The 251,687-nt window shown below is 43.7% G+C and overlaps 4 protein-coding genes and 1 long non-coding RNA gene across 14 annotated transcripts; 1 reads left to right on the top strand and 4 right to left on the bottom strand.

Moving 5' to 3' along the window:
* Positions 1 to 32,547: 32,547 nt before the first annotated feature.
* On the bottom strand, positions 32,548 to 39,846 carry LOC130202258 (uncharacterized). The gene is made up of 3 exons (XR_008833323.1): positions 39,698 to 39,846; positions 38,911 to 39,044; positions 32,548 to 32,961 (listed from the first exon to the last, which is right to left on the bottom strand). It is a non-coding gene; the product is annotated as an uncharacterized LOC130202258 (long non-coding RNA).
* Positions 33,675 to 47,609, top strand: unc93a (unc-93 homolog A). Of its 3 annotated transcripts, none has more exons than XM_056427631.1 (8): positions 33,675 to 37,036; positions 38,038 to 38,214; positions 38,838 to 39,067; positions 40,829 to 40,954; positions 41,323 to 41,534; positions 42,496 to 42,631; positions 46,808 to 46,939; positions 47,136 to 47,609. In XM_056427631.1, the coding sequence occupies exons 1-8, from the start codon at positions 36,969 to 36,971 to the stop codon at positions 47,426 to 47,428; spliced, it is 1,374 nt and encodes a 457-aa protein (XP_056283606.1). In that variant the 5' UTR covers positions 33,675 to 36,968; the 3' UTR covers positions 47,429 to 47,609. The 3 variants fall into 3 exon arrangements, with proteins under 3 accessions (XP_056283606.1, XP_056283605.1, XP_056283607.1); XM_056427630.1 differs by having other exon boundaries at positions 38,033 to 38,214; XM_056427632.1 differs by lacking the exon at positions 38,038 to 38,214.
* A 723-nt stretch (positions 47,610 to 48,332) lies between these two features.
* On the bottom strand, positions 48,333 to 97,372 carry ncoa1 (nuclear receptor coactivator 1). 4 transcript variants are annotated; one of them, XM_056427629.1, is made up of 22 exons: positions 94,902 to 97,372; positions 80,561 to 80,806; positions 72,266 to 72,371; positions 70,853 to 71,019; positions 70,554 to 70,657; positions 70,246 to 70,423; positions 68,717 to 68,899; positions 67,762 to 67,854; positions 67,308 to 67,448; positions 66,354 to 66,501; positions 65,288 to 66,257; positions 64,912 to 65,139; positions 64,006 to 64,432; positions 63,273 to 63,455; positions 62,456 to 62,564; positions 61,647 to 61,815; positions 59,399 to 59,722; positions 58,712 to 58,813; positions 57,825 to 58,137; positions 56,671 to 56,839; positions 56,354 to 56,543; positions 48,333 to 55,753 (listed from the first exon to the last, which is right to left on the bottom strand). In XM_056427629.1, the coding sequence occupies exons 3-22, from the start codon at positions 72,352 to 72,354 to the stop codon at positions 55,565 to 55,567; spliced, it is 4,476 nt and encodes a 1,491-aa protein (XP_056283604.1). In that variant the 5' UTR covers positions 72,355 to 72,371; positions 80,561 to 80,806; positions 94,902 to 97,372; the 3' UTR covers positions 48,333 to 55,564. The 4 variants fall into 4 exon arrangements, with proteins under 4 accessions (XP_056283604.1, XP_056283601.1, XP_056283600.1 ...); XM_056427626.1 differs by having other exon boundaries at positions 57,759 to 58,137; positions 59,399 to 59,707; XM_056427625.1 differs by having other exon boundaries at positions 57,759 to 58,137; positions 94,902 to 97,371.
* A 1,437-nt stretch (positions 97,373 to 98,809) lies between these two features.
* ptrhd1 (peptidyl-tRNA hydrolase domain containing 1) lies at positions 98,810 to 100,063 on the bottom strand. Its single transcript, XM_056428338.1, has 2 exons — positions 99,831 to 100,063; positions 98,810 to 99,127 (listed from the first exon to the last, which is right to left on the bottom strand). Exons 1-2 carry the CDS (start codon positions 100,038 to 100,040, stop codon positions 98,957 to 98,959), a joined length of 381 nt encoding a protein of 126 aa, XP_056284313.1. The 5' UTR covers positions 100,041 to 100,063; the 3' UTR covers positions 98,810 to 98,956.
* A 1,285-nt stretch (positions 100,064 to 101,348) lies between these two features.
* fam184ab (family with sequence similarity 184 member Ab) lies at positions 101,349 to 232,785 on the bottom strand. Of its 5 annotated transcripts, none has more exons than XM_056428298.1 (22): positions 232,572 to 232,785; positions 170,213 to 170,347; positions 168,299 to 168,457; positions 165,978 to 166,217; positions 165,748 to 165,831; positions 164,694 to 164,945; positions 160,201 to 160,336; positions 158,646 to 158,827; positions 154,887 to 155,072; positions 146,362 to 146,484; positions 145,152 to 145,313; positions 144,308 to 144,429; positions 137,566 to 137,716; positions 134,128 to 134,340; positions 126,136 to 126,289; positions 124,773 to 124,900; positions 118,301 to 118,485; positions 115,278 to 115,424; positions 107,243 to 107,360; positions 106,995 to 107,099; positions 105,626 to 105,879; positions 101,349 to 102,254 (listed from the first exon to the last, which is right to left on the bottom strand). In XM_056428298.1, exons 1-22 carry the CDS (start codon positions 232,731 to 232,733, stop codon positions 102,173 to 102,175), a joined length of 3,480 nt encoding a protein of 1,159 aa, XP_056284273.1. In that variant the 5' UTR covers positions 232,734 to 232,785; the 3' UTR covers positions 101,349 to 102,172. The 5 variants fall into 5 exon arrangements, with proteins under 5 accessions (XP_056284273.1, XP_056284275.1, XP_056284274.1 ...); XM_056428300.1 differs by having other exon boundaries at positions 160,201 to 160,321; XM_056428299.1 differs by having other exon boundaries at positions 170,228 to 170,347.
* Positions 232,786 to 251,687: the final 18,902 nt, after the last annotated feature.

Raw genomic sequence — 251,687 nt, 5'->3', positions numbered from 1 at the left:
TTGTAAAATGTTAATGCATAGAAATAATATGTAACTGTATTTGAATGGGTTGAAAAGCTTAGCCTGTATATAGAGACGACTGGGGCTCAGAGGTCGAACCATAAGTCGTACCATTGGTGTGTGAGGGTGCGTGAACTGGATATTAGAAGGGTGTGAATGTGAATTAGTTCAGTTGGGCAGGTGGCACTTTGCATGGTAACTTCTGCCATCATTATATGAATGGTGGTCGTTAGCTTCTGGATTATCGTTTTAGAAATAAATTATTTTCATATTTTGTTTGACCATAAAAATAACAGTAAATAATGTTATCAGGGCACCACACATACAGTGTTTAAAGCTCATTTCAATGAATATTACAAAATATACATAAATATGGAACATGGTATTCTATATACAACACTAATGTTCTTATCTGCAAGAAAATGTCATTTCTTTCAGTTATCCATCTATCAGAGATGTTTCTATCTCAAACAGTGGGAGCATTCTTTGTGTTTTCTGTTGTCACATTGTCTCCTAATTCAGTCCTAGCCAGCAAGTGCTGAATACCACACAGCGCTGCCAAGTCCCTCTGTCCAAAAACAACACACACACACACACCTATGCACTGTATCCTGGCATCCATACACAGTTTTAGGAGTCAGTAGAGAACATAGATTAGGAGACAGTTGGTTTATAATATGGCCAAATACATCAAAATGTACCAGGGATCCATTCCGCAGTTTTATAAGGAAAACAAACCAACTCCACACACTGCAATTATGAGTGCGGAATCCCAAATTAGAGACTAATTGTGACATGGCATTATAGGCTGAGTCACACATTTACCATGCAAAATTAACTAAATGAATCAGCCAATGGAAAATAAATAACCTTCTTTCTTTCGTTTTTTTAAACACAAATCAACTTCTACAAGGACATTTCAGAAAATCCATCTGCATTTTTAAGGAAATTAGTCAAACACAGGAAACTGTAATGATCAACAGGAAGTTACTCACCCCAGTGAATCTTTTTTTCCTTGTTTCAAGAAAAATAAGGCAATATACTAAAATACAGTAATTACCTTTTAAGGCAGTAACCAAACACACACACACACACATCCTATTTATATGCATGGGATCGACGAGCCATTGTCTGCAGCTCGACCCGCTGATAACGTTTGTCACTGCAGGATTTCTTCCTTCCTGTAGACACCATAACATAATCAACAAATACTGGTTTCCTGTGTTTCTGTGTGTGTGTGTGTGTGTGTGTGTGTGTGTCTGTGTGTAAATGAGCGACACAGTGCTACGTCTATGCAAACACCAGCTCTTTATTAACACACAACTATCAGTGACTCTGAAAGGTCACAAAATATCAGGCAGATGATACATGTGAAATGTCAGGATTACAGCGGTGATGTCATCTTCAGAAATAGTACAGCGGTGTGATTAGTCATGTAGGCAGACAGGGTGAAGAACAGTAGCCTCAGCTTCTATTACCTGACTGACTTTGTGGGTTTTGGTGTCAATGGATGAATGCTGACATCGTGTATGAGTAATGTATGAAAAATAAAACATGTCAAAAACTAAACAACAACAAATAAATCAAAATATTTCTGAATGCACCTTAAAAAAAATATATTAAACTTGAAAATGAAATTATATTGAGAGAAGCAGTGTTGGAAAGTATTTTACTGCTTTATATGTCGAGTCCACTACATTTCAGACGAAAATATTATACGTTTGACTCCACTTCATTTAACTGCCAGCTGTAGTTATTATACTTTACAGATAACTATTTTTAGATTAATATAAAAACAGGATAATCTTAATAAAAGACATTGTTAAAAAAACATTTCTCCATACCCATTAAAAAGCAGTGTCTGGTTTATAATGTCTATGAGTTGTTAGCAGCTTCATTATAGAGGGATTTTTGTTCTAAACTTCTCAGATGTTTCCATTTAAAGGGTACATCATGAAAAACTCACTTGCAGTTCTTGTGCACATATATTTGGGCATCTGGAGTACCTACCAAAGTCATGTTTATAAATTCATTTTATCTTCCTTTCTGCCTCTTCAATCATCTCATAACCCCTCAGATGACTCTTGTGACTCTGTTGAGGGACCTGACCCGTAGGTTGAGAACCACTGGACTGAAATGTATAGAAAGTAAAAGGAAAATGCTACAAACACATTGATGCATTAGTGGTAATAATCGAATAATATCATATCTCAAAATAGATCAGAACAAACACTTTTTTCCATTGTATACATTTGCATATATCTGCACTTGTGCATTCATACAATTTTCAATGCCGGACAACTTATGAAGTATTTGGACATTGTTGTATTTGTCCTTTCACTCGTTGAGAAGATGAGAGAGTTGTCAGCAGAAGCCGTTTGACATCAGCAGCAGAAGTGAGAAACCACAACAGGAAACCAACTTCACCAGATAGCCCTGCCACTTCCTGTATCTGTAATGTTGTCACTGCTTTGGTCACACACACACACTCACACACTCACACACACACACACACACACACACACACACACACTAAGAAAGCTCACAGACAGCAGTCATTCTGATTTATGACGTAAAAAGCACATACATATTCCTCAATTTAGACATTGTTATGTTCGCGTTCAGGAGACTGCTGATAACCTCTGCTTTCATGATCTGATTCTTCGAATTTCACACGCAACAAGTAGAATCACACGCTGGGTTGATGTCCTCGCCCGCCTGAATAAGCTACTTATCAATTATTTTTGTCTCCTACTCTGACTACAACAACCCTCCCTTATCTGTTAGTTTTAAAAATAAATGATAACATTTCGGGAATGCAATGCAGTCAACTCCTAATCTCACGTACAGTAACAGGGTCAACCAAATATTTGTGGTTTTAAAAAGTACGAAAGTGAGATTGTATTGATGCAAACAAAGTCTCAAGACGAAACAGTGAGAGCCTTAAGCGCTCGCAAACATTTGATAGTGGACTTCTGAGGGAGCGGTTCGGCAGCTAATCACAAAGATAGAGTAGCCTACAATTCGCTCGTGAGCCTCAGTTTAGGGACGATCATACGCGGAACAAAACAATGCGATTAGAAGAAGAGGAAGTTGGCTGCAGAGCGAACGCACAAAAACGAGGAAGCGGCAATGTGAGCTAAAAGCAGTTTGTTAGGCTAAGAATATGTGGAGGGAAATGATTCGTTGAAGAAAAACTCAATAATTTGCATCCCGACCTGTACCAAAGGGAGGACGACTTTACCTCCTCGGGGTTAAGAAGTAATGAAAAGTGGGTGAAGCCTGAATGCACATTAAAGGGTCATTCACCCAAAGGACAACAAGTAGGCTACATGTTATCTAACCATGCTGCTTGTATTTAGCCATGCCAGCATCCAGCAATCAGATTCAGCACTTTGGTCCAGACTGAAGTATCTCAACAACTATTAAATGTCATGTCATTAAATGTCATGTTCCCTTCTTCGCCACCACTAGATTGGCATTCGCGATTTTGATTGAAACGCCCCGACAACTACTGGATAAATGCTCATAACATTTTTGTGAAAACATTCATTGTCCTCAAAGGATGTTCATGAGTTCAATATAAAAATTCCCCCAATACTTTGATTCATGACTAAATTTCAGCTGTGTTTGGGAATGTTAGCATGCTAGCTGTGGTGTATTACGAGCGGACACAGGTCGCGTTCGTTGCTTTATTCGGCCGTGACAAAACCCAAAGTTCGTACTGCGCATGCGCGCCACAGTTACTCAGAAGTACATTCAACCACATAACTAAATGTGATTAATATACCACACCAGCTGACTAAACTAAGACGCTGAACATGTTAAACATTATAGCCTCTCAATATTAGCATGTTGGCGTTGTGAGCCTGTTAGCATGCTAACGTCAACGTTTTGTTCAAAGCACCGCTGCACTAACCCCGGCACGCCCGCTGTGATTTATGTGTGATCTCGTGATGCCGTGACACTCCAGGGATAACAGCCTCACGTAGCCATTCACATTAACTTAACTAGCTTTGCGTCTGTGTCTCATGCTGATTGTCTACTCGTGCGTCACTCTTTCGCGGAGGCCTGCAAAGGGACGCGCCATTGAAATGTTATTTATGCCGACGTGCCGAGTAGGGTGAGGAGCGACCTCCTCGCTTTGTATTTGACCAAGTGTTCATGAGCGGGAGTGAGTGCTGCGCAGTCTCTGGCCAATCGCCATCATTTATCATCGTCTGTCATTTTAAGGGTGTTAAATTTATCGTCGTCATCGTGGACGTTCACCTTTTTAATCATCAAATCTATACTCTGCCGTGGAGCCGGCATTAAATAAATACAGTTTGGTCAAGAGATCCAGATCATGAATATGGATGGATCGAGATGAAGAAGAAGCAAAGTAAGAGGTTTGAAACAGCGGAGGAAAAGATTGAAAACGTATGGAGATGAGGGGGGAGAAGAAGACTGAGTGTGACCTTATGTGAAATGTCTTTTTGTGAATTATTGACTATGTTTGACCTGCGGCTCTGGGTCAGCACCGGCCTTCACCGACTATTAATCACACAAGCGGAAAGTTTGTACTCCAAAATTAGGACCGAAGTTTTCACCTCATCAGACCTCCGTTCCTTTAACAACCAGCATCCCAGACGTAACCTTTATCCCACTGGTTCCTCAGGGAAGTGACGATATCTACAAACCAGGTTATCACGAGCAGACCGGGCTAAAGTCAATCTTGAACATCAGAAGTGCTCAGACAGTTACCGCATTGGGAGAAGGAAGGTTCTGAACTTTTCCTCTCTAAAATACTGAACTTGCAGGGAGTGTTCTCGGTGCTTATCCTTCCACTCCTCAGAACAACCGCCCAAAAAACTCCCATCTACACTCAAACTCTCTTTTCTGAGAAGTCTCCTGTAGGAGTGTGTGATCCTTTTCTATCTTCGGTCACAAGGACGTGATCAGACAGGCAGCTCAGAAAAGGCAGCCTCCTCTCTGCATGGCGGCATGATTCAGTGTGTTATCTCTCGACAAACCTTTCTTTTTTTCCCTCCTCAGCTCTCACCATCTGTTGCTCATATTCTAAGGAAAACATGTATTTCTCCCACTCGGTGCAACAGGAAACATCTGCTGTAGTGTGAAATGCGGCCATACAGGATGCATGCAGAGGCGGGGAGAGGATAATATGAATTCAAAAGGTGTGAACAAACGACTTTACACTATTATAACAGAAATAATACAGAGTACTGTTGCTCTGTCTTGGTGTGTGAACTGTCAACTGCTCATTGGTATAACAGGCAATGGGCTCATGTGACACACACGTGAAGTCTGCTATTGGCTGATCAGGGTTGTCCGTAGTCGTCTCAGGGATCAGTGGAACAGAAGAAAGAGCACCTTTCGATCCTGGAGATTGAGGACTCTCCAGGGAAACGGAATATTTCAGCCGATGTCAAATCCATAAAAGTTGCAGATTTATTGATGAATGGATGTTCTGATGTTATTGGTTGAAATGTGGTTGATACTAGCGTAGGCACACATCTTATTTTGTTTTACAGGAAGAAAAGATGATTGGATTTTTTAAATACAAATATGAAGAAATGTAAATGTTGTCAGCTTCCTTTGCATATTTTGTTAAATAGTTAAATAGCAGAAATGTTAAAGCCAAACCCAAATTAATTTCATCTTAAAGTTAAAGATGTGAATCTCAAATATCTCGGATTTTTTCCCTTCGGCGGCATTAATGACGTCATGTTGGCGTTGTATGTTTCTGGAAACCACAGATACATTAAATGCCAAAAATACATTTTAAAGTATACTTCATATCAGTATCATATCACGCAAATGCCACCGTGTTATCGTTGTGAAGGATGGATTAGGTTCAGAGAGCTCCAAACAGGCCTGTTTCTCTGAGCTCATGAAAAGACTTTTTAAGAGATACGTGGTTATGAATAAACTAGCCAACAGTTTGTCGACCGGAAACATCTCCATACACATTAATGCAGCAGTAATATAAATAAAGAAATATCACATATCATTGTAAAACGCTGAAAGGGAACGCTTACTGCACTGCACCTTTGCTTCTGATACTTTATGTTTACGTGAGTGATAATACTTACATACCTTCACTTAGATGAGGTTTGGAATGCAGTGTTTGGAATACATTACTTTCACTTAAGTTATGTGTCTGAAAACTTCTTCCTCTACTGTTTACATACAATACATAAAGTTGTTCACAAACTTAATACAGTAACATTAAATGAAAGAACTATCAAAACAAACATTATTAAGGTGGAATCATTGATCGACTGTAAGCCGTGGCTGCATCCGTCTTCCGTCTTTCCTCTGACTCAGCAGTCCTCGTGGTGCTCCCTCTGCATGAAAACAACAAATCAATAGACTAACAGTAACACAGTGGTGTTTGTACACATCTAATCTTATTTCAGGTGGAATTGTAAATGCTTTTTTCTTTTTTCTTTCTAATATTCAACAAGCAAATGTATTTTTTCAATGTCGTGCTCTTCTTTTCTGTCTTTTTTTAGTTTTCTCATTCACGCCTCACTACACATCCCCAGTTGAGTCGGGGCATCGTGTCTGGGATTGTCCGAATGAGCCACTTGAATAACTTTCACTGGCTTTGCAGCTTGATAAGGAAGGCCAGTGTCGTTACCACTACTTAACTTTCACAAGTCAATAGCCAAGATTATTCAGTATTTACAAGTTTAGTCTTTAAAAATACAAATTGAATTCATGCTGAAATCTAATAAAGCACATTATTATTATTTCTTATTTCCCATCAGCAGGTTAAGCTTTATTCAAAATGATGTATTTAAAATGTGTTGCCAACACTGCCACAACTAACAATGTTATGTATTTAACCTTAAATTATCTATCACTATAATCGCGTTGCCATTTTGAATCTCATTTAAAAAAAGGGTCCCAGCGAAAATGGAAGAAAAATTCCAAGCAAGCAACACATAAAAACACAAATAACAGAATTAAAGACTTAAAACAGGAAATGTCAGCAACCAAAGAACTCTTAATCTTGTTTAGAAATGCTAAAATAATAAAATAATCTAGTTAGAATAATTCAGTTAAAATATTCTAGTTGGCATCGTCTCTGTAGCTCGACACCAAGATGAGTGAACAGAAACTATAAAAGGGCCTTGACCAAACACGAGGACATCATTTGTCCGCATGTTATTATGGCGCAACTCCTGAAATACAGTAAGGAAATGAGGAATTTGCATATAGTATATATTCACATGGGCTCTGCACGGATAGTCGGCTGTGTACAGTGTGCTGATGTGCTACAGGGGCTTTGCAGCATCTGTTGACTGAACATCTATTAGTCATGAAACACAGTGGAAGCCACAGACGACACAACATTTTGCTTGTGTTTCTCTTCCCAATACTAAAGAATTATACCGGTAATCATGCCGTACATCCGTACAGCCTGTGATTGTTATGTTAGGTTATAATACAATGTTTCTGATTTGATCTTTGCCACCAAAACTGAAGCATCTTAACTACGAAGTCCGACGTAGACGACCGTAAGAAGTTCTTCTCTACTCCATGCCATCTTCACCGCGTTTGTTTTTTCATGACACACGAGTTCGTGCTCACCAGATTATTCCAACCCAGTTATAATGGTAACATGCGTCAACCCGAAACAGCCCTGCAGCTGTTTTAGGAAACCACGTTGAGAAGAGAATTCCCCACCAAAGCCGATGATGTCTTTTTCCAGACGTCTGTCAGCGGCGGCTCTGCCCAACGCGAGCTGCACAAACATCTGTGAAAGTCATCTCGTCCCTGTGGGTTCGTCGCCTCCTCCCCTCCCTGTTCCTCCACTGTTCGTGCCCACAGACCTCCCCGTTTTCTAGCATGTCACCGCGTCTTTGCATCGGTGCATCAGACACGTATGAGTCTCGGTTGGGTGGATGATGCTCAGTGCAGGGAGACGAAGACGCTCCACTTTCACTCTGTTGCGGTTTGATTGCTTCTTCAACAGAGTGAAAGTTAATGGCTCTGTTTGGTACATCGCTCCATCATATTGGCACTCACATCCAGTCCCATGCTGACTAGAATAGAATAGAATAGAATACACAGATACAAGCAGCATGCTGTCTCACTGACCATCTCTTTGGACAGACATGTCCAAGTAAAGTTTAAAGAAAGAGCATTTTGGCCAAACAGAGCTCCAAAGTAACAGTTGCCCCGTTGCCGTCAGTTTAGAGAAACTGTAAGTGTGGAAACAGTAAACGGTAAATAAATACTTCAAAAATATTTGTTGCATTAGTGAGAACAGGAAACAGAACAAGAGCCAGAGAACGTCTTGATGTTTTGACTCGCGTGCGCACAGGCATTTGTTTTAAAGACAACGGCGTTCGACTAAAATCTAATGTGTGAATTGGCTCATGATTATGCTCCACTGTGCAAAGTGTTATCGGATGTATTCTAGTTATACGTGACAAAAATAAATTTTCACATTTTTGTGATGTAAACTGGTTTCGCAGGACTCTGTCAGTTTCTCAGCATATTTCAGAAGATATGCTGATGACTGCACAGAGTCTGTTAGTGTTCTCTTTATGTTCACTGAGATTACACGACAGAGGACCAAAAGGAATATTTAGCTGGACACAAATTATCTTTCATCACGGATTAATCTGCTGATTATTTTTTCTGTAAATTAATATATTTTTGTATGATGAATTACATTTCAAAAAAAGAAGAAGATATTAATACAAAATAATTGAAAGTAAAAATACATCTGTGAAGCTGGAACCATATTTTGTTTTTACGTGACAAATTACTTAAATGTTTATAAAATAGTTGCTAATTATTGATTCGTCAATTTATAGTTTCAGCTATTAGTTGGGTAGTTTAATTTAAAACAAAAAAGTCTTATTTTATAAGCTCTTTGAATGTTTTTTGTGCAAATATAACGTGACTGACCAAAGCTGTCAGTTAAATATTAAGCAGAAAGTACCTCAAATGTGTACTTGAGGCTCAGGGGGGTGGAAGTGGGTCCTGCTGCAAGCCGCAGGGTTGTGGGTTCCGCTCTCCTCCCGCCCTTTGCAGTTCAGTGTCCTTGGTGTAGCACGAAGCCCCCCAATTTTCTTCCTTCCCGGGCACTGCAGCCCCACTGCTCCTTAATAACTAAGGATGGGTTAAATGCAGAGAACTAATTTCCCCTTGGGGATTAATAAAGTGTATATTCTTCAGTAAGTACTCGAGTAAATGTATACTTGGTTACGTTCCACCATTTGGATCAACTCAGCCAGCTGAGACGTTAAAGACTCACTGTGGAGTATTTGTCCTATTTCTTTGTACTCACAAGTATTTAATACACAAACACTGGACAGATGGACGCCTGGCTGACAGATGGAAAGTCGGCCAGGCGTCTCAGCCAGTTCTTTGGGTTTTCTCTGGAACAGCGTTGTTCCCTGACCAGCAGTGAGTTGGAAAGTCCTCATTTGAACCAGATGCAGCCAACTGGACTTTGGTCTCTCGTCTCTCGTCTCTGGACTCTAGTCTCTGGACTCTGGACTCTGGTCCCTGGCCTCTGGCTCTAGGTTGTCCTTCCCTGCTGTATATATTCACAATACAGTTAACAAATGTCATTTCTCAGTTAAATCAATCTGCAGACCACCCAGAGTGTCGAGCTCATTTACATTGAAGAGGAAACGGGGACAACACAAGTTACACCACTCAAAGGTCTTGTCCGGTCGTAAAGGTCAATTTATTGAATGGACCATGGCAACAGTGACCGCGGCAACATCATTGATGTGCTGCTACTCCCACACACGTTCAGACACAGGCGCTGATGCTGATGCTGATGCTTACAGATGTTTTGACATTTGGTGTAGAGTGATTTCCCCGAACTGTAGACACAGTGTGTCTGTGTTTTCTTAAAGTGTGTGTGTGTATATATACAGGACTGTCTCAGAAAATTAGAATATTGTGATAAAGTTCTTTATTTTCTGTAATGCAATTAAAAAACAAAAATGTCATGCATTCTGGATTCATTACAAATCAACTGAAATATTGCAAGCCTTTTATTCTTTTAATATTGCTGATTATGGCTTACAGCTTAAGAAAACTCTAAAATCGTATCTCATAAAATTTGAATATTTCCTCAGACCAAGTTAAAAAAAAGATTTATAACAGCTGAGTGTTTGTCAAGGCTCAGGAAACCCTTGCAGGTGTTTGAGTTTCCTACAAATTAGACAATTCAACCCGTGATTTGTTTAATACCCTACTAGTATACTTTTTCATGATATTCTAATATTTAGAGATAGGATATTTGAGTTTCTTAAGCACAGGGTGTGCAGTAATCAGCAATATTAAAGAATAAAAGGCTTGCAATATTTCAGTTGATTTGTAATAAATCAACACAATATTTACAGTAAGTGTGTGTGTGTGTGTGCCTAAGAGGGCAGTTGTGTATTGGGTCTAAGTGGGGGGGTCCTCGTGGTGAGGTCGAGTTCACAATCCTGATGGCCTGAGAAAGAAACTCCGTCTCAGTCTCTCTGTTCTTGCAGCGTACACTAGGCGCCTGCCTGACCGCAGCAGCTGAACCAGTCTGTTGTTGGGGTGGTGAGGATCCTTCAGGATCCTGGCTCTGGTTCTGCACCTCCTGGTGTACAAGTCCTGCAGGGTGGGAGTGTAGTTCCAATAGTGCGCTCAGCCGAACACTACTCTCTGCAGAGCCTTCCTGTCCTGAGCGGGGCAAGTTTGCCAAACCAGGCTGTGATGCTTCCTGTCAGGACGCTCTCAGCTCACAGCTAGAAGGACTGAAGGATCCTCTGGGAAACTTTAAATTTCCTCAGCTGCCTGAGGTGGTAGAGGCGCTGCCTTGCCTTTCTCACCAGAGTGTCTGTGTTTGTTGACCATGTCAGATCTCGGTGATGTGGACTCCCAGGTATTTATACGCTCACCCTCTCCACAGTAGTCCCGTTAATCCCCAGTGGTGAGTACGTCCTCTGTTGTTGTACCCTCCTAAAGTCCACAATCAGCTCCTTAGTTTTGGTGACATTCATGATGAGGCTGTTGTCCTGGCACCAGGTGACAGATCAGCAACTTCCTCCAGGTAGGCTTCGTGGGTTGTCAGATCAGGCCCACCACCACTGTGTCATCCGCAAACTTGATGATGGTGTTGAGCTGAACCTGGCCACACAGTCATGTGTGTACAGGAGTACAGTAGGGGGCTGAGGACGCAACCCTGGGGGATCCTGTGTTCAGGGTGAGGATTTGGAGGTGTCTGCCCACCCTGACCACCTGTGGCCTGGCGGTCAGGAAGTCCAGGATCCAAGCACACAGGGGGTGTTCAGTCCCAGCTCAATCAGCTTGCCGGCCAGTCTGGAGGGACTATGGTGTTGAAAGCTGAACTATAATCAATGACAGCAGTCAGCAGTCTTAGCCCCCCTCTGGCTGTCAGATGAGAGGTGTGGTGTGCAGTACCTGGGAGACAGCATCATCCGTGGATCTGTTTGGGCGATAAGCAAACTGCAGCGGGTCCATGGAGGAAGGAGGAAGGCGCAGATGTAGTCCTTTATCAGCCTCTCAAGCATTTCATGACCACCGAGGTGAGGGCCACGGTCGGTGATCATTCATACATGCTGGAGAAGCATTCTTGGGCACAGGGACAATAGTGGATCTCTTGAAGCAGGCGGGGACCACGGACTCAGCCAGGGAGAGGTTGAATATTGTGGTGAACACTGGAGCTAGCTGGTTAGCACAGGTCTTCATCGCCAGATATGCCATCTGGACCTGCAGCTTTCCTGGTGTTCACCTCAGCAGAGCCCTCCTCACACTGTGCTCGGTCACAGAGGTGTGTGTTCATCCCCAGTGGGGAACTCACCTCGGCTCGCTAACGGTGTTGTTGTTAGCGAGAGCTAGCGCTGTTGTTGCTAGCCTCAAACCGTGCATAAAATGAGTTCAGGTCGTCCGCTAGGGATGCGTCGGCACTCACCATTGCGCGGGGTCTGCTCTGGTAGTTTGTGATAGTCCGTAGCCTCTGCCATAGGCGCCTGGTGTCGCGCTGCTCCATCTGTGATTCCACTCTGTCTCGGTACCTCCTTTTGGCGTCCTTCACCGCCCTCCTCAGTCCATAGACCGCTGCCTTGTACTCGTCCATGTTGCCGGATACAAGACCGGAGTTATAGGCAGCAGTACGGGCGTTCTTATTCCGTTCTATTTAACAGGGGCTAGTCTAGGATTTGCGTGGCCAGACTGACAAAAAAAATCATACAGCCTCTCTTGTTCAGAGGGCCGGGCCAAATGTGGAGGCGGGCCGTATCCGGCCCGCAGGCCTTAGTTTAAGGACCACTGCTCTTGGCTGTTGATGTCTATTAATATCGCTCATTTTGAAAATGACGTAAGAGAACTCTCACGGATCCGTATCAGACCAGCGAGGAGGGCAATACGTGGCTGGCATGACGACCCATTAGCCAATCAGAACGCTTGTACTGTTGTTGCTATATAATAATTCCTCTTTATTCATAAAGAAAATGTAAGCTAGCTGTCTGATGCTGCCCAGAGGAAACGCAGGTCAAGGACAGCATCATCAGTGTATTGCTGCTTATGCTTCAACTCTGTCAGAATTTTTTTTTTTGGCATTGGGTGCCCTTTTTTTGGGTTTGAGCACCTGCCCCCCAAAATGTCTGTGCACGTGCCTGATGATAGTAAGAACACATATACATTGTCATTATATATAATATGGTTAGTCATTCATGAACCAACTTCCTTTTTTTTGCCTGAACAGTCCTCATGGACTTTTCCCTGAATCTGTTCTGTCTCTACCTGTTTGTCACGGTACTCATATTATAACTTCTATACATATTACATACCTGCCATAAATATCATGATACCCGATACCAGAATTCAATACCATAAAAACAATATGGTACCATAAATACAAGACTGGTATATTTATCTATAATAGTAATAAATAAAACATCTGTATGGTTCACTTTTTACCAACTTTTTCAACACTTAACAAATGACAGTAATATGAGTATTCATACAGCCAGATATGAATGAAACTACATGGTTCCATCATAGCATTGATTATACACTATGAGGCCGTTAGTCTCTGACCAGATGATACACAGTTCATCAGGATGAGCAGCTGTAGAGTTACATAACTTTACAGACTGAAACATTTCACTTCTGGCATCTTTTTATTCTTTAAGCCGAAGTCGGTCTCTAAAGCTGCGCCACTTCTCTCGCTGTGAGCTGCGCAGCGCAGTGTGCGCAGACAGCTCGACACGGAGCAGCGCGTGCGCTCTGATCGCTCTCTTCATGAAGTATCGATACTAAAAATATGCGAAATTACATCGTGTTTAACGTACGGGTACTTTGTTAGCATCGCACGTGCAGCGTGACAGCAGCAGATGTGGCGGGCTGACATTCAAGCTAACCTGAACCCCAAACGCTGTCGACATCTGAACGCTGATTGGCGAGACCGACCGTCCCATCAAAGATGTTTTATTGCGAAGAGCACCACTTCACACTTTTCTCCGCGTCTCACTGCAATCTCAACGGCAGCGGGCCAGGTGACCCCAAAACAAAAACTCTTCGGATCTCCACGATTCACGTGGATGACCTATTTTGAGTTAAAAACGGTGAATTTCACCGAAAGGTGACAAGTTTGCAGGTATGAATATTGTACTTAACTATACATTACATTTTTTTTGTTTGAGCAGCACAAACAAAATAATTTGTACGCAGTATTTTTTGTGTAAGTGGCGAAGCTTCAGAGATGGAAACCTCCAGCTCATACACACACACCGGCGTGCTGGTTACCTTTCGCCCTGATGGATGGGCTGCCCCCATGGATTACAGTTACCCCCTCCCCCTTCCCTACCCTCCTCAAGCAAGTCATGTCTAATATGCTTATGCTATGTGCAGTTGCTAAGGTTCACACTGTACCCCTAAGGGGTACCCTCGGGGGGGGTATTTTTTATCTTCTTCTTCTTCCCTCATGTTATGCTGTAATCTTTCATCGCTTTCTTGTGTAATTTTATTTTTTACCTGTACTCTGGCAAACGACAAATAAATATATCAATCAATCAATCAATCAAAACACACACACACACACACACACACACACACACACACACACACACACACACACACACACACACAACCCAAACCACCGGCAGAGCAATATGTAATGTGGTGATTTGGTAGAAGAGAAGCAGATCAGAAAATGTTTATATATATGGATGGATGTATATACTGTATATATGTATATAGAAACATACAGTATATACAGGTAGTGCATCTGTATGTGTGTGTGTGTGTGTGTATGTGTATGTGTGTATGTGTGTGTGTGTGTATCAGCCTCTACCACTCAGCACGACTCCATTAATTCAGCTTTTGTCACCAGCAGACTGTGACAGAAACACACAAAGGACCCGATAGAACCAGATCTATTAAGCCAGTCATTGAGTCAACACAAACACACACACATACACCCCCCCCACACACACACACACACACACACACACACACACACACACACACACACACACACACACACACACACACACACACACAGTGAGAGAGAGGGAGAGACAGACTGAGACTTTGACACAATGCCCTGCTCTCCTGTCATGATGGAATCTGAATGTAACGCTCATATAGAGACATGAGCGACTTAAGTAAACAAGACCACCGGCTAGAAGGTTGTTTATGTTTATGTAGTTATACTCAACGCATGTCATCGGGGCCACCGGGTGGGGTTCCTCGCAAAATCATACAAAATCATTCAAAATCATACAGGTTCATCAGAATCTCCTCCGGCCTCGACCAGCCCTCCATGGCCGAGCCAGATCCCATTACATCTCAACAGCAAATATCGTACTCTTTGGTTAGTTTTCTTTTTCATCATTTTTCATCTCCTTCCTGTCCGGTAAAAACCACGCATTGCCAGATGTGTTTGTTTTGTCACTTCTTCACAAAGCCAGATAGTTATCCGTGTTGTTCCCGTGTTTAGTGGATTGAAGGAATGCTTTAGAAAACGACGCCACCCTCCAAAAGCTTTACACAGCGAGTATCTGTCCGATGCCGCCTCCGCGTCATATTGTTACATTCCGAACATCACCGGCAACTGAGTCACCGCTCTGAGAGCGGAAGGCAACACCTGCTCCCACTGGTAATAACTGCTGCTTCAGCGGACTGAGTCCAACCTGTGTTTGTGCCTGAGAGGTGAGGTGAGACCGAGGGCTGCGCTGCGAGTTCCACCAGTTTCGGATATCAACACTACAAACGAGTCACAGAGTGAGAATGCTTCTACACCTGTCTGCGTGGACTCTGCTTACCCACGTGACTGTGTGTGTGTGTGTGTGTGTGTGTGTGAGTGAGCAGCAGGAACCGGTTTGTGTAGAATCAGCTGATTGGCGTTCCTGAGATCGATAGGACCGGGCATGCCACCCGGCATCCCGTTTGTCGAGGTAATTATCACACGCTGAATTAAAATACAATGAAAGTAACACCAGCCCAAATCTGTTCCGTGTTTGCTGACACGGCTCGAATTTCACAGACTTCTTGTTTGCGCAACTTGGGAAGAGTGACATAGAAATGATCCTCCTCTGTGTCGCCCTTAGGTTGCTGGCAAGTAGCCGAGTATTTACAGTGAATGTGATATGAGTTTATGTGTCTGTTCATCATCTCTACCAGGGAGGTGAGGCTTTGCATGGATTACCACAGCAGATACGGAGTGAGGGGCCGAGGGCTCCGGGGCCTCCAATGGCAGACGTAACAGTCATCAAAATTTCTTGGAAAAAGACTATGTTTGTTACGCTATTTAAGACGCAGATGTGAAAAGAAATAAGTTAATGTTGACTTCTGGTTCCCCACGGGACTAGAACAGCGGTCCCGTGTGAAATAGGTTTGACTCATCCATCCGCCCGGACCGCCACCATTATGAGATAGATTAGATTAGATTAGATTCAACTTTATTGTCAATACTCAGGGTACAAGGACTGAGGCAACGAAATGCAGTTAGCATCTAACCAGAAGTGCAAAGCAGAAGAGTGTAGAGATGTGCATAATGGTAATATAAATATAGATAAATAGGATATATACAGTATGATATAAGATATAAGTGGTATGAACAGTAAGAACATGAGCAGCAATAATGGTGATTAGTGCAGATTTGATATAGATATATATGTAAAGTGCAGGTGAAGTACAGGTGAAGGTGGCAGTAGAAGTTATAAAGTTATAAATGAGTTAGGAGACATGATAAGATATAAATACAATGAATATGGACAAAAAAAATATTATGTGAATTGAGAGATTCTCCAAAAATTAACACGATCAGCGGGATTGTTTGTTTTTTACTTGTTTTGTATGTATTTTATTATATTTTAATGTGTTGTACTATCTGGACCTTGATTCTGTAATAAAAGTTTGATTGATTGATTGATTACGTCAGATAAAACCCCACACCTTCTATTAATAACCTTTTGTCTTTAGATGGCTATGCAGAGGTGTATGCCCTTTCCTAGCGCTCTCTACTTTACCAGTGGATCACTAAAAGTACAATTGTATCTCTTTTTACTTTCTTTGGTCAAATTGTGTTTTTCTAATCTCCCAGAAATGTTCCTCCTGCGCCCACAAAGCCTCCTGTCTTTGTGTCTGCACCAACACCAAAGAAGAGAGAGAAAAAGCAATTAATCAGCAAGTATTTCCTGCACTTCTCAGCTCCTAAACAACATCGTGATGAACTTCTCATCCACTGATAGTCACACTAACTCTGCCTCCTTTTCTTCTCCCTGCCTTTAGAAATAAAAATGAGGAAAAAAACTCCTGCCTCTCTGGCATTTCTGCAATAAAAGGAAACACTTAAGCTGCCTACGTTTCCCACAGTCCTCAGCTACAGGCAGGCAGAGAGGACTGTAATTTGCCTGTCTAATTACCAGGCTATTTTAAGTGGTGTATGCATGTGTCACAGTGTGTGTGTGTGTGTGTGTGTGTGTGTGTGTGGTTTGAGAGGAGAGACACAATGCACCACTGCACTATTACACAGTATACACACACACCCACACACACACATCGCAAACGCCCTGAGCTTCACACAAACACAAGAATAGAAACACACACACACACACACACTGAGGAGCTCCCAGGAGCTACAATATAGCTGTCAGAGTCTCGAGCAACTCGGGAAGAGAGCAGAAAAAAAGAGAATTGAGAGATAAATGGAGAGCGGACAAAGGGAGAGTTGAATAATTCATAGGCTTTTTTTCTCCTTTTTTTCTGAAGGAGCTTTCCTCTCTCTCTCTCTCTCTCTCTCTCTCTCTCTCTCTCTCTCTCTATCTCTCTCTCTGTGGATATCTCCACCTCTCATGCATACAGCGCTGAGGAAGAAGAGAACCTTCTTGCACTAAACCTTGATAATAACAGTGATTTTACACATTCGTTGAACTGCATGTTCTGTGAGCCTCGCAGCCATTACGTGAGATATTTGGTTTCCCCATGTGTCTTTAATGTTTATACCAAACAAATCACCAACACAACAATGGAGCCAGCATGATTACAGCATTCAGTTCAACCCAGAAATCATAGGTCGGCATAGATAACATCCTTGAACATTTCTTCAACAAGAATAAACAGGTGCCTCATGCAATAAAAACAATACTAATTCATTGATGGACACGTCGGGAAGGACACGGATAAAACTAAACAACATTGGAACAATGGTTTGAAGGACAAAGTCGATCTCCTGACTTTGGTGATCCTTAAATTCACTCAAAACCACCACTTTGATGTGCTGGAGTTTTGATGTTTAACAAGTCTCCACAAGACGACATGAGGCTTCATTTTTTTGATCCTTCCCTGACATCCAAGTATTAGAATTTTTCTCATCACCCTTTTTCTGATCCAGCTGATGGATTTTGGTTTTATGCTCTGTTGTTTTCTTTCCCTGCTGCTTTCAATCAATCCTGTTTTCTTAGGCTGCCGCCGGGTTAACCTAGTCAGCATGAATTGGATTTGTACAGCAGTTCAATGGAGTCTAAAAATGCTTCTCTAAATAAGAAACGAGGAAAAGATGAACAGAACAGAGGAATTTTTATAAGATGAGAAAAAAGAAAGATAAATTGATATTTGGAGAAAGCACACCTTTAAATCTTGTACAATCTGTGGATGGGTAATTCCCACATCTTTTAATTCGTTTATCCAAAATACTTTTAAACTATAAATATAACGCCTATATTACTAACTATTTGTATATTAAATATCAGAGTATGCATCATGTGCTCTCTAAATCTGAAAATTATTTATTCTAAAAAATTTATTATGTTTCTAAATGAAGAAAAAATTTATATTATAAAAAATATTTATATATTGAAGTTCTTTTTAAACCAAACACACATAAATTTATCTCTGTGTCTCTTCCTGTCTGCTGTGTGTGTGTGTGTGTGTGTGTGTGTGTCATGTGTGTGTGTGTGTGCTCAGCATCTCTGTGGGGCTCACATTTGTGCATGGCCTGTCCATTCCCCTGCGATGCTGGCACCCACATGCCACATAACATGTGATTGTTGTCTGGCTCACTCAAAACACATGACTCACAACAACACACACACACACACACACACACACACCACAAATACACACAAACATGAACTCATGTTTGCATTAATTTTATTTTGCATTTGCATGTTCACCATTTATGTTTGACATCAGTGACACAGTGGACATATATAGGAGTATATATTATATATATATTATCTATCATATGTGTACATAGTATATATGTAAGCTGTTTATAGGAATGTATTGAATTCATTAGTATTGTTTTTGTTTTTTATAGATTATTTTTTATTTATTATTTTTATTTTTTTTTATTTAATTATTTATTTTTTTTTAAAATTTAATTTTCTCGGAAGCTCATCCCCATAACTCAGTCAAGGTCCAAAACAAAATTCACAAATCAACTTCATAGCATGGCGATAAATCAAATAATCAGTGATTTTTTTTATTTTATTTTATTTTTATTTCTTTATGCTTTGTTTCTCGCTCGGTCGACCCTGGCTGTCTATCGTAGCTGTATTAAAATTCATATTCGTCAAATCTCAAATTTCAAAGTCAAATTCGTCAGAAAACCGAGAGAAAGTAAAGAACCTTTTGAATTCTGTGTTATCTGTGTTGTTAAAGCTCGGTCAGGGCGCGGCTTCCATCGGATCGGAGGCCGCCATTCCTGACCTCGATGTAGTAGCCTCATGGACTCACTCATGAATGCCTCCTCTGCTAACAGGGTGGAGGAGTTTGAGTAGCTCAGTAATCCTGAGAGCTACGTTGTCCAGGGCATCCGCCCCTGGTAGGGTCTCCCATGGCAACAGGTCTCGGACGAGAGTCCAGACTCGGAGGCGAGGAGGCAAAATACGTCACAGAATGTTTACTTGTTGCCTCTAATTGACCTCATTGTGTATTTTCACCTCATGACATCACACAAATCTGCCTCATTAATTTGCAGCGCTTTTAAAGACTTTTTGAGTGATTCAAGGTTAAGTCCTTAACTTTTAAGGAACTATTAGCAGTAAAACTTGAGGATGTACTCTCCATCTGTCAAAGGTCACGGCTCAACACACTAGAGGCAGTTAAACACTTATTCTGTGGTGAAATTACCCTATAATGTCCACGTCAGCATTTTGACAACAGAGAATGAAATAAAAACAGCATCTTTGAAGAGTCCCCCCCGGCTCCTCTAGTCAGCAGTCAGTCCTGCTCATCATTCATGAAATCATTTATTTAACATTCATTTATCATACAGGGCCCCGACAGGTTCCTGAGAATCATCTTGCTCCCGCCTTTACATCCTCAATGCTTGCTCCCGCCTTTAATTCAATTCAATTCAGTTTATCTTGTAGGCTATAGCCCAAAATCACAAATTACAAATGTGATGTGTCTGTTTTTAAGATACAGCATCATTTGTAATACAGTGCAAGATTAGATGGTCAGACGTCTCTTGATGAGGTTGTCATGAACATACGAGCTCCCAATCTCGCTCTTCGTATAGCTAGCTACTCGACTGATGAGTTAACCAGCGAAACAAAGGCTAGCACTAGCTTAGGCAGCATGCTAGCATCATTAGCATGTTAGCATTGACTGCTAGCTTGATATTATAACCGTCGCCATGTGTCTACACGATGGAGCCAGACCCAGAAACACATTATACATCAAGCTAGTCGACATCTCACGCTCACTCAGATACAATATTTACCTTGACAGACAATCCATTGAACTTGAAGATCTGAAGACTGAACTCGTGAATGTATTTTGAGTATTTTAAATACAAAATGACTCCACTCTAAAGTATTTTGTTACAAATTACATTAGAAAGTAATTGAAATACGTATTTCAAATACAAGTAATATAAATACTGCCTATCTCTGCACACACACACACACACGCACACGCACGCACATACACACACCCACAAACACATACACACACACAAACAACATGACTCCCGGCTGTCACTAAGCCTGTTTCCAACACGTGGCCTGGTACACACAATACGCAGACACAAATAAATGCTGCTCGTGATACACAAATAGAAAGCATCCGTTTGAAACAGAAGTCGGACATTTTTATAAATATATATCCTGAAGTACAACTATATTTTGCGAGGGGAAAGTAAAAGAAAGCACGACAATGGTAGGCTGGATTCATGTTATTTCTGTCCCTATCTCAGATGTAGTTGATCCTTGTGCCTGACGCTCGTATCTGGACCTCAACCATTCAGCTTGTGGTCTTTCGTGACATCGGGTGAGAGGGACAACAACAATCACATTGTACAGCTCTGACATGCTTGTTTTTCCATCAGGACCTCATCCACGATGACGTACTGTTGACTGCATTGACTAAAAGCATTGTGCTCAGCGGTTGTGTTCTCCCCCAACATAAGAAAAAAATCTATTTTATCTAAGTAGCAGTACCAGAGTGTTGTCGAGCTACAGCACTTAAAGGCATTCAGGATTCAAAGAGAGATTTATATGTGCGGAAAAAATGCCAAACATTTGCTGCACGTCAATCAAATATCACTGTAAATTAAATATACACTACAGTTCAAAAGTTTGGGGTCACTTAGAAATGTCTTTATTTTTCAAAGAAAAGCACTGTTTTTTCAATAAAGATAACATTAATAAAAAATACACACTATACATTGTTAATGTGGTAAATGACTATTCTAGGTGGAAACGTCTGGTTTCTAATGAAATATCTCCATAGGTGTATAGAGGCCCATTTCCATCAACGATCACTCCAGTGTTCTAATGGTACATTGTGTTTGCTAATCGCCTTAGAAGACTAATGGATGATTAGAAAACCCTTGTGCAATTATGTTAGCACAGCTGAAAACAGTTATGCTGGTGATATAAACTATACAACTGGCCTTCCTTTGAGCTTGAAGTTTGAAGAACAAAATTAATACTTCAAATATTAATCATTATTTCTAACCTTGTCAATGTCTTGACTATATTTTCTATTCAATTTTCAATTCATTTGATAAATAAAAGTGAGTTTTCATGGAAGACACAAAATTGTCTGGATGACCCCAAACTTTTGAACGGTAGTGTACATGAATATTATTTTCTTATGGTGGAACAGAACAAGCTATTTTGAGCTTTTACAGTCACTGTGGGAAATTACAAGATAACTTTGTTCTTACTTAAAACATAACCCCAGTTGCTGCCTTACGTGTGATGCAACATTTCAGTCAATCGTGAAGTCAAATTAAATACACATAAATGAAAACACTACAGACATCGAGACACACGCTGAGTTTCAGGGAGGAGAGCAGCGGCAACAGAAGATGAGCTCATCTCGGGTTACTCCAACCGCTAATGACTGGCCCGCTGCTGGAATACCCCACACGTGTCACCGCGGCTGGCAGAGGCTGACACCGAAACACAGCGTGAGAGGCTGCAAGCTAAAAGTGAAGCTGGCCACAGACACCAGCTGCTGAAAGCAAGAGGGCTGCGGTGGGTAATCCGGAGGCAGCTGCTGTGCGGCGAGCACACATTCTGACCTGTGCTCTCCAGCTCATGATCATATTTTTTGCAAAAGGTTGTTGTTTACGTCAGTATTCAGCTTCTTTGAATAAGTCTTGCGCTATTAATTTACAATTAGGCAAATTTTTTTTTAACATCTGGCTCAATCGGCTCACTTCTGTTATGTGTGTGATGTGACCTTTGTGCTCATGCTTGTGTGCACGTCTACCTAAGTGGTCGACACGCGACCACCCAGTGGGTTATTGATCAAGCATTTAATTAATCAAACCGGGACATCGGGTCAGAGGGGGGTAGTAATGAGCGGAGCAAATCCATATACTGTTCAGCACATGTGCACAAACAACACTCACAGCTGACTCATTCACACCCATCGCACTTGTTTTTATTGTTTTACAAATACCAACAAAACATCCATCGAACCAGGTTGAAGAAGTGGAGGACGATTTCCCTGGTGTGGGCAGCCTCATCGGGACATCTTCAAAACACACATACAGTCAGCACCAATCCCTCCCTTGACTTAATTAAATAAATCAGGTCTATTAAATGTGGTCTCCTAAATATTTGAATGATTTAATATCAGATAATCACATTGATTTATGTTGCCTAACTGAAACCTGGCTGAGCCATGAAGAATATAGGTCCATATTCAGAGTTTATATCTGAATTCTCAGAATTTATATCAAGTTTGGTTCTTAAAACCGATAAAGTTATTATTGTAGGAGATTTTAATATCCATGTGGATGTTGATAATGATTGCCTAGGTGCTGCATTCATCTCGATCTTGTTCTTACTGAATCCTCTTCTGTCAGACCACAACCTCATAACTTTTGAATTTATACGATGTCTAACTGATAGTGTCTCAATATAACAGAGGACTCCTGGTCTAACTTTAGTCCGTCCCAGATTGATCATCTTGTTGACAGTGCCATAGGCTCTCTGAGAATGACACTGCTGAAGAAGAAGACAGTGAGGAAGAGGAGGTTTGCTCAATCTCGAAGAATCCCACTTAGTTTGGCGAGATAGTCTTAAAACATATAAGAAGGCCCTCCATTACTCATCAATAATGAAAAATAAAAACAACCCCAGGTTTCTCTTCAGCACTGTAGCCAGGCTGACAGAGAGTCACAGCTCTGTGCATTCCTATAAACCTTAGTATGAACTTCTTTAATGAAAGATTTTAACTATTAGGGACAAGATTAATAATCTCTTAATCTGTTCTCAAGTGGAATGTATATTTGGAGGATTTTCTCCTATCAACCGTGACCAATTATTTCTACCTGTCTCTTGGACCCCATCGATATTATCAATGTGTCTCTGCTAACAGGCCACGTACCACACTCCTTCAAGGTGGCTGTTATTAAACCTCTCCTGAAGAAGCCCACTCTGGATCCAGAGACATCATAATAGTTTATTTGAGAAATTTCAATCAGGATTTAGAAAACACCACAGCTACAAATGACCTCTTAATGGCAGCAGATAAAGGACTCCTCTCTGTCCTGGTCTTGTTAGACCTTAGTGCTGCATTCGACACCACTGTAAAGAATCTTGGCGTTATCTTTGATCGGGACTTGTCCTTTAACTCCCACGTAAAGCAAATCTCAAGGACTGCATTCTTTCATCTACGTAATATTTCAAAATCAGGCACATCTTGTCTCAAAAGATGCAGAAAGAGACTGGATTACTGCAACTCCTTATTAGCAGGCTGCTCTAATAAATCTCTTAGGTCCCTCCAGTTGATCCAGAATGCTGCAGCTCGTGTTCTCACTAAAACTAAGAAAAGAGATCACATCACTCCTGCACTAGCTGCTCTGCACTGGCTCCCAGTAAAATCAAGAATCACTTTTAAAATTCTTCTCTTAACGTACAAAGCCTTGATTGGTGATGCACCATCATATCTTAAGGAGCTTGTTAGTCTTAAAAAGTAGAATGGGAGCCAGAGCCTTTAGTTATCAAGCTCCTCTTTTATGGAACCAGCTTCCAATTGAAGACTTTCCTCTTTGACAGAGCTTATAGTTCGGGCTGAATCAGGTTTGCCCTGGTCCAGCCAGGATGCACTGAGTACCTATCTCCTCTTTTTCTCTCCTATGAATTTTCATCTCTCAATCACACGTTACTAACTCTGCTTTCCTGATGGATCGTCTGGCGCCACTGTCCTGTTGAGACTCCTCCTCCCCACCGCCATCTGCCTGATGGATCGTGGAGGTCTCCATCGTGGAATATGCCTACTATGAACTATTCATACACTCTGTCATATTCATTGAATGTATTTTAACTCTAAATCTGTCCTTCTGTACACATTACATCTATTGCATCTGTCCATCCTAGGAGAGGATCCTCCTCTGTTGCTCTCCTGCAGGTTTCTTCCTTTTTTCCCCTGAAGGGTTATTTGGGAGTTTTCCTGGTCCGATGTGAGGTTTTGGGGCAGGGAGACAAATTTGTAATTAATAAACTGAATTGAATTGAATTGAATTGACCATGACATCCTGTTACAGAGACTGGAGCAGTCGATTGGCATTTCAGGCACGGCACTAATTTGGTTTAAATCCTATTTATCAGATCGATCTCAGTTTGTATTTAATCACGGAGTTCCACAAGGTTCTGTGCTTGGACCAATTTTATTTACCTTATACATGCTTCCTTTGGGCAATATTATCAGGAAACACTCCATAAACTTTCATTGTTATGCAGATGACACTCAACTATATTTATCGATAAACAACCAACTCTGTAAAATTCAAGCATGTCTTAAAGACATAAAACATGGATGACCTGCAACTTCTTGATGTTAAACTCAGACAAAGAGATCAATTATCTGGTGATGTGGATTCTTGGCATCCAACACCACTGTAAAGAATCTTGGCGTTATCTTCATTCTTTCATCTACGTAATATTTCAAAAATCAGGCACATCTTGTCTCAAAAGATGCAGAAAATTGAGACTGGATTACTGCACTAATAAATCTCTTAGGTCCCTCAGTTGATCCAGAATGCTGCAGCTCGTGTTCTCACTAAAACTAAGAAAAGAGATCACATCACTCCTGCACTAGCTGCTCTGCACTGGCTCCCAGTAAAATCAAGAATCACTTTTAAAATTCTTCTCTTAACCTACAAAGCCTTGATTGGTGATGCTCCATCATATCTACTACTTGTAGTTCCTAGAGTCTTAAAAAGTAGAATGGGAGCCAGAGCCTTTAGTTATCAAGCTCCTCTTTATGGAACCAGCTTCCAATTTCAGTCAGGCAGACACAGTCACCTCAAGACCTTCCTCTTGGATGAATTTTCATCTCTCAATCACACGTTACTAACTCTGCTTTCTCCCACTGTCCTGTTGAGCCATCTGCCTGATGGATCGTGGAGTCTCCATCGTGGAATATGCCTACTATGAACTATTCATACACTCTGTCATATTCATTGAATGTATTTTAACTCTAAATCTGTCCTTCTGTACACATTACATCTATTGCATCTGTCCATCCGAGACAAATTTGTAATTTGTGAAATTGGGCTATACAAATAAACTGAATTGAATTGAATATGCTTTTTATATGTTCTGCTTGTTTACAATATCCACTTATGACCATTGCACCGCTCCTTCTCTCAAATAAACTACACCAATTTTATCTTTTATCTCTGTAACAGCAACATCAAGTTATTTTCCATCCCATGGAGCAATTTGGCATTAAAGTTTGTTTAATAGATGTATGTTAAACTTGGATTAGATATTTCTTTATTAGTCCCACAGTGGGGACATTTCAGGATCACAGCAGCGGGAGCATTAATAAAAAATACTAAATATACAGAGGAAACAAAATATATACAAAATATATGCACAAGGCAGTGACCAAAGTGAGTTTCCAGCAGGTTGAAGTGTCCAGGAAAATAACTTGGATTTGTCTGTAGAAGTTTAGTTTAAATTAAATTGAACATTTCGATGATGTCAAGCATTAACCCTTCATCATGACATGAGATAACAGAATATGACACATGATTAAGTCATACTTCCACGAAGTTACATTGTTGAAGGTTGTTTTGCACGTTTGTAATGACATGTTGACAGGGTGTGTGAGTGAATGCTGATGTTTTAAAAAGGATTGAGGCCTCTCACAAGGAGCGTCTGTGTGGGCTGAGCGGCATCACAACCCTGAGATCACACAGAAAAACTCAAAGCAAGAACGTCACCCCGGCCGGGTCGGGGGCCACGGGCTGGTCCAGCTCATTGGGAACTTAAATCCAACGGGGGATGATGAGGATTATCTTGTTCCTTTAATCCGGTATAGTTCTCTGCCTCTGTGGCTTGTTCTTTTTAGATTGTTTTATCTGAAGGGCACTTAGAGGCTAGAAAAGGTGAATGTATTCAGTATTATTTTCTATTTTTAGTAACAGAACTTCCTGATGATTCCCCTTTTTTTACAGATACTGAGAGCCACATAGAACTGCTGCGAGGGCGGATAAATAAACTAATAAATAAAAAAAGTTCTTCATGTGCGGGAGCTGCAGGACTTCCATCATGCACCGATTACTGTCAAACAACATATTTACCATGAGATAACGTCTGAACAATCACATTATACTACATTTCATCAACAATAGCTATGTCTTCTACTACAGACTAAACAATCGCATTGTTTCTGCGACTATTATCTCTGCTCACTTTTACATCTTATTTCCATCCCATTGTTGCAGTGGGAAGGAATTAGTGACGCCCGAACTATCTGTTCCTCTGCTGGTTTCCTTTTCCCACGACCTCTTTGATCTCTCGCCTTGCTCTTCACCTCAGGCATCCCTACATTCTCCTCTTTGCAAGGGATGCGCTTTTGAACATGGAGTGATGAAATAGATGGCGAGCTAACTCGCATTAGTCGGAGACACCCGGTCACGTTTCACATGTTTTCCTCTGAGAGAGCGCCTGAAGTGGTACAACTACACACATTCCTTCTGAGTGAAATGTATATTGTGTGTTGTTACAGTTAAAGCCAAGCGCCCTGGTCCAGCCCCTAGATATGCTGCTATAGGCTTTTAGGCTGCTGGGGGACGTTTAGGATACACTGAGCACCTCTCTCCTCTTCTCTCTCTACTTATGGATTAATTTTCATCTCTCTATCGCACGTTATGAACTCTGCTTCCTCTCTGGAGTCCTTGTGACTTCACGTCTCATCGGGTCCATCGGACCTGGCTGGGTCTGATGCCATGGCCCTGCTGAAGCCCCGCCCACTCCTCCTCTCTACCTCCATCTGCCTGATGGATCATGGAGGTCTGGATCGTGGTCCATGCCGACTACCAACTATTCATACACTCTGTCATACTCATTGCATGTGTTGTAACTATGTAATGATTCCTTCTGGTCACATGACATCTATTGTTCTGTCCATCCTGTAGAGGGATCCTCCTCTGTTGCTCTCCTGAAGGTTTCTTCCCTTTTTTCCCCGTGAAAGGTTTTTTTCTATTTCTTGGGAGTGTTTCCTGATCCGATGTGAGGTCCTGAGAGAGGGATGTCTTATGTGTATGGATTGTAAAGCCATCTGAGGAAAATGTGTAATTTGTGATAATGGGCTAAACAAACCCACTAATCCAAATAAACTGAATTGAAACTGAATTAAAAGTGTGCACTTACTGTTTTTTCACATAATTTCTCTTTCTTTCGCCCCTTAAGGTTTATCCAGTATTATTTCCCTGCTTTACTGTTGTTTAAGCTATAATGCTAACTAGCTAACAGCTATATGAGGTGGTTAGAACGCGTTTGTTCTTGAGGTTATTGTTTTATAACAGTAACAATTAATCCTGCTGTAGATCCTACAGCAGGATTAGTAAAAAAAAAAGTGAATAATCATGTATAATATACCCCCCCCCCATGTGATATTTCAGTTTTTCTTTTTTAATAAATTTGCAAATATTTCTACATTTCTGTTATTTTCTGTCAAGATGGGGTGCTGAGTGTACATTAAGGAGAAATAAAATGAACTTTTTTGATTTTAGCAAATGGCTGCAATGAAACAAAGAGTGAACATTTAAAAGGGGTCTGAATACTTTCCGTACCCACTGTATGTGTATTTCTTTACACTATGATCGATATCAGTTCACTTATCGGTTATTTATGGAGGTTTACAGTCCTTGTTCCTTATTTTCCGCACTGATGAGAAGTTAATTCAGGGAGGAAAGCTGATTACTTTCAATTTATTTATCATAAAAGTAGTCCAGTCGGCATCTAGAACCCACAGGGATCAGGATCGGCTTTAGTTTAAAAAAAAAAAATCATATTAGTCAGATTGCAGTCTGGTTCACACACAGGTCTGAGATTCCAGGAGGGATTTAGAGTGAGAGAGCTGGAGGGCTGGGTGAGAAAAGAGAGGAAGAAAGGGAGTGACTGAGCGTTTTCATTTCTTCCCATGACTCTGGAGGAGTGGGGCAGGTAGCGGTCTGGGATTAGAGAGTGACCCAGCTCAATATGGAGCAATGAATTCTTCACTCACAGCATTTACGGAGGCACTCATCACATCAGCATCAAAAGAAACAGGAAATCCTCCAAATCTTCTCCTCATTTTTGCAATTTTGAAGTCATGTTTTGTCTTTTTATTATTTATTTTTTGATAGATAAATATATAATTAACTTATTAATCCTTTTTATCTGCGAGCTGTAACGCAGAGTGAGCTCGCATCGATCCAGTCACTGTGCATCTCGACCACATTTCATTCAGACTAAACTGTCATGAGTGGTGAGCGCCACATACATATCTATATATATATATATTAGTGCTGTGAAAAATAACGCGTTAACTCAGTTAATTCAATTACAGGTTTAACTAGTTATTTATTTTTAACGCATTTAACGCATGCGCAGAATGAGCTTCCAATCTGTCTGTTGTTGGTCGTCGGGACGAAAAAAAAGTCACTTGCAAAATGAGCTTCCAATACACCACTTCAATCTGAACTCTGTCCGCTCTCATGCAGACGGTCTGTTCATCGGTAATGATCCTTCCGCAGGTTCACCTCCGGAAACCTTGTTACGACTTTTACTTCCTGTAGATCAGGGTCTCAACACGTCGATCGCGACCTGCCAGTCGATCGCGGCGTAGTGTCGGTAGATCGCATGGCATTAAAGAGATTGGCCCGCCCCCTGACATGTTCTCTATAGCACGTCTTTGTTCTTTTATTAAACTAAACGTCTGTTGTTGATCGTATCTCCACAGCAGCATGTCATTTCTGTCTCTTCGCGTTGCGTTAACACTTATCGATCTCCGTCGCGCGCCACAGAGCTCCGTGCGCGCGCATCGGGACCGAGCAAAAAAGTCACTTGTCAATCTGTCCACCTTTAGATTGTATCATGGTGGAGTTAATGGTTGACAAACAAGAGGAAAATGCTCTGTTTAACCCTCCTGTTACCTTTACATTTACGAACATATTTTACCCTCGGGGTCAATTTGACCCCAGCAATTAAAACCTCCAGAAAATTATTAGAATTAATATTGCTTCCCAAGTTTAAGTGTGAGGTACTTTATGTTTGTTTGTTGACTACCTAAATAGCCCTTTAAATAAATAAAAAAGTTGATATTTCTTATATGTTTGACACAGTGAAAAACAGCCTGGGGTCAAATTGACCCCAAAGAACACTGACATTAAACATTGAATGGGGTCAAATTGACCCGAAAGGTAACAGGAGGGTTAAACATTCTGTTTAGGATGAAGATGTATTAATGTTCCATATGGAAGAAAACTGCTAAATAACTGCTGAGTTGCAGCACCATTGTATAGAAGAATGTATAAATGTATATATCCGTCTTTTGTCATAAATCTCTATGTTCTCACAAAATATACCGAGAATATCGGTAATATGTGATTAATCATGATTAATCCACAAAAACCTGTGATTAATCCGATTAAAAATTTTAATCGTTTCACAGCCCTAATATATATATATATATATATATATATAAACATGCTGAAACATTAGAACATGTTAAAGTTAATGACACAACTTGCTTTCATTGGTGTAGAGTCCTCTAGTGGTTTAATCTCTCTCTCTCTCTCAGTCTCTCTCTCTCTCTCACACACACACGCACACAAACCTTCATGTATTATTAAAGTGCCCTAAGCCGGTTGGCTCACAGAGCTTTCAGCTCATATCAGAAGCAGAACAGACATACCTGTCTGTCTGCCACTCTAATACCTGTAATTCTCTCCCCCATGGTCTTGAAGTGTGTGTGTATGTGTGTGTGTGTGTGTGTAGGTTATCTCCAATCAGACGGCGGCTTCGCTGCATGACCGTTCAGCTGTCGTCTGTTCAAAGGAATGTTACTCGCTCACACATTTTGACTTTGAAGCCGTCTGCTCTGTTCTGTCTGTCAGGGAATAAATGTGTTCACAGGGACGTCGTGTGGAGGCGGATGTGTGAAGGTGTGCGCCGACACATCGCTGCATCCTCAGAACGACTTCGGCTGAAGACTTTCACCCAGAAGGCTGCTGTCCATGTCCGATGGGGACCCAGAGGTCAACGTGGACTTATTGCTTACGTAACTTCCATCCTTAGGTATTACCACTTCAGGATTTATCTCAACTCAAGTGTTCTTGTTGTTTTTCTCTCTCTGATAGTTGGACATTCATAGGAAAACGTTGCTGATATGGAGTATCGATAAAGTACTTTGTCAGATACCAAGTCAGTGCATTCATGTCTCTGTATTTATTTGTTACAATTTGTTTTGCAAAGTTAGTGAAGTAATGTTTAAGTCCAGCCTGGCGGTGCCTCACACATCAAAGAATGCCCCCCAGGAACTGAACAGAGGTTATTAATTAAAGACTGGTCTAGGATCAGCACTTGAGCCGGTCGGCAGGTTGTTCTAACCGAGCCAGCCCAGCTGTCTCAACACATGGAGATGGAAGTGGCATCAATCGTCTCATCTGATGGAGAGGGATTAAGTGCTTACCCTAAAATATCAAAAAATATCAAACAAACCATTTGAGTTCATTCATGACTTGAGTTAAACCTAGTTTATTTCAAGAGGAATAAGAGACATTTTAACCCTTATTTATCTTAAAGTAAAGAGCAAAAGCAAAAGCACTTCTATCAGCACACTGATGTTGTTCCCACAAACTCATTGAAAAGTCGAGGCACACTGAGTCTTCACACTGAGTCTTCACACTGAGTCTTCACACTGAGTCTTCATACTGAGTCTTCACACTGAGTCTTCATACTGAGTCTTCACACTGAGTCTTCACACTGAGTCTTCATACTGAGTCTTTACACTGAGTCTTCAAACTGAGTCTTCACACTGAGTCTTCACACTGAGTCTTCATACTGCGTCTCCACACTCGAGTTTGTGTTATGTTGTGTGTGTGAAAAGTACAGAACCGGAAAGACCGCTTCATATGTGCCGGATTTAGAAGCCAGCAGCAGAAAGGAGTTCAGCAGCATGACACAACATGAGAAAGAGAGAGTGAAGAGACAGGAAACAGTGTGGGAGAGAGAGAGAGCGAGAGAGAGACCATCGAAGAGGGAGCTGGGGAGGAAAGCAGAGATGGTAAGAAATAGAAATGAAGGGAATCTTTCTCGGGCAGGTTTATAAAAGGAGGGGACACACCCTTCACCTCAAGCAGAATATTAATGCGGATTATTGCAGGATGACGTTGGGGAAGCTGCAGAGCCTCAACACTTTCAGACTTCTCCAACTTCCTAAAACATAATTATGTCAACTGTTCTGTTATCTTAAAGTTGTGGGCTTCAATTAGTTTCTCATCATTCATCCAATATGTATGTGTAAAATATTCACCTGCAACATAGCTACTCGTTAGATAAATAGAGGCAATTCAGTAAAAAGTACAATATTTCCATCTATAAAGTAGTGGAGAATGAGTATCACAACTTGCAATATTAATATACGTGCATAGACATGTGTATTTGTGTCATATTTAAATTTGCCATTCCTTTCCCCTCGATGTGTTTTCGGAGATCTACAGCATCAATGGATCTGTCCATGTTTAGGGGCTTTTATTTGTGGACTCTGGCTCTCTCTGGTGGTCAGATAAATGCTAGCAGCCTGGGCAAAAGGTCTATTTGGATCAGGGGAGCAAACCTTCAGATCATTTACGATAAGGAGGTGGATTCCACATCTGCAACTTCCTAATAATCCTGGTTTGATATGTCAATTGAATGCCAACAAAAGAGCCATCGTGATGCCCTGTAAATAACTCCTATATTATATTTTATGTATCTTATATTGAGTATTCCCATAGACCGTCTAATATCTCTTCAACGGAGGAACTTGCCAACACAACTTGAGTCATAAATGTTTATACACATTTATACTAAAGATCATTAGAGACAGTCCTTTCAGTCGTACGGTCTCAAGGTCGTACTTTCTTGACGTTGTTGTACTTGGAATCGTCCCGGCCTCTGTTATTGAGCTATATTGACTACTGCAGAGATTGCTGTTATTACTATTACTATTACTGTTGTTAGCATTGTAGTTTAAACAACAGTAAAGCAGGGAAATAATACTGAATAAACCTTGAGGGGCGAAAGGAAAGAGAAATTATGTGAAAAAACAGTCAGAGCACACTTTCAATTCAATTCAGTTTATTTTGTATAGCCCATTATCACAAATGACAAATTTGCCCCAGTGGGCTTTACAATCTGTACACATAGACATCCCTGACCTTTGACCTCACATCGGATCAGGAACAACTCCCAACAAAAATAAAAACCCTTTCACGGGGAACAAAGGGAAGAAACCTTCAGGAGAGCAACAGAGGAGGATCCCTCTCCAGGATGGACAGAACAAGATGTGTCATGTGACCAGAAGGAAACATTACAGAGTTACAACACATGCAATGAGTATGACAGAGGCTCAGCGGGAGAATCATGCCGCTCGTATCAGAGCAGCAAAAGAAAAAAAGTGATGACATCAGCAGAATAAATCAGCAGACACATCAAGCTGTATCTTAACAACAGGGTGGAGTCGTCCGGGAGAAGTCTATAAAAAAGAAAGAAATAAACATATCAATATTTGATACACACGCATATCAAGATTCCCAAATGCAACCGGCTCCGAGGTCAAGACGTTGTCACAGCGACTGTCACGAATTCCCCACCTTCCTAGCTAAATTCATCCTCCTGTCATTCCAGATCCTGTCATATTCACCTGATTGTTCCTCATTCCCTTCACCTGGTCCTCACGCCCGTCTCACCTGCAGCCCATCCCCTCATTAGTCCCTCACTATTTAGCTCCCTCACTTCCACTTGTCCTCTGCCAGATTGTCTTGTGTGTCACCGCCAAACTTTCCAGCGAATTCCTAGTACTAGTTCTGATCTGCTTGTTACGACCCTGCTTGCCTGTTAACCCGACTTGAGATTTTTGCCTGCCCCTTTTTGTATTTGTTGCCCTGTTTGACGGACCACCCGGTTTTGACCCTGCCTGAAACATTGAGTAAACTGCCTCCTCCTGCATTCCTGTGTTTGTCGTGCTTTTGGGTTCCAGTACCTGTAACCTTTACAGTACAATCTGGCCCAGGACAAGTGGAAGTGAGGGATCTAAATAGTGAGGGACTAATGAGGGGATGGACTGCAGGTGAGAAGGGCGTGCGGACCAGGTGAAGGGAATGAGGAACAATCAGGTGAATATGACAGGATCTGGAATGACAGGAGGATGAATTTAGCGAGGAAGGTGGGGAATTCGTGACAGCGACGTCCGTCATCGTCATAGCAACTATCATTTTATAATGATTGCGGATGACGGCACTCAAAGTTATTGGGCTGGTATCTTGGGTTACTCGCATTCGGACTCAACGTAAGCGCCATTTTAGTAGTTCCCTGGTGTATAGGACTCATTCATCAGCGTCCTGAGCTGCAGAGCAGCGGACGCACAGTCCAACTTCCACTTCCCCCATGCCATGTGTCAGCCAGCTCTCAGTTGAGATACCGATACATAAATAAATACTTCATCGGTATCTCAGGAGGCCGACCATACCGAGTGTCCTCAAATTACTTCCTGATCCAGACTTTGGTAATGAGGCTGTGACGGGTTTGATGCCGTCACCCGTAGGTTTCCCCCACAGAGCACCGGAAGGATTCGCCAACAACGAGGTTCTGTTGGTAACATCTTTGTTTCACCACAGACCACTGCTCTGCTCCCTCTCCCCAGTCCCTACTGCTCTTTTAAGGGGACAGATACATACACGCGATTGGTAATCAGCCAGCCGCCGAGGCCAATTAGACACCCCACCTCCACAGCTGCCACAGAGGCCATTTTAACTGTGTTGCTCCTTCGGTTGACCTGCAGCAGCGTCGTGTTGGGCTCAGACTGAACAATCATTTGCATAAAGTTTTGTTCAAAGTGTTTAAATGTGATCCGGACAGCCTGCTGCCACAGAGAGGAGACGTGATATCTTTAGATACTGTCTCTCCTTGGAGACGCTCAGAGACAAACATTGTTTCATACAATTGATTTATATATTTTCTCTAATGTGGACGTTAAAATGATGAATAATCATGAAGTCCTCTAGACGGAGACAGGAGGGAGAGAGTTTAAAGCCCTGAAAGTGGGTTTGAATGTGACAAGCAGAATATTATTATAGTTTACGTATGTGTACAGATTGTAAAGCCCTCTGAGGCAAATTTGAAATTCGTGACATTGAGCTATTCAAAATAAACTGAATTGAATTTACTGGCACAATGTCTTTATTATTAAAGGTGAGGTTATGGATCCTTCAGGGCTCAGTGTGCCTGAAATGAACCGTTATGGCAAAGATAAAAGCTTGCACAAAACTGGTCTTAAAAATAACCATAACATATATTTGTCTGTCTATTTTTTGGGAGTTTTTCCGGATACCATGTGAGGTCCTGGGATAGGGATGTCTATGTGTACAGATTGTAAAGCCCTCTGAGGCAAATTAGTAATTTGTGATAATGGGCTATACAAAATAAACTGAATTGAACTGAATTGAATTGATCGTTGGACGTTATCATTCATATTCAGCCCAAGACAAGCACATGCTTTTACACCTGAGATGCTCAACAGTGAGATTTTACGACAGAGTTTTGTCTCTAGTCCTGAACTTTTGGTTTTGTATTCTTTGATATTAATCACTGTTCATCACCGTCATTGTTTGTACTAGTAGTAGTAGTAGTAATTGTAGTAATAGTAGTATTTAATGGAGTAGTAGTGAGAGTGCATTTATCTGTAGATTTGACTTCCCTCTCCTCTGAGATGAAAGGCTTTGCTTCACGTTGAGAGCAGCTGGGACAACAGAGGGAGGACTGCAGTGTTTTCCTCGTGTTTCTCCAACAACAAGCCATCATGTTGTAAAAAATGATGAGGTGGTGTCGTTGTAAAAAGAAAATGGAACAGAAGTAACACGCAATAAACCTTTGCTCCGTGTGTCACCGATGCATGTAAGAACAATAACTGTGATGTAATACTCAAGCTAAGGAAGTACATGTATACAAGTAGAAACCTGAGCAACGAGAACCTTTCTTGAATATTTTTTATTTTGAATGTCACGTCGTACTCCTGATTCAGAGACAAAATATTGAATTTATGACTCCACTACTCTAAATTTAACCAAGATGTTTCATATAAAAACACATCTAGGGAAAGTATTCAGACCCTTTAAAATGTTCACTCTGTTTCTTTGCAGCCATTTGCTGAAATAAAAAAAGTTCATTTTATTTCTCACTCAGCACCACATCTTGCCAGAAAAAACATAAATGTAGAAATGTTAGGGTCTGAATACTTATTGAGTGACTGACTCTCCAGGTAACACCTGCAACACACTATTGGAATTAATTTATTAACTGCACCAATTCAACCGTGAGGCAATTTCCCTTCTATCTCGTACATAATGACGTTCTCCTTTCCGATTATTTTTCAGTTCCAACAAATTCAAATGCAATTTAAGATAAGATAAAAATAAGATAAGATAAAATAAGATAATCCTTTATTAGTCCCACAGTGGGGAAATCTAGAGGATTACAGCAGCAAAGGGATAAAGTCTACACGAGTGGCGTGTAAATGATACAGTAAAACAGTACAAAACCAGTAAAAATCTACAGTAACATTATATGTACAGACTGAATAAGAAGAAGAAGATTGACACATTTATCGTAACATTTATGAATTGAATACTGAGTAAAATGGCACAAATTCACAATTTCAAAGCAATTTACATTTAAACTTTTTATGGAATCCGGCTAAACAAGTAACATACAGAAAGTATTCAGACACCTTTAAAATGTTCACTCTTTGTTTCATTGCAGCCATTTGCTGAAATCCAAAAAGTCCAGTCCATTTCTCATTAATGTACTGGACAGAAAAAACAGAAATATAGAAATGTTTGCAAATTCATTAAAAAATAAAAACTGAAATATCACATGGTCATAAGTATTCAGACCCTAAAATGTGTTTTTTTTCTGTCTAGATGGGGTGCTGAGTGTAAATTAATGAGAAATAAAATGAACTTTGGGATTTCAGCAAATAGGTGCAATGAAACAAAAAGTGAACATGTGAAAGGGTCTGAATACTCTCCGTACCCACTGTAAGTTCTTCCTCCAGCACCGCTGAACACACGGCCGAGAAGCTGAAGCAGAAACAAGTGGATCAGGAGGAAGGAATCAGACTGAAGAAGAAACAAGTGTGTTTATGGTCCAAACAACTTTAATGATTCAGAGAATGGAGGGAGTATCACACAATTACGGAAAATGTGGGAGGCAATTCAGAAACTCAATGATAAGGCGATCCTCTGAGTGTGTGTGTGTTTGTGTGTGTGTGCTCTGCACTTTGTTCCCAGCCATTCCCAGTACATGTGTTTATCAGACACGATCACTCTCAGCAGGGAGAGTTGCCTCTGACTTGACTTCATGCTGCTGCTCTATGAAGCCATCGATCCTGACACTAAAGTTAACTTTTAATTTTTTTATTATTATTTATTAGAATCTTGCTGTTGGTTTTTTGAGAGGCAACGATGATCAGCCGCAACTTTAAGAATGTGTTGGTGGTCTCCGTCGGGTTTCTGTCTCTGTTCACGGCTTTCGGAGGGCTGCAGAGTTTACAGGTAGGTGGAAGAGTTTATTATTCATCATATGTAAGACTTAAATATTAATGGTTCACTAAAAACACCAGAATGTAGGAGTTGGACTTTAAGGGATTCGTTCAGGATTTGAGTCGTGAAGAAACACCTTCTGTGCATCATCTACCCTGACAGCGATACTTATGTCAATAATTCTTTTTTTTGGTTATTTTAAAGTATTTTTCTTTTGTAGATCTTGTAAGAACCCGTTTTATTATATTAGTATCATGAGGGCATCATAAACGTCTTTTGTGCACTGTAACAGATTCACTTACGTTCTGTATACACTCGTTCATGTGCAGACAGTAAACTTGATTGATGACGTTACAATCTTACTTAGTTTCATAATTAGAGGTAAGTGCAACTTTATTGTTCTCCTAAAATGAGGAATAATGGCTTTTCTAAAGTTTTATTGTTGGTTTCCTGTCTCCGTATCATTTCACTAGAAGGTTTGAGCCCTTAAAGGCTTTTTCCTGTTAATTTTTAATTCAAAATGCAATACCTTGTGAAGGTATGATGAAGCTCTCAGGGATTGATTGATAGGATATGGAGGAACAAATATTATAATGTCAATACAAAAATAAAAAATGAACTACTCCTTTGTGCATGACTTATAGGGTTATTGTTGTTTATTTTAAAAGACCTACTAAATTCCAAAACATAATCTTTAGTTACATTCCTTCTGAAATATTTAAATAATAATCATTTAAAGTAATTATAATGGCATTTTGTTAAATTCTTATAAAAATAAAATTAAAAAAACATACTGAGAGAGCTCATTACGATGCCACTTTTACAGAACTTCTTATGGTTCAGTGAGAATAAACCAGCCTGACCTTCCCATCACTCCCACTGGGCCTCATGCCTGAACCAGTCGTACCAGCCAGTCGTACCAGCAGGCCTCACAGAGGACAGGAATGAGAAAGTGCTCCTGCATGAGGCCCCGCCCTCCTCTGATGCGTCCCGTCCCTGTGTGTGCAGAGCAGCCTGAATGCGGAGCAGGGGATGGGCGTGGCGTCTCTGAGCGTCATCTATGCCTCCATCATCATCTCCTCCATGTTCCTGCCTCCCATCATGATCAAAAACCTGGGCTGTAAATGGACCATCGTCGCGGGCATGGCCTGCTACGTGTCCTACTCCTTTGGAAACCTCTACCCCGGATGGTAACGCCTGTTATATTAGTCGTATTGCTCATTATTTTATCATGTAGGGTAAACTATCCTTTCAAGGACTGTGGTGTATTAAAATAGGACAACATTAAAACTAATACAGTTTATATCAGCTGAAAAGATGTTAAAGTACTGAACGACTTCAAGGGATCCCTTCATAACGGCAGTGTTTCTAAAAGTAGGGTGAGGGAGTGGCACCTCTACCTCATGCATGTGTATTGTTGTGGCTTATTTAATGTTGTAAAAAACTAAAACCACACTGTGAAAATGATACATTAGAAGTAAAAGTAAGCAGAATACTTAAAGTATTAAAAGTAAAAGTAACAAACTAGTCAGTGTTTTACTATTATATACGTGATGTTTCAGGATTAATATCATTGTGTTTTGCATTGTATAGCGGTAGATGTTTCAGGTCCTTTTTATGCTGTCGGTGCTCTAATTGACAGGAATGCATCAAATTCATGACATTGAACACAATAGTCCATCCCCATTCCCCAAAGGCCTCTGCAACCCCTTCACTTCGCTGGTTTGGTTCAAACCCCAAAGACACTTTTGAAACACGTAGAGAAGAACTCAAGCAGCTGAATGAACCCCCCTTCGCCCTCTCCTGCCCACAGGTACACCCTCATCCCCACCTCCGTGATCCTGGGTCTGGGCGGCTCCCCCCTGTGGTCGGCGAAATGCACGTACCTGACCATCTCCGGGAACGCGCAGGCCGCCAGGGACGGCAAGAGAGGATCCGACGTCATCAACCAGTACTTTGGCATCTTCTTCTTCATCTTCCAGTCGTCCGCCGTGTGGGGAAACCTCATGTCGTCGCTCATCTTCGGACAGGACCTCACCATAGGTGTGTGAGAATACACCCACGCGCCTCATTACCCACACTAAGGTGATGTCCTCATCACAGCAGTACTGACCCAAACGCCCTGATATATAATACATTTATTCAAGCTATGCACTTCACTACATCTTTGACTTTACTTGAGTATTTCCATTTTCTACTCTTCTTCTTTACACTCCTTCCCGTTATTTCAGAGGGAAATGTAACGACAGGAGAGCACAATATCCTGGAATAGAACATTATGACTGAATACTTTAAAAAACATGCATAAGTACATTCTACTGTTTGATAGCTAAAAACAGCCGAAAATCCAAAACAAGCTGAAATACGATAAAATTCTTAAGTACATTTTTATATGTTGTACTTTAACTTAAGTGCACTTTGAAATACACTTTTTGTACTTCTTACTTATTGTCTTTTACACTTCGCTTTTTCTACTTTTGCTTCAGTAAAGCATGCGAGTATATTTTTTCCATTTTTGGATTCAATATTTGAAGTTGAGTTATGTGATAGTCACATTCTCTACATGAAACGTGACCTGTGATGTCACACTGAACTTCTTTTGACCCTTAACCGTTTTTTGGACCCGGTTAGTAAAAACATTTGATCACAAACTGTAAACAAAAGAGTTCTCACCGGCTGCCCACGCACTCCGGCGTGGTCAGAGTGGAGGTGTGAATCTCGTCATAGGACGGATGTGTAAAGTGATCACACCTCCGTTGGCCCAATCTCAATCTCCACCCTCGTGGACGGGTTGAGTTCTGACCCGCTGTCAGCATTGGGACTTTGGGATTGAAGCAGGAGACACACTGAACTTCCTGGAGAGCGACTCCTACTTCCTGGTCCATCTTCATTGGTGCTGCTCGAATGGGTGTAGCCAGAACACCTAACCAATAGAGCCACAGGCACGTCAAAGGTCCCGACTTTCTGCTTGTCCTGTCAAACGAAACTTCCTATTGGTTCACATCTGCAGTGATACCTCTTAATGTATCTCTTTATTATATTTTGTATTATTAATCAGTTTTGTAACTTAAGTGAAAGAATAAAGTCACAGAAAAGTGAAATACTTGAAGTACACTTTCCTCAAGAGTGCAGATTCAATCGTATCCTGTGTGGAACGAACCCTCCAGGGGTCAAACTGCTGGCTTTGACTTTTTTATGGTTTCTATTTGAAAGAGAATAAGCGAAGGTGTGTGTTTTATTGGTGTTAATGCTCTCCAGCTTGTTTATAAGTTTACATCCTTACATTAACTTGTTGAGGTGCATTTCTTGGAAGCCGAACACACAGATTGTGGGGTGAACAATATTTAGTTGCATATTTGAAGGATGTTTGTTTTTATATCTAAAATAACAGAACTATTCAGAGTTAGGTCATGCTTTGAATACACCCCTGACCCTACATCGTCTATGTAATGATGTTTTGATTATCTTTGAAATTGTTGCTAATTTATTAAAAAAGAAAAACTGAAATATCACCTGGTCATAAGTATTCAGACCCTTTGCTCAGTATTGAGAAGAAGCTAGTACGTGTGTAGGGTGTCCATAACAAAGCAGAACTAGTGGTTAGTTCTTCCATGGTGGATAGTGGAAGATATAAAAAACACAGACATAAGCCCCGCCCCTCACGAAGATTCGCAACGCTTTTGGTGTTAATGCGGCATGACAGCACATTTGTCTCCAGCTCCTTTTCGGTCTTTATTTTCTTGCTAAAGTGTCTTCATTGAAGTGAAATGCATCGTTGTTTTATTTCTTTTGTTATTCTGACAGTTTCCATCCCAGAGGAGCAGCTGCAGTCTTGTGGCGCGGCGGACTGCGGCCTCAACATCAGCGTCAACGGCACGACCACCAGACCGGCTCAGACTCTGGTGTGGACACTGGTCGGATGTTACATTGGTAACGCTCACAACGACACACTGAACAGGAAACGCTCCTCAGTCACAGAGATGGACTTCCTATGAAGTCCCCTGAACTCTAAGCAGCAGCATGTGTTTGAATTGGACTTTGGTTGGTTTATCTTTGTTTACTCACACCTGTTCATGTTTACACATTCCTGATAAACTGACTGACAGAGTAATATGTTGTCTCAATATGATCCAACCAACACCAAATATAGCCATAAACATATTGTTTGAGCAATGCCTGCTGGTATAATTCTCATGATCAGTCATCAGAGTAATAAGCAGCACGCTCTCACAGCCGTGTTCGTGCAGGTGCACTATGCCGGCTGTCTGACGGTCAGCGGTGTGGTTGTTGTGGCGCAGGTGTGGGCGTGCTGGCCATGATCATCGTGGCCGTGTTCCTGGACAACATCGACAGCGAGCAGTCCAGCAGGTTCCGTGGGAACCGGGAGCCGTTCTGCCAAACCTTCCTGGCTACGTTCCGGCTGCTGAAGGACTGGAGGCTCGTGACCCTCATCCCTCTCACCATGTACAGCGGCTTCGAGCAGAGCTTCCTCTCCGGGGAGTACACCAAGGTGAAGAGGTCGCCTCGTGGGCAGGAGGCACACGCTGTCGCACAATTACTGGTCAAGTCTTGCCGTGAAGAACGGCTCCCCTGGATTTGCTCCAAAATTGCTCCCAAAACGACCATGTACTCTTTTTTTTTTTACTCTTCCTTGACGAAATAGAAATCCCACAATGCAACCCGGCTACCGACAGTTTGGTTGGATTGTGTGATGCTGGTAATGTTGCCTCGAGGCCTCCAGTAGGACCTCAGACGTACTGGTACTTTCCGTCTCCACATCACAGGATTTCTTTTTAAAGCTTGCAGTCCACCGACGCCGACTCGAGTGACATCACCTGAGGCGTACGCAGTCGGACTCCCACGAGATCTGTAAACGGGTTGTTTTTGGAGACCGGTGACGTTACCCTTTGAATAAGCGACTAAAAGGTTGTGCCGTTATCTGCATTATGACAACTCTTATTGCCCTGTGACATCACAAGAACTGGTGGGAGGCGACATATACGAACAGATGACTGGGGTAACACGGAAAGAGAAGCTCTCACCATGTTGTATGACACCGCTACTCGTATTCACACGTGAACACGTGAAGGTTACGCCTCCTGACGTTACACCGTAGGAAGTGTGGTTGTGTCCTCTGTCGGCCATCCGCTGAAGTTAGCATCGCTCAAGTTCCCTCGACAAAAATGTATTTTGGGTAATTACAATAAATTAGCTCTGTGGCAAACATTTATACCTACACTTTTTTTTGTTCAGCGGGATAATCTTCTCAAAGGAACACTTCTTTAATATGTGTTTTGAGCGTGGATGTAATCGACAGAAGTAAACCGCACTTTCACAAACTGCACTCTCTGCACTTTTTTACAAATGTACCAACTGTCTATGTGTGAGGTATGAGAGGATTTGATTATATGTGACGTATTCTATCGATATGAATAAGTGGCTTTGTAAATCCATGTTGCGTTTCTTTGCAGAACTATGTCACGTGTGCCTTGGGGATCCACTACGTGGGCTACGTGATGATGTGCTTTGGAGCCAGCAACTCTCTTTGCTCCTTCCTGTTTGGGAGACTCGCTCGGTACACCGGCAGAGCCGCGCTCTTCCTCTTCGGTAACTTCTATTTCATACGAGATTACGAGCCGGGGAAAGTATTCACTTTGTCATCCTCACACATTTTGTTGCGGTTTTACTGAATCGAAGAGGAAGACGCTGTTAAACGGCGGCGAGAGAAGAAATCAGATATTCTACAGAAGAGAAAGTACTAATACAACAATGTATTGTAGCAGGAGGTTGGAGGAGGAGGTTGGAGGAGGAGGTTGTAGGATGAGAGTGTAGCAGGAGGTTGTAGGAGGAGACTGTAGCAGGAGGTTGTAGGAGGAGGTTGTAGGAGGAGAGTGTAGCAGGAGGTTGTAGGAGGAGACTGTAGGAGGAGGTTGTAGGAGGAGAGTGTAGCAGGAGGTTGTAGGAGGAGACTGTAGGAGGAAGTTGTAGGAGGAGACTGTAGGAGGAGGTTGTAGGAGGAGACTGTAGCAGGAGGTTGTAGGAGGAGACTGTAGCAGGAGGTTGTAGGAGGAGGTTGTAGGAGGAGACTGTAGTAGGAGGAGACTGTAGGAGGAGACTGTAGCAGGAGGTTGTAGGAGGAGGTTGTAGGAGGAGCCTGTAGCAGGAGGTTGTAGGAGGAGACTGTAGGAGGAGGTTGTAGGAGGAGAGTGTAGCAGGAGGTTGTAGGAGGAGACTGTAGGAGGAAGTTGTAGGAGGAGACTGTAGCAGGAGGTTGTAGGAGGAGGTTATAGGAGGAGACTGTAGTAGGAGGTTGTAGGAGGAGGTTGTAGGAGGAGAGTGTAGGAGGAGGTTGTAGGAGGAGGAGACTGTAGGAGGAGACTGTAGCAGGAGGTTGTAGGAGGAGGTTGTAGGAGGAGAGTGTAGCAGGAGGTTGTAGGAGGAGACTGTAGGAGGAGGTTGTAGGAGGAGAGTGTAGCAGGAGGTTGTAGGAGGAGGTTGTAGGAGGAGACTGTAGGAGGAGGTTGTAGGAGGAGAGTGTAGCAGGAGGAGACTGTAGGAGGAGGTTGTAGGAGGAGGTTGTAGGAGGAGAGTGTAGCAGGAGGTTGTAGGAGGAGGAGACTGTAGCAGGAGGTTGTAGGAGGAGACTGTAGCAGGAGGTTGTAGGAGGAGACTGTAGGAGGAGGTTGTAGGAGGAGACTGTAGGAGGAGGTTGTAGGAGGAGAGTGTAGCAGGAGGTTGTAGGAGGAGGTTGTAGGAGGAGACTGTAGCAGGAGGTTGTAGGAGGAGACTGTAGCAGGAGGTTGTAGGAGGAGAGTGTAGCAGGAGGTTGTAGGAGGAGGAGACTGTAGCAGGAGGTTGTAGGAGGAGACTGTAGCAGGAGGTTGTAGGAGGAGACTGTAGGAGGAGGTTGTAGGAGGAGGTTGTAGGAGGAGACTGTAGCAGGAGGAGACTGTAGGAGGAGACTGTAGGAGGAGGTTGTAGGAGGAGGTTGTAGCAGGAGGTTGTAGGAGGAGGTTGTAGGAGGAGACTGTAGGAGGAGGTTGTAGCAGGAGGTTGTAGGAGGAGACTGTAGCAGGAGGTTGTAGGAGGAGGTTGTAGGAGGAGAGTGTAGCAGGAGGTTGTAGGAGGAGACTGTAGGAGGAGGTTGTAGGAGGAGGTTGTAGGAGGAGGAGACTGTAGGAGGAGACTGTAGGAGGAGACTGTAGCAGGAGGTTGTAGGAGGAGACTGTAGCAGGAGGTTGTAGGAGGAGGTTGTAGGAGGAGACTGTAGCAGGAGGTTGTAGGAGGAGACTGTAGGAGGAGGTTGTAGGAGGAGAGTGTAGCAGGAGGTTGTAGGAGGAGACTGTAGCAGGAGGTTGTAGGAGGAGACTGTAGCAGGAGGTTGTAGGAGGAGAGTGTAGCAGGAGGTTGTAGGAGGAGACTGTAGCAGGAGGTTGTAGGAGGAGAGTGTAGCGGGAGGTTGTAGGAGGAGACTGTAGCAGGAGGTTGTAGGAGGAGACTGTAGGAGGAGGTTGTAGGAGGAGGTTGTAGGAGGAGACTGTAGCAGGAGGTTGTAGGAGGAGGTTGTAGGAGGAGACTGTAGTAGGAGGAGACTGTAGGAGGAGACTGTAGCAGGAGGTTGTAGGAGGAGGTTGTAGGAGGAGACTGTAGCAGGAGGTTGTAGGAGGAGACTGTAGGAGGAGGTTGTAGGAGGAGAGTGTAGCAGGAGGTTGTAGGAGGAGACTGTAGGAGGAGGTTGTAGGAGGAGGTTGTAGGAGGAGGTTGTAGGAGGAGAGTGTAGGAGGAGGTTGTAGGAGGAGGAGACTGTAGGAGGAGACTGTAGCAGGAGGTTGTAGGAGGAGACTGTAGCAGGAGGTTGTAGGAGGAGGTTGTAGGAGGAGTGTAGCAGGAGGTTGTAGGAGGAGACTGTAGGAGGAGGTTGTAGGAGGAGAGTGTAGCAGGAGGTTGTAGGAGGAGGTTGTAGGAGGAGACTGTAGGAGGAGGTTGTAGGAGGAGAGTGTAGCAGGAGGTTGTAGGAGGAGACTGTAGGAGGAGGTTGTAGGAGGAGGTTGTAGGAGGAGAGTGTAGCAGGAGGTTGTAGGAGGAGACTGTAGCAGGAGGTTGTAGGAGGAGAGTGTAGGAGGAGGTTGTAGGAGGAGAGTGTAGCAGGAGGTTGTAGGAGGAGACTGTAGGAGGAGGTTGTAGGAGGAGGTTGTAGCAGGAGGTTGTAGGAGGAGGTTGTAGGAGGAGACTGTAGCAGGAGGTTGTAGGAGGAGGTTGTAGGAGGAGAGTGTAGCAGGAGGTTGTAGGAGGAGACTGTAGGAGGAGGTTGTAGGAGGAGGTTGTAGGAGGAGGAGACTGTAGGAGGAGGTTGTAGGAGGAGGTTGTAGGAGGAGACTGTAGCAGGAGGTTGTAGGAGGAGACTGTAGCAGGAGGTTGTAGGAGGAGGTTGTAGGAGGAGACTGTAGCAGGAGGTTGTAGGAGGAGGTTGTAGGAGGAGACTGTAGCAGGAGGTTGTAGGAGGAGACTGTAGGAGGAGGTTGTAGGAGGAGAGTGTAGCAGGAGGTTGTAGGAGGAGGTTGTAGGAGGAGACTGTAGGAGGAGGTTGTAGGAGGAGAGTGTAGCAGGAGGTTGTAGGAGGAGGTTGTAGGAGGAGACTGTAGGAGGAGGTTGTAGGAGGAGAGTGTAGCAGGAGGTTGTAGGAGGAGGTTGTAGGAGGAGACTGTAGCAGGAGGTTGTAGGAGGAGGTTGTAGGAGGAGACTGTAGCAGGAGGTTGTAGGAGGAGAGTGTAGCAGGAGGTTGTAGGAGGAGGTTGTAGGAGGAGACTGTAGCAGGAGGTTGTAGGAGGAGACTGTAGCAGGAGGTTGTAGGAGGAGACTGTAGGAGGAGGTTGTAGGAGGAGAGTGTAGCAGGAGGTTGTAGGAGGAGACTGTAGGAGGAGGTTGTAGGAGGAGAGTGTAGCAGGAGGTTGTAGGAGGAGGTTGTAGGAGGAGACTGTAGGAGGAGGTTGTAGGAGGAGAGTGTAGCAGGAGGTTGTAGGAGGAGACTGTAGGAGGAGGTTGTAGGAGGAGAGTGTAGCAGGAGGTTGTAGGAGGAGGTTGTAGGAGGAGACTGTAGGAGGAGGTTGTAGGAGGAGACTGTAGCAGGAGGTTGTAGGAGGAGAGTGTAGCAGGAGGTTGTAGGAGGAGGTTGTAGGAGGAGACTGTAGGAGGAGGTTGTAGGAGGAGACTGTAGGAGGAGGTTGTAGGAGGAGACTGTAGCAGGAGGTTGTAGGAGGAGACTGTAGCAGGAGGTAGTAGGAGGAGACTGTAGCAGGAGGTTGTAGGAGGAGAGTGTAGCAGGAGGTTGTAGGAGGAGACTGTAGGAGGAGGTTGTAGGAGGAGACTGTAGCAGGAGGTTGTAGGAGGAGACTGTAGCAGGAGGTAGTAGGAGGAGACTGTAGCAGGAGGTTGTAGGAGGAGAGTGTAGCAGGAGGTTGTAGGAGGAGGTTGTAGGAGGAGAGTGTAGCAGGAGGTTGTAGGAGGAGACTGTAGCAGGAGGTTGTAGGAGGAGAGTGTAGCAGGAGGTTGTAGGAGGAGGTTGTAGGAGGAGACTGTAGGAGGAGGTTGTAGGAGGAGACTGTAGCAGGAGGTAGTAGGAGGAGACTGTAGCAGGAGGTTGTAGGAGGAGACTGTAGGAGGAGGTTGTAGGAGGAGACTGTAGCAGGAGGTAGTGTCGCTGTTCAATGACACTTCAGCACAGTAGTAAATGTATTTAGTACTTTCAGCCAATAGAAACCTGAGGTCAATTTGTCCGTTGTTCAGCTGCGCTGGCCAACGCCTCCTGCATCATAGCGCTGTTGTTCTGGAAGCCCCATCCCGACGACTTTGGTATCTTCTTTGTGTTTCCGGCTCTGTGGGGTATGGCGGACGCCATCTGGCAAACCCAGACCAACGGTAAGAAACTAAGATCACTCTCATTCTCCCCAGGGGATGAACCCTTTTCATTTGAGTCACTTGATGTAAGCTTCCCTTTAGCTTCGCCACTTGTAAAGCAAAATCCTATGTATGCAGTTTTATTCTTCCCTCTTTAACTTTAAATATTCACACATAATACACGTGGCCGTTGATCCTTCTGCTCTCCGTCCCGCAGCTCTTTACGGGATCCTCTTCCCCCGGGAAAAAGAGGCGGCATTCGCCAACTACCGGATGTGGGAGTCCCTGGGTTTCGTCATTGCCTTCGCTTACAGCACCTTCATATGTCTGGAGTATAAACTGTACATCGTGCTAGCAGTGCTGCTGCTGAGCGCCATCACTTACCCCATGGTGGAGTACCACGAACACAAGAACCCCACGCTGCCCATCGAGGAGGGGAGCTACCTCACTCACAAGACGGAAACCATCGAAAGAGACGAGAGCAACATTGTTAGCCTGACGGCCATGTAGAGCGCGAGGTTCGCTTTTTGCTTCGCTTTAAATCTCGTTCTGGTGCCTAACATCATCTGGTTGTATCATCTCTCAGGCGTTTGTATATGGATGTGTGCAAAAATGTCCCAAAGCTTTACATATTAGGGTCAATTTGAAGAGAATGCTAAATAAATGTATCACTATGTACGCTCTGTGTCAACATGAAATGTCATCTTTTAATGCTTTTGCATCAGCCCGTTGCAGCTGCTCTCGACCCTCACGGGGCTGTCGGAGGGCTTTAAATACTTTATATACTGTTGGGTACTTTGATCCATAATAAAACATCACCATTTTTCTGTTGATTTATAATCAAGTTTTAAACCAATAACATCCACAAACAAACTTGAAAGTAACCTTGAGTTGTGGGGCAAAAGTAGAGTTTCACATTTCTTTGATCATATGGAGGTTTTAGGTTTTGTGACGATTTCTTACCAGTTACAGCAGCGTACTTTTCATTTAATTGAAGTTATCAGACATAAAAAGCAATAAACATACTGGTTACGATCAAATACTGGCCTCATCATAAAAACATTTAAAAAACATAGAGCAATAAGTATATACACAATCAGTGTGGAGGGTGTCACGGTTCATGCTCACACATCTGATTGGTAAAGCCAGTTCTTCAGGTCGTGTTCAAAGGAGCGATGTGTTCTGCTTGTGCGTATATGAAGAGGAGTTTTAAAAGACTTATATCGTAACAACGGTTATGTCTCAGGTAATGATTCCTTAAATAAGTATCTGGACTTTCTAGCCATTTACCTGCAATTCATTCAATGCATTATAAACATCACCGTCATCTGCAAACGGGTTGAGGTCAACACAACCTTTAAATAAGGTGATATAATAATGTCAGGGCAGTAAAGAACACACATGGACAACATGGTGCATTTCAAATGGTGCTTTTATTGCAATGTGTTGCATTCCCACATTCATAGATGTTATAGATTTGTTAGTCAAAGCATCATTTCCTCAAGGTCGGCATCCTCACCTTGGAAACAAAATAAAAAGCAGAGGGATCAAATGCACGAGTTGTTTGTTTTGAGTGTCGTAGAGAAGTGTGTGTGTGTGTGTGTGTAAACTTGAGCAGCCGCGAACATAAGAATGAACAAACCTCCAAACTTAGACTTCCAGTCGATGCAAATAAAAAGAGTTTTTAGTTTGTCGATCAGCCTGCAGGGCTCTCACTCCCTGCAGCCACTGGACCCGGCCTGAGACTGATTGTCTACAACATTCCAAAGAAAAGGTAGATTTCTTTATATTTCACGTTACACACCTGAACAGGGGGGGGGGAGGGGGTATTGAAAGCGACAGAGAGACAGAGAGAGAAAAACTATAACATGCATAAAATTCTCCCAGATGAACATTGTCACTCATATCGTCTTGTGATAGCTGCTCCGATGCCTCTTTTAAAAACAAACCTTACATGAGTGTAATATACAAAACTGGACAAAAATGAGTAAAATTTATAATATATATTTATTTATATTAATTTGTACAAGGGAGAAAGTGGAACCTTGGTCATTTTCGCTCAAATTCTCCAGAGAAAAGCATTACCGCCCCCCCCCCCCCCCCAAAGAAAAGAAAACAACAACATAAAGTGGTGAGTTAATAACAAGCCTTCTTGTAAAGTCTCTGCATCGTATTAATGCTCAGTCCCAGAACTTAACGGATGCTGTTCACAGAGGAGAGAGCAGTTTGGGACCCCTGCAATAGGAATGAGTGGGGGACTTCAGCGGGACTCAGTTTGGACCAATGACGAGTGAGGACACTTCAGATTGTTGACGCCTTACAAAAAGAGAAAAGATAAGCAGATCAAACTGAATCCACCTTTCATTTGCAGAAACACATTTAATTTTTCTGATTGCTTTTCTATTAAGCTCTCAATTTTCTCATTTCCCCACGGGGCATTGGCCCGAGCCCGGTACCGTGGAGTCCACATGAGGCCGCACGGAGGAGACGAGCAGCAGTTAGCGTGTTGCCATTTACACGTCAGTGCGCGACTGTTTGCTAGAGAGCAGAGGTTAAGTCTCACACAACTAGACCCTTTTTAAAATTTATTCGAGTAGAAAGCGAAAGGAAGAAAAGAAAAAACATGTTGGAAGCTGCGGGAACGCGAATGTCCAGCGGCTACGGAGCGACGTGTTTGACGGCTGCTGAAACTGGGTTTGCGAGCAGGAATGTTCTGAGAGTTCAAGCGAGAGCCGTTAGGGCCCCAGATGGGGGAGGGGGGGGGCACCTGAAGAAGATTGGCATAGTATTTATACTGAGGATCGGTTGTTGTAGACAGAGAGACGTCACAGAGAAGGTAGACGGTGCGTACATTTGTTGGTCGAGGTTTGGACGTCGGGAGAACCCGAGCTGCTCGACTTCCTACATTCAGGGGACTTAATCTTTATCTGCAAATACAATACGGGTCTGATTAAGACGGTTTCTGATGGCCTTTTCACTCCAAGTAAATCTGATATAAAGTGCAAAAAATTAGATTGTATTTGCAAATTCCTGGAATAAATTTGATTAATCTATGTGTGTAAAAAAGTCATTTTAAAATACAGTCAACTTGTTTTTTGTGTGCTTTTTTATAAAGGTGAAAAAAGGTTTTTAAAAAACCCTGGTTAACAAGGTTATTATTGTTAAACAGCAAAGGAGCAACCTTCACAGCAGAAAATATATACACGAGGCACCGTAAGTTTGGTATAAAGTATTCAGTTAATGGAGAGAAACTAAACAACAACTAAGTTTCCTTTTTTCCAAGAATGAGATTAAAAGCTGAGCGAGGTCATCAGATACTAAAACTCACGAGACAAACTGAAGGGGCTCTTCTCTCGACCCATCGGTCTAAAGGAACTGGAAACTCTGCCCGTCGGGGTTTGGTGTCGCTCCAGAGTGAAGTCTCCACACCGGAGTCAACGCTCCGGTGAGGTGCATAGCGGTCGCTTTGCAATGGGTCGGTTTCTTCCTGTAAACGAGTGATTGCACTTCAGGCACACAAAAGAAAAAGAGCCTCATTGTCAAAGCGGAGACGTCTCCACGGGGACCCGATGGAGGGTCCCTCCAAGAAAAGAAACAGGACAGATCGTGGCGAGGACGTGGTGACGAGCGGAGGAGAGACGGACGGCGGCAGAACGCCGCTTAAAAACTAGACGGGGAAAAAAATGGGGGGCCGCTACATTATGTGTCGTCCGGTGATGATGAGGTTTGCATATGACATCAAACACCTCAAAGCTTTGGTCGTTTACTATTGACGAAGGCGAGAAAAGAAAAGCTACATGGGTCAGGATCAAAGAAGCAGGCAATGCTTCTCCATGAAACCAAGGCTCCACTCCCCCGGATCTGCTTCGACTTTTGAGATAATTAAATAATATGGCCGTTTTTTTGTTTTGTTTTTTGTGTGTATTTTGTTTTTTTATCAACCCGTACAAAAAAAAAAAAAAAAAGCCAGTCCACACTGCTTCTCTCTCAGTGAAATCACATTCAGCAGTCGCTAACCCATTCTCTGGCAGAGTCATCTGAAGCACCCGTGGGTGCAGGGTCCACACGGGGAAAAGAAGAAAAGAATCAAACCAGGACATCTTCCACTTTCCCATCTTGGAGAACACCAGATATACAGTATTAATCACGGACACACACATACATACGCATCACTGATAGTCATATACATACATCATGAGAAAAATAAAATAGTAGAAAATAAAAACATAAAATAAAAACGTGACGGAGGCGAGTAGTTTTTTTTTTTTTTTTTTTTACCACAAACTCGGAGCACTATTTTCTGGTTGATTCCGAACAAATAACATATTCACATTTCTCTGTTATATACATCATGTTAACATCTTGAAGCCAATGTTATAAAAAGAACCGTGTACCTGTGTGAACTGTCGGGAGGAAGGAGGGACTCGTTTTCCACTGAATGGCTGATCCATAAAAATAATAACAATACAAAATATCACATCGGTTGTATTTGGCATGTTTTTGATAAGCTGACAGTTGCTGTTCCTGCAGAGGAAACCGTTTCCATAGGAATGCCTGCTCCACGCAGAGGTGAAGAGGAAGGAGAGGGGGGGGGGGGGTCAATACTGACTGTGAAATCATCAGAGCGGATAAACAAGAGGAGGCAGACACTGGCAGAGAACTTCCACAAAACAATAACAAAAATACATTCTTCCACTTTGTGCAGCTTCTGTATTTTGTACATCGACCAAGGCATTGGCACAGGAGTGTCTGACCCGTGAGTTCACACTGTGAGGAACATGAGGAGACAAAATAAAAGAGGTCCCCCCCCCCAACGGCCAATTTGATTTCTGAGCTTCCTTTAAGTGCTGCTTAGCAACGGACAGACGGCTGGCCCTCGACTCGCCTGCCGTTTGTTGTTTTCGGGGCCGTCCGCCACGACAAGTGTAGAAATGGAACTCAGCTTCGAGGTAGAGGGAGAGTTTTTTTATCTGAGACACATTTCACAGGGACTTGCGTGTGGAGGTCAAAACCTTCAAGCGATGGTGACCTCTGGAGAGCTGGAGTCTATTTCTATTGAGAAATAAGTGCTAACGTCCACTTGATTTGATGCTTCTCGTTTCATACTCTTTACATTGAATATCTTTTGGTTTTGTAATGCTGGTCGGAACAAAAGAAAAAAAGGCCGTGAAGCAAACTGCGACGGACTTTAGAGAAACGACCGGCGGGTTTCACCCGAACCTCTGAATCCGGAAAGTTCCTGAACCACACGAGACGCTTGTGGTCACGAGGCTCACAGTGTGAAAACACGGTCCAGAGGAAAGACGATCAGAACTCCTGCCTGATGAAACAATGAGGTAATAAAAAGGTGCTCTACTGATGGGTTCTAATAAATATACGGAACACGAGAACCACGAGCCTCCTGCGTGGAGGACGCCTCGTCGTAAGAAACATCAAAGATGGCCACTGCTCCCGGGCCTCTGATTGGATACACAGTGCCGGGGATCTGCGTCTCACACACACTCAGTCACTCTCTCTCTCTCACACACACAGTCACTCTCTCTCTCTCACACACACACTCAGTCACTCTCTCACACACACACACTCAGTCACTCTCTCACACACACACTCAGTCACTCTCACACACACACTCAGTCACTCTCTCACACACACTCAGTCACTCTCTCTCTCACACACACTCAGTCACTCTCACACACACACACTCAGTCACTCTCTCTCACACACTCAGTCACTCTCTCACACACACACACACACAGTCACTCTCACTTTTACACACACACAAACACGCTCTCTCACAGTCACACACAGTCATTCTCTCTCACACACAAAAACACACTCAGTCTCTCACACTCACTCTCTCTCTCTCACACACACACACACACACACACACACACAGTCACTTTCTCTTTCACACACAGCTTTCCAGCTGAGCACAAAGTGGTCATACGTGTGGGAGGAGTTGGTGGAATGTTGACCGTGCATGCTGCCCGGCGTCTCCGCTCTCCAACAGAGGCAGAGGGAAGCCCTCGCCCTCTGGAGGAGACGCTGCCCTGAAGCGGCTGATGAGTTAGGTAGTTGCATTTACAGAATGGTTCATGTAAAAGTCCGAAAGTCTGAATGTGAGGTCAAAGCTGTGTGCAACCCCCCCCCCCCCCCCAAAAAAAACCCCACCTCTCCAGATTTCTACTACCGTCTCCAAGTATTCCACAACACGAGGGAGATGAAAACAAAAGAGAGGAACAATGAACCAAGAGCAAGCGTCCACAGCAGGTCCATCAGGTCCATTTGTGATCGATATAAAACACGACATGCCCCCCCCCCCGGCCCCCGCCCGACTGCGGTACTTATCCAAACAGTTGGGTATAGTGCGGAAGATATTTGCTATTTTTTGCATGATATTCAGATTATGTGTGTTTTACATACATTTAGCAAAGTTAATATCCAGAGGCAAAGCCCTGGCAGGTTCCCCCCCCCCCCCTCTCTCTAACGGGGAGCAGCAGCAGAGGTCTGGCTGAGCAGCGGACCCCTCCGAGTGTGTCGAGCCAGCGGAGCGACGTCTTCATCGGTTACGGTGGAGGGAGAGGATGGGTCGAGTCCCCCCCCCCGGAAACATACAGAACACCGACTAAACAGGTTTGCAGTAGAAATAAAAGAAACATGTTAAACGGCGTTTGAGACTCAACCCACCCGACAGCTTCCGAATGAATCACCGTCACGTCTTTGTTAGGAGCGTCTAATTCCTAAAAAGCCTCGACGTAAATGTCAATATATAGGAGCCACATCCGAAAAGCACGCCATTTCTTTTCTTCTCTTTTCGTTGCCGCGACGACGGGCTCGGTACCGTCGGCCTCACCGGAGGTCTCGCCGTCACGGCAACGACCACGGTTTACGTTCTCATTCTGCTTTCCTTTTTTCTTTTTTTTAATACAATGGTTACAAACACACGTCGGACGTGTTCTCTGACATGTACGTACGAAATGAAAAGAGGAGGCGAAAGCAAGAGAAGATGCTAAGATGGCTAACTAGTTCCCTGGAAACCACGAGAGAAAGCAAAGCAATTAAAAACCCAGTTCTGTTGGGTTTTTTCTTCCCGAATGTGGGAAGTGGATCTCCGAGCCGTTTCATCATCGATTGCTTTTGAAATTTCCTTTCACATTTCAGAAGATGGAATAACTTCCTCCACCGCAACACGCAAGCGATATTACAAGATCATGGTGCCACAAATTAACTGACATTATTATCAGGATCTCCGAGTAATTACACTTATTATCTTTTTAAAAAGGAAAAGCAGGGACGAGAGACGAGAGCATCCCCAAGTCTTTGTCCTTCGGTACTGTACAATACTACCCGCCTGCATGGTGCACACGGCAAACAACACTGGTAGGCCGAGAGATAGCATGAAAGACAGACACACACACAGAGAGTGAGAGAGAGAGAGAGAGAGAGAGAGAGAGAGAGAGAGAGAGAGAGAGAGAGAGAGAGAGAGAGAGACAGAGAGAACCCAACTGGGCTCTGTATTCACAGCTGCTGAGGTGAGGGGTAAAATGTGACGGACAGACAGTTAAATAATCATAACAGTCTTTTTTTCTTTCTTATACTCTGAAAAAAAAAAATATACAAAATAAAAACCTCCTCCCGGAGGGAGAAAGACATGTAAGTTCCAAACTGAGCAGCATCCCGTCTGTCTTCCATCCATCAATCCATCAATCCAATCCATTCTGGCTGTTGTCAAAGCTTGTTCTGAAGATCGTGAAGAAAATGTTAATGATGATGACGGTGAGAGCAGAAGATTTTAAACAAAAAACAATTAAACCCCCCCAAAAAATAACCAGAAGACGTTAATAGAATAATATGTAGAAGAAGCGGCTGAGGGAGAGAGGCGGTCACAGAACCAGCTGAGACGGAGCTTCTTTCCCACGATGCCACAGAGGTCTGAAACATTAACATTCCCACATCGCTGAGACAGGTAGAGGAAAAACAACAACAAACAAACAAACATATTCTTTTCTTTAAAAAAGCCAGAGGTGTTGCTGTGTGGGGAAACCCCGACACTTGAAATGATGAGCTCAGCTGTACGCTGCAACTCACGCTCCCAAGATGCACTGCTGCTGCGATGACGGCCCTGACAGAAACCGCTCCATCAGGAAAAAAGGAGAAAAAAAGAAAAGAAGAAAAAGGAGGCCGGCCCTGATTTGACAGTGACGACAACTTGGCAAATCTACAATGATGTCGCAGTTGTTGTTTTCTTGGGTCAGGAAGCAGAAAGTAGGTCACCAAGGAATGAGCAGCAAGACAACACTGCCTTTAAATAGGCTGAGGCAGACAGACAGGTTGTCAGACAGATTAGACAGGCAGGTTTAAATACACTGCTGCTCCTTCTGACTAGAGTCTTTTCTTGAAGTACTGGGCGGTAAGACAACCAGCCCCGAATCCCGCGAGCACGCACGTGGCTCGGCTGTGAAACGCCACCGACGGCCGACCCGCTCGGCGCCCGACGCGTTGCGGTCGTCCAAAACATCCAATCCATCCGTCCGAGAAGGTGAGACAGAGACAGCAATGGGGTCCGGTGCACCGGCCTCCGTGGAGGAGGCGTAGAAGTGAGAAGTTAGAGGGAGTAACGGGAGAGCTGCGGGGGGGCGTGGGCGGTCACTCGGTGAGCAGCTGCTGGAGGAGGCTCTTCTGCTGGGCCTGGTTGTTCTGGGAGCCCTGCGGCACGCCGCCGCCGGGGTCCTTCTGGGGGGACGCCGCTCCGACGGAGCCCTGGTTCAGGTACGAGTCCTCGCCCACCAGGTTCACCGTGCACTGGACGTCCGCGAATACCTGGACCTGCTGCACCTGGAGGAGCAGAGGCAACGCTGAGGCGGGGCCCGACATGGAGCCGATCGGCGCATCAGAGCCTCGTCTCCGCGCCCGACTGGTGCTGGATCAGTAAAGCCTTGGAGTCAAACTTCACACAGGATTCACACACGTGTTGACCAATGGGTGTCCAGGACCCAAATGTCCATGACCAAACATTTTGAGAAATCTCGGTGTGTAAATGAGAAAGTGAAACATGTCGTATTTAAACCAACAAGGAGAATTCCAAAGCTGAAAGTATATATAACCTTAAGTGACACAAATGAATGAGAGACTATAGTTTGATTAATAAAATATAGTTTAACCCTAAACTTAGTATGGGAGCGTATGCCTGCCTATATTTTGAGCGACTTTCTTTTAAAAACATATTAATCATTTTAAATTCAATGAAAAATATGAATATAACAAATTTCCATGACTTTTTTCAAACCATTTTTCTTTCAAGGACTTTTCTAGGCCTGGAAATAACCATTTTAAAATCCCATGACTTTTCCAGGTTTTCCATGACCGTACGGACCCTGGTTGGGAGCGTCCCGAATCATCAAGACAACCAAGTCCCGGAGCTTTGAAGCCACTAACCTGCTGGTCGGTGCACACTGAACTGACGTTGCCGAGGTTACTGTTGCCCATGCCAACCGGCTGCCCCATGGGCGACAACGAGCCGACGGCACCCGAGCCCCCGGCCATGGAGACGGTGATGCTCATGTTGTTGTACACGCCCTGCGAGCCAAAAGGCTGCGCCGCACTCTGTCCTGACTGACTGAACAGGCTGTGAGAGAGAAGAGAGAGAGAGAAGAGAGAAGAGAGAGCATTACAACGAGGACACGGGTCCATTCACATTTACCAACAGGGCGTTTTAACCCAACGGGCGCCTTTGCGACGGTGCACTTCCTAACCTGTTGCTTCCCACGCCCGTCTGTTGCCAGCTCTTCATTTCTGGTGACTGGTAGCCAGGGGGTGGGGCTTGCTGAAGCAAAGGACTCTGGGAGGTGGAGTTTTGAGGAGACAACAATGGGCTGGTGGGGCCCATCTCCGGAGGGAAAGATGCGTCTTGCTGGGAGACGGCTTTGAAAAGGGGAAAAGATGAAGACAGTTACGTCACTTTCAATGATCTCATTTACTTTGAAAAAATAGATGAAAGAGATACCTGGCAATTTTGAACTTTTCTTCTGTAAAAGAAACTTTGCTGGTAATTGGTCATTGCGTTTAATACGCCTTAAAACGTTCTACGTGAAGCTTAGCTGAGCATGTTCATCTTTGGACCAAGCTGTGGGTTCACACTCTTAAGGTGCGTTCACACCAAAAGCAAAACTATTTTTCGCGTCGCTCAAAACGCGCGAGTTTACTCGCTCGACCATTTGCCGTGTTCACGCCATGAGCGTCGAGACGCTCCGCGAGGGGCGGGGCTTATCTCCGTGTCTCGTCTCCGTAAAGACCGTTATCATCTCCTTCATCCACCAGAATAACTCACCACTAGTTCTGCTTTATATTTGTTGTGGACGTCCCACACACTAACGCCCTCGTGTTTGGGTTTATGACATCACCCGTAGGCTCACTCAGCTCGGTCACTTTCACCGATGAAGTTACTGTTACGTCTGAAAGACTTCCGCTTCCAGCGCTACGAGAGCGGAACTCAAGAGCCGATTGGCCCGAGTTGCGAATATTTCAACTCGGGGCGAAAATTGTGCCACTGTAAACGCGTCGCCCACATCGCGTCGCCCCAAACGCCCCAAACGCGCCGCCCGGAAAAATATCGCATCTATCGCAGCCACGATCTGTACGTTGACTTGATTTGGTCGCGCGAAATTTTTTTTCACTTTTGGTGTGAACGCACCTTTAGACACGGCCATCTCTCATTATTGGTACTCATAAAATGAGGTAAAGTACCCCGGTAAAGCAAATCGGGGTTTTGCGATACCTTTCCGGTATCACCGTGCAACACGAATCCGATTCCGAGTCTGGTCCCTTGTTTCCTAGAACTCACCAGACCCTCCAGACTGCTGAAACAGGCCCTGCGGCATTGTGGCGTTCACGGTGCTGCTGAACTGACCCTGCACGCCGCCCATCAGCGTCTGGCTGGTCAGTTTGTTGTCCATGGGGCTGAAGTGGCCGGGTGAGGTAGGGGATGTTCCCGTCAAAGGGTTGTACCCTGCTGGGAAGTTGAACTGTTGCTGTTGTTGAGGCGTTGGCGGCGGACCCTTCGGGGCCCTGGCCATTTCGCCGGCCCCCGCGTCTCCGGTCGGCGCGCCTGCAATGTTGTGTCTCATCAGCATGACCTTCTGCTGGAAGAGCTGGCGCTGGCGGTGCTGGATGCTGTAGAGCTCCCTCTGCCGCTGGGCCAGCATCTGGGCGTTCAGCGGCGGCTGCAGAGACACGTAGAGGATCGGTCACGGAGAACTTCCTCCCAGATACTTAAACACGCATCGCTCCTCGTGAGGTCGCGATGTCGTTAGTCAAATACACGAAGGCCGACGTCAGGAAAGAAATGTGACAAGAAAGCAAAATAAAAATGTAAATTCAGCCCTATTAAAATGTTTAGCTTTGGACACAGAAAGAAAAGTGAATTTAAATCCACACGACAATGCATCTACACAAATCACAATAGTCAAACAAATGTTCTTAATTTAGTTGCCAACTTGCTGCCTTCAAATGAAGCTACTTCTAGCTCTAACCCCAAGCTCTAAACACAATATGTGCAGATTTCTATTGGTACGTTAGCTGAACGTCGCTGAACATCTGGAGTCGCACATGATCAATGTTGAGTCATGAATATTCATTCTTCATCCATTGACTCCTGTCTGCCTCTTTACCTACTTAATGCATCGAGTGGTGGCAAACTTTAAACTTTATATTTTTGACTGAAACCTGCAGGTTAATTATTATTTTAATAATCTGGTCGGGGTGAGCCGAGATTCATCCCCTGCCCCTGGGTCTCACCTGCGAGGGCATTTGAGGTTGTTGACCCCCCTGACGGAGCCCCATGTTCACATGCTGGACTCCTCCTGGAAACGGATTGATGCTCGCCATCCTGTTCTGGAGCTGAAACAGAGATGGAGCGAAATGAGATGGGAAGAACTGGTATGATGTAAAGATTCAGGCGGACACAGAAAGCTACACGTCACCATGTTGTGCCATGACATCACAACCAGGAGGGAATTGAGCAATGGATTACAATGTTTCTTCGTCTCCTTCAAACTGTATTTAGTTACGTTTCTTGCCAAAAACTACAATTTACATGATTACATTTGAACTCATCATAACAGAGTTATAATGAAGCGTCTCCTCGTGCTCAGTTTGACTGATATCTAGCTCATTGCCATCGATGAGCCGCCTGATGGTCGCTGTGAGTAAAGTGGGTCTAGTATCTGAAAGTAGGAAAACAACTGAAGTGCTTTCTCTCGTTTGTTCATAGAAGCTACATTACGGGTTTTTTAGCAGCCTTTGAATGGTGTGAAAAAATTACACCTCTCGAGACATACGTCTCATTGCACAGGTGTGCACATTAAAGAAAAGGTGCTGCCGAAGCAAAACAAGCAGCAACGTCCTCCATCCCAAACGGAATGAAGTCGTAATGACACAATAAAATGGGGTCGGGGTCAACCCCCCCCACCCCCGTGTCCTCACCTGCTGTGGGCCCTGGACCCTCTGCTGCAGCTGCAGGCGCAGTTGGTTGGGTGGCAGTCGGAGCTGCGTGCCGACCCCCTGCGGTCTCGGCATGCCCGGCCTCAGCCCGACGCCCGTCGTCCCGCCGGGGAAAGCCCCCCGCGGGGCTCCAAACCCGAGATCCTGTTGCCCCACCAACGTGGCCAGCTCGGGAGGAAACTGGGCTTGCACGGCGGCGGCTGTAAATTGGGACGGGTACGCGTGGAGTTTAGGGTCCATGGAACCGGGGGCGGCAGTGGATTGCTGGGTTGGGAAGTCTTGGGGCTGTTGCTGAAAACAACCACCCTGTGAAGAAGCACACACACACACACAGGACAGGAATATTAATGAAAATCTAGTATGACGAAGAAGAAGAAGATATCATATAGAAGAAGATCTCCTAGAAAAGAAGAAGAAGAAGAAGAAGCTACATGCTGAATTATTGATTTTAGAAACTTTAGTTTCTATGTAAATGTGATTGCAGACGGCCCTCTTGTTGTTTGAGATCATTCTGGTCAGACTTGCAGCGCTGTAGTCGAGCAGTTTTTACCAAAAGCAGCTCTACACTGATCCACTGATCTTAAAATGTGATATGTCGTGCCCTCTCTCAACTCTCCATATGTAACGGAGTTAGAAATGCATTGTCATTTCTTGTTTTCAATGTGTTGTATTTTATTTTTGTTTGTTGTTCAACGATATTGTTGAGTGTTTGTGAATTTTATTTCAATGAGCTATTTTTATTTTGCGTTATTTTTAAAATTCTGTTTCCTGCGGAAATTGCTTTCCATCTGTTGCACTTCCTGCTCCCGAGTCCCGTCTTTCCCTCACAATGGTTTTGTATTGCTGAGGATTTTGTTGTTTTGCTTGTATAGGAAGTGGAGGTGCAAAGACGGACCAGAAGGCAATAAGTGTGTTCTGTTGTCTTCTGCAGTATAAATAAGTGCTGGGGAAAATCCACCGTCGGGAGTCAACTTCTTCCATGCCCGTTTCACATCCGTTACACATACACCTCAAGCAGGCACGTGCACAGACATTTTGGGGGGCAGGTGCTCAAACCAAAAAAAAGGGCACCCAATGGCAAAACAAAATTCTGACAGAGTTGAAGCATTAGCATCAATACACTGATGATGCTGTCCTCAACCTGCGTTTCCTCTGGCAGCATCAGACAGCTAGCTTACATTTTATTTATGAATAAAGATGAATTATTATATAGCAACAACAGAACAAGCGTTCTGATTGGCTAATGGGTCGTCATGCCAGCCACGTATTGCCCTCCTGGTCTGACACGGATCTGTACTGCCCTCTGACGTCATTTTCAAAATAAGCGATATTGATAGACATCAACAGCCAAGAGCCGTGGTCCTTAAACTAAGGCCCGCGGGCCGGATACGGCCCGCCTCCACATTTGGCCCGGCCCTCTGAACAAGAGAGGCCTTATGATTTGTTTTCAGTCTGGCCACGCAAATCCTAGACTAGCCCGTTAAATAGAACGGAATAAGAACTCTCTCTCTCTCTCTCTCTCTCTCTCTCCCGCTTCCTCTCTCTCTTTTCTCTTGAATTCTCTCTCTCTCTCTCTCTCTCTCTCTCTCTCTCTCTCTCTCTCTCTCTCTCTCTCTCTCTCTCTCTCTCTCTTTTCTCTTGAATTCTCTCTCTCCCTCTCTCTCTCTCTCTCTATTCTCTAAACATAACTAACGTCAGTAAACAGCTGGACGAGGCTTTGAAATCACGGAGTTTTTGTTTGTTTATTTTTTTAGGAACCGTCGGACCAGTTGTGACGTCATGTTTTCAGCAGCGCTAATGTTGTGGTTGATTTATCACAAAACAACGTCAGGGGACAAACACCGTCAGGTGGGTCTGGTGCTGCGGGTCAGAGGAGAAGGAGGTGCAGCCGTTCGGTGGCGCGAGGAGCACTGCGCGGAGGAGGAAGTGGAGGAGGAGGAGGAGGAGGGGGGGGAGGGGGGGGCACGTGAGCGCCACGGAGCAGGTCTAGGCGAAATTCTCACAAGAACTCAAATAAATGCCCCGTCGGATATTAAAACACATTTGGGGGGACTTGATGACAGAAAGAGTAACATTTATTCTTAAATACGGATGAATAAAAAAAATGTGTCTCCAGCAAAAAGGGCACTTTACTCATCCAGGGCAAAGGGGCTGGTGCTTGAGCACCACTAGGGCTCTATCTGTGCACGTGCCTGACCTCAAGTATCAACGTGTGTAATGGCACACTTGCCTGCACCAGCTTGTCGATGCCCAGGGCCTTGTCCAGCTCGGCCAGCTCGCTCTCGTCGGTCCCGCTGAGGAAGGAGACGAGCTGCTCCAGCAGAGCATTCTCATCGTTGCGGCCCTCGGGCATGGTCGGGGGGCCGAGCACTTCATCCAGCGTACAGGGCACACACTGCCTGCTCACACAGAGAGACACCGCACATCGTCAACGGCACCGCGCTGGAGGGCGGAGTCAAACTCTTCAACAGCTTTCTGTTGATGTCGTGACTCGGGCCTCATTCATACAGTTTAATTATTTGCAGAATTAGATTCCAGTGGTGGTAAATATCCAAGGTTCAGGCGGGCGGCTCAGAGTAAGTCATCAATAACGTTTAGAAACAATTGTGCTGATATAAGGCATGAAGTTAGTGTTCTGCTGGTCGGTTGATTAACGACTCATATGGTCCGGTGGGTGCAGGTACTACTAAAACCTGACCCGTGCATCATCACTGCATTGGATCGTTTCTGACTTGTGTGAATAACATGTTTCACATTGCATAAGCTAAAAAATAAATAAATAGTTTCCAAAATTCCCTATTAGCTTTTTATCCGAAGAGATATTTTTCAGTTGGCGTTTAACTTCTTCAAAAACAAGTTTCACTGCGTTTCTTTTCGTGCTCGCCGCACGCAAAGAAAGGAACGTCGTTGTATTGATGCAGCGGTCCGTCAGCAATCCAAGAGAACCATAACGGACCTTTCTATAATTATGATGACCGACATTCAAAGCTTCATGTAAGAGACAAGAGCTCGGGGTGTGGAGAGTGCAGCGATGCTTACTCTTGCGGCGATGCCAGGGGAGCTTGTAAAGGTGTTCCGAGGCCATCGAAGGTGAAGGTGTCGGACAGAGACAGGAACAGAGACTCTCCCACATCCATCTTGGATAGGCCTGAATGAATTGAACACGGTTTTATTGCAACACCATAGAAGAAAAAACGTAGGAAAAAAAAAAACTAGACTTAAATGATAATGATATGCATTACATTACATTACATGTCATTTAGCAGACGCTTTTATCCAAAGCGACTTACAATAAGTGCATTCAACCTAGAGTACAAACCAAGAACAACAAGAACACAGGAAGCAACACTTCCTCAACTCAGTCGAACCACAAAAGCACCACAATAAGTGCCATCCCAGTGCCACTGAAGTGCAAATCTGCGTTTTAATCCAGATATAGTCGGAAAAGATGTGTTTTCAGTCTCAGGCGAAATATGTAGAGACTTTCTGTTGTCCTGATGTCAGTGGGGATTGCATTTACAGTATTTAGCACATTGCTATATTTAAAAAGGACTTTAGCATTGGCTGCTTTTGAAGAAATTGTTTACATTTTCTCCAATAACTTGGCCCCGTGCTTCTCGCTTCTACAGTATACATCAAAGTTATATCATGAGGTCATACATGTAACAGGATGCGGTCTGACCACACCCAATGAGGTTCAGTGTGGTCAGCTCAACAATGCTTCACTGCTACTGAAGATGTAGTGTCACGTTTCTACCTGACAGTCTTTCCCACAGTGGTCATATTTCTGAACATTGTTCACACATTTTCTCTGACTAACTGTTTGTGTGCGAGTGTGTTCTGTCCGCTCGCATACCGACGCTTGAACTGAAAGGGTTGATGACTTCAGCCTCTGGGAAGATGCTGCTGTCCATGGGGGTCTGGAAGGGGTCTTCCTGTCTCTGCTGCTGTGTGTGGCTTGGAGTGGGGGAACTGGAGAAATCAAAGGAGGACGGACTCTGGAGGTTGCAGCCGGAGGGTGGGCCACCATCACCGAGTCCTGGGAAACACACAAACGCACGTAGAAAAATAGGGAAAACTACTTTTTAAAAACAGTCATGCATAAACCTCTATTATTTAATATTGAAACAGTCTCCAACGTGATGCACTGTTGAACTGTGTGGTGATTTTCTGCAATGCATTACATTGCAATGCCTCCAACAGCCACGACGGGGCACACATACCAAGTCTCTGTAGGTAAATACATTCATAAAGTAAGGTTTCTGGGACATACACCTATACTTGATATTACTACTAATTATGAGAAAAATTAGGAGGCTGGTTCTTTTTCTCACATGTTCAGAACAAAATGTTGAAATAAAGTTAAAATATTTTTTTTTAGGAAATATTCAGAATAGTTGGACTCTACTTTTTTTCTTGATGTGCAAAATACTTCAAAACAAAATGTATCTGCCTCTTCTCATTTTTTACCCACGTGCTTGGACCTAATAGTCTTTCGTACCATTCTCACAGGTTGTGTGTAGGTCATTTTCTATTATTCCCTCTTCTGCATGACCACCCTCCCCCTTCCTGCCAGGTTGAAACTTTACCTCTGTTAGGAGTGCCGGAAGCCCCTCTCTTCACATTTACATTGCGGGGAGTGCTGGCCTCACAGGGCTGGAGCTGAGTGGGGGACTGCAGTTGGAGCTGGGGAGAAGGGGAGTGGAGACGGGGTGACGGCGACTGCAAATGGGGAAGGGACTGGGACAGGGGGGACTGGATCTGAGGCAGAGGGGACTGGATCTGAGGCAGGGGGGACTGAAGCTGGGGCAAGGGGGACTGGCGCTGAGGCAGAGGGGACTGGCGTTGAAGCTGGGGGGACTGGAGCTGAGCTGGGGGCTGAGAGGCTGGAGAGTGGAGTTGGGGGCCTCCTCCAAGGGTTGTTGAATCCTCACTGCCCTGTTTAGCCCCACTTGGGCCTCTCGGGCCAGGCAGCAGCTGGGTGAGAGGGTCCAAGTCAACAGCGCCACCAGACATCTGAGGGACAGGAAATGGAGAAACGCATGAAAAGTGATCGCGATGAGGGAAAAGACAGGACGGAAGAATGAATGGCGTGGAAGGGTAAAGGAGGAAAAAAGAGTGGGGTGTCGGACGATCGGCGACAGAGAGACATAAAGGTCGGATGCCAGTGAGCTTCAAAGGCTGCGGCTGGTCGCCGAGCCTGCAGTCCGGACAAAGTCCAAGAACATAAACATTTAACATGATTTACAGTGGCTGCCAACGCAGGAGCAAAGCTCAAGAGAAGAAAACCCCGACGCTTGGAGTCTTCTTTCTCAGAGCGTCGGTGTAAACGGCAACCGTGACGCCTCGTGACGCCCGTTTAAATCATCGGAGTTGTGATTCGGGTGTCATGGCGGTGACGGGCAATTAACACAACGCTGCCGTCACAGGTGTCACACGACGACTCACTCCGACTCACTACTGTCGTCACAGAACGGCGTTGCCGGCAGCCGTACCGTGGAGTCTCGGCTGTCCCTGCGGCCGACGCGGCGCTTCTCTCCGACGGAGCTCGATTTGGGGCTGCCGCTCGCCGAGCTGCTGCACGGTCCCGCCGGTTTGGATGCCCCTCCCGCTGCTACAGTGGACCCGGGACAGGCCACTCTGTCCATGCTGGTTCTCTTCTCCATTTTTACCCTCACAGACTGCAGGCTGAGAGCAGATGGCGGTGGCAGGTCTCCCAAGTCCTTTGAAAACACACAGTGCTTTTCCGTTAGCAGCTTTCATGGCATCATAATGACTCTTGGAGACCAATTATATGGGATTTACAGGGCCGACGCCTATGGGGATGTATACATTATTAAGTTATTGAGCCCGAAATACATACAAATTCACCTTTTCGTCTGTGTCCAGGAGAAAACGGAGTAGTTGATGGTCCTGTGGCTCTTTGGCGGTGGACTTGGGCGGAGCTGCGGTCAGAGCCGGACTACTGGCTGGCGTCTCCCTCTTGATCTCATCGCTTTTGTTTCCTCCCTCCTCAGTGGGGGTGCACGCATCGTTGGTGTCCTGGAGCAGCCGGTGCAGGATCTTATGCCGCTCTGTTAGCGTACTGTGAGAGGCAGGGCACTGAGGGCCAGGGGGAGGTTTAGGAGGATGAGGTGCTGAGGTGCAGTGGATTCTGTTGTTGTTGTTGTTAGTTTCAACTCCTCTACCATTGCTTTCCAGGAGCTGATTGAGTCTGGGGTTACCCAGCTGTGAAACAGAAGGAAGAGGGGCTTTAACAGAGTCCTCTCCCCCTCCTTCTCCTCCCTCTGGCGGCTTTGATGATGGAGACTGAGTAGAGGGCGCGGTGGGCGTACTGGTTTGTCTCTGAAGGACCGGAGGGGACAGAGAGAAGGACCCCATTGACCCGCCGCTACCATCCCCGCCAGACTGCTGCCTGTTGAGGCTGCCTCCACTACTTAGTTCCCCGGCTGGGGGGTGGAGGCCTGCTGTGGAAGGAGAGAAGGGGTTCCCCGGTACCCGAGGGCTTCCACCTAACCCAGGGCTGCCTCGTGGCACCCTGGGTGACATAAAAGAGGTAGGGGTTGCTGTGAGTGGGCTGTTCAAAGGGGGAGGGCTGCCGACCTGCTGGAGACAGGTCCGACTGGGTGTCAGGTAGCCTGTGGGTGTGGCTGGATTATGTCCGTGTGGGGAGGCGTTGGTGTTGTTGGGCTGAAGGCCCGGGGTGGAGAGGCCTGAGCCTTGGGTCCAGTTGCTGCCGGGAGGAAGGGAAGGGGAGCGGGGCGGAGCTTGGACAAGGCTGCCAACGGTCGGTGGAAGGCTGGGGTTAGTGTTTTCCTGAGAGCTAGCAGTGTTGTGTTCCCTGGAACAAAAGAAAGAAGAACTGTGACCCGATGTGACCTGATGGGGTCGAGCATACAGTGAAACACAAATCTGCGACGAAAGAAGGGGATCGTACCTGTCAATAGTGTGAATGCCCATAATGAAGGGCTGAACGTCAGGGTTGGGGGGGCAGCAGAACTTGCAGCGGGTCTGAGCGCTGAGCGGGGTGCCGTCGCTTAACGTGAAATGGTACAGCGGGCTGATGGCGGTGCCGTGGGTCATCACTGATGAGGAAACGCACGCACACACGGCTTAGGCTGCTCATTTGATTTCTTTGTTCCTTTCGTGTGGATTATCAGATCCACACGTGATGTAAACATTTAAAAACTGCAACTTCAGAACAAAGGACGTTGATAGTGTTGCAGTGCAGATGACGGCTCACATTTAAATGACCATATTATAATGCTCGGGAAGTACAATGTGCTTCTGGTGACCGCGGTTCAGGTGATTAACTGCTTACGTGGATCAAAACGCTTGGGACGGAATAATTCCTCGCGGAATGCCGTTTAAATAGTTTGACTAAAACAATCAAGTAGCCCTCTTTCAGGGTTCATTCAGGGTCTTTATGACACAACATTTGAAATCTACAAAAGCTAACTCGAATAATATGTCTGCTTTGTTTTGATCCTGAACTGGGTCCGTGCCACCGCAGCGCAGGCAGCACATGCAGATGGACCACCTCCCTCCGTGCCGCTCACCGGGCGTGCGAGGGCGCCACTCATCTGCATGCAACGCTCGCACTGAAGTGACATTGAGCCGACCAAAAACCAGCTCCGCCTCCCCCAATGCGAGCTCTTCGGGACTGGTAGAGGAATTGACCAGCAGCTAGTGAAGCTGTTTTTGAATTCACGACAACAAAAAACAGAATCGGGTCCAATCGCCATCCGCTTGTTGTTGACCGGGACAGATGTGATCACGATAAGCCGTTCTCACTGGAGCAGCTGGAACTCTGGTAACCATGGCAACGCTGGCAGCGAGCCCGTCAATGATTTCCAGGAGTGAGGCTGAACAATCAATCGCGGCCACTCACCCTCATGCAGCAGCTTCTTGGCGTGGGAGGGCTCTTTGCCCTGCGTCTGAAAGAAAGCGTAGATGCACTTCCTGACCAGGTCCTCCCAGCCAGGCCGGCCCGTCGCTCGCAAAGCACTGGTTTCTATGGAGATGATCTTCCCTGGAGGAGAGCACACGCACAGACACAGACGGTCAGTTTACACCGATGGTCGACACAGATTTCCACATCTGCAGTCGCCCGGGGCAACGGGAGGTGGATCTGTGTTTACAACGCTGATGCTCGGTGCTCTCACAGTCAAACTTGATGAACAGTTATTATCTGAAGCAGAACTTGTAATATGCATGATGATGTCGGCTTTATTATCAGACCAGATAATTAATTTTTCGCTGCTGTTTGCATCCTTCCTGATGCAAGTCAAAAAGGCTGCAAGCCTGTTGTGCATAAAGACAATAAATGCCCCGCGGACCCTTACCTGTGGGGTCCTGCTTGGTGATGAACGACTCAGTGCTGAAAGGCTGGGCGCGTGGTATCCGACAGGCAATACAGATCAGGCAGCTCTGCAGGTCTGAGCAAAGAAAAGGACACAAGTAATGAGAGGTGTGTGTGTATGTGTGTGTTTGTGTGTTCCCAAACAAAAAAGAAAGAAGACTATGGATCAAAAGGAAGACGATGGATAAGTACCTCATACAACCAGCGCTCATCTTTAAGTGAACGCGGCATGATGTCACCTGGGCAGATCTTACCTCAAACACACCAAGTACTAAATGTATACATCTATGTAATATCCCACGCAGATTCACGCAGGCAGAAAAAACGATAAAAAACCAGGACAACCTGTCAAAACTCAATAATCTGATCTTTCCAGCTGTTTGAAGCTGTATCAGCCAATCAGAGCTGGGGATTGTGTCGTGCGAAGAACAGATGCTTGGACTCAAAATCAACACCGAAATAGAATGTCGACGGCTACTGCGAGTGCAATTCCACAATCCACGAGGGCCGGGCCTTATCGAAATGAATAAAAGCAGGCAGAGCTCGACGGCACGGTAAATCGACAACGCCGGAACGACAGCGAACTTTGGTATCAAGGCCATTGCACCGACTCCCGAAATCAATATGAACATGTCCAGCTGGTCAGATGGAGGCAGTTATGACCTGAAAATAAATATATTTATGAACTATTTAACACCTTTACTGTATTACAAAAATATATATTCTGTCTTTTATTCTATAAATATATACAGTGTTTTCATAAACAGGGCATTTTCAGAGGCAAAAGGCGAAACAAAAGCAAACGATGTAAAGATATCATATTACATACATAATGAGCTTCTCCTGCCTTTAAATCCTCCGTATCGATATATAGGATTGAATAACTACTCGAGCTGAAGCCTGTGCACACGGTGTACTCATTGTGTGTTCGCATGTACCCTCTCCCTCCTCCTGCATGATGGGCCGTGGTTGGGACACGGTGAAACACTGCATGATCTCATACTGCTGCCGGGCCTCCGGGTTTTCGGAATCCAACTCGTCCGGTGGCCTCTTCAGCATGCGACAGTTAAAGGTGTGGCTGTTCCTCCGGCTCGGCTCCTGCGGCCACTGCACGCCGTTAACTGGACGGGAAGGACGACAAAACGCCAGAGTTTAGAATCGATGAGAACGATTCACTGCTGTAATGAACGGGAGAAATAAATAAACCCCCTTGGGAATATGTTGACGGTGCCATGTGGCACCACAATTGGAACAACATTTTTGTAAATGTTTTACGAGAGGATGTGGAGGTATTGTACATTTTTAAGAACACAATAAACTATTTAATGTGATATCTTGATATGTATCAAGTTAACAAGACCACGGCCCCAATAAACAGATTTCAAAGAAAAAAAGAAAACATGTTGGAAAGACATTTTCTGCCATTAACAATTTCTTTGCACGAGAATCTTTCTGGGTTCCTTTGAAAAAGAAAGAAAGTGTGACACGATCTAGTTTCTTCTCGCGCTGGTTTTAAGAACAATTCACTCGCAATCCATGCACAAGCTTATAAAAGCCCCGAAGGACTCGCAGATGCACCGTGGGTCGTGTGGCTGACCCCGTCGGCGTCTAACCAACGCTGACAAATGGCTTTGGCGAGACGGGTACCTGTCGCACTGGGAAAGCTCACCGTGCCCACACAGCTCCTCATAAATCCCCTCTTGCTTCTCTGTGTTTTGTTTCTTTCTATTTGTTCCCAAGGTGCCCGTCTAGTGGAGTGAGTAATCACTCCTGGAGCAAACCGAATGCAACAGATTTGCAGAAGTTACACAAAATGTTCTTTTCCTCAGTTTGCCCATTCAAATCTTTGAGTTGTTATAGCCCTGAAGACACACCCAGGTTTACTGAAGGACCCTCCAGAAGGAGTGATATATATGTGTGGTTTAACTTTTATTTGTATATAGTTTGTCTATTAGAGTGAGTCTTAAAGATCTCCCTTTCTGAAAATACAACCGCTCAACCGTGTCGCCGTCTGCTCTCCTTTATCTAATGTCCTCATACGATCCCCACAGGCGCTTCTCAAGGTTGCAGATAAAAATGAACACAACATCATCACGGGGAAGAAGTTGCCAGTGTTTCACTCATCCCTCGCTCCTCAAACTCCCCCACACATGCTCTCATAGTACACGTCTGAGAAGAGCACTTCAATGTGAAAGCATTCAAGCTGTCCATAGTTCATCACACTGTCTCTTCAGGGCACTTCAACTGCCGCTTTAGCGTCAGTAATTATCCGTAGTTAGGACTGTGTTCTGAGGTCGCTGCCAATACATGTCTCCTGAATGGGTTTCATCGGCATTGAAACTGTCCAAATTTGAAAACACTGAAAATGCGATTACCAAATATCTAAAATATATATATATATATATATATTTTTATGTTGTCGTCCTAAACCGACGATATGAAGTGTCCCAAGTCCCAGCTCGCTCACCCAGGCTTTTGGGCAGCAGATTGCGAACAAATTCATTGTGGTCTCCCACATGCAGCATGCTGTACACGCTCGAGGTCATCAGCTCGCCCTGGGCGTATCCGAGGTAACTCGTCACGTTCTCCGAAACAAAGACGATGCGGCCCTCCCGGTTGACGACGAAGAAGAACCCGTCGAGGGCCTGAATGAGGACGAGGAGGAGGAGGACACAAAAACACAAATACAAATCAGACAGTGTGCGTCGAGTCTGAGTTACCTCAGCAGTGGTGGTGGTGAGGAAATGTGTGATTGTGTGTGTGTGTGTTGTTCACCTCAAGCAGCATGGGCCCCAGCGCCTCTTTCTCCACCAGCCCCTGGCTGCTGGAGGAGATGTCGCTCTTCTGCACCTCATCATCTGGAGACAGAAGAGCTTTCTCTGTCACGGGTAAACAAACACAAGTCAGAAAACATTTGGAGAGACCGCAGGCACAACACATCCATCGGCGACACACGTTTCTGGAGCGCAGCGAATCTCAAGCATGCAAACGTCTTCAGGGCAGAACACTTGGTGAAGCCTTTCGCAAATGAATCCATCGTGTGTGTGTGTGTGTGTGTGTGTGTGTGTTCTCACCCTGGTCACGCCGTTTCATCTGCTGGATTTGGTCCACAGTCGTCTTGAGGATGTGGCACTTGTCGGGCTTGGAACTGAGACTGGCAATGTCGCCCATGTTGGATGACAGCAGCTCAGCCAGCTCCTCGATGTATCGACACTCCAGCTCCCGTCTCCGCTTGTCCACGCTGCGAAGAAAGACGGCACGGAGTTCACTCGCCTGGCGACAGACGGAGAGAGACAGACAAACGTCTCCCCCCCCCCGGCGCAAAGCATAACAATCATGTGATCAGGGTGTTTAATAAATCTTTGTGACAGGGAGAATTTTCTCTCACCTAGTCATTTTGAGGACTTGTGATTATCTTTCTGCTCGTAACTGACATTCTTAAAATGAGTGACTATAGGAGTTGAGAAATAATAAGTAGGTGGTGTTTATGATCAGTTTAAGAAATGTAAGTCACGCCACAATGTGCCGTATAAGTGCTCTGGTTTTCCAACCAGAGGCCAGTAAATTGTTTCTGTGATATGTAAACAAGTAAGTTTCCAAGGAAAAAAATAATAGGGCAACTTAAATCTGCCTTTAGCGTGAGCGCGTTCAGAGTCCACGCACAGCCGTAACCTTACTCTGCAGAGTCAATAAAATACTCTCAACCGACGAGCAAGGTATGTGGTAAACGTGGAAAAAAAGGAATGTGTGTGTGTGAGAGTGAGTGCGAGTGTGTGAGAGACAACAGAAAAAGTAGGTCAGTGCATTGGCCTGCCAGAAGACACAGGCGTGGTGACCGAGGGGGAGGGGGAGGGGGGCTGCTGTGTGAATGTGCAGGTCAGGAGCTGCTGTAGGAATGCTATCTGGGCTGTTACACCAGCTATTGGGCCTTATGGTCGGTCACACACACACACACACACACAAGTCAAAGCACTAATACCACGCTGTAGGAAATCCTCTGTTACAAGTAAAAGTCCTGCATTGAAAATAGCACGTTAGTATAATCAGGAACAAATTGTTAAAGGACAAACATTTCTCCTGTGACATTTCTCATAATTCAGGGGACTGATTTATTTACCCTAACCCCTTAAAAATTTTATGACCATGTGATATTATAGTTTTTCTTTTTTAATAAATAACATTTCTACATTTCTGTTTTGTACTGTCAAGATAGGGCTCTGAGGCTGGGGTACATTAATGAGAAATAAAATGAACCTTTTTGATTTTAGCAAATGGCTGTAATGAAACAAAGAGTGAATCATTTAAAGGGGTCTAAATACTTTCCCGTACCCACTGTATGCATGTTTGAGTAGTTTTTAACAACTTTGTATTTGGGCTCGACGGGTGTCTATATCGTACCCGAAGGAACATTTAAATTCACGTTAGAGTTGTATTTCTGCTTCTTGGCCGGTGACCGTAACAGAACACGCGTGTGGCTGGGTCTTTACCTTTGGCCTGAGGTGTCACATGGGGGGCCCTTCCTCTTGCGTGACTCTGGCGTGGCGGGCTCCAGGGGGTTCTCCCCTACGGCACTCATTTTCAGCTTTAACTGACCTGTAGAGGAAGAAAAACAAGGTCACTTTTCCCCCCCCATTTTGTTTGAACAAGCACTTCAGCGGTTTTCCCAAAACCTGACACACGGGTGTTGGGTGTGAAACCGCCACGACTCTTTACATGAAACTGCACAGCAGGCTTTGGTGGGCAGTCATCACCCACATAACAGCGGTTACTGCCAGACAGAAATTACTATGGCATTTTATTATATGGCATAATGTTCGTGGTGAGGTTCACATAATTCACAGCTCATATGAACTTTGGTTTGTGGTCACAGTTCAGCAGAACAGAAACAGAGACGCAGAAGATAACACCTTTTTTTAAAGGGTTGTAAACAGTTGAACGTTGACCACAACTTTAAAATATCTAAATGAAAGACAAACAAACGATCACAGAAATCTCCATAGTTGAAAAGGAAAAAAAAACATTGGAGAAAAATGAACTGGATGAAGCAGCAAATAATAAATAAAAGCCATCGTTCACGAGGAGAAGCAGACCAAATACAAACTCAAGAGTTCCTCTAGCTGTTGGTCAAGACAGGATTCTTTTATTTTCTTTCTTGGGGCTCGACCAAATAGTTTAAAGCTTCTGGAATATTTGTAGCATTAGATTTCAGCTGCATTAATTCTGACTTCTGACTGGGATCCAAACGTTTCCAATGACTCCAGTGCGTTGTAAAGTGTGAAATATTTATATATACATATATATATATATATATATACACATACACACATACATATATTATATGTATATATATATATATATATAAACACACATTTATATCTACATACATTATATATATACATATATATATATATAAATACATACATATATATATATACACTACCGTTCAAAAGTTTGGGGTCACTTAGAAATGTCTTTATTTTTCAAAGAAAAGCACTGTTTTTTCAAAAAAGATAACATTAATCAAAAATACACACTATACATTGTTAATGTGGTAAATGACTATTCTAGGTGGAAACGTCTGGTTTCTAATGAAATATCTCCATAGGTGTATAGAGGCCCATTTCCATCAACTATCACTCCAGTGTTCTAATGGTACATTGTGTTTGCTAATCGCCTTAGAAGACTAATATCTGATTAGAAAACCCTTGTGCAATTATGTTAGCACAGCTGAAAACAGTTATGCTGGTGATATAAGCTATACAACTGACCTTCCTTTGAGCTTGAAGTTTTCTAACCTTGTCCATGTCTTGACTATATTTTCTATTCAATTTTCAATTCATTTGATAAATAAAAGTGAGTTTTCATGGAAGACATGAAATTGTCTGGATGACCCCAAACTTTTATAAGGTAGTGTATATTACAAAAATAAAAGGATATTCACACCATGTTTTTATCCAACAACATATTCTGGTTCAATTCATTGTTGTTGGCATTTAGCCTTTCAAAACAACATTTAAGGCCAAAGCACAAAAAACCAAAACATGTTTAGGGTGGTGACATTGTATAATACGATGACAGATGAGGCTTCAGTTAAAAACCACAATAGATGACATTTGCTACAACCCTGTGCGTAACATTTAAACTGCATTTTAATGTTCTTGGCCTTGTGATGAAAACATAAGGGATGCAAAACATTACATATCATATATCATATGGTAAATTCCATTACAGCTCTGCAACACACCTGATGCTGCCACTGCTTCGCTTCTATAGAGATCTCTTCAACACTTTAATTTGGGGTAATACCGTCTTTGATTTGCATTATATTATTAAAAAAGCCCTTGTAATATTGTGTCTTTTATATCTCCAATATTCCTCTTCCGTCTGCCTCCATGGACTCGGCTGCACCTCTCTCGCTGCATCAGGAGGATAACTATAGCAACAGGCAACATTTGATGAAGCACACCGAGTAAAGAGGGAGAGTTAACCGGGTTCCTGCAGGAGGTTTTAAGTTTAAACCCTTTTCACGGTATCACAAATGTAAATAAAGACTACTCTATTGATCTGTACACGGCGACAAAAGCATTAAAGGATGTGAATTTCTGTCCCAACTGTTGAGACAGGCAGGTTTGTTATTTTATAACTCGCCTTTTGTTGACTAAAAAAAAATCTGGTTTCTAAAAGATTTTCAGTGAGATTAATGCATCTGAAACGTCGTCTTGAGCACTGCACACATTGAGATGGGCTCAAGTCCCTTAATGTGTAAAACCACTTCCTCGCTGCATCTTTATAATAATCTGCTAATCACGGACATGCACGACAACTACAGACGCACACAAAGTGGATTAACCGCAAAGAAAACAAGCAGCCATTGTCACGGTGTCGGGCGCTGCCGCCGCTCACAAGACGCTAATCTTTCCCGACTAGCCCCGTTTACATTTCACCTCAAATCACCCCTCTCTCTCTCTCTCTCTCCTCCTCCTCCTCCTCGAGCTGCTGACACGCAGCACATGAAAAGATCCATCCGCCACAGTGAGAAGCGAGAACTCGGCTGCACATCAATGGAAACACAAATTAGCCCGGGTTCTGAGAAACTGAGTTCAGCACCGACTTAAATACCAGCTGAAACAGTCAAATTACTGCCCGACGGATTCAAACCGACGGATTCATCAAAACACGCTTGGCAGGAAGCACCACACATCTTAAATTGAAAGAAACAAGACCACTCGGTACTTCTTGTGTGTGCGTGCAGATTTCCCGGCCTGCGTTCCCCCGCTGAAGTGTTTTTTAATCAATTGCAGCGGAACATAAAGAGATAATCAGCTCCACGTTTCATTAAACCAACGGTTGTTTGGGTAAGTGGCGAGAACAACACGAGCCACGCAGTTTAGCAACGTCCCAGTCGACCCTCGTCATAATCCGTCGACAAAACTCGGTTTTCTTTCGCCGACTTCAATTCGATATTTATTTCGATGCATTTCTTTGCACGCCGCTGTGACGGCCGCTCCGCTGTTCTCGTGCTTCCTCCGAGTTCCTTTCCGCACGCCGCCGACGAGGCGCCGTTCAAAGAGTTCTGAAGAGAAGCGGAAGTGGCGAGCTAATGAACTGATCTGTCATTCATTTGCTTTGTTAATGGTTCATAAAATGTTTGCAGACGAAGAAATAAAAAGATTACCATTATCTTTCTTGGCGCGCCGGGCGACACCAACCGCTGCACTCTGACCCCGTCAGTGATTTGGCGCCGCCGCAGATACGGCAAACGGTCCACTTTCCCCCGAAGCGACGAGGGGAAACCTGCCGAATGGCGTGCGTGTGGTCGATAACTTCGCCGGCGGTCAGCATCGTTTTTCTGAGTTTTGCCAGTTTCCCAAACCGGTGCGATAATGTCAAGGGAAACGAGTGTGTGTGTGTGTGTGTGTGTAAGCAAATGTTCGACCAATACAAGTCTATTGGGATCCCCCCCCCGTCGCCCGCTAAGTGTCTATGATCGAGTCGTTAGGCGTGATGGTAGCCAGCGTTGCTTTCCGCGTCTCGACCGTGCAAAAAGCAGTTTGGATAACATACACGACGGGTCAACTTGAGGAACTCTTTAACTGCAGAGGACACAGCTGGAGCATCGCGGCTCAATCGCCATAAAGCGCCCCTTTGTTCACCCAACGCTCAATCATCTTAGTGGGTTCCCTCCTGATGTGATACACTACATGCTGAGAACCATAATTTGTTATTAATTTTAAACTTTGGTGTAAGCTAAAATATCATTATTTTATTTGTCTATGTGTGGTGAAAAATGTAAATTCAATGAATGTGTTCCAGTAAAATACAGATTAAGATGGATTATATTTGTGTTACCGTGATGCAGCAGCTCTGTCAATGTGTGTGTCAGATTGGACCGGGCAGCTTTCTCTAAAACCAAGAAGCTTGTTTTTAACTTGGGACGGCACCGATACCTGGCTGAGCCTCTGGCTACTCGTCGTTAGCTTCATTATGTAAACTTCTGCTGTCGTATGTCTCTTCTTACTCACAAGGCGGCACAGGCTCTGGTCATTTCACGCCTATTCCACTGTAACTCCCTCCTGCTCAGGCCATCCTGAGCCTCGGGCCCCGTCTACATCCAGGATATGGTCAAGCCTTCACCCCAGAGCGTTCACTCCGCTTGGGATCAACCAATCGAGTCACAAGTCGATTGATTGATCCAGAGCGGTTGTTGTTCTGGCTCCTCATTGGTGGAACGAGCTCCCCACTGACATCAGGACAGCAGGAAGTGCCAACATCCTCCGCCGGAGACTAGAAACACATCTTTTACGACTTTACAGATTAGCACTTGAATGGCCCTCACTCATGGTTATATTTATGGTATTACTCATGGTATTACTCATGGTATCACTCATGGTATTTTTGTAGTTTGGCTTTCTTGAAGAAATGTTACTTTCTTGATTCTAGTTTGACAGGATGAGCACATTTACTCAAAAAAAAGTATCCACACCTCAAAAACCGGAAAAGATGACTTAATTGACGCAGCTAACGCTGCATTAATAACTGGCGTCGAGACCGCTCACACCCCTGCTGCTTCACATCTCCGCCTCTTGAAGAGTTCTCTGAGACGTGCTTCAGTAGAAGCTGTGCTAAGGTTGAGGAAGGCTCAAATAAAAAGTTTTCAAACAATTTCTTAGTTTTCAAGGTACACAAATGAATCGTTTTGCAATGTAGTGCAAATCTAGCGTATTAAAAACCTCCGACGGTATCGCCGTGGGTTCAAGGGACTGAAGTGTCGGCGTTCCCCATACCTAACTTTGCTCAAGCTGCTGGGAAAAAAACCTAAAACACGACGTAAGCCGTCGGGGGCTTAAAGATAAATGTGTTTACACTTCCAGCTGCATTAATTCGCTCCCTGCAGCCTGTGAATAATGTAGCATCATGTATTGGTTACCCGCTGCCTGCAGTCCCTCACACAACACTGACACTGGGAGATGCCCCGCTGGGTTTGAGTTCTGCGCCGGTCGTTTGCTGCGGTCGGCCATTGTTCACGGCATCCCATGAAACACGTATAAATGCAAAAGCACAAATGCGTCCTTAATGGGAACGCAGCGGTCGGTCTTCCTCGTGAAACCTCGTTGGCTGAAGTGCCGACAGTAAACTACACGCGAGTCGCAGGCGGAGTTGTGAAGTCGCTCACCTCTTCACACGGCACCGGGTCACCTCCTGCCCCATTCTGACCCGCAAACGGTCTCACTTTGAAAATCGCAGTCGGCCGTCTTGAAACTTGGGTCGAATTCTGAATCCTTCAGCGTTGGAAAGAAATGTCAAATTTACACCGATTTATTTTTGCTCCATTTTCGAGATTGTGGAAAAGTCACTTTCTAAATCGTCTGTATGCGTAATCCAAATCTATCTCGAGCAAATAAAACCAATTCCGTTTGAAGAGGGCTTCCTCCGCTACCGCCGAAGTAAACAAGCAGCCTCTGTGGTACTTTATTTAACTGCTTGCACATTGTTTCGTCGATAGATCCCGACAGCGGAGACGGGGCTGCATTTTCCACTTCTGTGCATTTTGACAGCGAAAAAACAAAACACCTCCAACAAGACACAGCTGCAGCTGTGTGTGTTCTGTGGTGTTGGAGTTTTACCCATAATCCACATCAAAAACAAATGTCCATTTATCTTGCAATGGACAACTCTGTTTCTCTCAATCTGAACCAAACAAACCTCGAGCTGCTGAGTCACCGTCGGCCACAATGCGGCTGCAACGTAATCCCACACTGCTGCGTGCAGTATATGTATTCAGGAGAACGGAGATTCAAAATTCTGATCTGGCCGACAACCAACAACCAACAAATCAATTAGGCCAAATTAAACTACCACAAAATCCAGCGTGGATTATTTAGAAAGCATTTGGTATGCATTGAAACTCTCGCACCGCTGACATCATTGGCAGTATTTTAAACCGCTGCCAGTCACTTTAATGGCTCCACCACTGCCTCACCTTGACATGTTATTGTTGTGTATTAATCAAGATGCGGCAGCATGCACGTGAAGAAACTATTGCAAGCCTAAATTAGGGCTGCCACTTTCTTTGTAAATGATTCGGTTACATCAGAAACTAGTGAAAAGTTTCCATCACGATTAGGGCTGCAGCTAATTTACTGCAATAATTTTTTAATTATTATCGATAAAAGCTACGATAAACGCTACACACAATTCCTAAAAGCAAAAGTTGAGGTCTTTAAATTACTATTATAAAACACAGAGATGTTTAATTTCAAAACAATGCAAGCCAAGTTATCATGCTTACGAGGGTGGAACATACACATATGTGATCCATCATATTTAAAAGGGAACCCAAGTTATAATCTTCAAATAAATCTTCATATTTTTGCTTTTAAAAATGATCAATTAGCAATAAATAATAGTTCCCAAGTACTTTTTTGACGACTGACAAATCTCTTTAGCTCTCTCTTTAGCTGTGGTCTTTTCAATGTGACTTCTGTCAAACCATCGTGCCAGGACGCATGAACTGGGACTGAGCCGGCATCGGGATCCGATCTGCCACATGCATCTCATGTGGGCACAGCCCAGACCGTTCATCAAACACCCATCATGGGTAACTTCTCACTCTGGCCTTTAAAAGCAGATTTGCATACCGTGACATTCAAAAGAAGCAGACAGCGGGGTGGAAAATGTTAGAAACACTACGGAACACGGTGGAAATTGGGCAGTGGGAAATGCACGTGTGTTAGGAATGGATCTGTAAAACGCTGCGGTCGTCCTCCAAGAGTCATCCCCACGAAAAGAACCTTTCAATTTCCAGTCCATTGTCTCCCACCATCTGTGTACAGAATAGTGTATAGAATATATAGCCAGAAAAGTGAGCTCTCGCATAATATACAAGGAAAATGATCCTTCATAAATAATGCAATACATACTTTTATATATATATATATATAAATATATATCCAAAAGTCTTTACAATACAAAAAGTACCCTCTAAACCCTCTTTATAGAAATAAATATATACCCATAAATATATATGTATATATTCTTTTCAAATAACTTGCTTGTGTGAAGTCATCCGTTCATCTGCCTCCCTCCGTGTGTCACTGCTCACCTTGTTTTTCACAGTCTTTTCGATCTCAAACACTTTCACTGCCAGACCGATAATTCATCCATGAATATTCATCATTTATTGAACTCCCCTGGTCTCTCTGTGATTTAAAGTGTGAGTGTCCTCACTTCAACTCGAGGAAAGGTCTGACGTGATGGGATGCGCAGAGCCGTGAGGACGATTTGGGCGCTCGAGTCTCAAAGAGAGCACAGCGCCGCGGGATAATGCAAAGAAAAGGCCAGAGAGAGAGCGAGAGAGAGAGAGAGACAGAGACAGAGAAATATATCTCTTGACTATCAATGTTGGCCTCGACCAATTGGCCCTCTTAAAAATGTAATTGATATACCATTAAGTCTTTGATGGGACAGTTTTAAATGCAGCCAATTATACACTCGGTGTTGAGTACTGAATAAAACAATAAGACACTAACTCATAGTTTTTGTTTCATGACTATTGAAAAATAATGTTAAACTGTAGATTTTAACACATCATCAATTACCTCTGCAAATCACATACAGGGACAAAATAATGGCCAACAGTAAAACTAAATGTCAACAAAATTAGTCCCTTCAAATCCAGAACTCGCACTGCATTTTCATGCATGAGCAGTTTTTATGACATTTCAAGAAGCGAGGATACCTTTTATGTACTTCCCAGTCATGATTCCGATGCTTAAACGTGTGCACCTACCAAGCGTTAAAAACTAAAACAGAGAGGGACAACAAGCTCCATTTCGGAAAAGTCAATCTGGAAATATCTCCAAAGACCGAGGCCGAAAGCTTAAGACAAAACAATTCAGAGGGGCTGTTATTTTTTCTTTTGCTTAATCGAAATAGACAGTTACAGGTCAGTGCGGTAGTTAGTTGCAGCCTCACTTAGCAACACTACCAAACAAGCCTGGAACACGGCCAGAGACGGAGTGCACATTAAGTCCCCGGCTTATTTTCAACTTATTGACCTCTGCTCACCGTCAACATCTTCGCCGTCCTGCAAGCGGGGCCTCATTCAGCCTTTGTGTGAAGCTAAAATAATAATACCTGTATTTCCCCGTCGAAGTAAATAACACGATAATAGCTTTTCAGGAATGTTCAGAGGGCTCAAAATACACGCCCGGCCGTGAGAGGCAACATGGTGTTCACCTGCGGCTCAACAGTGACACGTGCGGCAGCCATTCTTCACTCACTTGATCTAGGGCTCCAGTGGGCGAGTCATGTGGTTGGATGTGGTTGGCCTGGTCCAGGGCTCAGAGCAAGGGGAGGAAGGGGAGGCTGGGGTGGTGGTGGTATCGGGAGAGGTGCAGGGTGGGTAAACGGCTTGAAGTGGGGTTGATGGAGCAGCGGTGGTGGAGGTGGTGGTGGGCTTATGGCTGCACGGCCGCTCTGTCACATGGCAACATCTCAGGTGCAGGGAGAAGTCTGTTGGCCTCCGACTGGAAGGAGAGAGAACAACAACGTTGGTATCAATGCACCATTCGTACGAGTTCATTTAGCGTTCACTTTTCTTTTCCTTAAGTCCGTCCTCCCCCCACCTTTTATTATTTTGTTTAATTCTTTAAGACCTATTCCCGCATCTTGAGCCGTGGATCACGAAGAGGCGTGCGAGAAATACAAAGTTGTCCTCGAGCATTTAAGGTTACTCGGGTAATGGGTATATTTTTTAATAAATCCAAAATAGCAGATACAACTCGGCACGCAACGCTGAAATTGGCCAGAGTGACCAAAATCAGCCGGCCACCCTCATCACAAGTATCAGATGAGGATGAGACTCGCTCCAGATGTGGAGTGTGGACCGCCAGCATCTGTCCCCCTCTAGATGGTGGTGCATTGAACGGCCCGTCCAGCCGCGGTCCCGGCTACGGTCGCCCTGTTTTCAGAACAGCGCTTGTAAATAAAAGTACAAGGACTACATGACCAACGGTGCAGATGTGGAAAGGTCACCCGGCGTACACAAGCACACGTCTTTAGCCAGAAGGTCAAAGAGAGAGTTGAAATAAGAGGTTTGCTCTATTTAAACCGCCCAATAGTCAGTGTGTCGTATGCTTAAGCCCTCGTAAACACAGTTCTGCTCTCACACCTTATTATGGAACAGAAACAATGGCAATAAACACACCTTTAAGAAAACCTGATTGATCAGCTGTTTGTTTAAAACATATAACCCGCTGCATTTTATATACTTGCCTTGATCTACCGGCAGCTAGAGTATGAAAGAGAGCTTCAGAAGTAAAGTTTATTTATATTGCACTTATCACAGCCATCGAGTGTCACAAAGTGTAGTACAGTAGTCAATTAAAACAATTTGGCAATAACGGGGGCCAGAACATGTCAACAGTTAAAAGGTTAAAGTACAATACACAGCAAATGGTATGCAATAAAATAAATAAACAGAGAAGATAAAAAGCAGGACATGGAATATTCAAATCAACCAAGTGCCAGTGTAAACAGGGATGTTTTGAGATGGAGTTTAAATGACAGTCTTGAATCTGAAGACTTTCGGGGTGCAGGCAGAGCAGAGGAGCTCAGCAGTGATGTTTAACTCTGCATTCGGTTTGCAGACAGTCAAAGTGCTCTTAATTTAAATCAATCACAAAGCCCACAGATGCCTGTGAAGCCCCGAGGTCGACGTGCATCGGCGTCGTTTCCCCCGCGACATGAATAATCTGCGTGAATCCAACACGTGTGACCGTTTCCTCGTCGTCTCAGGCGGCTGCAAATTACACGTTGATCCCCGGCCGGCTCCGCGAGACGCTCGTTCACTCCAGGCGACTTTCTTGGAACGCGACAGCCTCAATCACGCCGTGTTTGATTACGGCTAATTGCCGGTTGTCTGGCGCAGTAATTGCAGCCCGATGAGTTCCACGATGCAGGAGGTTTGCCTCCTTCAGGGACGCGAGACCGAAGCGGCCTTATCTTTTAACATTTGTTTGTTTAGATACGGCACCTGGCGCACGATGTGCTGCAAAGATTCTTTTAAACACGAGTACACACAAACCAAACGGCACTGTCCGTCTGTCTGTGAGGGGTGCAATTTAAAAAGACACACCTTGGAATGTACCTTTCTAAAAGTGACAACGTCCTGCTTCATTTCTAGACTCTCAGTTAAACTCAGTTTCAATTAGTGCCGTCTTCATTCTTCCAGGTTAGAATCTGTTTTTTTCACTGCGTGGAAATGAAAGGGGATTATTCGTCGACGTGTAACCGTTTAATTAGTTATACATTTTATTAGGAGACTGATATTCATTTTGGACTTGTGTAGATTTTAATGATAATGTTTTTAAAAGGTTAATGAAATTGTGCGCTGTTAAAAGATAAAAAACAACAATTAGTCGATTGATAGAGAATGAATCCGCAACGGTTTTGCTCATCCATTCATAATTCCAGTAATTTTTCGAGCGGAATTCCCAAAATGTTTGCTTCAACAATATTTTGGGATTGCTGGGTCGGACAAACAAGCAATATATCTGAGAAATGTGAGCAATTTCCCCTATTTCTTCTCATATATAAAAACTCAAAGCAATTAGTTATTAATTGCTGAATCATCAACATTGCAATGTCATCTGTAGTATAAAAAAAAAAAGCTCATTAGTATGCAGCCCTAAGGAAGGCATTAATATCTGATTGATGACCTGCTCAGTGTTGGCAAAATAAAATGAATTGGGAATGGCGTGTCACGGTTTTGTTTGAGAACACATATTGAACAAACTTGAGAAAGCTGCATGCTCTTCATCTGAACTCCAGATGTTCTCGACCTCAACTCCTCACCGCTGCATGCCGGACAACAGAGACGTGGCGAGCGGACGCGTGTTGACGTTTCACCTCCATCAGGCGATCTAAACACAGCGCGCCAGGGAGACACAGACGATGGTGTAATCCAATGTGCAGACGACCAAGACGGGATGCTCCCGTTGGGTTAGAATGCTCACATCATAACGCACAGGCACCGTGTCTTTAGCCTCGTACAATCAAGGTCCAAAGGACAAATTCAAGAACACGGTGGGAGGAAACGGAGAAGCAACTCACCGAAGGAGCGTCAAATAACGATCAGGAAAACACCGGATCCCTCCACGTCCTTATTTGAGAGAGTAAGTTACTTTCCTGCGAGCAGCGAGAGACATGATTCCCTTTGTGTAGACACTGCCGTCCTCATTAGAGTCGTCGCTAAACCAGTTTTTCTGTAACGCATATTTACTCGTCAGGTGCAGCCAAAATATGTGTGGGTCTGGCGCCGCCTCAGTGACCTGTCGGGCAGCCGAATGGGCCGCGGGGGAAGGAGCACGGGAGGGTGGGCCAGAGGAATAAGAGAAGCTGGGTAGGTATCACCAGAGGGAAGTGGAGCAGACCGGGGCTACCCACTGAAGCCTGGATACGGAAGACTCCAGCACGACATAAAAACAACACAGTGCATCGACTACATCGATAAAATTGAAATGCACTTCTGTCCATGTGTTCATTTTAGCTTTCGTTAAGTGGGGAAAAAGAGGCGACCAAAGCAAATATGTTGAATCTCAGTCACCAGAAAAAGAGCACCAGTCGACAGGCGAGCGAGCGGCTCTGTGAGGAGGAACTTTTACCATCTTAGTTAAGAGCGGCATAACATTTGCCGAGCTGCAGCGCTGTCATTCTTGTATATTTTCCGGGAGATAATTGAGATAAATTCTATTTGTTGTTATTTCAACACTATCTATCTAAAAATACAAGTATACCCTCAGGAATGTCTAACTGACAAACTTTCTAATTAAATTTACAAAAGACACACAACCAAAATAATCATTTCTTAATTGGACTCTTGGGCTCTGTAAACAAATATGCACCATGTCTGTACAATGCAGAGAACTGATTTTAGTATTGAAACACATGTAAACGCAGGAGGCCATTCGAAAGGTAAGCAATCATAATCAAGGTCATGTTGAATATCGAATAATATGTCTATAATATAATTAACGGGCCAACCAATTGGCACCAAACTCCACAGACAGTTGAGACTGTAGTATCGGACAAGTGACCTCGTATAGTACCAATGTTGAGCCAATTCATCTTGTAATCTTTGTACCAAATCGACTGGCTGACCGGTTAAATAGAAACATCTTTGATGGGCATCCGCCCTAACAAACCTGTATTATTCAGGCACTACAACAACAACAAAAATCTTTATTTTCCCTGAACTGACAACGGGACCTCAGGCGGACATGAAGTATAGCAAAGTGCAAACCAGCCTTTTCACACCACCTCTGGTTTTATTTATTATTTAACGGTTAGGCTGCAAAACCATTCGGGGAAAGCCCTTTCCATTTAGACACCTGCATGTGTCCATACAGGTGTTTGTGAAGGAGTTTTACAAAAACAATAACTGGAGCTAGGATCTCGGTCTGTAACACCGTGAGTGGGTGGACAGATATCATGGACTGGAACGACGTCCACTAAAAAAAAAAAACATAAACAGCCACAACTTCGGTGTGAAAGCCTCCGTGATGTGTCACGAGGCTGCGAGGCCTCAGCCGGTGTTTGAGCATCCAGCCCACAAACAGCAGATATTTGAGCCGCGCTCCAAAACAAGACCACTTCCTCAGTGCCTCGCTTCCCTCCACCGATAGCCACAGTCTAGACCAGTGGTTCTCAACTGGTCTTCAGTGCTGTACCACCTGTGATTTCTTTTCCAAGTCGTAATACAGAGCGCTGTGCCACCAGTGTCTGATTTATTTAACTATAGAAACTGAAGATGGCATTGTTGCATCGAGTGCTTTTGCACTTAAGTGACAAACTTGTGCGGAAGATCTTTGTCAGTCTTGGAGGCGACTCCTGTGATCATCTCTTCTCCAGACACCATCTGGTTCTCTGCTTTGTTTTGATCAGTCGCTGCAGAGAAGGAGGCCGTACGCAAATATGTGGAGGCAAAGGGGAGTCGCTGCTCCGAAGCTTCCCGTCGCGGGTCCGGGTGCTCCCGCTCCACGCAAAGCTGTGACAGTGTGGATGTGGCAAACTTCATCTGGAGGGTCACATGACAGGCGACAGGTAGCTTGCTTGGGACAGAATAAATGGGGTTCTCACCCAATCCTGCTCTGCAGATTTATCCTCCAGGTCAGGAAAGTCGGAATGAAACTCTTTAAATCAAGGTCAAATGTCCCAGGATGAGCGACCGGAGCCCCGTCCACATGCTCACTGGAGCGAGGTGAACTCCCCCCCGTGCGGAGGACCTTCTGCACAGCTCGGCTTTCTTCAGGAATCCTCCCACCTTGTCAAACAGGTTTAAAATGCTGGCGTCCTCGCCCTGCAGAGACACATTCAGTGCGTTCAGTTTGCTGAATACATCTGCTAGATAGCTTTGCAAACCAGTCTGTGTCCTGGAACAAGGTGGCATGAGGAGATCTGTGCTGCGTTGCGTGGCCTTGACTTTATGAAGTTGACGCTGTCGGTCAAAGCGCCACGCAGCACGGGGCTCGTGTTCCGAGCGAGTCCACTTCACGGCAGAGTTTACGCAACGACTCCTCCCATTGGGTCCGTGCAGACGCGGCTGCAGGATTTCCAGCTCGTGCCGTCGTGACTAGGCATCGTGTCTTGGGATGAGCTGAATTCAGAAATGTTCCTTTCAAAAACAATGATTTGCATGTGTGGTCTTGCGAGCTTCATGCTACTGTTGGCTAACCTTCCTCCACATGAAGGCTGGGTTGCAACTGGTGTACGTGAATCATATTAAAACATAGTCGTCTGAAAACTGACGGGATTTTGCCGGCTCTGGTTCCGCCGGCTTTGGCACTCGTCTCTCCGTGTTTTCAGCAGCTTCCTCTACGACTCCATTGATGAAGTTTTCAAGGTGGCAGTGATTGGCAGGGGATGACAGGTGGTGTGTGCCAGGTTGGGTCAAACCATCCCGATATGGGAGGGAAACTGGCTTTTGAGGATAATTACTTAAAATAGCCTGCTTAATATAAAATGAAGTCTATGAAGTGACATCTTTTTGTTATTGATTATTTTTGAAATACCTATTTAAGGATTTTTGAATAGATGCCAGTTAAAAAAAATCTTACGTACCCCCTGGAGTGCCTTCAGGTACCCCCAGGGGTACGCGAACCCCCATTTGAGAACCACGGGTCTAGACAACACCGATGCAATCGGTGCGCTGCTGTGCAATAATTCAGACTCGGGAGAGAGGCCTTAATAAGTCCTGACGCACATTATTTTGAATAAAGCTTTGAATAATGCCATTTGCCATAATTATTGAAGCCGTCACCCTAAAAAGAAATAAAATGGGGAAACTAGGATGGTTATGTTGCTTTATGGTGCCGTTAGATTGCGAGACCACCTCGATAACGCTGCTGCTGCGAGAACGTTTTAACTGCAGTGGAAATCTTGTTTTTGATATGCCAACAAATATGAAGTGAAGCAAAAATATTTAAGCAGATACATACCCATGCATATATACACACACACATCACATTCAGTATATATACACACACATCACATACAGTATATATACACACACACATATATATATATATACAGTATACACACAAATATATATATACACACACATATATATACAGTATATACACACACATACATACACATACACACACACACTCTCTAGACCTCTGAACCATCTGTGGGGAAAGCTCTGTCCATTAAGCTGAATTATGTGTTTGTTCATTACAATATGTAAAGAGATTTGAGAGCCTTCTGGTCACATTTATTTCTCACAGGGAAATTAATTAAAACATTATGCGAATTCTGGAAATGATCATTACATCCAATCTTTTTTTAAATACATTTCGACAAAGACCGAGACAAGGAGGCGCCTCGCTCGCTGTGAGTGAGACAGTTTCAGTAAGTAACCTATAATATATCAAAGTTATGAATTAATTAATTACAATTATTTGGGAGAGGCCTAGTTATGGATGCGATGTTGAAGAAGAGATAATAATGTTCAGAACATGATGTCATATTGAAGCATGGACAGACTATTAAAAGATAGCCTTTGATTTAACAGAAGATACATTCATGATAAATATTATTTTTTTAAATGCTTAGTTGAATGCTTGTAAAGCCCTCTGATGCAAATGTGTAATTTGTAATAATGGGCCATACAAAATGAACTGAAAAGATATTTTTAATCAAATGTCACTGTTTCTTCACTAGGGTTGGGTACCGAAAACCGGTGCCAATATGGCATTGGTTTTCTCATGCAACGCATGCCACCCGTTTGAAAGTGGGGATGAGCCAATTGTGATGCAAAAATTAACCAAGTAAGCAACTTCAAAAGAGACCCCTGAATGCACAAGGGTCCGCCAACACACTTTGAAGCTGCAGTGTGGAAAACTACCCAGAGAACATCTTATCAATGTGTCACGGTGAGCTGTAATTTCCATTATTAACTGCAGATAAGTAACACCTGTATTTGAGTACCTTGCCGGTAAAATGGGGAAGTAAGAATGCAGTCAAATCAATCATGTCTTATCTGATTTATCATGGCAACACCTGCACATTTCTTGGATCAAGCAAACACCAATAAATGAAGGCACAAAATATATATATGTATGTATGTATATATATATATATACAGTGTTTTTCCTGCATAGAGAACATTTGGGCGCCTAAGCCGTTTTCCCGGCAAAAAAAAGTCTGCGATGAAAAAAAAAAAAACCTGTGTTCATCACGTGCACGTCAGCGAATATGTTCTCAATAGTATGTTTCAAGTAGGCTACAGCCGAACCCTCGTTCTGTTTTGATCAATAGTAATCGAGTTGATAAGCGTGTCTTCTTGTCTGATCAATACGCAACTGTGAGGTGTGCGAATGGACAGAGAAACACAGACCGTGCGCAATTTTTTTTTTGGGGAGCACTGAAGACCCATTTTGACCGAGGAAAAACCCTGATATATATATATATATATTAGGGATGCAACGATCTGATCGGCGCCGATCCATATCGGCCGATATTCCCATTATCGGGTTTGATCGGCGTTCTCAAAACGGCTGATCAGATAACGTAACATCTGCGAGAACTATCAGACGTTTCAATCGCCGCGCACCGCAACGGAGACGATGCGCCCGGCGAGGGCCGCAGAGTAAGAGGTCAGAGGGGATCCTCACGCACCGAGCGGCGTCCCCGTCCCCCGAGTTGAATCTCTGGGTCGACTCAGCCGACTCACATGTCTGAGCCCCTATACACTGTCGCTCACGGTAAACACATTCGATCAGGAGCGAGCGAGGGTTTTGATAAAGTTAGCGGAAGGATTTAAGTGACAACATCCGGTTTTGCAAAGTTAGCGGAAAGAACCACGTGAAACAACATCCGTTTATCAAAATAAAATGTCGACAAATCATACACTATTACATATAAAAGTAAACAATGAACTGATTTTGTATCTTTATAGATCGTTTCTGAGATTTAGCTTAAATTATGCTAACATTAAAACATTTTTACTGTACCAAGGAAGAGTTTATAAAAATAAGTCAGACTTTTGTATGTTAAAAAAAGTCCTGTATATAGATTTCCCCAAGAGTTCCAGGAAATGAATGATGCAGATGTGTTCCATACATATCTGAAATCCCCTACAATAACAATCAAACAATTTTAATGTATCAATTAGGACATTTTTCAAAGTAAAAGTCCTAAATGTTTCAAGAAATCTGTAATTTCTTTAATGTTTGAGGTGCTTTATATTTGTATTTCCTCATAGTCCTAGGCAATAATGATACACAATAAATAGAATGCTTCAATCGACACCGTGATCGGTGATCGGTATTATCGGATCGGCAGATACTGATTTCAGTGATCGGCACCAAAAACCTGATCGGTGCATCTCTAATATATATACACATACATACACACACACACATATATATATATATATATATATATACACACACACATACACACATACACAAATCTCACTTTCATCTCCTCAAAATCATACATCTAAATGTTGATTTGAAAGACACCATGACACCAAGTGAATAAGTTTGGGTTTTTTGTTCAAAGCATCGACTGGCATCAAAACATTGCTCAACGAGATGAATATTCTTCTTTAGATGTTTTCTTTGTTCGGCTCCAACAGCTAAAATACCTCCCTGGCTTCATCTCGTCACCTGAATGTCATTCTCCATCGTCCTTTGGAAAAAAACAAAAACATGCTGGCATTTGAACCCATGTGCCGTACACAAAAAGCCTTTGAGGGGAAGCCAAATCTAATTTCAAATTACGGAAACAGGAAGCCTCGTGCCCGTTATCCACTTTAGCGTTTCGGTAATAAATACGACATACCACAAGAACAACGAAAAAGGTGAGCGGGATGCCAAGTTCAAACAATCTCAAGTGCAGAAACAACAAATATGCGAGTCGACCTGAAGTGCGGGCCGAAACTCTGGAAGTATCTCAACGCCCACCCGTTTAAAAAGCCAGGCGCGCAAACACCTTTGAGCCAAAGGTGTTCCCAGCACCACCGTGACCACACGCCGTTCATCTCGCATCGAAGAAGCGCCGATAAACTTCCTCTAATTCACTCGACAGCGTCGAGACGCATCCGGTCACTTTAAGGAAGGATAACGGGGCCTCAAAAAAAAAAAATTTCTCCATCGCTTTTCATCACTTCATGTTATTATACATGGTGAACACCGACCAGATCCACACAGGAGAGAGAAATCTATGGTTCCAGTCTTCTTGTTGTGGCCGACCTGCTGCAGAAGACTCGAGGCTCGACTGTTACGCAATCACAACAACCAGTTTCCTCGCTCGCTCGTTCCTCCTGGATGTGGTTTCCGTTTCTCTCATTCTTCCACCTCTACCTTTCCTCTTCCCTCCATTTCCTCCCCAACGCTCCCAAATTCACACAGTCTGCTGCACAAGCCCCTCCTTCTTCCTCCTCCTCTTCCTCCTCCTCCTGCTGCTACGGGGAGACGAGCCACAGTGAGGATTTAAGAGGTGCTGCAGAGCTCACGGGCAGACACGGGCCTCCTCCACCCCGGGGCCTCCTCCACCCCGGGCCTCCTCCAACCCGGGCCTCCTCCAACCCGGGCCTCCTTCATCCCGGGCCTCCCCACGGCGACCTGCAGTCGATCATTGATTGCCGTTCATGGTTTTGAAACTGCGTCGCACCAACCGAGGCTGTAGATGATTGATGGGAAACACTGGATGATCGAGTCATGGAAACAAGAAGCGTGCCAGTTTCCGCTTCATATCGAGCAAATACAAAGAAGCCGCAGCGCGACCTGTGTGGGTTAATCTGCCGACATCACACATCCTGCAACGCGACTGATGTCGGGTCTTGAGCTCTGCGGAGATCGCATGGCGCCGATATGATCTTTTTGTTTTTGTTTCCCTACACACTGCAAGCGAAACACACCAAATCAAACAGACCCAGTGATCGGATCGGCCCATAGTGCGTCTAGTGGTCCGACCCAGAAATGCTGATCTGAGAGCCCTAAATCAAAGATAATGGGAAAATCTGTATTTTTACCTTCGCATTGAAGATGCGGAAGGTTATGTTTTGATCGCCGTGTATTTGTATGCGTGTTATTCGCATAACAAAAAAAGTTTTAAACCAAATTGCATGAAATTTGGTGGGATGATTGGTTATTATCCGGGGGCCATTTGATTAGATTTTGGGATCAATCGGGTCAAAGGTCAAGGTCATGGAAGGGTCAAAATCTTCTTTTTACCATAGCACGGTCAATTTTTATCCAATTGGCATGCAACTAATACCAAAATGTTCATAATTCAATGCCCAATCTTGTGATATGCGAAGGTATGCGCTCTACCGAGTGCCCGTTCTAGTTTAAATTGTTTTATTTTTATTTATCACTCACCTGCATTTAAGCCACCAAATGTTCAGTCGCACGTTTCTAAAAACATTCAGAAATCAAGGCAGCACCGAGTGATTTTCTTTCAATCGGTCGACACGTGGGACGAGTGTGTCCAGCGGGGTCAAAGGGTCAGAACACCGTTGCAAACAAGTCCCGCACACATCGGGCTGAGTGTCGCTCCTTCCTGGAGAACTTCCCTCTGGGCTTTCTTGGGACCTCGGTGTTAATAGTTTTACTGATAATGGGTTTACATCAAAAGGTTTGGAGTACTCTCACTATGTCACTTTGTTCCTTTGTAATATTCTCATGCAGGACGGGAACCATTTGGATTCCCAATATGTGGTCATTTCATCCAAGGCCTGTTTGGAAATGTGTTGCGATCGTTTTTGGGGCGCCTGGCCGCCGCTGGGCACGCTCCAGTGACCCCACGGTGTGAACGGTCTTCTGTTGGCAACACACGCATACTTCAAAACACACCCGCGGGACTCCGAGGGCGTCATCGCGTTTCACCGTCTGGGAATCATTGTCTACACAAATGTTGGCGACGGTCCAAGAAGTAAAAGGTTAAATAAATTAGCCTCGCGGCTCTTAGATTGAGAACGTCGATTTGAAGTGACGACTGATAACGGGGGGAAAAAAACGTTGAACGCTCGATAACGCCGAGCGCTCGAGTGAGGGCGAGAAGTAAACTTGCGTGCCGAGCCGCCGTCGGCCTGCGACGAGCCGTTTCCAGTTTGCCGAGCCGAGAGAGCCCGACATCGAAATATTAAAAATGTGCGGCGATCATAAGAAGCCGCAAAGCTTCAAAACTGAGCCGCGTTCAACCCGACGTCATCGACATCACACATACAGAACATAAATCCGTCTGTGTGCTGCAATGTACAAACATAACGTTGCCACACAGCTGGCATGCCCATCAGAGGGTCGATCTTCAAACGACACGAAACCCCCCCCCAGCGGCAGGTGAGCCTGAACTGATCCGTCGGCCACCGTCAGTATCCACTGGGTATTCTGACTCTTGGGTATTCTGAAAACATCACTGAGATTTCCACAGGCTGGTTGCAGGTGTCCTTGAGAGAGAGAGAGGGGGGGGGGGGGCGGGAGAGAGGGGCGATGGGGGTGTCGAAACAAACAGCGTGGAAACGTACGACAGCCCCGGCAGCAGAACGCTGTGACAGTGGCAGCCGGGCTGCAGCGTTTCCGAGTGCTAAAATGGCTGCTCCTTCTCCACACACACAGAGCTGGGAGGAAGGAGGGCTCCCGCTCCGACCTCTCCGCCTCATCCCCGACGCGCGGGGCCGATAACGGCGTCGCTATTGTGCAATAAGCACGACGCGCGCCGGATGCTCCGCTAATCGCCCGGCGGCGGCGGCGACATCCGCCCTCATCAGCCTCATCAGTATGCACCAACCCTCCCCGATTCACCAGGGAGACGACGGTAACCATGGCGCTCACCGGCGTGTCACCGCGCAGCGACGAGATCCGGTTCAGGGTCCTCGTCTCTTCTTCGAGTTACGGCTGCGCGAAAGGGAAAGTCCACCCGGCATTAGTCGGTGTGCGTTCGCGTGCATCGTCTGATCTGCGAGAGAGAAAACAAGTCGTCCCGGGTCTCCCGTTTGAAGTCGGACAAAGCGGTAAAGGGAATCCTGATTATTGTAGACTTCTTTGTTTCGATGTTTTCGTCCCGTGTCGTTTCCAGTTGGGACGTCCTCGCACGGCCAGCAGCGCTACATTGAACTCTACATCCTGGCCCCCTCATCTGGCCTACATCTCACCCTAAAGAGGCCCAGCTACAACCTCCGACACCAATACCACACAAACAAGCTGCCTGCCATCCCCGTGCACGCCCCGGCCAAACACAGCAGTCGCTTGCAACATGATTTGACGTGAATATTTCATTTATGACATATCTAAGTATCCGATGAGTCACAGCACGACTCAAAACAGTGTGTGCTAATCTCCACTTATCAAATCGTGGTAGCTGTGGCGTCCGGGCCTTCCCCCATCCTTACATAATTGTAACGAGTAAAAGATTTGCCTCTCTTTGTAAGATATATAAATATAACCGACCTGACTTCACTTCGCAGAAGCTCAAACGGCTCCGAGATGCCGTTGTTGCAGTTGCTTGGCACACGGGGTTCACAAGTCTGAACGCAGTGAAGTGGAAAAGCTTTAAAGAAACTTCACCGCGCCGCAACGGGTTCGACTCGAATACCTTCTCCCCTCCGCAGCAGACGGACGTATTTATGTCGCTTCGGCCTGAATATCGGATTTCTGTTTACATGTTGAAGACAGAAGTCTTCACATGCGGCATTATCAGAATCCAAAGCAGCTCATCGTCAAGTCGGTTACACCTACAAGGAATTTGACTTTGAGACTGGTGTGTGACAAGGATCACAGTGCAACAATAAAAGACATCTAAAAATAGAAAAATGGCCACTAAAATATGATAAACAAGTAAAGAGAACGATATACGTGTCCACCATTTACCCCAAACCGGTCTGCAGTGTCACCGAAGTCGGACACGCTCTGTGGAAACTCACACAACACATCACATCGTCCCTCTAGAAAGGGCCCGTGTGCAGCATTTTTGAGGGATCTATTTGCAGAGAGAGAATGTAATATTCAGAGCTGTGTTTTCATCATATAGACCCGAGACTAACGAGTGTCGTGTTTTCTTTAGCTTAGAAGGATCTTCAGTCCCGTCGGGACACACCGCCATGAAGCCCAAATACCGGCGCTTGCTGTACCTGAATGTCGCTGCAGTTCTCGGACAGGCTTGAGGAACTAAGATAACACGAGCATCAGACTGCAAGGCCCTCTCGATTTCCATTGCTCCGATAGCCACGGGTTGGAACTGGGCACCTTTACTGTGTAAAGTCTTGGAAAGGGGGAGGGGGTCTGCAGCCGCGCTACACTGTCCCTTTAAGATGTTTTTATTACGCAACACTGTTAATTACCAAAACAGACCATTTCTTTACCTTTTTCTACCGTTCAATAACAATGCAATAAACCAAAATATACACAATCCGTTGATCGACCCGCCTCCTCCGTGTAGTTTTAAGGACGCATTCACTTGATCGCGGCTGTTAATACATGTTTAATGCTGCTGTTTTGATGAAAAAACTAATTGTTATTTTTGTCAGATGACTAAGATTTTAGATTACGGTGGAATAACTTTAGAGAATGTCTGCAGGACCGCGAACCACCGGGACCGGGAACATAAACAACAGCGAGGTCAACTCGGGTGAACCGTCCCCCGTTATCCCGAGGGCAGCGCGCCGCGGATCCGCTTCAAAGTCGGGTTTTCAACACCGAGTTATCAACAAACACGAGCACGGCACGACGAGAGGTCAGTTGGCTTCACACGAAGAGGTCACGCTTTGTTTTTTGGGGTCTCGGGTCAATCGAAACGAACTGCGACGACACCTTGAGGCCGCTCGCCCAGTCTTACGTAAGCAGCAGCCCGCTGTGCTTTCTATGCAGGTGGCGAAGCACCGACAACCGTCCCCCCCCCGCACAAGCTCCGGGAGACGCGGTCGGTGCCTTTTGTGAGCGAGGGTCGTGTGCAGAGAGAACTCAAAAACAACACAATGAGTCGGTGCTGTTCGGAGGCCCTGGAGCACATCCTCCGCTGCAGCGGCCAGTTCAATCGTGGCGTGCGTGCGTGTGTGCGGGGATGACATGGAGTCACGCGTAAACCGTTCACGGCTGCGATTCTCCGGTGGCTTACCTGGTGTGCGTCGTCCGCTTGTAAATAAAAAGGTCCTGCCCACGAGGTCCACGCTGCACCCCGTCACGCCGGAGGATCGATCCCCACGCAGTTGGCTAACTTTAGCATAGCCAGCGGAACTAACCGCTCGCTCGCGTCAGACGTCTTCGGTGTGCGCGTGTTTTTTTATTTTTCCTCTTTTCCACACGGTTACTCTGGATTCATAACGTTGCGGTGGTCCGTGGCGACCGAGTCGCGAACTGCGGCGGGGTGTGTGGTCTTGGCAAACTGGGAGGCAGAAAAGTTGCGTGTCCGCTGGCTCGCTGTCAGTCCGTCCGTGTTGACAAACAAGTCCGCGGAGCTGGACTCCGACGGCTCCTCGCGGCTAGCTAACGCCAGGCTGCTAGCACGGTTAGCTTACCCCCGCTAACCAGCTCGCGAAATCCAAACCTCGTACCGAAAAAAAGCTTCCCTTTGTCTCCGCTGCGTCCGACTCTCGTCCCATCGGGAGAGGAGCGGGGAACCCGCGGGGGAAACCGCGAGAAAATCTCTCGTGGGCGCGAAGCTTTCCGCGCGTCTCAGTGAGGGAGCACTCGCGTCCGCAAGCCCGAGTTATCGCTTTGGTCTCTGCTCTCCGCCATTTCCAAATCTCTCAACACAAACAAACAGGGGCTGCTGCTGCTCGTGCGCACGGAAAACGTCGATGCGCGTTCACGACGAACGGCCGCGAGCAGAGAGGCTCCCGCTGTGTCGGACCTGGACGTGTTGTTAACGAGACGTTTCCGTCGATGGGATACGGGAAATGGATCGGTGCGCGCGTGGGGACGAAGCCACGCAGGAGTGCGTTGACTCGTGCGTGTGTCGCGTGACGCACTGTTGAAAGTAGAGGCCTCCTGCGGCTGTGTGTACGTGTGCGCGCGTGCGTTGGTGCACCGTGCAGAATCCATAGTGTCTGGTCCAGAGTGATGCATAGCGTGATGTTAGCTGCACGAGGGCACAGCATGTGTATGGCCGTTTACTGAACAGCAAACATAAAACATACTAACTAATAATAGACAATGAGACATAAATACAGTTTTTAACTAGAGCTCACTCTCAGGTCATGTCCTCTGGTTTCTGTTTTTCTGTGAATTTGGAGTGTAAGCCACATGTCGGGATGTTTCTTCAGTTAACATGATGAATATTTATCAGGAAGATTGTTTTATTTTCAGTGTTTTTGTACATTAGTATTCCCCCCCTGGTAAAGTTGGATTTAGGGGAGTATTTACTTGTAGATCCTGATTTGTGGGACATAAAAGAGCAATAGCCTACTTTGATTTCAGAAATGTATTAATAATTTAATGTGAATGCATTTTCTTGTATATAACTATCATCTGGTATTTGGCAAATAAAATGAGTTAGCTCATCAAATTTTGAAGAGCTGCTGCTTTTTTCTGCTTTTATGGCGTCATATAATAAGTTCATGATGAGAAAAGGAAGAGGAGCCATATAGAGGATGCATTTAATATTCTTATACATTTGGCATGAACAGCTAAGACAAGTATTCGTCGCTGATTATTTTTGTTTGTGTATTGTTGTGTAGTTATTACTTTCCCCTTTAAAGCTCAAATGATGTCGCTGGATACTCTACTAGCATCACATCACTGGACTACATTCACCATCATCTCTGACTGGACAACCTCATAAAAGGTGGAAAGTTTTCCTTTTTTTTGTTGCTTTGTCATATAATGATGTCATTGCAAAAGAAAAGTTTGATGGGAATGATTAAAGCGATATAAAAAAAGGCCTAAAACCCAAATTACGAGCTGAAAAGGAGGACAACACGGGTGATGATTCATCATTACAATATGTAACTTCCACATTATTTGAACTATATCAAATATTGATTGTTGCAGCTTTAATGCCAACCCCCTGGTATAATTTTGGAGACCCCCCACCCACACCCACCCACCAAGAGCTTGGCTGTCAGCACATGGGCCTCCTGCTCATTACATAACATGAAGAATATCTTATTGCTGTATAGAAGTCTGCTTCTCGTGCGCACCTCACCGCCGGCCTTGTGGCGACACTACCTTTGAGAAGGAGAGTGTAGCGTGAGTGTGTGAGGTATTCTGGGAAATACTCTTGAGAAGTAATTACATTGTGTGTAATAAGTAGATCGGGCACTTGCATTCCTTTTAGAGGAGTCTTGATTCAACGTTGAAGGCTCGTGAACGCAGACATTTGGATCCATGGAGATTCAGATTATTGTTTGTTTGGGCTCTCTACTGGTTTATTTCTCTCTTTCTCTCCTTTCTTTCAAATGTAATACGTGTTGGTAACACCTCATTGAAGCTGAAGATGAGTCACCCGTGCATGCAGGATCATTTAAAAGTAACTGCCCATATTTACTATGTGAATGGCGGCAGGCGTATCCACAATATGACAATTACCCCCCCCCCCCCTCCCACCCAATGAATGTGCTGTAATCACAGTTGGCTTCCTTCCCAGATATTATGTCACAGCCAAGACAACAAGGAGACTCCAAAGATTACCCCGTGTAGCGGCCTGGTCCTCGATCCCTTTCTGGATCGTGGACCAGGCCGCTACCAACTATTCATACACTCTGTCATACTCATTGCATGTGTTGTAACTCTGTAATGATTCCTTCTGGTCACATGACATCTATTGTTCTGTCCATCCTGGAGAGGGATCCTCCTCTGTTGCCCTCCTGAAGGTTTCTTCCCTTTTTTCCCCGTGAAAGGGTTTTTCCTATTTCTTGGGAGTTTTTCATGATCCGATGTGAGGTCAAAGGTCAGGGATGTCGTATGTGTACAGACTGTAAAGCCCCCGGAGGCAAATTCGTAATTTGTGATAGTGGGCTACACAAAATAATCTGAATTGAATTTAAAAAAACAGCAAATTGGTCAAACAAATCCTCAAAATTAACAGGAATTACAATTCAAGCGTCAACATTTTTATTGCAGCAAAAAATGAGTCCGAATTTAAACAGGAATCAAAAATCATGTCTCATGTATATGGTAAAATAATATGGTCGAATAGATCGCTCCGATATCGGTATTGGTGCATCCCAAATAAATACATGCTCTGGCAGAGAAGTCGTTGTTTTCTTTTGACAAAGCAAAGTGCAGTCGAACCGAAATAACAATCACTCATCAGCTCTTCCACAGCTTTTCCTTTTCTTACATCAACCTCATCACTGAATTAAATCCAGTTAATGTTGAGATGAAAATAACTACTTTCTAGACAGAGGAATGAAGAGTGCAGTTACCCTGCTGGTCCCACATACAGGAGATGATTGGAAAGGCTGGAACGGACGTCAGTTGACGCCCTTTTTTTGGGAATTACCCCCTTTCAAAACACTCATATATATCGTATATGGTGATAATAGTTTTGACACATAATCATCTTATCAGAAGAAAACTGGAGATTCCAGTTCACAGGTAAACCAGTTCAGTGCTGACTGTATTCCAGGAGATGCATTCAAGGTCACTTCCTGCATTAGACTTGATGATGATAAGCTCGTACGTGTCACACTGTGGAAACATGTAATCCTCCTTAAAACACAGATCCACCCATTTAGCAACGTCATGTTGCAGCTGCAGCCGACTGGTCCTCATTAAACTGCTCGTGTTCGGGACTCAGACCTCATCATTGTGCCGGTCCTTTGTGTAACAGGATTCCTGTGGAGGTCACGCTACATGTTAAACCACTCGGCAAATGTGAAACTATTTGCGTAACTATATATTTGTCAAGTAAAATGCATATTTTTGTTTTACATTGATAGGGTTATCATGTTGTGTTCACACAAATGTGACTAGATTATTAAAAATGAGATGCTTTACTAACATAATTGCAAAAACAAATTGTCCCTTTCTGTTTTTTCTTCTTCTCCCTTTCCACCTGAACAAAGTAATCCAGAAAACTCCTTCATTTTTCCCCGACTTTAATCTTGCACATTACAGGCGTTTGGATTCGACGAGATGAAGAGAACAACTTTTTATTTAGATGTTCTCCTTTTTAAAAGATAGTACGGGTCCCTGACGCGCTCAGCCGGCCGATGCCTCTCACGGGAGTCATTTGAAGAGCTTGAACTTGCGCAGCAGCGGCTGCACCGCCTCCTTCGGACACGGCTTCAGAGCCAGGCAGGTGGGGGTGTTCTCCGGTTGCTCCACCCAAAGCTTGTGGGCCACGCCGGCCTGTGTAAGAACGTCCGACAGGCTGCAGAGGGCGGCCTCATCTGGAGCCTGGAGAGAAAAAACAATTACAAACGCAGTGTCAGACAACTCAACGTCAAAGTCCCCCGGTCGCCATGACGACACATCTCACTGCAGCGCTCCATGTGCCAAATAAGGTTTGATATTTAAACCTCTCCAGGAAATAATCAACTCTTTTTCTTTACTCCAGTAATTATTCAGTAGTTGGAACAGTAAATTGTTCCATGTCCTATTTGGCTGGGATTTATTATGTGGGTATTAGTTGTTCATCTTATACATTATACTTTTTGATATAATTTGAATTATCCATCCATCCATATTATTAGTATTAGTTGGTCATCTCATAATAGATTATACATTTCTATATAATTCGAATTATCCACCCTTCCATCCATATTATTAGTATTAGTTGTTCATCTTATAATACATTATACATTTTGATATAATTCGAATGATATCAACTCTAAATAACTCATATTCAATATATTTATCTAATATTGAGTTGTTCTAACATTACAGTTAGATAAGTGATATAAATTCAATAATTAATGTCCTCATTAGCACACAACTATACCAGCAAGAAGACCAATAAACACCATGATATATTATATTATTATCGATCAGAAATTGACCATTTTATAGAGTTTTAGTTTAGCCGAATGCTCCAGCTTAGCAGAAAGGTTATTGACGCGTTATTACACACGTTGTGAGACACGACATAAGCTTCGCTCACCCCCAGCACCACTTTGTGCATGGAGTCCAGCTCGGCGAGGTACCGCTGTGTGTCCGGGTCCTCGTAGTGCAGGTGGATGGCGGCGGTGGCGGCGTGGCAGGCCTGAGTTATCACGGCCCCCAGGGGCCACGACAGCTTGTGGACCAGGTCCGACCGGACCACGACGTACTGGACCAAGCGGTTCGGAGACCCGGCTCCCGCGGCCGCCATTGTTAAGCAGAAACCGATGCAGAGGGAAGGTTTGTTTATCTTCCGGTTCAGCCGATGTGCCGTTTGTTATTATAATAAAAACGCGACTGCCCTCTACTGGTGGCTTTGAGAACTTCACGTTAAAAACAGACTGCGGTCGTGAGTTAGCGAGTAAACTACAGGTCCCTCGAAATATCCCCCCCAAAAAAAATCAAAATATCATTTAAATAAATGCACGGTGGTTTTATACGTTGTTGAAACATTTGGAAAATATAGTAAATATGTCTGCTCTCAAATGAAAATAGAATATTAGGACATAAACCACTTACTTGAGGCCATGTCTTAAACACCTGGGTGAAGCCCTGAAGACTTATTTCTTCTCACCTCCTCCTCCTCCTCTCCTTCGACTGGTTCTTCTTCTTCATCCATGCTTCTCTTAGTTTTGCTCTGGGAGTCTCAAAATCTTTCTTTTCAATCACCTCTATATATATATATATATATATATATATATATATATATATATATATATATATATATATATATATATAGACGTCTGAGAGAAACCCTATCACTGCAATCAACCCGGAGAGATTTACTCACATGGGTGACATGTAAAATACACACACACACACTTTATATAAAATAAATAAAATAAATAATAGCAAATATATATATATATAAACATAGAGATTATATGCCTACTATGAACTATTCATACACTGTCACATTCATTGAATGTATTTTAACTCTAAATCTGTCCTTCTGTACACATTACATCTATTGCACCTGTCCATCCTGGAGAGGGATCCTCCTCTGTTGCTCTCCTGAAGGTTTCTTCCCTCCCCCCCCCCCCCCCCCCCACCCTGAAGGGTTATTTGGGAGTTTTTCCTGGTCCGATGCGAGGTTTTGGGGCAGGGATGTCTATGTGTAAAGCACTCTGAGACAAATTTGTAATTTGTGAAATTGGGCTATACAAATAAACTGAATTGAATTGAATATACATACATACATACATATATGAGGAAATCTGAGAGAAACCCTATCACTGCAATTAACCTGGAGAGGTCTTCACTCACTATAATATTTTGGAAAAGGGGGCTCAGTGTATTGTATTGTATTACTGTGGATTGACAGTGGCTTTAACTCTTTTAATAAATAACTCAACCGGAAGAGGAGTGGAAGTTTAATGGAGACAAAACTATTGAGCGAGCGCGAGAGAAGCTGCGAGTTATGGGTTTGAGGACATTCAGATTTACAGGTTAAAATCCCTCGAAAATAAATGAAATGTAAACCGCAGATACGTTCAAATAAACGACAAACACACACAAGTAAATGTCACAATAATTATTTATTAAGCATACACATTATAATATAAATATAAAATATGCTATTTTTGTTTTTAAAATTGGTGAGACATCATTATATCTGTGTTGAGACAGACAACCATACAAACAGGTTTTTAATATTCTACCAAAATCTGCTATGCAGCTGTAACAAACTTGCCATGATGGTGACGTCCTAAAATCAGAGCCTGTGTTCATGGAGCATGTCAGAGGAGTCAGACTGATCTAGGATCAGGTCCCATGTAAATGTCGCCACAAATGAGGAGGCAAGCTGGTCTTAGATCAGCGCTCCTAGTCTAAGATACTGAATGCAGTGGGCCCACAGAGAGAGAGAGAGAGAAAGAAAGAGCACAATAGCCTACCGTTTATTTCTTTATATAGATATATTTCTTACTGTAGTCCAACAATGGCAATTAGCAGCATGAAAATGCATCACTGGTTTATTTCCTAGTTCCGAGAAACCGCAAAACAAGTTAGGAAGTCAAGAAATCAAATAAACATCGAACATACTGATGATCATCGTCACAAGAGAGGAACTCGTCCACAGTGAAACAATCAGAGATAATCAAACAATCAATCAGATCCGACCCGAGTGGTGACGTCTGACGGCCGGGTCTCACCCCGCGGACCACAGCTTCAGTTGACGGACCACAAAGTGAATTGACGCCCCCCCCCCCCACAAAAAACCTCTCAACGCAATAAAAAAACAAATAGTTTTAAACACTTTTTTCTCTTTGTCTTTTTTGTTTGTTTAGTTCTTGACGTTTTGGTCGACATGCTGGATCCTCGTGTCTGCAGCTTCGTGGCCGATCAGAAGGAAAAGTATTGAGCGAACCACTCCTGGCGCTGGGCCTCCGGGGAGTCGATGGACGGGTCCTTCGTCTCAGGAGGGCTTCAGAGCACATCACATCACCATGACAACGAAATACAAAAGGACAAATAAAGACAGGAAAAGAAAAGACAAGTCAGGGAAGAAGCCAGAGAAGAAGATAAATACTTACACCACACCGAAGGACGCAGCCGTGTCAGAACACCGTGCAGATTTTTATTAGACCTCATCTCTGTCTGTGTTGTTGTTGTTGTTATTATTGTTGTTGTTTTTGTCGCTCAATGCATGTTATTTACACACAGAACTGAACTGCTGTTTTGATTCAGCTGGGCTCATACAAACAGCAATATCCCTGACCTGAAGGTTTAAAGGTGGTTTGAATGAAGATGCAATGCACCTGTCTGTCCACCAGGGGGCAGCACCGCCTGTGTGAGGATTCATTGAGCTACAGCCAAGGAGAGAAACACCTCTGTCCCAATTCCATACGACATATTACTTATAATAAATATATATATTACTTATAATATATATATATATATATATAAAAAATAGTAAACTATTTTTTTGTAATTAATAGCACATTTACTTGTAATAATGTTGAGGTTTGTTGTGAGGGCATCACGTTGGGCTCCTGGTCGTTGAGGCAACATTCCTCACTATTTTCTGATTATTTCAAAAATAAATAAAGTAATAATCAGCAGATCGATTACAAATGAAACTAATCATTCTTTTATAGTTCCACCTTAACCAATTACAATGGCAGGACCCTGGTTCATCATTAATGCATTGAGTAATAATACTTTTATTACGATAGCATAGTATGATATTAACAGTCACAGGGAACTTTTTTTTATAATTTTCATAATTTAAGTACATTTTCATGCTTATACTCACATACCAAGGTAACATTTTAGACCTTTAATTACAAGAGACCATTTCAACGTGTGGTATTAGTACTTTTACTGCAGAGACTCTGTGATGCAGGACACACACAACCTCTCCCACACATCAGGAACTATATGGAGTGTTTAGTTCTTCACAGGAAAATGTCAACACTTCCTGGAGCTCTCTCTGCTTTCTTAAATGGCTCCTTATTAAACAAACAGTCCCATAACCCCGGGGGCAATATTAAAGATTTGGGAGGGGTGTCATTGCTTTTTGTGTTGTTGTTGTTTTTGTTTAAGCTTGAAAGTCAATTACTTCCCAGAAGGCGTAGTATTTGTGCAGCATGATAAATCATGTTTATACTTTGCGTGGTCAGACTTAACAGATTCAGTTTTAATGCCATGAAATATGAATCGTAAAACACGACCACCATCAACTGTCTGCTGACAACAGGAAGTGGCCGAGAGGTCGGAGCAAGCTCAAATAAGTTGGGTTGCGACAGAACTTTTAAAGTGTTCATTAAAAAAAAGATTAAGGGACAAACAAGTGCATAACATTTTAAAGATGTCTCCAATAAAAACAAAAAAACCTCACAAGACTATGAACACAACCGATGAGGAAGAGCAGAACTGTTTGTTATCTGCTAACCCCATCAGAGCTGCAGTAAAAATGAATATTTATGTTGGTCACATGGGGAAGGAAATGTGATGAGAGGACATGCAGAGAGGATGAGGAAGGTGAGGAAGAAGCACTAAGATGAGAGGGATGATTACTGTCATCACACGTCTCTGGCTCTACAGTCCCATCAGGATCAGGACGGGACAAACAATTATATTTCTGCATCATCCTGACCAATCCAGATGAAACCCGTGGATCAGGTGCAATCACAGACCCGACACCAAGGGGAGACCTTTAGGGTTCTGCAGGAATCGGGCAGAACGCCGCTCCGCTTTCTATCGGCCTGTTTGGATTCAGCTAATCGAAGCAGTGGGGTCAGCGTCCGGTCACCGCTAGAGGTCACAGGCAGAGGTCCCTATTCAGCAGAGGACACGACTCAAGACTCGAACTTTAACGGCAGTAACTGGTGACGTCACCTGGACTTGAGCCGTTTTGTAAATACTTGACATCTCCACTTCTGCTCTTGAGCATTGAGGAACAAGAGTATTCATATTCACGGTTAAAGTCCCTTCAGCGGAGGTTTGTTGTCTCATAAAAGTCTCTTTAAGCTATGAATACGTAAAAGACGACTTAGAGGGGTCGGATTTACAACTTGCCGCCCGGCGCTGAAGTCGAGCGGAGGGCGAGGAGAGACGGAGCGTTTAATGGAGTCTGAAGAATCTCAAAGCAGATCCCTAATATCTGACCTCATACTGTCAGCTCTGGGCTCTGTCGTGTGTGTGTGTGTGTGTGTTTCTGTGTGTGTGTGTTTCTGTGTGTGTGTGTGTGCGCTGCTGCCTTCCCATAACAACAGGTTTGTCCCAAAGCAGCCACCATATCTCATTCTTTACATGAACAGCAGCTACAACATACAGCGAGATCCCCCCCGCCCACACACACACACACACACACACACACACACACACACACACACACACACACACACACACACACACACACACACACACACACACACACACACACACACACACACACACACACACACACACACACACACACAGGGGCCAGTCCATGATGGCGGAAGACAATATCTACTTGGTTACGAACTCGTGTAGCAAATCCTTTTATTCACAAAAAAAGACAAAAAAGTGCATGTTGAAATTGAAATGAAGATGAGATGATGAAAAAACCCTAAAAAACAGATACCGACACCACGTTTGACAACATAAAAACAAAACCTGTTGGCATGCGCACAGCGACCACGGTCAGACTGACGCACAACGTGGAGGGACAGAGACGTAACCACAGAAACGGAACAACACGCCCCTTTTGCATTCCCAGGCCATTCTGTCACGCTTCGGTCGGCTTTCATGTCCTCTCTAAATATCCATGTTATTTATATTTATTGAAGCCGAATGCAGTCAGGTCTTCCCAACAGCAGGTGTGACTCGTTCCACACTGTGATACGAGGACCACGTGCGTACTTAAGATCCCTTCACGGGTTTCGTGTGACAGCAAACGCCATGAAGCCGTTTTCCACCGACTCATCGTGCTAACGTTAGCGCAGTTAGCTCGCTGATTAACTCCGCCGACCGCAGTCATCAGTCAAATTAACGGCGGCTATATTTGGGCACAGCGGCAGAGCTGGCGATTAGCGAGAGGTGACAGACATTCAGAGCGCGTTGAGCTCGTGGTGACGATGACTTCATGCTCCGGGTGGTTTATGAACAGTGGAAATGTGAAGCAGCACTTATTGTCCCGCTGTTTGTCTGAGGCCTTAAAGCCTCAGGCTATGAGTCGACTCATCGAAAATGCTTTCGTCACTTTAACCAGCGGGGTTTATTTTTTTCTCAATTAAACCGCGGCCTGTGATTGGATGATTGATGCGTGGATTGACCAGCCGCTGCCCGTCGGGGCTGAAAAGGTCTCACCTCATGAATTTCTTGGGTTCGGTGGGAGGAGGGGTCGGCGGGGGAAGAGGTTTGTTGGAGTTGAGTTCAAGGTGGTGGAGGGGGGAGTTGGGGAGGGGCTCTAGGCGGCTGGGCTGGGCTGGGGGCGGGGGTGGGGGCAGTGGGGGCTGCCCACTTCCTGAACCTGCCACGCCCATACCGGCTGCCTCCAGAGCCCTGACATTGGGAGAGCTGCTGAATCGGCTGGCGGCTGTTTTCTCATTCTTTTTCCTTTGCTACACAGACAAAAAAAAGAAAAGGAGGGGAGGGGGAGGGGGGAAGGGGGTCAAAAAAGGGAGCAACAGGGAAGTTGGAAAGAAAATAAGAGGAAACGGATAAGAAGAAATGGAGTGCAGGGAGAGCCCCTCCGGAGGTGGAAACGGTCCGTCCAGGGAGAGAGAGAGAGAGAGAGACGGCGCGCTAACCCGATGCGACGCAAAGGTTGATCGAAGAACAGACTGAACGGATCAATCTGAAGGCGCCGCCCGCTCTTCAGGAGCAGCATTCGCTCTGAGCAGAATGGAAGTTGGAGATGAGGAGGGACGTGTCGGAGCAGGAAACATCTCACGCTAACAAATGGCTTGGAAAGCAAAGGAGAGCTGGAGGGGGAAAAGTCAGGGAGAACAATCGAATCGGGCGGAAACCACGACACGACACACACATGTACAGGTATGTGGGGGGGAACCAAAGACATGTGACAGGAACGGAAAACACTGGAAGTCGTAGGAAACCCGAGAGATGGTGTGACGGTGGCGCACTGGTCATGCGGCGGGGACGTTCAACGCAACGAGAGACGCCGTTCTCCAGGAGCAGCGACCGGATCCTGCATGAACACACACTCTGGGACATTTAACTCCCCTCCGACCAACAGAGGGATTTAAATCTGGGGAGTCCAGAGATCCCGTTCTTGAACTGCGACACCTTTACGTTTAATTGCTGTAAAGAAATGAGACCTTGGGAGGCGCGACTGTTGGCCTCCTTTTCATGCTCGCGGTGCTAAAAGAAAGAATAAAAACACACCACGTCTCCTGGTAATCGCTTCGCTTTCAACGCCCTTGATGACTTTGTTTGCGGCGAAAAGAAGAAAAAAACGTGTTCAAATTGATTTCCACCCTTTTTATCGCCTGCCGTTTGTTGTCCACGCCGACTGGAACGCCGTCATCGTGTCAAACGACCCGCTCAGGTGGAGCCCGACAGTCGCCTCAACGCGGTCTCATTTGTTCCAGCGCTTGGTGTAATGTGAATGACGTGACGGAGGAGATGGAGAGGATATCATCTTTGCCATGTGCTGAGATCCAGCAGGGCCCCTGTGTGTGTGTGTGTGTGTGTGTTACAGGACAGCAGGGCCTACCTTAATGAGCGGGTTGATGACTCCTACGTTGGGGCTGGCGTTGAACACTTTGTTGAAGTTGGTCTCCCTGTTGACCAGCTCCAGCTGGTAGAACTTCTTATCGTCCTGCAGGAGGGGAAAAAAAAAACCCCCACGTTAGCCGAGGTGAAGACCCGGGGGGGGGGGGGGGGGGATGGAAAGGAGTCGTTTACATCCAGTCTGTCGGAAAGCGAAAAACAAGTCGCACTCCGTCCTGCAGCGTTACCTACCACCAGCTTCTTGACCAGAGACTCTCTCTCAGACACCATGGCCCTCAGCTCGGCAATGACCTTCAGGTCCTCGTGGCGACTCTCCCTGTTCCTGAACTTGTCCTCGGTTCCCTCCAGCCTGTGAGACACAAACAGAGATGTTCTGCACCAGAGACCCACTGACCTCCACCAGAGACCCACTGACCTCCACCAGAGACCCGCCTCCTCCACCCGGGCCTGGTGGAGGAGGCGGGCCGAGAACATCCACTTTAAGGAGCGTCGTTAAGTACGAGTTTGAGGTTCATACTTCTACAACCGCTGCATCTCAGATGCAAGTTTTCTCGTGCACTATCTGTATCCGGCAGCTTAACTTTTCATATTTTAAGATGTCACACCCCTTACTGCCCGAGGAAAGTACGTACAGAAAAAAGAAAGAAAAATACTTGATATTCTTAGTTGTATTTTATATTTCCATGTGCACGAACAAGGTACGGTACAATTTGCCGACACAGTCCAACTTTGAAAGATGAATATGTTTGTGAATTGTGTAGTGAGAACATTCTCCGACTTCCTAGGTGAAATAAACTCTTCGAAAAGCGACTTCAAAAACGGCCGACTCGTGAGAAGATGACTTTTTGAGAACATGTGATGATGATCATACTCCAGTGAGGAGAGGACCTGTTGACAGCACGATGCAACATAAACATTCACACTTCACTGCACAATGAGGACTTACACTTTTAATACTTTTAGTATAATTTACTAAAATACTTTTACTGCAGTAAGATTTTGAATGCAGGACTTTTGACGTGCGTTGGAGCATTTTCACAGTGTGGTATTTGTACTTCTCCTAAAGTAAAGAATCTGAATACTTCTTCCACCACCAATGTCACACACTCAAAGCTTCCTCCTGTGTGTGTGTGTGTGTGTGTGTGTGTATTAGATGGAACAATTTACGAGTTACGGGAATAAAAGGTGTGAGAGAGAGAGAGATAAAAAAGATGAGGGAACAGGCTTTGCTTTTTCATTAGCTCTTGATCAATAAAGCAGTAATTGTCCCGGTGTCTCGCCTCTCTCGTCTCCTCTCATTACAGAAACCATCAAGTAGTGGAGAAAAAAAAAAGTTTCTCTAGAGGTTGTTTTAGTTCTGAGAGTTCTGAGAACAGAAAAGACTTTAAAAAGAATTTTTTGTTGTTGTTATTTCTCAAAGAAATCATCACAGGTGACACTGTTGTCCATTTTGTCGCATGTAGAATTGAACTTATGCACTTTTAAATGTCACCAATAATCGAGCTGTAATGCAAGTCCTTAGTTGCCACATGATCAACCGTATCATTGGTTACGTTACGTGTTCTCCTGAGTGTGTACTGAGCACTGTGCCTGTTCATGATTATAATAACATATTTTCGAGTAAAAATCTAATGGATAATTTGGAGGATGCTAAAAATGGACCTGTACCTGAAGAGCACTTTCCTCGTCTTTTGACCACTCACAGCGCTTTAACAGTTAATGACATCATTCACCCATTCACACACTGATGGGAGGAGCCACCGGCCCATCAGGACTAACTAACATTCACACACCGTATAACAGCCACGGGAGCGATGCTGGGGTTCGGTGTCTTGCCCAAGGAGACGTCGACATGGGGATCGAACCGCCGATCCTCCGGCTCCCCCGGATGTGCATGACGTGCTCCGTTTGATGGCGTTGTCCTTCACAGTGACTTTGGCCATGAATCTGACAGCACGATCTGAGGCTTTATTTTTCAGCCAACTCCTCTGAGAGCAATAATATCTTTTCTGGTGGAGTTCATGATCCGATCCAATGATTGTATTTTTTATTTACCACTGGCCGGTTGAACCCAATTCCCTCTGGGCAGGAGCACACCGAGGCCAAATGTTTGGTGTACAGCTATTTTACGCCTGACTGCCGCAGCATCAGCAACCCTCCACTGGGCGGGGAGACCCCGTGTGTGTCAGGGAGTCCCGTGTCACCCGTGGCATTTGTCGTATTTTGGGGTGTTTTTGTCGATGAGCACACGAAGGGAATATTTTCAGATGCACCTGCTGTTGCTCGGCTTATACACACGCCATCAGACCGATTCACGTCAATACAACCTGCAGGGCGGGATACATCCACATCCACCCGCTGCATGCTGAACAGACGCTCCGGTCTAAAAACATCGTAAAGCTGAACCAAGACGGGGTTTCTCTGGGAGTCGTATATTCTTTGGTGAAGGTGGTGTCTGTGATAAGATGACGATTTGGAGTCTTCACTGCTCTGGACTTTAATAAAACCCCAAACTGACATGACTGATGGTCAAGAGGAAGCGTTGTAATTAAAGTGTTGCACTTATCTCCCCTACCTTCTGGCCGAGCTGTGCCATCTCCTAGCACGAGCTAACTCACCGAATGTTATATTTAATAATTCTCCAGCACCTAACTGTAAGGACACTTTCCGTGGTGAGGAAGAACCTACAGAAGCATACATTGTGTGTGAAGATTTTCCCTTTAATTAACTGACTGGAGGTGTTCGGATATAAAAAGTGATTGAGCAACTGTCCCTCGCTAAGTCATTTGTTTTCTTGTATTAAAAAGACTCATTATGCATAATCACTTAAGGGGATGATTATCATAGGACATAATGGTGAAAGACAAAGGAAGACGATTAGCAAATGGAGGACAGAAAGTTAATATAATGCTTTAAAAGTGTACGTCGACAACGGCCTGTGTAGAGACTGTGAAGGCGGCACAGTGTTATCTACACATGCCAGAGACAGCTACGTCCTTTAAAAGTGATGTGTGAGGATTTCTGCGGTGGGACATTAAGCTTCAGAAATTTCCAACCCTCCTCCCTCACTTTCTTTGTCGTGATGTATTTCAGCTCTTGGACTTTGCCATGTGCTCCTGAGTGCTGCTTGGTTCCAGATATGGAGGACAGAAAATTAATTAAGTATAAATACATTTGAGAAATGCATGAATTAATATAGGAATAAATAAATAAATGCTTAAATAAATGTATACATAATTAAATAAATACCGGAATAAATAAATGCTTAAATAAATGTAGACATAATTAAATAAATACAGGAATAAATAAATGCTTAAATAAATGTATACATAATTAAATAAATACAGGAATAAATAAGTAAATGCTTAAATAAATGTATAAATAAATATATACAGGAATAAATAATACAATAAATAAATTGTCCATACAAGGACACATAAATGTCACGCATAAATAAATGAAGAAATACGTGTGGAGACATAAATAGAGACATAAATAAATGAAGAAATACGGAAATGTAGGAATATATTTATTTAATGATGTCCTGTTTAGGTATAACTTATTTTGATTTATTCCTGTATTTATTTATTTAAGCATGTATTTATTTATTCCTGTATATATTTATACATGACGACTGACTGCATCTCTACCTGTAACACACAGACGTGCTTTAAAAAAAAACTCCCCATAGAATCAATAAGGCACAGGCGTAGGACAACATATTTAAATATTCATGAGATGAGCCTTCACAGTGGGTGTTTTTTTAGCGAGACGGATTTGTAGTGAGGGACGGTGATTAATTAGGAGGGAAAGGACAAGGCTGGTGGTTAAGACAGATCTGTGTTTTAGATAATTAGACAGAAGGCGGTGGATTATCTCTGAGGAGTGAGGACACAGAAATGCCTCCTCTGTGGCTAAAGTGAGGAAACAGCCAGAAAAACCAAACAACCTGCTGACTGATAAAGTACATTTGTCCCAGATAACTGGTCAAAACCACACAGGAAGTAGATTACGTTTCCTCTGTAAAGTTAATTCACTTTAAAAGACTGTAACTTGATGATGGCGCGACATGAGAAGTTAAGTGGTCAACAGAGTTATTAAGATTGGTGCAAAGGGAGACATGAATGTCTAAAACTAATTTCATGGCCATCCATCTGATATCTGAAAGAGATTTCCCCCTCAACCATTCAATGGTCTCATGGTGGTACGAGATCAAAAGTCAGGGGATCATCAAAGTTGCATCCCCTGGAGACCATGAATGTTTAAAAAAATCATGGAAATATATCCAACAGTTGTGAACTGACCAACCGACCGACTGGCATTGCCATCTCTCACAACGACGAGAGAAAGAAGGAAAATACTCTAACATGGTTGAGAAATTGCCAAAGTCTATTCAAATTAAAAAACGGCAAAAAAGATAAAAATATACTCCAATGTAATTCCATTCTCTGATAAAGACTTTGAAATAAGGTTGAAATGTCCTTAACAAGCTAGTTTGTGGACCTTGAGGTGTCGGCAATTTAAAAAATAATCTTTAGTCAGCAATAGCTCGACTAAAAAGTAAAACTAGGCATCATTTTATATTTTAATCTCTTCCAGGCGATGATGTACTTGGCCCTGTGTGTGTGTGTGTGTGTGTGTGTGTGTGTGTGTATCTCTGTCTGTCCATGGCTAATCTGCTGGCCCTCTTGTGGATGCAGTGATTCACACTTTCTATTATTTCCGCTATTAATTACTCCTCTCTCGATTTGAATGCCTGGTAGGACAATGCATGATTGTGTGTATGTACGTATGTATGTATGTATATATGTATGTGTGTATATATGTATGTGTGTATATATGTATGTATCTCCGTATAACTATCGCTCAGCAAATGACAAACTGAACTGAGAGCTGGCTACAGAGAAGCGCCTCATGTCCACACGACTGCATACACATGAGGACGCTCTGTTCTCAGAAAGCTTTAAAGTTTAACCAGCCGACTCAAAGCTTTACCACGTAAATTGCAGTTTAGCCGCACAGAGCCGGGCCGACAGCCGCGTAGATTAAGCTGTTGTGTGAGTGGAGAACATGCCCGATACACTTTGAGACAGTTGTGGTTTGAACTCGTCGGTTGCGGACGCACCTGGCCGAGCTGCTCGTTTAGGATGAGCTGCACGAGCCGAGGGGTCCGTGAGCTGTCTCCTGTCAGATCTTGTAGATTTGATTTTTTGTTTTTCATTTGCATTTTTAGATCTTCATGAAATCAGGATCGGTCCGACTGTCCTTGCATCTGACGTCCCGCTTACTGTGTGCGCTGACAAAGCGTCTCCATGAGGCCTCTTCACAGCCAATAGATGCACATCCTCTCCCGTCCAGCAGGCGGCGCTTTGCTCTCAGCTGACAAACCAAAAGGAGGTCAGCTCTGAACACACACACAGACACACACACACTCACACACACACATTAGGGTTTTCCATTTGGCTTTTTCTGAATATCTTTCTCTGGTTTCGGTTCATTGCCCTCCCGACGTGACGTCCTCCGCTGCCCACCAGCAAACCGCACCATTCAACTCCCGTCGTTAATTTCTTTCCTCCCTCCATCCTCTGCTGCGAATCGCTGCCTCCCCCCCCCCCCCCCCCCCACAGTCCTGCAGGTCACATCTCACCCACACTCTCCTTCTCTTAACCTCGTCATGCTATCAACACACTGCAGCGTGTGATCCACTTCTTCAGACCTACTCACTGCATGTCATCCATTATATTAATTCCCCACTTCATAGTCAGCAAAAAGGAAAGAGAAGCCATCACTACTCGCTGAGCTAAATACTACTACTACTAATAATATTATTATTATAAATGTCCTCGATCTTTATTTCATGTGTATAGAAGTCGTTTTTGATCCCTGCAAGGTCGACTACACCTGAGGATGTTGTAAGTGTATCCAAGGCAACCATTACCACCCAACAGAGAGCTTATTACACCATCGTTTAGCAATGAAGCTTTATAATAAATCCTCCTCAAACTGATCGTCAGTAAACCTTGCACCGATTTAGAGACACTGTATAAACATTCATTTTTACATATTTAATTTTATTCTTAAATGTAATATCCCCGACAGTTTTATTTTATTGTATATGTAAATTTTTTTTTGCTCCTGGGATGAATAAAGTCAAATGTAATTTAATCTAAATCAGACACGCCAACCAGTCCAATGACCACGCAGCACACTGGAGCTGACCCACAGCCGATCACACCACGGTCTGACAATTTGGGGGGGGAGGGGGGATTAAAGGACGGCACCATTATTTAATTATTTAGTTGCTTCTTGAGGTTTTTTATCTCATTCTGTAGCTTACATGTGGTGTTTCTATACACATTGAAATCTAAACATTCGTATGTTTTGGCCCTCTCCGTCTCTGCTCGATGACGCGTTGTAATACAGCAACTCCCAGTTCGGAGAAGCAGGATTAACGGCACAGAAGCGGTGGGCGCCGCCGCGTTGGTTGGGATACGAAGATCCCACAATAACAATAACACAAACTACGGCGGTCGACCGGCTTTGAAGAGTAAAGGGCTTCCTGACAGAGGCATTGAAATGGGATTTGAGGAGGTATAATTACATCGTTTGACAGCTAAATGTATTTTTCTTGTTCCGGTTAAGTTTTTCATTTCATGCTTCATGATTTAGTTTATGCAACAGACTCATACTGCATTATTTTACTCACAAAATGAAAGCCTTTCCTTTATAATGTGTGTATAAAGTTGGCTTCAGTCTTCTGAAAAACACAAACTTGTCAAACAAGCGTGAAAAGAGTTTTGAAAATCAAACACTGCAGAACCCGCGTGAGAGAGCGAGCATAAAGGGCCATTACGCCTCATGAATATGGATCCAGGAGCACGAGGCGAGAACAACGTATTCATTCGTGTTCCTTCTTTCTTAAAATGTCATGCAGCCTTTGTTCTGCAAATGGAAAACACATTGTTTCCAGAGGAGTGCGGCTCAGGTACATTCTGAGGGGCGATGAATCTCTCTCGCTGCTGCTTTTCATGGCGAGCCAGTTTGGCCGCGCACCGCCGGGCTCGCCGCAGCTGTTCATAACGTACGACACGAGCATTACGAAGAATTCAATTCATCGCAGTCGCCTCCGATTTCGACTTTACTTCATCTGACGCATAAAAAAATACATTTTGGCAACCTTTAATGCCATATCTTTTTAATCTGCTAATGTTGCCGACTGAATGAGACACATCTGGCCCTCTGTCCTCATCTGTCGGACTAACTGTAACTAAACCTAAATACTTAACTTTAGTTTTACAATATTGTACTACGCAAACTGTGAAAGAATATGAAGGCCATGGGTGGGGTGGGTCTGTGGGTGGGTGTTTCATTATTCATTATTACCTTCGCATTGAAAATGCAGAAGGTAATGTTTTGATCGCCGTGTATTTGTATGCGTGCGTGCGTGTTATTCGCATCAGTAAAAAAGTATTAAACCGAAACGCATGAAATTTGGTGGGATGATTGGTTATTATCCGGGGACCATTTGATTAGATTTTGGGTCGGGATCGGGTCAAAGGTCAAGGTCATGAAAAGGTCAAAATCTTCTTTTTACCAGAGCGCGGTCAATTTCTATCAAATTGGCATGCAACTAATGCCAAACTGTTCATAATTCAATGCCCAATCTTGTGATATGCGAAGGTATGCGCTCTACCGAGTGCCCGTTCTAGTTTATTAATGTTTCCTGTTTTCCTCTTTACAATTGTAATCTGATTGAAACATACACACAAACAATGTAAATACTTGTTATTTGATCACTGTATATCATATTGTGCATTATCAATAAAGTATATTTTAAAAAAATCATAAAAAAACCAAACGTTTTTAAAGAACAGATCGTCTGCATTGATGCGTTCTGCTCGTGTTTGTTTACTTATGCCCTGATTTCTACCGTGCAGAGTCTGAATATGTTATTATCATGTGGCGAAAAAAAAAAAAACACAACATGTGATGATTTTGTCCCGCATTCGATCATCTGCTCGACTGGAAGATAAAAAGAGTTAAGAGGCAGCTGTGAATCATGTGCTACTCTCCCCGGAGTAAACCTGTCTGTTGCTTTAAACCTCCACTTGGCACCTGCCAGCACTCAATTACATTATCGAGGGCGAATGGGTTGGCCGGCGCACGCGGCAATCACGAATTAGGAAATGCTGAAGCGGGATTCCTCTGCGCCCACAAGATCGCACAAGCACACACACACACAAGTGTGTTTACGGCGCGTACATACAGTATCTGAAGGGCGGAGATCTTGTCCTTGAGCACTTCCTGGGCTTTGTTGAAGTCCGACAGCATGTTCTGCGTCTCCCGGCTGTGGATGGCGTTCATTTCGGCGAGCTCTCTCTCGTGCCTCTTCGTCAACTCTTGTTCGTGAGCCCTGAAGGAGAGAGAAGCGTGGACACTCAGCTTTTTCATGTTGGCGCTGGTCTGGGTGCACCTCAAGTTACACACTGTCGGTTCAATTAACTGGACAGCATTGCATCATGGTTAATGTGCTTGTGTTACAGGTTTACGAAATGATATCTTTATCTGTCGATGAATATAGCTGTAAGAAGATTCTATTGAGGGAAACATAGAGAGGAAGATAATCAACTGACGGGCCGCAGACAAACCATCCTCCCTTTGAATGAAGCCACACCAGTAAGACCAGTAACAGTCACAATTCAAGCGTGAAGCATGTTAAAACCCCCATGGCGGCTCAGGAATAACAATTTTCTATGCATTTTTTTAAATGGTTGACATTTCCCTTCAAGACATAATCAGGACCCGCAGCCTCTCCACCAGGAGAAACAGACGCAATGGAAGCTGTCGGTGAGATTAAAAAAGGGAGAGAGATGCACAGAAGGAATTAGATGTACTTAACGGCTTGAAAACTCACTACCAATGTCATTATAATAGAAATATGCGACTTTTTGGAGTTTGCGCAAAATAACGGCGGAGCACTATCAGATAATGTGAAAGAGTTCGGTGTGACACGATGTACGACATAATGCAGAGAGCGCGTGTCCTCGACTCTCCGGCTTATCGGAAATGTTCAGGGTTTTGCTCTGAGAGGAAATGAGCTAAAGAAAGAGGAGGACGGGAAATGGGAAGAGAAGACGATAATAATTAAATGAGCGTGAACAAAAAAACGAGGCCCGATGAAAGGGATGCGAGAGATGAAGGACGATGTCTGTCAGCCTCTCACTCCGACTGGGCCGACTCTCCCCGAGGGCCGCACATCTTATCTCTCCCCGCTTCCCCTTTATTTATTCATCTATTGGCCTATTTTTAATCCCTGTGACCAGGATTCAGATGGAGAGTTACGTAACGGAGGGGAGAAATGTGTGGCGCATGGGCCTGCCAGCAGAGAGAGAGAGGGAGAGAGAGAGAGAGAGAGAGAGAGAGAGAGAGAGAGAGGGAGAGAGAGAGAGAGAGAGAGAGAGAGAGAGAGAGAGAGAGAGAGAGAGGGAGAGAGAACGAGGACGCATATATATGAAGTCTAATAACCATTAAGAAGGAAGCACCATGGGAACATCAACCAAACACACATGGAGAAAAGTCTTTAAACACACGCACACGCACAGACACACACACACAACATGTTAGTCTATGATTGGCTAATGAGTAGCTGGGCCACATTAGCCATGGAGCACTTTATTTATAACACGCTGCAGGGAACAACATGATTATAGATTCCACTTTGGTTTCACCCTAAATAACCTTCACAATAATCAATAACTCCTGACACTGCGAGCAGAGAGAGAGAGCGAGCGAGCGAGAGACCGTTTTGCCTGGTCGGGCTTTTCTTCCCTCTTTCATCCCGCTGTGCGTTCACGAGGACCGGAGTGCGGTTGCAGAAACGATCCTCATGCGACTCTCATAAGTCACATTCAGCCACATGATTACGGAGGTTCAGAGTCGAGCGTGGGCGCTTCTGTGTGTTTCTGAAACACGCTTTCCTGAAACGTGATGATGTTGCTACTCTGTTCGGATTCACCGTATAATAATAACAATCATTCAACCTTTTGGGGAATAGTCTAATTAACTTTGCGTTTTCCCGAAAGCGAGAAGAGAAGACGGATAGCGCTCCTGTGCCTAGACGCTCAGGTGTGGATCCAGGAGGTGACGAGCTGAGCTGAGCATACAGACTGAACGGCTCTGCCCACAGTTTGCTCGATGAATCCTGGATGAAGGAGAACACACATCCGAAGCGTTCACCGGCGAGCTCCACGACGTGCTCGGACAGGACGCGCAGCAGGTGGTCCAGAGCCTGTTGATTTGCCTCCAGCAGCCAACAGCAGAGCGACTCACCAGACACGTTGTGTTTACTTTCCTCCAGTCTGATTCAATTCTTCTCTCATCTCTCCAAGGATATGAACCAGATTCACAAAGCCTCTCCACATTCGTTTGTTTCGTGTTCGGCATCCCAGGTCAATTTGAGTTGCTCTTAATCTCATCTTTCCGTTGACACTCATTGCACTCGCGCCACTACGCACTCGATCAGAGGCGTTTTTTAACCTTCAGATACAGCAAAGCCGGCACTTCCGGTCTTTATGCCGAGCTAAGCTAAACGCCTCTGAGCTCCAGCTCTGTACGCGAGGTACAAACACGACGGTGGCGTCAATCTTCTCAGCTAACTTTATGAACCGAGAGTGAATACGAGGATTTCCCAGAACGATTAAGTATTTCTTTAACGGAACTAATTCAATTTAGGTTCGCCAATAGTGGATTTTTAAAGGTTGGTGTCATAAAAAATTGAAAAAGCAGAAAATCGGTTAATTGTCCGATCTTGTATTGTCGACTTGAAACTGATAAATTCTACATTGAAATATGTAAATCTTTAACTCAACCAAACCGATTAATCGGGATTAAAAATGTCATCACAGAACCTAAAAAACCATTTCATACACGCTCAGATCACTCTGATGCTCGGCACCCTGTTGCCAGGTTACAGCGTATTTCTATACACTGCATTGTGAGCTCACTGGTCCAGTAAGACTCCAACGATGAATATTTCAGAAACTCAATCTGAGACACAGAAAAGAAGATGCATCTTGTTTCGGTCTTGTATTCGGAAAAAAAGTCAGTTTGTGCTGTTTTTTAAAAAAGGATACGAAGAGTTGTCAATCTTCTAACATAAACACACATTATTCACACCAATCTGTACTTTCAATTACAATAACTTCAACTTGACATGTATAAAACAAAATGGCTGCCGTCGCATTATAGTTTCAGGCTAATCTCACGGCTGCTCCGGGTGCCGAGTCATACCTGATCTGCTGATTGGCTTCGCTGCGGATCTTGAGCACCTCCTTGCCCTTCAGCTCCAGCTCTTTAGTCAGAGTGCTGATGTTTTCGTTGAGCGTGTGGATCTGGTGGTCCAGCTGAGCGATGTGGTTCTTCCTCCTGGAGACCTCCTCCTGCAGCTCGGCGATCCGGCCCAACAGCTCCCGCTCCTAAGGAAGGGGAAGGAGGAAACCTGGCTTCATGTTCACGGCTTAATGAGGCGATCTCCCCACAGTGTCGTTTGTTCACTCGTGTTTTTTTAAATTTCTTCTTCGCAAACAAAAGGTAAATCCAAAGACACAGTAATTTACCTGTCTCATTTTTTTTCCATCTTTACATAAACTGAGACGCTCCGTCTCTCTGTGGTGAACAGTATGACATATTAATGCTGAAGGTATTGCCAGGAATATTAAACCCTCGAGACCAGGGACACTGAATATGTGTACAATGTCTTTGTGACATGTACAGTATATGTATATGAAAAGCTTAAAAAACATGGGAGTGCAAGGCTGTTCTGGTTGGTTTTACTGGGTGTACAGTGACTTTGACTTTTGTCTCTACTGGTATTATGAACTATATCAACATAGAAGAGTATTAAGAGTGGGCTATTGCTAAATGCCCTATCTCGCCATGTTAACCAAAGTGAACAGTAATCTGTGTATGAACTGACAGTGACAGTAACAACGATTATTACTCACTGTCCAATCATGAATTGGAAGCATAAATACCAACGTGAAGACTCTCGCCACTCTTGCTGTTACCCTGAATGGTTCCTATATGAATTACCACGGCACTTGACTTTATTACTGAAGGGGCTCTTTAGAAACGGCTTTGATAGAACGCAAGTGACAGATAGAGAAGTTATGTGTAGAGGGAGCGTTGTATCCTGTAAAGCAAACTCACGTGTCAAAAAACATTTCATCTCATTCTCAAGATGTTCATTTCAATCAACACCAGCTGACATGGTCTGGGATTCTGTGTCTTGTTTCCGGTTTTATTTTGAAGTCCTTGTCTCTTGTGTCCTCTGTTCCCCTGCACTTCCGGTCCCTGTGATTGTCTGCCCTGTCCCTGATTGTTCATTCCCTTCACCTGCCCTCGGCCGCTCCTCTGCCTCCTGTTTGATTGCAAGCCCCGCCCTCATTGTTTCCACCTGTGTCTCGTTGCCCTGCGTATCTAGTCTGTGTCTACTCCTCGTTCTGGGCCAGATCGTCTTTCGTTCTTCCCGCTTGTTCCTCGTCCTCTCGAGACTTTTTTGCAAGCAAAGGAGATTTTTTTTCTTCCCTCACCTCGACTCCCACGTGTTCCTCTGCTCCTGAGTCTCTGCCACTGCCCTTCGGAAACGTTACAGAACGATCTGACCAAGACCGACTCGGCGGAGGAACAGCACAAACTGTTCAACGTGGACTCAGCGGACTCTGGTTCCCCTCCAGGCTCTGGCCTCCCGATGCGCTCTCGTGGGCCAACACGACAGACTTCTCCTGGACGCGATGGAGTCCTCCCAGACATTTTTGCGGCCATTAAAATTGCGTTTTTTTTAACTGAGCTGATTGTTGCAACATTGGACTGCAAGCAGCCGCTTTAGGAAATGCCTGAGCATTCTTTTGAAAGGTGGAACTAGACATACAGGACTTAAAGATGCAGGGACCAGTGGGGCTTGGGGCCACCATGATGCTTTAAGATGACCGTACTGAGTCCAAGGGCTGAACTGATGGTAATAAAGAGATGTTGATCCGATCCACCAGCAACAAAGTTCATTTTTTATATAATTCAAATGTTATCACAAAGATCTAAACAGCTACATCTTCACATTATGATCGACAGCCAGCAACACGCGAAGCTGCCAAGTTTGGTGTTAAAAGCCCCTTCCTGACGGGGAGCAGCGACAGCCTTGTTTGCCAAATTGATCATTATGATTAGAGACTTGAATGAAGAGGCGAAGCCGCGATCTGAAGACTCCCAAAAGAGGGCCACTCAACTCCACCAAATCAGATTAAATATTGTCACGTTATTGCTCACTAATGATTTGTGGGGCAAAAAAAAAAAGCCATCACAATTTATTCCAAGGGCTGTGTTCCTATATCCAAAAGCCATAATTTGTTATCACCGGCCCATGGTCACAACCTCCTGCCTCACTATCGGTCTCCATCTGAGTCTCCCTCAACATCTTGATTTTAATGTCATTGGCAGATTCTTTGCTGTCCGTAAACCTGGCGGCGCAATTCAACACAATGAGGACGGGGCAGATTAATCTGTTAATGACTCATTTACTCATTTCACTCATCTTGTCAAACTCCCGGCTTCATTGTGAAGCGAGAAAGGCAGGAGCCCCCAGCCCCCAACAAACCAACAGGAAGGGGAAGAAAAACAATGAAAGGAACAAATATCAAAAATACATTTAGGTATTTATTGCGTGAGGATTTAAAACTTTTTTTAAAAGGCTCATCTAATCAAATTACAGCAGATTCACCATGTTTGATGTTCACATTCATTGCAGGCCGCCGAGCTCGACTTCATCTCTCGCTACCATCTCTCCCCCCCTCCCCCCACGCTGAAGAAATTGGTTAAATGAAGGCGTAAATGTGCACCATCTTTTTCTGCCGGCCGCCCTCTCTCTTTTTATCCTCATTTTTAAGTCCTTGAAAAATAAATAGGTTCTTTAATTTTGTTTTATTCATTTTTTGATGTGAATCATATTATCCCCCGCCAGGTCATTTCATTTTGACCCGATTCAATGTTTCACCTTTCTTTTATATTTTATTTTTTTTATTATTTTTTTTTTTGGGTTTAATTTGCAATTAAAATTAAAAAATTAAAATATTTATTATTATTTTTTTTTAAGTTGAGTGTTTTATACTTGTGTTTATTGATGTTTGAAAGAAAGAACCGACAACATAAAATGGGGGAAAAATAAATCAAAGGCGGGGAGGGTAGATATTGATTCGGGTCAAAATGACCCTAAGGCAACACAAGGGTTAAACATTCATCAGGCGAGACGTTAGCCGGACAAATCTCCTGAATCTTACTCAAAATGGAAAAATGTATTAAAGATGACGGGTGGGCATTTCTCGGGCGGTATCATCCATCCAGTCTGACAGACAGAATATTATGCAATGAACTGCTTCTTTATAGAATACCATTATTGTGAACCTGTTATTGCATTCAGATTGTGATTGTTATCCTTTGTTTTAATGGGCAATTATAGCGACGCACTGTCAACGCCGACGTGTCCGCAACTCTGGAGACCCAAATCCGGATAAGCCTCCTCTGTAAATCACGAGAAGGGTGGATTTGTGAGTGGCCATTTTTTATGTCAGTTTCACATCTTATGAATCACCTCGACTAAACGAGCCATTTTTAAGAGTAATAAACAATCACAACTTGAACATTCAGGCATCTCATGCGGGTCAAAGGTTGACTGCAGATATGCATGTTGAATAAAATACTTTGGGGGAATTTCTACAACATGATTTATTCCCCAGAATGAAAGTTCACTGGCCTCAACAGGAGAATGAACAACCCGCTGGCTTGAACTTGGTCCAATGTAAAAATGTATATTTTCAATCTTACTCAGTGTGAATGATGGCGTCAGACATAAAGAGGAGAGGGATTCTCCTCTGAGGCTCTCCTGAAGGTTTATTACCTTTTTTCGCTGTGAAAGGTTTTTATTCTTCTATTTTCTTGGGAGTTGTTCCTGATCCAATGTGAGGTCAAAGGTCAGGGATGTCGTATTTGTACAGTATGTAAAGCCCTCTGAGGCAAATTCGTAATTTTTGATATTGGGCTACATAAAATAAACTGATTTGAGCTGAATTGAATAAACTATCATACATGTTCTGTCAAAGTTAGAGCACTTTTGGTTAGTTCATATTCAACAATTGTGTATTTGAAGTCGGTGAGGATTTAGAGGACCTTTGTGCCTCTGGAGCTACTAAACGGTTATCTCTCCCTTCTCATTGGAGGCTGAGAGCGAGACGCCACTCAGGGCCGACATGAGCACCACCTCCTCTACATTATTTCAGCTAAAATAATGATTCAGATATATTTAAAAGAAATATGATTTTAGCTTAGAGGCTTTAAAGTTACTGGAGATTAATACTTCATTAATATCAGGTCTGACTTTAATTAAACAACTGGATCCAAATCACAACTTTGCATTTGACAGAAAAAAAGAAGAGGAAAGTAAAATAATATGAACTTATTCAAATGGATTGGGATGAAAGAGCCACCAGAGAACATGACAGCACTCCTGAGATACTTTATGTATCCTGATGAAAAAAGAATAACTTAAGTAAGTTCAGACAGAAAGAAGCACTTTGTGAAAAACACTAAAAGCTAAAAAATTGACCGATAACAATGAAATATAACAGAAAAGACATTTAATGTCAAGAGATGCTGATGATGTGATAATTGATCAGACAGCTCGGTTAGATCGAACAAGTCAAGTATCACCATGGAGACTGATGACTATGTGTACACCCTGTACTCCATCAGCCCCCCCCCCCTCCCCCATCTGATGTCTGTTCACTAATTGGAGGAATACAAAAAACAACATTGAGCACAGCGTGACGGCTGTCTGCAGCTGGGCTCAACTCAGGAACTTTCTGTGAGCCATTAGAGCTCCGCAAACAGACATTAATGGAATCACAAACTCTCTGAGTTCCTGTGTCTGAATTTGCACAGGCAGCATAATATCCCGAAACCCGAAGGAATATTTTAAAGCCGAGGGAGGTAACAGCAGATGGTGAAAGCACAGAAAGGATGCAGCCTCCTTTAAATTGGGGTAGCCAAATAGTGATTCTCTCTCTCTCTCCCTCTCTCTCTCTCTCCCTCTCTCTCTCTCTTTCCCCCTCTCTCTCTCACTCCCATCACATTTGATGTCTGATTCTCTGCTGTGCCCAATCGAGATATTAATGCCCAAAAAGTTATCTTTAAAAAAATGAAAAGAGGGGGGAAGTATTTAAAGCACCAGAGCTTGAGCTGGTTTGTGATGTGTATGGTAGGGATTGAGATGTGCTTGCATGAGAAAAATAGCCAGAAGCCATCACTAGAGCTTATTTATTTAACATTTAAACCAATTGCATTCTTTCTTGGCTGATTCCCAGGTGAGACTCTACTCTGGCGTCAGAGAGCAGTTTGTGTGCTGCAGCAGCGACTGAAATACAAACTGTTTCCACTGCAGACTTGTGACTGACAGGCGGCTCAGACTGTAATACTGAACTATTAGCTTTCATTGCCCCCGATTGCCTTGGCCACGAAAGATAAGAGGGACTGATGTTGGAGTGTGTGTGTGTGTGTGTGTGTGTGTGCGCGTGCGTGTGTGGATATTGAAGACAACCAGCTGTGCGTCTCTGCTGGGTCATCTGCATCACAAGGCAATGAGATGGTGTTTGGGGTAATTAGTAAGATTTACAAGGAGATAGTAAGAGGTAGCCTGCCGGCTGGTGTGTGTGTGTGTGTGTGTGTGTGAGTCTGCGGCGGGTGTTATTTTAGGCACACCAGCTAATGTAATTTCTGTGTGAGAGCTGGCAAGAAACCTGAATAATGTAAATATTTAAACTACTTTCCCGGTCAGTTAAATTTCTCGGTGTATTTGTGATCAATATATTAATTGTGTTGTCATCAAAATGCCAGAAAATAGTCAAAACTGTCCATCACAATTTTAGATAAAGATATAAAAAATGATTGTTGATTAGTTTTCTATTGATCAATCACTTAATAATCATGAATATTTGAATTAAATCAAACCCTGCCTTCACACAGGAAACAATGCAGCACGTCATCACGGTTCACCTTTACGCCGTGTCAGCGTTGTATTCGTGGAAACCCAAAGCTTCCTGTTACTCCTTCACATTAAAAGCATTCAACTGGCAAAACATTGGGTTGCATTGATTGTGAATTGATTGTCACTGAAAACACAAATCAACTAAATCAACCAGGACTGAAATTTTATGAATTATAAGCAATAAAATATCAATAAGCTATTCATTCATTGCAAGCATATTGGCATACATTTCTAATCAGTAAAGCCTGAATTACAGGGCATATATTCCACTGAAACTGATATCGATTTTTTTTTTAGGTCCACAGCAAGACATTGCTTTGCAGCTGAGCTCCTTTCTATTTTTAAATCCACTGTAGGTATGACATTGACTATGAATAACTAACTAATACAATCCCACTTGAAAACACCCAAACTATCCCTTTAAGTGTGTATTATTTAGATTTATTTTCCAGGATTAGTGCTAGAATAGCTTCCTTGGAGACTGAGTATGAATGTGTTGGTAGAGGTAGTAATAGTGTGTAAGAGAGACCCTGAACGCCTCACGGGTGGATTTATTGGAATCAATCTCCTATTTGACATGTCATTCATCACAGTAGCTATATGTTTATTTCATATTATTATTTATGAAGGCCCCCCAACAGATCCAGATGCATCCATAGGAGACTGGTCTCCTACCTGTGTCCGGTTGTTCTCCAGGGTTTTCTCCAGCTCCAGCTTGGCAGCAGCTGACTCCTGTTGGTGGGTTTGTCTCAGGTGTTCGATGGCCGACGCGTGGATGTGGTTCAACTCTGATCGCAGAGAGGCTGACGGGGAAAAAAACCGGAAGAAAAGGACATATTTAATTTGTACAGAGAAGATCACACATATGGAGCTGGTTGTCCAGTGATTTTAGAGCTCTTTGGAAAAGCTTACAACTTTTAGTCTGCTGGCAAAAACAGTGCTCAATAATGGCAAAAGCATTTTTTAAAAGAAAATTAATAAATAAATGTTTTTTCACGCGCACGGACAAGATAAAGATATGGAGGACAGAAAATGAAATAGGTACAAATAAAGAAATAAATAAATGCATGAATACATACAGCTCATTTGCATACAAAGACACATAAATGTCACGCATAAGGTTAAGAAATACGTTTGGACACATACATAGAGACATAAATAAATGAATAAATAAGGAAGTGTAGAAATAGATTTATTCAATGACGTCCTGTTGAGGTATAACTTATATTTATTTATTCCTGTATTTATTTATTAATATACTTATTTAAGCATTTATTTATTTCTGTATTTATCTATTTATTTATACATTTATTTAAGCATTGATTTATTTATTCCTGTATTTATTTATACATTTATTTAAGCATTTTTTCCCCCTGTATTTATTCATGCATTCATTTATTTATACTTAATTCATTTTCTGTCCTCCATATAAAGAAACAAGGGCGAGAAATTAAGAGAAAAAAAGGGTTATAAAAGGATGTCAGGATGTGGGAGGTGAGAGACAGATGGGAGCAGCTCTCCGGTGTCAGGACCGTGACATGAAGGTTAATGGCGACCGTTCATCACCACACCGCATGACAGCTGGCTAAAGATAGAGGTCTTCCTGCACTGTCCAACAACGTCGCTCTGTCTCCCATTTTCTGCCGATCTTGTCCATGTTTTACTTGTACATCACATTTTTGTCCATACAATAACATGTCTCCAAAAAAAGAAAGGACGCCATTTCTTGTGACCACGTTGCAGTAATAGGAACGGCCATACTTTCCCACCTCAACGCTATCGCTGTCCCAGCCTGAGGCACCGTTTAGGAATCAAGGGAGCTGTCCTGCAGCCTGGTCTGAGGTGATCAGGACAGGTTTTATTTCTAAGAATCTTTTATTTCTCAGTATCTTTTATCAGTTTGACTCCAGTTTCTACGGTTAAATCTGTGCACAGTGTGACAAAGAAAACAAAACCTCTGTGCATTCAGAAGTCATTTTGTTAAAAAGGAAAATATACCAAAGGGTCATGGGAGTACACACACACACTGAGCCCTTACCCAGCATGGCTTTGCCCTCGTCCTCCAGTTCAAAGCGGAGTGTTTGCAGCTCTTGTTCCGACTGCTGTTTGAGAGTCTCGATGCTCTGGCGGTGAGCCTCTCTGAGAGACTGCAGTTCTGCGTGGTGATGATGGCGGAGGCGCACTTCCAACTCCTGATGGAGAGATGAGAGTGTGGGGGGGGGGGGGGAATCAAGGGAGGATGGGAAAGGATAACAGAAAGGGACAAAGAGGTACAGAAAAGTAGTGAGAAACAGGAACACAGGGAGTTGGAGGACCAGAGAGAGAGAGTGGCGGGGAATAGAGGAGTAGAGTAGGGTGGATGAAAAAAGTGAGACAGGGAGAGAAAGGGAAGTAGTTAAGCATCATGTATAATCCTCCAGAAGGGCTGAAGGAGAAACTGGCCAATCATCACACTGACTTAAGTTGTACGGAAACACCGGCTAAGAAGAGCAAAGTAGAGATGAGATCTCTTGTCAAAATGCATCAAGACAATTCTGGAAGTCTCGTAGAAACTTAAAAGCTTTGCGGATAATTGTGCAGAACGACCTTGACTGTGAAGAACCATTGAAAAGACTCTATGGTAGAGTTTTTGAGAAAAAAAAGGTAACTTGCTTCTATTTCTAGGCTACAGTTATTGTAAAAAAACAAACAATTAAATAACTAACAAATAAAGTTTCTTGAGCTACAGAGTAAAACCAAAAGTGTTGGCACAGAAGACCTAAGGGACTTGAACACTAAGGATTTCATGATAATTAGGTGTATTATGAAAAGGTGTTAATCACCATTTTGTACTAAGTGTCCTAAAAGACAGAAAGGTCGAGACAGACGTGTCCTGTGTGTACAAACGGTCATTAATAATTCTATGTGTGGAGGGAACAGCAGTCTAACTGTTTCTTTCTATGTTAATTGACAATTTATGTAAATGAGGGGATTCATTAAATTGTGTTCCTTCTATCTTCATTCAGCTGTTGATGATTGTGTGTTTGCTTCATTACAAGATGTTTACAAACATATAAGAATATGAGCAAAGAAAACTGACAAGCTCTTATTTACACAGTATTAGCATCAGGCATTAGCAATGCTGAATGGAGGGATACACACACACACACACACACACACACACACACACACACACACACACACACACACACACACACACACACACACACTGCTGGCAGTCGCACACTCACTCTGGCAGAAGGAGCTGTTGATGTGTGAGGAGCCATATTTTGTGCCCGAGTGTTGATAGGAAATATAAAATATTACTTTGAGGGAAACAAATGAATAATTATCGATGGTTCTGTCGACTCGATCAACGATTCGAGAGACGTTTGTTGTGTTTGTCTTTTTCCAGTGAGCTCATCAATGTGACAGAGTTGGCTTTCAGTGAATATGAAACCAATATTACATTTGACCACCAACAGACATTTTTTAATTAATTTTTTACTGTAAACATGCTGACAGTTTTTATAATCGATAAATGAGTTTTTTCAAACTTTCAGCCCAAAGATACAGAAGTCAGAAAGATATTTGACTGCTGGAGCTATAAAGTTCTCGTGCACTTTTCTTTTGGTTAGTTCCGAAGACTGAAAGTTTCCTTTAGTTCCTATTGCTGAATGTAGCACTGTGTGTTGTTTTCCTGTCTACCAACACGAGCTTTAATAACTCGATCTCGAGGCTCAACTTGTATTTCACCGTGACCACAGATTTGGTCCGTCACCATACACCAAAAACATCTCGTTACGTTACATTTAGCTGACGCTTTTTATCCAAAGCAACTTATAATCCTGTTATTATCATACACCGTAGACGCAGCTACAGGAAGCAATTTAGGGTGAAGTGTCTTGCTCAAGGACACATCGACTAGGGTGGGGATTGAACCTCCAATCCGTGATTGAAAGACAGACCTGCTACCCGCTGACCCACAGTCGCCCCCTCGCTGCCCTCTGAGAACTCTGAAGGCCTTCGTTAAACATATAGATCACCGGGGATATTGACATTTAAATAAACAGGTGAATAACGATGATGAAGGATGATGGTGAGAATAATAGTTAAAGTTCACGTGAAATATTGCGATTTGATTCCACATATTTATGTATTTATGTATTAAATATTGTAAACCGCCCTCTCTCACATGCCTCAAAGAAGTGTTTTCCAACTTTGTACTCGAGAATGCATCGAACATAATATCCAGATAAATCATTTAAATATAATCTAACTCTTAACTATTAGCATATTCTATTAGCATTGGTGACCTAGAATAATAAGGGCTAATAGAATATAACAGACCATCGTTTTGTATTATTCCACAAAGCCCTGAAGGCACACCAAGAACACTGCTGTTCACACTCAGTGAACCCATCTTCTTTACTCAGTCAAATATTGAGATGCCATTTTGAAAATTACGAGACCCCACGAACAAGGAACATTTAAAATGGTATTCATGGGAGGTTGACGGCAACATCTGTGGCATTTTAATTCGCCTCAGGGAAATGAATCACGGAACAAAGAGAGCTCTGAATATTCAAATGAACCTCGCTCCGAGGTGGCGGACGACAGTCCCGGCTTCCGAGTGTTTGACGAGGCACTCGCGATGTTTTTGTGGCGACACTTGAAACGAAACGGTTCATTCATGACGTTGTGAGGGAGCGGACAACAATGATGTTAAGGCTGTATTCCGCTGTGTACACGCTCAAACTGGCACCAAGGAGCTAGCCTCCTCTGTCTCACTGTATTGTCACTAATACACCATTCGGTAGTCACAGTGGATTCCTCCCCCTCAGCACCCCCGGACCTCCACAGCCACCTGCTGGTAAACCCGGATGACCGGCTCCCCGGTACCCAGGGTGCACACACATGCTGACCAATGGATGTCCAGGAATTTAAACTACATTTCCATGACCAAACATTTTTTAAAATCTGGGTGCATACATGAATAAGTGAGAAAATGTCGTATTTAAACTAACAATGAGAATACCAAAGCATACAGTATATAACCTTACATGACACAAATGAATGAGATACAATAGTTTGATTACAAGAATAAACATTTATGTCTTTTCAGTTAAGGTTCGAGTATGCTGGCTTATATTTTGATCGTTCTTTTAAAAGCTTATTCATTATGTAAAACTCAGCGTAAATGCACATATGATTATAACAAATTTCCATGACTTCTCCAACATTTTAGGGATTTTTTTTTCAGGACTTTTATCAGCTTGGAAAAAAACATTTAAAGATTCTGTGACTTTTCACGGTTTTCCATGACCGTCGACCCTGAGGACAGTCAATACACAGCTATCCCTCAGCCTCGATGCAGCGGGTAGGGGGTAGGGGGTGGTTCAAGGACCGGTGCCGAGACGAGGTCTCATCGGCATCAGCTGGTGTTGAGGATCAATAAGCCCCAGCTGTAATTAATCTGTCTGTCTGTCTGCGTGTGTGTGTGTGTGTGCGTATCTCTTCTCTATAAAGAGCACCACCAGCAGGTGGAGGAGGAGCTTGGGTGAGAGGTCTCATCCGATCGCCAGTGATATATGTTCAATAAAAGGTTTTGTGAAAAACACAACACTCCGTGTTGCCGCCTCCACACACAGGATGACAGAGAAAGCTGTTACAGGTGTGTTGCGGTTGGGAATGAGTCACTCCCCCAGGCGAGGGAGTTCAAGTATCTCGTGGTTTTGTTAACGAGTCGGGGTAAAGTGGCGGTTCGGTGGAGTATCGGCGGTGATGCAGGTGTGGTGTTGCACCATCGTGGTGAAGACAGAGCCGGGCCGGAAGTCAAAACTCTCGATATACCAGTCTACCTCAGTCCAACCCTCACCTATGATCATGAGCTTTGAACTCGTTTCACAACAGAAGGATGACATGTGTGGACAAAAGGAGGTTCCTTTGTCGAGGGTCCGGGCTCCGCCTCCCAGAGGGGGACGGGGGGCTCACATACAGAGGGAGCTGCTCCCTCTTGTTGAAAGTGTCCAGTTGAGGTTGTTTGATCAGGATCCTCCTGGACGCCTCCCTTTAGAGGCACGTCCAACTAGTAAGTTGTGATCCCGTTGAGTTATCTCTTTTATAAATGCCAAATCAAAACGGGGGGAAAACTTAAATGTATCCAATCAAACGGGATTTCGGGAGACTAGCAACTAAACCGCATTTGACCTCCAGCTTGTGATAAATCGTAGCTATCGGAGTAACGTAATACTGGGAGGTTTGATGCGTTTTGATGTCAGATGGCAAACACTTTGTTTACATTTCAAGAGTGTGGTTGAGGTTTATTCTGTGACATCACGTCCTCCAGTAAAGCTCAGCCTGCTGCTGTATTTGCGAAGCCGCCCCCTCATGATGGCGCGATCAGATCAAATCTTAAAAATCTACTTTAAATCCCTCTTGTAACAACCAGCCATGACTCCGTCTCACGCATCAACACGTCACATTGAAGACACTAAGGACGCCGAGGGGACTTTAATGTCCCTAAGAGGAAGCCACTAATCCCTCTTCATTGGTATTGATCATTAGTCTTTTTGTACTGCGCTCAGGAAAAAAACATACCTTTTTTATTTCTTTAATTAAAAGGGAGCACAATAATTACTCTTAATCACAGCGTGTCCTATAATTACACACTGACTGTAATGTTGTCACATTCCCGTCCTGTTCTCTCCTCTCGGTGCCGTGTGTCCGTGTGGAGGCCCGGTGGTTCAATCCTCATTTCATTACCGGGGCGGTCAATATGTGTTACTTTGCTGGTGGGTGAATCCATTTAACTAAGTAAAAAGGAGGGGGTGATACTGATGAGCAAGAGTGAGACACAGGGTTTAGACACACGGAGACTGGGGCCCTCGGGTCCTCTGGCAGGCGGATCCATTTGCTGTAACACGGGGTCTTAATCCTGACCCTGAGGACAACTGAGAGACCGAGTTGGAGGAGCCGAGGTGTCTGAAAGCGGTGATGCTTAAAGGCGTAGCTGCTTCGTATTCAGGTGATTTAGAGCCCCAGAAGAGCAGAACCGTAATGCCTAAACTAACCTGAAACACATCGCCTTGGAAACAGGTGTTACATGTTCTGTAACAGTTTAGCTCCACACCTTCCTTTTTGTATTAGTTATTTTCATCCTGTCTCACTGACTATCATGTCATTCCAGATCCTGCTTCCATCTTGTCAGTCCAGCTCCCCTCACCTGCCTCTGATCACTCCCTCGTTAGTCCCTCATTCCCTTCACCTGGTCTTCATGCCCATCTCACCTGTTGCCCATTCCCTCATTAGTCCCTGTCTACTTAGGTTCCCTCACTTCAAATGTACTCTGCCAGATTGTCTTGTGTTTTCAGACCGAGCCCTCGAGCGTTCCAGTGTGTGTTGATTATTCTGTCTGTTCCGTTCCTGACTATGCTCTCAGTAAAGGAACTTTATTTGCATTATCTGTCTCCCGAGTTGTGCATTTGGGTCCACCCTAATCCCCCCGTAACATGTTCTATTTGTGACAGTTTTTGTGGGCTTTAAAATTTAGATGGATCATAAGAAAAAAGAATATATAGCTACGTAGTGCTCAAGATTTCAGCAATATTAATGGACGATTTATAGAATACGGGGATAAATATTCTGTTTTATTAGCTCATACAGATGCATTACATCAACAAAACAGCTCCCTGCTCTGCTTCCGTCGGCGAAGTGTTGCTATGCACACAACACCAACGTTCAGCGTGCATCTCTTGATCAAACATATTGTTTCCACCTTAGTTTTTCATGTTAGCATGCTGATATCTGCTAATTAGCACTCAACACAAAGTATAGCTGAGGCTGAAGGGAAATTGATTAGTTTTGCAGGTATTTTAGTGAAAACATGTGACATATTCAAATGTGAACCTGAATGTTTGTCCCAAATGAAGGGCCAATCCATCAAACCGATGTCAAGATGAATCCCAGGGGAGTGAACCGCTGTTCTGCTGGTGTTATTCTGGGGTTTTAGAATGTAATGATGTAGCAATCTAACGCATATTAAAAATGGTAAGCAGTGGGTTGAGCGATGGGGTTTAGACGAGTCATTAAGCAGCCGACAAGCAACCAGCAAGGGCACGGATATCCACCCGTCTTCAGTTGGACCACATGCCGCAGATAGAACATTTATACAAATCCTTTTTTGATATGTGCAGTAGAAAAAGAAAAGAAAATGGAGCCCAAAGAGGTGACTGAACCAGTGGCTGGTACATTTATTCATTTATTCCATATTTTTGCTATTACTTGGGCATTTTGTGTATCACCTCGTAGAGCGGGGGAGACAAATCCCCCTCCGACGGTGAGCGAGAGTCTGAAGCCGAGGACGACAAAAGATGAGATACGCAAATCAATGCGCTGCCAATTGCTCTGTGCACACTCACCGCTTCTATTTGTAGCATTCTGGTAGCAAGAAGTTGGGGAGCTAAATTAAGTTTTGTGAATGTGTTTGTGTTGCAGGAATTTGCAACAACTTTATTACTCTCTGGATGTAACTGTGAGCAGATGACACAACAGACAAGACAATCGGAACGTACCTCACACACACACACACACACACAAATCATCCATCTAATGCCTCCACTCTGGATAATTGAGTTTTCTCTCCCTGCACTGAACTATAAACGCCATAAAAGCCATAAAAGCTCTCCGAGAAGTGTTTCACACTTTATTCTTCTGCTTATTAACCAAGACTCTGACACAAGAAGGAAGAGTGTGTGACAGAAAAGATGCTCAATAGCGTGGCTACATTGAGGGACTGTGCAACAGCCATCGTGTGTGTGTGTGTCTATATAAAATAAACTGAATTGTGTTTGTCGGCAGTCAGTTTGGTTTATATTGTGGAAATAATGAAGACTGCCCATCTCACAAATGCTATGTGACTCAGAGGTGATATCCACACACACACACACACACACACACTCAAGGAGTTGCTAGAAACACAACAGAAGGACGCCGTACCCTGACCTCCATTCTGCCAAAAGCATTAATATAATTACAGCGTCCAAGTCGGGAAAGGGGATTTGGGATCGTGATGCACGGCTCATCCAAATCGACCTTGACTGTGAAATGGAAGGATTGGCGTTGATATTTGAACATATCCGTGGCACCTTGAGGAGTGCGTGTGTTGGTTTGAGCGTGCATATTTTGACAGTATAAAGAGGAAACACAGAGCTGCCCGCGAAGCTGCTGCTCCAGAAGCAGTCGGCCGTCAGTGAAAGCGAGTCATGGTGGCGATGACTGACCTTGACCCTGACGACGCTCTCTGGGATAAAAATGCCACTGAGGGCTTCTCCTGAGGAGCTCCTCCAACGACGTGAATGCCGCGGCTTTACCTTCATGGGTTCTATGAACGTGGGAGCTACGGTTTGACTTTCAGTGTTCTGAAAATGCAGGTTTGGTTTCACGCTCTCCAATTTAAACAACCATGAACATGCATCAACATTTGTTTGAGTATGATATAGTGAGGTAAATGATCTCCACTTAGATAATAAGGGAGGGGTTTCTATGAAACATACAATAAGTTTCAGGATAAATGCTGTTATACATTTGAACTCTCCTTTTTTTCTCTCGATATGCATCCAGCTGCTGTCCATGGTGCCGACCGCCTCGTCCTGAGCTCGTCTACAGCCCTGCTGCTCTTCTGAGTCACAGTGCCCCACCAAGTGTTGCACGTTACTACGACACTAGAAAGCTATCGCAGTACCCTGCCGTTAGAAATGGTGCGAAGCCCTTGTTTAGAGAGACTTGCAATATCTCTCATGAGTTGAGTTGATGTGCACGAGCGGTTTGAGTGCAGCGACCCGCTGCAGGCCAGCTTTGGGATTCTGCGTGCGCTGGAGGGTTTTGACTTTGCAGCAGGTAACAGCGGGCGGTCAAAAGATACAGTGTGTCCTGAGGTGTCGCGTAAATTTCAGAATCCACCGAAGAGCATGTGTTTAAAGTATGATTATAATTCTATCCAGGGAGTGCCCCCCCCTCTTCCTAGCAGACAGACGGGTTGGGCCCCTCCTACCTTCAGGTCCCTCTTCCTGGCGTGCTCCATGTCCTGCACGGAGCAGCGGTGGACCTCCTGCAGACGCTGCTGCCGCCTCTGGTGCTCCGTCTGCAGCTCGTCCAGCTGCATCCTCAGGTGCTCTCTCTCCTGGCTGAACTGGTGCTGCAGCTGCTGCAGCGACGACTGCGACTGGGACAGCTGCATCTCCAGACTCTGCTTCAACAGGGAGATCTGGAGAGGAACGGACGCACACACTGAAGGCCAGACTTGGAGGGAGAGCCTCACTGGGCCAGGTGAACAAGCCGCTGGTTGCACACACCTCTCCGTCAGGCATTCATTCCATTTATTGAAAGGAGAGCGAATGGATTTTGCAGGAAGTGCGAGACGTGTAAGTCGGTTTAAGGCGTCGCTGGGGAGCAGCATGTTTGTGCAGCAGAATATCACAGCAATCGATCAGGCTTGAACAAAGATCGGCATGTTTAAATGTTTAAAGCCTCCAGCAAGAAACATTTCTTACTTTTAGTGAATATGTTGGTTGCAATTCACTCGAGTACATAATGAAGTCTGGCTAATGGTCTGGGGCAATGAATGTAGCACCAGAATTTGTTATAGTGTGTGTGTGTGTGTGGGGGGGGCAGCATGATTCACCAAATGAGTCTGTCCCGACGACTTATGATGACGAGTGTTTGGGCCAGTGTAGCGACACAAAAGAGCAACTGTGTACAACTTGCTTTGGAAAAACTGTATTTGTCAAGTGCCAAAAGAGAAAGCTTATTTGATGACGAAGCTCAAAAGGACGACGTGCATTATGAGAAGGTCCCGCATGCCCTCCGATGTCTAGGAACCGTAACACGTGTCGTCAGGATGCAACGTTCCGCAGGGATGATGCCCATGTCCGCTTCACCGACTGTTGAAACCTCTTGGAGCAAACTGGCAGGAGAGACCATCTGGAGCCGAAATAATGAATTCATAAACACTTTGAAACAAAGCTGCAATAAATGAATTTGTCATCGTTTGATAGTCACACACGGAATACGACGCACGACACAGAAAGATCCTCAGTGTCTGAGCATCAATGGCTGCGTCCTACGCTGTGCCATAGAGCTTTATCATTATGCTGGTCGGTCACATGAGAGTGTGTGGGTGTGTGTGTGTGTGTATCGGGGGGTGGTAACAAGTCCAGAGTAAGAAAATATCGTATATTTTAGTTTGTCTTATTCATTGATTTGTGTGTCTACCTAGGTGTGTGTCTCTACCTGTAGGCACAACACTGACATATCATCGCTGTTCACTTTACGATCAGCACGTCAGCAAGCCGTGCAAATGTTCTCGCATTCTCCAGATATTATGCAGCATTCGCTTATTTATAATAAACGAGTGCGGTTGGCGTTGTGGACGTGACCATTCGCCTCCCGGATGCTCGTTGGCAACGTCGGCAACGAGTCGGCGCATCCCTGAAGCCCCGCCCCCTGGCTGCTGCACAGAGTGTGAGTACATCAGAGGAACGCACACACAGAAAGAGATTGCTTACGTCATCATTAGATACATTAAATACATATTCAATAATGTCTGGAGGGAACCGTTTGCCGAGTGCTTCTTTCGTCTCCAGCTGGTCGGGTGTTAACTCTCTGCGGGGTCGTCGCTGTAGACGACGACACCATTAACGTTCCACAATGTGCCGTGGACCCTCATGATGATGTTGTGACTCTACCTGATAAAACCCAAACCTTTCATAGCTAGAGGTGGACATTCACCCCGTACCTCGTCACATAAATTGCAGATTACAGCGACGCTGATGTTTGCACACTGAAGCATCTTGTGTGTGTGTGTGAGCTAAAGTTTCGTCGTCTTTTGTAAAAGATCTGTCCAGGCATCAGGGCGTCGCAGGCACGGAGACAATGCTCTGTTCAAATACAGGCCGTCATCGCAGCTTCGGTGCCAACCTACTCGGGGGGTGGGTTGACCGCCTCTCTGATTTGACATGGGAGTAAATAAATAGAGCTCTGCTGATTGCCACGGCGTGAAGCAGACACATTAATCACCGGAAAGGATGCTGACGGACAGCGTGGCGACAGGCAGCAGCGCGGCAAAAATAAATGTGTGTGTAATGTGTGTGTGTGTGTCGATGACCACAGGAGAGCTTAGTCACGCTTCATTAGTATTAGCGGGCGGTCATTAGGGGCAGCTGCCCGCTCCGGTGAATTCACAGCGGCGTCAAACGAGGACGATACGAGTCAGCCCGGCCTCACTCGATGGCAACGGGAGTCTTGAAGGGATGCGGTTGCTCTTATTGTCTTTCCTCATCCTCTCCCTCCCTCCATATTGACTTTCCTACTACGGGTATAATTACACATTCGGCTACAAGCTGCAGGCATCTGGTATTCACAGCCCGGGGTGAGCACAAAACCGTATTCAGCCAGTCAATGACAGCACCTCCACTTATCCTCATAGGGTGGAATGTAATCGAGTGGATTACCCCAAGTGCTGTACTTCAACACAAGGTACTTTTCGAGGTATTTGTGCTTCAAATCCATGCTACTTAATACATCACTATTGTGAAAATGTTGTGCTATTTACTCCACTACATTTATTTGGTAACATGAGCTGCTTTGATGACTCCAGGTTGATAATACAACAATATAAATCATAAATTGGGATGTGTTATCATTGATTACAGTCAGCTACTCAGCGGTTTATAAAGCTCAACCTTTACCAGCTGCAACGTTAAAGTGATGGACACCTTAATGCATTACATTTTACGATCTAATATCTCATATTCATCTGAAATGGGCTATTCTGCAAGATTACTTCAAGTTTTGGTACTCATACTTAACTGTGTTTTTGTTATGATCTTGAGTTTTCCTTTCTTATTTTGAAGTCCCTGTCCTCTGTTTCCCTGCATTTCCTGTCCCTGTGATTGCCTGCCCTGTTCCTGATTGTTTCCACCTGTGTGATTGCTAGCCCCGCCCTCATTGTGTCCACCTGTGTCTCGTTCCCCGTTGTCCAATCACCTGCACCTTCCCTGTGTATTTAAACCTGGTGTGTCTCATTCCCCAGCGTTGGTTCGTACCGTTTAGTTTTTGTGTGTTTGGCCTGTTTTGAGCAAAAGATTACATGTTCTGTGTAAAGTTGTTAGCGTGTGGGTCCTCTCTCTATGGCTACAACAGCAAACCTGACAGTTTAATTTTAAATTTTTTAAAGTAAAAGATTCCTCCAGCACTCCTTATTGTTTTACATCGATGACTAGTTATTTCATTTTCGACTTAAAGTTTTTATTTTTAACATTATCTGGTGTGTTCCTTGAAGAACTGTGCAAAGCCTTTAATGTTTGAGGGCCTAAGAAGACTAAAAGAAAGCTCCCTCATGGAGTCATTTCCTTCCAGACCTAGGAGGGAGGCAGGTCAACCGCACACATGCACACATGGCGCTACACGGATCCATTGGCACTAGTCCTACCTGTTCCAGGAGGTCCTCCACTTTCCTCTGCCAGCTCTCCCTGGCGTTGCTCATTTCCTGTTCCTTGCTTTGTGCCAGCTGACTCAGCGCGGCGGCCTTGTCCTCCACGTGGTCCTCTCTCAGCTCCTCGCGGAGCTTCTTACACTCCTGCCTACAACGGGGCAAAGCACACAGATTTAGGATTATTGTTCAGACACTGGGCTCTTGCTGCGATCAAGAGCGCTTCACCGAAAACGGCAACAAGAAAAGCCTCTACAGTTGAATAATCGGCATAACAAAAACCAATGTGATAGAATAGTCATGAGTGAAGTGTCTGTAAAAAACAGGAGTGAAAAAGAGGAAGAGCGGGTCGTCTTCCAATTGGAAGATCAGCTCCCCCGGTCCATATGCCGTGTCCTTGGGCAAGACACGGAACCCAAAAGCCACTGAGTGCAAAACCGGAGGACCGCCATCTGACGTTATTACAGACTTGCCCCAATCAGCTCCCTATGCTGCAGTCTGATGAAGAGAGGAGGAGGAGGAGGGATATTTGGCCTGTTGCACCCTGCAACCACACAGATGCCACTAAGTCCTCCACACCGTCCCTTGAAAAGGTCTGTTTTAGTTTCCACCAGCTTCTAAATGCTCCACTACGATCACCAGCTGGCCGCTAACCGTGTCAGTCCGTTTGGTGTTGAGCTACAGAGTTTATCAGAGCTTACTTCAGAGGTATTCGCTTCTGAGAACCATAAATGGTCCTTTATTACACCTCAACACTGCATCTACTGAGCGACCATCCCTCGATAACGCTGCTGCTAACAGCTTTCTGCTTGGCTCTCTCTCTGTGTGTGTGTGTGTGATGTCATATAATAGCTGAGTGGGAGTTGAAATGGCAGCTGTTAAATGAAGTATCGAGGCAAACACTTTTTTTTGTTTGTCAGAAAGTGTCAAACTGAAGGCAGGCAGGCGGGCTCACACACACACACACACACACACACACCTTGGGCTTTAAAGGAGCTCTGGTCTTTCTAAAAAGCGACGTTCTATAGCATAGCAGGAAGACGGTTCAGGACAGATGGAGAGACGGAGAAGAAGGAAGGAGTGGAAGAACAAACTGTCAATGATGGAAGATATATCCTGATGAGATGTGGGATAATTGGTTGGATTCGACTCGCTGTGCTCTGAGATATAACACACACCAGCTCATTTGAGGCGTGTATTTGTGTGTGGGATTATGCGTATGGACCTGATATTCAATTCTTTCAGTTTATTTTATATAGCCCAATATCACAAATTACAAATTTGCCTCAGAGGGCTTTGCAATCTGTACACATACGACATCCCTGTCTCAGGACCTCGCATCGGATCAGGAGAAGCTCCCAAAAAAGGGAAGAAACCTTCCGGAGCGCAACATCGGGGCGCATCAGCAGGGCCACGACGGGAGGCCGGTGAATGGTCAGTGATGTTGGAGCCCCACAGGGAACTGTCCTGTCTCCCTTCCTGTTCACCCTGAACACCACTGACCTCCAGCACAACTCGGGGGTCATGCCCTCTGCAGACTCTGAATAACACGGCTCAGCGTTGCCAACTCCTTTCCAAGGAAAGTAGCAGCACTGGCTCCAGAAGCTGCTGAATCTCGTGAGGTCAGCCAACCCTTCAGGCTCCTTCCAAAGCCACGCCCCTAAAACTGTCACGATGAACGCAAACAATGACCGTGGGTTTTGTTCCCGCTCACAGCTGTGAAGCGAGAAGCTTGTGGAGGACTCTAGTGAGCCCAATCATTTCGTATTACATCACAGGATGATATATATTACAGTCCTGCAACAGCCAAGGACTGTTTTATTCTTTATTAGGAGCTTATAATTAATCAATTGCTGTTGGGATGTAAGGATCACAACAAAATGAAGATAAAATGTTTCTAAATCCATGATCAACCCCCCGTCCATTATCCAGTCACTGGGCAGGAGGCAAAGCAGGGGGTTCCAGATGTCCTGCCCGGCAACGCTTTCCTCGAGGTGGTCCCAGGTCAGACGAAATGAAAGGACCCTCCAGCTGAGCCCAGCCACCCGACCAAGGAAGCTCATTTTGGCCGCTTGTAACGGAGATCTCAATCTTTCATGTCACCACACGGAGCTCATGACCACATGTGTGTCTGAACGGAGCTGGATGGGTCCATTGAGAGTTTTTCCTTCCGGCCCTGTTCACCACAGCGGTCCGATACGAAGTCCGCACCACGTTCCAGTTTACCCTCACGCTTGAACACGACTCCGAGATACTCGTTTGTCCGGACAGAGAACCATGGCATCACACTTTGGGATACTGACTCTCATCCCACGACCGCTTCACACTCTGCTGGTCGGCATTGAATTGTGCATATGTCCACATCGGGATTGCAATAAGAAATATATTCCTTTTGAAGTTACAATTTGTCCACGGTTAAAATAATCTTCTCCCAAAATGAAAAATGATTTTGAGGAGTCACAGTCAGTGCCTGCTGCAGGTGTGCTTCATCACCAGGCTTCATTTTATTTCGATTCATGTTCTTCAGATACTATTTTTCCTGTACGTGGCCCTCGTGCTTAGAATTCCTTTTAAAAATGACTTCATATCCAAGGTCAACGACGAGCATTCGAGCCCACACTTCCGCTAATATCTTTATAATATATAACATTTTCGAGGCAAAACAGTTGAACAAATAACCATAATCCGACCAAGGACTTCTACAGCCTCCATATTATCTCCATCTCAGGAGTTATTGATCGCGGATGTAGAACAGAATGAACCAGGGAAATGATATAACGCGGCAACAGATGTCCTGTGTTCAGCTGTTCATCGGAGATCAAAGTGACAACGCTCCAATAAAAGCTTTTCCAAAACCCTGAGACGGCGTTATAGCTTCTGGACGCGCTCACGCGGGCAATTAAACAGGAGCTGTCCTTCTGATATTTACCTAGTCAAGGTCGATGTCTAACCACGGGCAGAGCCTCAGAGTTTAGACCCATATTCCCCAACGCAAACATCGCTCCGCTGCCGGAGGCTTCTTGGACAAACTCGGCTCTCTCTGGGAAGGTCGGGTCACCGGGGTCGATTCATCCTCTGGGGATCATGAATGTCTGGACACAATGGACACAATTTCCCGCCAATGCCTCCAACAGTTGCAGAGATAATTCAGTCCGGTGAACCGACCCGTCTCTAGATCCGTTTACCGACACGTCGGCACACGACCGACTGGCGGAAGAGGCGCGAGGTCCTCCGTACGACCGGGACGAAGCAGCGTGGTACCGGCCTCGGTGCGCTGATCCGCTCACCGTCCTCTGTACATTTGGTAATCCGGAGAGCTCTTCCCATGATTATGCGATCACGGAGAAACCGTCTGTTTCCACTGAGACGGGGATTAAAGCCAGCCTCCTTAAGTCGGACGGCTCACTCACCAAGTGAATAGATGTCCTGAGGACTGAGACGTGTGAAAGCTAATGAAGAGGGGGCGGAGTCTCGAGATCCGCTCTTAAACCCAGGAAAACATGCTAAAGATTTAACGTTTCCCATCGCCAGAAATATATCTGAAACTCCTTCAGTCTCTCAAACCAGAGCTGGTGATTGTTGGCACAGTGGACGGACTGACTAAAGAGGATTTAGATGATTTATTTTCTTTTTTTCTGCCAACTTTGAATCAAGTGTGTTTCTATGATCAGCAACGTAAAAATGGCTGTTTTCGGACTCTAGTCTGGTGGCTCTGGATCGTCCCGTAGCATCGCACCAGTAGATGGTCAGAATGTGTTCAACAACGAGGTTAAATGAATGTTTCTGTCAGTCTTGTAGCTTTGATGAGCATCGAACATCTGGTTGTAAATCTGTGAATTAAGGATTCATTTCGACAAAAGATGGTTTTGATGAGTTTGATGTAGTTTATCCGTCTGAATGAAGCGTGTTTTGATGGCTCACATCTGGTTGCTTTGAGTATATTATTTATTTGTTTTGTACGTCAATCAATTACAATAATTGTCCAAATCCCTGTTGAATTTATTTATGACATATTAACTTCAATGCACGTCTTCCCTGGTGTCATGTGTCCTTCATTTGTCCCGGGAATGAAAGCTGACTGTAATCTTTCCCACGAAAGACAAAATCCAGATGTAGATTATTTTTATTGTGACAGACTTGTTGTTGGTTTCACTTTGAATCAGTTTGACAGCACATTAATTCCCTAATCTGTCTTTGATGCAGCCCATTTTTAGTCATTAATGTCACACCATCAATCTCTTGTCTTTTGCATTCGGTCTTTGTCACTTTTAATTCAAGACGCACGCTAAGTGTTAACATTTTTTATGTTTGCTACTGCTTGAAATGGTGGAAATATTAAATATCCAGCAGGTGAACTCATGTGCATGATTGGTGAAGTCTGTCTCTTGTCGGAGGAAGTTTGTGTTTGGGGTAAACACAAACTGATACTTCTAGTCTAGGGAGTTATATAAAAAGAAAACAACTATCAGGAGAGAGGCTGCTGACAGATTTAGGTTGTGATGATTCCCGGGGTTCCTAAACTGCTTCCTGGTATTTTAGCATATTTTTAGTATTTAGTTCCAGAATTTGACATTTAAAAGTTATTGGTCCTCCAGTCCTGTGGAGTGTTTCCCTCTCTACACGACATTAACGTCAACGCACACTAACACCAGACACGATGTTGGTAGCACATGAAAGAAAGCAGCGCATCCATAATATTTTCGGATCTATAAACAAGAACACAGAGCCATTGCAAAAATCCAATAATGATATATTGGCTGATATTCTTTTCCTTAGATTTTGTGATTAAACAATTATGATCAATATATATACTTGTAAAAACGTGCATATGTCAAATAAAATAATATCAAAGTAATGGAGTCATATTATATGATCGTATATTTCTTTCTACTTATCGGCCAACATACGCGCTGACATCAACACACATAATATCAGCCGATACATCAGCCTGAACGAGTTAATATTGCAGCTGAACCTATCAGTAACCACTCAAAACCTACACTACTAAACTAGTACGACAACCAGAGTTCATATTCTGGAGGAGAAAATATTCAGAAATATTGAATGGAGACCTCATTTGACATATATATATATATATATATATATATATATATATATCTGAAGTCAAGTGTATAAAAGTTCTTTCATTTATTTCATTTTTTAAGGTTTAAATCCATCATGAACCCATAAGTTCAAAGTCCTTGTCACAAAAGCATAAACAGGATATGAAGTGGTCTGCAGATTGAACTCCGTCTCAAGGCTTTCTCTTTACTTTTTAATTCCATATTAGTTGTAATTTAAATTTATGTATGAGTTGACTTATGCTACTAAAATGATGACATATTCCTTTTGCTATGTTTTGTGTCTTAATTTAATTGTTATTCTATTTCGTACTGGAGGTAGTATTATTTCATAAATATTTTATATGTATTTTTTGTGTTTTTTTGTAGTAGCAATATCTAAATAATTAAGTTATATCTTATCTTATTTGCTCTATTTTATGCTTTTTATTCAAGTCTTTTGCATAAACATACAGTTTAGTATCGGCCATACTTGGCGTAAAACTCTTATTATAAAATTAGTAAACCAATTTAAATAGCATCTCTTCTTTGAAACAACAACAATTTGATACATACGTCCTCTGGTTCCCAACAGCATATTGTACATTAATTGTATAGATCTTCAGCGCCACACGCCGCGTGTCCAGCACGAACAAAACTCACATCAATAGCAACCACAATTATTTTGTTTAAAAACTACTGCTGTCTACCTGTCTGTGCCGAGGGGGGGGGGGGGGGGTCACATGATCCTTCCACGTCTGAGACGTTTGGTTTGTGGTGCTCATAACATTTTTTTAAATGAGGTTAAACAGATTCTCTATAGCGAATTCTCTTTGCAGAAACAGTGTCCCAGTTACTCTGGATAATCCAAAAACCTCACTGTGAACAGCTTTCATTGGAACTACTTTCAACTCCCCCAAAAAAATATCCCTCGTGAAAACAGCCGACAGTGTTTCTGTGGATTATCCGGTGTAACTGGGACACCGTTTGTAAGGGAGAAAAAAAAGCATGTTTCCTTATTTCTCTTATTTTTATGAACCGACCCTGGGAGTTTATTGAAAGGCTCCATGGATGTGGTCACACACATGTCCCCACTGTACACCGGATGTCTCAAATACATAAATACCTGTTATAGGAGTGTGTCCACTCTTTCATTCCCTTGGGATTCAAAGTCTTCTTCTTTATGATAATAAATGAGATGGAACAGTATCCAGGCATTTAGCACGATTTAGTCAAGTTACTTCAGCATTAGAAGAAAAGATAAAATCTTCAAGTGGAAACGCTTAGAGCGTCAAGGAACAATTTAATGCTGGGATTACCTCCATTAGAGTCATTTCTAGGCTGCATAATTCACTGTGTGGCAATTACGTAGGTTCACTCCAAAAATGGACCGAAAGAAAAAGTCAATTTCGTTCTTTGTTTTTCGAACAACAACATTTCAAAAGGCCTGTGGATGTTAACAGTCTTTGAAACGCTGCAGATCCCTCCAAGGATAATACTCTGTCACGGTCGATATCGCAAGTGTGAATGTAGTGTGTGTGTGTGTGTGTGTGTGTGTGTGTGTGGGTTCTGTTAAGTGTGAGAAACGAAAATAGAGGAACAGAATAGACTTCCATTTCCCATCCATTCTTAATTTCAAGGTTTCTTACAACACACACACACACACGCACGCACGCACACACCTGAGTGTTTCGGTCCATTTGAGCTCCAGCTCCAGAGCCATCTTGTCCATCTTGTGTTTCTCTTCTTCTTTGGTGGTGATGAGTTTGGCTTCATGCTGACGCCTCTGGATCTCCAGCTCTCCCTGTGACAGACGGAGGACAGATAGAGCTCGCTTAGTGCGCCGGCATCGTCTCCTACACGCTGCTCAGAGCTTTTTACGCCCTGACTCTGAAAACTTTCTGATTTTCTGAAGCGTGAAAAAAGGGTAATGCCTTTTGGAGTAACGCGTGTCAACACGACATGTTGCTGCTGGGAGTCTCGATCCAAAACATGTCCTTCAAAAAGCCACTCTGCTCTAACACCAGATCTACATGGTAGGACTGAAATGATTTAAGATGAATTGAAACAAAGAAAAGCCTAATTGATTACTTATAGCAGCTCAAACATCAGGGTGTGTTGCTTCTCTATGTTCTGTGTTATTGGAAATATCATATTTTGGGTTTTGGACTGCTGGTCACTCTAATAAACAAGCACTGTTAACATCCACCATTGTCCAGCCTTTGTATAGACGTAATTAAGTTATAAATTATTAGACAAAAAGATCATGATCATTATTTACAAAACTTAATTAATACAATAAAGTGTCAAAACTACATTGTGAAAAATTCCACTAACGACTGTTTTTAACCAGAATCTATGTTATATTGTGATTGGAATCAGTCTAAATACTGTGTGTGTGTGTGTGAGGACTTTATTCTCCTCCTCACTTCTCCAAAGGGCATTATCTCGGTATAACCCGGTTTCAGGGTAACTTTAAATTAACGTCATAAGTCCAGAACAACAACAACGACTGTCGGCGCCGACCTGCAGAGCGGTCAGCAGGTTGCTGGTCTCCCTCAGTCGGGCCCTGGTGGCGTCCAGCTCCTCCAGCAGTTTGTCCTGCGCCTCCTTAAGTGTGGAGATCTGTCCCTCAGCCCTCCCGACGTCCTGCTCCCCCTGCTGCACCTCCTCCTGCAGCCGGATCAACTGCGGGGAGAGGAGAGACAGACAGAGCCAATAAACTCTATTCACGCCCTCCATCCGGCTGCACCGCGGGCTGTTCCTCAAGGTGGCGGCGACCTTGGAGCCACATCAGCTGTTGATGCTCGGCGAGGTGGGATTTCCATAAGATGCATTCAATAACCATTTCTAATACTCTTTATTAAATGAGTGAGGCCCATATACTTTTTAATTGACCTTAATTGACCTTGCTGTTATAAGTTAGTGTGCAACAAACAACAGAAATAAGAAGTTGTTGTGTATTTTTATTCAGTCAATCATTTAAATACAATACAATATTATTCTATATTTACAAAACAGAAAGACTGAAAAGGTATAGGTAGAAGCAAAAAATGCTTATATATTCCTATCCTAAATTATTATAGTCAAATAGAAAATGTATATCAAATAATACAAATTAATAAAGAAAATAAAAAATTAATATATATATATCCACATAAGTGGCAGCGGGTTTACACGCAGGACCAAAAACTAACATTTACTCTCTTTTACTTGATTGAACAAGTAAAGTTTGAACTAAAGGAGCAATACTTATAAATATAGTTTCTATATTGAGTCATTTAATAGGAAAGATGGGCGCCTCACACTGGGAAGGGACCCTCTCCTCATTTTTCAGCTGGTAAAACGACTTGAAAACACAGTTTACCTCATCTCCGAAATGGTAATTAATGTTTATCATTTATTAATTATTCCAATCACTCACATTATTAAAGATTCAGACTCCAGTTTCTCTAACTTATGAAGGTCACAGCACCAACAAGAAGTTAAGCGAGTAGTGAAAGATGAATTATTTCCACACGGTGTAAAACAAACTCTGATCACATGACCTTCCACGATGACATTTGAAACCAAGGCAGACGAGAAGTTCTGAATACACTTTAAAATAATAAAGATGTGTTTTTTTAACTGTGTAAGTAGTGTAGTGCACAGTGTGAAGAGGGATGGGGAAGCAACCAATGACAGCCGACATGATTTGTAGTGTTTGTAACCCGCAGGTCAGACGTGCGGTTCCTACCTCTCGGCTGGCCTCGGCGAGTCTGGAGTTGAGCTCCTCGCTCAGCTCGGCCAGCTGCTGCCTGAGAGTCGTCTTCTGCTCCTCCAGCGAGAGGCGCTCCCTCTCAAACTGCTGCTCCAGCTCCTGTGGAAGCCGAGCAGAGGCGTACACATCGGTCTCAGCGAGTCAAAAGCAAATGGAGCGTCGCCGAGGAACCCGAAGCCACATTCGTGCAATGTCATTTACAACCAACGGCTCTCTCGCTTGAGTCGTGGCGTCGGTGGAAACGTGACGGGCTTTACGTCAACCAGCCAGAGCCTAAGGGGGCAGGAAGTGGAAACGTCAGAGGGAGCATTAAAGTCAAAAAAAGAAAGCGATTGATGGGAGGGGAAGAAAATATGGCTGTCAGAAGAGAGGGCACAGATTTTCATTTGTAAAATACGAGTGTGCCCGTTCAAAACGTACCCGCCTTTGAACGCTCCTCATGTGTCATGGATGGTGTTTAATAACGGGGGAGATAAATATGACGCACTCTGGCTTGAAGAGACATTTCTATTACAACTAAATCAAGAAGCGGAGGCAGTTCACGTCACCGCTGAGTAACGTTGTGCAGCTTTTATTGGATTTTCCCCATTCCTGGTATTTTGTGTCTATACGAGGATTCGAGCGTGGCTAAAACACAGGAGGTGGATGTGCTGGAGGCTCGGGCCAGCCTCAGAAATACACCAGGGCAAACGGCAGAACTGCCCCGAAGAAATATCATTTTGCCCCTGATATCACGAGGAGAGGGGCAAAAACATTTTGTTATAATTTCCTCTAATAATTATGATAATTTAATAGCGTTTTGTTTATGTTCTTTTTAGTGTGTGTCCTATCTGTATTGCCTCTACTGGACACAAAAAATATATCTAAATATAATTTTGAACTATAAGAAAACTAAGAAATAAGTTATAATTGTTAATAGTAGTTTAAAAAATATAATAACAAGAAATAAGAATAACATTAAATATAATTTATGTTTCCTGTTTGTTTTTGTAAAACAAATCTAGAAAACACTTTGAATCTGTAGACTAATGCCTAATAGTCTTATTATTGCCATTTGTATGACAATTGCTCATATACTGTAAGCCTAAATAACAATATTCATTATTTCTTAATATGTTATAAAAAGTGCCCCCAATTTCTTTTTAAATGCTCTTGGATTTTCAGTCAGTGGGGGGAAAACACTGCCCCCTAATAAAGATGTTCATGTCCTACCCTGGCTCAGGCTGATGCACCGAATTTTTACAAAAATGTTTCAGACAGACTGGAAATGACTGACGAAGACACGTTCACACAACTCGGCGGCTCCGTGTGTCGTGTTCCTCCCTCGCTTTGACCCGTTGACTGAATTCACCCGGGCAAAGTTTCTATAAATACAGCAAACTCTTCCATTGTCCTTGACGGAGGCATTCTCACCACGATGAAGCCCATTATGCCTCCTGACGCATTCTGCTGCTTTCCAAGGACAATTAGAGTCGGGGGGGAAATTGCCGTAATGTCAAAGGAAATAAGCCATCGTTATTCATGAAACAGGAGGATGGAGTTTGTAAAGAAAAAAGAAGAAAAAAGCATTCAGTGTATTGACGACTGCGTTGGAAATGCATCTGAATGGAGGGAAGAGTGATAAATCACAGTAATCCATGTGTAACGACATCTGGTATTTCATCGGCCGCAGACTGGGGGAAGTTTCTCTGTTGTCAGTCGGCACGGTAACGACTGAATACTAGCTGACACAAATATGCATCCGTAAAAACAGTTTGCTGTAGTTTGGTACAAAACATCACAGATCGGTGTCAAAGTGATCCAGTTTGTAAATGTCTTTTCCCTGTTGTTGCAATAGTTTCAACCCCCTTCTGCAACTATGAACAACGAGCATGGGCCAGTACCAGTACCAGTACCTGCCCACCGCGGGCTACGGTGAAGTCTCCAGCGACATGAAGATCTGTCCGATGTGCTGTTCGCCTAACGCCTTCCTCCAGTCCTCACAAAGGCTTTCCTTCAGACGCTTGCTTGTGAATTCAAAGGTGAATTGGGTTTCAGACCAAAGAAAAATCTGAAAAAAACCAACTTCAAACTTTCTCTACTTCTACATGCCGCGTAGTTTCTTCTGTGGGTGTTTACAAACTCGACTGCTTTGTTCTTACCTGCTGCGGTACATTATTTTGCTCGGGTAGATGTCCTCCCCACAGCCCCTGATCTAAGGTAACCAAGGGCAACCTGTGGGTGTGAGAAGTGAAGCCAGTCCAGAAGTGCCATGAACTTCTCGTGAAGGCCGGCCGGGGGCAACTCCACTGTTTTCAAAAGGTAGTCGGATTGTTTACGGGGCAAAGAGAAACTCGGTAAACATTGTAAACGTGAGTTTATGGTCTCAATCTCTAGTTTCAAGTCTTCTTCAATACAGCATGATGTTCAATTAGATAATGATGGTCTCATTAGGAGTCAGCTGCTGACGGTACCGGGCTCCGCCGCCCCGGCCCAGAGCCACCATCGAGTCACAAAACCAAGATGGCGAACTCGAGGCTTCAAAACAGCAGAAACTAATGGGCAGCGTCACCGTGACGACGCCCGCTTCATGCAGTCCATGGTGGTAACTTGTAGTACCTAAAGCTGATGGCCCAATAATAACTGAACACATTGAAATGAAGCTCAATCCTCTTTATTATGTGTATGTACTCGTTATACTCCGCTACACTCTATATATTCCGGTTCATTCATAATCTCAGTCCCTAATTCATTCATCTGATTGGGGCGTATACATTGAATGATGAGATTATGCGCAGTTTCTGTAAGCCAATCACAGCGTTGTTGACACACTTTTAAATAAGTTCTCCTCTCAGCTGCTGTCGGTTGTCGTTTCAGCTCAAACTGATGCCCCCCCAGTCCTGCTCACCTCCATGGGGGGATATCAGCATCTCTACCCCTGGCTTCGTCCGATCGCCAAAGACTTTGCACTATTTAAATATATGCTATTGTAATAAATTATTGTTAAACTCTAAACAAGTCTCCCCTGATTGAAAGAGCATTACCCTGTAATAACTAATGTGTAAGCAGAGAATTGGGCAGTAATATTCATTTTGAGTTAATCAATACGTGGGTGTGTTGATAAAAACGATTCCTCATATTACACAAATAAATTTGATCATTGTTTATTTACAAAATGAACAAATGCAGGTTCAAACACTTTGTGACAGAGAAAAGCTTGTCGGTGAAAAGCTGTAGAAACAAGTCAATTCTTTCTGGTCGGCTAAGGACTGGAATAATATTAATGCTCCAAAATGTCTTCATCTGCTCCAAATCCTCGGTCATTGCGTACAAGATTTCCTCCCAGTGCTCATTTATTTGCGGGCGACGCTCTCCGGCAGTGAGACTATGACACTGTTCCATCTCTGGTGTCCATCCAAATACAAAAATCATGTCAATGCATCACACCTGACACCCGAATCACGGGTATGAAATAGAACGGTTGTTGACTCGAAAAATCAAAACGAATCAGTCGCCGTTTGCAAAATTTGAATATGTGGGAAAATCTCGATTGACGGTGTTTACCGAGCGTCTGGCGATGTCGAGGACATTGATCCGTTCGGGGGGAAAACAGCCGGGGAGGAATCTAATGCGACGCGTCAGGATTCCTGTCACGCCTCGCCGATCGATACGGAGGCCGCCGCCGCCGCCGAGGGGCTGCGGCCTATTCATTTGAATTCCAAACACCAACCAGACCAGAAGCGATGGAAAGAACAGGGCCACGTCAGAGAACATATCAAACCGTGAGCTGGGCACTGAGACGTGAACGGATTCCACCTCCTCCCTGTCACTCAGCGAGGACATGTCTGCACCGACACCGGCTGCACGAGCATGACCAACGGGGAATAAATGAGAATATCGGAACCAAGCGGGACGCAATAAGAGGCCAGAGAGTCTGCGCATGCGATCATTATGAAACGCATAACGCTCGTCTCACAGCCGTCCGCTCTGATCGGGTCCGCTGTGGAAAAGCATTTAAAAACGTGACCCCATTACAGCTGATGCAAGAGAATATTTGATCACTCGCCTCCACGCGGCCGTGTGCGACTGAATAAAAGACCCCGTGGAGATGAGGCACCAGCACCAAAGCCATTTTCAGGCTGGTGGAGCTGCGAGTCTGTGCTGCAAATGAGTTGTAGAGGCTGTGCTGGTATAGACCTCGGGCTTATTAATGGAGTCCCCGGGGCCCCGGTTTGTAATCCTCAGGGGGGCCCACTGTCTCTGTCAAGGTACTGGAGAGGGCACATGCGAGTACATTAGGGAACGAGTGTATGCTTCTGAGAGGAGGAGCAGACAGGCGGCTGCAGGGGGTTTGGATGAGGGGTCAGAGGGAGTCGGACCAAAGAGTCAGCAGAGCTTGCCATACATATATATACATATATATACACACATATATATATATATATGTATATATATATACATATATATATATATACACATATAGAATGATGAAATAAAGTTCTTTATTTTTTGCAATAAAAAAAAAAAAAAATGTCATTCTGGATTCATTACACAATCAAACAAAAATATGCCAACCTTTTTTTTTTTTTTTATTTATGATTATATTACACAGAAAAAAAAAAAAAAAAAATCTATCTAAAAATTTTTAATATTCAGACCCAAAGTAAAAAAAAGATTTATACAAGGCTCAGGACCCTTGCAGGTGTTTTTGAGTGTTTTGTAGCAATATTAAAAGAATAAAGAATAAAAGGCTTGCAATATTTGGATTTGTAATGAATGAAGAATGCATGACATTTTTTTTTTTTTTTTTTGACAGAAAAAAAGAAAAATCATCACAATATTCTAATTTTCTGAGACAGTCCTGTATATGTATATATACATATGTATATGTATATATATATGTATGACCGATATGATATATATGTGGTGAGCATGTCCGTCTTCCAATCAGGGGGTTGGCGGTTCAATCCCCGTCCGAGTCGATGTGTCTTTGAGCAAGACATTTAACCTTGATTTGCTCCCCGTAGCTGAGTCTACGGTGAATGAATGTAACACGTAAAGTGTCTTTGAGTACCTTCAAAAGCACTAAATAAATTAAATGGAATATTATAATATTATTATTATATATATGCATATATGTATACAAAAAAAATTCTCTCTCTCTCTTTCTCTGGATAATTCGAGCGGTATATGTTTTATGCGTCTCAGATTGTTGCCGCCTCAAAATGAAGCTTCCCAACCCACTTTGTGTATATTGTGTTTCGATGAAGTGAAATGTTATTTTTTGACTAACGGATGGAACGGTGCAGACAAGGCGCCGACACATCGCTCCGCTTCGTCTTCACTAAGCAAACAGTCGTTTCATGCTCTATTAATGCTCTGAATATCGAATTGAGCTCCTTTTTAGAAAACACACACAGCTGAAAGGTTCCAGCTCAAAAGAAAAAGGTGAATCAGCTGTTTTCTCTGAAGTCCCTTGAAGGGGGAGAAGAAGAAAGAAAAAAAAATCTCAATAGCTCATGAATCCACTTTTGCTGACCTCACTTCAGCTGAATAAGGAATAAACCTCAGCGGTCCTCAAGCAGGAACTCTCACGTCTTTCCCAAGGAGTAAAAATATCTAACATAGAATATGCAGTCGACAAGCAGCGTAGAAAAAGCACCATCTAAGAAGTGTGTGTGTTCGGTAAGTCTGAGCTTAAGCCCCGTTAAGTAAGCAGCGGTGAAATATTAATGAAGGAGGTTTGAGAAACAAACACGTACACTCTGCCGCAGTCTAATTCAAATCCCTCGATCACAATAATGTCTTTTATCCTTCCTTCATTTTGTCCTAATTTAAATCACTTTACCCACTTTACATTCTCCACTTTTTTTTGTTCGTGCTGTGAGTGTCACAGGCAGGACTGTGAAATTAAATCTCGGGGCCGTGCACCCATTTAAATGTCATTCCCCCCCCCTCCCCACACTTTTTTCCGAGCCTTCATTTCTTGACGTGTTTCAAAGATTTTTGTGAAGCTGAACTTTATTAGTCCGGTTGTCATTTTGCTTTCTTATTGAACTGCAGTGACAAATATCAACCTGTCAGTGACGTCCCACTCTCACATTCTCTGAGACCATAATGGATGAACCCACGTTCTCAGCACCGCGCGTGTGCCGCGCTTCCTCCCGCGGTGTAGGTGGCGTGTTAATCTAATTAGCGCCTCGCTGTTGTGTGCACGCCGAAGCAGCCGTGTGCGAGTAGCAGATTTTGCAACGCCACAAAAACAGCACTTTAGAGCGTCGTATCACCTGTGAGTCATCCGACGGGTCCACGTGAGGCTTCTCATTGACAACCTTCTTCCATTTTTATTTGTATTTATTTAATCTCTTTTGTTTTAATGCATCACCGACAGACCAGCCCAGGCAACGTGAGCTCAGATGTGTTCCAGGTGACATTGATGTGTGATAAATATAAATGTGCTCCCACGTCAGTAGGCCGCCTTCCCTCCTCCGTCAGCATCCGAGTCACAGTTATACACACAATGTACCCTTTTTAAGTCTGTACATATATAACCTAATCAAACTGCATATTTTGTGGAATGCATCTGAGCTCCTCGTGAGATGATTTTTTAATACCAGCCTGAGAGGAGAGACTACAAATGCCAAACCTTGTTTCAGGATTTAAAAATAAAAGGGGGGGGGGGGCTGCTTGTTCACCGAGTCTGATGCTGCTCGTGTTGACATGACATCGGAGGATGAAGGCGAGTGTGGTCACAAGCGTCCGCTTCACCGACTCTTTTTGTTCTGCGTCAAAGAGCTGATCGATAACTTTAAAAGGTAACAGCTTTCACATGTTTTTGCTATTTTCGAAGTAAAAGTTCAAGCGGGTGCGAGAGAGGCAAAAGAACGTCTCGGTGCCGAGATGTTTTCTTTAAAAAAACACCCCAAAGGTCCTTCAATCTAATAGATGGACACACACACACAGTATTTGGAATGATTCCAACCACAATATAATATATAAATATATATAAATATATATAAATAAAATAAAATATATATATATAAATATATACATATATATATATATACTGTATATATATATATTGTGGTTGGAACCAAGTTATTGTAGTTTCGCACTTTAAAACATATGGAGACACCGCGGGACGTCATCCCAAATCATTCAATAACCAATATTGTGTGACATCAACAGACTGAAGTGGTGTGACGGCCCAAATCCTTTGGCAGGCGATGAATCCAAAGTGCATCGACACCGAGAGAGAGATAGCTTGTGTTCTCACTGAGTCATTCCTGGATGTACTACGCTCCCATATTTGTCATTATTTATTCATTATGAAAATATAATAAGGCGTTCATCAATGTGTCTCTACTCCCAGTAGTGAAAAGAAGGTATTCAGATTCTGGATGTTAAGCTGCACTACTTGACATATTAACATATTAACACGTGTTGTGAAAGGAGTCACACAGAAATAGAAGAAAAACATTCACTAAATAATGGACTTACATTCGCCAGAAACAGCACACTAATGTTGCTCATTGCAAACAATTTCTCAACAACAACTAGCAAAGTATAAAATTAATAAATATGTAAAAGTCAGGTAACTTTGGAGAAAGCGTTACTTTAAAAGCGTCCGACCGAGTCAGTAAGCCCCTCCCTTCAGGCCGCCCTCCAAAGCCCTTCCCTTAAAACACATGCAGACACTGCCTGTATGTGTGTGTGTGGAGGTTCACAGACAGGTGGGCCACCCCATCATTTCATGCAGGTTGAATTAAATGACAGGACTGCTCACTGTGACAGCCACGGATATCAGATTCATTTTGTCTTTATTTTGTCAGAGAGATTTTTGCTCTTATGGGAATTTAAACACATAAAATAAGAAAAAAGCTTCTAAAATTACCTCCACTAGATTTAAAGCCAGCCATATGTTTTCTTTAGTAGCAATAAATACATGCACACGTACTTCTTCACTAAAGCAAGTTCATAAATATGGTAGAATTACCAGTAAAATGTATTTAAAGTATCAGATTGAGGAGAGATGTTGAGAATGTTGCAGGTGGTCAGTGAACAGAAACCACTTTATGTATTGTTGTTATTTGGATCAATACCAAGACATTAAGTTTAATTAGCTCATGGCATGATTTGATGTAAAGTAGAATTGGCAGATGGCAGTGGAGTAAAAGTAGAAAGCTGCACCCCATCACCTACAGAGATAATGTACTCGCTGTACTTGGTTGCCATCCACCTCTGGTGTGATACTTCTAGTGGGGGAAAATACACTTTCTGATGCAGGATCAATGAAAACAGACAGCTGTTTGTTTTCCTCGGCCTTGGAGCAATAAACGCTGATGACACAAAGTCTTGGCGAGTTCTGTCCAACCGATCGCCTCCCGCTCTTCTCTTCCCGATCGCACGAGTGAGCGTCAGGTTTAATCAACGGCATCAGCGTGACGCGCCTCCATCACGCGGTGCAGGTTATCCGTGAAGGGCGATACATGGCCTGTGTGTGTGTGTGTGTGTGTACTTACGGCCAGCATGCGGTTCTTTTCCTTCTCCGCGTTGTTGAGGGCGTTCTCCAGGGTCACTCTGTGCTTCTTGGAGATCTCCTCCAGGGCTCGGGCCTGGCTCTCCTTCATCTGGCTGGCCTCCTCTTCGGATCGACCTTGCATGTCGGTCATGTCCCTCTCGTGGGACGACTTCTCGTCACGCAGCGTCTGACGGGGGACGAAGAAATACAAATAAAGTACATACGCATAATACGTCGAGAAGGTCACAACAATAAGTTTGCACACACAGGAAGGACTCGGGCTGATTTCACGCCGTACGCGGTGATTTTTTTCAGCCTTATTGTCAGTGTTGACTCCCAGAGGCAGCCGCATATTTAATCCTGTATTCTGTCTCCCTCTGACAGCGTGTTCCTCCGAAAGAACCAAACACCTACAGGCTCAAAACCCCTCCATGTGGGGTTATAGATAAAGGGCTTATGGTGATGGAGCTGTAGACCCAATAATCAACCCAACATCCTTATTAAACCTTCATTTAACCAGGTGAGTCCCATTGAGATTAAAAATCTCCTTTTCGAGGGTGACCTGGACAAGACAGGCAGCGACATAAGAAACACATACAGATAAAAAACACAGAACAAGACAAGTTAAAAAAGACTAAAAGTTAAGAGACAGTGGCATAACAGAGTTAATAATGATGATTCTGATTTGAATGGAGACTTTTGCTCAGTTACTGTTGCTGTAGAGTTACAGTTAAACAGCCAATTGGGAGGATTAGGAGCTGATGAGTTATCTGGTGACTGGGTTGTGGATAAGCAAGAGGAGTGGTGGTTGAATCAGAAGGTTTGAAACTGTAAGGCATGAACAGAGGAGCGAGGTAGAACGTAGGAACGGATCAAAGCCACAAGACGAGGCTCAGAGGGAGAAAGAAGTAACCGAGATCTATATATTATGTGTGAGACAGAAACACGCGCTCTCTGTAGCACACTGGGTTTTGTCATCGGGACTCTGGCACGGCATGAATCAAAGATAAGGTCACAGTCAAGGAGTGATGATCACGAGAAACCCCAAATCCGAATGTAATCTGTGACCCATTTGCTGTGTGTTCGATCAAGGGGAGCAGACGCGTCTTCATTGCATCGGGTTTAACACCATTTTAATGAGCCCAAAAATAAATAAAGGCCACATGGGAGCAGTAATATCCACTACTTGACATTAGGCGGGGTAAAAGTCCCCTGAAGTAAGCCGAGGAGCTCCTCCTGTTAGAGGGCGTATCAAGAGTACCCAACTTCTAAAGCGAAGGGATTCAAAATCAGTCGCTGACATCTTTTCTCTCGATTTCAACACCATGAAAAGAAATGAACGTGTTGATGCATTAAGGTGTGATTCTTTGCTTTGGGGGCAGTTCAGGGTGTTCGGGTATCACTATCGGGGATGAATAAAAAGACGGGATGCTCGCGATGCCTCGATCAAGGTTTTCTTTTTGGGGGCCTCGATCTCGAGCCAAGTTAACGGAGACGATTCTGGCTAAAACTGAGACGCTGGCAGCTGAACGTTTTGCACACTGCTCTTGCAAATAACACAGAGAGAGGAGCGATAACTGATTTGATTTGAGTCTAATTTTAACTGCCTCACACAGTGAGATGCTGCACTGTCGAGCCCGGGCTTTAATCGAGGAGAACAGCGCTGTAACACGAGCAGGCTGAGGTGGACCGACAGGACAGAGAGGACCACATCACTGTGACGGGCCCACGTCGGACCCAGGATCAATCCGTAGAATCGGTTTGGGACATCTCACTGAATGCACTAATTGTGATTTAAATATCTGGTGAATCTAGGATGCCAAACATTCCCTTTGCCAGTTCCTAAACCGTTCATGCCAGAAATGGCACGATAACAATTAGATTTGTTGAAATCATCGACTCATAGACAGACATCTGCTCGCCACATGAGGAGAACAGTGTCATTGCCGACACGCTTAAAACTGCAGCCTGTCCCAAAACACACACAATGTGCATTCAGTTTGGCCTCGGGCCAACCATTTTAGAACCTGTGAGCATCGGGCCAATTATTGAATGTATCAGACGTTGGCTACAACATGAAAAATAAATTTAATTCCCCACCGAGGATGATATCGGTTTGGACTAATTGCTCCAAACCAGAGGGCTGTTTTTGAAAATCTACCAAGAAAACGTCCCCGAGCCGGTCAAACGGAGCGGCTGCGTTATCACATGGCCAAACAAACCCGGGGGGGGATGATCAGAACCACGGTGCATGAACAGAACTTGGGTGGTTAATTTCTTTTTTTGCAGAAGAAAAAAAAAAGGAAGAAAAAAAAGCATAATTGAGGAAAAAATGTAATGTTAACAAGAGGGAAGTAAAAGGCCAAACCTCCCATTCCTTGAATGGCTTTTCCACAGCGTTCTATAATTAAGACCATTAACATTATACCTACAATGGTATTTCCCTTCCAGCTTGCTAATGTTGCTTATTTTCAAACACAATTATTCCAAAAGTCGCTCCATTGCAAAGTTGGAAAACACTTCAGAGTGGAAAACCGGCTCCGATGTTACCGGATTATTTTTTTAAATTTGTATTTAACGATCGTTAGGTGAGAAAAAAAACCCGGCAACGCTGCTCTCACCGACAGCTCGATTACTGCGAGTAATCCTCTAATGTCCGCAATCAGTCGAGCACTGGGGGGACATCGGCGCAACAGAAAGGTGCCGTGAAGTTTTTTAAACTGTGCGAGATGTTCAATAATCTGAGGCAAGACATTCACATTCACAGCGGCCCGGCGCGGCGGGAGAACTCTGCCAGCTCACCGAGGATTACACGGAACAAATGTCAGCGATAACGGGAAAACACACATGAAGCTGCAACACTTGACATTTACCCTCGGCTGCGGTCGGTCTGCTGACTGCACTCTTCCTGAAATCAACTGACCTTTAAAAAAAAAAAAGAGCAGCGTGTTGTTTGTTGTTGTTGTCAAAGTTTCTAAATGCAGTGATGGACAGGTTTGAAACGTTCAACAGTTTGATGGCTGCAGGCCCAGATTTGCTCCATTTTGCTCCTGAACATTGCGTTGCATGCAGACCGTTTCTTAGAGCTCTGGGGGGGTTCACACGGGGGGAGAAAGACAGGAAGGTGGAAAAAGAGTGGGAGTCTTGATGGATTATGTACATCGAAATGTGCGTGCCTTCACAGTTTGTGTTCTCCATGAAGTACCCGGAGTCCACAGGGGGACTGCTCTAGGAAGTCTCATAAATAAATGGCAGTGTTGCAAAACTAAATGTAATAAGAAGAAAAAAACTAAATGCCAACGTGAGTTGAAGAAACAACTTGGTTCTGGGCCAAGTAAGTCTTAGAATGTCTTCAGAGCTCCAACAGATGGGCTTCTACTTTTGGGGATTAATGAGGAGTTCAGATGGAGAACACAAGCTTCCCACTTGAAAAATATTCATCATTATTTTTATTCATAAGCATTTCTAATGTTTAATCTGGCAATGGAGCTTTTCTGATTGTGACATTCAAAAAAACAATGTCAGTACATTTAGCGGTTCCTCAAATGCATCCTATTCCTAATCACTCGCTTTGTGTTTTCTCTGTGGTACAAAATGACTTCTTCTCCAGAATATGAGCACGGACTCTTTCACCACCGAACTGTGTTTGAAACCCGAGAGGAGAGTCTTCTAAAAGCTCCGGTCACCGCGTCTCGACGGCTCATTGGTTATTCATCACAGTGCCGTTCCTGTCTGAGGTGAACACCGATCCCCCACACACCTTCTCCAGGGACTGGAGCTGTTGCTTCTGTCGTTCGTCCAGGGCTCGGCTCTGGCTCTGCAGGGACTCCCTCTCCTCTTCCATCCTCAGCACTTTGTCCTTCAGCCGGCTGCGCTCGTTGTCCACGTCCCTGATCGCTGCTTCCTGGGTCATCTGGGTGGCCTGCAGGCTGCTGATCTGACCTACGAGGGGACAGAGGCGGCAGACGTGAGCCCGACGCAACGAGTGGTATCGACATTCTCGCCGGTCGATTCTCGTTCGTGCAACCGACACATGTGCTAAATAAAGTGGTGTCAGCATTTTTAACTTCAACTCAGTCCTGGATCGTTGATTAGTTTTATCGACAAAATATCCTGAAGTCCCATTTTGTTTAAGCTCATAATAAATACAAGCTCATACAACACTCATACATACCACACACATGCCACTTTAACATGCACTTTAACTTAAACACACGTCACATGAAACACACACCTAAACACTTTAACATTATTTGTTGTCCGAGCACTTTATCTTTATCTTATCTTATACTTAAGTTCACTGTTGCTGTCGCGTTGATTGTTGTTTGTCATGTCTAAATGTTACACCTTCCGGCAAAAAAAAATTCCTCGTTTGTGTAAACATTCCTGGCAATAAAACTGTTTCTGATTCTGATTCTGATTGATTCACCCTGACACTTTTGTTCATGTTGGCTCATTTCTCGCATTGGAGGCGTTGGTATTTTATTTGGTAGTCATAACTATCTGGAAAATGTCATTTCAAAGATGTTTCTAAGAATGTATGGGGAGGTTTTTTTAAGAAAATCAAAGAAATTTAAGGGTTTTAAGAGTTGGTATTTCTGTAAATCAACATTAAAAAACTGTTGAGTTGGTCTCATGATCTCACTCTTCTTCTTCTGTGTCGGAAGATGATGTCGACATTCTTCACCAACTCAGCCGTGACCGATTTGACCTGCTTGCTAAAGTTCAGCGCGCACGCACACACACACACACACACACACACACACACACACACACACACACACACACACACACAGAAGTATGTGGTGCATTCAAACTAGATTTCCAGTGAGTGGTTTATCTAAATAAAGTCTGTTTGCTAATTAACCGCAATGTTTTTTAGCAGATTGCGAAGGAGCCGGGGGGGGGGGGGGGGGGCATGATTCACGCCTCCCAGACATTAATGTTGATGCAATATTGTTGCACAAAGTACCGACGGAGAGACATCGCTCGATATTAGATCAGATTCTGACATGAAACCATTTACCCAACACGACTGCACACAAACGCACACAAACGCACACCTTGAACTGGGCATAATTGATGGGAGAAGGGTTTTTCTTCTGCCCCCGAAGGACTGAAAAGACGATTAGCGTGGGTATAAACGGCATTACGCCATTAAAGTGTTCCACGCCGTGATGCCACAGACAACTTGAGAGGAGCCGCTCTGGATATGTTTGATGTTTTAGCACGACAAGCCCAGGAGGAAGGGTCCTGAGGGTAGCGTGTGTGTGTGTGTGTAAAGGATGCATTATGACGGAGGGGAGGGGTCTTACTGGCTTTGAGCAGGATTTCAGTGGCTTGCTGCTGAACTCGGTCTCTGGCTGCCTCGAGTTCACACTCGGCTTCCTTCTGACGGATCTCCACAATTTCGGAGTTCTGGGTCACCTCGTCCAGCTGCTTGGTGAGGTCCTGGAGAGGAGTCAGAGAGAGCAAAGGAAACGCCGTTAACACGGAGAGCGGCGGGGGAAACGAGAGCATTGTGAAGTGCTAAATGCATCTCCGTGTTCATCAACGTTACAAATGATGGAGCAAGGAAAGAGACTCTGTGTTTTGGGAATGAGAATGAGACTTGGCGTTGGAGAAAAAGAAACCCCGAACTGAATGATGAAACGTTGGCATCAAAAACGCTTGTATTTGAAAAAGTTGTGTTGGCAGTGAACAAAGTTTTGGCACGGAGAAATAAAACACAGGCATTGAGAAAAGATCCTCCGTCGAGCTTTCAATTAAGACTGATTGTAACACACTGGTTCCTTTTTTAATGAAGAATCTCACTGACTAAATTTTCTTTTCATTTGCTCATCTTTTTCTTCACATTGTTTCAACGTCGTTGTTTTTCTTAAGCTGACAGTTTATATTCAGTCAAACCCGCAAGATGTCAATTTAAAGCTAACTTCAGCCAAGTCTGGTTTTATGTGAAAAAACCCCCAAACGGATTAGTTTCATCCCTAGAACCACGTTGGACACTTTCGGACCTCGAAGACTTTTTTTTCCCTCGGATTAATTCCTTTAAATCATCTTTCTTGTTGAAAGAAAATAGTCTCCGTCAAATCATTCCCAGGGACACACATGAGGGGGCGTGTTCACTGTCGTATTATTGGCCCCGAGCTGAAAAGATATTGAGAAGTGTTTTTTGATTGATCGTTCACGAAACAGAAAAGTACAATACTTCCATATTTAACGCAGTTAAAAGAGGCTTTGAGAGAAATGTAATTACATAGCTACCGGGAAGAAGGAAACAACACCAGTGAACATTTTGTCATGAATATGTGATGTAATAATAATATTGCATCACTTGTGTGTGTACAATCTGAAGCTCAAAGCCAGTTTTCTGACATCTTGTACTTCCTCAGCTAGTTGCAAAATGGAGCATATTGGAAGCTTATTATTACGACTGAGGATCAAGGATGTAAACGCTGACTGCTGCTCAATTAATAAGGAACTGGACATCAGGGAGGGATGCTCTCACACACACACACACACACACACACACACACACACAGTAGAAGCTCATGAGGGGCCCTTTCACATGCCTCCGACTTAATTACTGCTACCTCGGACAGAGAAACCTCACAGTGATAATAACCAGTCAAACCTTCTATTTCTTTTACGAGCTAATATACAAATTCCCTCCTCAGACCAATGGTTACTCGACTTATTAGCCAATATTTCTCTTGCTAATTCTCTCAGCGGGGGTCCCCGCAAGTACAGTCTACAAACTTGTGTGTGTACGTGTGACGCTGGAGGAGGTCGATAGGTTAATGGAATGCATCTCTGTTGATTTAAAGGTGGAAAAGAAAACCCACCGTTGCTGCTTTTTAGTCATCACCTCCGATTCCCCCCCCATCCCAATACATATACAGTCACATGGATCACACGCTAACGCTCACACACACAGAGACTCACTGGTTTCTGTCAGTCATCCTTATTGGAAATGGCTGAATTCTGCATTTTCAAGTCAACATAAAAAGGCCTTAAAGCGTCCTTTCCTTGATGTGTTGTTTCATCCCGCCGGAAGCTTCCCCTAACCAGCTTGGCTTCACCTCGGAGTATTTAGCCCGAAGGCGGCGACAGCAGCAATTTACCAAAGCGTCAGTGGAGTCGTTCACTTGGGGATCATTTGTCATTTTCGGTGAGCCGTCCTCCATTCATTACCTCCGTCTGTTACTCCGTCAGCAATCAGGGATGTAAAGAGGAGAGCGCGCGGGGCAGTAAAGCGGAGCCTCACCGACAACGACACGCGCCTCCGTGTGCGGTGAGTTGATGCACACAGGAGAATGAAGGAGCCGTCTGGAACCGGACATGGTTCTTCAGAGTGATGCCAGAGAAGAACCATTTCTGGTTCCACAGAGAACCTTTGAAACCAGGGTTCTTTAAAGAACCATAGACTGAAATAGTTATTCAAAGAACCTCTAAAAGTATTTGAAAGAACCTAAAAAAAATAGTTTTTTAAGGCACCATTTCTGGTTCCACAAAGAACCTTTCAAACCATGGTTCTCTAAAGAACCATGTCTGGTTCCACAAAGAACCTTTCAAACCAGGGTTCTCCAAAGAACCTTTCAAACCAGGGTTCTCTAAAGAACCATTTCTGGTTCCACAGAGAACCTTTGAAACCAGGGTTCTTTAAAGAACCATAGACTGAAATAGTTATTCAAAGAACCTCTAAAAGTATTTGAAAGAACCTAAAAAAAAATAGTTTTTTAAGGCACCATTTCTGGTCCCACAAAGAACCTTTGAAACCAGTTTTTTTAAAGAACCATTTCCTTTAATAGTTCTTTAAAGAACCTCCAAACTCTAAAGGTATTTTAAAGAACCTTCAAAAAATTGTTCTTTAAGGAACCATTTCTGGTTCCACAACAAACCTTTCAAACCAGGGTTCTCTAAAGAACCATTTCTGGTTCCACAAAGAACCTTTCAAACCATGATTCTTTAAAGAACCATTTCTGGTTCCACAAAGAACCTTTCAAACCATGGTTCTCTAAAGAACCATTTCTGGTTCCACAAAGAACCTTTCAAACCATGGTTCTCTAAAGAACCATGTCTGGTTCCACAAAGAACCTTTCAAACCAGGGTTCTCCAAAGAACCTTTCAAACCAGGGTTCTCTAAAGAACCATTTCTGGTTCCACAAAGAACCTTTCAAACCAGGGTTCTCTAAAGAACCATATCCTTAAAGATGTCTTCATCCTATAATGGTGCCTCAAAAGAAAGAATGGTTCTTCAGTGGATGATGGTTCTTCGTAGAACCACAAAGCCTTTTAATGAACCGAACCATTACTTCTCTGTGTGTAAGATTTCTACGCGTGAAGTGTGCCGGCACAGTCATTCTGCCTCCTGGGATGAGGGAACATTGATTTTTGATGAAACATTTCGATTTTCCATCAATGAAAAGAAAGTGAAGAGCGTTAACAACGGTCACTTTGCGTGAGCTCAGTGCCACCTCACGGGAACCCGATGGTTCTGGACTCCGGGCGACAGGATGGGTGAGGTGGACATCAAAACCAAGATTTAAACTAATCTGAGCTTGTTTGTTTAAAATCCATCATCTCTCAGCAGGAGATTACGGATTAAGAGATTTAGGAGATTATTGTCATATTACCGTAAAAAAATAACAATACAAGATATTTGTGATGCTCTGTGTAGAAATAAAACAAAAAGAGGCTCAAACTGTTTCTACCCCGTGACATCTGTTTTGCTGCCTTGAATATTAAATCATATGAGACTCCAGAAACAGCTGCGAAGTCGGTTTCCAGCTCTGTTGTGGTTTCTTATCTGGGTTACAGTTAATTGCTCTGAAAGGGAGGAGATGATTAACCCCCGGCACGCCGACCACGGCCGACCTTGATGACGTTCTCAGTAGCGCGGAGCAGAGGAGCTCCCCGGCCCGACTTCTGTGCAATCAGTGATCATCTCACACAAATATCACAACAACAAAAACGACTTCAACAATCCCCCTGGGGCACATGCCAACGTTATTGATTCAACGGTGGAGATTATATTGTGTGAGTCTATTTCCAAATGAGAAACTATGAACATGCCCATTAGAGAAATGCACTTTCACATCGCGATGTGCAGAAGAGTTCCACGCGCTGGAGGTTTTTATCTGACAAAATGTTCCGCTACAATCCATACTCCAATATATTTCTGCCATTCGCCACACGGAAAGGCGTGATCTACGAGCGCCGCGCATTTCTACCTATAATAACCACGAGGGCGTCGTAACATATGACGACAGACAAGCGCAGCATTCAACGCGCTAATCGAAGCCTTGAAAGTATAAAGAAATTATGATTTTTCCGTGCTGAGGATGTCCCAAAAAAAAGATACTAAATGGCATCAAAACAGCCAAAGACTTGAAAACCTTGCTGGGTGCAGTGTGTGTGTGTGTGTGTGTGTGTGTGTGTATTTCATCAGCGGAATAGAGTGAAACTGGTGAAAGCCAACCCCATTGTTGTAGCTAAACAAAGGTTATTGTCAGAGACAGACTGAGCACTCCACTATCCATGGAAACAAATGTTCATCCCAGATACAGGTTTTGCTTTTTATAGCCAATGAATCATTTCACAGGACACATTGCATCTGTCCATAAAAGCTGCATCCGAGCCAATAAGAGACTTTATAACATTTATATTAAATTACAGGATGTTCAGGGACTGTTTCACCATCCATGTCCCCTCCAGTGTTTATCATTTTCTTTCTTCTTCTTTTTTAAAGACTTTTATAGTTGTATACATATTTGCGCTGTGTGTGACTCCGGCGTCTGACCCTCACCTTGACGCTGCTCTCGGCCGTGGTCAGGGAGGCCTGAAGCCGGTGGGACTTCTCCCGGTTTTCCCGAGCTTCTTCCGTTATCCGGAGTAACTCGGCCCTCAGTTTTCCGAGGGTCTTCTGGAGCGCCGCCTCCTGAGTCTGGAATTCCCGCCGCAGCTCGGATTCGGTGCGTTTCCATGCCAACAGGTTGTCGGCGGTCAGCTGCTGAGTTCTCTTCATGCCCTCCAGCTCGCGTTCGTAGAAGGCCTGAGCCTGGGGAAGGACAGACGGGTGAACAAAAGCACCTCCAGCCCAACCGGTAGAAGGAGGAAGCCTACAGCGCGGAAACTGATCATTAGTTTTCGCGCTTTACTTTTCTCTATATGAATAATTGGGACTGTAATTGGAAGCGTTCTCATCTCATGTGAAAATAATCAACACGAGTAAAAAGGTCGACGCCAAGACGTCTTGGCTGAGCGAGTCCACCGTCAGCGAGAGGTTACTTCATTGAAGGGAATCGCTTTTGAAATGCAGTGATTAAATCGTGGCTTTCGCTGTGCAGAACTACGAGCACCGTCAGCGTAATAGTGCCAATAAATGTAAATTCCATTTGAACCATTCCTTACTTTGGCAGAACCTGTTTTACATTCAGCAACACGTCGCGAATGTATTGTTAACTCCACAAACACCGGATGAGACGCCTACGGGACGGCACAAGTATACCGCCTCGACCTCTGGACAATATTAGATGTATTTATTAATGATACTTTTCTGATTTTGTAATGTAACAAAAGCTGAATTTCAGATATCTGTAGGATTGAGGAGGGATTAAAACAGGAAACGGGAGCGTAATGTAAAGCTGGACTTTTGTGGCCCAGAAAATGGAGAACCGTTCTTCCATTTATTTGTTAGATTTTATGATATTCTTGCTGAAGTTTATCATCTGATTATGAACAGGACCGGCTTTTATTAAGATTATATATATATATATATATTTGTATACTTGATCAAATGTACCTGTCTAGACCACTTCATAGTGGTACCTGCAGCCTAATGGGGGCGTCGGCCACAGTACCTTGCTGAGTTTGGCCTCGTACTCCTCCACCAGTCTCTTCTTGTCCTGTTTGAGTTCCTCCACCCGCTCCGTCATCGACTCCACCTGGAGCCACACGAGACGGACAGAGATGAAGCTACTGTCGTCCGGTGTTTCCTCACCCCATCCCGAGTTGAGGTTAACTGATGTGGTAATCACAGCTGTCCCTCTTTCATCTTCCTGCTCTACTTTCGCTGCAGTGGCCGCGTTACCTCGGCTTTATGGAGATGCCCCAGTTTCTCCTGGTCTTTACTGTAGTCGGCGTTCTGACTCTGGTGGCTGCGCAGGAGCTCCTGGACCTCCTGCCGGTGCTGGCCATTCAGCTCCTCCAGAGCCGCCCTCTTCTCCTGCTCAAACTGGGCCTGGGCCTGGCTGAACGTGCGCAGCTTCTCCTCGAAGGACCGCCGCATCTCCTCCACCTCCCGCGACATGGACACCACCCGCTGTGTGTGCTGCCGAAACAAGAGGTGACGGAAGAGACTGAGTTTAGGGGGGCGGGGGGTGATATGTGGGTCGGTAGGCTTTTAACCCGCCTGTTACCTTTACATTTACAAACATATTTTACCCTCGGGGTCAATTTGACCCCAGCAATTAAAACCTCCAGAAAATTATTAGAATTAATATTGTTTCCCAAGTTTAAGTGTGAGGTACTTTATGTTTGTTTGTTGACTACCTAAATAGCCCTTTAAATATATAAAAAAGTTGATATTTCTTATATGTTTGACACAGTGAAAAACAGCCTGGGGTCAAATTGACCCCAAAGAACACCGACATTAAACATTGAATGGGGTCAAATTGACCCGAAAGGTAACAGGAGGGTTAAAAGAGCGCGAAGCCAAGTGGTGATGCTCCGGCTTGGGGGGGATTTGACCTTCTGGCTGCTCTACATTAGACCTGAAGACCAGCAAACACACTCCACAGAAAGCCCAACAGGAAGCGCTCCATTAATGGAGTCCACACACATTTAAAAAAGCGTATTTAATACTAAATAGGTCAGGTAAGGTAAGTTTATTGTCATTCTAAAAAAACATACAACGAAATGAAGTTGGCGACTCATCATTCAGTACAGCAGCAACAGTAAAAACATTTAAGACAGGACATTTATAATTTCAAACAAGACATTTAAAATTAATAAAAAGAAGTAAAACATAAAATACAGGCATCAATGGCTTTAAAGTGAACAAGTGTCGTGAAAAAGAGTATTTAGGTCCCCCAAAGATGACTTAAAGGGGTGTCTTAAAAATGACATTCACCGTCTTCATGAAGCAGGCGAGGGAAATGATAAACATCTCCCCGCGCCGCATTTACATATACAGATTCACGCCTTTCATTTCATTTGCTGGCACAGTCTGAAATTAGCATTGCACTTATGAGGAGGCAGCAGATAATTACACAATCAGCGGCAGCGCTCACTACTACGAGGTTCAGTGTGTACCTGAAAGCACCAGCTCAAAAGAAAGTGGCGAGTTTGACGCAACCCGCAGCCCTCTAAACGGGAGAATTTGATCCGATGCTGAAATTGAAGTGTTGATGAATGTTACAGACGTACGAGCTGACATCCATCACTCACCGCTGTGATGCTATAGCACCAACACACCGCTGCATGAGCCTGAGCCCGTCGCTAAGAATCATCCATCCTTTTATTCCATCCATCTTCCTTTGTTCCTAAACACAGAGCTGCACATCCTCCACCCACTGAATAGAGATCCATATACTCATGTATCCATACGTTTATTCAGCTTGTTAACTTCTGTATTGATTTATGTTATTATTATTGATATACAGCCTGGCGGCACAGTACACTAGAGGAAAGATATTACAATTAAATTTTATATACATACCTTGATGTTCGTGATATTATTTTTTCTAAGTTATCAGTACTTCACATTTGCCTTTATTATTATTTTTACTATGTTTCTTTTCTTTTCTTTTTCCTGTTCTGGGGTTTTGTTGTTGCTTGTACGATATTTTATGTTTTGATCCATATGTGTGTGTACTGTTTGTGTGCCTGTAGTAGTTGGGAGGGGCGGGGCTAAAGGGTTGGGGGCGGGGCCGTCCAACTCCTCGTCTCAGAGGAGCCTACAGACCTCGGTCTTTGGACGGTCCTCCATTCGTAAAACATTTTTTTATCAATGCCTGTCACTATGTACACGTTATGTATGTACCTATGGAAATAAATTACTTACTTATTTACTTATTTGTTGCACCTTGGGAGTTGCTCTTTAACTTTGTATATTTATCCATATATAAAAAGATGCATATGTAATATTTACCCCTCTGTGTTACTGTGGCAGCAAAGCGAAATGTGTTATACATCACAAGATCTTCCCACTGTGATATGACAGCTGGGGTTACCTTATAGTCTATATCGTCTCTATAGTAACCAGATGTAGCGTTAATCCGATCCCGGATCAAGAGTCGTCAGCCTCAAAGCAGCAGACAGAGACAGACATGAGTACTAATTACCTGCTGCTGCATCGGGCTAGGCACCGCTGCTTCTCTCTCACACACACACCATCAATCCTCCATCTACCTGAGCCTCGGTGCAAAGCTGCATGTCCTCCACCCTCTGACGGTAGCCCTCAAACTCTGCCAGCGCCTGTCTCTTCATCCTCTCGTGCAGCTCCATGGACTCCTCCAGAGACTGGATCCGCCTCTTCAGGTCCATCTCGTCGCTGATCTTGCTCTTGTACTGTTGGGTGAACAATGGAAGGTATTTGAAATCCTCATGTGACGGGGATGGGATCATGGACGCGACATGTGCCCGATTGCGTGTCCTGAAATGTGGAAATGTTCGATTGTGCAATGTGAATTTTTTTCCTCAAATCCTCAAAATTCCTTGATGTTCGTTGATGTCTATTTTCATGTAATCTGCGCACACATAAGTCACAGTGACAAACATGGCAGAACATAAATATATATATATATATATATATACGTATATATACGTATATATATATGTATGTATATACGTGTATATATATGTATGTATATATGTGTATACACATATATATTCATGTATATATACATATATGTATATGTGTATATATAGATATATATATAAATGTATATATTTATATAAATATATATATATATACATATGTATATGTATACATGTATATATATATATATGTATATATATACATGTATATATATATGTATACGTATACGTATATATATATTTATATATTGTATTTTGTTTTGTGTTTTATATTTATTTTCATTGATGCTTTGATGTGCACCGCTGCTGTGATTTTTGAAATGTCCCCGAATAAAGGAATATCATATCATATATATATATATATATATATATATATATATACACAAATAATAACAAGAGAAAATACAGTGAAAAGGTATAGCATGTAAATGTCTGTAAATATGTGTCTGTCAGTTCAACGTTGGTCACATGGCTGTCAGGGAAGCAACTAATTCCCACAAGGAGAGATGACATACGGACGTAAATAATGAATATTCGGTAGATTAAATATTGATGAGTTTGTTTGGGATGTGATCCCGGCTCTCCGGCTGCCATGTGCTCGCTGCAGTGCAGAGCAGTCGTGTAGCGAGCTGTAGAGGACTGTAGGATGTCAGCGATGCTCGTCTCAACTGACGGACCTGAATGTGACGCGCCAGGTGTTTAGATAGATAGATAGATAGATAGATATATACTTAAAGTCTTGAATCAATAGTCAATAAGTAATCAAAGCACACTCCTACCAAAGAGGAATCCTCACCCCGTTAATTCATCTATTTAACCTGAACATGTTTACTTATGACACACAAGTTGTCAATTAAATGCATAATATAGCAATACTATAATATGGATTTATCTTTTCTCCATCAAAGTAGCGATTACATCACTTAATTAACTGAATATTTGTTTACATGCAGTGGTGGAAAGTAACTATTCTTAAGTGTAATTTTGATGTTTTTTTAAATGAGAACATATTTATATTTATGCTGCTTTATACTTCCACTCGGCAACATTTCAGAGGCACATAATGCCCTAGTCCACCACATTTATTGGTAATTTTAGTCACATCACTAGAAATAACATTGTAGTAAATAGTTCAATCTTGATATAATAATTATTAAAGAGATCGTCGTGGTTCTTCCACCACTGCTTACATCTAAACACATTGCGTTATCTCTGTCTCCCTCTGCTCCCTTCTATGTGAACATTGAGGTAAACATCCATGATCTGGTACTTTGAGAGGATTCCTGCCTGCAGTGTGCGCTCCTGTGTTTATTCCCTGTGTTGTTATTGAGGGCCATGTGCTTATGTTTAGTTTTTGTGTCAGCCTCCAGTTTCCATGAATCTGCCGTGTGAGCGTTTGTGTCCAGCGACTACCTCGTCACAACAACCTTTCTGACATCAACACAGGACAGAAGGTACAACCGTCAGCATCATTGAAAAGTAAGACGTCAGTGTTTCATTAATTACATCAAACGTAAAGACCTGTAGTATCTTCTCTCTGGTCTCCGACAGAATCTGCTGCACCTCCTCTTCGTGGGCCTCCTTCAGAGTGGAGATGGCCGCCTCGTGTTCGTCGTTTTTCGTGTTGAGCGCATAGATAACCTGCAGCGGAGAGGAGAGAAACCAATGAGCCGTTAGACATATTCATAAATCGGGAGTTATTACGGCGCGGGGACCGGCGGGAGGCCGAGCTGCTCGGGGTTCAAGCGGCGCGCGCTGCGCTCCAGACGCGTTGTTGGAAAAGGAAAGCGGAAAAACAGCTGCACATCGTAGCGCGACGAAAAGCGGGAACATGTGAAGATGATAGGAAGGTCGACATCAACGCCAACGCCCAACATCTTCAAACGTACCGTGTGATGAATACAAACGGCAACCGACTCCAATACATCCGCTCCTTTAAAAAAACATCTGACTGGAGGTTGGACGGGTCAAACAAACACAGGTTTTCACCCAGGAGGCTGCTGTCCATGTCCGGTGAGGAACAGTCGGCATTGTCTGTTTCCCCGTTTGTTGTTGTTGTTGTGTATTTTTATTCAGTCAATCATTGCAATACAATTCAAAATTATTCTATATAAAATACAAAACAGAAAGACTAAAAAAGGTATAGGTAGAAGCAAAAATGCTTATATATTCCTATCCTAATTTTGGTGCATTACTTCTTTACCAATGCGTTACGGCCTTTTCCCAGACCTAACCAGACGTTGTATTCTAAATCTAACTCATTGTAAATCTACGTTCGAGGGGGAAACGTCCAAAAACCCCGAAAAGCTACAGTGTACACAGTTCAAAGTCGCTGACCAGGCAACGAGTTGGGACGAGTTGGGAGGGAGAATGTGTTGATGTTTTCATCTGCGTTGCCCAAACTTACATCATACGGGCTGGGGGGTGGGGGTCCTCTGCTCTGACTAAGTCAGTGCCTATACAATATAATATATATATATATATATATATAATATATATATATATATAAATATTCACCTTGAAATATTTCAAAGAAATATTTATTTTAGGATATGCAGTGATTGAATAAGGCGGAGGGCTAGGCCTGAGTCTCTACAATATTACCCACCGACAATCACAGGTTAAAATTAACGTTCCCGTTAAATCAAAAACAAATCAAGTGACTTTGAACACACTTTTGACTTTTTTTTTCTTTATATTTTTATTTTATTATTTTAATTTCTCTCTTATCTTTTATCCAATAACCAATATATAATAATATATAATAAACCATTATTTTGATCCGCGTTCTCGTTCTCAAAATCAAATCAAACTTGGCCGATCAGATAACGTAACATCTGCGAGAACTATCAGAGACGTTTCAATCGCAGCGCACCGCAACGGAGAAAATGCCGGCAGAGGACCACCAGCGGCCACCCTGTCGCCCCCCCGTCCCCCGAGGGTCGGCTCCGACTCTCACATGTCTGCCCCTACAGACTGACAGCTGACTGAAACGCATTCGATTCGATCGCGGCGCGCGAGGGTTTTTAGTTTGAAGGAATTTTTACGTTACACAACCAACATCTTGCAAAGTTAGCGAAAGAACCACGTGAAACAACATCCGTTTTTTCAAAATAAGTTTCGACAAATCATACACTATTTACATAAAAAAAAAACAATGAACTGATTTTTTATCTTTATAGATCGTTTCCTGCTATTTAGCTAAATTATGCTAACATTAAAACATTCTTACTGTACCAGGGAAGAGTTTATAAAATTTTTTAAAAAAAATAAGATTTCCATAGGAAGTTCCTAATGAATGATCTGAATGAATGATGCATGTGTATACAATATCCTATCAACAATAAAATCAATCAAATAATTTCAATCAATAATTTTCACATTTTTCATTTAAATGTTTAAAGAAATCTGCTTTTTAATGTTTAATTTCTTTAATGTTTTATGCTTTCATAGTCCTAGGCAATAATGCAACACAATAAAAAGAATGTAAAAATAGAATGTTTGATCGGTGATCGGTATGATCGGATCGCGCACGTTGAGGAGTGTGATTTTGAGTGATCGATGAACACATGATGATTGATATCTCTACTTTTTTGCATGGTTCAAATGGGTCTGGTTTTCTGGGTCAAATCCCAAAAAAAAAAAAAAACAAATTTAAAAAAAAAAAATCTGCACTCTCACTAGGAAAAACCTCTATACAAACCACCTATATGTACTATGTATGTATGTATACTGTTTATTACCGTCATCGGACACAACACATAACTATCTCATCTATCTGGAACAATGTAATTATCAGGGCCAGCAGAACACAACGCAACAAAAGCAAACGCTTAGCGCTATGACAATATCCGCTAGCTAAACGGCGCTAGCACTAATTAACGGTCACTTAACTTACTTCTACAGTTAATGTCAAAAATATATAAAGCGAAAGAACATAACATTAATATATATATATGGTGCTTATGCTTTTCACCTGTAAACACCAAGAGACTCAGCATCAATCAACAGCTGCGTCGTGTGTCGCTGGTACGCTGGTCTAACTTTTGTTTAAGAACAACGGCGCCAGTCATGGCAAAAACCCGCTACTGCCCCCCCCCTAAACACGAAGTATAACAATATTTAGAAATCATCAAAATTAGGAAAAATGGAAAAGCAAACATCTTCAAATTAAAAAAAGCTAGAACCAAAAAATTTTTTTAATTATTTTCTCTTTTCTCTTCTCTTAACTAAACTATTAATCTAATAAATATTTTTAGCTGAACTTGGTAGTTTTACACAAAATGTATGAAGTAGAAAATGATATGAAAAAAAATATGTTGTCATTATATATCATATGGTTAAAGTCATTCATAACCAACTTTCATTGGCCTGGAACAACAAGGGACTCGGAGCCTGCTGAGCCATGATGACTTCTGAGTCTGTCTGTTCTGTCTCTACCTGGCTGTACATTAACATTATAACTTCTATATATACCTGCCATAAATATCATGATATAATAATTCGACACAATATCATAAAACAAGACTGGTATATTTATTGTAGTAATAAATAAAAAATATGTATGGTTCACTTTTTTTTTTTTTTTTTCAAACTTAACAAAATGGCAGTAATATTAGTATTAATACAGCCAGATATAATGAAACTACATGGTTCCATCAGCATTGATGATACATACTATGAGCCGTTAGTCAGTATCTGACCAGATGATACAGAGTTTCTTTTTTTTTTTTTCTTTTAAAGCTAAAAAGACTCTAAAATCTCCGCCATAGCGACACTGCTGTGCCAGCGCGCCGCGCAGCCACATTGCGTGCAGACAGCTTGACACGCAGCGCTGCGCGCCTGATCGTGCTCTTTTAATGAAGTATTGATACAAAAAATATGCTAAATCACATCGTGTTTAGCGTACGGGTACTTTGTTAGCATCGCTACACTGTGCAGCGTGACAGCAGCAGATGTAGCGGACTAACATTCAAGCTAACCTAAACCCCCTAAACGCTGTGGACATCTGAACGCTGATTGGCCGAGACGCAACACGTCCCATCAAAGAAGTTTTATTGTGAAGAGCACCACTTCACATTTTCTCCGTGTCTCACTTCAATCTCATAAACGTCGGCCGGCCAGTTGACCCCCCCTACCCCAAAACAAAAACTCTTCGGATCTACACGATTCACTTGGATGACCTATTTTGATTCCAAAACGGTGAATTTCACCGAAAGGTGACAAGTTTGCAGGTACGTTACATGATGCAAAACATAAACACCCACACGTTGCATCATTTATTACAATTATGTTCTCTTTTCAAATCAGCTGAGACGAGCTAATCAGCTTTGAAATACAAAAAACTGATGTATGACATGTGAGCTGTGGCCTATATATAAATAAATAAATAAATATATATAAATATATATGTATATATTAATGTAAATATGTATATATACACGTATATATATAAATATATATATATAAATGTAAATACATATTCATATAATATACATATTTATACCACAGCTGCATGGAGTGGACTCTGTTAAGACTCCGACGCGTCATTGCTGCTCCACAGTCATAAATTAGAGAGCAGGCGATGCCTCGTATTTCTGGGGATAAAAATAAACACAGGCGAATTGTTGTGTATGAGTTTGACCTTTCAATCCCCCAAATACACGCGGCCATCCAGAGAGACAGTCAGTGCGTTTACATGATGGTATAATTCGAATCTTGCTTTAGTCGGACTATGCTATCTTTTGGGGGATCTGCTGTTATCCCAATATACATGGCAGTGAGTAATTCGAATCATTGGCCGAAAGCATGTCATATCCGATACGATAGGTGGCGCTGTTTTCATTACAACTCGTGGTGATACAGCCATTTCCGCTTGACCTCTTCACCACTACCAACAACAACCAACAACAACAACATCAACATTTCGAGAAAGATGGCGAACAGAGAGCAAGGCGAAGCTACATCCCTCTACTATTCTTGCATGATGTTAATAGTGACATTATCGTCTCTTTCGACTTCCGGGTCACGACATGGGAGGGAGGGAGGGAGGCGGCAGGATCTCAAGCATGCGCAAAGACGCAAAGTCCAGCTCCTAATCCAATTCACCGTTACATGCCGCGATAGTCGGATTATCAACCGGATCGGATCGAGTTGTCCAGGGGTGTTAATCGGATCGTAGTCGGACCGCACATAGTCGAACAAAGGTGTTTACATGAAACGGATAATTCGATTTCAGTCCGACTAAGCCAGTTATTCGAATGCATGTAAACACGGTCAATGTGACAGCACAGTGATCCCCGGCTCACCGGCAGAGAGAACCAGAGTTAGGGGACAGAAATGGGTTTAACATTTCCACATGAAAAACCCCGAGCAATTCTTCCCCCAACTTCTCTCTCCCTGCTGGGATAAACCGAGCGATACAAATACAAAATAAATAAAGTCAATAATTCAGCACTGTGGGGATATCCGTCAACAGGATCAGAAAAGGGGGCGCAGGGAGAGAGGAAAGGAGTTGAGAAGGCTTCCTTTGAAACAATGACATACACTTTTCACGCCTCGCCAGGAGATGAAAGGATTTAGTTTGACGAGTGCTGTTTTTATATTTTAATTCCTGAGTTTATTCCCCCCCGGCCCACACACTGCTGGCAGCCACACAGCTTTAGAAACTAAAGACACAGGATTATCACAAGGTAATCAGACAGTTCCCTGTGCTATTTGATTTTACTTACCTCTTAATGGGAATATCATCATCCCCTATGCAAAATATTAAATGTATTTATTTTACATTCTATAGTATTTTGTATATTATAGCATATATAAATATATATATATTTTTTTAACTAACATTTGTTTTCCTTCACCTTCCTTTGGGCAACCATTAATTATTGCACTGTAAAATGTAACACTGGACAAAATGTAAATGTGAGGATTAGTTTGGTCATAAACAAAATTATTGGACAAAATACAAATTCTGACCTGATAAGGTTAAAGGAAATGTTTAAGAATCAATATGGTTATTGCATTTCATCCAAAAGGTGGTTATACTATTTGGATTCAAATTGAATGTTAATCCATTCAACAGCTACCGATACATCAAAACCACAAACATTAACCCCTCATTAACCGCGAGAGAAAAAGGTCAGAAAAAGGTCATTAGGATTCATCCTCTTGGGAACGTGAATGCAAAATGTCATGTTAATCCATCCAATAATTATTTAAATATCGCAGTCTGGGCTGAGATCAGTGGACGGACCGAGCAGCTGAATGTACAAGATCAAATGGAAGCAGCAAAGGAAAGTCGCTGAGTTCTTATTGGCTAAAAATCACACGTTTGTTCCACAGGGTTTCTCAATCCGTCATTTGGACCTCTCTCGTCTCGTGTCCCTCCGTCTAGTTTTTAAAGTGAGGGATGAAACGTCCGAGAGCAGAGGCAGACTGCGGGGAAATTAAACATCTTTTCCTCCACACGTCTAAATTATTCAGTCTCTCATCAGCTCAGGAGGGGAATGGAGCAGACGTCACCGTTAGAGGACCGAACATCCAGAGAGTCATCGGCACACTTCTGCAGACCACGTGCACTAATCATAACGCTGTTGGGCCTGCTGACACACACACACACACACACACACACCAATATAACAACTACATGCAGATTCTGCTATTTCATGTAACAAAGTAAACACAAACACGAGCAGAAACTGTGAAGATCCTCATGAATCAATACACCCGTGTTGGAACTCATCAGCGCATTGAGACGAGAATGTGTGTGTGTGTGTGTGCGTGTGTCAAGGAAAAAGTCAAATGCTGCCTGTGAGACAAAGGTGCCAATATTGTCCATTCTCCTCGTGAGGGATTAGCAAATGTTGGATCTAGCAAGCCGGCAACCTGCAAAAAGCAGATATTATTCTAAAGCGGGACGGCAGGTATCAGACAAGAGTATCGGGGTCAATACTCACAATATTTACATTTGATCGTGTCAATGGTATTCGTTTAGATGAATAGACTGTAGTTTCAATGATAAAGAACCAAATCCTGAATACATAAACAAAGCAATCGTAATCCTAGTCTGCCGAGGTGACTTCGGAGGCTTTGTGAGGAGGACAAGCCACACACTATTTTGGGGACTTTCTTAGCCTTAACTGATCCTCTCCCAGACGATGCGCTTGTTAAGGCGGCACCACACACACAAAGGAAGGCCTGCCTTCAAGTGGAACTATCTCCTTCCAGGCGTGTTCAGTTTAGCAGTTTACCAGTCCTGTTTTCCACAACATTTGTAATGAGTCCTCAGAGGCGCAGCGTGTACCTGAGGTCTGGAAGGACGCCGCCGTGGCTCCAAATACCGTCGCCCCGAAAAGTCTAAATGATTCTAGACCGATTGCTCTCACATCAATTTGAATGAACACCGGTAAGGTCGGAAAGTGAGCATGCAGTTTGCTTACAGGCCACACAGAGGAGGAGACGAAGCCACAGTCCCTTTGTTTCATTAACTTTGTATACACTTATGGGGAAATGGATCTCATGTCAGACTTCTATTTATAGATTTCTCCTTAACACAATTCAACCCCATAACCGGGTTTGAGAACAATTTGACTTACAGTAAGTCACAATCTTGTTAGTTTTGGATTCTTGACTTGTTAACCAATAGGACACAAAGAGTCTTCTGTGGACCCGGTTTGCTCCTCCGCTGGCTCCCCACAAGCATGTGTGCTTTCGCCTCTCTTATTCATCCTCTCCACACATACGTGTCAGAGCAGGTATGAAAATAAGACCATTATAAAGTACGCAGGTGATTCTGTTATTGTTAGTCGACTCCAGGACAATGAGACCGGCCACGACGTTGTGAAGTGGTGCGAGGAGTCCTATCTTCAATTAAACATATCTAAAACTAAAGATATGGTCATTGATTTGAGAAAACATGCCCACACACATGAGGTCAGACAAGAACTATGTAGAATCCTACAAATCCCTTGGGACAAATATTAACCCAGAACTGAATTTTGATGCAAACTGTGAAGCCGTGTGCAAAAAGGGACACCGGCGTTTGTTTCGTTCGCGGAAACTGTCATATTCATATTTCAACATCGACAAAACCATCATGACGTTACTCTATCGTGCTTTTATTGAATCAATTTGATCTTTGGAGGCCTGTACATCAGATGGTGAAATGGTCCAGCGGGCTGAGTGGGGAGTCCCAGCTGAGCCCAGAGTCCCTGAACACCACACAGTTGCAGCGGATAGCCGGCTCCATCTTAACCCTCCTGTTACCTTTAGGGTCAATTTGACCCCATTCAATGTTTAATGTTGGTGTTCTTTGGGGTCAATTTGACCCCAGGCTGTTTTTCACTGTGTCAAACATATAAGAAATATCAACTTTTTTTAATGTATTTAAAGGGCTATTTAGGTAGTCAACAAACAAACATAAAGTACCTCACACTTAAACTTGGGAAACAATATTAATTCTAATAATTTTCTGGAGGTTTTAATTGCTGGGGTCAAATTGACCCCGAGGGTAAAATATGTTAGTAAATGTTAAGGTAACAGGAAAGGACGACCCTTTGCACGGGGCGCCTTGAGCTTCTCCGCTCGGCGGGGGTATTTAAAACCACGCTGTCGAACAAAGCGGTGTGAAAACAAGCTTTACTCCAGCAGCCATCATTCGATCAACAAATTAGAATTATAACTGCAACTAATAGAGTAACCTGAACCGTTGAGCTGTCACAACACTGGATATGCTGTGTCATCCGGTTCGGTGCTATGTGCAGAACATTCATGTCACACCTCTTGGTCACATGCATGAGCAACAAGCACAGCGAGGGGAGGACAGCGTTAGTACGGTTCTAGTAAAATACAAATATATCCATCATTAATAAAAAGACAAAAACTCTCTGATTTCTGAAGAGACCGCCATTACAATGCTGTCAGGCAGAAAGGTCGGACATTTGGTTTCCCTTTTTGTTGGGCACCAAAGTAATACGGCCTGTGATGTATTAAACTTTGTCATTCTGCTGAATCATATAGTTTCATTTCGGACTTTTGGGAAAAGATCATGCGATTCAGAATAACATTAATGAAGTATTCATTGTTTAATAGAAACTGCAATGTCAGCTTCATACACATTTCCTGCTTTCTTTGACTTTTTCTTTGTGTGTGTGTGTGTGTGTGTGTGTGTGTGTGTGTGTGTGTGTGTGTGTGTGTGTGTGTGTGTGTCGGCCAACAACCACAGGAAAGGGGTTGGACTTTGAGCCCATTTGTATCAGTGCCGCACAAAAACATAATTTGAACTACGATATATATATACGTGGTATTATGCAACTGAAGCATACTCGTGTTGCGTGTGTGTGTGTGTGTGTGTGTGTTCTTCTGAGGCGTGAATGTGTGAGGATAAACAGAAGGGGAGTGTGAGACAGACAGAGCGATCCTCTTCTCATCTCCTCGGGTCGATGGGCTTCACGTCCGCGGGGGGGAGTTTGCGTGGCTGACGGACAACGGGCGGATCGATGAGGTGACGCTGAAATGCCACGAACAACGTCCCTCAGCTGGAAGAAAGTCACCGCCGAGAAACTGACGAAGACTTTCACCAGACGCGAGTCCCTGTTAGCTGCTCCGTGAAACACGACTCTGCTGTCAGACAAAGGAAACGCTGAAAGAATCGATTTTGCTTCTGCTCACTTTCTTGACTTTATGTGGGTTCCCTCTGTACAGAACAACTTTATAAGCTTCATGAATATATTCAAGAGATTTGAACTTTCTTTTACCTTTTTGTTGTTTGTCCGCAGTGCACTGTTGGCATTTGCTTGTCGAAATAAACTTCAGAAAACACGTTCAATAAACAAACAGTTACTGCAATGTCAAAAAAACTAAAAATACCAAACGATGCCTGAGAATACATCCACAAACAGACGGATGCATTATCGACTTAGAAATAGAAGTCAAACTGGGAAATACAGACTCACCGACTCTTCAGAATCAACAATTTTTTTGATTTTGCTTATAAAAGCAACCATTTTGTATATATTTTCTAGAAATCAGTGTCTGTAGAGGAAAATATAAGTAGGAAAGAATAAGACATGACCCTGCACTAGCGTCAAGAACACATTGTGCTTAATTTAGTAAATTACCGAAAAACAGTTTGATGTTCATTAGTTAAGATATTCTGTACCTACTCCCTGGCAGATTAATTCACTTATATTAAGTACATTTAATTTAAAAAGGACTCAATCCAGCGTAGGACACACACAAAGGCAAAGGGCAAAACTGCCCCTAAGAAATATAATGTTGCCCCTGATATCACTGCAACCATAATTTAGATAATTTAATAGCGTTTTTTATTATTATCTTTGGTATGAGTGTCCTCTCTGGATAGCCTGTACTTAGGTAGGCTACACAAAAAAATCAATAAATATAATTTTGAATTATAAAAAAAAGAAATAAGTTATCATTGTTAATAGTAGTTTAATTTTTTAAAGAATAAATAACAACAAAGATAAGAATAAAATTGAAGATAATTGTCTGATTTCTGTTTGTTTTCTGTTCCAAAAATCGAAGAAAACCCTTTGAATCTGTAGATTACTGACGAATAGACTTATTATTGCCATTTTTATGACAATTGCTAATTCTTATATCTTAAGCCAAAATAAGTATTTTTATTATTTTTGAATAACGGTTAAAATAAGTGCCCCCAATTTCTTTTTAAATGCCCCATGACTTCAGTAAGTGGGGGAAAAAACTTCTCCTTTAAAACACGTATATTCCTCCCCTGTCTCAATCAGACAAAAGCAACTTTACAAGAGATTTCTGCAATGCTCACCATGCAAACTCTACATTTTATGAATTTGTCTTACAACATTGAACTAATCACCGCTCGCTGCGGGTCGGCGGCTCAAGCGTCGCCATGGCGAGAGCCGTGTGAATGCTCAATCGTAGAGGGGCTCCCAATTTGCAATTCAGCACATTTTAAACTGCACAAAAATCTAAACTAAATCTCTGCATGACCTTTCCACAGCGTGGCAGGGGAGGTAAGTCATAACGCTTTAATTGGTAATAAAAGACGGGATTGGGAGGTGATCAGAGCGTGACACGCCGTTTCATTCCCCCCTCCCACCCGCTCACATCTTGCAACTTCAATTATTTATGTTCTATTTTTAGACTCCTGTTGTTGTTGTTGTTGTTGTTGTTGCTTTTGTCGGCTACACCTCTCACACCCAGACACGGCCAATATATATTCTCTGTGGTTTTGTATTTCTATGATTTATTGCTACTTGTCCAAAAATGAAATAAAAAGGGGATTCACACTGTGGCCAGACGTGTCTCTGAGGGCGAATCGTAATGTTGACATTTACTGTTTTCACAATCTGGAGTATTTATTCCTTTTGTCGCGGACATCCACATACTCCTCTTCATAAAACTGAAATGTCTTCGTCCCAATCTGAACGAAAACACTTTTTCCAGAGACTACGGTAACCTCAGGAATTTATCGGTCACTAAGTGTGTAGACTCTCAATTTACCAACTCAAGATGGGCCCTGGAGTCACTTGTGGCCCTAAAGCTCTTTACAGCCCCACCTTTCTGCTCTCGAGCACATGGACACACCATCCAATAGTGGTAAACCACTTCAATAAACTGTTACTTTATATTCTAGTGTTTCTTGCCTCTCACCCAGGATGCTGATTTGTGCTGAAATTTTAAAACATTAATGCAATCCATTGATTTATTAGGCATATAGGTACACAAGTATATTGGATTGGATTCAATCTATTGTCATTGCACAGAGCACAGGTACACATGCAACAAAATGTATTCTCTGCATTTAACCCATCCTTAGTTATTAAGGAGCAGTGGGCTGCAGTGATGCGCCCGGGGAGCAACTGGGGGTTCAGTGCCTTGCTCATGGACACTTCAACTTGCAACTAATGGGGAGAGCGGGGATCGAACCGACGACCCCCTTACCCCACTGAGCTACAGCCGCCCCCAACGATGTCTACATACATGATATCTTCATACAGTAGGTCTGTCTGCATCGTGATGATATTAATCTATTTTGTGGAGTCGTTTCATTCATTCAATCTTTAATTGATCGGGTATTATTCAGAGATTTGTATCAGACGACGAGGTTCTCAGGATATCAGAGGAAGACGAACCAACTGCCACAGGGCGAGAGATGAGAGGGTGATTCACCAAACTACTCTCATCCAACAACCAACAAGAAGCAGAGAAGGCCCCAGAGGACCAGCCGCCACGTCATGAGGACCGTCAGGTTAACAACACCGTTTACACACCTGAATGAGTTTGATCTTCGGAAGACAAATTAGTTTAAGACACATGATGAAATATTCTGAGAAATTAAAACTAATAACAAGGGGCTTGCCTGGTGCTTCCTAAACTCTCAAATATAAAATGTTATGAGCTAATTGTAAGGTATTAAAACAACAGATTGATAAACCTTGATGAACATCAAATAATGATAAGAGGCCCTGATTCCACCTGGTAACATTTATGAGTGGTTCATTTATATTCATTGTACTCTTCCTTCTATTCTTCATCCTGTGTATTCCCTTTATTTTGTTTATTTTATTGATTATTCATTTATTTTATGTTTAACAGTTTAGTTATGTACCTAGTCCAATACATATTTTATTTATAAAGAACGTGATTAATGTGTATACGAAACAATAGGTAACTGTATACCTTGAGAGGAACCCTGCGACTAACATGTAATTGATTCACAAAAAAGTCTCGTACTATTCCAGGGGAAATGTGGAGTAAAATGTTATCAGTGGGTCGGAAATCCAAAGCAAATAGAAAATTCAACATAAAAAAGAAGCATTTATTTAATTATTATTGACTTCTTGATTTCCAGCTGAGCTTAATGCCTTGAGAAACTTTAACAGTGATTGGAGATGAAAGCAAACCAAATTATTGAATGAGAAACCAACAGAGAGAGTAAACAATAACAATGCATCAGCCTTTGCTCAAATATACACAAAATGCAACGAAGTTTGTTCAGATTCTAATGTGCTGCCGATGCCTTTGAACCGGAAGGATGAAAGTTACCAGAATGAAGACCATTAATGAAGATTATGGAACAGTTTAGCTCCACACCTTCCTTTTGTATTAGTTGTTTTCATCCTGTCACTAACTGTCATGTCATTCCAGATCCTGCTTCCCATCTCGTCAGTCCAACTCCCCTCACCTGCCTCTGATCACTCCCTCGTTAGTCCCTCATTACCTTCACCTGGTCCTCACGCCCTTCTCACCTGCAGCCCATCCCCTCATTAGTCTCTCACTATTTAGCTCCCTCACTTCCACTTATCCTCTGCCAGATTGTCTTGTGTTTTTCCGACCAAGCCCTCCAGCGTTCCATAGTTTGATTATTCTGTCTGTTCCGATCTTGACGACGCTTTCAGTAAAGAATCTTTATTTGAATTATCTGTCTCCTGAGTCGTGCATTTGGGTCCACCCTAATCCCGTCGTGACAGATTATCGCAGGATTTTGCAACAAAGCGACACAGAAGTGCGCTAAATTGCCAGACCAAAGAAGAAAACTTTCAGCTGGATGCAAAAATGAAAGCCGGTGCCTGATGTTCGGACGTTGTTCCTCCAGACGTCATCGTAGTTACACAGCATCAAAAGAGAGACGGAACAGAGGCCGGTGCTCTGAGGTGCTTCAGCCTGCTTTCTGTGAAGGCTCTAATGATTCCTAACGCTCTCTGATGGCAGCAATCTCCTCTTAGTTCACTCTCCCAGGCCTGAGAGTGCACTAATGCGCACACACACGCACACTCCTCACTCATCTCTTAGCAAGACTCTCTCCGTCCACTGATGAGACTTTGATGATATTGTCAATGTCTAATGACGACCATTTTGCCACCTTAACACTAGCCGGTGGTCATTTTGAGGCTCTGCAGCTCCGTCCTGTAAGTGCAGTGGGAGTGATGAGGACTGCAAGCACCGTGGTGTGCAGACGTTAGGATGGCTGCCTACCGGGTGTATCACAAAGACGTACTGGGGGAAAGTCATTACAGGAGAAGATCGAAACCACTCTGGTTTATGTAAGACAAACAGCCAGCAGCGAGTTAGCTTTCAGTAGCTTAGCATAAGGGCCGGAAACCGAGGGAAACGGCTCGTTCAGTGCAACACTAACTTATTACATCTTGTTTCATCTGTAAAAAAAAAGTGTAGAAATGAAGTATAGAAAAGGAGGATCTGGGCTCTGAGCAACTCCAGGACGGTTCCCAGCCAAGAAATGCAAAACGTGAAATTTGAAATTACATATTTGTTTTCGTAGAGATTTATTGAACAAACTATAATAACATCACTAAGATTCAGAATTCTTACTTACCTTCTGTAACTTTCCCCCCCATTACCAAACGTTAGTCGGTCAGCTGAGCTAAACTAGTTAGCGGTCAGCTAAGCTATTTAGCGGTCATCTAAGCTAGTTGGCGGTTGGCTAACCTAGATAGCGTCAGCTAAGCTAGTTAGCGGTCAGCTAAGCTAAGCTGACTGGCTGCTGGCTGTCCTATTTGATACGAGGGCGGTTTTAATCTTCTAAGCACACAAAACAAATCTGTGTATTCCCAAAATGTCAAACAAAGTAATATATAACTGTTTCCAGATATTGACATGCAGTGACATACATTATGCAAAATATAATTTGACATCTCCAAAGCAAGTTGCAATGAAGAGCCAGCTGATTTCACAAGTGATGCCGTGCAGACGCGAACACATGTGTTTATTGTGCGCCTCGTATTGACTTCTGCCCTCTTGGGGATGAAGCGGTTCACCGAGTGGGGAAGGAAGGCAACGGGGAGATGCGGCGTATAATTGTTGCAACAACTATTGATGTGTCATTTCGCCGGCTGAGCCCTGCAGGAGAAGGAGCTGTTGCAGAGGGTAGTTAGTGGAAAACTGGTTTAGCAATTAGCCTCATCATAGCTGCTGCATACCAAATTATTGTTCTGTTGATTGGAAGCCAGGCGTGTTTTCTCCCTTTCAGTCACTCGCTCAGTGTTTCTCTCTCTTGAACCTTAACCCTTTATTCACCCACTGCATTTAAAGCTTCAGTCCTGACTACAGAAATCCTTCCCTCATCATTAAATCAGCTACTTATTTCTTCTCCTTTATTTATTGGTTCATTAAAAAAAAGTTTGTTTTCTTTCTTGAGTTCAGTTTGCACATCAACTCAAAGTCCATTTACTACGAGCCTCATCTCATGGTCTTCATCATCAAAATTCAATTAGCTGAATAATTCAATTAATTAGCGGTCTGAAGAAGTAACTCCAGGTTTTATTGGATGAAAGCTGGGTATAGCTGGTAAGTTGACCGTGGCCCTGTCACAGTATAGTTGTCCATTTTCTGATTAATGCTGTCTCCTAATATTGAGAACTTATTAAATGACAAACACAAATTTATGGTTAAAACATTAATGCCTAAAATGTGATTATTATTTGTAAGCCATATCAATCAGGTCTGACCAACACTCTAAATATGGTTTTGAACATCACTAAACAATGTGATGACACGTGAGCGTTAAATAACCTCCTGGGCTGCAGTGAAATACATCGGCAGGCAATTAACATCAACACCTGATACTCATTAGCTTCAAATCATTGTTTAATTGGAAATGTAAATTCTAATTTTAAGTAGCGATGAATGTGGAAACAGCTTAAGCTTAGTTTCATGGATTATTATTATTGTTCTACAGTGTTGCAATAAGTGAATATTTTTTTATTGTTGTACCTTCTCTGTTCAAACCAATGTGTTCACGGCCCATGAGGATGTATTTCACCAAGATATGAGGCACAAACTGGTCTACAACCAGTTGTAAATCAATGTTTACAAGTCCTCTCGGAGTGAAGTTAAATTGACATATCTCAGTGTGTTCTTTGACGAGGCCCATGTGCTGCGCATGGTCTCCCTTTATGGTTTTGTTGTATTGTTCACCGAAGCCTTTTATTGGTGCCGCTCCTCTTTTCCAGCCCTTTCTCATTAGTGTTCTAGTCTTGAAATAGATTTGACATTATTTGACAAAACTGATAATGGCCTTGTAGGGCTGAGTATTGCTATTCAATTCAATTCAGTTTATTTTGTCTAGCCCAATATCAAGAATTACACATTTTCCTCAGAGGGCTTTACAATCTGTACACATACGACAAAAAATGTAGCAAACTCTCCTGCTACTCGTTACTATTCAGGTATCAAGCCAAAGCAAGCAAGGCTCCAGGTATTTGTTCCTTCGTACCCAGATCTATAAATAGAAAGGAATATTTGTTTGATCGTGTCTCCTCCATTTGAAAAACTCCCGCAAGATAGTTGTGGTTCGGCATCGACCTGGAATGGTTGAGGTTTGGATTGGTCTTTGGGGGAAGAGAGGTTTAGAAAATCTAGTGTTACCGTGTAACAGCAAGTGTATGGATTTTGCTTGCAGCCAATCACAGCAATCGCTCTTTGATTTACCGTGACGTGTGATTGGCTCGCTGCCACTGCAGCTACAATCCATACAGTCTGTGGTGTGGGGAGGTCGAGCACGGCGTATTTGACGGAGTTGGCGGTCCAAAGTGCAGAGATGCTCTACTGGTGGCTCTACTGGTGGTTATACTGGTGGCTCTAATGGTGGCTCTACTGGTAGTTATACTGGTGGCTCTACTGGTGGCTCTACTAGTGGCTCTACTGGTGGCTCCAATGGTGGTTATACTGGTGGTAATACTGGTAGCTTTACTGGTGGTTATACTGGTGGCTCTACTGGTGGTTCTACTGGTGGCTCTACTGGTGGCTTTACTGGTGGTTATACTGGTGGCTCTACTGGTGGCTCTACTGGTGGCTTTACTGGTGACTCTACTGGTGACTCAACTGGTGGTTCTACTGGTGGCTCTACTCAATGCCTGTGGCGGCTGATAAAAATAAACATGGCCGCATTCCGTCAAACAAAGAACACTCTTGGGATCAGTATCACTTTAAGGGTACGGGTATTGGTACTATCATATTTATTTTTAAAGATTCCCAGCCCTTCATTAGAAATGTTCTAGTGTCATCCAGCACACATTGAATGGATAATTTATGCCACACAAGTACCCATAAACATAATTGCTGCATACTTCATGACAAATAACCCCTTAAAAAGGTCATACGATTAACATTTGCAGATTAAACCAATATTGGTATCTAGCTTCCTCTCATCTGTAATGTGTTGCATCATCATTGCACCTTCCCCCTCCACCATCTCAAAGTTTCATATTTCCACGTAAAACATGCAGACTACCATCTCATTTCCATAGCCTCAATATTATGCGTTTACTGGGGAGTGAATGTAACGAAGCGGAGAGACAGATAGGGGACCTAATTACTTTAATTATAATACGTGGCTGCGATCTGCTGAACTGTAAGGTGCACATTAATCCATCAGCTAATTATGGGATGTTCCGTAGCGGTGTAAGTGGTGGTGCAATTGAGACGATTTTTAAGTTTGCCATTAATTAAATTGACTAACTGTGATCAGTGGATCAGCTCTTTGGGCATTACACCAAATAAACTGCATTGGCGTCCGATTTTAAATGAAGAATCCTTTAAAAGAATTGCAGTAAATCGTGGCGGCTTGTTCGAGTCGCTCCTCTCAACTGAAGAGAAACCAAATGGAGCAGAGTGTACATGCTCTTCTGCTTCTTGGGAAAGCTTCATGCAAATGCCGCGCATAGCTGTGGAACACCGTTGAATAAATCAAGAGGCCACTCACGACCGTTTTTGAGATGATTACATTTGAATTACATCGGCTTTGGTCTTTGCCTACCCCCGTGTGAATATTAACTTATATATATATATATATATATATATACGGTTACAAATAAAATGCAAAGCAATCCAATAAGGGCTCCGGAAAAATATGTAAATTGTGTATTGACACCAAAATAGAGCCTCAGGAACAGAAAGTGCACTGCAGCCTCTCACTATTCCAAGGAGAAGATACTTAGTGCGTTACATGTGTTGGGTCTGGATGCTCAGGTTAGGACATTTCCCCAATTATCCAAGAAGAAAAAAGAGATGTCCGAGGTGCGAAAGTAGAAGAAAAAAGCATGACACTACCAGATGTCAAAATGTTTCTCACTGTCCAGCAAGATCGTCTCGAATCAGTCGGCCAGTGTGACATCCACATTTGGCAAGTGAAGGTCTTTTGTTGGCGTGATAAACCGTAAAGCGTTTGCACAAAGACAGCTTGTTGAGTTATTTCTGAAACATTTAGCAGCAAAAACTATTTTTGCCACAGTTTACCCAGCGCAGAGGAGATGAAAAGACCCGACACAGATCAGGCAGAATATGAGATCATATGAGCAGAGTCCTATTAAACCAATTTTAAATATTCCATGTGTTGTGATGGGGAAGATAATATTTATGTGTATTTACTCAGTGCCTTGCCTTTTTTGTATGCCCTGTGCAGACTGCAGGGACAAGGGCAGCTCTATCAACAGCAGACAGAGGGCAGGATCACGCAAGTAGATCCAACAGAAGACGACATCAACCCTACGAGACCAACCCGCTCTACTTCTTAGGGGGTAAATCCACAGAGCACGATGCGACGCAAGAAACATGAAACACATTTTTGGTTTGGAAGCTGTTGGAAAGAAAGCCATAGCTCTGCACTCTGGCTGGATATGTAACGGACCGCTACGAGTACACACGTAACCTAAAAGCATGTGGCCTCTAAAGTCTGTTATATGTGTGTGTGTGTGTGTGTGTGATGTTCCTGTATTATGTAATCTACAGAGACATCTCTAATTGAATAATAAGCACCATCTGGAGCCATTAGTTCACTGTAAGTTCCGAGTGCATTGCATTGTTCTTTCTGCACACACACACACACACACACACGTAGGCTTTAGTTGCATAATACCACATATATAGCAGTTAACGCAGTTAAAATGATGTAAAATCATGTTTTTGTGCGGCACGGACACAAATCGGCCTAAAGTCCAACTTCTTTCCAGGGGTCGTTGGCCGACACCGCTGCTGTCCCTCGTCAGCGAGTCTGTTTGTGATGTTCATGGAAGCGATCTGGAGGCTCACGGGGAGAAGCAGAGTGTACGGTTTGGCGGTCTCCGCTCTCTGCTGAAGATGTAGTTCTGTTGGCTTCAGCACACGTCGCATCCCAGGGTGGAGCGGTCGGGGGCGAGTCAGTGCCTCCAAGCCTGAGGCCACGGTCCTCAGATGGAGAACCAGGGATTGCACCCTGCATGCTGGGAGTGAGTCACTACCCCCAAGCGATGGAGTACCTCGGGGTCTTGTTCACGAATGATAGGTAAAATAGAGGATAGGCGGTTTGGTGAGGTGTCAGCAGTGATATGGGTGTTGCATCAGACTGTTTTGGGAAAGAGAGAGAGCTGAGCTGGAAGGCAATGCCCTCAATACACGAGTAAATCTACATTCTGACACTCACCAGAGGCCTAAATGAGCTTCCTTCATAGGGTGGATCTGTATGGATCCGGCCATACACAGGGTTCCTCATCCTCTAGCGAGAGGCCATGGGTGAGTAGCTCAGATATCCGGAGTGAGCTCAGTAGACCAGACAAAAGTAAATACCGTATTTTTTGCACTATAGGGCGCACTAGATTATAAGGCGCACTGTCAATGAATGGTCTATTTTAAAGCTTTTTTCATATATAAAGCGCACCGGACTATAAGGCGCATTAAGTGGAAAAAAAACAGTCAGATAAGTCAGTCGATCAAACTTTATTAAACGCGTTCACAATAATTCTCAACATTATTCAAACGTTAATGAGTTAATTACGTCTTTTCATAAAACGAAAGCACCAAGAAGGACCGCCTCGAAAGTCATTGATATTGTAACGTCTCGGACGTTATGGACTGATGACACGGAGACGGGACAACGTTCTTACTCCTTCTTTATTGGGCATCCACCGACAGCGTGCTTCTCTCAGCTCCGCAGCTCCAACGTCAACAACCACAGTTCTCCGTCAACCAACCTTAACTTCCCGTTTCCCAACAGGTTAACCCCGCCTCCCCTCTACTCCGCCAATCACAGGCACGCCCCCTCGACCAGCACGCACGGTGCCACACTGCTTGACAGCCACTTCACAGGGTCGCTACAATATTCATGTCCCGTGCTAACGCTGTTGCCTTCAGTCGAATAGAGACTGTAGAGACGCTTCTACCTGCTGCTCTCTGTTCAATAACCCACTGTTCAATTTTGTCCTCTAACTGTGGCCATCTCGCTTTGTTCCTGAAACTCTGTGTGGTCTTCTTTACTTGGCGCAGGTCATCTTCTTGCTTCCTCCACTTCCGTACCATTGATTCATTGATGTTGAATTCTTTCGCAGCTGCTCTATTCCCATGTTCTACTGCGTGACTGATAGCCTTGAGTTTGAAGTCCGCGTCGTAAGCGTGTCTTTTGACAGGTGCCATTTTGGGATCCTTATACACACACTGTAATATTATGGTGAAGCACAGTATGTATTACTCCGCGACGCTCCTGGCTACGGTAGCCGTAATGCTGCAAGCGGTGCGGCTTTGTAGTTTACCAAAGTCGTACTAAAACATTTTGACTTAGCGCCGTGAGCGCCTTGTACCACACAAAATCGCTTAGGTCAGTAAGCAAAACCAGAATTAATCCATATATACGGCGCTTCGGATTATAAGGCGCACTGTCGTTTTTTGAGAAAATTAAAGGCTTTTAAGTGCGCCCTATAGTGCAAAAAATACGGTAGGTCAGCTGGAGTGGTTCGGGCATCCGATCAGGATGCCTCTTGGACCTCCCTTTAGAGGTTTTCCTGGCAACTAGAGTTAGAGGCCAGTGTCGGTAGACCCTGAACATGCTGGAGAGATTATACATCTAGTCTATCCTGGATATGCCCAGGGGTTCCCCAGGAAGAGCTGGAAAACGTTGCTGGGGAGAGAGATGTCCTGAATGGAAAGTAGACGAAATGGATGGACACAGACATACACACACACAAACACACACACACACACACACATAGTAGAACAAGTCCTCTCTGTTGTTGGGGTAGTGATTTATCATGAGAACTTTTAAATAAAGCTTTTATATTAAAAGATCAGAAAACATGGAAATCTGCGCATTACCGCTGGTCCAGCAGCTCTGGTAAGTATTCCTAAACTGATATTGTTGGTAATTAGGTTGGAAAAAAAATCCACGACACTTGATGCTGGGAGAGCCACGAACGCATTTCAACCCTGAAGGTTTACCGCAGGCCGTTCTGACCGTGCGAGTAGATTTCCCCGTCAATCTTCATATTATTTAGTTTTTCAATACTCGATACTACTTCAAAACACAAAGTAACACGCGGGCTGGAGGTTAGACGTCGAAGGAGACGGTCAGAGCCAAGAACAAAGTCGGCATCTTTTCTAGACAATTGGTATGTCACCCAGATGCTGTCACTGGCCGTGTGTGTGTGTGTGTGTGTGTGTGTGTGTGTGTGTGTGTGTGTGTGTGTGTGTGTGTGTGTGTGTGTGTGTGTGTGTGTTGCGGAGACCCCGAGTTGATTACAGCCCATCTTTTGTCTCCTTTCATCTGCCCAAAGGTCTTGGCGGTGTCTGGCTACAACAGCTCTTTGCTCAGGTTTTATTAAGGTGGACTGAGGGGTTCATTCCGCTCCACCTCGCTTTTAGTTTACTGTTGGAGGGAAGTGAAAAATCAGCTTTACTTCTTCATCTTCATTCAGCCGAGACAATGTGGAGGACTGGAGTTTGTGTCCCTTCACCGAGCTGCAAATATTGTCCATCTTTTTCACCCCAATAACAACATTTCCATGACCCTAACCAGGCATTTTTGTTAGCCATAACTTATTTGCCATCATCTATTCTTCACCTAATACAAAATGTAGCTGACAAATGCACAATCAGCCGAAACATTCTGCGATGACATGGATGTGCTGTATGAAATAAAGCTTAAGCTGTGACATGTGAGATGCACATGACCACGAGCAGAATATTACCGTCCGTGTTTTATTGTCTTTGAAGGGGAATAACAATAAATGACAATAACACCATGACCTTGAAAAACACGACAGTCGTCGGGTGTACACAGCCACCGCATCATTAATCTCGCTGCTAATGAAACAAAGTTTCTGCTCCTCAAAGTTCTTGACATCAGCACTTCTGTCATTCTGCTGTTCTGCATCTGCAGCAACAGGAACGGCCTCAAACAGCTGAAACACTCAGCTGATGACCTGCAGCCAGACACTGGGGCGACGTAGGCCAAGATGGTTATTATTTATGGTTATGCTTCCCGTCCAGTTCTCCGTCTATCTGAACCGCTTGCTCACTTCCGTCTCATTGTTTTTCTGGACCGACTTCAATCACAACAGACGACGTGAAAAGCATCTTGAGTGGGTACTCCTTGGCGTATCGGCGGCACGTGCACAGACATTTTCGGGGGCAGGTGCTCAAATTTTAAAAAAGGGCATCCATCGCCAAACATGTTTTCTGACAGAGTTGAAACCTACGCAGCTTTACACTAATGATGCCGTCCTCGACCGGCGTTTCCTCTGGGCAGGATTAGACAGCTAGCTTACATTTTCCTTATGAATGAGTTATTACATGGTAACGACAGTACAAGCGTTCTGATTGGCTAATGGGTAGTCATGTAAAAAAAGCCCCGTCAGATATCAAAACACATTTGGAGGGAATTGATGACAGGGAAAATCATTTTTATTCTTAAATACTGATGAATGAAGAAAAAGAGGCAGTTTTCTCATCCAGGGCAAAAGGGCCGGTGCTTGAGCACCACTAGGGGTCTATCTGTACACGTGCCTGCGTATTGGAGGGTATATATATATATATAAATGAAAAAAAACTTGGTTAGGTTTAAATTAAATAACAGTTTGTTGCGTAACTCCAGTTACGTGAGTTACTTTGCCGTTTGACTTTGGGTTTCAAACGGGACCCAAACAGCGGTCTCCTGGGTGAAAGTCCTCACTTGTTCCGTGCGTACACCACGTCCTCCGCCCGGCCCCCGAGCATCGAAGGACGCGGTCGCACTTTCAATGCGACTTGTTGTGGTCGACTGCGCCAGATCTGACCGCAGCAGCTGTGTCCACGCGTCATCCTTCAAAGCAACTCGCCTGATGGGATGCTGATGTATTTCATGGTCAAAGGAACGGCTGTAAAACGGTGGATGAAAGACTTTTTAATTGCCTATAAATTCTTAAAAATAAAAAAAAGGACACAGTCGTTTATAATTATATGGAAGAATAGCCGCTAACGAAGCTCCACTAAATTGGGTGATGAACACATTTTAGAACTCCCTCCTCCACCCATGATTGTCTTAGTTAAAAGCAAAATTAAGGAACGCAGGGTTTTCATCAGCAGCAGCTCAGCACGACCCGGACAGCTGGTGGCCAAGGGACGCCAATCGCCACGACAACATGTCAGGGACTGAGACCGGGCCGTATGTACTGGATGACACATTGTCAGGTGGAATGGATCCAAATGGCCGATGACATCTAAATACAACAACACGTCCGACTGTGAACTGGAGGACCGACACAAGAGCTGACAGCCATGAACCTGCAGCGTGCGGCGGCTCAGCGGGCCGCTGACATCCTTCATCAGGTCTGAGTGATGTGTCCCAAAGAGGGATGAATGGAGCCATCATCGCCCTCGTGGCTTCACCCTCACTGCGGGTTCCACTCATCGGACATCCGTTTGTTTCGGAGAGATCTCACAACCGACTCTTTCTGTGTGTGTGTGTGTGTCTGTGTGTCCGTGTCCATCCACACGAGAGGGACGCCGGATGGGATGGATGTGAACCGAGGATTAAATGAGAGGAGAGAGTTGATCTTTTATCCCTCCGTTCATGCGCTCTCATTCTTTCTTTCTCTTTACCGACCGACGCGAGACGGAAACGCACTGATCTGATCTGTGGATTTGTGAAAGAGAGAGAGAGATGTGTGTGTTTGAGTTATAGGCAGGACAAGCAGCATGGAGTAAAAGCTTAAATGCCTCACAGAGGCCGCGTGATGGACTACTCGGGGGGGGTCTTGTGTTTAATCGCGGGCCTTGCCAACGCGTCATGCTCCACTGCGTATTCAGCCCAGAGATCAACAGCGGAAAAATAATCCCCAGGATTTAGGGCTCTCCTGCCCAGATTCCCACCATGTCCGGGAATCTACATTAAATATAGCAACAATGGCACCGTGTGGTGCAACATGAGCTCCTTGGTTGAAGCGCATCGTGACAAAACACGTTACAGGCGCTGGATCCCGTACGGGGCCCTCTCGCTCACCGCGGTGAAGTAGTGTTAACAATAAGCCGTGACAAGTTGACAGCCTAAGTGGTGAACTGACAACAGGCGGTTGTGTGTAGTGTGTAGTTGTGTGTACGGTTGCCGTCGTCCCACCGGTGCTTTCAAAACACGCCGTCGAGAAGGAACTCCCCCCCGCCTCACGGCGAGGAGCGCAATGAAAGACGTGACGTTTACACACAGAACGCTGTCCTCCTCAACCTCTGGTCCTTGACAGCCACATGAAAACAAGAAACCTTTTAAACTCCCACACACGGAGGAGTTTTTATTTTTTTATTTCCACTTGCTCTTTGGAACTGCAGAGAAATATGCACCTCCCTCCCTCTCCTGCATTTTGAGGAGACAAATCCCCACTCTCATGTCCTACTCAGCGCCTGACATTAAAGCGCCTCCTCGTTTCAAAGCGATGCGGCCTGCTTTGTGTTCTGCCCGGTCATCAACTGGATGCCCTGTCGTCCAAACTACTGGCTCTGTAGTGCAGCACGAGCATTTAAAATGGGAAGGGGGGGGAAGTAATATTTGAATTTCGCCTGAATTTTGAAGGCATTCTCGAGACCTTGGAAAGTGGAAGTCGGCAAGCTGCACACAGTACGGCTGTGTTACTGGGAGCCACGTTCAAAACTAACTTTTACAAGTGGATCGATGGATGGATAGATTGATGGATGATGTATGGATGAATAGATGGATGATAGATGGATGGACGTATGGATTATGTATGGATGGATGGATAGATGATGGAGGGATAGATGTATGGATGAGAGATGGATGGACATAGATGATGGATGGATAGATGGATGGATGATGTATGGATGGATAGATGAATAGATGGATGGACGTATGGATTATGTATGGATGGATGGATAGATGATGATGGAGGGATAGATGTATGGATAGATGTATGGATGGATGGATGAGAGATGGATGGACATATAGATGATGTATGGATGGATGGATAGATGCATGGATGATGTATGGATGGATAGATGAATAGATGGATGGACGTATGGATGGATGAATAGACGGATGGATTATGTATGGATGGATGGATAGATGATGATGATGGAGGGATAGATGTATGGATAGATGTATGGATGAGAGATGGATGGACATATAGATGATGTATGGATGGATGGATAGATGTATGGATAGAGGGATAGATGGATAGATGCATGGATGAATGATGTATGGATGGATAGATGGATGGGGTTAAATTGGAAGAAACTACTGTAAGTTACTATATGCAGGTGTTTGTCAGTTTTATAGTGACGCGTCATGTTAAACGTCGACATGAATAGCGGTCCTGTGGAGGTTGTTCATGGTTTTCCATGATTCATCAAAGAGGCTCCTCCCCAGGACTGTTCCCGAGACCAGAAATGAGCTGAATCTGGCATCTCAATGAGAGGAAGTGGCAGTGTGCTCTTCGGTGGTGTGACAGTTGCGATCGTTTTGTTTGTGCATAATAATCTCATCTTCTGCAGCTCTGAGCGTAGGAGAGGAAGAAGTAGTAGAGTAAAGGATAAATGTGACACTGAGGAATTTATTCTCATAAATTGATCAATTTACAATAGAAAATGGATCACTCCCGAGTTTCTAAGTTGTTTTCCTTTTTTGTTGTTACCTTCGCATTGAAAATGCGGAAGGTAATGTTTTGATCGCCGTGTATTTATTTATTTATTTATTTGTATGCGTGTTACTCGCATAACTCAAAAAGTATTAAACCGAATCGCATGAAATTTGGTGGGATGATTGGTTATTATCCGGGGACCATTTTATTCTATTTTGGGATCGATCGAGTCAACGGTCAAGGTCATGAAAAGGTCAAAGTCTTCTTTTTACCATAGCACGGTCAATTTTTATCCAATTGGCATGCAACTAATGCCAACATGTTCATAATTCAATGCCCAATCTTGTGATATGCGAAGGTATGCGCTCTACCGAGTGCCCGTTCTAGTTGTTTCTGATTCGTTCAGTATTATTTTTTGTTATTTGTCCTGTTTTTTATAGATATGTATAGATAAGATGGGCATCTTCTGAGAATCTTCACATGCCATGTGGTATTGTCTGACAGAAATGTGTAAATATCGAATTGATGCATACTTTCAATCGAAAAATAATAAAATAAATAAAATGCGCAACAGTCAATCGTGACAATCGTAGTACGTTGTAGGTCCTCATGGCTCACAATAACATTTCATCAACAGCCTCGGGACCATATGGCTCCACATCAACTGGAGTTAATGGTGATACTGGGAGGAGGGCACACACTCAAAGAAATGACTCATTGGATGAACTCAATTAAATTGTTGGCAGGTTTTCCATCCAATAATTATATGCAACTCCAACTCAAATTTAGCACATCAGTGCAATACAATGTAATTAAGTTAGTCCAACTCATTTGTATCAAATACATCTAAAATAAAATAACGATATTCATTAAATTAAATTAATTTGTGTTTGTCCAACTAAAAATATAAACTAACTAACTAACTAAGAAAATATGCAAACTCCACACAGAAGGAACGCCCCGACTGGGAATTGAACCCACGGCCCTCTGGCTTTGAGGCGACAGTGCTAGCCACTACACCACCGTAGAGCCCTGAAAGTGTCTTCACCTTGTGAACAACTGATTTTCAGCTGGCGCATGCGCAAAGGGTAGTCCTCAATGAAACACATTTATTTTGAGTTGATATGCACACCATCTAACCTAAATAAATCTAATAAATGAAAGAATTCATACATTTTGTGTTCCACCCATTAAATATAAATATCTATTTTTGTAATTGATTTATTTAAATGTATCAAACAATATTTAAATGTGTCACCTCGAAGAAGGGCTTGAATCGTTTTTGTGAGTGTAACCTAAATAAATCGAATAAATGAAAAAATTCATGCATTTTGTGTTACACCCATTCAAAATAAATATCTTCGTTTTGTAATTGATTTATTTAAATGTATCAAACAATATTTAAATGTGTCACCTCTAAGAAGGGCTTCAATCGTTTTTTTGAGTGCAGAAGGCGTACAGTGTTTACTGAACATGCGTCTTGATGAAATGGAAATGGAGACCGCGTCAGCCTTTTGTAAGATTGAACAAAAAAGAAAACATTTGACAGAGACACAGTGCGGCGCTGAGCGACGTGGACAGCCGCTCTGCCGTTTGGCAGTCGGCTTGGTTTGTAGGCGCCAAGTTTTACAGCTGACGTATCGATTGGAAGCAGGCCGGTTGGATTGCCACTGAGGCGTACACCTTTGTGCCCGACTGGAACACCCCAACGGCCCGATGTACCGCCGTTCAACATGGACACTCCCCAGAGGATGATTCATATGGAGGACTCAAAATGACTTAAGTATAAATAAATAAATAAAAAAAAATAAAGAAAAAATAAAATAAAATAAATATAAATAAAAAAAATAATAAAATAAATAAATAAATAAATAATAAATATATAAATAAATAACACATAAATAAATATATAAATTAAAAATAACATCATTAAACATCAACATTGTATTTCATTCTATTTTATTATTACATTTATATTTTTCTTTATTTATATGTATATTTACGTATTTATTTATGTATATTTACGTGTTTATTATTCAAATCATTCATTGGTCCGAAGGATTGGTCAAGTCAGATGAACCTCATTGTTGAACAAGGACAGCAGCACTTCGAGCAATAGACGCAAAACGATATTACGAACTTCTGTTATTATACATTCTTTTACTACATTCTCTAAATTACAGTTGTTGAGTCACGGAATTTAATTTAAGGATGTTTTTTAAGGAGAATCAATAGTTTAGTTTCAAATCTGTGGTCGGTTAATAAGGATATGCGACGGAGATTTGTATGCCTGCGAGATTTGAGTGAGCTCCATGGACCAGTTGAGCGTCAGGTCAGCGGCCGCGTGGAGCTCAGCCTGATCTCAGGACTTCTTTTGAATCTCTTGCTCTCCTGGCTCTGCTTGAAGCTAAAACATAAGATATCATAAGATTTTGGAGGATCTAAGCACAACGAGTTCATTCATTACTTATTAATAAAAGTTTTTTAACGTGTACGTGATGTTGGTTTCATATATATTAGAATATTCAAAGCGACCTGTGGAATACGACTACGACTTATTGTATTTTATATATGTTATTGTTAGCTAGTAGCAAACAACAATGGACACACACATCAACATCCACCACTGTAACTCCACTGTTTTAATTTGAATATAAGAAGTAAAATTCATGCGCACACACAGTTGATGTGGTGACGTCACAAGACCAGAGAGACAGAAAGACCGTCCTGAGTCTGAACCCCAGAAGACAAGACCAGACAAAAAGAAAAAGAACACAAAGTCTGTGTCAGTGTTCTTGGAATTTGGAAACGGCTAAAAAAAAAAAAAGCTGTGCTAAATTCTGCTAAGCTAAGTGTGTGCTGGAGAGTCAAAGTAGCAGAGCACAACACAAGTAGTGCATACACAACACAAGGTGCATTTCCACTCTGACTCAATCATGCTTTAGAGAGACCAGGTTCGGACGCTCATTTTTGACACGAATACGGACACGTATAAACATAAATAAAAATGAAAAATAACATAATAGAGAAATAAAAATAATAAGAAATAGAAGAAATGCAGAAATATATATATTTAATGATGATGTGTTGATGTTATATATTTTTATTCATTCCTGTATATATATACATTTTATTTATTTATTTATACATTTATTTATTTATGTATACATATTTTTATTTTTTTTATTCATTTATATTTTTATTTAAGCATTTATTTATTTATTCTTGTATTTATTCATGCATTTATTTATTTATTTATTTATACTTTAGTCATTTTAAGTCCTCCATAGATTCAATCCTCAGGACTTTAGCGCCTCCAGGTTCTTGAGTTTGTTTCACACTCAAGAGGGCACAAAGTTATTTCAGTGACGCGCCGGGTGCTCGACCCCCAGCATGAGAGCCAAAACTTTAAACTCATACAACACACCAATCTGAAGCTTTACAATTTAAAGCCTTTAAAGGGTTCTGTCTCGAGTTGAGTACCACCCTGTACACACACACAAAATAGCGCCTCATTACCCCGAAGTGTTTCAGATAGCGTCAAATGAGAATAACTCAAGAGTAATTTCTTCTCTCTCTCTCTCTCTTTCCCTCCCTCCCCACTCTCATCCCTTCCCACCATGCCTCCCGTCACTGCAGATATCAGAGGAGCAGGGAGAAGACAGCTTTCTTGCTTTTTGAAGAGGAAAAACTGACGCTCTAGGGAGGTCCACGTTACAGCCGAGGAGGAGGAGAAGGAGGAAGAAGGGGGGGTGGGGAGTTGTGCTGACATCTCACTTTCTTTCTAGCCCAGTTTTTGGGACGTCTCCGTATCGGATTCCCCTCGTACACACACACGTACACACACACAAACACACAGTTTGCCGTAATCTCATTGGTCTGCGATCTGCCTTTTATGTCTCCCCCACGGTCCTCCCAGCATGCCGCAGTCGGCATTGTGCCGCTTCAGTGAGGATCGGAAGAATTAGAATCGCTCTCCATCAATGTGCATTTCTGCTCTATATTTTTCAGTTGAAGGTGAAATTCGTTCGTATGAATTCGGCGTCACTGCGACTGCTCAAATGACTAGCGACTGATGAAGAAAATAAAAAGATGACTACTGATCCTGTCTGCAGCTGCATTCGTTGTGTTTTTGAGGTTGAAATATCTTGACCACTCCTCCTCTCTACCTCCATCTGGGTCATGGAGGTCTGGAACGTGGTCCATGCCGACTACCAACTATTCATACACTGTCATATTCATTGAATGTGTTTTAACTCTAATCTGTCCTTCTGGTCACATGACATCTATTGTTCTGTCCATCCTGGAGAGGGATCCTCCTCTGTTGCTCTCCTGAAGGTTTCTTCCCTTTTCCCCGTGAAGGGTTGTTTGGGAGTTTTTCCTGATCCGATGTGAGGTTCTGGGACAGGGATGTCTATGTGTACAGATTGTAAAGCACTCTGAGGAAAATTTGTAATTTGTGAGAATGGGCTATATAAATAAACTGAATTGAATTGAATTAATCATGGGGACGGTGACACAAACTATTTTTCACTATGTTTCAACATGGCCTTTCTTCGAGTACTTGCAGTCGTCTGTGTATCGGTCACTACAAGCGGAACCTTTTGATATTGCATACCAGACTTGGAGACCAGCATTGGGATAAGAGTTATGTAATAAATCCTGTTTATTTGGAAATGCTGGAAGAGGCTTTTTGCAGCTCACAAATACTTGATCACAGAGACTTGGTTTCCTAGTATCTTTACATGGAGGTAGCTGGTGGAAAGTAAGCATGAATCGAAGCCCCGCAGTGGCCACATTAATGTGACATACGCGTATGTTGAAAGAAACCAAAGTTATGCTTTCACGTAAAAGGATTGAAGAATCCAGCTTTAAATATGTAATCATCTCCACTGCATCAAAAGCAGAGCCGAGACCAAATTAAATTCTAATTAAAGAGCAATTATCACGCTGTATGTTGCCAAATATAAAATTTGGCAACAATATGAAGAAAGAAAGAGTAGTAAGGACCACAAATTCTGTTCCGTTACTGACATTTATATTTCAATCCTGCTCCAACAGGAGTTAAGAGACCCAAACAGGACACGGGAGAGCGAACACTGGACCGACACATGACTCAGAGAGAATGCTAATGTCGCATCGCGCCTCCTGAATGTGGAACCAGGCGGCTGTTTGCTGCCACCTGGACATTGAAAACTTTACGTGGGAATGCAACGTGGAGGAGGCGCATTCTCCGGGTTGTTTGGCCCTCCATGATGCACCGAGCAGATCAATTACTGTGTATTTTGAAGCAAAGACACAGGCCGGACTGACAGGCTATCAGCTCCAGATATCAACAGCCTCGACGTCTGACTAACCTGGCAGTCTGCTCCCTGTACCTCACGGACATCTAATTAGAAAGGAAAAGAAAATCGAAAGCATAGCTGGAAGCAAGTGTTTTCTCTTTGTATTCCGATTCTGTTGAGGTCAAAGACGCCAGTGCTGCACAAAAGAAAATACAGTTTAATAAGCTGCCCGTAAAAGAAAGTGACGCTCCGCTGCAGCATTCGTTTATTTATCTATCCATGAAGGGAGCAACACACACACACACACACACACACACACACATACCAAGTCGTGCACGTGTGTGTGTTCCCATGCAACAGTTCCAGCTAATGATGTCTGATGTCTCTGCTATCTGCCTTCGAAGCAGGCGGCATAGAAACTGAAAGTCCTGATTTTGTAAATTTGTTGTGGGGCGCCAACTGATTATTTCCATCGTGGATTCAAATGTAAATATATATTTTTGGGGATGAATCAATTGAGTCGGAAAAAACATCGTAAAGTGACCATCCCATCTGCTCCATTTTCAATGGCACAAAATATAAAGAAAAAGATATCCGTGCAGAAGCACAAACCAAATATTTGTAATCTTTGCTTTGGGATGAAATAAAATCACAATAAATCAATCGCAAACTGTGATGAATTGAGATTTAAACACAATTACGAAGAACAGAAGCTGGGCCCTGTAGTTCTTTTGCAGGCATAACTCAAACAGGGAATAAACTGTTCTTTTAATGGGGGCTATTTTTAGCCGCGGCGTAATCACTTTTGGTGCCTTGGCGAGTATTTTCAGCCGCCGTATGGTCTCTCGCTGTATAAACCACACTGGCTATTCTTATTGTAACACGACGGCCGGTGCGATGACGTGGCTTAAATAATGTGGTTCTTTTGTCCAGCTCCGAACTGCCGCAGACGTCGACAGGGGAGAGAAACAATCTCACGCGCCGTCTGGCCACTGCAGTCGGTGGAGCAAAAACACGACATATGTTCCTTCCTCCCGGCGTTGCAAAGACAACAGGTGCATAATGAAAGCTGCATGAGAACGAGCTCCAGAGGGGATGCGATGCCCATTTAGTTTTTATTGCAAAGCTCCTAGCTGCACTTTGTGTTTTCGGTGGGAGGAAAGAAAAAACCTCCCGCTACGTGATGGCAGCCTTGAGGATGTAATCACCGCACCAACACAGTACGGGCGCAGGAGACGCTCCATCTCGGACCGCCGTGGCTGAACAATTCAACTGGCTTCTAATCTCAGAGTTTGCCCCCCTTCCTCCTCCACAGGCAGGCAGATGTTTTTTGAAAACGCCACGGCTCCCAGAACAGAGGCGACAGGTGCCAAAGCCGAGCCCCGATAAAACTAATGAGAAAGCAGTGTCTCTCTTGCAGAGTGCAACCGAGCGAACCGTCCTCTTCCTCTTCCCCGCGAGGCCCCCGCGGTTGGTCGGACAGGAACGGTCGCAGCATTGAGGGGAAACCCCGTATGTGTGCACTAACGGTAAAAAGGAGGTCACGGAGAAAACTGCAAATCATTATGACGTGAGGGGGGTGGGGGGTGGGGGGCAACAGAGAAAGCCTCAGCTATTTGCATTTAAAACAATTCGAAAAATACTAAATAATGACGTTATTGAAATCTAAAGCAGACGGTTCCCCTCGGTGAGTTTACCCATCAATAATAAACAAACGAGTTCCCGGAATAAGAAGCCGCTTTTGTGGACATCGTAACCCCGTTAAGCCCCAACGTGTGGCCTTTGGCACGTTTCATTTATCTATATGTTGATGCCGTGTTGTTATCGTCTCGCTGCTATATTATTAGCCAGGTTTCCATTGACAACGATCACAGGGAACGTTGCCACCCAACGTCATAATGAATAGACGAGTGCTTAAGGAGGACGAACCACAGCTATCCCCGGCTGCGATGATTTAGAAATAGACATCGCAGGCAGACGTCAGTGATCTGCGTAAGAACCTGGAATGAATGTTTCCATTGTTTCAAACATAAGGATAGATTATTTTTATATCTCAGTGTGAATACTGATTAATTAAATGAAGCACAATTAAGAAATACAATAACATCAATGGCAAATGTCAGGGACGAGTGCTGGGAGCACGGAGACACTTGATGGTAGTGAACTTGGGGTTGGGGCGATACGGCGAAACTGATGGCGGGGCCGAGATCACAGACATCCACGGCTTTCGTCACGGGTAGAAATGTGTGTGTGGGCTCAGAAGCAGTCCTCTCCGACAGACGCCCACACGGGAGTGTGTGGATACAGATCATCTCCTCACCGGTCGGCACCCCCTTTTGAATTTTGATTTGCATTTGGGACTCGAGCCAGAAGAAATGAAAATAAAAGATGTGAGGTGTTGTCCACCGGGGCGAGATGCAATATGTGCACAACTGTGATTACGAGCGACAGTGTGCAGCACCGCAAATATGCTCATACGTCTGTTGGCAATGCATGGCGTTAAAATGAAAAGGACTGCACTGTTCTCTGATAGCTTGAGGGCGAGAGCGGCACATCGCCTCCAGCGAGTACAACAAGTGCATCCGCAACGTGATGTGAGGACTGGAGCGACAGCAAAGGCTTTTGTTTCTTTAAAAAACGGAAATACGAGGATGAAAAATTCATGCCTTGGCAAAGACTTTTAAAAATATTCCCCCCTATCAGCGCTGGCAGTGAAAGAACACGAGAGAAGAAAACAGAAATCTAGCTGCTAATGTTCTCGTATATCTGGGTAGCTCAGAGTCGCACCATTACACAACGTTTAACTGTTACTGTCTCCAAGTTCAGAAAACTAGCTGAAGAAAATCAGATCAATTGCGTACGAGTCTGTGGAGTAGAGTTGTGATTGGCCAATCTGTGTTTCAGGGGTAGGATTGAGGGTCATTTGATGATGTAATCAGACCACAGATTATCCAATCCAAGAACCTGTGGCGCATTGTGGTCATAACCTTTTCCATTGCTGATGCCCAGGAGAAACTAACGTAGCTTAGCGTGAAGATGTACATGCTTAATTACCTTCGCATTGAAAATGCGGAAGGTTATGTTTTGATCGCCGTGTATTTATTTATTTGTATGAGTGTTTCTCGCATAACTCAAAAAGTATTAAACCGAATCGCATGAAATTTGGTGGGATGATTGGTTATTATCCGGGGACCATTTGATTATATTTTGGGATTGATCGGGTCAAAGGTCAAGGTCAAGAAAAGGTCATCATCTTCTTTTTACCATATCAATTTTTATCCAATTGGCATGCAACTAATGCCAAAATGTTCATAATTCAATGCCCAATCTTGTGATATGTGAAGGTATGCGCTCTACCGAGTGCCCATTCTAGTTGTCTAATATGTGAAATGCTGACTCCCCTTTAATCTTAAGGTTTTGCAGCACTCAACAGGCGTACAGTTTTATTTAGGTTCTTTGAGCCTCTCGTAGAGCATGGCTGAGGTTAAAGAATGGACTGAATTATGGAATTGCGTCAGTAAAACAAATGAGCCTGCAGCGTGAGAGACATTTCAAACAATTCTGATGTGGGTTTCTTTAAGCAATCACCCGGTCCCTCGATCCAGACTGAGCAGCAGAGACGGCTCTGGCCAGGAAGGAGGAGCAGCAGCAGCGTGGTGCTCCTGCTCCGCGTCAGCTCCGCTTGTGTGTTGTGGCAGCTGGAGAATTGTTGCGGGTCTTTTCTGTATTATTTCTTTTGTGTGGCATGAGAAGTCAGTTTTTGTTTGTTCCCCCTCAAGCAACCAGCGTGAAGTGTGCAGAGATTCGGGGTTGGCTTGGTAGAAAAAAAAATCTGTCTGCTGCGTCTTCCTTTTTGTCCTAAAACGACTGTAGCTAAAGTTTCCACAGGTGCCTGTTGAGGATTGAAGTATATTTAGACGCGAGTGGGTGGACTCTTAATTACACACTGCATCGACAGGTGAGAGGGGTTGGTTCGTCACAAAAAAAATTAAAAATCTCTTTCACTCTCACACACTATGCACAAACATACGGGTCTGATTGGCTGAAAAGGCTTATTGCAGAGGTTGCCGTGGTAACAAGACACAGCTGCCGCTATAAAAAGGGAGGAGGCTGCTAAAGGTGATGGAGAGAGAATGTGTGTGTGTGTGTGTGTGTTTGGTGCGCAAATGAACGAATGACAGTTGAGAAAAAAATCATATTTTAATTCAGACCCTGTAATTTCGCCTCAGCTGCTGACGCACGTCCGTAGATGCAGCGACGGGTTAAGAGGAAGCGAGGTGGGCCGGCCGGCCGTCTCACTAGCTGGAGGAACACGGCTCACCGTACATAGACGGATGATGATCTGCCGACGGGAGTGATTATAACAATTAAGACTTCCACTGATTAAAAATAATTGCTCATCGAATTTCTGTCCGTCAACGAGACATTATACACTGCAAATACACATTAAAAAGAATTCTGCAGTCTTAAATGCAGTGATAAGACATGTTGTTATAGTCAGTGACGGAGAAAGCTGCATTTCCTGGACCAGAAACACGTACATGCAAAATAACCTAAATAAGTACATACACTGCTTGATGTCACACTATACTGTATTATGCAGTATATTCTTGTATTTAAGACTCTTATTGGTAATATCATATCAACTAGGCTTTTCCTGCTACTGGCTTGGGACTGTATTGTATATATTTATATATATATTGCATTCAAGTACAGCTCTGATCAAAGGTATTGTTAATGGATGTTCACATGAAAAAACGCCAGCCGCGGCGTTTGATCCTTTCATTCAAAATGTTCGGCAGTTCTTTTGTGCCTGCCGTTACTAAGCAACCAAAATATGCCCGATGATGATGATGAAGTTCCGGTAATTTAGCTTCAACGAGTCAAAACGAAGAGAAAGGGATGAGCAGCACTGTGAATACCTCACAATAGCTCCACTACATTCATCCGGCTGACCTTTGAACCGGATCTTTTCATACTTGTTTTTAATCGATTCTTATTTAAAACATTTATTTATGTTCTCTTTATAATGCTTTGTGGACCTGTACCTGTGTCGTACGTTGTGCTGCTGCAACACTTGCATTTCCCCCTCAAGTAACACTTAATAAATCCTAAAAATGTTTTAGAGCCTTTGTGGTTGTATCTTGGTCTTTGATACTTTTCTGATTTATGTTTGTAGGAAAATGAGATAATCCCACAGAACACATTTAAAAGCATGTTTGATGTCCAGTGTCCTTGGGCTCAGTGTCGTCAGGCAGAGCGCCGCCACTGTTTTCAATGTAAAACACGGCAGCAGAGTAGTAGAGGACACCATGGCAACCAAAGAAAAACCACACCGGGACAAACAATGCGGGGGCAGATTGCTGGTGTCGGAGTTACCTGAATCACACACCTTTTGACCAGCAGTGACGAGATCAGTTGACGCCATTGTTGTTGAACGTGAACAAAATGTTGATTCAAATGATGTTCCAATCCACCATCAAGGACATGTACCCCTACACATATAGAAACTTCATGGGCATAACAAATACTTCCCTTTGAATATTTCTCTCCCGCGAATATTTTTGCATTAAAAAAACGTGTGATCCCGGCTGCGATGCTCATTTCAAATGGATTTGCGCAGGTGTGGTAGTTGACCACCAACTGGCGTCCTATTGGCCCAGAGCAGCGTCCAACAGGCTGTCTGGTAAACTGTTGTGTAGGCTGAGAGCGAGTGAAGAGAAGTGTCACGACAGTATAATAACAGACGTGGTTGTGACTACAGCGCCTCCCTGTAGTTGTCCACTGTGATGCACGCTTTGAATACGTCTGTTCTCCACGCCGCGATTGGTCGATGCCTTTATTCGCGGAGAAAAATCTCTGAAGAATCCCACCGATTTTTCATCGCGCAACATTTGCCTTCCATGTGAAAGTATTCATGACAAAATACGCATCGATTCATCTTTCATTCCATGAATTTCCGGAACATGTTTTTAGCGATTCAGAAAGACGAAGAAAGAAACCGTACACAAGAACATCTGGATTACAGATGCAAACCACTCAGCAGGACTTCACTGCCCACCCCACAGCCAGCCCTCCACCCCGAGTGGCGAACTGTTTGCACCGACTGGAGCTTCCCATACGTTCACTTGTGCTAAACACGTTAGCCGCTGCTACATTGAACCGACCGTGCCCCCGTTATGTAACCGGTGAGAAGAAAAGACGCGGAGCCTTCGGGTTCCATGTTAATCTGTGAACGCGCGGCATCCTCCCACATACGGCTTCAGCCGTGGAGGTGATGGATGTGACTTTCATTCAAATGCTCTGCCTCTGCCGTTCAGAATCAGGTCAGATGAGTCACCGGCAGCACAGACCCAGAGCTCCCGGCTCCCGGCTCTCTAATCCACTCTCAACCACGACGCGATCACGTGATCTCATTCAGATGGCCTCGCGCGTTCGTCTTCTGCTCCGACGTTTGATTGAAGCGGGCTGTTGACAGCATTTCAATGTGACTAGGCTTGATTATGTCTCTGGCAAAAGAAAAGAACATCTAAAAAAGCTTATGGAATAGCAATTATGTCGGGGGGCTTACTCTCGTATGGACGGAACGAGAAACTGTCTGGTCGAATTAAAAGGATTTGGGCGCCGGGTGCGGATGGACTTTGGCGTATTCTCATCATATCTTTCTATTCCATGGTACATTTCAGTATTTCGAAAGGTCTACATCCATAGCCGTCACGGTGAAACAATCTGGACACGCTGTCTGCTGTCACACTGTCGAGATAAATGGAGTCGAGCTCAAGCGATTAGTCGAATGATCGGTCAACAGGTAATGAATCGGCAACTTTGTTGAGGATTCACCTTTTGAACCATTTCAAGCTTCTCGATTGTGATGAAATGCTTTTATTTATATGTGATCTTAAGATATATAATATCTTCATTTTCATTAGGATGTGGGTCAGACAAGACATTTTCTCAATTTAAAATAATACGATTAACTGACAATGACAACGATTATTAACGGCATCCCATCAAAGTAGGTGAAAGGTCCCTGGCTAAATGATGCGTTTATGAGGATTTATTCAATTCAATTCAGTTTATTTAGTATAGCCCAATATCACAAACTTTGCCTCAGAGGGCTTTACAATCTGTACACATACGACATCCCCGTCCCAGGACCTCACAATTACCCCGTTTATGATCATATTCAGGATATAATGTTTACATGAGCGCAGAGAAATTGTGTTATTCATATTCACTGTATGCAAACATTAGTAACCGGTAACTGATTACTGCGTTCTCGTTGTGCGAGGTTTACAAAAACAAACCAGAGATGAGACAACAGGAAATATTAAACACTACATAATAAATTTACTACCATTGAACTACACATTTTTTCTCCACTTTAAATAACATCTCGTCATAGTACCCTCTTTGGATCGCCAACAGCTGTCAGCTCTTGCTCAACCACGCACCCTACAAAGTTATCAGTCAGGCTGGGTGTGTGGCGAGAGGAGGGTGGAGGGTGTGGAGGGGGATAGATTGGTGTTTATGGTAAATAGATTGGTGTTTATGGTAAATTTATGGGGGTTATGGTAAATAGATTGGTGTTTATGGTAAATAGATTGGTGTTTATGGTAAATTTATGGGGGTTATGGTAAATAGATTGGTGTTTGTGGTAAATAGATGGGTGGTTACGGTACATGGATTGGTGTTTATGGTAAATAGATGAATGGTTATGGTACATAGATTGGTGTTCATGGTGAATAGATTGGTGTTTATGGCAAAAAGATTGGTGGTTAAGGGTAAATAGATTGGTGTGTATGGTGAATAGATGGGGGGTTATGGTAAATAGATGGATGGTTATGGTAAATAGATTAGTGTTTACAGTAAATAGAGGGGTGTTTATGGTAAATAGATTGGTGTGTATGGTGAATAGATGGGTGGTTATGGTAAAGACAATGTGCTTGGGTTAGGGCTAAGCAACTAAAACTCTTAGTCATTGTTTCCGAAAAGATTGGTTGGAGGTGGTAACTCATTAACCGGAGCATTTACACTACTACTCGCACTGCAAACACTGGGATAATACATAATACCTGGGGACACAATTTTGCTTTGCAATATTACGATTTGCATTGCCAATTCCCTCGCCCACAGTCCTTCAGTAATGATCTGATCTCATTCTAAGTTAAATCCTCACACTATTCAGCTCCTCACCTCCTACCATCCAGTCAAATTTAAGAGAGGAACAATAGCATCGTCTGTTGCTGGCAAACACTCTGCGACACTCTCTGTTAATGAGTCTTTGATCATGTCGTACCATTTTTCTTTTTCTGTGTGTGTGTGTGTGTGTGTGTGTGTGTCGAGGCGGTGGCCGGCTTGTCCAGTCGACCATCTCTCTGCAGCTGTCTCCCTCCCTGCATGGGCTGACCCTGACTGACACCGACCCTCCCAGAGGCTAAACGCAACACAGCGGTTTCAAATCCATCCATCCAGCACGCGCACACACAAAAACACACACACACAATCTGACCTCAGCCGTAGCCTCGTGTTGACGTGGTTGTGTGTGTGGATGGATGTCCACAGCTGTTGAACGATGAGGCGTACTCCATCACCTGCCCAGTCTGTGTGCGATGAGCTGGAGGGTGACAGTCCCCGAAGACACACACACACACACAGATGTCTGGGTCGTGCTGCTTACTCGTGCCTCGCCGTATTTTATCTTCATCCTGTCTTCATCTTTCTCTCCATGTCCCTGATGTCCCTCCTCCCTCTTGCCTGAAAAGTGTATGAGGTGCTGTGTGGCGGCGGTGGAACATTTAATACTGCACTGAAAGACTTTTCCTCACACGCTCTCTACCTGGCAGGGCGAGACCGCGTCTCTTTGTTTATTGATGCTTTGGCAAGACATTTGTTGTCATGCCAATACATCCATGTTGAGTTGAATTTAATTAATATAATTAAACTCAGTGTTTCATTTATCAGACAAAGTGATTTTTTTGTTCACATTGAGAACAAAAAGCCCAATTATCAGGAAGTAGCAATGCCATCTATAATAAATCAGCACTGGGAGATACGTTTTAAAGTTGTCATGGTAATAAGTGGCATATTTCGTGACTGAGAATTATGCATCACACATATTTGCGGTTCAGAGAAGCCAATCACGTGCCAGAATTCCAAGAACAAATAGGTAACTCCTCACAATTGTACTTTTGATGAAGGTTTATATACTATATATGATAATATTCAGGATATAAAACACCATGCCTTTGTAAATACTGCACTGCTAACACAAACATTTCACGGCTTGTTAAAAGAATCCTCTTGTTCTGGCACATGAGACAATGTAAACATATCCTTCTTAACTGGGATTGTGTAAAGGTAGCTAACCCTTTAGTGTTTCTATTAGATATTAGGCCATTTGGCAAAGCTGATCATATTTAACTCGCTAAAAACGTGTTTTGTTATCCGCTTATTATCTCTCAATTGATTCTCCAGGGAAGGTTCAATATCACGACTAAAACTGTGTTGCAAAAAACACTGTAATCATTACAAAGTAGACATTAATAGCCAATTTGTTTTGTTCATTTGAAAACTTATTAAAGTATTATTTTGAATCAATAACCCAGAAAAAAATAATGTTACAGTTCAGTTGATTTCAACGTGCATCACGACGGTACTGATGGTGGTTCAGCGTAAAACATGATATGATAGGACCAGTACAGACTGCCCCACGACCACAGGCCACCGAGATGAGGCAGAAGCCAGAATTAACCGGTTCAGTGGGCAGTCCGCCCCACACTGTGTTTTCTGACTCACAGCCTTTTCCTCGTCCTTTAGCACGACGGGTGCTAGAGCGTGAAAATCATAAATTTAAAAAGAAAGAGAGGACGTGTGATCGCTTTCCGTCGAGTCACGCCGTGGCTCACAGACGTAGAGGTCGTCCTCCACGACTACGGGGTCGACCGTCTCATATGTCCTCAATTAAAATACACGTCTCGTCCCGACAGGTACGTCGCTCCGACTCTGGAAGCGGTCGAGCGGAGATGCTGGTTTACAGCCGATCGTCACAGGAGAGACTGACGCGAGTCTGCGTGGCACAAGACGTGATGTATGAACGGGACGAGAATTATGGGGCCGGTGGTAAGAATAGCACAGGGTCCCTCTGGGATCTGCGTAGCTCTCCGTCTCTTTGCCCGTCTTTTCCTCTCTGTTGTGCTCACACTCGCAGCCCACTGAATGCCATTAGCGGCGGCATCAGTGTCTGTAGCACTTGTAGCCTGCGGCCTCTCGGTTTGTTGGCGTGCGTGGGCGTGCGCGGGCGGCCGTGTGATCTCATCATTTGTTGTATTTTAGAGGTAGTGGGCGTGATTGAGGCCTACTTCGGCAGTGCATGAGAGCGTTGAGCCTCATAAGGAACCGGTCGACTTTGCGTGTTCGTGATCTCTCCATCAAGGCGAAGACGTACGGAAAAAATGTTGTATCTCAAAAAAAATAAGATAAACACGTCACTTGTTAGCAGCATCACGCAAGAGATGCGGAGCACGTCTGTTTCATGGGGTGATACAACAAGAAAAGACAAGGGCGGAATGTCATAGCTCACCTGCAGAGCTGTCAGACAAACAAGTGAAGACATCAACCACAGAGCAGAGCCGGGCGGTTAGCAGGAGCCGGTTCAACGTTCTGCTGGAGCGGTGATGAGCCGCCGATCCGGAGGCCGAGAAGATAGCAGCATGAAGCCCAAGAGGCTCAGACCGGCAGACCGAACCAGAACTTTTGGCAAATCCATGTTGGTTTCGAGCTGCTTTTATTTAAATTACATTTCCCTCCGCTCACTGTTAATGTTTTGATCATGAACTCGGAAGCGTGGAGAGTGTGGAGGATGCTCAGTTCCTGTAGAATGGATGTCTGTGTGTGTGTCTGTGTGTGTGTGTGGGGGGGCACTTTATGGTGTCACACAGCTTGCTGGTCTCATTCGCCACAACACTAAAACCATGTTCCCTGGGGGCTTGGCATAAAATGTTATATTATACTCATAAGGTCTATACACTATATATATTGGATGGTAAAATGGTGCCCCCCCCCCCCCCCCCACTGACCCTCATGAACAGATGTATTTGATTTATTTGATCTTATAGCATTGTAAATGTAATGGTTAAATTATTGCACTATGTTGATTGCTGTTGTTTTGTTGGTCTGTCTCATGTACACACCAGTCGACAAAGTCAAATTCTTCATGTGTCTAACACTCGTAGAAAATAAATGTTTCTGATTCTGATTCCTATTTGTTCCCCTGACGGCCGGTGCATGAGAACACATGTTCTTTGCCGGCTGATTTGGAAAATCGGTTCCAGAAAAAACACGGTATGAAATAGTTCTAGTGCTGCTGATGCTACTCACACGTCTTTCGGGACTCTCTCCACACTTGGTATTCTGTCCAGTCGCGGTTCATTAAGCACCTTTTCGCTCCTCGTCCTGCTGGCACGGCTGCAACAGCAACAAGACCTCCCTGCAGATTCACCAAAGACTTCCCGACTGCTGATAAATTGTCAAATTAACCTTCACGACGTTGTACTGAAAATAAATATGAAGGTGCCGAGGTAGATCTATTAAACGTTAACCCAAAGAGCAAAGATTAACTTTACACTCCACATACATTTGAGTTTAATAATCTAACACTCGGGTAAAGCAATTTAACGCAGTGTTTTATTCTTAGTAGATCGTGGGGCAACAGTTAACATCACTAAAACACATTTACTGTTCACAAAGTAAACCAGTTTACGGAAAGTCAGCTGGTTAACAGGGAGCTCACGTTAGCTAGCCAGTAAATGGCTTCCGATATTTTCACGGGACAAGTTGCGACGATTAAATGTTAGCATGACTGGACGGTGCAAATTAAACATCGTAAAGTACAATATTTGGTGAGAACTGAGGCACTCGAAGCTCACACTGCTACGCCCGGCCGGGTGAGACAGTTTTGAGACAGTGGCCTCGTCTTTGATCTTTCTTTTCTTCTACTTTCCTCTGTTCACCCTTCACGTTGCTGAAAAACCAAGATGTAACCACCCTATATTCTTTCGTTACGTTCCAACTAAGCACTGATTGAATGACTTTTGCAAAGAAAAGAGCTTTTCCACTGCGATGCCTGCTTGTAATTAAATGTAACTCTCCGTCTGAGGCTGCTGTGAGCGCGCTGTTTAATAACCACTCCCGGCAACCGTTTCAGCTCGGGGAGAACATTTCAAAAGGCTCTACTCAGCGACGGCTGTGTGCTGCAGATTGTTTGCTTTTGGATTTAGCTTTATTGAACATTCATTAAAATCGTTCAATGAATCCCAGAGCCGTGTGAAGGTGTTTCTCTTTCATTTCCCAGGATCCTTTTCTGATAATAATAATGAGAACTTTTTGTGTGAATACAAACTGTGTAGGTTTCCTCCACACTGAGCAAAGTTGTCGGTTGCATCGTGGGAGTTATGTGTGTACAATGAAATTTGGAGTAGTAAACATAACCGATGATATTAAGAGGGTATAACAGGATATATATATATATATATAAATATACAGGTAAAAGTATGTACTATGTAATACATGGTCCATTGAAAACACATTTTTTTCCACTCAAAGTACTTAGCATGCTATACAAGTATATTTCGTACATTAATAGAAATAAAAAAGGATTAAATAGAATGTTAAATAGAAAGCAACAGAATCAGACAAAAACTGTGACTTTACAGTCGGTTATGAAACAAACATGTCTGTTTCTGTTGGAACAAACGGCTCTCACACTACCTGTTGCAGTGGTCCTGTTGCGTATGTATCATCACAGCTCGCTGCTATCCCGTCAGCAAGAGTCTCAGGATGTCATACATTATTTATTGTTTTAGTAATAAATTTGTTTAAGCATCCATAATGCAGAGAATCAACCTCTGGCACCAGTTAGCATCAGAGTGATCATTGGATGGCACAGCTGGCTGCAGCTGCATCGCTGATTGCGTGGGGCAGAAGTTGTGGAAGCGATTTGAAGACACGGGGAGCAGCGAGGCAGCACAATGTTTCTAGCCTGTGCGATCCAGGTTTTGGTTTGTCAGCTCCTTTGGGCGTCGCGGTGCCCATATCAACACTATAATTTAATTTGGACAAATCGGGTGAATCTACAGCTCCCCAGTTACTGAAACTGCGATTCTCTCTTTTGTTGCAGCCCTGCTATTTGATTAGGCTGATTAGACGGGCGGGTTTTACCATGAAATTAGAGCCTAGGGCTGCGCAATTATAGATTAATGAGTTTAAACCCTCAAAGTTGGAAGCATGGTTTTTTAAAAGCTCTGGGCAAGCATATTTATTTAGTGAGCCTCATACGGTAGACCTATTGGTGTTGCAGATATTCAAAATGACGACTAGCATTAAGGTTTTTATTCTGTACTGTAGAATCTATCCGGGCTGGACTGCCTCAGATGCTGCAACGTGCAGTAGAATACAAAAATAATCATAATATAAGGACCAAAAATGATTGAAATTACTGTAAAGCACAGAGAGGCACAGAGAAAGCAAGATCGGCATTTGTGGAGAATGAGCCCTATTGATTGGAAGATAAACCACTTCTCGGAGAAGCCATTGGTTTAAAAGAAGGAATGCTGAGTCGCAGGTTGTCAAGCAGTCAGCCGCTCAGGGTAAATACGGGTCAGAGAGCTGTGTGGACAAATAGATATTTGGGGTAATGGTCTGCAATACCCCAGTGAGTCATATCGACCACTTTGGTACGTTCCGCTTTCTACGACCATCCATCTAATCACATCTAAAATCAGGTTCATGGGTTTCTCAGAGCATTTGTGAAATAATATTTTAATATTAAAGAAATATTGTTCACAAATAACTGCCTTCTATGGACTCTTACTCCACGGCTTTGTTAAATACCGATGGCATCTTGACGTGGTTCTGATCTCCATCCACAGCGGGAGGTTTCTAGTCGTAGATAAATGTGCCAGATATCCGCTCGCTCTACATTATCCCATACATTATTACATGGCTTGACTAATGAATTGCCCAAAACCATTGTGTATCCATGGTAACGGCAGATGAAGTGGAGAGGGTGTGACGCTTCTATTGCAGTTTTTAATTCCTCACATCGTATCAGCAGAATACAATAAATTCAGACAAAATGTCCTCTCTCGGTTTCATAATGCAAGTGTCCAGTCATTCTCATGGAGCTATTTATATAGAGGCCATTGTTGTGTCCCATCACGGTTATAATGACCAAACGTCCCCTTAGGGATCCGTTTTATCTTATCTCAACGGATAAACAGACCGAGGGCTGCGAGAAGTCGTAGCGAGCCCGGCCGCTGTCTGGATGTCCTTTAGCTGGAAGGAAGGACGGAGAGATGAACAGATACGGACGTGAAGGAGGTGAACAGGCCTGCCAATTCTCGAAAGAGAAAGAATGGGATCGGGCTTTGGGAAAAGGAAGAAAGAACAGAGGGACAAGGCAAGAACTGAACAAAAGAAAAGGTAAAACAGTCAGCATCAATCCATTTGGTTAATGTCCAATCTGAATTATGGGGTGATATGGATATATATCCAAATTATATTCAGTCTATAATTGGTTAGGGTCTTGTTATATAGCGTCTAGTCTCTGGCCTGCATGTCATTATTTCTCATGCCCCAGTGAACAAAATAGTGGTGATAATCCTCACAGTGAAGCTGGGGGTGAGACGGCGTTGCTCTTTTTGACCACAGCTGCTTGTTAAAAGGTCGTAAACCATCATGCTGACGAGCGTGGCCGTCCGCTCCCTGTTTGAATCCGCTCAGGTGAGTCGTATTTTGAAGTCGTGCCTAATAATCCTCGAGTTCTTTCAGATCTCCAGTTTGAAAATGAATTCATGAACATTGGATTCAGACTTTTTCCGCGGTGGTAATGTTGATACGTCCCATATGTGATGAAAGCAGCGCCGTTTCGTTCATCAGAAAATACCACGACTCAGCAAAAGTTGCTCCTGTGCTCTTTGCCCCTATTTACATAAAGACGTACTCAAAACGTTGTCTCCTTTTCATTGCAAAAACAGTCCGATTCACAGAGATCAGCGCCAACAGATGGAAATGTGAGCGTCTTCAGCGACTGAGGTGCATTCATAAGACTTTGAAGTGGTCATAGGAATCAGGTTTCTCACTGTCATGTTTAAATTCCACAGCCTGAGGTTTGGAGACATGCCTCTGCACCTCGTAACGTCGGACCTGTGGCAGCAGGCGGAACATTTCCTTTTTCTCCCTGCCATTGTTGTGCTTATCGCTTTCTCGGCTCTAGCAATCGGGCGACCTTTATAAAGCACTTTGCCCACATGGATAACGTCGTTCAGACGGGGAAAGAAATGGCAACAGCTGCAAAACTTTATTGCCGTGATCGCGCCGCGATATCATTAGCAGTATCTTTTATGAATCCGACCTTGAGGCGTGTCAGATAGCGACCCCAACATTCCTGGTGCCATCTTTGTGAATGAGCCTGTAAGTGTTCGCTAAATCAAAGGTTAAGGCCAAACTCTACATCCAATATACAACTGATTTTACAGTGTTAGTACAGTCTTTTACAGCCTCAACTTAGGATCGAAGTATATGGAGCTTAGATTCTGCAATCAGCTGGTCTGGGGGGGGGGGGGGGGCGTCCACTTTTAAGCGACCAGTTGGATGCGGCACGATGTCTCTAAGCCAATCAGATCGTTGCTGCCAAACTTTAAAGGAGTGTTTACTCTGCTGTCAGTTGTCGTTTCAGCTCGAACCGGAAAACAACCCTCCTCCACCCCATTCGCCTCCAGGCAACAACTCCTTTCTTCACCACCACCTCCACCTCCTCCACCAGTGTCTGGGCTCCAGGGGGGATTCTGCCGGATCAGAACTCAGCGTCACCGCCCCTTGTTTATCCTGGTTCAGGATAGAGTCCGAGTCCAATTACCGTTGAATTCGGAATACGTTTTTGATTGAACTTTGAAAGGTCGACTGCTGAACAGTTGACAGAAAGCAAATGGAGGCGCAGCGAGAGTGGACTCTGCCGAGTAAAATGTAATGACAGCGCTCCACCCGGCTCAGCAGATGCCGGATGTGGAAGCCGCCGCTTGTCGCCGCAGTCGTTCCTCTGAGCCTCGTGAAGCCGCCTGAACGACACTCCTGATAGAGAAGAGGGTAAACTGCTCGTGAGAGAAACGGAAGCCAGTGAGGAGACGGGTCCCCGGTGGCCACGGAGACTCACGCTGCTGCCAAGTTAAGGAGAGACTCCGGCATCCTGATGTGCGTTCACTGGCACCGTCTGCCAAGAGAGCCTTTTACTGGTTCAATGTGTGGGCTGGTGTCGAGTTGGGAGGCGTTCAAACTAAATCTGTCTCGACGGCTGATTCACATTTTTACCCGGTTAAAACCGGTGTGTTACTTTGGGGTCTTCAGAAACCAACACGGCACCATGTTATGTTAATATGAGCACATGCTGGTATGAAGTATGTGCCCGTTGACGTTCCTCCCGCGTCATAAACCGGAATAAATTAAGAACGTTTGATAAGTCGGATACAAAATGAAATGGTAGAGGAGAGCAGCGTGGCCCACGGTTGTCAGTGATGATGGATTGATTATGGATTTTTTCCGCCGACTAAATGCACCCGCGTGAAACAAATGCATGCCGTTTCTTTCCCTTTTTTCCACATTCGGCCTGCTTTTGATTTTCTTTTATTCTCCTGATTGTATTCATGTTCACAATGCAGCCAGAACACTGTCTCACTTATGGGCTGTGTGACAAAGGGAACGAGTGAACGATGCGGAAGAGGCTTTTAAATCTGTACGAGTTCGGGGATGGAATACTTTTAATAGTTTTGCGGATATATCAGAAATACGGCAGCAAGATATGAGCAAATATAGTAGCACAAGCTTTTTTAAACCAGAGAAAAGGGGCTCCTGTATACACTACCGTTCAAAAGTTTGGGATCACTTAGAAATGACTTAATTTTTCAAAGAAAAGCACTGTTTTTTCAATAAAGATAACATTAAATTAATCAGAAATACACTCTCTACATTGTTAATGTGGTAAATGACTATTCTAGGTGGAAACATCTGGTTTCTAATGAAATATCTCCATAGGTGTATAGAGGCCCATTTCCATCAACTATCACTCCAGTGTTCTAATGGTACATTGTGTTTGATAATCGCCTTAGAAGACTAATGTCTGATTAGAAAACCCGTGCAATTATGTTAGCACAGCTGAAAACAGTTATGCTGGTGATATAAGCTATACAACTGGCCTTCCTTTGAGCTTGAAGTTTGTAGAACAAAATTAATATTTCAAATATTAATCATTATTTCTAACCTTGTCAATGTCTTGACTATATTTTATATTCATTTGATAAATAAAAGTGTGATTTTTCATGGAAGACACGAAATTGTCTGGGTGATCCCAAACTTTTGAACGGTCGTGTATGTTTCCTTTTTTTTCTGGTCAGATGGTATTGATGCAACGCTAGTCACACTGCACTAGCAACCCAACATCAGTTGCATGGATTGGTAATGAAACAAGCTTTTTCTTGTTCACAACACTCCACCGTTTCCGCGACGACCCCGACGGCGTGGACGTGTTGTGCATCCGCCGGCGCAGCTGCTGTAGCCCGCGAGCGGCTGCCTTCCAACATGGCCACCAGAAGGACCGTTGCATCACCTGAAAGCCCTCGCCGTTAAACGAGCGAGGCGTGCTGGGTGAAGGCAATTTGTGGCAAAGCGATGATGTGTTACGTACCGCTGGACCGTGAGTGGCCGCTTTATGTGACGAGGAAGAGAAAGAAATCCTCTTCTTTTGGTGTTGAAGCTGAGAACGAGCTGAAACCTCACGGCGAGCCGATTCCTCCTCTCTGCCGGACGGCCGTGAACACAGAGTGGAGAAGGAAGAGCAGAAAGGTGTGAAACACCGGAGGCTTCCGTATGGAGGAAGACGAAGACGATGATAAGATGAGCGCCTCGTCTCTTCCCGCGTGTCCGACGCTCTACAAACCGGCTTTTCCTCTCCGGTGACCGGCGCCGTGGCGGGGAAGTCTTTTCTGCACAACTATTTGTTTGATTGAATGCATTTCACAAAATCAGCACAAAGAGGCACGTAGGAAACCAGCGTCTGCTCAGTGAATACATCACTCACTGAATGTTACGTTCAAGGTTGTCGAGTCTAATAAAAGAAGAAAAGGTATATTGGACAGTCTGATGAATTCGATGGAAGGACAATGTTGATAACTTTGGATTAGAGCCAGTTGTGTTCCCGATTGTGAGACGATTAATGTGAAGCATGTTGCTGCAACGAGTAAAAAAGGGTTGAGGTCAAACATGAAGAGTGACTCATCAAATCGTCCTCCATACACACCTCGTGTGTGTGTGTGTGTGTGTGTGTGTGTGTGTGTGTGTGTGTGTGTGTGTGTGTGTGTGTGTGTGTGTGTGTGTGTGTGTGTGTGTGTGTGTGTGTGTGTGTGTGTGTGTGTGTGTGTGTGTGTGTGTGTGTGTGTGTGTGTGTGTGCGCAGAAGTCAACAGGCATGTCGGCAGTGTTTTATTTGTACTGGATGGTGCTGGAGTATGCCTGCCCCCCCCCCCCATCTCTTCCTGTCTGACTGTGTTTCATTGTAAGAGAGCGTGAGCATATCTTAATGAAATCTGACGGTGAATTGTGACAATCAGTGGAGGAGCATCCTGCAGAGGTACTCCACTCACACACACACACACCAATCTCATCTGTGTTTTTATTCTCCTAAACTTCACAGGTTTTAATGAGACGTCACTCACCAGGTCTTTTTTATGCCTCACGGCGCTCGGTCCGACTCTCTCTGTCCAATAACTTAACCAGTCCATTCAATTCAATTCAGTTTATTTTGTATAGCCCAATATCACAAATTACAAAATTGCCTTAGAGGGCTTTACAATCTGTACACATAAGACATCCCTGACCTTTGACCTCACATCGGATCAGGAAACACTCCCAAGAAATAAAAAAAACCCTTTCACGGGGAACAAAGGGAAGAAACCTTCAGGAGAGCAACAGAGGAGGATCCCTCTCCAGGATGGACAGAACAAGAGATGTCATGTGACCAGAAGGAAACATGACAGAGTTACAACACATTCAATGAGTATGACAGAGTGTATGAATAGTTGGTAGTCGGCATGGACCACGATCCAGACCTCCATGATCCATCAGGCAGATGGAGGTAGAGAGGAGGAGTGGGCGGGGCATCAGCAGGGCCATGGCATCAGACCCAGCCAGGTCCAACGGACCCAATGAGACGTGAAGTCACAAGGACTCCGGGGAGGAAGCAGTTAGTAATGTGTGATGAGAGATGAAAATTCATCCATAAGTAGAGAGAGAAGAGGAGACAGGTGCTCAGTGTATCCTAAAACGTCCCCTAGCAGCCTATAAGCCTATAGCAGCATATCAAGGGGCTGGACCAGGTGAACCTGATTCAGCCCTAACTATAAGCGCTGTCGAAGAGGAAAGTCTTCAGTCTACTCTTAAACATGGTGACTGTGTCTGCCTCCCGGACTGAAGGTGGAAGCTGGTTCCATAAAAGAGGAGCTTGATAACTGAAGGCTCTGGCTCCCATCCTACTTTTTAAGATAATTGATCTCTGAGGTGTTCAGGGCCGAGTAAAATAACTTCAGTTTTGTCTGGAAGTTGCAGGTCATCCATGTTTTTATGTCTTTAAGACATGCTTGAATTTTAGTGAGCTGGTTGGTCTCCTCTGGTGAGATCGATAAATTGAGTATCATCTGCATAACAATGAAAGTTTATGGAGTGTTTCCTAATATTGCCCAAAGGAAGCATGTTTAAGGTAAATAAAAGTGGTCCAAGCACAGAACCTTGTGGAACTCCGTGACTAACGCTGGTGGTCATCGAGGCTTCATCGTTTACAAATACAAACTGAGATCGATCTGAGAAATAAGATTTAAACCATTCACTGTCCTCACAGAGGAAGCAACATCTCCACGGCTAATTTGCAATAAACCGCTTCTAATGGGTGCCTTGGGAGCATGCCTAAAACATCAAGGTTTTAATAAGCTCGGCCCTTTGTTGGCCAAATTTAGACTATCGTTGCTGTAACAACCGTAGCAGATGGAGAGGTGATATTAGCCGTAATATTAGCAATAGCAGCACGTTTTATTTGGACTAATCAGAATAATAATACTAATACTAATAATAAGGGTAATGATAGTAACAGTCACAAATCTTACAAGAGTTTTTACTCTGCCAGGAGGACAGTTCACATTTTTTTTGGGGATATTCTAATACTTAATTTATATTGTGTATATTGTGTATTTTAAAGTGTGAATTAAACGTCTGGAGCTTTAGTTTGAATTAGCAGCTTCGGCATTTAAAATCCCACCCAATCAGCATTCCTCTATTTCAAAGACTGACCTCATGTTGCTCGGACCATCTGCCGTCTAATTCTGCCCAAACGACACAGATCACTGCACTACCACAAGGATTATGGCATTAACGGACGGACACACACACACACAAACACACACACACACACACACACCGCATCTTGGCTTTAATATTGCTGGCAAGCGACCGCAGCATATTTTTCAGCCATTACTTGGTATGACTGATAAACCGGTCGGGTACAGCCTCACTCACATTTTTGCCAAAAACAATCCGATTTTGCCAATTATCCAACCCGATAATAAAGGGAAATACTGTGGCATACATTCTCTGTTTGTGTTTTTCAAAGGGTTTAACCTGAGCCAGGCCATACAACAATGACAGCAATCATATCACATCGATACGGGGTTAGTAGTATACAGTTTAAAACGTTTATTTTGAAATAAGTATATTTTGGTTTTAATGCTGACTGGTATTGGATCGGTACTCAGCTTTTTTATCTTTTAGTTTCGGTATCCAAATTGGTATCGGGAAGCAAAAAATGATTATCAGAACATCTCTAGTCGACTGATTTTGTACACCTATTGGTTTAATTGATTGCCCAGTGTCTCCAGCACAATATCATTAAATATTGGCATACATTGAGGAATGTTGACCCCACCGACGTTGTAAACCGAAGAACCTTACTCTTACGTTCCTTATACGTTTTTGCCCATTTAGACTGAATCTTCTGATTTCTGAATATGATCTGCTCTTCAGTGATGCTCGGATACAAACGCACAGTGGGCTGCGTCGCTGTCAGTTCAGCTCGGACTCAACCGATGGCTCTCCTGGCTTTTGCGGGGGCTTCATGCTCCGTCAGTGAATCAGCCATTGATTGCTATATATATATATAGATTTATATATATATATATATATAGATTGCCCAGTGTCTTCAGCAAAATATCATAAAATATTTGCATACATTGAGAAATGTTTGGGAGCAGGCAGGAGAATATGAGTGGGTGCCTGTCAGTATTTGAAGAAGATTTTTGTAGAATTCTTTATGTATGATGCTGTGATTCGTTCTGCACCACTACAAAATATGACACACACACACACACACACACACACACACGCATAAACCGTACAGTATTTCACCATCTCTTTCTCTTCCAATCTCTTTGTCCAAAAATACATGGAGAGCTCGTAGGTCTATTTCTGACTCACTTTGACACTGAAGTCAGTCAGGCATTGCTGATGACACGCACACACACACACACACACACACACACACACACACACACACACACACACACACACACACACACACGGCTAAGTAATAGATTTGTTTAAAGGCATTCTCCTAACAATGCAAAATATCATGCTGCCCGCTCTGTTTCCCAGCGTTCCCTCCGACAACAACCGGAAGCTTTGGTCCAGATTCAGGCGACACAATCAGGCTTATTCCTTTCAACAACAAAATAATTATAGATATATCTATATCTATATATAGATATATCTATATAGATATAGATATCTATATATATATATCTATATATATATAGATATATATAGATATATCTATCCCCCATCAACTTCTTTCAAGCCATTTGAATTATAATTCATTTAAAATGTGTTGCCATAGCCACAAAACCCTCTACATTGCCTTCTTTTTGACAGAGGCACTACAATAAAAGGGCAAAACCATCAGTGGGTATAACTCGTGAAATACGGCTTTCCAAAAAAAAGAAAAAAGAGCCTGAACTACACAAAGGACCCGGAAAGCAGCTTTGTGGGATTAAAAATGACTGCAAGAAGTCTTGAATGACAGTGGCAGCAAACAAGTCCTGCGTCACCAATCATGGAATTCAACGCCACCGGAGAAAAGCAATCAATGGCTGATTGACTGGCGGAGCACGGAGCCACCGCGAGAGCCAGGAGTGCGGCCCACTGTGCTTTTGTATCAGAGCATCAAGAGCAGATCGTATTCAGAAATCAGAAGATGCAGAAAGGAAGGGGGTCGGTCAGAATGGGCACAAAGTAAGGAGAGTAAGATTGTTCGGTTCTCCTCCAAAACCTGTTGAGAGTAAAAACAACTCCATAAACTTGATTTCCTGCATTCTTGGTAATTGTTCTGCTTCAGTTTATCGGTAGAAATTAGATTTTTTTGTGTGTGTTTGAAGGAAAACAGAAAAAAACAAGGGGCCAGATGACAATTCAAAATATAATATTATAACAGGGATATAATGCAGTAAGACTCTGAGACACTTTCAAATATTAATTTTGCCTTCAGAGATACTTATACAAATATTTCACCATTTCTTGAGCGTAAAGTTTTAATATTTCCAGAAAAGAAATCAACCTGCACTAATCAACTAATATAATACTGAACAGGCCAGACACATATGAACGTCACCTCTTCGGAGGCCAAATCCACTTCATCACCAACATTCAGACCCATTGGCGCCATGTGAAGAAACAAGGAGAAGTGACATGAAAGAAGAGCACAACGAAGCGTTAACCCTTTACAATCCATCCACACCGCGCAGACAGGTCACCATGGAGCTGGTGTTTGTCGACTCGTTGCAGGACTGAAGACACAAAGACACAAAGACGCCTCCTCCACCACGGATAGCCATGAAGAGGGTCCACCGCCATTCTGATGCAGAGGCCCCCAACCTCCTCTAAGACCTCCTCAACGACCTCCTCTACGACCTCCTCTACGACCTCCTCTACGACCTCCTCTACGACTTCCTCTACGACCTCCTCAACGACCTCCTCTACGACTTCCTCTAAGACCTCAACGACCTCCTCTACGACTTCCTCTAAGACCTCAACGACCTCCTCTACGACCTCCTCTACGACTTCCTCTACGACGTCCTCTAAGACCTCCTATAAGACCTCCTCTACGACCTCCTCTAAGACCTCCTCTACGACCTCCTATAAGACCTCCTCTACGACCTCCTCTACGACCTCCTCTACGACTTCCTCTACGACCTCCTCTACGACCTCCTCTACGACTTCCTATAAGACCTCCTCTACGACCTCCTCTAAGACCTCCTCTACGACCTCCAATAAGACCTCCTCTACGACTTCCTCTACGACCTCCTCTACGACCTCCTCTATGACCTCCTCTACGACTTCCTCTACGACCTCCTCTACGACCATCACACCGGCGCATTTCTCGGCAATGCCATCCTCCCTGTCACACCGTGGTGAAGCTTGTCTTGTCTTGGGGTTTTGTCTCGTAACTTCCTGTTTTATTTTGAAGGCTAACTCTCCTCTCGTTTCAGGTCACTTGCCCTTCCTCATGTGTCACCGGTCTGATTGTCTCCCCTGATCCCTGATTGTTTCCATCTGTTCCCCATTACCCTCATGTGCTTATAGTCTGCGTCTTCCCTCTGTCCTGTGCCAAAGTGTTTCGTCTCATGGTCGTTCACCCAGGCCACATTCATAGCCACCGAACCTTTTTGGAAAACTTATTACCCACCTCTTAGGAGTTTTGTTGTGATTAGTAAACTGCTCACTGACGCCTCAGCATTTGAGTCCTGATCGGAATCTCGGCCTGACAGTACACTTTGGCCAGTATGGACTCAGCAGAGGCTGGCCAGTGGGCGCCATGCTACGCGCTCAGGAAACCCGGGTCTCCCATCAGGAGGAGTTTCAGGCGGCGATGGCGGCTCAGCTGGGTCAGCTCGTGTCCCAGGTGAGGGAGCTGGGGGACCGCCTGCAGCAGCCAGCCCAGCCACCATGGCGCAGGAAGCTCCAGCAGCTGCCGTGGCTCACCCAGGGCACTCCCATGACCGGTGGGAATCAAGTTGGCCTCCCGGAGCGTTTCTCTGGGGAACCAGGACAATGCAGGGCTTTTCTTGTTGACTGTTCGATAAATTTTGAACAGCTGCTGCAGGCTTTCACCACAGATAGGTCGAAAATAGCCTTCATGATTTCCCACCTGGCAGGAGAGCCAGAGCTTGGGCCACCGCTGAGTGGGCGTGGTTCTCCGCTTTGCTTTTCTTTCACAGACTTTAGAACTGCCCTCATGCGGATTTTTGACCCAGTGTCTTCAGACAGGAAAAGGCCAGGAGCTGAGCAGGCTGACACAGGGCAGGGACTCGGTGTGCGACTCGCCATCCGCTTTCGCACCTGGCGGTGGAGAGTGGGTGGGACAACACAGCCCTGTCGACATATTCCTGAAGGGCTGGCGACTCGCATCCAGGAGCTGCTGCTGCCAGTGGATCTGCCTGCAGACCTGGGTTCACTCATCTCGCTTGCCATCCGGACAGACAACCGGGGTCGTGAGCTCCGGCAACCACAGAGCAGCGGGTCGGCGGAGAGGTATCGTTCCCCTGCCCTGGGCGGGCAGGTTCCCGTTATTCGCCGCCTGAGCACTGCCTTCCTCCTCCATCGCTGGAGAAGAGGAGCCCATGCAGATTGGCAGGATGCGGCTGACACCGGAGGAGCGACGACGCGCCAGCAGGAGGGCAGCTGCTTTACTGCGGCAAGACTAACCACCTCGCGCCGCCTGTCCGGCCAAAAGACCCCAGGAGGTGAGCCAAGCCACAGACCTCGCCGGCGCAGCCTGACGCCAGTTAAGGTAACGCACCATGCCACCACTATTGACTTTAAGGCACTCATAGACTCCGGGCGATGTGAACCTAATTGACTGGGGTTTGGCGGAGACTTTGGGGTTAAAATCAGAACCCTGGTCAGCCCCATCAAGGTCAGGACCCTCAGCAAAGAACTATTCAGGATCACGCACTACAGAACTACTGAACTGCAGATCCAGGAGCATAGGGAACTCCTGAACCTATATTTATTTGAATCGCCTCGCAGACTCTAGTCCTGGGAATCCTTGGTTATGTCAGCACAACCCCACGTAAACTGGAAGACGGGACAATCATGGGGTGGGGGCAGGATTGTGCGGCCACTGCAAACCTGTTTCTATCCAGGGATTAACATGCCTTCCATTAATCACCTTTCCATCACCTCTACAGACTCTGAGACGTCCGACCTAAGCGCCTGCCTCCCTGCTACCACCACATCCGAGAGGTTTTAACAAGACCAAGGCCATGTCACTTCCCCACACGGCCTTATGATTGCGCCATAGACCTGGTTTGGCTCCCCATTCCCAAGGGCGGTTGTACTCCATCTCCGGGCCGGAGAAGGCAGCCATGAAAGAGTACATAGAGTCATCGCTGAGGACGGGCTTATTCGTCCTTCGTCATCAGCAGCAGGGGCGGATTTTTTTGTAGGAAGAAGGACGGCTCCTTAGACCCTGCATCGATTACAGCCCCTCAATGCCATCACCATTAAGAATCGTTACCCCTACCTCTCATGACATCAGTTTTTGACCAACTGCAACAGGCTAAGGTATTTACCAAGTTAGATTTACGCAACGCTTATCATTTAGTCAGGATCAGAGAAGGAGATGAATGGAAGACAGGATTTAATACTCCTAGCGGCCACTACGAGTACTTAGTGATGCCTTTCGGACTCACCAATGCCCCAGCTGTATTCCAGGCTATGATCAATGACGTACTCCGTGATTTCTTAGACCTGTTTGTGTACTTTTACCTGGATGACATTCTCATTTACTCACCAGATCTAGATACTCACAGAAAGCATGTGTCCCAGGTTCTCCAACGATTGTTAGAAAACAAACTCTATGTGAAGACAGAAAAGAGTGAGTTTCATGCCGACACCATCTCCTTCCTGGGCTTCATTGTAGCTCCTGGAAGGGTGCAGATGGATCCGGCTAAAGTGCGCGCTGTGGCCGAATGGCCCACACCTGATAGCCACAAAAAGGTCCAGCAGTTCCTCGGTTTTGCGAACTTTTATAGGCGGTTTATCAGAGGCTTCAGCGCAATAGCAGCTCCGCTCCATGCACTCACCTCCAAGGTGCGCTTCCTCTGGTCCCGGAGGCGGAGGCAGCCTTTCAGCACCTCAAGACCCGCTTCACCACGGCTCCCATCCTCACAATGCCTGATCCCCAGCGGCAGTTTGTGGTCGAGGTGGGCGCCCAATGAGGATTGGGCGGTCCTGTCCCAGCGGTCTGAACAGGACGGTAAGATGCATCCTGCGCCTTCTTGTCGCAGCATCTGTCGCGGGCGGAGCGGAACTATGATGTCGGCAACCGGAGCTGTTGGCGGTCAAGCTGGCCTTGGAAGAATGGAGGCACTGGCTTGAGGGAGCTGAACACCCGTTTATCGTCTGGACCGACCATAGGAACCTGGAATATATAAGCCAAGAGACTGAATTCTCGCCAGGCAAGGTGGGGGCTCTTTTAACCGCTTCTTTCGCCTCTCGTACAGGCGGGGTCCCAGAACGTCAAGCCCGATGCCTTGTCACGTCTCACGACCCGAGCCTGTTGCCAAGGAACCAGAGCCAATCCTTCCACGAACCTGTGTGGTTGGAGCGGTGACTTGGAAAATAGAGAAGCAGGTCAAGCAGGCAACGGGAGAGTCCGCCACCTAGGGGTGCCCTGAGAATCGGTTGTTTGTTCCGCTGAGCTGCCCACAGGTGATCCACTGGGCTCACACCTCGCTGCTTTCCTGTCATCCGGGGTTCGGACCATGTTTGCCATCTCGGAGGTTCTGGTGGCGGTCCATGGAACGGAGGTCCAGGAGTACGTTAGCTTGTTCGGTCTGCGCCAGGAATAAGACGTCCTCTGGTCCGCGTATGGGACTTCTACAACCGCTCCCCATCCCCTCCAGACCATGGGCTAACATCTCCATGGACTTTGTCACGGGCCTCCCGGTCTCTGAAGGTAACACCACGGTTCTTACCGTGGTGGACAGGTTTTCCAAAATGACAAGATTCATAGCCTTACCCAAACTGCCGTCAGCCAAAGAGACAGCTGAGATTATGATTAACCATGTCTTCAGAGTCCACGGTTTCCCTAGGGACATCGTTTCCGACCGGGGGCCCCAGTTTGTGTCATGCTTCTGGAAGGAGTTTTGTCGGCTTATCGGCGCCACGGCGAGTCTCACGTCAGGCTATCACCCGGAGGCCAACAGCCAGGCCGAACGCCTCAACCAGCAGCTGGAGACCGGTCTCCGCTGTCTGGTGTCCCAGAACCCCTCAACCTGGAGCCGGCACCTGGTCTGGGTCGAGTATGCCCATAATACCCTGCCCACCTCGGCCACAGGTTTCTCACCCTTCAAATGTGTGTATGGTTACGAGCCTCCTGTCTTCGCGGACCAGGAACCGGAAGTGTCTGTGCCCTCCGCCCACGCCATGGTCCGCCGTTGCCGACGTATCTGGGCGGCCGCCCGGCAGCTCCTCATCCGCCAAGGAGACCGGGTCAAAAGGGCCGCCGAGAAGACGACCGCCCCTGCGTACCAGCCGGGCCAGAGTGTGGCTCTCAGCCAAGAACCTCTCCTCAAAGGCCTCTCAAGAAACTGGCACCGCAGTGGGGCCATTCCCCATCACCAAGATTATCGGGCCTGCAGCGGTTCGCCGTCTGCCCGGCTCTCCGTGTCCACCCGACATTCCATGTCAGTCAGATCAAGCCAGTCAGGAGAGCTCCATGGTCCCGCCTCCGCCCCTCCTCCTCCTGAAGTAATAGACGGGGTCCTGTCTACAAGGTCAAGAAGTTATTAGCTGTGCGCAACCGTGGTCGGGCAAGCAGTACCTGGTGGACTGGCAGGTACGGCCCGGAGGAGCGTCAATGGGTCCCATCCGGTTTATACTGGATCGGTCCTCATCGAAGACTTTGTGAAGGACCATCCTGAACTGCCTGGGCCGTCAGGAGTCGGCCCTTAGGGGTACTGTCACACCGTGGTGAAGCTTGTCTTGTCTTGGGGTTTTGTCTCGTAACTTCCTGTTTTATTTTGAAGGCTAACTCTCCTCTCGTTTCAGGTCACTTGCCCTTCCTCATGTGTCACCGGTCTGATTGTCTCCCCTGATCCCTGATTGTTTCCACCTGTTCCCATTACCCTCATGTGCTTATAGTCTGCGTCTTCCCTCTGTCCTGTGCCAAAGTGTTTCGTCTCATGGTCGTTCACCCAGGCCACATTCATAGCCACCGAACCTTTTTGGAAAACTTATTACCCACCTCTTAGGAGAGTTTTTGTTGTGATTAGTAAACTGCTCACTGACGCCTCAGCATTTGAGTCCTGATCGGAATCTCGGCCTGACACTCCCAAAGCGTCGGACGGGTCGTCCGTGTGCAGAGCCGCGCCCCAAGATCAAAGGAACGTCCAGCATGTCGCGGTGTCCAAACCTTATAAGGGGAAGCGATCTCCACGCACCACAACACTCAAAGTAAGAACATAGAAAGACACTCTGGATTAAAGTAGGCCAGTCGGCAGCACCAGATGAAAAATTCAGACGCCTCGATAACTCTGGAGCCGATCCCCGAGCCGGAGCCGGCCGGGAATCAGTCGGCGAGCTGCTCAGAGGTCCCGAGGTTGCCATTCATTCCTGAATGCCGCCCTGCGGAGATCAGCGGTCGGCGTGAGCAGATGGCCGCACGCGCCGTCGTCGTGGGGTTTAACACGGCGAGGTCGCGGGAGATATACGGGGCCCGTGGGAATCACGTGACTTTCACATGTGAAGACGCCGTCCCCCTGTCGTCACCCCGTAGCTGGAGGCCCTGTTCAGCTCCGCTTTGACCTCATAATATTCAGAACATGTAATGTTGTGTTGTTATTTTGAGTGAAGCTGATGAAACAGGACTTTTCTTCTGCAGCTTTATGTTTGACATACTTATTATTTCTCAATGATTCTTTGGGCTTAAGTATCACACACTGTGTCAAACTCAGTAATCTGTGACGCAATCGTCCGATTGCCCAACAAATTCACAACCACACGAAATGCCCCTGAAACAGAGACATCGCACTCTTTGCACAGCTTCACAAAATGATTATTGCAACGTCAATATTTCATAATTCACAATGTCACACAAGTAATCCTTGTCAGAGGGTTGCAAAATGCTGCTGCATGCTTAGAACACTGACCTAACATGTGAAAGAAATGCATTGCGCATTCATAATGAGTATTTAGCACAGCTAATGAGGCAATGTTTTTGTTTGGTGCATTATTTTTCCTTCCCAACAATGTTTTTGACCATTTTTTTCATCTACATATAAAATGTGTCTGGAACAAAACTATTTTTATCACAGTGATGCTTTACCTCGACATGTTTTCCCTTTTCAGAAAACTATTCAAGCAAATGTTACCCAGTGTTCACCCAGAGTTCAGCAAACATGTTGAGAAGTTTTTAATTGCTATTCCACTTTGCCAACCTGACACCCTGAAACCTGAGATTTCAAGTAGAGAAATCACAAAATTGCAAAAATAAAATGGTTAGTTTGAACACCGTCATTTAAAGTAATAACCAAAAAGGTGGCGTTTCTATTTCTATTATAGAAAGCTAATTAATAGGGGGAGATGGGGCTCAAGGCATGTGTGCATGACTGCAGACAACTCTGTTAGTAGAAATAGTTTTGTTTATAACAGGAAAGTATAATGTATGTAATATCCTTGTTGTTTATTGTCAAAATAGGAGAATTATCGAACAAGTTGAAAAGGCTACTTTATTATTTCAATGTGACTTTAACCCTCCTGTTACCTTTACATTTACTAACATATTTTACCCTCGGGGTCAATTTGACCCCAGCAATTAAAACCTCCAGAAAATTATTAGAATTAATATTGTTTCCCAAGTTTAAGGGTGAGGTACTTTATGTTTGTTTGTTGACTACCTAAATAGCCCTTTAAATATATAAAAAAGTTGATATTTCTTATATGTTTGACAGTGAAAAACAGCCTGGGGTCAAATTGACCCCAAAGAACACCGAAATTAAACATTGAATGGGGTCAAATTGACCCGAAAGGTAACAGGAGGGTTAAGGAGCCCCACACCGCACCAGAGCCTGGCACACACACGCCTAGAGCCTGGCACACACACACACCCAGAGCCTGGCTCACACACACACCTAGAGCCTGGCACACACACACACACCTAGAGCCTGGCTCACACACACACGCCTAGAGCCTGGCTCACACATTCCTAGACTATGCGAGGCTGCTGAATTATGATTTCCTCAGCGACAAAGAGAAATATTGCACAGCACAATTCATATGTCAGTGGCAAATCCTCGGGAGAACACAACCAACGAGCCGAGGAGTCCAAGCCTTCGGCAGCTAGAGGAGACCTCCAGCTCCGTGATAATGACACACTGGAGCCTCAGACGGCCTTTGACCCCAGGTGGATGTGGTGCTGCTCTGTGTTACAAGTCTCAACAGTGTCATTTTGGCAATCGAGAGATGAAAGCACTGCCCCTCAGGGCAAAAAAAGGAAAAACACTTTTGAAATGCCCTTGAAAGCCGAGCCGGCGTGGATGTATCACATCCTGCATAGTCAGCTGGGTCAAAGCAAATCAAATGTTACACTGAAATAACTCCGGCTAATGAGCTCCTGGATCTAATATATTAACAAGTGCACGTTTTCTTCTCAAACTACATGCCGTATGAATAAATATTGAAGAGTAATGTACATCAAAAGGCATGGGGAGCTTCCTATTTAACACACACACACACATTGACAAAAACAGAAATTGATGAAATGCAACAGTCTAAATAAGCAAAACAGCAAGGAGCAAATAAAATCGTATAGACAGCAACGATCAGATGATGCCACATACATTTAAAACTGTGTCTCATTTCCAAGTGCACTGCTCGTCATGGTGAAAGATCAAAGTTTTTGGAGGAAGTGCCTTATTTAGCTGCATGAGTATTTAACATGGCGAGTGAAGCAAATTGCCAGCAGTCTCTGCTGCTACAGGTGACTAATGACGGAGCCCATTGTTGTCGTGGCTAATGACCCGAGATTGATGGATGCAGCTCCGAGCGCGAGCCGTTCTTTCCATTGCTGGATTTCACCGTTTTAGGCTTATTTGCTGTTTTTTATTTATCTTTAATATATATATATATATATATATATATATATATAATGAATTAAAAAAGAATATTTATATATATATATAGTAAATAAATAAAGTTTAAAAAAGAATAATTTTAATATATATATATATATATATATTAAATATATTTAGAAACAAGCAGTGGCTGGATTTTAATTCGGTGTGCAATTTAAATGCGAGGCGACGTGCGTTTGTATTAAAAGCCAAGAGTCACCTACCAAAAAATCTGTGTGAATCAATTGTAAAAGTGCCATTTGTCTAGAAACCAGTGACACTTATTGTGTTTTACGACCGCCGAAAGTACTCCAACAGTTTATTTGTATTATTCAGAAATGAACCACATTCTCGCCCGGTAGAAACGTCCATCAGTCAGAGACCAATCACCAAATGGACAGTTCGGTGCCCCGGTTCTCACACGAGCGTCACCGGGTCGAACCGGATTGATACGCCGCTCCGGGAGCGCGAGGCCTCGCATCCACACTCCTTACCTTGGTTAGCTGCGCTATCTTCTTGCTCATCTTCAGGTGCAGGTCTTGGGTATATTCCATGGTGATGCCGGTCTGGAAGGACATGCTGGTCGCCGCCGATGAGCTGAATTTCCCCTGACCGGTCGGGCAGTAGTACTGCTGCCAAGCCGACCCGGACGCCATCTTCACGACGATGCTCCAGATGCTTAAAGCGCGACGTGGTGCTGTGATAACACCCCGGACCGCGGAGTGGACCGGGACAGTGTCGGGTAGTCTCCCCCCCCCCCACACCCCCCTCGACACAGCAGAATTAATTAAATATATGAAGCCTTTTTAGCCCAATTGGTTTCATTTTTGCTCGGGTCCGGGATACTAGTACACCGACGGGTGAATTGTGTGATTGTTTTGGGAGGTTTTAAGCTCCAGAAACCTTAGCTTCAACCATCGTGTCCGTTCAAGAAGATGGGTTCCGTTGTCAGCCGCGCGAGGAGCGGGTCCGGTCGGCTGGCACCTGGCGCGGATGTCGGGCAGCTGGCCGGCTCCACGGTCGGTCACCTTGATGCCGAAATGCCTCAACGGGAGCCGGCGAGAGTGCTTCTTCCTCGGCGCATTCCGGCTACATTGACGGAGAGCGTGTAGAGATTGAAGGCGCGCGCGTGAATGTGTGTGTGTGAGAGAGAGAGAGAGAGAGACAGAGAGAGTGTGTGTAGGACAGGCTCGGCGGTTGGTTGCCGCTCCTCTGTTGCCATGGATCACCTCAACAGTTTATGCTGCATTCACGTCGGATGGGAGAAGCGCTGCGTTCAGGCGCTGTCGGAAAACTCCATATCAACACCAAAAACACGTGAGACCCGGCATACGTGCTGACAGCGAGACGTGACGTTCAGGGGAGGGGGGGGGGGGGGGTGACGTTGTTGTTTGCCTAAGCCGTGATTTACATTTTAAAATTCCACTTTGAATGAACTGGACTCGTGCACGTGGTTGTTTTAGGTGCTACACAACCTCACGTTTCTTCTAAATAGAATATGCCTCATGAAGACTGAGACAAATACAGACACAGATCTATTATAGACAGTGTAGGTTCAATTTAATTTAATTTAAATGTATTTGAACAGGGACTATACACGTCAATTAACCCAGGGGTAAATGTGTCTTATCTAAGGCTACATTTCAACCGTAGTCCCTGTGGCCAGCAATTACAAGCCACATCAGGTGGCTTGTAATATTAATTAGCTCAATTAGCAAAATGTATATTAATTTAACATGTATATTAAATGTCGTAAAATGTCACAAATGACAAACTATTTTAATTGTATGTGCACCAGTCAGTGAATAATTGTTGTGTTGTTAAAAAGCCCAATAAACAAAGGAAAAAACAATTATCCAGCAGAAAGGAAAACACCTATCAGAAAAACGTTTTGGTCTCGCAATGGGTAGACTAAATATAAATATACTGACTTTAGACCGTTTCAGAAGGAGAAGAAGAAGACGAAGAAGAAGAAGAGGTCATTAGGTCACTGAATTCAAATTGGTGCCAAGTCGGTAGTTAATCAACATGAATATTATTTTAATAGAGCATCTTTGTTATCAATAACATCAGACCAACTATAACACTGTTAATGATATTTAATAATATTCAGAGGGACGAATGTTTCCATCATTGAATATTGTCAATGTTACCAACTTTATGATGCTTCATAGTTCACGAAACTCAAAATGACTGCTACAGGTTTTGCATACACACAAGCTGAAAGCATGCACATGCCATATCTGTGTCGTATTAGGATACGATGCATTAAGTACCAGTTGTACAAGGATGAAAACCATCAAATGGACAATGACTCTTCATCCCCCCATCTGCTGCTCAAAGGAACGTTAACTTTCACCGTGCCACTTCCGGTTTAGAAATTATCTTAAAATGGTCTTCATCAAAATATTAAATTCTTCTTCTTCTAAAAAATAAATAAATAATAGAACGTTAAGTCCAGGCTTTTATTAGTATTTTCAACTTTAAAGTAAGTTTGTAAAAAAAAAAAATATACAAATTGAAACCAAAGAAATCCGTAACAGATTTCCTATTTCCTCGTATTCAAAACAGTAACTCCCAGCAGGGAGGTACTGTGAAGTACACACTTCTTCCGTGGAACATGAATGCACCAAGTTGAACTTTAGTGATGTCACTTCGTCTATCAAAGCTTCACTGAAGTGAAATTAAACATTTAAACTGACTGGAACGACAGCTGCAGGAAGTACCGCACAGTCATTTGGATGACGCAAATAGTTTTCTTCATTTGGTTTCTATTTAAACTCCCACACGATGTTTGCAACACTGTGGGTGTTTACTCCATGTGTGTCCACGTTTGTGAACAGAAATGCGTTAGAATTTCACCAATAAAGGTTCAAAAATTCCCGAGCGTGTGCATTGCCATATTGCTGTTCATAATGAAACAGTTCACAGACGACCATGACGTCATTACAATCAGATTTAAAGTGGACCGTAATGTTTTAAAGTGTGTTTAAAAGGACATGAAACATCCTTCCATCCATTAATATTAGTGTGTGACTATAGGCAGTCTAATGTAATTGCCACTTAGAATACTGTACATGTGGTGTTATTTTTATATCTGTTAAGTTTTATTATTATAGTCCAAATATAAAAATATAGTGTATAACTTACACAGAGGTTAGCTGACATGATCGAGCCTAAATAAATTGAAAACTGCACAGCCTCAGGCATTTGGTAGACACCCCTTTCCCAATTGTTATTTTCTTGTCATAAATTATTTGGGCACTGCGGAAGTTATTTTCTCTTTTTTTTGCCATTACAAAAACAAAAACACAAGATAAAAGAGTAAAGGATGACTTGTAATATTTTGCATGTGTGGCTCACCGCTTCATTCTCACCGACCAGGTACCACCGATTCATGGAGCCAATGTTGATTACATTCAATAATATAGGAAACCATAAAACAATAATCTACATATAGGCATCCTTTAATAACCAGTGCAAGTCAAGATAAAAAACCATTACAACTCTACACTAGTTAGCTACAGCTGACGTCATTTCAACCCACTGCTTAAAAAATTACAAATGATTTTGAGTCGTAGGTTATTATTATGGAGTGTATTCCGAAAGCTTGAAAGGAGGAGCAAGCAAGAGTAGCTAAAAGGGGACTCGCGAAAGGTCAGTTTGGTAAAGTACTAGCACATGCTGTGTACACACACACACACACACACACTTCACAATCAATGTTGTTCGCTGAGGCTTGAAGCCCAACGGGTGAATTAATTTTGCTCTCGTCGTGAGTCAATAAGTCCTCAAACCGTCGAGGGCCGTGACGACTTACTTACTGTGCTACACATCGTCATAAACACGAACAGATACACGAGTTTGATGCGTCTCGTTATTGGAAGAAGCAACGGTAAGTATTCGCAGAGTGCATTAAATATGAGGTTAAACAAGGAAGAGTCTCAAGGTCCATCAATAAAGGAATCAGGCTCCCAGGTGGTAAAACTATTGCTTAAGGCTGACGGGGTCATCACACCGGCTCGGTTGTTGGTTTATGTGCGTCTGCAGGGAGCATCAATACGCTCCGATCCCCATCCACAACCACTCACCACCAAACCTACAGAGCACGAGCTGAGGAATAAAACAAGTGAAGCAATAGCTGATGACTGGCACGAGGCTTTGTGGTCAGGCTGATGAACTGCTGTAAACCATCATTATCAACTCCTCCTGAATGTCCCTTGAGGTCTTTTCTTTTCATTTTAGGTCTTCACCGGGGAAAAAAATCATTTTGTTGATCACTTGACTTTTCATCTCGTGCCACTGAGAGGAAACCTCTTTCAACTATAAAGGGATTCGATAGCATTATGAGCAACATGCTAATGTGTGTTTAGAGAGTATTGGGGCTCGATCACACCAGACGCCCATCTCAAAAACGCGTAGCCCGCAAAACCATCGATTCCCTACGGTACGGCGCCACTTTCAGACGCGCCTTTTAAACGCCACGCGGCGCGGTTTTTTTCCGTTTTTCAGGGGCGGTTAAAATTTAAAACATCCTCAACTTTAAGCGCGAGGCGCGGAGGCGCACAGCTCATCAATGTCACACTCGGCCAAGGCAGCCAATCGGATCAAGCAGGAGGCGGGCTTTCCTGCCTGTTTTCCAGAGGAGAACCTCATATTAGCATTTAATGACGAGGAGCTTTATAATCTAAACACGACTCAAACTGACTCCTGCTCGGTCGGAAGTGAAACTGAAAGCCTCGCCATGGAGACACAATTGGCGGAATAGATGGTGGTGTTCGCCGTACTCTTTCCTTTCTTTTTTTAAATATCTTGAACCCAAAACGGTTGGTTGCGCACGCAGGTCCGCTCCACAGGCACACCTCGCTGTTTTGGGTTGTTAAAAATGTTCTTCCTTTGTTGAACCAGGCTAAATATCTTCTCTATAAATTGGAATATATATATATATATATATAGTGCTGTGAAAAATAACGCGTTAACTCAGTTAATTAAATTACAGGTTTAACTTCGTTATTTTTTTAAACGCATTTAACGCATGCGCAGAATGAGCTTCCAATCCGTCTGTTGTTGGTCGTCTCGAACCAGCAGCATGTCATTCTGTCTCTAGTGTCACGTTAACACGACTCCGATCCCGTCTCGCCGGATGCCGGCGTGTGCGCACATCGGGACGAAAAAAAGTCACTTGCACCAATGTTTTAATGCAGGGGTGCTCAATATGTCGATCGCGGTTGCCGCAGAGTTCAGATGCCGGTCTTCGCGCATGAAAAGTCACTAGCACCCCCCTAACTGTTACTCATAAAATGTAGTCAAACAAAACGGAGCAAATCACCGTGTTCATGGCCGGGCAAAGACAGCGCGGTCTCCTGGCTTCAACACGTTACTGTCAGGAAGACACAGCGCACCAAAAAAAGTTTTTGTCAAACCTTTTACCTTTTCTGATTCCGCTAGCTCTTTGCTAACTTCCGCTAGTACTTCCGCTAATACCTCCGCTAATACATCTACTTAGAAAGTGTATTCTGTACGTTTTCTCCGTCGAAATGTTGCAAGACCCGACTTGCTGCATTGATCGCGACTTTAGACATTGTGTGTTAGGGCTCCTCTTGTGAAAAATTATTACGAAATAAAAGAAAATGTATATGTTCTTTGCAAAGATGAGGATATGTTGAATGCTGGGATACCAAACATGCCCATGTTTATTGACGTGGTCTGCGTGAGCAAGCCGTTTAAAGGGAAGGGGAGGGGCTTAAGGACGCCGGCGTCCTCAGTGGAGTGGAAGAGGTTAACCCTCCTTTACATTTACTAACATATTTTACCCTCGGGGTCAATTTGACCCCAGCAATTAAAACCTACAGAAAATTATTAGAATTAATATTGCTTCCCAAGTTTAAGTGTGAGGTACTTTATGTTTGTTTGTTGACTACCTAAATAGCCCTTTAAATATATAAAAAAGTTGATATTTCTTATAAGTTTGACACAGTGAAAAACAGCCTGGGGTCAAATTGACCCCAAAGAACACCGACATTAAACATTGAATGGGGTCAAAGTGACCCTAAAGGTAACAGGAGGGTTAAACATTCTGTTTAGGATGAAGATGTATTAATGTTCCATATGGAAGAAAACTGCTAAATAACTGCTGAGTTGCAGCACCATTGTATAGAAGAATGTATAAATGTATATATCTGTCTTTTGTCATAAATCTCTATGTTCTCACAAAATATACCGAGAATATCGGTAATATGTGATTAATCATGATTAATCCACAAAAACCTGTGATTAACCCGATTAAAAATTTTAATCGTTTCACAGCCCTAATATATATATATATATTCTTACATGTGTAGTAGCCTTCCGCCCTCAACCCTCCATACAAATAGGGCTCCTTCGAAAGCCATGGTGTCGTTCCAACACTGGCCGTGACTCTCTCTTGAGTGTCAACCTTCCTTGTCGGACTCTTGGCAAAAAAACAACTAATTAGCATATTCCCCCACACGTCCCAAACATAGAGCCTCCAAGGAAGATACATTTGCTCGGTGTTTGCCTTCCTCTTCGTGGTAGCCGTCAGCGTCGAGGTGATCACAGAACATTTGGCTTTGTTCTGGCACCAGGGGACGCCATGCGGCCCGGCTCTGGCTCACACTCTAAATGTGGCTGACAGATCCGGTTAGACGTCCGGGGTCCAGTCTTTGTGAAACTCGGCCCCGGTTCGCTGAGCTTGTGCCAGCGTTTGGCCGGGGTCCACCGCTGGGAACAGCCGAGTATACCCGGGCCAAATGTGGTGCGTCCTCAAATGAAAAAGCCCAAATACCTTGGCCCAACAATGGGTTGCCTTCAGCATCCCTTATTATAATAAAAGATCACATTTGGCCACATAAGTAGAGAGTCTTGTGCATGATGGCTATTAAACTTCACCAACATCCAGTGTCAGTATCAGTCCACACACTGAGGTCATCATTGGGAGAATCAGCATTATTTCGTGGGCCCTCTGAAGGCCACTTTCCTTTGGCATCACGCGCGTGTCATAGAGGTGGACTGTCAGGGGACATTTGTTCCTCTCTCCTCATGTCAGTAAATCAATAAAACTGAAATACACTCAGAGGGAGCAGTACCCTTGGCTCTTCTTCTCTGCTTTTCAACACGTTTGGTCATCTCGCAGAGGCAGGAACAGAAGAGCAGCCCTATGTCTCGTCATTTATTAAATCCGGCCTTTGTAAAGAAAATCTCATTACAGAAACCGACCATGTACATCAAGTCTGGACTATCACAGATAATTCGTACCGTCACCTGCAGCGAGGCACTGCCGAGAGATACATATTGAACGAAGATGGTTTACTTGTAGAAAATCAACAACAAAAAGTATTCTTATAGAAGATCAGCGGAACAGGCTAAAAATGCTTTAAGTAACCGTCTTATTACCAGGTGACTTTACTGGTTGCGGTGTGTGTAGCGTGTAACGGTATCTACTGTGTGCATGTCTAGGTGCTGTTTGACAAAGGCCTTCAAAACAAAGTGTTCCCACTCAAGGATGAATTATTTTGGAATATATTGTAACAAAATGGTCCAAGTGGAATTTCTATTAAAATAACCACACTTTGTGACTCCTCCATCTGTGCTTTCATGAAGAAAATTGCAATCGCTTTCAAGTAAACAAGATTGCTTCATCAGACAAAATAAAATTCTATCGGTGCAACAAATAACTCGTGAGGGAACTCAAAGGCAAGCGGGTGAACCCGACGGTGTGTCCAGCAGGCGTCTGCCCCAAAGGAACCTCCGCAGAAGGTTGCTCCACCCAAAGACGCTCCCTAAGGAGGTGCTCCACAGCAGCCGGCTCTACGTGCCTTTATGAGTAAATAACGTGCACGTGTCTGTCCAGCTGTCTGTCCAGCTGTGATCAGCTGTCTCCATCATGAGACACAGACTTCCCTTCACGCGATGCTTCAGAGGAAAGGACCTCTCTATTCTCTGAAAAACAGATTTACTCATTTTTTATTTCCTCCTTGCACGGTTTCCTTCTCCTCCCCATGAACACCTGGGGGGAGGGGCTAATACTAAAGTGAGGGAAACGTGGATGCAATTCAAGAGACTCGTGATTCTATATATATGACCAGTCGTTCCCGTTAGTAATGTGTTGCACGCCTTCATGGGAGATATTTGACTGATTTGAAACGATTATATCACAAGTTTGAGTCTGGAAGACTACATGGCCTCTATTAATCTTAAAACTCACTAACATTTGGACCATTTGTTTTATATTTATGCAGAAAAATTACACCACGTAATCTAATTGTTGGTTAACCTTCGGCGTAAGTTCTTAGTCCTGTTGTCTGAGATTTGAAGGGCTGAAAGACAGAAGCTGGTGTTTATGTGTGTGTGTGTGTGTGTGTGTGTGTGTGTGTGCGTGTGTGTGTGTGTTTATGCGTGGCGGTGTGTCTGTATGGTGCAGCAACTAAACCTGTAGCCACAATTGAATGACTGTTTCCCTTTTGATCGTCTCAGAGCATTGGAGCTGTATTAGTTAAGGTGTGTGTGTGTGTGTGTGTGTGTGTGTGACAAGCGCAGAGACGCTCAATTTAAACTTACAGTTGCAGCAGAGAGAATTATAATACAGACTTTGATTCCTCCTCCCCAGCCTGAGAGTTATATTTGGAAGGAGTGATGCGGTGGTAATCTCTGAGTCGACAGCTTGTGGAGGCAGTTCTGCTCTGAAATTGAAAAATACCGTTAAACTCGCTGAACGTACCGCAACACGTTTCTTATGGAGACTAATTCTTAGCCAACTCACGTTAGCTGGCTAGTTTAACTGTAGCCGTTTCACATAAATATGTATATTAAACACATTTTGCAGCGTTGCCAAAAGCACCTCACGACACGAGGTGGGCCGCCAAGACCCGGGCTGAAGGTTTCCCTGCTCTCTCTGCACGTCTATGAATCTGAAACCATCCATCATACTGAGTAGATGAAGTAAAACCCAGACAAATCAACGTATTACATCACGAAACAAATGTTTTTAACAAAGGAAATATTACTATAAAGTTTCACGCTGATTTGACAGAACCAGTTCCCTCGGCTGAATCCGCCTCGACCAGCAGACGCCTCGACGTTGGTCTCTGAACGCCACATTGTGGCTGTCAATCCGTTTTGATTGTGTGTGTAAATATAAATATTAGGAGTGATGATCTGAACACGGGGCACATGGCTGTCTGACTTTGCCCTTCATGAATAACGAAGAGCGACAAGCCTTTAATGACTGAGCTAAGCAGGACTAATGAAGATATATATATATATATATATATATATATATATAAATGTACGCTGTGAGAACATTGTTTGTATTCATAACACACATTTAGGATGACTGGGCCAAAAAAATAAAGAAATGCAATGTTTAAAAAAAATATTAGAATGAAAATAGGGTTGAGCTGTAGGAATATGGATTTCATCTGGTGCAATGATGGACTGCTCTCTATTGTTTTCCATTGTGTACATGGGGATTGATTCGGTTACTGCCAACACACACACACACACACACACACACACACACACACACGTTTGCCATGCATCTGTTTTCTATTTTTAGCGGGTATAGAATTGAGGCCCACATTCCGCTTCACTCCTTCAAGCTTAATAATCTGAATATTTTAAAGGTTTAAGCTTCCTCTTGTTGAGGGAATACACACCACCACAATCCAATTAGGTGAGCCCAGTGGCTCGCCCCGAAAAGTAATAAAGTTGACAACATAATAACCACAACAATCTAATCTCTGCGCGCTCACTGGAAGACACGGAGTGCAGCGTTAACACCGAGGGGCGAACCGTCAGATTGCAGCATCGTTTCATAACTTGCGGAGTGATTGTGTGAGCAGCTCGAGGAAACAGAGTGAGACTCACATCAGTCGGATCACAACGGCAGTTCGCGTAAAAGATCATTCAGACATCAGCAACTCACCGGTTAAACATTTTCTGATCTATTCAATGATTGGATTATACGTTTCCATCAAATCTCCGGCAAAATAAATGTGTTGTGGGAAGATGTTTCTGAGTCTGGCTCTCAGTGGAGATGTTTCAGGGCCTGATGGTGTAAATACTGTCTGAGAGGCTGTTCCCACACAAGATAACTGTGTTGGAGATACACACACTGGGTGGAGGTCTTAGTTTAGGATTTATTTAACACTTATAGGGAAGAGAGGATAAAACTTGGCTAATATCAGGAGTAATAAAATAAGTTTTCTTTCTATCAAAGCATGCTAATGTGCTCAGAAAATGAAATAAACACCAAACAAGCCACCTGTGAGGCCCAAACCGGTGACTTAAAAAAAAAAAATTTATAATATATATATAAGAAAAAGAAAAAATATATATATATATTGTTATATATACATATATATATATATATATAAGAACAAATATATGTCGATGTATATATATATAAAAAAATATAAAAAATAAAAATATATATTTGTGATTACAAATCACCATAAATAAGGCCGAAGGTGTTCTAAAAACGAGTTGGCATGGTAACACAGGAAGTAGATTACCAAAGGTACCGCGACAGTAGAACACACGACAGGAAATGAACAGACATGTAAACACATCACAATAAAAGCGTTTAGTAAAAATAGTTGTGATCATGCTCCAACAAGAACATTTTGGGAGAAGATAAACGGTGCACGCCGATGTGTTATCCCAGATAAACAGCTTGAACCGTCACACCACCGACCAGCAGAGCAGTGAGAACAAGAGTTTCCTGGAGCGCTGGTCAGGGAGCGTCTCACTCATGAAGACCACCGGAGAAAGTGAAGTGAAATGTTGGAATAAAATCTTGCGAATCATAAAAAGTTTAATTGATAAACTATGGTATTTATAGTTACTTTTAATTGAGTGCAATGATAACATGCGTTTTATATCAATACATGTTTTTTTCCCGGGGCGATCTTTACATTTAATCTAGTGCGATCATTACATTTAATGTAGAGCCATAATTAACTAATTCCAGTGGAATAATTGAATTTCAATTGAATGCAATAATTACATTAAATGTAATAAATAAACTTATTCTAGTGCAACATTGTATGGATATCACTTATTATTTTGGAACTTATCTTAACTATCTGTAGATTTTGTTATTGTGTTGTTTTACTTTTGTAAAAGTACTTTCCCCTCCGTCCTTTAAGTGCTCACTGATGTCGTTCTGTTCAGGGACAATAAAGACTTTCTACTCGATGAGGATCAACTGTTCATAACTGCTTCCTGTATTTAAATTATGTATCACAGCCCCAATGGTCGACATGTAGATAAGCTGAACTGTAATCAATACATTAGTGTCACTAACAGCAGAGGAGGTGGAGGAGGGACCTGTCAGCTCCCCGTCTTTACTCTTCACCTTCTCCCTGACAAGCATGCATATTAATGAGATGGTGTGTGTGTGTGTGTGTGAGAATTCATCTCTCTCTCTCTCTCCTTTTTTTGTTGTTGATTTTTTTTCTTGGGAGTTTTTCCTGATCCGATATGAGGTCAAAGGTCAGGGATGTCTATGTGTACAGATTGTAAAGCCCACTGGGGCAAATTCTTAATTTGTGATATTGGGCTATATGAAATAAACTGAATTGAATTGAATTTCTCGGTGCTTATTTGCAATATTTGTGTTTTTTTTTAAACAAAACTTTTCAACCCCAGGATTAATAAAGAAAGGCACCATGTTAAAGTGACTGTTCGTGATATATTTAGGGAGGAAGACTGTCCTGCTCTCTATATCTTGTCCTGAGCTAATCGGGTTCAAGACAGCGGTTCTTATGTGAGTCTGAGACAGATGGCGCGGAAAGGCTTATTTATCCTTTATGTTGCATCCACATGGCGAGTACTTGAATAACTGTAATAATGTGGACAAAGGGAAAGGACAAAAAGCAAAGAGGCTAAATGTACCGCCACGTCTTTGTAAGGCTGGAAGGAGAAGCGCTTGAGAAAGAATACACGACATTAAACTCCGTGAAGCTCATCTGTCGGACTCGGAAATGGGGCGCATGAGGCCTTCACACCATCGACTGATGTGGCTGAGAGGACAGGAGTCTTAAGTCTGGAGACGTGTAACCTTATATTCTTCTACATTTAGTGCGTTAGGTTCCAGCTTGTTCAGTAAAGTATGAACTGAATGAATAGAAATGAAGAGGAAACATGCTGAAGCGGTCATTTTACCAGGAAGAGCTGCAGTGAGGTAATAAACTCCCATATAAATAAACCTTTTTATTTTTTTAACGGCTCATTTACGTTCAGTGGGTAAAAACGCTGAATCGGTTTAAAATGTTGGAATAAAAATAAACTTGGATAAAGAGATCTTGTGCTGCACAGAGATCTGTAAACCGTGGAGCCCCTCGACTTTGGAGCGATAAGGCTCGAGATATCAGAAACTTCTTTTAAATCACTTCTTAAAACCCATTTTTATAGAGCAGCTTTTAAGTGGTGTCGTCCCATGCAGTTCTTTGGTTCACCTTTTGTCATTTGTCTGTTTTTTTATTTAATATTTGTATCGTAACATTCTAATTGCTGTGCCTTATATTCTCTGTAGAGAACTTACATTATTATTATTATCATCATTCCTTGTTGGAGATGTAAAAAATAAAATAAAAATAATCTGCACATAGAGTATTTTCTCTGTAAAAAATATCTAGAAAGCGAGCCTGTTTATGGATATGAATGAATAACTATATATATATAAATATAGATATATAAATATATATAGAAATAAATGTATAAATAAATATCAATATACAACAAAAGAATATATATATATACAAATAAATGTTAGCCCTTGACAATGATCACTGAGGCTCAAGAACAGTCGATCTCATTGTGCATGATGTCATTGACTGTTGATCTCCGGCCGCATCCAATTGAAGTCGATATTTCTGCATATTTCTGTTTCTTCAGAGCGGTTTCTAATATTATTGACATGAAAAGGTCATTAACGGCAGTAATTAATAAACAAAGCATCCGAAAATAAAACCTTTGTTTCGAGAGTAGGAGCTCACCACTTCACAACTGTGTTGGTATGAGATGTAAAGGTGTGGCAGGAGGGGCAGCGCTCAGTCTGCAGGCCTCGAGGGTTTTAATCAAACAAAAAGGAAGTGAAGGCGTCGCTCAGTCTCCAGCTTTATCAACTTCCTACACGCCGTCTCAGCCGCGACTCACCGGCTTAACCTTCCTCAGGCAAAGTCACGTCGAGTTTCTCCTGTGCTCCGTTTCCCTCGTTGCCCTTTGTCCTCCTCCCTGACGAGGAGATCAGGATCAGGTGCGTCTCCTCTCACACCTGATCCTCATCAACAAGGGGGCGGAGCCTAGACACCAGCCACCACCCTTCAAGGGCATGAGGGGAATCTGATAGCAGAAATGGAATATCATATTTACACACACGTCACGTCTTTTTGTACGTCACAGGTGCCAAAGAGACGTGTTTCCTTTGCTCCTGGCCCCTCATTACTGGCCCCTCAAGGCGGATTTTAGGAGTCGGGACATCCCTTCAGACGGGGAGCTGAGATATTTCCAGAGTGTGGAGACGATGCGAGAGGCCCCATATCTCAGCCACTAGATCTCTGTGATCGATCACATGAGAGCATTGCTGTCCTGTGTGAGTGTCGGATACCTTGAGAGGTCGCTGGGCGTGTCACACACATGAATACGGTTCACCGTCTCGAGTAAATACTCGCTTCTCGCTTTACTTCTGAGAAATGGATGAGAAGACCGATCCCACTCTGTAGGCTCCATGTGGAGCTGAAGGCCAGCCGCTGGTTAGCGTAGCTTAGCATAGGGACTGGAAACAGGGGGAACAGCTAGCCTGGCTCGTTGACGGTTGTTTTTCGTGTGTGTGTGTGTGTGTGTGTAGATCTATCCAGAAAGACACGTTATTACATCAATTACATCATGATTACATTAGTAGAAGGTCATCATTCATCACATTGAAGTTATGGTAATATTTAACATGAGCTCATTATTAAAACACATACTCAAATACAATCACGAGCTAGAAATAATTACTCATTCACGATCTGCAAGAAGCATGTGCTGTTTGCGAGGGCAGCACCATTTTCAGGACTGTGACCACTGTCATGTTCACTTGAGCACCAGGTTGGGGACAGACCACTCCTACTACTGTATTCTCACCCCAAGAGTGACAAGAATCACTCCACGGCTAAACATACGACGACTTATTCAACCAGCAGCCTTGTACCACTTTTGTCGGAGTGAAAGGGCGGAAAATGTGCGTGAAGTGCCTCTTTTGCCTCAACTCTTGTACCTCACTAATGGCTCAAGGGGAACATGCCTGAGGCTACCTCACCAGCCTCAGGAAACACATTGATTCGATTAAGTTTAAGGACCTCAGGCATAACGTTAATGTTTAGTCATCAGTCAACGCATTACCAGTGTTGGCAGTCATGTCCTGCAGGTTTGATATTGGTTGTCCGTGGGGCAAGTGGATGAATTGGTGTCTTACTATCTTTCGGAGGCTGGTGAGCTAATTATGAACGTCGTCAAGAATTAAGACTAGCGAGCGTAGCTGTGAGTAGGCGAGGCTCTGAATGAAGTTTTGTAGATGATTGTTAGTTTTGTCGCTTGTGAGATATTTTAATTTGAATCATTTTATAATTATTATAATTATTAATGCTATAAATATTATTTTACGTATACATATTGTATACATATTTGGTTTTAGTATTTAAGAGTTAATATGATATGACTGTTGTTGTAGTTACAAAAACATGTTGTGCAAAATATCAATGCATGAAACTAAATGTATAACAAATCATGCATGAAACTAAAAAATATTGCCCTCAATTTAAAACAAACTCAGACTTGTACAACTAAAGTCGGGACTACTTGTGTCTGCACAAGTAGAAAAGTAGAATGGGCTCTTCTTAACTTTATTATAGTAGAATTCAGCTAGTTTAAGAAACCAATCCCCATTTCAGTCCGGGAGGCAGAGCTTCCGGGCAGACCTTCTCACCTCAGTCTAAGAGTGAACACAGTCACCTCGTTTAAGCTGTAGTCCCACCGACCAGAGCTTGCTTTTAGGCTATATTTATATTAACTAGGCTCCTAAGACCTATTTTTGAGTATCTGCTAGCTTTTTTTCTCTTATGATGAATGCACATCTTCCTCATCTCTCTTTTTCTCTTCTCTCACCTTAGCGTCTCTAACTCTGCTGATCTCATGAGGCCACTTCACCCTCTATCGATCTGATGGATCCTGCCTGATCCTTCAATTCTCTCATGATCGCGTCTGGTTGCTGGTGACTACCTCCCCCTATGGATTCTCTCTCCTGAGACCTCGTGGCTCCTCCCATCTCCATCGTGGCCCTCCATCTGTGCCTTTCTCCTCCCTCCCATTCATATCTGATGAATAGGTAAAACTCTACTATCCATAATCTATATACATTACATTGATATATCATTACATCTATCTCATCTCATCTCATCTACTCCATCTCTCCATCTGTCCTCTCCATCCTTCTTCCCTTTCCTTATTTGGAGTTTTTCCTGGTCTCCTTTTTTTTTGGTCCTCCAGGTTCTATGTTTTTTTTGTCTATGTGAAGGGTGTAATCTATATTTTTGTTCATATTGTGTAAATTGCAATAAGGGAATGTCTACATTATACAAATTAAATTAAACAACAAAATATTGTGAATTGAATATTAATTCTATCATGTTAATAATACTCTTTTCTATTTATGTTCGGGACTAATGACAGCATATGGAAGAACCCCACTGTGCACTTTATTTCAGCAATGGACTAATCAAATCTGATGAAGAGGACTTGCCTGCAGCTAGGTTTCATCACAATCAGCAGCACACTGATGGTGGATTTCATGGGATGTTGACTTCTCTTGTGACAGCTGAAAGCGCTTCCCAAACAGGTGCTGCTGGACTGGATGATGCTGCTGGCTCATGTGCTGCTGCTCACTGGTGCCCCTGACCACTACACCTGCACCATCAGGGCCTCCACCTGCACCATCAGGGCCTGTGAGCACCAGGGCCTTACCTGCACCAGACCCTGGCCTGCCACACTCTACCTGCATCAGGGCCTGCTACTTTCAGACACACTACTCACTGATGGGGGCTACCTGGCCAGACACACTCTACCTGCATCAGGGCCCCTGCATCAGGGCCTGTCTACCTTACCTGCATCAGGGCCTGTGAAGCTAGACACTCTCTACCTGCATCTGGCCCTGTGAAACCACACACAGCTACCTGCTCTACTGGGCCACTAGTAGACACACACCTGCATGAGGGCCTGTGCTAGACACACTCTACCTGCACCATCAGGGCCTGTGAAGCCTACCTGCACCACCAGGGCCTGTGAAGCTAGACTGCACCAGGACCTGGGCCCTGTGGGCCACACACCTAGGCTGCCCTCAGGGCATGCTGCCACTAGACACCTGCATCAGGGCCCAGGACCACCAGTGGGCCTGTGACACCACCACACCTGCACCACTGCCTCACTGGCCCACTCTACCTGCACCACCAGACACCAGCTGTGAAGCACACTACACCACTGCACCCAGGTCTGTGAAGCTGAACACCTACACACTCTACCTGCACCCTGCACCACCACACCACTTACCTGCCACCAGGCCTGCACCTGGGCCTGCACCACCTGACACCTTAGACTGCCTACCTGCTGAGCACACTCACAAGCTCTGAGGCCCAGCCACCTGCACTACTCTACCCTGTGAAGCAGAGGCACCTGCCTGCTGCACCCTACGACACTGTGACAGCTACCTACCTCTACCAGACACACCTGCCAGGTTCACACCTCTCACCCAGAAGGACAGCTCCAGATCAGCCTTCAGCCCCAATCAACTTCTTTTTGAAATGTCCATTTTTTTGAAACTTTTGAATTTCACATTTGGTTTTTACTTTTTTACTTTGCTTTTGCTTTTGTACTTTTTGTTTTTGTTTTTTTTTTGTTTTTCATAGTATTTTTTATATGCTAAGTTCATCGAGCTTTTCATCCTTGTCTCATGTATGCGGTTTCCCACAACAAATAAACAAAACAAATAAACTTCATTCCAAATTGTTTTTTTTTTTTTTTTCTTAACAGCATTTACTTTACTTTTCAATACATTAGTACATTTAATATCAGAAAACTTTTAATTACAAGTAAAAAAAAATCAGATACTTTAATATTTTACTCAAGTAGTATTCTCATAGGTGACTTTTACTTGAGTTTTTTTTCCAGTCATCTTTTTTACTTTTACTCAAGTATGACTTTTGGGTACTTTATACACCACTGGTTGTTTGTTGCATGGATGAAACGCTCTTCATTCGTGCACACGACTCGTACCGTTTTTAACTTTACATGATATATATATATATATTGTAGCTACCAAATTTGTAAAATATTCATATGGAAGTGATGTAACTGATTGCAAGTCGTGCAGCTGCTACGTAAGTACATGCATATTAATTTACTGATGCATCGCATTGAAATGCAGATATACATAATCAGGCTTTATAATCTGTGTGTGAGTGTGTGTGTGAGTGTGTGTGTCCTTTAGAGTACGGTAGAGACAATAATGACTGTTATGTAACGACTAAGCTTGGAAGTGGATCATAATCAGGAGGAAACAAATGGAGTCCTTCAGTATATATATATATATATAGAGGCTGTGAAATTAGATTTTTATTTGCATAGAATCTAAAAACACAAAATTGCAAATCATGGTGATTTTTTATATGTTTAAGCACTTTTCAAAACTACTGAAGTGAAACCCCGCGGGTGCATTCATTCCTCTCCGGTCAGTGCAGAACGGTTTCTGGCTCCTGAACAGCGACCTCACAGACTCCTTCCTGAGCTCGAGCAGCTTTAATGTCCAGACATTAGAACGATGTCATAACGATGTCACAACGATGTCATAATGATGTCAAAACGATGTCCGAACGATGTCATAATGATGTCATAACGATGTCATAACGATGTCATAACGATGTTTCGGTTTGTTTTTCCTCTTCTGCATCCATTAACCCAACAGTTGCTGCAGCTTGTTGCTGCTCTGGGAAACTTCTCAACACGGTGGATCTATTGCATCACCTGACATGTGGTTGCACCACGGAGGAGCCCTCTTCCTTTCTTTGTCTGTCTGTCTGTCTTTCTTTCTTTGAACGGTGTAATCGGAGTCTGTCTTTCTTTCAGTTTTTCCTTCTTTCTTTCTGACTGTCCATCTTTCTTTCTTTCTGTCTTTTATTCTTTTGTCTTTCTCCTCCAAAGTGCTGCACCAGTAAAATCAGGAGAGACAGATGTAGTGCAGCAGATTCGGATCCCAGCTCGAGTCTGCGTCTCCTTCACAACCAGCCTGCGCCTCCTTCACAACTAGCCTGCGTCTCCTCCACAACCAGCCTGCGCCTCCTTCACAACCAGCCTGCGTCTCCTCCACAACCAGCTGCGCCTCCTCCTGACTGCCTCTGCGTTTGCTCCCTCACCTCCGGAGGACTTTGTGTGACGCTCAGCTGCAGCGACTTCTGTCTACACGTCCAGTGGTAACGTTGCCAGCAGCGACGCTTTGTCCAGCATTATTTTAACAACCTTTTTTTTTTTATGCATACAAGATTAGGAATATACATTTACATGGATAATTAAGATTTGAAGTGGAAATAAATGCCATAGTTGTTCGTACCCATTTTTATGAGAGGATAACAAATAACCTTTTCTAAGTTTTTAACTAACTAAGTTTGCGTGTCGAAGTGCCCTTGAGCAAGGCACTGAACCCCCGGCTGCTGCCCGGGGGCGTCACTGCTCCTTTATAACTAAGGATGGGTCAAACGCAGAGAATAATAAAAGGATATATTATTATTATTCTGCTGCTATTCTTATGGTGCTCTGCTGCCCTCTGGTGGACATCAGCAGTACTTTATGTTGCAACCTGACAATTTGGACTTGTCTTTTATAAATACATGTTTATATTGATATATACATGTATATATCTATATAAACATGATTACCAGGGTGTCCCACCGTGTCTGATGTCAGTTCATCTACAACGTTATTATGTTATGTCATGGTTATTGTCGTTTCACAGATTTAAAAACAGACGTGTATTTGTACGCCAAAAGTAAAAGTGTGAAAAAAATTAAAATGACTTCCTGTTTGTAGCCACACTTAAACGTAATGCCAAATATGACTTAATATCCACTATGCACCGGCACACTGCTGCTGACTGCCCGCACAGACGGTGGTTTTATCTGAGCTTGAAAATATGAATACACATACACACATAAGTGTACATGTGCAGAGCCTGCAGCACATTTAGACACTGGAGTCTGTTTTAACATAAGAATACAACTGCAGGTGATCGCTTACTTTCCTGAGAAAAGTGTGCGGATACTCGGCCTTCAGTCTGGATAGGTGACACCTGACTCCTCCTCCTGGAAAGGCAGATGATGTCATACTTAGTTTGTGTGCATGTTGCGTCATCACTCTGTCCATCCTCACTGCAGCCTCCAGCTGCTGCACAGACGGAAGGTGCTGGATGTGAGATGGAGTTGGCTTGATTGGTGTCGGTCCTCTGAAGCAATAAAGGAGGACTTAACAGACGGGGACGCATTGTTGTTCTGTTGTTGTTATCTTTG

The sequence above is a fragment of the Pseudoliparis swirei genome, chromosome 12 (assembly GCF_029220125.1).
Source record: "Pseudoliparis swirei isolate HS2019 ecotype Mariana Trench chromosome 12, NWPU_hadal_v1, whole genome shotgun sequence".
NCBI lineage: Eukaryota > Metazoa > Chordata > Actinopteri > Perciformes > Liparidae > Pseudoliparis > Pseudoliparis swirei.
The sequence above is the reverse complement of the archived record's forward strand: the minus strand, read 5'-3'. Positions and strand labels throughout refer to the sequence as shown.

Bases quoted from the DNA above. Each gene is read 5' to 3' on its own strand.
- unc93a (XM_056427630.1), top strand. From the start codon at position 36,947: ATGATCAGCCGCAACTTTAAGAATGTGTTGGTGGTCTCCGTCGGGTTT. The intron at 37,037-38,032 runs GTAGGTGGAAGA...CTGTGTGTGCAG, and splicing joins GAGGGCTGCAGAGTTTACAG to AGCAGCCTGAATGCGGAGCA. The intron at 40,955-41,322 runs GTAACGCTCACA...GTTGTGGCGCAG, and splicing joins ACTGGTCGGATGTTACATTG to GTGTGGGCGTGCTGGCCATG.
- ptrhd1 (XM_056428338.1), bottom strand. From the start codon at position 100,040: ATGGCGGCCGCGGGAGCCGGGTCTCCGAACCGCTTGGTCCAGTACGTC. The intron at 99,128-99,830 runs GTGAGCGAAGCT...TTTTCTCTCCAG, and splicing joins TGCACAAAGTGGTGCTGGGG to GCTCCAGATGAGGCCGCCCT.
- ncoa1 (XM_056427625.1), bottom strand. From the start codon at position 72,354: ATGAGTGCCGTAGGGGAGAACCCCCTGGAGCCCGCCACGCCAGAGTCA. The intron at 58,814-59,398 runs GTGAGGACACGG...TCTCTGTTTCAG, and splicing joins GGGTCCAGGGCCCACAGCAG to CTCCAGAACAGGATGGCGAG. The intron at 56,544-56,670 runs GTTAGGAAGTGC...TCTCTCTCACAG, and splicing joins ACGGGCGTGGGAAGCAACAG to CCTGTTCAGTCAGTCAGGAC.
- fam184ab (XM_056428298.1), bottom strand. From the start codon at position 232,733: ATGGCGTCCGGGTCGGCTTGGCAGCAGTACTACTGCCCGACCGGTCAG. The intron at 170,348-232,571 runs GTAAGGAGTGTG...TCTCCGCTGCAG, and splicing joins AGATAGCGCAGCTAACCAAG to GTTATCTATGCGCTCAACAC. The intron at 145,314-146,361 runs GTAGGAACCGCA...CTCTCCCCGCAG, and splicing joins TCGCCGAGGCCAGCCGAGAG to TTGATCCGGCTGCAGGAGGA.